Genomic DNA, 270,903 nt, shown 5'->3' with positions numbered 1-270,903 from the left:
TTTAATTGGGGTGATGACTTACATTTTCAGGGGTTCAGCCCATTATGGTGGTTAGCATGTTGGCGTGTAAGCAGACATAGTGCTGGAGGAGTAGCTGAGAGTCCTACAACTTGCAGACAACAGGAAGTCGCCTGAATACTGCATGGTATCCTGAGCATAGGAAACCTCAAAGTCCACCCCCACAGTGACGCACTTCCTCCAACAAAGCCACTCCAACAAAGCCACATCTGGGGTCAGTTACATTCAAACTACCACACCTGGTGTCCTCATGTCTTAAGTCCCAGCACTCTGGATAAAGAGACTGGCAGATCCCTGAGTTTGAAGTCAATCTGATGTTATACATAGCAAGTTCCAGGACAGCCAACCATACATAATGAGACCCTTTCTGGGAGGAGGTGGGGATCGAGAAAAAAAAAGGAAAAATTATTGAGAGCTCAGGAGTCTTGTGAACCTCCTCCCTGTTTCTTTCATAAGAGTCTATTAACAGGCCAGGTCTCATGGAGTCATGAGTGATAACAGGCCACTGTGATTCTAGATGGTGATGCTCATGGCCTGCTTCAAGGAAACAGCTACGCAATGGGAGAAAATGAAGCCAGGTGTTTTCCATCACTGATGAATTCAGGTCGCTAGGATGCTCTGTGGAGGAGTGGTGAGGCCTGTGGAGTCCAGAAAGAACCTGCTTACAAAATGTGCAGCATGTAATGGTCCCAAAGCAGGAATGGCTGCAACAGAAGAGAGTGTCTCGGGTCAGCATGGAGCTGTACAGAGAAGAGCGAGAAGATGCCATGTGAGGGAGCAGCCATGGAGCAGACCTGTAGAGTGCTTGTCTGTGCTTAGAAAAATGCTACAAAACATGGAGAAATTCACTTCCTGGAGTGTGGAGAAGAGATGGGATCCAGTGGCCTTCTGGGAAGTTTGGCAGGAACAGGAAAGAATGCAAGGGATGTGGAGAGGGTTTGTGCCTGTAGACACTAGATTGAGCCTTTAAGACAAATGTCACAAGGTTTATTTACATATCCTAGATACCTACTGGACTGTTCATCCAAAGAATACTTTGTATTCAGAAATCAAATATTTGTGTCTTTTTACGTATTAAAATGTGTGTCTTGGTCAGAGAACAACTAGCGGAAATGGGTTCTCTTTTTACCATATGGTTCTTGCTTGGATTGTCAGGTTCAAGGCATGCACCCTTATCTGTTGAGCCATCATGCTGGCCCAAATATCTGTATGTTACTTGTTTGTTTGAGACGAGGTCTCACTATGTACCCAGGCTGTCCTGGAATTAATATCAATCTGACTGCTTCCTGAGTGTTGGGATTATAAAAGAACTTGGCCAAACATTTATAATCTTGCGCTGTTACAATCATTCTCAAAGATCATTGGCAGAAAGAGATGTGATAGAAAAGAATGTGAAATAGTGTTTCCCCCTTTTATTTATTTATTTATTTAAATATTTTTTATGTTTTATTTAACTTTATCTTATGTGCATTGGTGTGAAGGTGTCAGATCCCCTGCAACTGGATCTTTAGACAGTTGTGAGCTGCCATGTGGGTGCTGGGAATTGAACCCACATCCTCTGGAAGAGCAGTCAGTGCTCTTAACCACTGAGCCATTTCTCCAGCCCCATGTTTCCCCTTTTTAGAGACATGGTCTAAGCAGGCCGCTAACTTCTAAACCTTCCTCCTCCACCTCGAGACTGCTGAGATTACAGGTTTGTGCCACCGCTCCTGGTTTTATGTAGTACTAGAGATTAAACCCAGGGTCTCTTTTATGCTAGCTAAATGTTCTGCCCACTGAGCTACAGCCCAGCTGTGAAATACTCATTTGTAATGTTTGTAATCTTAGTACTTGGGAGGTAGGTGTAAAAGGATCAGGAGCTCCGACATCCTGGGCTACATAGCAAATTAAAGGCAAGTCTGGACTACATGAGACCCTGTGTCAAAGAAAAACTGCCCCCCTCCCCCACGGAGGATAAATGAAAGGGATTGTGATCAGGTAGCCTGGAAAGTTGTATGGCTCCTTATGTGAACCTGTAGGTGTGAGATGTTCAATAAAGGTACAAAGGTAGCACCTGGAAAACAAAGAGACATGGATTTCTATGAGGTCCAAATGAGCCTGGGCTACAAAGTGAGACCGTGTCTTAAAAAGTACCTTCTCCTAAAAATAGTACAAAGGGGAGGTTAATGATTTGGATCTGAAATATGAGCCCTGCAAGGATCATATGTAAGGCTTGGTTGCCAGCATAGCAACACTCAATGCTGGGGCTTCAGGAAAGTGACTATATCATGATGCTTTGATATGCTATCAAATGTGATGAACACTTAGGAGAGCCGGGACCTAAGACAGTGAAGGGAATTGGTCACTGGACATATATCCTTGGGCATTAGCCTTGGTTCCTTCCTTCTCTTTCTCTTTGCTTCCTGACCACCGTGAATTGAACAGCTTTGTCTGTACTTGCTTCTGAAACTATGATGATCGACCCACCACAGTCATAAAGCCTCAAGCCAGCCAGTCAGTCATGGATTGTAACCTTTAGAATAGTATGTTAAATAAATCTTCCTTATTTATTTAATGATTTTTCTTTTACTCTCCTGTAGCCCAGGTTGGCCTCAAACATGCTATGTTCATAGCCAAGGTTGACTGAACTTCTGATCCCCCAGCCTCCACTTACTGAGTGCCAGGTTTTCAGGCTTCCATCACCACACATTGGGGCTCAAACCCAGTTCAGGATTTCCTGTATGCTAGATGTCCTAATTTGGTTTTCAGTGACTTTGAAATATTTCTAACCAATATAACTTGTGGTAGGAAAGGGTTTATTGGTTTATACATCCCAGGTCCTAGAGTATCAGTGAAAGAAGTCAGGGCAGGAATTAGGAGACTAGGAGGCAGGAACTGGAGCAGAGGCCATGGGACAATACTGCTTACTTGCTTACTTGTTTTTCATTCAGCCCGCTCTCTCAGTCTTTCTCTACACACACACGTGTGTGTGTGTGTGTGTGTGTGTGTGTGTATAAACTCCTGTCCAAGAGTGGCACTGCTCAGAGTACACTGAGCCCTTCCACATCAATCAGTCATGAAAAGGTAACCCCAGACTTGCCTACAGTCAATCTGATAGAGGCATTTTTTCCCAACTGTGGTTCCCTCTTAGATGACTAACTTGCAAGGTTGACAAAAAACAAAACAAAAACAACTAAATAGCACAAATTACCCCTTGTCAACTCAACACATGAACTAATGACCCAAGCTGGAGAGGTGGCTCAATACTAGCTGCTTCTTCCGGGGGATCTGTGAATGCTTATGTTCCCAACACTCACATGGTGGTGACAACCATTTACAGCTCCAGTTTCAAGGATCAGACACCCCTTCTGACTCTATGGGTACTGCATACATCTGGCACACAGACATGTAGGCAAAACACCCACACGTAAAACAAAAATCTTTAAAGTTTTAATCCCAGAGCTTAAGATCTAGAGACAGGAGATTTCTGTGAGTTTAAGGGCAGAGTCTTCTACATAGTGAGTTCCCAGGACAGCCAGAAATCCATAGACTCTGTCTCAAAAAAAAAAAAAAAAAAACAAAGAAAACTAATAAACACTCAAAAGCTCGAATAACCCTTCCTTGTTTATCCCAACTCTCATGTTAATATTAAGGTCACAATATAAATACAGCTCATTACTGGACATGGTGATACATGCTTTTAATCCCATCACTTGGGAGACAGAGGCCGGCAGATCTCTGAGTTCAAGGTCAGCCTGATTTACAAAGGGAACTCCAGAGCAGTTAGGGCTACAATTTGACCGTGACTCAAATACGTGTCCCCCACCCCCAAACCCCAAAGAAACCAAAACAAATAAGCAAGCAAATGAAGCCCTTCATTTGGGACTGTAGAGAGGACTCAGCCAATAGCACGGTTTTTGCAGAGGATGTGTGTGAGGGGAGTGGGGGTTGAAAAGATGGCACAGTGGTTGGGAGCATTGCCTGCTCTTCCAGGGGTCCTGAGTTCAGTTCCCAGCAACCACATGGTGGCTCACAACCATCTGTAATGAGGTCTGGTGCCCTCTTCTGGTCTGCAGACAGAATATTGTATATATAATAAGTAAATAAATAAATATTTAAAAAAAATAAAATAAAGGGCTGGAGAGATGGCTCAGTAGCTAAGAGTACATACTGCTCTTGTGGAGGACTCCTGTTCAGTTCCCAGGACCCATGATGAGTGGTTTATAACTTTGAGTAACTCCAGCTTCAGGGGATCTGATACTTCTGGCTTCTCAGGACACCTGCACATATATGTATATACACTTATGCTTTTAATTCAAAACAATCTTTAAGAACTTAAAAAAATAGGGCTGGAGAGATGGCTCAGAGGTTAAGAGCACTGCCTGCTCTTCTAAAGGTCCTGAGTTCAATTCCCAGCAGCCATATGGTAGCTCACAACCATCTGTAATGAGATCTGGTGTCTTCTGGTCTGAAGGCATGCTTGCAGGCAGAATACTGTACACACAATAAATAAATCTTTAGAGAAAAAAGAAAAAACAAAACAACAACAAAAAGAAAGATCCACAGGGCCGGGTGGAGGCAGAGGCAGGAAGATCACATGAGTTTGAGGGCAACCTGGTTTACAGAGTGATTTCCAGGTTGGCCAAGGCTACATAATAAGACCCTGTCTCAAAATAAACAAAACAAAACAGATGAGTCTTGGGGTCCATCAGTTGACTGTTCCTCAGGTCATAATTCAAATGTAACTAAAATGCACACAAAGGAAAGGGGGGTGTTTTTAATAACGTGAAAGGCCGTTCTTGCTACTAACTAGGCCCTGATTACTCTAATATTAAAAAAAAAAGAATTTAAAAATAAGCCGAGCAGTGGTGGTGCACGCCTTTAATCCCAACACTCGGGAGGCAGAGGCAGGCGGATCTCTGTGAGTTCGAGGCCAGCCTGGTCTACAAAAGCTAGTTTCAGGATAGGTGCCAAGGCTACCTAGAAACCCTGTCTCGAAAATCCAAAACCAAACCAAATCAGAACAAAAAAGATTTAAAAATATACTTCTTAGGTGTATTGTCATAAGGACAGGAAGGTGACTACAGTATTGAATTCACTGAGAAAAAAAAAGAACTTCCACACCTTGGAGCATGTGGGGTTGTAGAAATTCAATCAGTTAAGTGAAAATTATTTCAACTAGTGCAAGCTTTCTGTAGCTAGTGTGTTAGGCTTTGGGGTTCTTACTCTTTCTGTCCTGTCTTCTGTGTTCCTGTTCGTGTGTGTGTGCTTGCATGCCCTTGTGTGTATAGAAGCTAAAAGTGGCTGGGTATGGTAGAGTGTGTCTTTGATCCTAACACTTGGGAGGCAGAGGCAGGTGGCTCTCTGAGTTTGAGGTCCACGTGGCCTACATCTTGAGTTCCAAGCCAGTTAGGGCTCCAAAGGGAGACTCAAGTCCTTTACAAGAATATTATGCACTCTAACCTCTGAGCCATCTCTCCAGCCCTTACATGCTTTCACTAAATTTACAAAATAGTTTAAGATTTAGTGCTTTGTTCACAGTTTGGTTCTTGCTTTAGGGACAATAAACCCAGGCCATCTAGACCGTGTGAATTGCTGCTAGCAAGGGTTAGGAGTGTGGTACACTTTTGTTTTACAAGAAGAAATTACTTTTTGTTGTTGTTGTTGTTGTTGTTGTCGTTGTTTTTGTTTTGCGAGACAGGGTTTCTTCTGTAGCTTTTGGAGAATGTCCTGGAACTAGCTCTTGTGTCCCAGGCTAGCCTCAAACTCACAGAGATTCGCCTGCCTCTGCCTCCCGAGTGCTGGGATTAAAGGCGTGCGCCACCATCGCCCGGCTAGGAAGAAATTACTTTGTAGTGTTATTTTCTCTTTGTTTCTGTTTCTTTCTGTGGATACAAAGATAGTCTTTTCTAACACCTTGAATTCATTTATTCAAGGATGTCTTTGAACTTCCAACCTTCCTGCCTCCATTTCAGTTGTTCATCACCCTGAGTTTATGTAGTGCAATGGAGCAAAATCCGTATCCTTTTTATTAATTATAATATCTCTTTTTTTGTTTTTTGTTTTGCTTTGTTTTTTGAGACAGGGTTTCTCTGTAGCTTTGGAGTCTGTCCTGGAACTAGCTCTTGTAGACCAGGCTGGCCTCGAACTCACAGAGATCCACCTGCCTCTGCCTCCCAAGTGCTGGGATTAAAGGCGTGCGCCCTGACTGCCCGGCTTAATTATATTATCTTTCTTTGTGTGTGCACACCAAGGAATAGTACAGTTGTTGGGAGATAATCTAAGGTAATCAGGCTAGGCTGCAAGATAGGCCTTGAATTCACCGTAATCCTCCTGTCTCAGCTTTTTTTTTTTTTTTCCTTCGAGACAGGGTTGCTCTGTGTAACAGTCCTGGATGTGTTAGCCTATAGTAAGTGTTCGGATTACTAGCATGAGCCACCACTCCCGGCTTGAAAAAGTGTCTTATTTAGTTTTGTAAAATGGGAAGTTTTTGAGAGTATCCATGATAGCTCACAAGGTAAAGAAAGTCAGTAAGGCGAAAGGCCCTGGATTTAGGATTCTGTCCCAAAACCGACACAAATCTTTGGGCGCCGGATATTTAGGCTCCACCCTTCACCTGCGCGCATGCTCTTCCATGAGCCCTACGGGAGACCTGCGGCACAGGCGCGCGTGACGTAGCACCGTGCGGCCGTGATGACGCAAGGCGTACGCTCGGTGGCTCCTCGGGGAAGATGGCGGCTGCATCTTTGAAGGAGAGGAATTGAGAGTGGGGAGAAGGGAAGAGTACCAGGCGGGAGAGACATTCCCTGCGGCGCCGAAGGACACCGCGCTCGCGGTTAGGCGCCCATTCCGGCCCCCCACGGTGAGTGCGCGCCGGGGCCTGTGAGGGCCGCGGGCGGTCGCGCTCCGCCATTTTCGGGCCCGGCCGTTGCGTGCTTGGGGGCACCGGAGGGGACAGGTCGCCAGGGAGAGTAGGACGGGCATTTGCGGGGCCGGCCGCGGCCGGCGGGGCTCCCAGCGGAGGGACTTTGGGGAGGAGGAGGCCGTGAGGCAACCTAGGCCTAGCCGGCACGGCGAGACCGCTCGCAGAGACGCGAAGTTCGGAGGAAGGAAGCGCGTTGGGATGGGAGTGCGGCTTTGAGGGCTGCCCAGAAGGGGGCTGGAGAAGTTCCTGGGGATCCGGAGAAACAGCTGGAGAGTCCGCCTGGATACTTTCTAAAATTGAGATCTGTGTTGGGGCCCCGAGAAAGGCCGAGCCTGGCGCTTTGCACGAGTTTCATTCCTATGTGGCTCGTTACAAATGTCCCACTAAGCAGTCCATTCCCTACTGGAAATTGAATTCTGGCCTCAATATGTGAGAGAAACAAAGGCCTCCTGGCAACCGGATATTTATGGTCTTAGAAAGCGTCTCTCGTTTTACTCTCTCCTATTCCCTATTTCTTTGAGACTGGTCTAGTGGTATTGCCTAGGTTCACCGAGAATTTCCATTCTCCCACCTGCCGGGGACAGCGAGAGATTATAAGCGCTCAGTCTACCTGGCTTGGCTAGCGGTCTTTTTTATTGTTTTGTTTTGGTTTGATTTTTTATTTTATTTTCTTTTTGGTACAGAGGTTCACTGTGTAGCCAGGCTGGCCTAGAAAATCAACTCAGTATGTAGTCTAAGTTTCGAACTCAGAGGTAATGATCCTGTCTCGTTCACCCAACCGATGCGATGAATAGCCTGAGCCCCATTAGACTTGGCTGTAACCCAGACTGGCACCAACTTGCTGTATACCTGACCTGGCCTTAGTCTTTGATCCTCCTGCTTCCACTTCCTGAGTGGGATTAAAGGCGTGGGCCACACCTGACCTAGAATTCCTGTGCTTTTTTAAATCGAAGAATATTGCATATTAGTGTGTGTGTGCCCGCGCGCGCTTTCTCTCTCGTTCTCTCTCTTGCTCTCTAGCTCTCTCGCTCTCTCTCTCACTCTCTCAGGTCAGAGGATCTCTGACCTCCTGAGTTTGCTGGAGAACTCTTTTCCACTGAATGAGTCTTGATTGAACTACTTAGGTTGCAGTAGGTACTTTAACGCTGAGCCATTTATTGGGTTACAATCTTGTGTTTATTTTTTTTTAAAGAAAGTGTTAATATTTGGTTGTAACTCTTGTGGTTGGTGGCCTTTCTGTAGTAAGGGAGAGGTTAATTGTAAGAATTATGTCCTTGGATTGGGAATCGAAGGCAGAAAAGTATGTGTTAACACATGTAAAGACTGTCAGGAATGCTTTAAAGTAGTTTCTAGACAGGAGGCATTAGCTATTCGGGAGCTTTGAATGACAGGAACCAAGGCACAGTGGTGACATACACCAACCACTTGGGAGCAAAACTTTCCTGTATACTTTGATTATAATGCAAGCAACCCTTTTGCCTGTGAATGTTTAACCCAAACAAAGAACAAAGCTCTTAGTGACTGTTAAAAGAAAACACTTTAATTGTTTCCCTGGTGGCATTTTTTTTTCCTAATCTTAATTGCATTTGAGACCCACCTTTCGTTGCTATTAGGTTCTTTTGCATTTTGATTGATTTCCTTGCCCAGTAGAGGTAAAATACTGTGTGGATTTGGGTTGGGGCCAAACTTGAAGTGCTGTATTTAGCTTCTTTACTATAGGAAGTCATTTACTGACTTCTTAAGTCCTATATTCAGTCAGAGCTTGCTTTGCTAACAAAAAGACTATTAACAGAAAAAGTCCACTAGGTAACAGAAAGTCTGTTTTTTTTTGTTGTTTAGTTTTATTTTTGGTATATATTATTTGATTATTGCCTGTTATGCCCTTATCTTTGTTGCTAACTGTGATTTAGGTTTAAGATTTCTACTTGGACATGTTTTCTCTGGTGATATACCTCTCCCACTGCAAACCATTTCTCTTAGACCCTGAAGCTTGTCAGCATGTTGGAGAGTATGACGTACATTACTGTTCCTCTTTCTGGACTGTAAACACTTTAGCAATTTTCAGGTAGAGTAACAACTTCATAAAATTTGTGTAATGCTTTATTTTCATAATTTAGTTGTTTATAAATTCCAGACCTGAGGAGATGTATTGAAAAGAAAATCATAGGATTCTGTAGCAGGTGACCTAGGTTTGCAAGCTGAGTCCGTCACTAAGCTAGCTTTAGATCAAGAGGAAGAGTGTGATGAGTACTGAATTCAGGGGCTTATCTATTTTAAATGCATGTTACATCATTGAACTATACCTCCAGTTCTAAAGCAGTTTTTTTTTTAAACTGGGTCAGTTAATTAAACTCTCTGAGTCTCAGTTTCCTTATATATAAAAATGATAATTGTCATGGGTGGGGTTAGTACAAGCCTTAAATCCCAGCACACTGGGAGGCAGAGGCAGGCAGTTTGAGGTCAGTCTGGTCTGCATAGTGAGTTCCAGGCTAGACTGTAGTGAATATAGACTATCTCAAAAGTGATTTCACTGTTTCCGGTCCCAGTAAGAAATATAATTTATTGAATGTGTATATTCCATATACTCACCGCTCAGATAGATCAGGCTGGCCTTATAGAGAACCCCTGCCTCTGCCTCCTAACCGAAGGAATTCCAGATGTGTTCCATCACTTTGCCTTCCTTCTTTGGTTGATGGGCATCTAGGTTGGTTCCATTTCCTGGCCATTGTAAATAGCAAAGGGTGTTATCCTTGGTATGTAAATTTAAGGTTATACTGGCCTAGGACTGGGTTAGCTGACTCTTAATGCTTTCAGCTTTTTGAGGAAATCCTAATGGCTACAGAAGTTTACATTCTTTAATTTTTTAAAATTTATTTATTTATTTTTTGGTTTTTCGAGACAGGATTTCTCTGTAGCTTTGGAGCCTGTCCTGGAACTAGCTCTTGTAGACCATGCTGGTCTCGAACTCACAAAGATCCGCCTGCCTCTGCCTCCCGAGTGCTGGGATTAAAGGTGTGCGCCACCACTACCAGGCAAAAGTATTTATTATGTATACAATATTCCCCCGGTATGTACACCTCTATGCCAGAAGAGGGCGCCAGATCTCATTACAGATGGTTATGAGCCATCGTGTGGTTGCTGGGAATTGAACTCAAGATCTCTGGAAGAGCAGCCAGTGTTCTTAACCTCTGAGCCATCTCTCTAGCCCCCCTTTTTATTTTTTGAGACAAGGTCTTGCAGGTGGCCTGGAACTCACTATGTAGACCAGGCTGGCCTCAAACTTGTATCAGTCAGTCCTCCAGTCCTCTTGCTACCACTGCTTCTTGAGTACTAGGACTATAGATACGTGATATCACAGTCATCTTAAAGAGTTATTTTTTGATTGGGGCAGGTAGATGTAGCCCAGGATAGTTTCCATGAGATATATCTAGGTTAATATGTACCTTGCCGTCTTAGTTTTTGGTTTTTTCAAGATGGTTTCTCTGTAGCTTTAGAGCCTGTCCTAGCACTTGCTCTGTAGATCAGGCTGGCCTTGGACTCACAGAGATCCACCTGCCTCTGCCTCCCGAGTGCTGGGATTAAAGGTCTGCAGCACTACCACCAAGCTAAATTGAGTTTTAATGTATGAAATCATTAACTATTATCTACAAATCTCATTAATTTTTGGAAGTTGATTTATTTGATACAGAATTCAAACGCTACAGACTAAGTTCCTTAACTCTATACCCTAATTCATCTAATTTTTTTATATGTGTTATTTTATGTGTGAGTATTTTACCTCCATTTATGTCAATACCACGTCTGCCTTGTTCCCACAGAATCCAGAAGAAGGTGTCAGATTCCCTAGAACTGGAGTTGTAGATACCTGGGCCTCTGGAACTGAGCACTCTTAACCAATGAGCTCTCCATCCCCACCCAGTTAAAGGGTGGTTTAAATGTGTAGTTTATTACAAAATGAATAGATGTTTGTTGTGGATAGAAGATTTAGAAAGTAAATAGCAATAAATCTAATTGTCTTTTTCTTTTTCTTTTTGTTTTTTTGAGACAAGATTTCTCTGTGTGTAGGCCTGGCTGCCTGGAACTAGCTCTGTAGACCAGGCTGCCCTCAAACTCAGAGTTCCTCTTCCCTCTGCCTCCTGAGTGCTGGGATTAAAGGCATACACTACTGCCAGGTCTAAGTCCTGTAAGTCTTTAAAAAAAAAAGTTTATTATCCTCTTTGTATATGTGTGTACGCCTGTTTGAGTTTATGTGCATCATGTATGTGCAGGAGCCCTTGGAGACCAGAAGAGGGTATATGTAATGGAAAAATTAAAAATTGTTATGGGATCCCCAGCACAGGCAGTGGGCAGAGGATCCCGAGAGCAGCCATTCCTGGGCAGGGCTGGGACACTAGAGCATGTGGCAGGTCTCTGAAGGTGACTGGTCCCCAGTGGCGAGCCATGTGGCTGCAGTGGGCAAGAGACAGATGGATAGGCACGCCATGCAGGGTGAGGTGATTTATTAAGTGGGTTATGGAAGTATGGAAGGGAAGGGGGAGAAGGAAGGAGAGCAGGGAGAGGGAGAGAGAGGGAGAGAGAGAGAGAGAGAGAGAGAGAGAGAGAGAGAGAGAAAGAAGCTGCTTCTCCAAGAGGGAGAAAGGAGAGACTAAGGCTGCCAGCAGGAAGACCTGCCTGCCTCAGTGGATGGGGGAGGGAGTAGGCGTGGCTTGTCTCTTAAAAGAGACAGAACAACCATTACAGTATAGATATCCTGGAATTAGTGTTATAGGCAGTTAGCCCCCATGTGGACCTGGACATTGATCCTCTTCAAGAGCATAAGTCCTCTTAAACCAATGAGCTATCTCTCCCATCCCTAATATGATATGTCTTCTTATGACTGATTTAAGTATACAACCAAGGTAGCTTTATTTAATTTTTATCTTATTTGCTTTCATTTACCTTTTGAAAATTATGTTTGTGACTATTTTGCCTACATGTATATCTGAGTACCCACCACATGCATGCCTGGTTCCTGCAGAGGTCAGAAGAGAGTATTGGATCCCCTGGAACTGGAGTTAGGAAAGGTTGTGGGCCCCCATGTGGGTGCTGGAACCAAACCCAGGTACTGTGCAAGATCAACAAGTGTTCTTTGTGTTTTTTCGAGATAAGGTTCCTCTGTAGCTTTGTAGCCTGTCCTGGAACTAGCTCTTGTAGACCAGGCTGGCCTCAAACTCACAGAGATCCTCCAGCGTCTGCCTCCTGAGTGCTGGGATTAAAGGCGTGCACCACCATCGCCCGGCTCCCATCAAGTGTTCTTAACTGCTGAGACTTCTTGCTACCTCCCTTCATTTACCTTTGACGATATTCTCTGTCAGTGTATTCATGGTTTTCCTGCCTCAGCCTCCTGAGTGCTGTGATTACAAGTGTATACCATTATGCTGGCTCACCATTTGTTCTTTTGTACTTACTGTATAAAACCAATAATGGGTAAAACAATACCACCAAACTGCTACCAGTCATTTTGTGTTGATTCCTGTTACAGTAGCACAGCGTCTCACAGCACCACCACCGCCTGGCTTAAATTTTTTTATTCTTTTTTTTGTTTTGTTTGTTTTGTTTTTCGAGACAGGATTTCTCTGTAGCTTTGGAGTCTGTCCTGGAACTAGCTCTTATAGACCAGGCTGGTCTCGAACTCACAAAGATCCGCCTGCCTCTGCCCTCTGCCTCTCAAGTGCTGGGATTAAAGGCATGCGCCACCACCGCCCGGCTAAATTTTTTTATTCTTATGCGTGTTCATGTGCCATTGCCCGTGGCTGCACATGGAAGCCAGAGGTCAATGTCAACAGTCTTCCTCTACCTTTTTTTTAATTTATTTTTGAGATTTTTCTTTCGATTTTTCAAATCAGGGTTTCTCTTTGGCTTTGGAGCCTGTTTTGGCTCCAAATTTGCTTTGTAGACCAGACTGGCTTCTCGGGGGCTGAGATTAAAGGCATGTGTAACTGCTGCCCTGCTCTCTTCTCTCTCTCTCTCTCTCTCTCTCTCTCTCTCTCTCTCTCTCTCTCTCTCTCTCTCTCTCTTGATAGAGTTTATGTGTAGGCCTTGTTGCCTGCTGTCTTTAGCTTTGTAGACCAGGCTGGTCTCAACGATCTTCCTGCCTCTTCTCCTGAGTCTGAGTCTGGGATTACAGGGGTGTGCCACCACTTCCTTTGTCTATCTCATTTTCTGTCTCTTTTGTTTTTTAAGACAGTTTCTGTGTAGACTAGGCTGGCCTTAAACTCACAGAGATTCCCCTGCCTCTGCTGCCCTAGTACTGGGATCACAGGTATATGACACCAAGCCTGATCGAGACAGTCTCTTTGTGAGCCTGGGTCTTGTCCTTTTTGCTAGACTGCCTGGTCATTGAGTTCCAGGGATCCTCCTGTCTCCCTATTGCCCACCCCACTTAACGTTGGGGTTGTAGATATGTACTACTGTATCTGGCTTTGTTTGTTTGTTTGTATTTAATTGCTTGGTCCTGACGGTGCAAGTGAAGGTCAGAACAACATGGAGAAGGAAGTTAGTTCTTCTTCCACTGTGTGGGTGCTGGGGATCAAACTCAGATTTTAGGCTTGGTGTTAAGAGCCTTTACCAGCTAAGCTTTTTCACTGACCCCGTCCTAGCTTTTTTTATGTTAGCATCTGAACTCTGATGCTAAGGCTTGTGTAGCAAACACTTTACCTCCCCAGCCCCAGTATCCACTCACTTTTTTTACTTTTATTTTTTTCTTTTATTTTTTGAGACAACTTACTGTTGTCAGTACTAACTTACTGTGTAGTCTTGATTGGGCTGGAATTCCCTAGTAGGTCAGGCTGGCCTTGAATTTAGAGATCCTTCTTTGTCTCCCCCAGTGCTGGGATTAAAATGAGTTAACTGCTGAGACTCAGCAGTTAGGAAAACTTGTTGCTCTTGCTGAGGACCTGGGTTGGGTTCATTTGCCATCACCTGTATGGTAGTTTGCAACCATCTGTAACTCCAGTTCTGGCATTCCATGTCAGTTCTGACCTCTGTTGGCCCTGAGCATAGACATGGTATTTATACATGCAGCCAAGAACACTCAGGTACATAAAATAAATTTATCTTAAAAAAAAAAGACTTTTATGTACTTCATGTAATTTTATATCTGTTTTTTGTTTATTTTTATTTAAATGATTAATTTTTAGTTTCTTTTTTAATTTTTTTTGAGACAGGGTTTCTTTGTGTAGCCCTGACTGTCATAAAACTGTTAACCAGGCTGGCCTCTGCCTGCCTCTGCTTGCTGAGTGCTGGAATTAAAGGCATGCACCGCCACCCATTTTAGATTTTAGTTTTTTATTATGTGTACATGTCTTGTGCACAGTATCCACGGAGTCTACAAGAGGATGTTGAATCCCCAGGGAGCAAAAGTTACAGGCAATTAATTGTAAGCCACCTTATTTGGGAACTGGGAACTGAACTCAGGTCCACTGAATAAACAGGAAGCACTCCTTAACCACTGAGCCAGCTCGCTAGCCTGCTTTTTTTTTTTGGTTTTTGTTTGTAAATAGAGTTTTCCTACGTGACATGGATTGACTTTGAGTTTGCTGTTTTTCTTCCTGCCTTCTTTGCTTGCTTGTTTTCTTTTGTTTTTCCAAGACATGGTTACTTTGACTGTCCTGGAATAGCTCTGTAGACCTGGCTAACCTCGAATTCAACAGAGATCCACCTGCCTTTGCCTCCTGAGTGCTGGGAGTAAAGGTGTGTGTCAACCACCACCATGCCTGACTTAGGTGATTTTTGTCATTGAATGAATACCACAAAATGTGCTTGCACACCCACTGTGATGGTGTAGGTCAGTCTACAAGATTTGTGTGTGTGTGTGTGTGTGTGTGTGTGTGTGTGAGAGAGAGAGAGAGAGAGAGAGAGAGAGAGAAGGGTGTATTTCATTTTTATTTAATCGTCCATCCATCCATCCATCCATCCATCCATCCATCCATCCATCCATCCATTCATTGCTTTTTCTCTTTAGTTTTGGAGCCTATCCTGGAACTCTTTCTGTAGACTATACTGGCCTTGAACTCAACAGAGATCCGCCTGCCTCTGCTTCCTGAGTGCTGGGATTAAAGGCATGTGCTACCACAGCTTTTATTGTGTTTTTGAGACAGGGTCTCACTATTGTAGTCCTGGCTGTCCTGGAACTCACTATGGAGACTGGGATGGCCTTGAACTCTAGATCTGCCTTCCTCTGCCTTTTTAATGCTGGATTTAAAGGTGTGAGCCACCACTGCCTGGCTTCTGCATGACTAGTTTTTTTAAAAAAAATTTTATTATTTATATAGTGTTCTGCCTGTATATTTACCTGCAGGCCAGAAGAGGGCACCAGATCTCATAGATGGTTGTAAGCCACCATCTGGTTGCTGGGAATTGAACTCAGGACCTTGGGAAGAGCAGCTAGTGCCCTTAATCTCTGAGCCATCTCTCCAGCACCTTTGCATGACTTCTCCATGCAGTCAAGAGACAAATATGAAACTTCTGCTGACATAATAAAGTATACTCTGTACGTTTATTTACTTTTGTCTAGGTAGCTGAAGCTGCCCTTGGAATTTAGTGTCATTCTGCCTCAACTTCCCAAATACTAGGCATGGTGCCTTATACCACATACATAAACATATATATGTATTTACACACATACACACAAATATATGCATATATATGTTGTAAATATTTGTTTATACATACACTAAATAGGACTATACTTTAAAAGGAGTACACTCTAAAATAGTTTTATATAGTATACATAAGCCTATAATGTCATAATTGTTTATTGCCATTGTCACTTGTATATAATTGTTGTTTATTGTCATTGTGTTACATAATTCAGAATTTAATGTGCTATGTTTTTATGTGTCTGATATATACATTTGCATATACCAGCATCTTTACAAATCTAAGTAATGTGTTATGCTACAATGTGAGGTGTGACTTCATGCTATGGTGTGACTTTTCTAGGCAATAGGAATTTTTATTTTCATTGTAATGGTAAGATACCAGGTTTGTTTATGTGGTCCTTTGTTGACTGTAATATTTTAATAGGACACAATATCAGGGATGAAGAAGCATTTTAGAGAAGATTTTACAGATGATAAAATAGTAATGAGATATCATGAACTTTTGCCCTAAAAATTGGTGATGTGGGAGAAATTAATTTTGTTACAGTACAAATCACCAAAACTAATTAAAGAACCAAAAACCAGTCTACCTTCACAAGAGCATCAGAAAGGCTAAAGAATTCCTAAAATCTTCCAAAACCATATTGAATGGCTGAGGGAGCTGTGACTGTCCTGATTTGTAGCTCTGAGAAAATGATGCTATGGCCACTAGTTCCAGGAAAAGTCACTCCTGCCTAACTTGGTGATTGCTCAATTAGGTGGATTTCTCTGTCAGGGCATTTTATATGATGGTAGTCTGTTCTAATACACGGTTGTACAGTCTACTGGGCTGTCTCGAAACACCCAGGATATTTATTGTTTCTCAACACATGACACCCCCACTACTACCCCATTTCCACCTCTCTCCTTGCCTTCCTCATCCTTCCTCTCTTCCTATCTATGTCCCTCCACATACTTATGGGACAGAGTCTTACTATGTAGTCCCTGTCTGGCCTGGAATCCTATGTTGATCAGGCTGATTTGGAAATTCAAATATCTGTCTGCTTCTGCCTTGGGATTGCTGGGATTAAAGGTCTGTGCCACCATTCCTGACAGAATTCTAGTTCTTAAATCTTTAAAAATAATGGAAATCTGTTTTTATTCAGCCTCATACTTTATGATACTTTTTTTTTTATTGGTTCTGGGGATGGAACACAGGGTAGTGTAAAGTGGTACTGCCAGTTTCAGAAATAGCATGTCAGTTTTTCAGTTCTAGTTATTTACTCTAGGAAAAGGATAATACATTCACAGAAAAATTTGTACTAGTGTTTATAGTGGTTTCATTCAACTTGCTGAACACAGTATACATCCAAATGTCTTCAGTGAATGGATCAACTTTGGTTATTGCTACAGAATTTAGCAGTAAAAGAAAGAAATAATTAAAACAGCATGGTGAATTCTTCAAAACATCATGGCAAATGGAAAATGCTACTAGACTCAAAACACTTCATGAGATAGAATTTTGTTTGTACTATGTTTGTGAAAATAAGGACATTAGAGCAGGGCAGTAGTGGCGCATGCCTTTAATCCCAATACTTGGGAGGCAGAGACAGGTGGATCTCTGAGTTTGAGGTCAGCCTGGTCTCAAACGAGTTCCAGGACAGACTCCAAAGCTACAGAGAAACCCTGACTTGAAAAACAAAAAACAAACAAACAAAAACCCCAAAAACAAAATGCATACTTTAGTGATGAAAAACATCTCAGTAGTTTCTGATACAAGGAACCATATAGGATATATCTTGGAATGAGTTCTCTCTCGTGTATGTTTGTGTGTATGTAGAGAAAGAGAATATAAGTGTAATGATAGGTGCATTTTGTCACAGGTTCGCCTCAAACTCACTGTCTAGCTGAGCATGATCTTGAACTTCTGATCTTCCTGCCACTACCTCTTGAGATACTTGCCATCAAATTTGGTTTGTGTAGTGTAGTTCAAACCTAGAGCTTCAGGCCTGCTGGCAAGCATCCTCCCAATTGAGCTTTATCTTTAGCCCCATTGTCTATCTCTTGATAATGATCAGTGTGTGTGAAACTGGGTTCATTAAAATACAGAAACATATTGCATAAAATGAATATTAAAAATTAATTTAAAATGTGTGTTTGATTGTGGGTTTGCACATCTTTGAATGCAGGTACCAGAAGTAGATGTTGGATCCTTTGGAGTTGGAATTCTGAACCTGCTGACTTAGTTATGGGGAATTGTTTGTGATATTTAAAATAAATTTAGAGTTTAGGGTTAGGGATGCTTGACTAGTTAGTTGTGTGTGAGGGCCTGGATTTGATCTCTAGTAATTCAAAAATGCATACAAATAAACGAGTAAATAAAATTTAGTTAAAAGAATAAGCAGAGCTGGGCAGTGGTGATGCTTACCTTTAATCTCAGCACTCAGGGAAGCAGAGGCAGGTGGATCTCTGAGTTTGAGGCCAGCCTGGACTACAGAGGGAGTTCCAGGACAGCCAGAGAACCTTGTCTTGAAAACAAACAAACAAAAACCGAGAATAAGCAGAAAAGCCATAGATCATGAGAAATTACTTGAAAAATATATCTCACCAGACACGGCAGTGCTCAACCTTTAATCCCAGCACTCAGGAGGCAGAGACAGATGGATCTCTGAGTTCAAGGCCAGGCTGATCTACATAGAGTTCCAGACCAGCCAGGACAGAATCTGTCTCCAAAAAACAAAAACTCACATAAATAAACAAAATAGATTCATTAAGGAAGAGATATCCAAAACATAAAAAGAGCTCATAAAACATAATTTATGGAACTAACTTAAATTAAAATGGGCAGAAAGGTCTGAATAGAAGCATTACTGAATAGATGTCAAATAAGCATGTAGGAAGATGCTGAGCTGGGCGTTAGGTTTGTGTACAATGTTAAAATCTCAAAATCTGGAGGCTAAGCACAAAGTTTGCTGTCAATTTGAGGGCTGCATGGGCCTTTAAAAGAAGGAATAGAGGGATAGTAACTCAAATTGCTAGTTGGGAGATGGGTTGGTAAGATGGGTTAGTGGGAAAAAGTGCAAGCAAATCTTGATGACTTGAATTGTGCCTTAAACTCTTGTAAAGGTGGAAGGAAATAACCAGTTCAACAAAGTTGTTTTATCTTTACATGTTCCATAATGTACATAGTAGATTTGAGTTGTTCTTTCCTTTATTTTTTATTTAAAGTTTTTGAATTTCTGTGCATTGATGTTTGCCTGCATATATGTCTGTATGAGGGTGTTGGGTGCCATGGTCTGGGGTTACAGTTGTGTGCTGCCATGTAGGTGCTGCACACTGGACCCGGCCGGTCCTCTGGAAGAGCAGCTAGTGCTCTTAACTACTGAGCCATCTCCAGCTCTTTCCTTCTCTCTCTTTATAATAAGTATATATAAAGTCTATATGGAGATGAAGTTGAAAAAAATGTGAGAGCATGCCACTTAATTCTTTTTCTTGCAGATATGTGAGGATGGTCTATTGCTTTAAGGAAAAAGAGTGTTTTTGTTGATAGAAAGTTGAGTTTTTAATATTAAAATTATGGTGTGTTTGTAGTTGTTACTGTGAAGTTGGTGTTTCAGATAATTACTACATTTTATGATGAGATCAATGACGATTTTCCTTTATTTTGGTTTAGTTTTTTGAGACGGTATTTCACTTTGAGCTACTGCAGTCAGTCTTTTGAGGACAGTAGTGGCTTTTTGAGACAGAATCTTTCTATACCTAGCTGTCCTAGGCTTGACTGGCTTCAAACTTCCAGAGCCTGCTTCTGACTGGAACATAACATAAAGCATATGCCACCATATTCGGGGCCAGGTGGTGGTGACACATGCCTTTAATTCCAGCACTTCGGAGGCAGAGGCAGGTGGATCTCTGTGAGTTTGAGGCCAGACTGGGCTACAGAACAAGTTCTGGGTCAACCAGGGATACATAGAAAAACCCTGTCTTGAAAAACCAAAAAACAGTTTTAAAAAAGGGAGGGGGATGTCCAAATAGGGCTGGCTATGCTTTTTTGGATTATTGTGTTGTTGTTGTTGTTGTTGTTGTTGTTTGTGAGGGATGTTTTTGAGACAGGGTTTCTATGTGTAGCCCTAACTGGCCTGGCATTTGTTTTGTAAATCAGGCTGGCCTGGAACTCAAAGAGATTTATCTGCCTGTATCTGAAGGGATTAAGGACATGGGCTACCCTGCCTGCCCTGTGTTAACTTTTTAAATGGAATTGTGAGTTTGAGGCCAGCCTGGTCTACAAGAACTAGCTAGTTCCAGGACAGGCACCAAAGCCACAGAGAAACCCTGTCTTGAAAAACAAAAATTAAACAACAACAACAACAAAAAGCAACAAAAGAAGAAATAATATTTTATGTGTTTTGCTTGCATGTGTGTGCGTGTTTGTGTGTGTGTACATTCACCATGTGCAAGCCTAGTGCCTGTGGAGGCTGGAAGAAGGTGTATGTTGCTTGGAATAGGTGTTGTTTGTAAACTGCCAGGTGGGTGCTGGAAACTGAACTCAGTCCTTCTTAGAGAGCAACAAGTGCTGATAGCTGCTGAGCCATCTCTTTCGCCCTTAATTGAAATTTTTATTGAGATGATTTTAGCTTCACACACACACACACACACACACACACACACACACACACACACACACACAGAGAGACACAGAGGGAGGGAAGGAGGGAGGGAGAGACAGAGACACAGAGAGATAGTCTTATTTTATAGACCAGGATGGCCTTGAACTCATGCCTCTGCTTCCCCAGTGTTGCACCACCATGCCCAGCCCAGCTTGACATATTTGTAAGAAGTATAAACAGAGGTCTCATTAGATGACTCAGTAAAGACTCCTGGCACCAAATGTGATGACCTAAGTTCCAACCCCAGGACCCAATCTGGTAAAAGGAGAGAACCAAGCCCTACAACTTGTCCTCTCACTTTTGCAAGTGCACATTTGGGAATGAGCTCTTTCTCTCTCTCATACACACATGCACAAATAAATAAACAAAACAGAGGTCCTGTGTACTCTCTAATTTCTTCTAGTAATGACAAGTTACAAAACCATTACAAGAGTATTTGTTGTGAAATTTTCTAAAAAATCAATTATTTGTCAGTATTATGTGTACATGTATGAGTTTGTTTCTCTGCATTATTATAATATTATTATTATGTATTATTACATGCTTGTATATCCACTATGATAGTTAAATATTCTATCAACATAAAACATCCCCTTTTATAAAGCATACCTACCTATACTCAATGGTCCCTAATTTTATTATTTGTCATTTCAGAAAGTCATGTAGACCCTTAAGCTTTGTTTTATTTAGTTTATCTGTCACATTTGATTATTGCCTTTTTTATTGTAGTGTTGAAGAAACAAGGAATATTTGTACCCTATCTATTTAAACAAACAAAACCAAAATAGAAACTTACACACAATAAGAAAAAACAGAAAAGCTAGGTTGACTCAGGCTGACCTCTGAAGTAGACTCCTGGATAGCAGCCAAAGCTTCATAGTGAGTGCCTGTCTCAAAAAAGGAAGAAAAAAAAAGATTCAAATACCTGCTATCACAAGTTTATCATGTCACTGCTGAGCCTGCAGCTTGATTGCAAGCCACCTATAAGGATATCTGTTCTGTAGCATGGCATTAGTTAAAGTTGTCAACAATAAGGTCTACTTCAAGAGATGCCAAATAAAATTTAGAAGAGTATAGAGTCGGACTGACCACTATACTTGGAAATATAGAGTGATAGTTTGTGTAACTAGCAGTATTGTGTATGTCATGAACCAAAATATGGTATGGGAGTTGGCCTAGCAAATTGTGCACTTTGTACTGACTTGCTGTTGGCCCATGGCTTCTCAATGGATTTAGCTTGGTAAGGTCTATGAAAACCAAGTGGAGGTGACTGGAGGTAAATACAATATGGACACCATTGAAGGTCAGCCCAGTTCCTTTGTCTAATGTTTGGATGCAGGCATTATTGTAACTACAACTGGCACTAAGGTTTTAGGGTCCTGTAGAGGAGCTGTGAATGGGAGACTTTCTGTCCCTTTTAGTACCTGATGATCTCTTGTTTAAGATAATTGTGAAAATAAGGAGTACCATGGAGAAGTACATCATGGCCGGAATATTGCAAACCACGTGAATTACCTGCTGGGAGAACTGAAGGGTCTTACAGAAACAACCAATAACTCCAAATGTGAAGATTGTTAGAAGAGAGAGGCAGGGCTGGTGAAGAAAGCTCACGATGCTCTATGTAAAATCTGGTCTGTGAGAAAAACACAAAAAACCTCCTACGAGCTTGAACTATAGGTGTTCTACAATCTCCAGGCACATTTGTTGTTCTTGGTGTGTTAGTGCTGTGTAAAGTCTGTCAGAATTTGGAAGGTATAAGAATTTGGGAGCACATCTTGAATCAAGACCAGTCCAGTCTAAATAATGAGACCCTGTATTAAAAACAAAAAAATAAAATAAGCAGGAATCCTGAACAAATCAATTTGTTTTTCAGTTTTCGAGACAGACTCTCGTGTAGCTCTGGCTGCCCTAGAATTCACTATGAAGATCAGACTGGCCTGGAACTGACAAAGTGAGACCCACTTGCCTCTGCCTCCTGAGTGCTGGCACTAAAGGAATGTCACCACACCATGCCAAGCCAGGGAAATTTATACAGAAACCATTCTGTTTTGTAAAGAACAAACACAGAGTGGAAGCAAGAAAAAGGAGAAGTCCTCCGTTGATCAAAGAACCTCAGGAGCTGGCAGATAGTGACTGTAACTCAACTTAGACCTTTTGGAATATTTGTTTCCCGAGTGGTTTTTGTTTTGTTTTGGTTTGTTTTTTTGTTTGCTTGTTTATTTAAATGTATACAATATTCTGTCTGTGTGTATGCCTGCAGGCCAGAAGAGGACACCAGACCTCATTATAGATGGTTGCCAGCCACCATATGGTTGCTGGGAATTGAACTCAGGACCTTTGGAAGAGCAAGCAATGCTCTTACCTTCTGAGTCATCTCTCCAGCCCTTGGTTTTTGTTTTTAAAAATACTTATTTTATATGTATGTTTCTAGGTGTGTATATATATATACGTACATACATACACATATACATATATACATATGTATATATGTGCATATATTTATGTATCATGTGTGTGCAGTAGTAGCCCATGGAGGTCAGATGGTACAAAAAATCCTGAAACTGGAGTTAGGGATGGCTTTAAGAATGGAACCAGAGGGCTGGAGAGATGGCTCAGAGGTTAAGAGCATTGCCTGCTCTTCCCAAGGTCCTGAGTTCAATTCCCAGCAACCACATGGTGGCTCACAACCACCTGTAAGGGGATCTGGTGCCCTCTTCTGGCCTGCGGGCATATACACAGAAAGAACATTGTTTACTTAATAAATAAATAAATAAATTTTTTTTTTTAAAAAAAAGAATGGAACCAGAAAGAGCAATGAACGTTTTTACTGCTAAGCCCCTCCTGAGCTGGGAGGCAGGTGCTGACTACACAAACTCACACACACGCACACACGTTCTTTCCTATCTCTAAATATAAACATTTTAAGTCTGTTTTTAAATTTTTTATAGTTACATTCTTTTCCCAGCCCTCTTGTTTTTTTTTATATTTTTATTTTTATTTATTTATTTATTTTTAAATATTTATTTATTTATTATGTATACAATATTCTGTCTGTACGTATGCCTGCAGGCCAGAAGACAACACCAGACCCCATTACAAATGGTTGTGAGCCACCATGTGGTTGCTGGGAATTGAACTCAGGACCTTTGGAAGAGCAGGCAATGCTCTTAACTTCTGAGCCATCTCTCCAGCTCCCTTTTTTTTTATTTTTTGAGACAGGGTTTCTCTGTAGCTTTGGAGCTTGTCCTGGAACTAGCTCTTAAAGACCAGGCTAGCCTCGAACTCACAGAGATCCACCTGCCTCTCAGAAAACAAAACAAAGCAATAATAATAATAATAATAATAAATAAATAAAAAACAAAGGCTGATTTATGCTGTATCCCTGTTGCCTTCTTACTAGGAATGGTGGTTGTAATAGTAGCAATAGAGCCTCGCATTACTTATGCATGCTGAAAGGGGGCAAGTTCATGTGGGTGTGTATATGTTTATGAAGGCCAGGGTTTGACTTTAGCTGTCTTTCATGATTGCTCTCCACTCTCAATGTTGCCCTGGTTGTCCTGGGTGTAGACTGGACTGGTCTCAAACTCAGTGCTGCTTGCATATACCTCTGAGTACTGGAATTAAAGGTGTATGCCATCATTCTCGGTTTCTCCACTTAATTTTTTGAGACAAAGTTTTTCACTGAACCTGGAGCTCACTGATTTTCCTAAACTGTCCAGTGAACTCTAGGACTTCACCTGTCTGTGTTACTGCCAGTGCTGGGGAACTGTGTCACTCTGCCCAGCTTTTAAATGGTTTCTGGGAGTTCAAACTTGGGCTCTTATGCTTGCATTGCAAGCACTTTCCCCACTGAACTGTCTTCTTCAATATTACTCTTTGAGCTCCTTTGTACTTTTCTTTTTCTACCTAGTTGTGGTTTTTGTTGTTGTTGTTGTTTGTTTTGTTTTTTTTCAAGACAGGGTTTGTCTGTGGCTTTGGAGCCTGTCCTGAAACTCGCTCTTGTAGACCAGGCTGGCTTTGAATGAACCCCGTCTGCCTCTGCCTCCCAAGTGCTGGGATTAAAGGCATGCACTACCATCTCCCTGCTTTCTTTTGTTGTTTGTTTGTTTTTTTTTAATTTATTACATATAATGTTCTGCCTGTATGTATTCTTGCAGGTCAGAAGAGGGCAGCAGATCTCATTACAGATGGTTATGAGCCACCATGTGGTTTCTGGGAATTGAATTTAGGACCTTTGGAAGAGTAGACAGTGCTCTTAACCACTAAGAACTATCTCTCCAGTGCTCTTTTGTACTTTAAGATAAAGATTATATTACTTTTTATTTGTGTGTAATTTGTATCTCTGTGTGTATTATACGTGTATGATGTGCCTGTGGAGGATATACGTATTGGATCTCAAGGACTGGAGTCACACGCAGTTGTGAACCACCCAGTGCGGAGACTGGGAACTGGATCTTCTGGAAGAGCAGCCAAGCACTATCAACTACTGAATGCCTCTCCAGGAATCTTTTGTACTTTTACTTTTTTTCCCCTTTGTTTTTTTTTTTAAATATTTATTTATTTATTTGTTGTGTATACAATATTCTTTTTGCGTGTATGCCTGAAAGCCAGAGGAGGGCACATGACCTCATTACAGATGGTTGTGAGCCACCATGTGGTTGCTGGAAATTGAACTCGGGACCTTTGGAAGAGCAGGCAATGCTCTAAACCCCTGAGCCATCTCTCCAGCCCTTCCCTTTGGTTTTTGAAGACATGGTTTCTCCATGTAACAACCCTAGCTGTATTGGAACTAGCTCTGTAGACCAGGTTGACATCAAACTCTGACCTCTGCCTCCTGAGTGCTGGGATTAAAGATGTGTGCCACCACTGCGTGGCCTGCTTATGGAATTTTTTATAGTCAGGATATGTTTGCTATATGAAATAGAGTAGACCAGGTACCATGGAGACTTGAGTCAGACTGATGTGAGTTTACCTGATGTATGTAATATGAAACAAATGTTTGACAAAATTGTGCTCCTTGCTTGAGACATTACAAGTTTGTTTAGGAGGAAGATGAAATGAATTTGGTTGTTTAGGTGACCTTTTATCCTTAACGATTTGGATGTTTACTTAATTACATTATATATGAATAACCTTAGACAAATTATTTCTCTCCTCCTGACTTCTGGTCCTCTTCCAGCCCACCTGCCTACCTCTCTCATCCCCCAGCTCAGTTCCAAGATGAGTATATTTGGGAAAGCCTAACTTTTAGCTGAATTTTGGCATTCTAGTACTGAGTCTGAAGCGAATACTACAGTAAGTATAAAACCTGTATTAATATTTCAGTAGGCTAAAGCTACTATTTCTCTGCATTTGGTTAATATAGTTCCATTGTGAATCTTGAAGGATAACTTTAAGGACTTAAGATTCTCTTTGTGTGAGTCCCTGACTTTTCATATTTATGTGTTAGGTTTCTTGCTTTCAGAGAAAGCTGAAATTTTTTGGCACCTCCTATTGAAGGAGAGTCAGACACTTTGCTCTGACTTGACCACTCTATAAATTGCCTAGAGGAGCCATAACAAGTACCACAGCTTTGGTGGTTTAAATAAATTTCTTCTCGGGCTGGAGAGATGGCTTAGTGGTTAAGAGCGCTGCCTGCTTTTCTAAAGGTCCTGAGTTCAATTCCTAGCAGCCACATAGTGGCTCACAATCATCTGTAATGAGATCTGGTGCTCCCTTCTGGCCTGCAGGCATGCATGCAGGTAGAATATTATATACACAATAAGTAAATCTTCAAAAAAATATCTTCTCTGTTTTGAATGCTGCAACTCAAAAATCTAAGGTGTGAGCAGGTTGGTTCTTGGTGACACTTTCCTATTTGGCTTTTTTTGTTGTCGTTGTTTGGCTGTGTTTGCCTATGGCTGTTGCTCTTGTATTGCTCAGTCTTGCCTGAGATCTAATCTTTCTCCTAAAGACAAGGTCTCTCTATATAGCCTTGGCTTCCTGGAACTTGATCTGTAGACCAGGCTGCACTCAAACTCATAGAGACCCATTTGTCTCTGCCTCCTGAGTGCTGGAGTTAAAGGCATAGCCACCATTGTAAGACTCCCTCCCCCTTTTTTTGAGTTCTAATTTTTTACCATTCAGGATAGATTAGAACCCTAAAGCTAAATATCACATTCTGAGGTGCTGGGTTTTAGGGTTTTGAAGGAAAGTTCAATCCAAAACATCAACAAAGAACCCCTTGTTATGAAAAGTCTTAAGACAAAATCCAATCAGAACAGGTTAAAACACATCAAATGCCCATGTTTAATAGATGTCACACTCGGGTGGTCGGGAGAGCATGGCAAGGAAAAGACAGAAAATGCCCCAAAACCAACCCTGTTCTTCTTTCTGACCCAAGCCTAATAAATAGCCTGGGGGAGTGGTCCTGACACTTCCCTCCCCAGGGAGGGGTCAGTGCTTGTCAGGCTGGGAGTTGAAGTCCAAGCCAGGGCAACTGCCAGTTTGGCCAAAAGAAATTAAAAACTTTTGTTGATTTTTTTTTCCCCCCTTCCTCCCTACCTTCTTTCTTCCTTCCCCCCCTCATCCTCTCCCTTATTTGGAGAAAGTCTCATGTAGCCTAGGCTAGCCTCAGAGTCATTATGTAGCATAAGGATGCCCTTCATAACACTCTCTTCCAAGTGCAGAGGTTACACAAATATATCACTGTACCCAGCTATTTTGATTTTTGTGATGCTAGGGACTGAACCCAGGGCTTTTTATCAGTCAGATAACCTCAGTCTTTCTCTCCCCCTCTCACTACCAAGTAATTTAATGGTTTGCCTGACTTGAATCTGAAGCTTGTAAGGCATATGTGAGACTTCTCATGGTTATTGTGTGGTAAGGTGGTTTGTTTTAATTTCATGTTAGACTTTTGTTTAACAGTTTTTGTTTTTGTTTTTTTCAAGACAGGGTTTCTCTGTAGCTTTGGAGCCTGTCCTGGATCTAGCTCTTGTAGACCAGGCTGGCCTCAAACTCACAGAGATCCGCCTGCCTCTGCCTCTTGAGTCCTGGGATTAAAGGCGTGCACCACCACTGCTCTGCTCATGTTAGACTTTTAAGTTTATTTCATTGGGATGAATTGTGTGTGTGTGTGTGTGTGTGTGTGTGTGTGTGTGTGTGTGTTTACCCATGCTTGCTGTGTTTTGTGGGTGGATATCAGAGGATAACATGATGAAGTTGGTTCTTTTCCTTTATACAATGTGGCTCCTGGGAAATCATCAGGCATGGTGGCAAGAACCTTAAACCCCTGAGCTCTCTTCTGGGCCTTACTCTTAGAAATAAGTTAGGTGTCACAAAGGAAGAAACCACCTCTCCAGGTAAAGTGTCTCAACAAGGAAACGTCTAGCAGGATGTATATTTAGAAAACAGAAGGAGCAAGCACACTGGGGCAGGGTTCTTATTTAAAGCAGGTGGTAGCCTTCCCCATTGCTAGGTTCTAACCTCACAGTTTTTGTTGATCTCCTAGTTTAAAAGAATCAGAGCAAAGGAAATAAAAGACATCAAACAAAGGGAAGTCACTGAGTTCTGAGGCCACAGCAGAACTTTTAAAGTACAAAAAAATCTTTGCAAAAGAATTTTACAAGGTAGGGAGAGAAAAAGGTTTGCATTCCATGAAGTTAGAAAAATTTTACAGCAGTTGACAGAAATGACTAGTATTTAATGTTTCTTAAATGAGGACTGGATTTTGTTTTGAAATATGGTTCCCCCGTTTTTTTTTTTTTGTTTGTTTGTTTGTTTTTTGTTTTGTTTTGGAGACAGGATTTTTCTGGTGTAGACTTTTCTGTCCTGCAACTCACAGAGATCCACCTCCCCAGTGCTAGGATTAAAGGTGTGTGCCATTAATACCAAACTTTTAAACTTTTTTAAAGTGTACCATTTGGCTCATTAGGCCCATTCAGTTTTTGCTGCCTCCTCTTCCTAGTTCTAACCTTTTCATTATCCTGGAAGGAAAGACCGTTCTTAGGAAGTAGTCTCTTTTTTCGACTCTTGCAACCTGTAATTGAGAGACTTTCTCTCTGTTTAGCACATTCTTGATTCTTCTTCTTTTTCCTCCTCTTCCTCATCTCCTCCTTCATCCCCCCCTCCTCCCCTTCGCTTTTATTGAGCTATACAATTTTCCCCGGCTCCCAATTTACTCAGGAGATCTTGTCTTTTTCTCCTTCCTATGTAGATCTGTGCATGTCTCTTTTCGGGTCTTCTTTGTTGTCTGGGTTCTCTGGGATTGTGAACTGTAGGCTGGTTTTTGTTTGCATTATGTCTAAATGTCATTTATGAGTGAGTACATATTATATTTGTCTTTTTGGGTTTGGGTTACCTCAGTGTATTTATTTTTCTAGATCCATCCATTTGCCTGCAAATTTCAAGATGTCATTATTTTTTTGTCGACATTTTGGGTTTTTCATATAAAAAGAGTCATAACTTACAGCTTTTTATCTTTGACTGCTTTCATTTGACACACTTCCAGCATTATACATGTTATAATTAGTACAATTTTTTGTTGAAACTCTCATTTTATTCCATTAAAATTTGAAAATCTATACTTATAAATAGAACTTTCTAAATATGTTCTTTTGGGTTTGGGGAGCTGTACCTTAGTGTTATTACATGTGAGATGCTAGACTCATCCTCAGTAATTAAAATTACTGTATTTGTGAGGTGTGTGTGTGTTTGCGTGTGTGTGTGTGTGTGTGTGTGTGTGTGTATACAAGTATACATGCACATGGGTATAGAAATTAGAAGACCTCCAGGAGTTGGTGTTGTAAGGTAGAGGGCCGCTTTTTTGTCTGGCTATCTTACACCTGAAGTAACCACATAGAAATTGTATTAATTAAAGCACTACCTTGGCTGTTAGCTCTAACTTCTTATTGGCTAACTCTTACATATCAGTTTATCCCATCTCCATTAATCAGTGTATTACCATGTGGCAGTGGCTTACGGGAGATTCTAACCAGCTTCCATCGCCGACTGAGGACCCATGGCTTCTCCATGTCTCTGCTTTCTTCCTCCCAGCATTCAGTTGTCTTCTCCGCCTACCTAAGTTCCGCCCTATCAACTAGGCCAAGGCAGTTTCTTTATTCATTAACCAATGAAAGCAACATATAGACAGAAGGACCTCCTACACAAAGTTGGGGGTGGGAGTTTGGTTCTGCCCTCCTACCATGTGAGGTCTGGGAATCAAACTTGTGTTGTCAAGCTTGGCAGCAAGTACCTTTAACTGTTGGGCTATCTTATCAGCTCAAAATATGCCCCCGCCCCCCAAAACAGGGTTTCTCTGTTTTTTTGTTTGTTTGTTTGTTTGTTTTGTTTTTTGAGACAAAGTTTCTCTTTAGCTTTGGAGCCTCTCGTGGAACTTGTTCTGTAGACCAAGCTGGCCTCAAACTCACAGATCTGCCTGCCTCTGCCTCCCAAGTGCTGGCATAAAAGGCTCTGCCGGCCTCAGGCTTTCTCTGTGTAACTCTGGCTATACTGGGAACTTTCTGTAGACCAGGCTGGCCTAGAACTTGGAGGTCCACCTGCCTCTGCCTCCTTAGTGCTGGGATTAAAAGCATGTGCTGCTACCACCACCTGTCTTAAAATATAAGTTTGAAAGGGATTAGGTGCACGACTCAGCATTTGGGAGGTAGCAAGTGGAAGATTCCGAGTTTAGAACTAGACAGGATTACATAATGAGACTATGTCTTAAAACAGATTTACAAAAAAGTTTAGGCCTTTAGAAAAATTGGCCCAGATGTATCTGGATTGAAGTTTTAAGTCTCCTTGCTGAGATGTAGTTGTATTCATGAGGTGTCTGAGTAGGCAGATTCCTCACCACCCTCTAAGTGCTTTTTATACACAGTAATTCATACACAGCTTTAATAGGTGGGATGTTTCTTATCTCATTACAAACTAACATTCTGGAACTGTAGATCAAGAATTGCTTCCTAGTAGTAGAAGTAACACATTAAATATCTATTTTTGTGGCCCTGTTTATTTTCGTTTGTGTCAGAATTTCTTTTTATCTCCACCATTATTTACCACCACTCTTTTGTTCATTGCTGTTACACTTGCAGGGACTAAAGTGATAAAGATGAACGAAGTAGTACTAAGACCATTTCTTTCCTTTTTAAAAATTCTTCTCTCATATATTACATTCCAATTCTACTCTCCATTCCCCTTCCTTTTCTCTTCCCAGTGCCTCTCCCTGACCCCCCTCCCCCTGAACCCCCCTCTTTCTCCCTTCCTTTCAAGAAAAGAGCAGGCCTCCCAGGAATATCAACCAGTCATGGCATATAAAGTTATAATAAATCTAGGCACATTCCCTCTTATTAGGACTGGATGAGTTAACCCAGTAAGCAAAGGGTCCCTAAGCAGGCTAAAGAGTTAGAGACAGCCCCCCACTCCCACTGTTATGAGTCCCACAGGTACAGCAAGTTTACACGACCATAACACACACAGACACACACACACACACACATAAATGTATAAAGAGGACGTAGATTAGACCTATACAGGCTCTGTAATTGTTGGGTCAATCTCTGTGAGCCCCCACGAGCCCTGGCAGTTGACTCTGGCCCATTTTCTTGTGGTTTCTTGACCCCTCTGGCTCCTACAACCCTCACTTACTTTCTGCAGGATTCCTCAAACTCCATCTAAAGTTTGACTGTGGGTCTATGCATCTGTTCCCATCAGTTGCGGAATGAAACCTCTTTGGTGACACCATTTTTACCTGAAGAATATCATAATTTTTTCCAAACCCTTTTATAAAATATTTAGAGAGTAACATAAACCAAATGTCAGAACAGAAAAATAGTGGAAATTACAATCTTTCTTTGAAATAAGAATAATTGTAGCCTGGCGTTGGTGATGCATGCCTTTAAACCTAGTACTGTACTTGGGGGGTGGGATATCTCAGAGTTCAAGGCCAGCCTGGTCTACAGGGCGAATTCCAGGACAGCCAGGGTTACACGGATCATGTCTCAAAAAACGAAAAAAACAAAAGGAACAAACAATTGTGTTTCCCCCTGCTTATTCTGTGAATTAGCCCTGTCAAATGTTTTGGTCTTTTAGATTTTATATTTATTTACTGGTGCTGGGGTTTGAACCTAGGGTTTCATGCAACCTAGGTAAGTTCTCTGCTACCGAGCTCTATTTTCAGCATCATGTTTCATTTAATAAGTAGAGTGTTTAAATGTTAGCCACCCTACAAAGAAGAAAACTAAAATGTTCACTGAACTGGCAAGGTGGCTTAATTAGCGAGAAGGCAAAGACTCTGCTGCTTAGCCTAATGATTTTCATAACTGGAATCCATATGAAAGGTGAGAACCCGTTCCTGCAAGTTGTTGTCTGACCTCCACACATTTCTTAGCATATGTCCCCTCCCCATGCAAATAAATACATACATAAAAATTTTATAGCCTGGCCATTGGTGGCACACATCTTTATTACTAGCACTCAGGAGGCACAGGCAGGCAGTCACCTGTGAGTTCAAGACAGCCAAGACTACACAAAGAAACCTGTCTCAAAAAGCCCAAAATAAATAACATTTTAAAAACTTAAAAATTGGTTTTAGCTAGGGACTGGAGAGATGGCTCCAGTAAGAGCTCTTCTAGATGGCCCAAGTTCGATTCCAAGATGCACATGACAGCTTACATCCATCCGTAACTCCAGTTCCAGGGTATCTGATTCCCTCTTCTGGCCTTTTCAGACATATTCTTGCAGGCAAAACACCCACACACATTTTTTAAAAGTCTAAAAAAATGTTTTCAGGTTAGAAGAAAAATGCTTTTAGACACTGTTGTATGCTGATACATGTACTGAAAATGCTTCCTCTTCTCTTCTAGTGGCCTAGTAGGAAAACATCGCCATGGCTACAGAAATTGGCTCTCCTCCACGATTTTTCCACATGCCGAGGTTTCAACACCAGGCACCCCGACAGCTATTTTATAAGCGGCCTGATTTTGCACAGCAGCAAGCAATGCAGCAGCTTACCTTTGATGGAAAACGAATGAGAAAAGCTGTAAACCGAAAAACCATAGACTATAACCCATCTGTAATTAAGTATTTGGAGGTAAGTCCAGTGAATGTACTTTTATGGTCAAAGTGTTTTTGTTTCTGCTTTTTTTTTTTTTTCAAAGCTAAAGTGTATTAAGTATTACTGGTATTTCTTGAATTAGTGGGATGGATTAGTGTTTAGATGGAGAGTTCATTAATCATCTGCCAAAAATAGCACAGTGTATGTGAAATATTAAGTGACTACCAACATAGTAACATTTTTGAGACACTGGCTCTGAGAACGTGGCTTGCCCCACTTCTGAGTTCCCAAGGGTAAGGAATTGTAGTCTGGAGGAAGAGCTCTATATTTACTTTGAAGACTGAGTGCCTACCATACTCGTAGAATGCCCTGATCTGCTGAAAGTGCTCTCAGCTCTGTTTCTCTACTTTTGAGCTCTTATGTACTTGTGTTATCCTTTTAAATGTTACTATTTCATCCAGTTGGTTTAGTTTGCTTTTTATACCTTAGTTCAGTGGTTAAACACCTGTTGTTTGCATATTGACCTAATTAATGTATTACAGACACATGACAAAAAGTGTCAAGGATAGATTTAGACTTTTTAGTTTCTCCCCCTTTTTTAGACATTATATTATATAGCACAGGCTGGTTTGGAATTCCTGAACTTTTCCCCTTCGTCCCCTAAGTACTGAGATTAAGGCATGTGACGTCCCACTGGTTGATTCTTGGGAATTTCACTTGGAACTAGAGTATGAATCTAGAATTTGGAAAGAATAAAAAAGAAAACCAAAAGAAAGATAAAGGGAAACTGTTTTGTGCTAATGGATTTGGCAGTCTGTCCTTACGTCCTACCTGCTCATCCAACTTAATTATTTTATGTGTATGATTGTTTTGCTTGCATGTAGGTATGTCTATCATGTGTATGCCTGGTGCCCACATAGGGAAGAAGAGGGTGTTACATCCTGTGGAACTGGAGTTAACAAGCTGTGAGCCATTTGGGTACTGGCATCCAGGTCTTCTAGAAGAGCAGCCAGTGCTCTTAAGTGAGTGAGGATGTGTTGGGGATCAGAGGAACTGGATGAGTAGGGTAAGGGCTACTTGAGTAAAATTCTAAGCAGGGGCAGCAGGAAAAGGGGACCATCTAAGGCACTGCCATCACTGTTATCTGTGTTTGAGAAAACAGCCTGGTGTCCTGGTTTTTTGGTGTACTTGTATCCCAGTGCCCTGGAGGCAAAGGAATTCTGAATTCCAAGCCACACTGGTATATCTAGGGAATTGCAGGCTAGCCAGGGCTACACAGTGAGACCCTGTCTTAAAAATACTAAAACAAGGCCTGGTGGTGGTGACACCTTCCAGCACTAGGGAGGCAGAGACAGGTGAATCTCTGAGTTTGAGGCCAGTCTGGTCTACAGAGTGAGTTTCAGTACAGGCTCCAAAGCTACACAGAGAAACCCTGTCTTGAAAAACCAAAAAAAAAAACCCAAAACTCAAAACACACATGAATCCTGTTACATTTGGGGTTTGGAGAAGTAACTCAATGCTTAAGAGCACAGACTGCTCTTCTAGAGGACTTGGATTGATTCTCAGCATGAACATGGTGACCCATAATCATCTGTAATTCCAGTTTCAGAGTATCTCATGCTCTTCTGACCTCTGTGGGTACTAAACATGAGTGTGTTGCTTGGTACCCACATGCATACACATGCAGGCAAATATCCGTACAATAAATTAAAAATATACATTAGGTTTCATTATTAATTAAATTGTACATGACTGTCATATGGCCATATACTCATTAATTTATTTTTTAACAGAATAGGATATGGCAAAGAGATCAGAGAGATATGCGGGCCATTCAGCCGGATGCAGGTTATTATAATGATGTAAGTATAAGTTCTATAATACTAGCTTAATGAGAACCTCCTTGTAAACCTCAAAGCATGTGAGTTCAGGGTTAAGGTTGTCTTGAGTTCTTTCTTTTTTATAGTTAACATATTTCCAAAAGTGTATGTAGTATTTACCTTGATTTAATATTGTCTCAACTTAAATATTCCTTTAATTTTAATGATGAATAAACTTTGGGGATGGGCAAAAGCAATGTAGAAAGGTTAAACAACTTCAGAGTCTTTTAATAGAAAAATTAATTTTAAATTTGGGGTTCTGCAAACATGCTTTGCTGTATTGACTTGGAGAAGTAATTTAGGAAATCTGATGCTTAAACAGATGTTGAAATTAAGTTCTAGATTATTACTAATAGTTGTTTAACTTCTTATCTTAGTTTTCTTTTAACTAATGTAGACTACTTTTAATCTCCTAAAAGTTTTGGAAAGTTACCTTGAAGTTTTCTTTAGATGTTGAAATAGTTACCTTGCTATGTACCTTGTTTCTTCTCTGTGTGTTATCTGGTGTTTTTAAAAACTCAATATTCTTTTTTTTGATAGCTGGTTCCACCTATAGGAATGTTGAATAATCCTATGAATGCAGTCACAACAAAATTTGTTAGAACATCAACAAACAAAGTAAAATGCCCAGTATTTGTTGTGAGGGTAAGTATTCTGTTAGATATTTTTTTTAAAAAATTAATTCTTAGTTTTACAAATGTATTTGGCAAGGTTGGGAAATTTGGCACATGTCTTTAATCCCAGAAGCAGGAGGATCTCTGTGAGTTCAAGGCCAGCCTGATCTACATAGTTCCAGAATAACCAGGACTACATAGAGAGACTCACAGTTTTACTTTGAAATCCATTTTTTTATCCATTTGTGCACTGAGGATAATGTGCTTTGAGTTGTTTTTCATCATGTTATAGAATCCTGGAATATGTAGCATTTCATACTGCAGCAGGTCTCAGGATAGTCCTTGAGTAGAGAAGATTTTGTTGCTGTTGAAAAAACAGCATCCTAAAGTGAATAAAAAGCTGTCAGGTTTTGATTGGAAATGATGTTTTAGGACAGCTAAAAATTATGATATATCATCATACTTAATAGCTCTGTGAAGGTTCCCAGTAGTTTCTTTCGAATTATAAAATACAGTTTTATAGTCAGGAAGATAGTCACTTGCTTTATATTTTGAAGGGATTTTGCAGTAAAAGGTTTTTTTCCATATCGACCAGACATTCAGTTCATATTCCTACAGATGATAGTGTAATAATTTCTTTTTATTTCATTTCTTTTCTTCTTCCATCTTTTTAATTTTTTTTTTTAGAATTTATTATTATTATTATTGTTTGGATTTTCAAGACACAGTTTCTTTGTATAGCAGTCCTAATTGTTCTGGAATTAGCTTTTGTAGTTCGGGCTGGCCTTAATTTGCCTGCCTCTGCTCCCAAGTGCTGGGATTAAAGGCATGCACCACCACTGCCAAGCAAGAATTTTTTGTTTTGTTTTTTGTTTCCTGAGATAAGTTTCTCTGTATAGCCCTGGTTGTCCTGGAACTTGCTCTGTAGAACAGGCTGGCCTCAAACTCAAGACATCCTCCTGCTTCTGCCTCCCAAGTGCTGGAATTAAAAATGTGCACCACTGCTGACTGGATTAATTTTATATTAAATGATGTCTATACGTGCATGTCTCTAATCATATTAGTGGAGGTGTCTTTGGAGGCTAGAAAAGGGCATCCAATCCTTTGGAGCTGGAAATTACAGGTTGGTAGCTGCTTTATGTGGATGCTGGCAGCCAGACTCAGGCCTCTGTGAAATTAGCATATTCTTTTAATCATTGAGCAAGTTCTTAAACTCCCTTGTATAGTTGTTTGTTTGTTTGTTTTAACTCTTTGCTCTTTGGGGGCCCACCACCCAGATCCCAGATAAATACATGAAGGCTTATTCTTATGCTTATGAATGCCTGGCTTTATAATGGTTTGTTTTTAGCCAGTTTTTCTTAAATTATCCCATTTCCCTTTTGCCTCTGGGCTTTTAATTTCTCTATTCTCTATTCTTTTCTTTCCTTTCTCTGTGACTAGTTGTGTGGTTGGGTGGTTGGCCCCTGGTATCTTCCTCTTTTCCTTTTTTGCTCCTCTCTCTGTTCTTCTAGTTATTCTCTCTGCCTGCCAGCCCTGCCTATCTTTTCTCCTACCTAGCTATTGACCGTTCTGCTCTTTATTAGACCAATTAGGTATAAAACAGGCAAAGCAACACAGTTTTATAGAGGTAAACAGATGCAACACATCTTTGCATCATTAAACAAATATTCTACAGCATAAACGAATGGAACACATATTATCTAATATTCCACAACACCCTTGTTTTTTATTTTATTTTTAAACTTAATTATTGTATGTATATGGGGGGGCGGGCTCTCCCCTATGGTGTATATGTGGCGATCAGGATCACCAATGGAGTTGTGTCTCTTCTTTGACCTTTATGTGGGTTTTAGGAGTTGAGCTCACATTGTCAGAATTCTCTGGAGCTATAGTTAACAGGTGGTTGTGAACTATGTGATGTTGGTGTTGGGAACCAAACTCTGGTCCTCTGAATGAGCTGCAAACACTGAACTGCTGAGTCATTCTCCAGCACTTTATTATCCTTTTGTAATACAGAAAACCTTTCTGAAATGGAGCCTGTACATCTTGTATCTGTATTTTTATTTTCTCCCTTTAATACTAAGGATAGAACCTAGGACCTTACATATGTTCTGAATTACATCCTTAGCCTCCCACCCCTTAAGAACAAACCAAACAACAATAAACCTCATGCTAGTTTTGAACTCATCTTGTATGTAGCCTAGGCTGCCCTAGAACTCTTGGTCCCCTTTCACCTTGTCCATGTGGTAGATAAGTTTTCTTTGGAGATCGAGGTATGAGATCTTAGCAATTTGTGTGTATTAGAGACATAGTCTGTTGAAAGGTTATTAAGAAATACTGTATTTACAGTTTGGTTTGTTATAGAATTGATAGGGTTGGGATCATAGCAAATAACAAAATCTAGAAAGATTAAGAGCACTTTTCAGAATCATCAGAATGATGTTTTATTGATAAAGCAATAAAGATCCAAATGGCCATACATTATTTGCGCCATTTTCCAGATAAACTGTATTTTATCTATTTTATCATGTTTCTTTAAAAACATCTATCTTTTAAGCATTTATTTATTTATTACATATACATATGACAGAAGAAGACACCAGATCTCATTACAGATAGTTGTGAGCCACCATGTAGTTGCTGGGAATTGAATTCTGGAAGAGCAGCCTCTCCAGCTCCCAAGCAGACCTATTTTTGCACTGTCAGTTTTTGCTTAGGATAATAGGATTGTGCTGACCTGCTTTGTATTAATATCCTTTATGAACAATGAGTGAAGTTGAAAAAAAAAGAAAAAATAAATTAGACACATACACAGACAAGTACTTAATTATCGGTTTGTCCATCCGTTCATCTGTCTGTCCATCTATCCATCCATTTTGTGACAGGGTCTTATTATATAGCCCTGACTGGCTTGTAACTCATTGTGTAGACCAGACTGGCCTTAAGTTCACTGACATCTTCCCGCTTCTGCCTCAATAGTACTGGGATTATGATGTCACCATGCTTGGAAAAATATTTTATTTTTTAATGATTTTTTTTCAAGGCAACGTTTCTCTGTGGAGCCCTGGCTGTCCTGGAAATCACCCCACTCTGTAGAACAGGCTAGCATTGAACTCACAGACATCTGCCTTCCTCTACCTCCTGAGTTCTGGAATTAAAGGCATGCACCATTATGCTTGGCCATACGTTCTATTTTTGTGTGATTAGCAAGTGTGTCACAAGCTTAGTGATTATTTTTGCGTGATTAGCAAGTATGTCACAAGCTGTGACATTTAAATAATCCTATAGTGTTTGTTCTAATGTATTAAGGCTTTTCTTTTTTTGAGATAGGTTCTTGGTATTGAGCCCTGACTGGCCTGGTGTCCACTGCGTAGCCCAGTCTAACCTTGAATTCTCAGCATCTTCCTATGTTAGCCTCCTGAGTGCTAGGGTTCTTAATATAGATCATCATTACTGGCAGTGTTGATTCTTGTTTTGTTTTTTTAAAAAATAATGCAGCCTGAGGCTTGGCATTGAATTTAGAAGAGCATAAAATAACTCCCAGAGATCTACCTGCCTCTGCTTCCAGGCTTTTTTTTGCGGGGGGGGGGTGTAAGGTCTCACATAGGCCAGGAATTCTAATTCTAAGCTTTGCTGTGTATCAAAGGATGACCTTGACTAATAATAATAATTATCATTATTTTTATTATTATATGCCTTGGTGTTTTCCTACATGCATGTCAGTGTGAGGGTATCAGATCCTCTGGAACTGGAATTACAGACAGTTGTGAGCTGCCATGTGGGTGCTGGGAATTGAACCTTAGTTCTCTGGAAGAGCAGGCTATGCTCTTAACCAATTAGCCTTCTCTCTAGCCTCAACTTTGAGCTTTTGATTTTATTCCTCTATCTCTTGATTGCTAGAATTACAGGCACTGTACCACTATGCCTAGTTTATTTGGTGTTGGGATCAAACTTGGGGGGCCTAGTGTTTTCTAGGCAAATATTCTAACATCACTAGCTTCTCTCCTTTTAAAGAATATTTAGTTGTAGGGAAAGTTTGATATTTTTAATGTTCTTAATGTAATAATTGTTACTGTTTTGCTTGTGGAGGAAGGGGTATTTTATTTTTGAGACAAGGACAAAGTCTCACTATATTGTCCTAGCTGGCCTAGAACTTGCTATCCAGACCATGTTGGTCCTGAACTCATAAAGATCTTTTGCCTTTGCCACCCAAGTGCTTGGGATTAAAAAGTACGTGCCACATGCCTGGCTATTCTTTATTTAGCTATTTATTTGTTTTTATTTACTTATTTTTGGAAGCAAGGTTTCTCTGTAGCCCTGGCTGTGTAGACCAGGCTGATCTTCAACTCAGAGATCTTCTTGCCTCTGCCTCTGGAGTGCTGGAATAAAAGGTGTGTGCCACCACCACCTGGCTGACTGGCTTTCTCTGTCTTGTCTTGTCGTCTTGTCTTGTCTGTCTGTCTGTCTGTCTGTCTGTCTCTTCCTCTCTCTCCCTCCCTCTGTCCCTCCCTCCATCCGTTCTTCTCTCCCTCCCTCCTTTTCTCTCTCCCTGCCTCCCTTCCTCCCTTTTTTCTTTTCTAATTCAGTTCAGTGTCTCATGCAGACCTGAAGTGTGATCTTGAACTTGGCATCCTGCCTCTGCCTCCCAGTGCTGTGCTTCTGGGCCTTTGCCACAGAGCTGATTTTATTTTTTGAGGTGAAGTCTTTTGAGGTTGGCCTCAAACTCTAGTGATCCTTGTACATCCAGCTCTCAAGTGCTTTATAATGCATATACCACCACACTGATTATTTTATCTCTATCTCTATCTGTCCATCTATCCATCCATCCATCCATCCATCCATCCATCCATCCATCCATCCATCTGACAGTCGGAACAGCAATTGAAAGATTTCTTTATTTTTCGTTCAGTCATTTGAACTTTTCTGGTGACTGCCTACCTTATTTATATTAGTCTATTAAGTAGCTAGATAAAAGTGAAATTTTTACATTTTATGATTTAACTTGCTTTTTAAGTACATAGGGGTATTCATAATACATCTCTTTAAATTTAGCTAATGAACCACTGTTAGTGTTTTCCTTGCACTATGTGATGCAAGCTCTTTTTTCAAAATACACTTGCTTAAAAACGTACATTAACTATAAAACTTAGTGTTGGCTGCTTTATTTTGATTATTTGATATTTTATGAATAAATTCTGTGGACTGGCGAGATACTCAGCAATTAAGAACACTTTCAGCTTTTTTAGAGGACTTGAGTTCAGTTCCCTACACCCACATTCTGAAACTGACGACAACTGCCTGTAACTCTCGCTCAACCTACACACACACACACACACACACATAAAACCAAACCAAGCAAGCAAAACCGCCTTTGAAAATATTTTTGAAATTATTGAAGTTGCATGACGTGCTTGTGTTTACCCTGTCTTCCTTTTCCTTCCCCAGTGGACTCCAGAAGGAAGACGATTGGTCACTGGAGCTTCTAGTGGAGAGTTCACCTTGTGGAATGGGCTGACTTTCAACTTTGAAACCATATTGCAGGTAATAGGAACCACCAGATGGTAGCTCCTCTAAAAACTTGAGGGCATAGTCAACTTCATTGGCAGTATAAAACTTAACAATTGGACAGTTTACTGCTCTGAGTTAATAGAGTTTCCTATCAGCTTCAGCCATATATTCCCTTAAAGAAAAACTTAAAATTGTTTTCTATTTTTACAGGCTCATGATAGCCCTGTGAGGGCCATGACTTGGTCACATAATGACATGTGGATGTTGACAGCAGATCATGGAGGATATGTGAAATATTGGCAATCCAACATGAACAACGTCAAGATGTTCCAGGCACATAAGGAGGCGATTAGAGAGGCCAGGTTTATACACAATATACCATTTTCTGTAGTCCCTATTGTCATGGTTAAATTACTCTCTAAGTGTATTCTGGGTGCAGAGATGCATGGGCTCTCTCAGATTCTGGGAAACTTTCCGCACCTTATGAACACGATATTTCTCTTTGTTTTCACACATTCACCATTTTGCTGGCACCTTTCTGAAGTAGTTTTGTCCTGGTATCAGCCTTTGCAATATGTTAGAGATGTATTGTCTGCCACATTTTGCACTGGTTTTCTCTTTTTATTTATGGTTAATAATGTGTATACGTTATTCCTTTTTATTATCTACTGTGTAAGACAAGAATATTCCAAATAAAGAATTCAGTCTTTAATTATACAACTGAATAAAATCTAAAGCCTACAGAAATCACCTTCAGAATCCACACAAAAGTCAAGGAAAAAAAGAGGCTTAAGTGAAGACCTGGTTGGCTTGGTTCTGCCACGACTTCAAAAAGAAAGAAAGTATAGGACTAAAAACCTCACAGATAACTCTGGACGTGGCAAACATTAACGGATTAATGAATGGGTTCTTCATGCTTTGCAGCTGTAAGCAGACCTTTGTCAAAGAAGACTCTAGGACTTTTCTTCTGATTCACTGTTGATAACATGACTTATGCAAATGTATGAGTGGAGTTAAAACATTTTCAGTGAGTTGTATGTTTTTACATAACAGTGAGAAATGTATAGTAAACCGGGGGAAAGAGTTTCAAAAAGAAGCCTGAAGAATTGCTGCAGCCTCAGAATAAAGCTAAGCAGCATTCTTTTAAGGTCGTGCCATCTACATGCGGGAAGAGGTTGACTTTAGAAACACCATTGGAAGTCACTGTTTCTCCTTTCAGAATCCACAGAACTTGTTGCATATATATGTTTCTGCTTTGTAGACTTGACCTCAGTGTTGTGCTCATCATTTTTTCACCTTTAGCCATTCAGAAGTTCAAGGGAGTTCATACAGTTCATTGAAAATCTTGATGGTTTTTCACAGCCAGGAAGAAAACTGGCTCCCTCTTGTGTAGCAGTCATTGGCTTTAAAAATATCTGGTGTATATTTTAAGTTTTCCTCCAGAGGTACAACATTCATGGGATTACTTTACACCTGGAAGAAGGCATGCGGTTTTCACGAGCCTTTTAAATAAGTGAGAAACATGGTATATAAGGATGCTGTTTTAGCCTATCAGTTTTGAAGTTTAAGTGTCTGAGGCAGAAACTGATGCTCATGTTTTGAGCAGTATTACTCTGTGGCTTAAATGATTATATGTAGAAATACTGTTAAGAGTAGAGTACATGTAGTTTCACAGTTAAGGCAGCTCCCCATGATTTGTTGGTACAGGAAATATACTAAAAGGAGCACAGGTAATGATAGGACTAGTAATGCACTGAGAAGTTCTCTAAATATTGATGGAAAACTGGAAAGAAAAACCCCCTATTCTTTTGAAGTCTTTTGATGAGATGCATATGTTAGCTGACTCCATTCTCTTTAAGGGCTTCTTCACTGGATACATCCTTCTCCTGTTTATAATACAGCAGTGTTTTTATTTTTCCCTGTCTGAGAAGCATGGATGATCTGTTAAATGCTGACCTCTTTCCCCTGCTGTGTGTCTTCATGTAACAGTTTCTCACCCACGGATAATAAATTTGCTACATGCTCTGATGACGGCACTGTTAGAATCTGGGATTTTCTTCGTTGCCATGAGGAAAGAATTCTCCGAGGTATGTGTACTAACAGTACTGATTGAAATACTTAAATAGGGAAGGCATTTGTGGTTAAGTCATCACAATACACTATATCTACTTGTATCTCCATTAAAGTATTTTTTTATACATTCACCATCTCTGTCAAGACACAGCTGTTCTCTAGTTTGCATTCATTTTTTAAATTTTAACTCATAGTAACTTCACTCTCTTTGAATTCTTTCAGTTGCAAATTAAATACAAGCTTTCCCTTTTCTCCATCACTTCCTTATCTTTGTCTTTTAGGGAAGTACTCTTTACTGCCATAGACATTTCAAAAAATAGCTCACATATTCATGACAGCTCTTGTACAGGTAACAAATTATCTGATGAAACAGGGTTATTAGTAGCTGTATGTACTCACCCCCCTTTTGAGAAAGGTTCTTATTGTGAAGATTAAGCTGGCCTGGAACTTGCTGTATAGCCCACATTAGCCTGGAACTTATAGTTCTTAGTCCTTGTCCAGTCTCCCAATTCTGAGAGTGCAGATGTGCTTCATTGCAACTGGCTTACTTGAAATTTGTAGATTATTTCACTTTGTATAGTGGGGCTGTTACCACCCTTTATGTGAATTCTGAGGTACTAGAATTTGCTAATTAGCTGTGTCTTATATATCCTTAGTGCAAACATTATAATAAAACCATTTGTACTTCTAAGTACTTGGTTTATTATTCACTAGGAACGTAATATTTTCAAGTGTTTAATTTCAACCTCTACTAGTTTACAAACTGACCTTTGCCTCCTCCATGCCCTTGATTCCAGAAACCCTCAGAAGTAAAATCATGGGAAATGGAAATTAAGGGTGGAGAATGGGTACCAAAGATAACATTTATCAAGACATTATGATTCAGAGATTTTCCTTCATGTTACAGAGTCAGCAGTAAGTTGTCTTGGAATTGTAAATTTCCTACTACTGGTAAGATACTTTAACATGCCAGATATTGTTGTGCATACCCTTTACTCCTGGGAGAGGCAGGTAATCTCTGTGAGTTCCATGTTAGCCTGGTCTACATAGGTGGTTCCAGACCAGCCAGCAGTGTATAGTGAAACCCTGTCTCAGAATAAAGCAAACAAACAAAACTAAACTAAAAAATTAAAAAAATAAATTCCAGCCAGTATCATTGAATGTATTTTCACATTGTCTTGGATCCGTGTCCAGTTGTGCATTGCCACAGCTAGTGTGAGGGTCCTGTTGGTACCTGTCAAATTGAGGGGCATGGCATATGCACTGTGAAGATCATGACACCATGCAACTTAAGAATGAGGGAGACTCATTTATGGAAGAGTACCATGACCCAGAAGACTTAAATGACTTGTTGAAAAATAATAGGTTCAATGCCATAACTAGAATCTTAACCACTTGACTTTCATCCTCATTGTACACTTATGTTGGCTCTTTCCTCACTGTTCTTAGAAATATTAGGTGTTAAACAGATATAGGTTAATGTTTTCTAGGTTTAGAAATAAAAATCCTTAGGAATAAAGAAAATTTTTTATTTAAAGTAATCCTGGGAGATTGCAATGACTGACTTTATAATCTGAAATAGAGCAGAATTCTCATATTAGACTGCTCAGCAGTTTGTATTGCAACAATCTTTTGTGTTAACTTCTTTTCACTTTACACAACAGTTCTAGAAGGGCTCTGAGAACAGCCCTGCATGTGCCTGACAGTGTCTGAAATGCACTGTGAGAAGCAGCACTTGATAGTTTTAGATTTGAGTTAAGGTGAACCTTTTTATTATTAATTTTAGTCCCGGTGAATTTAAATAAAGTGGAGCAAGTCTCACATAATCCTTAGATTTTAGATTCCAGTTGCTATTTTCTGTCATTCAGTTTTCTAAATTCTGTGAAATTAAGAGTGTTTCTGTTATACTTGATGGTTGGAGGTCAGATTTACAGTCATTACTGGGAGAATATAAAAGTGTTCATCAAAAATTAGAAGAAAGAACCTGAAGGTAGCTTCTCATGAAAAACATTGGATCCCAAAGCCAAATTGGGACAGGATGAATGTTCCACTTCTAAAACACCAGTTGCCCTGTAATAAGTTAAGTCATGGTCTACCCATACTTACCTGGCAGGCAAGCATACATGCTCCTTTTCTTGTATGTGTCAGGCACTCACTTTGAGAGGCTAGGTGTTTAGAAAAATCAAGAAAACACTATTTGAAGGGAGGTGATGAGCATATATTCTGAGGCTTTAACACATACTTATCCTTTTCTCCATCATCCATAATAAAAACCAAACTTTTTCTCAGATTTTTAGTGATAAAGTATTTGTTGCCTCATGTTTTTCCTTACTGATATCAGGTCTGATTTTTATAATATTCTTCCATTATGTTGGTAATCTGCTTTTCTCCAATTTGCTCTTCCACTTGGGACAAAAAAGAAAACAAAAACATTTAATGCATGGCTATAATCTCAACACTTGTGAGGTGGAACACAGCCTGGACTTTGCAAGACACTTAGAAAGAAAATAAACATCTGTGATCTATTCTGACAGCCAATTAAATATTTAAAAATAACAGTCATGTTTTTTTTTCTCTGAGTTCAGCTTTAAGTACACAGTATTTTTTAGAAGTCACAATACTACAAATACAAAAAGACACAATTTTTCAGTACAAAATTTACAATCCCGCCCCCTCTCCCCCCACCCCGGGTTTTTCAAGACAGAGTTTCTCTGTGTTGCTTTGGAACCTGTCCTGGAACTAACTCTTGTAAACCAGGCTGGCCTCGAACTCGAGAGAAACCTGTTTAAAATGGACATAGAGCAATTGTTGGGAGATTTGCTGTAAAAAAGTATTGCTTGGTTGATTGATAAGTTCATGAAATTGAGTTGGGAACATCTCGTAAATGTCCCTCATATACTGGAGTTATATACATTTATCCTTTTTTTCAAGTAAACAGTGCTTAAAATTTTGTAGGCAAGATATTTTTACAAGCTTTTATCTTCAAAGCAGAGACCAGTGAGTAAACTTAATAATATTTGTTAGAAATACTTTATTGACACAGAAGAGGGAAGAAGACCTGCGACTTTGTCTCTAAAAGCAAAATAAACCTCTTGCTGCCAAGTTGAAAACATGTAATCATTAAGAATGCTAAATTAAATTTTAATGAGAAGCATTAAACTTATAAAAAGAATCTATTCCAGAAATTCACTGCACTTGAAGTTTGTTTTATCTTTTTGGTTTTAGCAATAATAGCTGGCACACTCACCAGGCATAGTGTAAGTACTTACTTTAGCATCATCCATAACCCTTTGGGATAAGAATTGGTTAGCCCCTACTTTACAAATGAATGACACAGTCACTAGGAAGTTAAGTGCACGTGCCGTGCCAGAGATCTTTCATACAGTGTAAGAAGTAGGACTAGGAAGGCAGATTGTTTGGCTTGAGTTTTATTACTGTGTAGCCCAGGGCACATGCTAGGCAAGTAACCCAACCACTGAGCTATAACCCTAACCTTTTATATTTTAAAAGAAATGTCATCATAGATTGTATTCCTGAGCTATGGTGATAGAATTATGAAGTAAAGCTTTTGGTAGGGGAGGAGGGAGAGTGTGGACAGAGGGAACTCCAGTTTATTTTAATACTTTCCTTAAAAACTGTCCCTATAGGTTATAGTGGGGTTTTTTGGGGGCGGGAGTTGTTTGTTTAGTTTAGGTTTTTTTTTTTCAAGACTGGGTTTTTTTTTGTGTGTAGCTCTGGTACCTGTCCTGGAATTTGCTCTGTAGACCAGGCTGGCCTCAAACTCACAGAGATCCACCTGCCTCTGCCTCCTGAGTGCTGGGATTGAAGGTGTGTACCACCACTGCCCAGCAGTTATAATTATTTATGTACCACTTACTGAACCACAGAAACATTAAATCACACTGGATTGTTGAAACAGCAAATGAGTTACAAGATAGCTGCTAAGTTATATAAATGTACAGAAAGGGGTACCTTCCAATAGGGTCCAGAGGAAGTGCCTTGGATTGGGAACAAATCTGTTGGTATGTGCTCACTTAGCATACACTGAGTCTCAGGATCATGCCCCAGTATAGCATGAAATTGAGTTTGTTAGTACCTCTGATCTAGGCAGTGGGAAGGTGAAGGTGATGAGATCAGAAATTCAAGGTCATCTTTGCTACATAGCATTTGTAGACCAGTCTGGGGCAAAGTGGGACTCTGTCTTTAAGAGCAAAGCTAAACCAAACCTGTTTTATAAAATTTTATTTTGCTTTGCTTTAAGAAAGGGTCTTACTACACAGTCCAGGCTAGACTTGTGTTCACTAAGTAGCACTTGCTAGCCTACAAAGAACTCATGGTGTCTTTCCCTACTCACCCTCTAAGGTGCTGGCTCTCTTCAGTATTAGTGCTTAGTGCGAAGAAATGAACCTCCATGTTCACTTCACAGCATAAGAAAAAGAACAGCATTCATATGTTTTTTTTCTTTTTGGTTTTTTCGAGACAGGTTTTCTTTGTGTAGCCTTGCCTGTTTGGGAACTAGCTCTGTTGACTAGACAGAGTTCTGCTTGCTTTTGCCTCTCGGCTGCTGGAATTAAAGGCATGTACCACCATTGCCCAGCAGCATTCATGATAAGTCTTTGTGTATTTTTTTCTTCATTGCTTTCAACTGTAATTTTTACTAAATAAGCTAAAGCCTTCACTACAAAGATATTTTAGTTTAGTAGAAGGTTTTTAAACGGTGTAAAGACATGTTTACAGAGTCTTCAGGGTAAAAATGTGATCTTCATTGTGAGTAATTTACTTATTACTTATCTATAACATTTTATATGGCATTCTACAAAATCCTATTTCTTAAGAGAAAACCACAAACCCTGTTATCTTTGTGACATAGTTTGTATTCTCATCTTGGTTACTTTTCTATTACTATGGGAGAACACCTTGAGGAAGGCACTGATAGAAGAAATTTGGGGGAGAATTTACAGTGTAGTGGGTTAAAGTCTATGACCGTCATTGGGGGAAACATGGCAGCAGCATGCAGGCATAGTGCTGGAGTAGTAGCTGAGCGCTTATGTCTTGAGACACAACAGGCAAGAAAGCTAATGGGAATAGTTTGAGTTTTTTGAACCATCAAAGCCTGTCCCTAGTGACTCATCTCCAGCAAGGCCACATCTTTTAATCCTTTCCAAAATTTCCACCAGTTGTGGACTAAGGATTCAAACATGAGCTTATGGGGGTCATTCTCATTCAGACTACCACATTCCACTCTCTGGCTTTCATAGGCTTGCAAAAATGTTTTTTATTTAAAAGCCAGGCATAGTGGTACAAGGCTTTAATCCCAGGACTTGTGAGGCAGAGGCAGGCTGATCTCTGTGAGTTTGAACCTATTATGTCTACATAATGAGTTCCAGGACAGCCAGTGCTACATAGTGAGACCCTGTCTTCAAAACAAAACAAAAAACCACCAGTTGATGATGACACATACCTTTAGTTCAGCACTCAAGTTAAATAGGTATATATGTTACCCTAGCAGGAAGCAGGAGGATCAGGAGTTTAAGGCCAGCCTAGACTTAATGAGACCCTGTCTCAAAAGCAGTCAGGGACTGAGAATGTAGCACAGTCGCAGTGTATTCACTTTACATTATGGGTGTGGTTCTTTCAGTACCAGACACAAAAGCCTGGAGCCATTCCTACAAATAGTTTTGCTTATGAGCCTCCGCCCCCAGATAGTCTTTAATATGTAGTCCTGATTGGTCTTGAACTAACAGAGATCTGCCTGCCAGCACCCCAATCTTAGAGACAGGGTCCTTATGTAGCTCTGACTATCCTGGAGCTTGTTGTGTAGACAAGGCTGACCTTGAACTCAGATTTACCTGCCTGTGAGTCCTGAGGACTGGAATTAAAGGCACGTGTCACTAAGGCAGCCTGTGGTCTCAGTTTTTTACAGCAGTAAGTTAACATGAGTAATTTAAGCAGTCAGCCTTGCTGAAGGTTTGGAGAAGGTGTTGAATCCTCTCAGTCTATAACTGGAGTTACAGATGGTTGTTAGCTATCATGAGAGTGGAATTCTGTGTCCTGAGCAGTGCAACAAAGGATGTGTCTCTCCCCCGCCCCAAATCCAAGTCTCATATAGCCTGGCTATTTTGAAATTAATGATCTTGAAATTACAGAGCTGCCAGCCGCTGCCTCCCAAGTAATGGAGCACCCATCCAGCCATCTCACTGTGCCTAGAGCTGATTTTCTAGACTGGCTGACTAGCAAGGCTCGGGGATCCTACTTTCGTATTCCCAGCATTGAAATTACAAGTGCACTTCTGCCCTCACAATGTGGGCTTCTTCCTCACTATGTGGGCGGTAGGGATAAACGCTGGTCCTTAATACTTCTTCAGTAGGCGCCTAACCAACTGAACCATTTCCCCAGTCATCATTTTAAGATATTTAGATGTTTCTGTATGGAAGTAGGATTGGGATTACCTAGTACGGATTTCTAGAATATTGAGAATGAAGAATATAGAACATCATATCTGGATTTAGTTGTAGGAAGATTTTGTGTGTAAGAGTACAGAGTGGGCTGTTGTATAAACTATTTGTGTCTATTGAAATTGTGCTACCTTTTCTTACAGCTGTCAGGGAAATAATTTTAGATGGGTGCTTGAATTTCACAATATTTAAGCTGACTGCGTTTCTATGTAGTTTAAGACTAGGGTTGAGGATGTAGTTTTGTCTGTTCAAGGCTTCAGTCCTAAGGATGGGTGTGTATATGTACATACGTATGCAAGTGCTTAAGCCCTTACATTTGCATCAAGACTAGAGGGTATTCTGTTTCAGTTCTGTCTTATTACCTTGAGACAAGGTCTCCTAGTGAACCTAGAGTTTGGGGATTTATGGCTATGCTGGCTGGCCAGTCAGCCTGAACCATCCTCCTCTCTCCATCCTTGAAGTGCTGCTGAGATCAGAAGTGACATGACCACACGTGACCTTTTACCTCTGGGTCTTCTGTCTCAGATGCTAGGGTTACAGACATGAGCTACTGTATCTGGTTTGTGCTACTTCTAAATTTGTTTCCCTGCATGTGCATGTACACACGTATGTACACACACACACACACACACACACACAAATTGTACCTGTTATTTTTATGTATTTGCACTAAACCCATCTAACCATTTCTATGATAAGATGAAATTTTTCATATCTCTAGACATTCTGTTGTGCTTCTTTTCCTGTTTTAGCATGCTAAGTTCCTAGCTTAGGAAATTACTTCAATTATTATTTTCTTCTTCTAGTTTATTTATAGTTTCTTTTATCTTATTTTTTGTTGGTTAGAGTTGGCACTGCTCTACTATAGTGGCCCTCCCACATCAATTATCAATCAAGAAAATGCCCCCAGGGTCATGCCCACAGGCTGGTCTGGTTTTTTTGCTTGACGTTTCCTCTTCTCGGGTGACTCATTTTATGTCAAAACTAGAATTGTGGCAAGAACTAAACCAAGGTTATAGCAAATGTTCATCTTAAAATAACACCACCTCCCCAACAAAAGCAAACCAACAATACTAAAAATGAGGATATGGGGGCTGGAGAGATGGCTCAGAGGTTAAGAGCATTGCCTGCTCTTCCAAAGGTCCTGAGTTCAATTCCCAGCAACCACATGGTGGCTCACAACCATCTGTAATGGGGTCTCCTCTTCTGGCGTGCAGGCATGCACACAGACAGAATATTGTATACATAATAAATAAATAAATAAAATATTTTATAAAAAAATAAAAATGAGGATATGAAGAAAGAGTCCTATATAGAATTCTAACCACACAGTCCTAACTCCAGATGTTAGTCACAGTGTTAGACCTTAGTGACATGGGACTCTGGGACAAGTTCTAATGATCGAAAATTATAATATTAAATTATTAATAATAGTCTTGAGTTAGTTTGTGAGGTAAATGAGTTTGAGAGCTGTCAAACTAGTTATTACAATACAATATTCAATATTAGTTATTATTAGGTGATTCACAGCTAATTTCACAGCCTCGATACTATGATAAAAGTGATTATTTCCGAAGTGTATGGCTATGCTTTTATAATAGGTTTCAGATTTTCTGAAGATCCTAAAGTTCCCAACGCTGAAATTGTTTTTGTAAAATGGTAGTTGATAAGCCCACACATATTCTCTCATGCCTTTTATTTGTGTTGGAACTAGGGGTTAAAGTCAGGGCTTTGTTGGCCTTAAGCATGCTGTCTGTTGTTGTGTATTCACTTAAACCATCTCTAAATTACCTGTACTATATAATACAATGTTGGTGGTAGATAAATAGTTGTTTAGGCAGTAAGGGCAAGAAAAAGGTCTACATATTAGTACAGACCTAGTGGTTTACTCCTGATATAACAGGTCTGAGGTTGGTTTAGTTTGCAGGTGTGGGATGCATGGATGCAATGGCTGCCTTTGTTTTGTAGTATTAGAATTTCATGCGTGTTAGCCTGTATCCTTATCTTTCTTATTTATTTATTTTGTTATTTATTTTGTTATTGGTCATTTTTGTAGTACAGGCTTTAACGTCTTCATGGCCAGGAAATCATGAAATTATTGGCAACTTGAATTTATTTATTCCATATCCCAGCACAACTCTCTAGACAGCTTTTCTTCCCTCCCTCTCTCCTTCCCTCCCTCCCTTCCTCTCCCCCGCTCCTCCATTTATTTATTTATTTGAGGGGGTTGTTTTTTTAATAGCCTGGGTCTTACTCTGTTAACCAAGCTGGCTTCAAACTCATAGGGATCATCTGCCTCTATGTCCTGAGTTGTAGGTTAAAGGTCTGCACTACTACCACGTATGGTTCTTTCAGTGTTTTGGAAGTTAAAACATTATTCTTTTTTGTATGCTTTTTAAACAAAAGGTTTTGCTTTTGTTTTTAAAGCTAAGTTCATAATTGACTGTATTGTCTTTTCTTTGGGGGCAGAGATGGCTACTATTTTAATTATTCCCTTCAACTTCTGTAGGACTTCCTGTTTTTGCTTCTATCATTTTTATCCCCAGTGCTGGGAATTCAAACTCAGTGCTTTTCATGGTACATAGTAAACGTTCTTCTACTTAAGCGTACCCAAGACATCTTTTTTGTTGTTGTTGTTGTTTTAATTCAATGTATTGAACGTGCAAATATGAATAGTTTCAAAATGTCTGTCTTTTTTACGTATGTTTGTCTATGCATCATGTGTGTTCTTGGTGCTCATGGAGGCCAGAAGAGGATGTCAGGTCCCCTGGAACTGAAGTTACAGATAATAGTGAACTGCCATGTGGGTGCCTGGAATCAAACACAGGCCCTCTGAAAGTAACAAGTACTCTTAACTGCTGAACCGTCTTTCCAGCCTAAAATGTATATCTGACAGACAGGGTCCATGCTTAAACAGTAGGCTTCTTTTATGTTTCAGAAGCTGGCTATTTTTCAATTTTTTGTTTGTTTGTTTGTTTATGGTTAAGTTTACATTTTCAGTTTTTTTTAATTTCTTGTCTGGATGTGACTAATAGCAAAAATAACATCGATTTGCAGAGTAGATTTTGTACCTTAAAAATGACTTTTAGAAACTGGGTGGTGGTGGCGCATACCTTTAATCCCAGCACTCAGGTAGCAGAGGCAGGCAGATCTCTGTGAGTTTGAGGCCAGCTTGGTCTATAGAATAAGTTCTAGGACAGGCCCCAAAGCTACAGAGAAACCTTGTCTTGAAAACCCAAAAGAAAAAAAATGTCTTTCAGGTTTTTACTTTATGGCAAGCACTTAGTTTGCTTTTTCTACTGCTGGAGTCAATTCCCAGCAGCAGTAGCAACAGCAGCATCTTCTGTGAAAGAGCAAAGATGACGGTGAGATGGAGATGCAGCTCAGCTAACAGAATGCTGCACTGCATGCAGTAAGCTCTGGGCGTAGGAGCTTTTGCCCTGTCAGCTTTGGCTGTATAGGGCATTGGAGCCATCCTTGGCTTTATAAGATCCTGACTGGGAAGAGGGTTGTGGGTCTTGTCTTGGCATTATTTTCTTCTGAGAGCAAACTTACTGACTAGGTATATGAGCAGTTAAGACAGCAGTTTTGTACTTTGACAGTTTTCAGTATGATTGTCAGTGATGTTTTGTATTTCATCTGAGCCACTTAGTACTTGACATGAAGATATAGTATATCAGAGTCTTCCGGAGTTCCGCTTTCTGTGAACCAGAAAATATAAATTAGTTGCATGTCATGGCACACTGTGAAAGACTGAGATCAACCCATGGGAGTTGATTCTCTCCTACCTAGTCTATGTGTCTTGGAAATGAATTTAGTTTGATAGCCTTGGGGGCAAGTGCCATTTTTTCCCCTGGAGCAAGGGTGTTAAGGCAAGATTTCTTTGTGTAGCCATTGCTGTCCTAGAGCTCACTGTGTAGACCAGTCTGGCCTCAAACTCAGATTCACCTCTGCTTTCCAAATGCTAGGATAAAAGGATGAGCCTCTACCTACCACCAGACTCACTGACCCCCCCCCCTTTTATGTATTTACTTTTTATTAGTTTAAATCTGGGAGGAGTACAGCATCACACAGATTTTGTGTCAAGTGACCTTTGTAGGAAGTTTGCTTCGGAATTCGGAATGAAGCCAGTTGCTGTTTGCATGGGCCCTGGCTACACCTTTTCCCAGATGTCACTCTGGTTTTGTTTGGTTTGCCTCCATAAGAGTTGCTATGTTTTTTTTTTGTTTTGTTTTGTTTGCTTGCTTGCTTTATACATATAAACATATCTCTTGCCCAAGTAGAAATCAGTTTTATCATAGGCATAAACACCTTCGATTTTAAGAAGAGCTCTGTGCTCTTCTTTGGTTCCAGAGACCTTGCTTATAGTCAGCAAAAATGACCTAGTGCTATAGTCTTCCAGGCATACTTGCCTTTTAGAAGTCCTGTTCTCAGCAGGCCTCCACAGGCACTAGGGTCTTGGAATATAGCCCAGGAGCCTGAGTGCTTGGCCTAGCATTTACTAAGCATTGGGTTCAATCCTGAGTACTGTGTAAACCAGACACCCTAGTGTATGCATTGAATCCCAGTGCTCAGGAGGTGGAAGCAGGAGAATCAAAGTTCAAAGTCTTATAAGCTACAAAGTAAATTTGTCTATATGGGATGTTGACTCAGAATGCAAATAAACCAGAGAAATAAATAACTAAGTTTTCCAACATTAGTCTCTCTTAAAGTGTTACTTCTTTATTTTTGTGTGAGCCTGAGTATATGTATACCCCATGTGTGATGGAGGATGGAAGAGGGTGTCATATCTTCTCGAACTGGAATTACAAGCTCTCTTAGTTACTTTTCTATTACTGTGATGAGATGTCATAACCAAGACAACTTAGAAAAGAAAGCTTGCTTACAGTTTAAGAGGGATGAGTCCGTGGACTACCATGGTGGAAGCATGACAGCAGGCAGGCAGGGAGGCATGACACTCTAGTAGTAGCTGAGAGCTACATCTTACTGGCTGGTTGGAGTAGAGTGTGTGTATGTGGGGGGCATGGTGGAACCGGGCCTGGCCTGAGCTTTTAAAACCTCAAAGCCCATCTCCTCCAACAAACCCAGCCTTCCCACTCCCAACAATTTCTTTGGTTAGCCTTGCTATCCTGGAACTCATTCTATCACTCTGTAGACAAGACTGGCCTCAAACTTAAGAGAGCCACCTACCTCTGCCTCCCAAGTGTTGGGATTGAAGGCCACACCTCTAATCCTTTCCAACTCCCTTCCACCAACTGCGGACCAAGCATTCAGACCAGAACTTATGGGGGCCATGTCTCATCCCAATTTACTACCCAGGCGATTGTGAGCTACCATGTGAGTGCTGGGAATAAAACCTGGCTCTTCTGGAAGAGCAGCATGTACTTCTAACTGTTGAGCCATCTCTAGTTCCCTGGATTAGTTTCTTGATAGTAGGAAAGCGGAAGAGTACAGTGTACTGAGTTTATTATCTAAACATGAGATCAGATCCTTGTACTTCATGAGTTGTGTCTTTACAGTTGGCAAGAGTCGGTTGTTTATCTACAATCCAACTTAATAGGAAGTACTAAATAACAAAAATTTTTAAAGATGATTGTGAACTGTTACATTACAGTAACAAAGTATATTAATTGTGACATTCTATGTTAGCTACCAAATTGACTTTAGGCAAAGAAAGATTTTTTTTTTTTAAATATTTATTTATTTATTATGTATACAATATTCTGTCTGTGTGTATGTCTGCAGGCCAGAAGAGGGCACCATACCTCATTACAGATGGTTGTGAGTCACCATGTGGTTGCTGGGAATTGAACTCAGGACCTTTGGAAGAGCAGGCAATGCTCTTAACCACTGAGTCATCTCTCCAGCCCACAAAGAAAGATTTTTGCCTATGATTTTGTTTTGTTCTGTTGGGGATGGAGCCAGAGTTTACAAATGCTAGTACTAAACATCCTCATAAGCAGTAGAAATGATGACCTAAAATGCTTGGTTTGAAAGTATCATTTTTAATGCTATCTTAATTTTGCACAATATTTATTTTAAGAAATGTACTGAATAACTGTATGATAGGAGACTTTCTATATGATTATAATTTTAAGCCAGGAGAGGGTGATGTACACCTTTAATCCCAGCAGAGATTGGTGGATCTCTATATGTTGTAGGCCATCCTGGTCTACTGAGTGAGTTCCAGGACAGCCGTGGTTACACAGAGAAACTCTGTCTCAAAACAAAATAACAAAAAAAGAAAAGTGGTAATTCCCTCCCCCCTTTAAACTTCCTTATTTTTATTTGTGTGCATTGGTGTTTTTCCTGCAATGTTTGTCTGTGTAAGGGTGTTACAGACAGTGAGTGAGTTATGGACTCCCATGCGAGTGCTGGAAGAGTAGTCAGTGCTCTAAACCGCTGAACTACCTCTCCATTCCACAAAAATGGTAATTTATAAGCACGATTTTTATTGATCATTCATGTAAATCTGGTGATACCTTTAAAACATGGAAGGTTTTGAAAGAACATTTGTCATTTAGTAACTTCCAAGATAGGTTTCTTCCATATTTTTTTGATAAACCAAGGATATTCATGTGTGTGTTTCTCCTTGTTTTTGGACTTTTGAGACAGGGTCATGATGTAGCCCTGACTTTCTTTGAGCTTACTGTATGGACCAGGCTAGCTTCAAACTCATAGAGATCCTGCTTGCCTCTCCCTCCAAAGTGCAAGGATTAAAGGTGTGTGCCACCTTACCCAGCTGAAGATATTCTCTTCAATATTGAATTCTTTATGTAAACATTTGTGGGTGTACGTACATGTTCTCGTGTATGTTTGGAGGCTGGAAGTCATCCTTGGGTATTGTTCCTTAGTAGCCATCTGCATTTTGTTGTTGTTGTTGAGACAGGGTCTCTCATCGAGGCTTTAGGGATTGTAATTAGGCTAGACTGTTCTACCAGCAAACCTTTCCAGAACTGGGCTTACAAGAATATTTCAAAAATAAATAAAAAATTTTAAGAATGTGTATAAATTTTATTTGCCTGCATGTAGTTCTGTGCACCATGCGCATACCTATGCACATACCTGATTCATGAGCAGGTCATGTGACTGGGAATTCCAGGCAGTTCTGAGTTGCCATATGGTTACTGGGACCACCTCAGAAAGAACAGCCAGTGCCTTTAACAGCTAAGCCATCTTTCTAGCCTTACAAGCATACTCTACTCCACCTCTCATCCCACCCCTGTGGATTCTGAGGTGAATTTAGGTCCTCATACTTGTATAGTTGACCTACAGTGACTGAGCCATCTCTCCAGCCCTACAAGCACACCACCCCACCCCCCAACCCCCTGCCATGGGTTCTGAGGTGAACTTGGGTCTTCTTGCTGTTTAGCTAGCAAGTGCTTCACTGAGTCATCTTCCCAGTGCCTTACATCTCAACTCTCTTATAATTAAGTAAAATATGAGTAAATTTTAAAGCCCGAAAAGTTGTTTGTTGATAAGGCTTGATCAATATTTATTAAAAATTGAGAGCACGTCTGGTTAGTGTCATCTGTAGAACAACGGAAAAAGCAAGACACATTTCTTTGAGAAACAACAGAAAATGGGGCATGATAGCACACACTTTTAATCCCAGCACTCAGGAGGCAGAAGCATGTGGATCTGTGTTCCAGGCCAACCAAGGTATCTCCCCAACCTCAGCCCCTCAAGAAGTAATACTCCTTGTACAATTGATGAAGATGTTTCCATAGAAGATGTAATATTATATAAGGTACTGACATCTTTGTTCTTTGTTCTCCAAATCTTAGAAACAAAAGAATTTAGTTGTACTGTGCAGAGAGATAGTAAAATTAAATTTTATTTATGTGGAACAAACTTAAGAATGTAAAACTTTAGGCCAGCCTGAAATTTGTAAAGTAACTTAGGCTAGCCTTGAACTCATGAACTTTCTGCTTCTGCCTTTTTTGTTGTTGTTGTTGTTGTTTCTGTAACTTTGGAGCTTGTCCTGGAACTTGCAGACCAGGCTGGCCTCGAATTCTTAGAGATCCAGCCTCTCCTGCGTTTGCCTCCCGAGTGCTGAAATGCTGAAATTAAAGGTGTGCACCACCACTGCCCGGCATCTTGTATGTGGCTACAGTTAATGAGTCATCATGCCTGATGGTATTAAAGCTTTCAGAACATTTTTTTCACGCGAAAAGATTAGTTCAAGTTAGGTTTTTGTTTTATAGTGCTGGAGGGACAATCCATAACCTTGCACATGATAGATAAATGTACCACTGAATTATGCCTGCAGTCCATTTTAGGTGTAGGGGTGTGTGTATGTGTGAGTGTATTTGTATCTGTTGTCTGTGTGGCAGTGCGTTCTTTTAATCTCTGTACTTGTGAGGCTGAGGATAGATCCTATTTTTAAAAAAATCAAACAAAAACACTAGTTTACATCCTTTCAAGAACAGATGAAAGCAAGTTTGCTCCTATTCTGTCTGTTGTTTCTTTGGAACAGGAGGATAAGGTACAAACCTTTTCTGTAAGGTATGGGAAAAAATAAATAAAGAGGAATGTACTATTATTTGTATTGTTACCTTTAAAATACAGCAACAAAGCTGACAACATGGCTCAACAGCTAAATGTTTTTGCCAAACTTGATGTCAATCTTAGTTTGATTTTCAAGACCCAGGTGATGAAGAAGCAAACTCCCGAAATTGTCCTCTGACTTTCTTGTACATTTAATTGTATGTGTGTGCCCTTTTCCCAAATAATCTTTCTTGATTGCTCTCTGCTTCATTCATTGAGGTAGGGTCTCGGTTGAATACAGAACTTGTCTGTCTTGCTGTTCTGGCCAGTCAGTCTAGCCTGCCCTGGTGAGCCCCATCTCTGCCTTCTAAGCACTGGGATTCCAGGTGGGCCACTACACTCACTTGGCATCTATGTGGGTTCTGCAGATGATTGACACTTTGATGGTTATGTAGCAGTTATTTTAACCACCAAATCATCTCCTGAGCTCTTAGCTCTTTCTTTGTCCAGCTATGGCCAACAACCCTGACTTTGCTAGTATGGTAGTCTTTTCAGTGTGTGTCTCTTGGTCTAAGTTATGGTAATGGTACTTTGATCACCAGGTTGTTGTGAGCGTCACAGGCATTCACAGAAAACACTGCACACAGTGTAGGGAAAACACATGTGTGTTGCTTTTGTCAAATATACCAAGGGAAGATACTAAAAGACATAGCATGTGTAGAAAAGAGCATACATTTTAGCTGCTTTAATAGGTGGTTGGAAGTGATTAGGAGGCAGTAAAAGATTTGTTTAGGGAAAAAGATTGAGTTGAGAGTTAGGATAGCATGTGATTATACTACTATTTTTAGTAGTGATTCTCACATTTAGATGTATCATTGATAATGCTAACTGTATGTAAGCCACATACATATAACTATAACATGACGTTTTTATGTTTTTGTTTTATTTTTTGAGAAATGTCTGATGATATAGTATTGGCTAGAGATCTGTCTGCCTCTGTCTCAAGTGTTGTGACTAAAGATATGTGCTATCATTCAAGGCTTTTAAAAACCCTTTCTTGTTTGGTTTTGTTTTTCAAGACAAGAGTTTCTTTGTGTAAACAAACCTGTCTGTCCTGAAACTAGCTCAGTGGACTAGGCTGGCCTAGAACTCACAGAGACCTCCCTGTCTCTGCTTGCTGAGTGCTGGGTTAAAAGATGTGCACTACCACCTCCTAGCTCTTTCACAACCTTTCTTTTATGTTAATCTTCATCATACCTTTGCCCTCTTGTCAGAATTATGGGCTTACTTAAGGGAATTTCACTCCCTATGTTTTCCATCTCTAAGTTTCTTTTTACTGTGTTTATCTACTTGAATTTGTCTGGTTTGTCTGGGAGACAGTGTAACAATGTAGTTCAGGCTATCTTTGTATTGGTGGTTCCCCTGCCTCGTTATGGGTGTGTATTCCCACACCTTTTCTTGAATACATATTTTTTAAAGTCTTTCCTGACCCATTAGTTACGTTTTAAATTTCTAGGCAGATAAATTCTTGTTACTGAGATATTATTCTGGGCTTTACTACATAGATTTATAGCAGAATGTTCTTTACATTGCTGTGTTTCAGTAGGTTTGTAATATCTTGAAATATGAATTGTTTATTTTGAACTCTTTTTTTAAAGGCAGGGTTTCATATATCCCAGGCTACCCCACACTCATTATGCATCAGGATGATCTTGAACTTCCAGTTTATTCAGTGCCGCAAATTAAATCCAGCTTTCATTCTACCAACGAAATTTTATTGCCATCCCTTATTTTGAATGCTTAAAGAAGTGATCGTCTCTCTCCCCCCCCCTCTGTGTGTGTGTGTGTGTGTGTGTGTGTGTGTGTGTGTGTGTGTGTGTACAGCTGTTTGTGGAGGTTAGTGGGCAGTTTTGGGAGTCAGGTCTCCTAATTCAGTTGGTCAGGCCTGTGCGGTAAGTCCTTTGCTCACATGATTGGGCCTTATTCTGAACATTTTTAATAGTCATTTTAATTAGAGTCAAAATCAAATACTTGAGTTGGTGTGGTGGCTGAGATGAGTGCCTGTAGTCCCAGCACATGGGAGGGTGATGTAGGAGGACTGCTGTGAGTTTGCCAGTTCTAGGCCACACTGGGCTGCAGAGTGAGGTCCTCTTTCAAATCCTCTATTATGAATATTTGTGAATTAGAATTGTTGCCTTCTAACCCTTTTTCCATCAACCTTTGCTTTTTTTCTTGTTGGTGTTCCTAAGATTGTCCAGTGAAAGGAAACAGTTTTTCTAAAGTTTTATTTATTTTTTTGTGTATGTGCTTGTGTGTGTGCCTACATGAGTTTATAGGTATCACATGTATGTAGGTGCCAGCAGGGGCTGTCACAGAGGCCATCGAATCTCCTGGGTCTGGAGTTCCAGGCTGTTGTGAGCTGCCTGCTGTGAGTGCTGAGAACTAAACTTGGGTCCTCTGCAGGAGCAGTTAGTGCTCTTAACCTCTGAATCATCATTTCTCCAAGCCCAAGAAAACATTCCTTAAAGACAGAAGAGGGTGTGAGGCCTTCCTGCTGCCCACTGTTTTGACTTTGGTTTCATGTTCCCTTTGATGACTGAGGCTAAGTTCAGTCCAGAAACCGGGAGCCATACTGTTACACGTTCTGACACCACACAGGTCCCCAGAGAGACAGAGGCAGACCTGTTAAATATACCTGGTTAACCCGCATTCTTCCACTGGGACACATTGATCATGTGATTTCTGCACGATTACCTTATAAAAGATGCATAATCTCTGGTAATATAGATAAACTCTTGAGGAAACATCAAGCATATCATTCGTGCCTGCTTTTGGTATATGTTGTTGGAAGTTTTATTTGATGTGGTTAAATAGATCTGTTCTGGTGTTGACATGTCTTGTCTCCAGTAAGGTTGGGAAAATCACAGGTGATGACAGTAACAGCAGACATAACATTGCTGACCTCTGTATTCACACTTGTAATTTGATTTTATGAGCTGCACCATTTCCTAACCAACCTTGCTGAAGACAAAGTGCAGTACTAAGGCGCATTTTTCCTCTATAGACTTGCATGGTAACAAATGTACTCTTGTTTATTCATCCAATGGAAGTTAGAATTGGAGAGTTTGTAAAATCCATTCAAATACACCCGTTTTTTTTGGAGAGTAAAGGGTGGAGAGCTAGAAAAGAATTGGCTGGAATTAATGTAGAAATGATTTCTCCTGAAAATTTCCATATTTATAAAAATTTATAAAAATAGTTAAGTAGTCATTGAAAATTTAAAACAGATTCTGATGGTGGTGGCACACACGTTTAGTCCCAGCACTGGGAAGCAGGGGTAGGCAGAAGAGTTCGAGGCCAGCCTGGTCTACAGTTCAAGCAAGCTTCAGAACAGCCAAGAGCTACACAGGGAAACCCTATCAAAAAACCAAAAAAGAAGAGTAAAATTTAAAATGGAAGTTAAATAGTAATATGTCAGTCCTGCGGTGCCCTTTCAGTCTCATATCCAAGGTAAGCATGATTTTGTTAATAGTTTGCGGCCCCCCATTTTTTCTTGTTTCTTAAACAAGAATATTGCACAGTTCAGGCTGGCCTCAAACTTGAAGGTGGTGGAGGATGACGTTGAACTTCTGTTTATCCTGCCTCTGCCAACAAGTGCCGAGATTGTGGTCAACATGTCTGACTTTCTTCTATATCTTACTAGAATTTCTATACAAACATAAAAAAAAGTTTTAGTCATCAGGCGCATACCTTTAATCCTAGCACTCAGCAGGCAGAGGCAGGTGGATCTCTGTGAATTCAAGGTTAGCCTGGTCTACAAGAGCTAGTTCCAGGACAGGCCCCAAAGCTACAGAGAAACCCTGTCTTGAAAAACAAAAAACAAAAACATTTTTTTTTTTTTGCCACCTTTAATGGTGCAAGGCTTTAACCCCAGCATTCGGGAGGCAGAGGCAGGCAGGTCTCTGTGAATTTGAGGCCAGCCTAGTCTACATAGCAAGTTCCATACAGCCAAGGCTGTTTGTTATACAGAGAAACCCTATCTTGAAAAACAAAGAAACAAAAGAAGCACACCCAATGTTTTAAAATTACCTCAGAATGTAGTTTGCATAACACAGTGATGTGCTCTTTGTTTTTCCTTCTGTAGGCTATCTAATGCTCATCTAGCTCAGCTGTCTTGGTCATTTTTCTTTGTTGTTTCTTTTCATTAAAGACTGCTTAATAACATTGTAGCATATAGCTTCTACCACATAGACTTCTAACACACACACCTAACTCATGATTCTTCTGCCCCAGTTTCATGTTCCGGAGTTAGAGCCAAAGCCATGTATTTTCTGAGACAAAGTTTTTTTTTGTTTTTTTTTTCCTTTTTTTTCCTTTTTTTTCTTTTTTTGCGGGAGAAGCCACAGGGGATGGGAGAAGGTGAGATTTCACTTTTTACAGTTGGTTGGTGAGGAACATAGACCATTGGTGACTTGGAGCTTGCAATGATCCTCCTGCTCTCCCTCCCTAGTGCTGAGATTACAGGTAATACTCTAACCTGCATAACTTTGCTAGAACAGTTTTAGTCTAAGTTTTTTTGTACTTTTGTGTCTACTCTTGAAAATTTAACCTTAGGCTAGAATTGTAATATTAGAATGTGTAATCATTTACACTCTGGGAAGATAAGTTGTCTTCAAAGGTCATTTAATAGTACTTAAGAAGATTGTTTTAGGAAATCTTCATATTTAATTAAAACATCTTTATTTTATATATATGATTATTTGCCAACATACATGTATATGCATTTGTGGAACACCATCACCCACATGCCCTGGAACTAAAGGTGGTTGTAATCTACCATATGGGTGCTGGGAACCAAGCCCAGCTCTTGACGAGAGCATCAAGTGCTTGTAAGCAATCGATCCATCTCTTCAGCTCTTCCATATACAATATACCAGTTCATGTGCGTGTCTGTCTGTCTGCCTGTCTGTCTGTCTGTCCTAGTGCATCAGCCATTTGTGCATGGAATCCCTTGGAGGTTTGGAGCTGCTGTGTGGGAACCAAAATCAGATCCTCTGCAGAAATAGTAAGCTTTCTTAACTGTGAATCATCTCCTGCCCCACTATTCAGATTTTTTTTTTTAATTATAAAATTATAACAAGGTAAAAACTTTCTGATACCATTTAAGAATATTTTAGAATGTGGGAACCTGAACAATCTTCCCTAGTGATCGCCAAAGATAGATTTTATTAAAAACTGTGGTTATTAGAATGATACTCCCACATTCTTTTTTATATGCCTGGCATAATGTCTTTTTCCTGTTCTGAGAAGTGATCTCACCCGCTAAACCTGCTTCCACCTCCTCATTTTGTTTTAATCTATTTGAGTTGTTTAAGGTAGCCCCAGCTGGAACTCACACTGTAGACCAAGCTGGCCTCAAATTCAGATCTTCCCTCCTGTTTTACGTATAAATTTTTTGGTCCCAATTTTAGGCAGTATATCTCATTTGTGATTAGTTTTTTTCAAAGGAAATCTGTTCCTCCTAAATGTCTTTTTTCCTTTCACTTTTCTACCTTTAATTTCCCATAGCATAAGAGATGTTACATAATTTACCTTTGCATTATAAAATGTGGCGTGATTTCTGTTTTGTTCTTCAACAAAAGCTGTCCTCTGTTCTATGTATCAGAACTTTAAGAAGTAGGAACTGGAGAGATAACTCAGTTGCTCAGGTATTTGTCACACATGAATAAGGACCTGAGTGCAGTCCCAGAACTCACACAGGGGAGGAGGTGGAGGGATTGTGGCTCACTCTAGAGGTGGAGAATAGTGGATACCTTGGACTAGCTGAGCAGCACTCTTACCCAGTGAGTTCAGGCCACTGAGAGACCTTGTCTTTGAAAAAACAAGTCCGTAGATAAAGCGGAATGTGGGAGCAGCAGCAGCTGGGAACACCAGCCGAGATTGTCATCTGCCTTCCACATCGCAGGAGCACTGTGCACACTCAGGATTCCATCCCCACCTCACCACACAGATTCTAAGGAATGGAAGCCAAGAAACAGCATTTCTACTGAGAATGATACTATTAGTCACAGGACACAGTAATGTAATTAGACCTCAGAAATGATAATGATGACCCTATTGAAAGCCATTTTGCCTGTTGAATATCAAACTAAGATAATCTTTACATTACTTAAAAAAAAACATTTTACTGTTTTGTGTGTATGTGAATGTATGTGTGCATGTATTGGGATTAGAAAGATGCCTTTTGGAAGTTGGTTCTTTCTTTCCATTGGGTTCCAGAGATCAAGCTCAGGGTTGTTAAATTTCCACAGCAAATGCCTTTATCCATCGAGCCTTCTTGCTGACCTGTGATAATTTTTTTAACTCTTACATTTTATGAGCTATTGAGAATGTCACAATTAACTAATCCTTAGTTTTTTTCACACATTCTAATTGTTTATCTAAATGTCATTAAAACTTTCATCTCTGTAAATTTTTTTTAATTTAAGATTTACTTTAATTTTGTATGTTTACGTGTTTTGTCTGCATATGTGTTAAGTACACTGTGTGTTGTGTGTGTCCCTGATGTGTGTGGAGGCCAGAAGAGGGTCAACTGGATTCCCTGAACTGGAGTTGTGAACCTTGGTAAGCCACCAATGGATGCCCAGGAACAACCTTGAATCCTCTGCAAGAGCAGCCAGTGCTCTTAATTGCTGACCTATATCGCTCCAGCCTCAAACTTTAGATTTTTAGTTTTGCATTTTGAGCAAATAAATTTTATCTTACTTAAAATTATTTTAGTTATTTCTTATTTTAATGTAAAAATGTATGCCTGTGTACCACATGGGTTCTTGGTGCTCAAGGAGGTCAGAAGGTGTTTTATCCACTGGAGCTGGACTTAGACAATTGTGAGTCACCATTGCCAGTGCTGGGAATCAAACCCAGATCCTGTGAAGAACAGCCAGTGTCCTTAACTGCTCAGCCGTCTCTCCAGTAGGGTGTAAAAAAAGCTTTTCCCTAAAAAAATTTTAAATTTTTTAAAAATGTTTTTGTTCTTTGAAAATTTAATAGTGCTTCTATTTGTTTGTTTGTTGAGACAGCAGCTACATTATGTAGCCCAGGCTAGCCTCATCTCTCCAGTAGGTTATAACTTCCTGAAGAGCTTTTCCCTCAGAAATTAATTCTTTTTTAATTTTTTCCCCCCTGAGACAAAGTTTCTCTTTGTAGCCCTGACTGTCCTGGAACTAGCTCTGTAGACTAGGCTCTGGTCCTGAGCTCATAGAGATCCACCTACCTCTGCCTCCCAAGTGCTGGCATTAAAGACACATGTCATCACTGCCTGTCTAGGAATTTAAAATTTTTTAAAAAGTGTTTTATTTGAGAATCTAATATGTTTCTTTGTTAAGACATCATGTCTTAATGGCCTTACTGGCCTCAACTGGCTGGCTGTTCAGACAATGCTGGCCTGGGATTCAGAGATCCAGTTCTGCCTGCCTCTGCCTTCCAAATGCTAATTTTACAGGCTTAGTCACCATGCCAGGTTCCCTCAGAAAATTAGCAGTTTTCCTGACAAGAAGTTAGATGCTACTTTGAGCCTCCTGGTTTTTGTCTCTTAGTTTGTCCCCCTACCCCCTTTATTTTTGAGTCAGAGTCTCACTGTAATCCTAGCTGGCCTAGTACTTAGTATGTAAAATAGGTCTTCCTTGGACACATGGACATGCTTTGAAAAAAAATACGTGTGTGTGCGCGCGTGCGCACCCTTGGAGGCCAGAGAGGGTATTAGATCCCTTGGAGCTGCAGTTACAGGTGGTGTGAGCTGGACAGCTAATGGATGCTAGGAGGTGCGTTCTAATCCTGGAAGAGCAGCAGGTCCTCTTAAGTACCACACATCTCTTCAGCCAGCCATTCTTTGCCCTTTTAGTCACTGTTTTTCTGTGTTTAGATGAAAATATTCTAAACTTCAGCTTTTTGGACTTCTTTAAAATTGGTGATCTTTGTTTCATTAGAGTGTTTTTTTCTTCTTTGTTTCCTTTTCTCTGTATATTATGGAATTCTTAGCAGATGTTGAGTCTGTTACTCAACACATCTGGCGGTCTTTATTTTTCTAAGTTTCATTTTTCTTAGTGGTGTGTTTTATTCTCTGCCAGGTCTTTTATTACCTCTTCCTGTTTTCTATCTTTGTGAAGGTACCCAGAACCTTGAGCATGCTAGACAGCTAGTCTACCACTGAGCCACCCCTCAATCCACTAAGTTTGCTTTTAGTGATTAAAATCTCTTGAAACTCTTGAAGCATATGTTGTTTGACTACTTCCGATATTTCCGTTTATTCTTCTTCGAGCCACTTAGCGCTTTGCTCTTTCTGCTCAACCTTTCTCAAACTTGTAAAATCCTCAGTTGATCTTATATTTGGATAGTTGCTTCTTTTGACTGATAAAATTGATTAGTTATCTTGTCTTTCTTTTGGTGTTTGGTCCACTGTTTCCTGGAGGGTAGACCTCATTGTGGTATATGTGTAGTGAGGAAAGTGTGTTATAGTCTGATGTGGAATTTAGGCTGAATTCCAACTGCATTTTTTTCCTTCTTTTCTTCATTTCCCTTTCTGTTCATCATGGTTCATATTATAGCATTTTTTATAAGCTTTATGCTACCTTATTTTGTTGTGTTTTCCCAGTTTACTCTAACCTTGCTAAGAAAACAGTTGTCTGGCAATGGCCAAAGATAGTTGTTCTATTAAATTTTAGATGAAATCAGGAATGCTTCCTGGACAGGGTACCCTATGGAAAATTCTGTGCTATGCCTTAGCCCTTGTCATTGGACTGCCACTAAACATAGAGCCTTTGATACATATTTACTTGTATTTACATTTATTGTGTGTATGTTTCTGTGTGTGCCTGTGTGCCTGGTGCACATGCGGAGGTCGGAGGATATTTTGGAGGAGTTTGTTTTGTTCTTTGCCATGTGTGTCTGAGCTAAATTGTCAGGCTTAGAGGCATGCACTTTATCCACTGAGTCATCTTGCTGACCTTTGACTGTAACTGAGAATATTGCTTGTGTCCGCTGTTAGTTCACTTTGCACTGAGATCTTGATTCCATTTCTTTCAATCAGTTTCTAGCATCTTGAATAATATTCTCCCTGCGTTTTTTTTTAAATGTTTTTGTTTTTGTGGGTGTTTTTTTTTTTTTTAATTGTTTTTGAAGGCAGGGTCTTACTAAGTAGCTCTGGCTGTCCTGGAACTATATGTAGACCAGACTAGCTTCAAACTCAGGGAGATACATCAGCTTTCCAGATACTGGGATTAAAGGCATATATCAATATGTCTGGGTCTTACTCTGTTAACCATAGGCATATGCCACTACACCAAGCTCAGTTCTCCATTTTCCTCCCTGCCTCCCTGCCTCCCTCCCTCCCTCTCTTTCTTAAATGATTTATTTTCAGACAGGGTTTCTTTGTTGTAGCCTTGACTGTCTTGGATTGGAACTCACTCTGTAGACCAGGTTGACCTCGAACTCAACAGAGATCTGCCTGCCTCTTTGTCCTGAATGCTGGAATTCAGGTGTGCACCATCAATGCCTGGCGTGTGTGTAGATTTTAATCTGGGTTTCTCATACTCACTAGATAGCAGACACTTCACCACTGAGTTATACCCCAGCCCTAACTTAAATAGTTAGGTTTAAGGTTCTCCATGGCATGGGAAGATTTAGAGGTAAGTGATCAATTAAAGACTCAGGAGTTAAACCTATTATTACTTTTCATACACCCTCTGAAATGTTTTACTATTCCTTAAAATAGAGAAAATGATGTAAAGAAAATCTACAACACATTTATACCATAAACGTAAAGGGATTGGTTGACGTCTTTTTAGTATTGGAGATGACATTTTAATCTAGTAGAATCTATAGTACTAAAAGTATTGTTTGCAATTTTGAACACATGTGTGCTGTCTGTGTGTCTGTTGTGTATGCATAAGTGTGTTGGAAACCAAACCGAGGCTTGCTTGTGCAGGCTGGGATGCTGAGAATTACTAATGTTCTTCTTTTCAGGGAACATTTGAAAACAAAATTTAAGGGGTTTCTTTGGGGAAAGAACCCTCAGGTCATTTTCTGCCTCCTGTACTTTACCCAGTGACAACAGTTCTTGGATATCTAGGTCTGTTGAAATAGTCCCACAGTGAGCTTCTTCAGGACAGGTTCAGTCAAAACAAAAACTCTTACTTATTGAACATTTAGTATCTAGCATGATGTTAAATGTATTTCATTTAGTTTCTGAAATAATCTACTATTTGTATAGTAATCTCCATTTTACATGTGCCAGTATTAAGGCTTGCAAAAGGTTCAGTAAATTGCATAAGGACATAACTAGTACCATGTCATCTGAGATATATAAGCATGATTGGTCTTTTTTGTTTTTTTTTAAGTTTTTGGCTGTTACATATTGTATAGGATTTGAGTACTGAACACAAGTACCTATTGAAATTAAACTCTATTAAAATATACTTTTATTGACTTCAAATTATTTAATTGTTCTAATTCTATCTTTTAAAAGTTTTATTTTTATATTTATCTTATTGGTATGAGTGTTTTGCTTATATGTATGTGTGTACTGTCTTGTGTCTGAGGGAGTGAGGAGGCATCAGATCCCCAGACAGGGGTTACAGATGGGTGTGACCTACCATGTGGGTTCTGGAAACCAGACCCAGGTCCTCTGGAAACGTAATAATTGCTCTTAACTGCTGAGCACCTCTAGCTCATTATTTCACCTTTTAAAGTTACTCTGTTTACTTGACAAGCACTTACTTTTTGAAATTTTATGTGTATAAATGTTTTGTGTGTGTGTGTGTGTGTGTGCCCTAGGTACATGCCTGATTCTGGAGGAGGTTGGAAGAGGGTGATGGACCTCCCAGAACTGGAGTTAGGGATGATTATGAACCATGCTGTGGGTTCTAGGAATTCAACCTGGGCCCTTTCCAGTATAAAGTGCTCCTAACTGCTGAGTCATTGTCTGGCCCCTTTCCCTTTTACTTAGAATCTGTGTAGCACAGATGAACTCAAACTGGAGCTCCTCTTATTTATGAATACTGGTACTACAAGTGTGTGCCCAAGAATTATTCCTATACTGAACAAGGGAACTACTGATAGTTGTACTTAGAAATTCCCGTGATTCATCCTGGATACTATTCAGATGGTCTGTTTGATAAAGAATAGTTTTTTGTTTTATGCTATTGGGAATTGAACCTGTGACCGCATCTGGTTGGCAAGCAATCTGCCACTGAGCTACAACATTCTTAGCCTACGTAGTTTATTTTGTTTTGTTTTTAGACAAATCTCACTGAGTAGCCCTGGCTGGCCTGAAACTCAAAAGGATCTTCCTGCCTCTCAAGTGCTGGCATTAAAGGTGTGTACTACTATACCTGGCCCACACTATTGTCATTGAATAAAAAATTTTATATACTATCCACCCCTCCCCCTTCCTCCCTCTCTCTCTCTCTCTCTCTCTCTCTCTCTCTCTCTCTCTCTCTCTCTCTCTCTCTCTCTCTCTCTCTCTCTCTCTCTTTGAGACCAGGTTTCTCTGTGTAGCCCTGGCTATTCTGGAACCCCCTCTGTAGACCTGACTGGCCTTGAACTCAGTCTCTAGAGTGCTGGGATTAAAGGCATGCACCGGGGCTGGAGAGACGGCTCAGATGTTAAGAGCATTGACTGCTCTTCCAGAGTTCCTGAGTTCAATTCCCAGCAACCATATGGTGGCTCACAACCATCTGTAATTCGATCAGGTTTCTCTTCTGGCATGCAGACCGAATACTATATATGCATAATAAATAAATTAAAAAAAAATTAAAGGCATGCACTATCTCCTGGTCTTAATAAACATTTTCGATCCTTGGGTTTGTCAGTATTTATTTGATAAAGAACAAGAAGTTCAAGCCTGCAATAACAGCACGTGCAAGGCTGAGGCAGGCTTGTTCCAGTGTCAGACCTAGCCTGGGCTACAGTGGAGAAAAAGGGAGGGAGAAAAGAAAAAGCAAAACATTAAAAAGTTTCTAAGGTTTTTGTTTCATGCCATGCTTGGGAATTCTAGATGCAAAGCCTTTTCATTTGTTTTCTGAGTCAGATGTCGCTGTGTAGCATTGGATGGCCTGAAACTCACTGTGTAGAGCAGGCTTGCTATGCTCCTCTGTGTACCTCAGGAATGCTGGGGTTAGAGGCCTAGACCATCATAGCTCAGAGCTTTTTTTTTCTCCATCTCAGAACTTGCAGGGTTTTTCCCCATTGTCTTGAATTGTGTATTTCTGAATGATTTCATTGTATTTTGTAACCCATTCAGTTACTGAAATTTATCAGGTACTTCCCTGTGATTAGACTTGAGAGTTCTTGTTTGGGGAAGAGCATAGGTGCTGTTTTGATTCTCATTGTCAAGAATGCATACTGTTGCTATGACTTGATATTACCATTGGTTCTGTCCCTCTCTACACCTCACCTTTAGAATGAAGTCATGCTACACAGCTTCCACTCAATAATCAGTTATGTATTCTTAGCCTCCTTGAGAGTAGAGTAAGTACCTGAAGTACTCCTAGGAGATTCCACTCTGCTCCAGTATATATGTTCAGTTATTTAACCAGTATGGACTAAATGTGTATTTATTAAGATACTTTTAATATGATGGAAACTAAGTAGTATATAATCATCTCCCATTTGAAGTTTTCTCATTCATTTCTGCTTTTAATGAGTGAGGATAATTGTCAAGATCCAGTTGGATTATGTGTCAACTCTGAATCCTTATTTGTGCTTAAGAAAAAGAGCCTTGGGGCTGGAGAGGTGGCTCAATGGTTAAGAGCACTGCCTGCTCTTCAGAAGGTCCTGAGTTCAATTCCCAGCAACCACATGGTGGCTCACAACCATCTGTAATGAGAGCTAGTGCTCTCTTCTGACCTGCAGGCATATATGCAGGCAGAACGCTGTTTAAATAGTAAATAGATAAGACATTTCATTTTAAAAAAACAGAAAAAGAAAAAGCCTTAGGGTAGAAGTTAGGAGATTGTACAGCAGGTGTCTGCTCCCATTAGGGTAGAAGGTAGGAGATTGTGCAGCAGGTGTCTGCTCCCTTAGGGTAGAAGGTAGGAGATTGTACAGCAGGTGTCTGCTCCCATTAGGGTAGAAGGTAGGAGATTGTGCAGCAGGTGTCTGCTCCCTTAGGGTAGAAGGTAGGAGATTGTGCAGCAGGTGTCTGCTCCCTTAGGGTAGAAGGTAGGAGACTGTGCAGTAGGTGTCTGCTCCCTTAGGGTAGAAGGTAGGAGACTGTGCAGCAGGTGTCTGCTCCCTTAGGGTAGAAGGTAGGAGACTGTGCAGCAGGTGTCTGCTCCCTTAGGGTAGAAGGTAGGAGATTGTGCAGCAGGTGTCTGCTCCCTTAGGGTAGAAGGTAGGAGACTGTGCAGCAGGTGTCTGCTCCCATTAGGGTAGAAGGTAGGAGACTGTGCAGTAGGTGTCTGCTCCCTTAGGGTAGAAGGTAGGAGATTGTGCAGCAGGTGTCTGCTCCCATAGGGTAGAAGGTAGGAGATTGTGCAGCAGGTGTCTGCTCCCATTAGGGTAGAAGGTAGGAGACTGTGCAGTAGGTGTCTGCTCTCTTAGGGTAGAAGGTAGGAGATTGTACAGCAGGTGTCTGCTCCCATTAGGGTAAAAGGTAGGAGATTGTGCAGCAGGTGTCTGCTCCCATTAGTATTTGAGGATTCATGTGACCTTGACTTTTTTGTCACACCTCTTCTTACTTTTCTTTGAGATGCAGATATCATTACAAAGAATGTTAGTTGCAGTTGATAATGGGAGTAGTGATGATGACCGTGAGGTTAATGAAATATCCAGCTAGGATTATGTTTTTATGTACCTAAACTTAGGACAGTTTAAAAAAAAATGTAGTCTTTATTCTGACCAACTGAAAATGAGCCAATTCACCTCTCTATTTTACTTTTGGGAGGAAGACTTAACTTGAAAGTATCACTTAATTACTTTTGTTTTTATTCTTTTATGAGAGGTTTCAGTCGTGCCTCCAGTTCTTGACCCTGGTTACCTGTGCCAGTAAATATTGTTACTTCAGCATACACACAACTTTGCTTGGCTACTCCATATTTTTAAGAGAAATATCTCAAAATATTACCCAGGCCGACTTTAAGCTCTCAATTCAAATGTTGTTCCTACCTCACCTTCCTGAGAACAATAAGATGTACACATGTACTTGGTGCTAATCTTGTTACTGCCAGACTTCTGTCCATCTTTTTCTTTTCTTTTTTGGACATATGTGTTGCCATGACTGGCTTAGAACTCTCTATGAAGACCACCTTGTCCTCAAATTCATAGAAATCTGCCTGTTTCTGCTTCCTGGATGCTGGAATGAAAAGTGTAGTGTGTGTGTGTGTGTGTGTGTGTGTGTGTCCGATTTTGAACTCAGGCTGGCAGACATGGTATGTAGCTGATTACCCTGCCTTTGATTCATTAGTTTCTGGGCATACATGCTCATGCCCCCACCATCAATCCTGTAAATGTTCTATTAGTAATTACATTTTTGTATCTTTTTAAATAAGGACTTTTTGTATCCTGCTGTAGTTATGTCTGTGGAAATGTTTGTTAGAGGTATTATTAACCTGTGCACATTTACACATAGACATACCTCAGTAGGACCATTTTTCTAAAGAACTTCACATTGCTTTCTACATATATGGGAGTCAGTATCTCTTAAATGACTGATGAAAATGAGGACATGACTGCTCCTAGGTCTGACCCTGGTGATAATCTAAGCGTCAGGAGAGCAGAGCATTGAAGAATACTAAGTTGTTACATTCTTTCTCTAATCTTTGATGAAGATTCTCTACTGTAACATGAAGGGAGCCTGCTTGTTTGGTGGTTTCTTTCTCGCCCGGCCCCCCAGCTGTTTAGTCCCAGAGAAAAATCACACAAAGATCTCTATTTGTTATAAAACTGATTGGCCCATTAGGTCAGGCTACTTATTAGCTAACTCTTACATCTCGATTAACCCATTTATCTGATCTATTTTAGCCATGTGGCTCAGTACCTTTTTCAGTGGGGCAGCTCACATCCTGCTGCTTTGGTGGCCTGGGCAGGAGTGGGAGGAATCAACTTCTTCCTCCCCAGAAGTCGCCTGCTCTCCTTGCATCATTTCCACTTCCTGTCTGGTTTTCCCACCTACACTTCCTGCCTGGCCAATCAGCGTTTATTTAAAACATGATTGACAAAATACAGACAACTCTCCCGCACCACTCTACAATCACATTTAGACCTGTTTTTTAACTTTTAGAAAAGGGTCGGTACAAAACAAACATATTTCTTACCAGGCACTTGTGGCTGCCTTTAATCCCAGCACTCAGGAGGCAGAGGCAGGTGGATCTCTGTGATTTCAAGGCCAGCCTGGTCTACAGAGCGATTTCCTGGACAGCTAGGACTGTTACACAGAGAAATTCTGTCTTGAAAAAAAAAAAATAAAATTGTTTCTCAGTTGTAATTGAAGAATCTAGAAGACTGACAGACATTCTAAGCATTGTTAGGTGGTAGTTGTGAAGACTTAATGTTTCCTGTTGTGTCAGCCTCTTTGGAAAATCCTCAAGGCTTTTCTCTGCTTGAGTGGAAATTGTACCCTTTGTTCACTTTTTCTGCACACTACATATACAACTAGCAGCTGTCTGACATTTAAATTTGAGCAGTTTATGCCTGTATGATTTTGTTGGACTCACATATATTTTACCATATGTGCAATAATTAACTCTGATATTAGAAGTACTCAGGATATTACATGGTATTAGCTTATAAATTATATGCTTAATTCACTTTCTAAGCTACTTAGCAGTTTCCTTTAGGTCTGCCATTGGGAATTTTCCATGTAAACCTACAGTTAATAGAAAACTGTAGAAACCAATTCACTGTTTATATAAGTGTGACTTAAGTAGGATTTACAAGGACTGTGCCATATCTCCCTTCTTATTCCATTGGATCTGAGTTTTTGTATTGGTTGCACATCATACATTTGAAAACTGTTAGAGGTTTGTTCAATATTTCTGCATTAGTATTTAGGTTTAATTAAATCGTTACATTTTGCCATATTCTGATTTCATTTTGAATAAATACACATTCCAAATAATGGTTAAGGCCCTTCTTTCTTCCTTGTCTGAATGTGTCCACTTTCTTATCAGACAACATAGTAAGCTAGCAGTTCAAATTTCTCAAATTGGTCTTGTGGTAAATGTGGCAATGCAATGAGGAAAACTGCACCAAATCTCCCCACATATTTATAATATGTGTTGCAAGCACTGAAGTTCTGAGGTGTGGAGGGGAGAAAAACCAAACAAACTTTCCTTTTAAAACGTTCATCATTGCCTGTGAGTCTGTGTGATGTTGCTTGGAACATACCCTTTGAAAACCCTGCCTAGAAGTGTACCCATTTTGAAATTCACTTTGACTTCCATAGTTTGTCTCTGATGTAATCTTTTTGATTTTGATGACAAGCTTACAGTTTGCAGTCATTCTCAAGTGATCTTGTTATTGGATACCTTAAGAATGATTTTGCAAAATGGGGATATAAACTTAGAACAAACCACGTACTCATTGACCAGTTCACAATTACTCTTGATCCTTAAATTTCCCAGTTCTTGAGTCTTCTGGTCTTTGGAAGTGTCTAGTCTATGGGTCATGGCTTTGCTTACACTTAAATTGATGTTACATCTTATGCTTCTACAGCTGGCAGTAAGCCTGAGTTTGCTGTTAATGTTTAACACATTTATAAGTGACAGTTCCTTAACTATTATTGTTGTACAAAATGGTACTTGAATTCATTGTTTGCCTTTTTTCTCTCTGTATTAGAAAAAGTGGTGTTTTTGTAAGTCATGTATATTCTTCTTAATAATTGTTCCTATAATGACCTGATGCAGGAAAAATAAAATGGGAAAATGGACATTACTTCTGACCTTCAAATAAAACACATGAATTGGTTTTCGAACTGTTTACCAAGCCTTGGGTCCTATGTACCATGTTAAGTCAAGGCTGTTAACCTCTGTGGAATGGCAGGTCCCATGATCTGAATGGGGTTGTGGACAGGGGAGGAGGTCCAGGGAAAATGCAGTCACAAAGGTTATAGTAAATGTCATGGAAACAAGGGAAGCATCAAGGACATTCTGTATCAAGCCATTTTGGCTTCAAGTCTTCACACCACACTTCTGTATTAGGAATCTATGAGAAGTTTCTACTGGTGTAAAAGTCTAGCCTTATCTGTTAAAGCTTAAACATTTGGTTAGACTTAGAACTTTTTCTTCTAAAATATTGTTTAAAGCAACTTTCCTTTTAGAGAGGGCAAGATATCCTGAAACACAGGTTAACCGTGCAATCCTTATCATCCCGAGTGCTAGGATCACAGGTGTGTAGGACCACACCAGGTTTTATGCCATGCCGAGGATCGAAGCCAATGCTTTATGCATGCTAGGCAAACACTTGGACCTAACAAGCAGGCAACATCCTCAGCCCAAGAACCATGTGCGTGTGCATGCCTGCCTGTGTGTGCACATTTATATTTACTAGACCATATAGGATAAGTCTTTAAGTATTTATGTTTAGAAGGAGTTCCATACAGACTTATAGACAATATATATTTTGCAGTTTTGCAATTGCACCTCTTGTCTCCCACCATATTTTCCATGTCCAGTTGTAATCTAAATAAAATGGGTAAATACTGTGACTGTCCTAGTCATCGTAGACTCAGAACCCTCACTCCTGGCTTCTTCCTCTGAAGGACTGGATGTGTCTGTCACATTCCACTTGGGGACTCTTGTTGGTCCCCTAGAGGATCACAGTTCACCTCTGACAGATCTGTGTGGAGGAGGCCAGAGGACAGTTTGTGGGAGTTGGTTCTCTTCTCCTAGCATATGACATCTGAGGTTGAAATTTGGGTTCTGAGACTCGTACAGCAAGTAATTCACCTGCTGTGCCGTCTCACGTCCACCTGACCATCTCTTGCTCACCTGTGGCAGGCCGTTAGTGTCTTAAAGACAAGCTTATTATTGTCCAGTGTTTTAACCTTTTTTTTTTTTTTTTAAAAAAAGTTGCGTTTTTGTTTGTTTTGGTTTTCAAGACAAAATTTCTCTGTGTAGCCCTGGTACTCACTCTGTAGACGATTGGACTCAAACTCAGAGATCTGCCTCCTCTTTCTCCTGAGTGCTGGATTAAAGGTGTGTGCCACCATACTACTTTTAGAAGTTCTTTCCAACAGCAAGAAGTTGTTAGTCCTAAAAATGTTATTCATTGCCAGATGTTCTTTAGATTATGTGGGAGCTGCCTGAGTGAGTAAACTTTACTCAAGTTAGTATTAACTCCTTTAACAGTGCAAATGCTATATTTTTTTTTATAATTTCTATGTCTGGAGATACAAAGAATGTTGAATAATTTCTGAAATTTTGTTCTTTCAAAAATGAAATGATCATACTGGATGTGATGGTACATGCCTTTAGTCCCAGTACTCAGGAGGCGAATCGGGAGGATCTCTGTGAGTTCAAGGCCAACCTGGTCTACACAGAGAGACCTTTGTCTCAAAACAAACAAATGAAAAAAACCATGAACAAAACAAAACAAAAACCCCAGAACCATCCAACCAAACAAAAGAAAAAATAATTAGCAATCGAGTTTAATACGGTGTTTAAAAAAAAATTAAGTATAAGGTACATATGTTGGAGACAGGTCAGTGCCTGGTGTGCTCCTTTATAGCTCTTCACCTAGGTGGTTTTAGGCAGGGTTTTTTGCTGAACTCGAAGATCACCACCAGCTGCCCAGTGAGCTGTCTTTGTCCCCGCCCAGCACAAGGTTACAGTCAGGCTACCACGCTTAACTTTTACATTAGTGCTAAGCATTCATACTCAGGTGCCTGTGCTTGAGTTGGTAGATATTTTACTGGCTGAGCCATTTCCCTAGCCATAATGTGAGGGATTTTTAGAGTTGAAGTTTGAGGTCAGTAAACAATTTGTTTATTAATTTATATTTTTTCTGGTGATTTTGTATAAGTTAATGAGCTTTAGGTATATCTTGCCAGTTCACATGTGTTCTTGAAATTAAATTGTGAGCTTCTTACTGAGGACTGAGGCTCATTTGCCTGGGCTCACAGGCCTGCTTATCTCGGTGTTGGCAAATGAAAGCATTAACTGGATTGATTATAAGCCATCCCTTGAGTTTTGAGTAGAGGTGAGGTCAAAGTAATAGGAGAGAACCTGTGGCCGGAAATTTCAAGTGCCATGGAAGCGTAATGTGTGACTTTAAATTCCCACCCAGCAAATTTTTCCTAAACGATTATTATTAGTTAAGCTTTCCTTTGGTTACCTGGAACCATACTGCATCTGGCGTTTCAGCCTATATATTTAGTTAGGGTGGGAAGTGTGCCGGGATGCATTATTAGGAGTAACAAGCATGACAGCTTGTTAGGAGTAGATATCTTCCCCCATGTGAGTCCCTGGATCAAACTACAGTCCCTGGGGTTTGGGGCAAGAACATTTACCCACTGGTTCATCTCCCTGGCTCTGCCTGTATTTATTTAAAGCCTGGCTTACTGCAGTACACTTGCATAAGGTATTATTTATTTTATACAGTTCTATGAATTTTGTCAAATATTTGCACTGTGCCCAATATACAGAAAATTTCAGCTCTAAAACCCATATTTCCGCTTTAGTTTCAAAGGTTGTATTGTATTATTTGAGTTTACCCTGATTTCCCTTAGGCAACCTTCATTGGTTCATAGGCATGTGATTTCAGCCTTGTCAGTTCAGACAAGCTGCAAGCAGTAAACATCTGAACACAGTGCTTCGTACGCTTCTGCAGGCACACAGTTGCTACCGGAGGTTTTGTCATGCCGAGGCTAGGTGCCAATTGTATTTTAATAGCATGTATGGTCACATGTGTTCTCTGAGTTTGTACTAGTTTGTTGTCCCACTGTTACAGAGGAGCCTCTGACCAACGCATATCAGTGCTGCATAGGTTTTGCTAATGTGGGACCTGGTGTTACCTGAGTAACATTCAGTGATGAGTCGGTGAGTCCTTTCCTCTCTTGCTTTCCTTGTTTTACACCCCTGACCCCCAGACAGAATCTCTCTCTCTCTTTTTTTTTTTTTTGAGACAGACTTTCTTTGTGTAGCCTTGGAGCTTGTCCTGGCACTCGCTCTGTAGACCAGGATGGTCTCGAGCTCACAGAGATCTGTGTGCCTCTGCCTCCCAAGTGCTGGGATTAAAGGTGTGTGCCACCACCACCCAGCCAGAATCTCTTAAGTAGCCCAAACTGTTTTCTGACGATCCTGCTACCTCAGCCTCCCAAGTGCTGGGATAACAGCTATGAGCCTCCACATTTTTCTGCTTATGTTAAAGCCATACCAAGAAAGCTGTGCACAAAATTTATTCCATATTATTTATTTACAGAACCCCAATATCACACTATAGAAAACATTACTAGAATACCTGTAACTTGTTTTACTACAAAAATTTTAGACAAAATCTCTCTCTGTAGCCCTGGTTCTCCTAGAATTTTCTGTGTAGACTAAGCTGGCCTAGAACTCAAGATTTCTGCCTGTCTTTGCTTCCCAAGTGTGTGTCTACATTTATATAACCAGGTTCACTCTTAGAATCACCCTATAACATTTGACGTTCATGAATGTTGTTTTATTTATCTTTATTAAATTAGGCAAGCATTACTTCTGCAGTGTGTGGTGTTCATATATAAGACTGTAGTGAAGGTGCCACAGTATATGTGGAGATCGTAGGGCAACTTTTGGTAGTTGATTCTCTTTTTTCTCATTGGGAATTTAATTCAGGGCATCAGGCTTACGCTGTTGACAAGCACTCTTTTGAGCCATCTCTCTGGCCCGTTGCTTGTTTTCATGAGACTTTTTCTTTGTTTCTAAAATCTTTCATCTTGGTAATATGATTTAAATTTGGGAACTATGACAAATCTTATTCTATTTCTAAAATGTATTTCCTATTGTGTCATCTAAAAGTGTTCTTTCTGTTTTGCTGTGGGGTTTGTCTCCTTTTTTGAGACAGAATTATACTGACTTTGAAGTTCTGGACTTAAATGGTCCTTCTGCTTCAGCTTCCAAATAACTAGGACTTCAAGTGTGTGCTATTATATCTGACTGTATTTAAATTTTTTTAAAAAAAATCTTAATTTATGTTTTTAGGATAAATTTGTGGTAGTCTTGCTGCTATTTTTCACATTCACTTACTGTGTGTGTGTGAGTGTGCGCGCGCATGTGGAGGGCAAAGGACAATTTTCATGAGTAAGTCATTTTATTTCACCGTGTGGGTTCTAGGTCATCAGACTTGGGCAAGTACTGCTAAGTCATCTCATGTTATCATTTCAATTTCTTCCATTCTTTCTCCCTCCCTCCCTCCCTCCCTCCCTCCCTCCCTCCCTCCCTCCCTCCCTCCCTCCCTCCCTCCCTCCCTCCCTCCCTAGGTTTTGCTAATGTGGGACCAATTCCTATAGATCCTGAGTTATTGTATAAAATTCCTTCCGATTTTTTGAGATTGGGTTTCTTTCTATGTAGCTGTCCTGGAACTCACTCTGTATACCAGGCTGGCCTCCAACTCTCAGAGATTCTACTGCCTTTGATTCCCAAGTACTGGGTTTAAAGGTGTGTGCCACCATCACCCTGCTTGAAATGTTTTTTGTCAGGAAATGGAAAGTTTTCTCTCTCCTGAAGAAGGAAGTGGGAGTTGTTCACTCAGCAACCCTCCGGAGGCTGAGGGCAGAGGACTTAGCATGGGCAACATACTGAAACACTAATTAAAAGAATAAATTTCATATCAACTTGCTTTTGTGCCAACCTGGTTCATTTTTCTTACTCCCGCCTTCTACCTCTCTCTGTCATTTAAAAATAAAAATGATAGGGGCAAGAGAAATGGCTGAGTGGGAAGAACACATGTTGCTCTTCAGGAGTTTCTGTGTTGCCAGCACTACACTGGTTAGTTCCCAACCACCATTAACTCAGCTCCAGGGCATCTGACACCCCCTTCTGACTTTCTCAGGCACCCAGATACAGGCAGCATGCACACACATGGACATATGTATAAACATAGGTCAAAAAAAAAAAAACCACACACACACACAACATAATAGTGATTTCATACCTACTTTCCAGAGGTGATCCATTGTTACTTAGTAAATTTAATACAACTTTTTTTTTGTTGTTTTGTTTTCATTTAGTTTGGTTTGGTTTTTCGAGACAGGATTTCTCTGTGTAACAACGCTGGCTATCCTTCAGCTGCCTCATAAGTGCTGGAGTTAAAGGCATGTGCCACCACTGCCTGGCTTAGTAGACTTTTTAAAATGATTTTTGTCCCTCAATGTTGGATATTCACAAAGCACTATATATCCTGAGTTATTGTGTAAAATGAGTGATCGATCATAGGGCTAGTAACCCAAATCTAAACAAAGTCTTTCTGCACATAATATGGTAGTAATTGTATACAATATTTTTAGTAATTTTGTAAACAAAACCAGGCTTCATAGTATAGAATTTGATGCTTGGGTATGCTGGTACATAATCAGTTTTAGATATTGGATATTTAGGCTAGAGATAATTCCATTACATAGTGAAGTCTTGTCTCCAAACTTACTGACTTGTCCTTGGAGGACATAGTCTTGGGCATTTGTTTATGAGTCTATGGGGTTCGTGTGTTATTCCTGTTAGTACTGGATCACTGAGCTACATCTCCAGCTCTATGTCTGCTCTTTTTATACATGTGTTATGTATTTTTGAGCAGATGTATATTTTTTATTTAGTTTTGTTTTCTGAAACTCAGTATGTAACCCAGACTCGTTTTGAACTCAAGACCCTTCTACTTCAACCTTCACGTGCTGGGATTGCGGGTGGGATTATAGGCATACTTGCCACCGTGTGTGTGTGTGTGTGTGTGTGTGTGTGTGTGTGTGTGTGTGTCCGTCCGTGTGTCTGTCCCATCTGTGTCTTTTTAGGCCACAAATGTTAGTAGGCCGCACATGTTACTTAAGTTACTTTTATTTTTACAATTATGTGTGTGCCTCTTTTGCCGACATGTTTATGTATTATGTTCATGTTTGTGCCTGGTGCTCATGAAGAACAGAAGAATGCATTGGATCCCCTGGAACTGCGGCTACAGATGGTTGTGAACAACCACATGGTTACTGGGAATTAAACCCAGGTCATCTGGAAGAGCAGCCAATGCCCTTAGATACCCAGTCGCCTCTCTAGCTCCAATTTATGTGTATTCTGATTATAGTGGGACTGGGAAGAGGACTCGGAGAGTAAAGTACTTGCTGTGCAAACATGAAGACCTGAGTGTGGATCTCCTAGCCCTGGAGACTGGGTGTGTGCCATGCACCTGCAACTCCAGCACTCTAGGGGTTGGGGACAGACAGTTCTACTCGTGTGGCTGAAAGGAAGACCCTGGCTCAAAAACAAACTGAGGTGGACAGTGATAGAGGCAGACATCTCATGCCAGCCTCTGTCTTCCACACAGCCAAGTGTACCTGCACACAAACACACTCTAAAAATGCTTTTAATTAAAAAAAAAATAAAGCTAACAAAATAGGTGCCTCAAATATAGTATCAAGACTGAAGGATGAATTGTCTCCCCATTCTAGTTCCTGTCTGCTAGGCTCCACCCTTCAGGTGTCTTCATGCATGTCGAACTGAACAGGAAGGTAAATATTTGTGTTCATTTCTCCAACTAGATTTTATTTTTCTTCATTCTTTTAATTAATTTCATTGTTTATTTGGGGCAGAGTCTCCTCTCTAAATATCCATGACTGACTTGGAACTCACTATATAGACCAAATTGACCTGGAACTCCCAAAAACCCACTGGCCCCTGCCTCCTGATTGCTGCACCACTTGGGTTAAAGCCATGTGCTCCTACTGCCCAGCAAATTACTGTTTTTTTAAAACATTAACAACAGCAACTGGAGAGCTTATGACTCAGTGGTTAAGAGCCAATATTGCTTTTGCATAAACTCCTGTTTGATTTTTGAAATTGATACATATACATAGCTGTGTGTTATAGTTTTAGATGGAAATGACCCCTAAATTTTATATTCCCTGTGCATGTTAGACTCATCAGGCAGGTTAGGAGGACCACATGGTTTCATATATCCTGATTATTTTTTTCTGTCTCTGTATATGTGATGGTGCTCTCATTTCTGGGGACACACATGCCAGTATGGGCACATATGGAAGTTAGAGGTTGACCTTGGGTTATCTCTTTTCAATCACTTTTCACCATATATTTTGGGACAGAGTCTGTAATTGAACTTGGACCTCACCTTTCTGGACTGATTCGCTGGCCAGCCATTCTTCCGGGATCTGTCACTAGCTGTTCAAGTTACAGTTGCATAGTGCTGCCCTAGCTTTGATTCTCTATGTAGAGCAGGCTAGCCTGCATGGGATTAAAGGCTTGTGCTACTGCTCTCGGCCCCTGACCTTAATGTTTTTGAGGCAGGGTCTCGTGTAGCACAGGCTCAGGTTGGCTCTGAGCTCCTCTCTGCCTCCACCTCCCAAATGATGAGATTGTAGTCGTGCACCACCATGCTCAGATGTACCAGTCCTTTTTTCGTTCTTAAAAATTATATTTTAAATTATGTTGTGTGTCTATCCCTGTTTATATGTTGAGAAGGGGTGCATGTGTGGAGGTCAGAAGACAACTTTGGGAGATTGATTCCTTCTACCATGTGGGCTCCAGGGACAGAACACTTGGTGTTCCAGGCTCCAGGCTTGGTGACAAGTGTCTTTACCCAATGATCCATCTTACTGGTCCCCACTTCTTTTTCTTAATAATAATCAAAGTATAACTGCAGAACTTCCCTTTCCTATCATATGTCAGTAATAAAACATGTTCAATGTTAGGAGATAATTAAAAACAAACACAATGAGAAGGAAGGATCAACCTTTTAGGTTGGAATCTGCACTTTTTCTCTTACACCTGGGTATGTGCACAGTCACGTAATTATCCACGTATTTGCCTTCTACAGTGATAACGCATATTGATTTCAACAACAAATAAACTTAGTATTATGCACATTTGAGTCACGTCGATGAAATAATTATACTCTTTGAGTACTACTATGTTATATGGCAGGTGTTTTGGAATATACTTGAACCTTACTCAAGAACGTTTAGAAACAAACTGCATCAACATAGGATGAGATCACAGGACGTGTGCTTTCTTGGTGCATCCCTCTGCATGTATCTTGGGGGAGGGGGACAGGGAGAACTGTTCTGAGCTCAAACCCATGTGGTATGCATGGTAAATACACTTTGCCTTCTGGACGATTGTAAAGAGTTCTCACTGCACCTACTTTTTAATGCATTTACTACATAAATACTCCTTGACTCTGTACAGTATGGCCTTTCCAAAACCATAAACATTTCTTTGCCTTGTTCAGTCTGGTTTTTCACATCTGTGATTTTTAGTAGCATTTCTTTGTTTTCACATATTTAACTTGTGTGAACTGGTCAGACATTGTTTCTCCTCAAGTACTTCAGGAAATAATAGCAAGAAACCTGGAATATGGTTACTGTCTTCCTGGTTAGAAAGGGGTAGTGGGGAAACCTGACTTAGGACTCCCCAGACTGTCCTGAAGAAGGAACATTGAACTGAACAGTGCAGGTTGACTTTTAGAACTGAAATAACCAGCATTAAATGCTTAAAAAGCCTACACAGTGCATCTTCCAAAAAGCCATGACTGACCTGCCAGCAGGTAGGTGAGCAAGATGCATGTAGTTTCCAGAGAAGAGACCTGACTGAGCACAGTAGTATGGGAGGCATGCTGACCCTGGGTCCAGCAGAACCCTAGACAACCAACACTAAGCACCTTTCCTGCTTTTGTCATTTAGAATGGAGCCCCACTTGCAATGCATCCGACCAATGAGATTTTGTTCTGACGTGTTTCCCAACAGGTCACGGTGCTGATGTGAAGTGTGTAGACTGGCATCCAACCAAAGGGTTAGTCGTTTCAGGAAGTAAAGATAGCCAACAGCCTATCAAGTTCTGGGATCCCAAGACTGGGCAGAGTCTTGCAACACTGTAAGTGATAGGAACCCTGCCTTGTCCCTTGAAGAAGAGGGACCAATGGCAGCCTGCATTACTTAACTTAGCTTTCTCCTGTGGTTTGGCCACAAAGGACTTCAGTCTTTGGGTGTTTTGTTAATTATGACTTTTCTCTATATCTCTAGTGAAGGAAGATGATATTTGCTCTGCTACAGACCTAAATTTTACTGGGTTAGCCTACAGGACTGAGAGGAAGATGAGGTTCCTACTGTTGTCTCTGTTTCCTCAGAGTACTCGATCACCTATAGTTTTAGTGCCTTTGCCTCTTCCTAGCCATGGCCCAACTTTCCCTGGCTTACTCCATCTAAATACAAAGATGTCTGTCCATTTTTGTGCCAGTTCTCTCCTCCCCTCTCCCTCTCATACCCTTCTTCTGCCCTCTCTCCCTCCCCGCTTTCCTGTCATCTTTTCTTTCTCTCCCCGTTTTCTTTCTCTCCTTCCCCTGTCCCTTTCTCTTTCTCCCTCTCCTTTGTTCTCTTTTATGTCTTCTCTCCCTCTCTACCCCCTCTCCCTCACTCTCCCTTTGCTCTTTTTCCCTCTCTGTCCCCACCCATCTTGCATCTCTTCCCCATCTGTGTCCTCCCCTGAAGGAGACTTGCTTACTTATGTAGCTATGTTTCTCCTTGGCATGATTTGTAATTGTTACCATTACATGAATGTATTGTTTTGGTGCACATGGATGCCTTATCCTGGCCCTAATTGAAAATGAAACATCATAGTTCAAATTAGTTAAGACAAGGCTACTGTTAGACACGACATGCGCAGTACATTATGAACCCTTGGATATAAACGTTATGCAGGCCCTGGGGCAAAGCATTGCCTTTCATTAAAATTTACCCTCAAACCATCTGTAAACTAATGCCTACTTCCATACTTTGTCTTCTCCATCTTCTTCCTTCTTCCTCTCCTCCTCTTTTTCTTTTTGAGACAAGACCTCTCTGTGTAGCCACGGCTGTTCTGGAACCTGTGTAGACCAACCTGACAATGAATTTACAGAGGTATGCCTTGCCCCTGCGTCCCAATTGCTAGGATTAAAGTTGTATGTCACTTGGCATTGACAAGAGTTTTCGAGTGTATTTTAAGTGTGATCTTATCGCTGGGCCAGGTGGTGGCGCATACCTTTAATTCCAGCACTCGGGAGGCAGAAGCAGGCAGATCTCCGTGAGTTCGAGGCCAGCCTGGTCTACAAGAACTAGTTCCAGGACAGGCTCTAAAGCCACAGAGAAACCCTGTCTCGAGAAACAAAACAAACAAACAATAAATGTAATCTTATCTAGTTATAGTCACATACTCTGTTACTACCAGGCCACAGCTTTCACCATCTTTATCCACGTGCTTTCAACAAAAGGACCATCTTGATGAAGTGATGCTGCTGTGCATCCTGACATGGTGTACTGTCCGTGCTTTGTTTCTAGTCACGCCCATAAGAACACCGTGATGGAAGTGAAGTTAAACCTCAATGGCAATTGGCTCCTGACAGCATCACGTGACCATCTCTGTAAACTTTTTGATATCCGAAACCTGAAAGAAGAGCTTCAAGTGTTCCGAGGTCATAAGAAGGAAGCCACAGGTCTGTGGCTGGGATATGTTTCTCATTTTTGGGAATTCCTCTTCTTGCAGCCATTGCACGTTGTAATCATTTAAACTTTATTGGTATTTTTGATTTGCAGCTGTAGCCTGGCATCCTGTTCACGAAGGGCTTTTTGCCAGTGGAGGGTCTGATGGTTCTTTGTTATTCTGGCATGTTGGGTATGTACCATCTGCTGTGTGGAGAAGTGCTGATGTTTGCCTGTACACACATTCCCGCATTGTATGGCAGCAGAGTGGGGCCTCAGCTAGGAAAATTCCGGTGGCTGGGGACTAGCGTGTTTTGAAGCCCAACTCCATTGGAGCTCTCTAGAAACACCTGCCCATGGCCATTGCATGTGACTTGGACTTCTCCAAGTACGAAGTCAGGGTCCTTCATGGCAGACTTGGGACAAATAGTGTACTAAGCGATGCAGGTGAATATGATCTAGGGCTAGTGAGATGCTCAACAGATGTGAAGCATTTGCTGTGCAGGCCGGCCACTCTGATTTCTGTTCTTGGAACCCATGGTGGAAGGAGAAAACTGATGCCTAAAAGTTCACTATGCCTTCTCTTGGGTGTCATCATATGCACACATCATACACACATCACACATATATAAACACACCACACATACATTAAGACATTCAGTTTAGATTAAAAAGTCTGTTTTGAACTGACCTCCAAATCATGCACTGTGATGTTTGCAATGCTATGTTGACTATAAGTGACTTCAAGGAGGAATGTGTTTGTGAAGAGTTCTCAAATGTATATAAATATGATCAAATTTTGCATTTTTTATGTCCTAATGTGAGAGACTAGCTTGAAATAAAAGAAGACAACACTTGTGTTTTGGATGTAGAAATCATCATAGAAGAATAAAATAGATTTTTTTTAGTTGAAATAATTTATGAAGCATGATTTTCTATGGCTCTTTTATATTTGACTGAAAGAATCTTCTGCTGAAAAACTAGTGTAACACATGGCACTGGCAAGATTCAAAATAAGAGATGATAGGGTTTTTTTTTCGGTTATGCATGCATGACATACATAAGTGTCACACACACAGACGGGTCTCGAACTCGAGACCTCAGGCAGAGTGGTTGGAGCTCTTACCTCTCAGCCATCTGTATGGCTGTTGAGATGATAGGTTTTTTAAAATACTAAAAAATATATTTTTGTTTTTGATGTTTTAAATATTCTTCTGTTTGTATGTTTTTTTTGTTTTAGGTGATTTCTTGGTAATTTTGGTTCAGCAGTGTTTTTCATTTGTGTTGCAGGGTAGAGAAGGAAGTAGGTGGGATGGAGATGGCCCATGAAGGAATGATCTGGAGTTTGGCTTGGCACCCTCTGGGACATATTCTCTGCTCAGGCTCAAATGACCATACCAGGTAAGTACCATACTGAGGATAAGAAGAGATGTCTATACACAGGGAGTAGTTGGAAATAAATATATATTGTGTGTGTTTGTGTATGTTTATAGTTCCATTTTTTTTTTTTTCCTGAGACAGGGTTTCACTGTGTATCCCTGGCTATCCTGGAATTCTATAGACCAGGCTGGCTTCAAACTCAGAGATCTGCCTGTCTCTGCCTCCTGAGTGCTGGGATTAAAGGTGTGTGCCACCACCCCCAGACAGTTCAGATTATCTTTAAAATTAGTTTAGAGGAGACAGTATTGGGGGGGGCGGTTAGCATGCAAATAAATGGGTTTCGTATTCATTCTTATATATGACTAATCTTTGCTCTTAGTTGTTCCTCTTCTTCCCTATTTCTTCTGAACATAAGAGATTTAGTTTCTCAGCACTCATTTTTTTTTTTTCCTTTTTGTTTGTTTTTGTTTTTTGAGCCACGATTTCTCTGTGTAACAGCCCTGGCTGTCCTGGAACTAGCTCTATAGACCAGGTTGGCCTTGAACTCACAGAGAGCCATCTGCTTCTGTCTCCAGAGTGCTGGGATTAAAGGCATGTGCCACCACTACCCTGTCTTAGCACATTTTCTTGAATTGTCATTTTTCTGGTGTATGTTTTTGGCACCTTTGTTAAAATATTAAGTGAATATAGGGGCTGTAGCTTTGGCACAGCCGTTAAGAGTACCGGCTGCTCTTCCCGAGGTCCTGAATTCAATTCTCAGCAACCACATGGTGGCTCACAATCATCTCTAGTGAAATCTGATGCCCTCTTCTTACATAATGTCATACATGAAGGTAGAGCAGCACTCATCTACATAAAATAAATAAGTAAATCTTTTTTAAAAATTAAGTGGATATAACCTGTTGGTTTATTTCTGAGTTCTCTATTCTAGTCTACATGTCTATTTTTGAACCAGTACAATGCAGTATTGTTAACATTGGGTCTGTAGTATAATTTGAGATCAAATACTGTAATACTTCCAGTATTATTCTTTCTGTTAAGAATAATTGGCACTTTTTTCGAATTGTTGTTTTGTTGTTTGTTTTCATTTCTGTTTCCATATACGTTTTAGAACTCCCCCCTTTTGTTTACTGTGTAGAAAACCACTGTAATTTTGAGGGACTTGGTGAATCTGCGAATCATTTTTGATATCCCAGTATGCTATTAGCCCATGAGCATAGGAATTTCCATCTGCTAAGTTCTTCAGTTTCTTTTGTCAGTGTTTTAAAGTTTTCATTGTAGAGGTCCTTCATCTCATTGGTTAGTTTTCATCTTCTTTTTTTAAAAGACAAGGTCTCGTATCCCAGGCTGGTCTTGAACTCACTGTGTAGCCAAGAAAGCCTTAGTCTTTGATCTTGATGCCTCATCTCCCAGGTGCTTGGATTATAGATATGGGCTGCCATGTTTGTTTGTTTTGTTTTGAATCCGCTGTAACTATTTTTACAGAGTTCTTTCTCAGAAAGTTCTATTTTTGAAGATTGCTTTCATATCCTTTTACTTTGTTTAAAGTATTTATCTAGGGTAAGAATTTTCAGGTAGGGTCTTTTGTGATCTATTAACTATATGCGTGTCATCAGCCAATAGGAATACTTGGACTTCTTTTCCTATTTCTGTCACTTTTATTTTGTTCTCTTTTTTAATGTTCTAGTTTGAGCATTATTTGAATGAAAGGGGAGGAAATGAGTATCCTTGTCTCATTTTAGATTTTAGGAAAAATACTTATAGCTTTTTCCCATTTACTATAATGTTGGCTATAGATTTGTCATATAAATTTTTTTTATTATATTGAGGAATATATCCTTCCTTCTATTCCTACTTTCTTCCGGGCTTTTATCATGAAATAATGTTGAATTGTTAGGGGTCTTTTCTACAGCTGTTGATGATCATGTGACTTCTGTCTTTAATTTTATTTATGTATTGTGTTGCATTTATTAATTTGCATATGTTGATTCAGTCATATTCCTGGGATGAAGTCACTTTGGACATTGTCCTGGTGTTTGCATTTCTGTCACTATGATAAACATCATGGCCAAGAGCAGCTTGGAGAGGAGAGGGTTTGTGTCACCTGACAGCTCCTGAGTTACACTGCGTTACTCAGAAAGTTGGGAAGGAACTGGGAGCAGAGACCATGGAGCACACTGCTCACTTCCTTGCTCTCAGGTTCATGTTCAGCTTCTTTTGGGAAGGAGGCCTTAGAGAGTATGGTATTGCCGACAATGGGCGAGGCCTCCCTCCTACCATCATCAATTAATAATCAAGAAGATGCCCCACAGACATGTTTACAGGCCAGTCTAATAGTTCTTCATTTGAAGTTATTTCTTCCCAGGTGTACTTCGGTTGTGTCATTGACAATTAAAGTTATGTGTGATGGATATATATTCACTCAGTGTGTTCTTCAGTTTGGCGGGAGTTTATTTTCAGGGCTTGAAATATTTCATTCCATGTTTTCCTGGATATCAGGGTTGCTACTGAGATACTGAGATAGTGTGTTAATTGATTACTTTTCTCTTGCTGTGACAAAACACCATGACCAAAGGCAACTTAAGGAAGACAGAATTTATTCTGAATTATAATTCCTGAGAGTTAGGAGTACATCATAGCAAGGCAGAGGTATGGCAGCATGTGGCAGGCATGAAGGCCAGAGCCGGTAGCCGAAAGGTCACATCCTCTATTACAAGCATGAGGCAGAGAAGGGGAACTGGAAATATATATAATTTCCAATGACATGCTTCTTCAGGCAAGGCTACACCACGTTCACTTCCCAAATAGGGCTGTCAACTCTGAACTAAGTGTTCAAATACCAGAGCTTGAGTTGAACCTGATTCAAACTACTGCAGGTTGTATAGAAATTAGGATTGGGCAAGTATTTAAATAGCCTCCTTTAAATGTATTATATTAGTATTTGCATATTAATTAGAATCAAGTGATTTTCTTCCACCACGATGAATAAGTCAAAGGAAATGGGAAATAATGCAGAAGTCAATATTTCTTCCTAACTGGGTTGACTGGTTTTCCCTGTCCTGCCCTTTGGTTTTTTGTTTTTGTTTTTGTAGCTGGCTCTTCAGGTGGAGAGAGAGCTACTGGTCTCAGTAATTAATTCAAAAGGTTAGATCTCTGCTGATGAGAGTTTCTGTGGTGGGGGTATGCCTATAATCTCAGTACTCCAGGAGGTAAGACAGGTGTATTTCTGTGAGATTGGGGCCAAGCCAGTCAGAGCTATATAGGGAGACCTTGATAAATCAACAGCAAAACCAAAACCACAAAAGCGTTTCTGTGTTTGACTCAGCATTCTGTAGGAGGTTCCCAGACTGAGGCATCCCTCATTCTGCACACCTCCACCTGCCAGTCATCCTCTTCTCTCTGGTACATGGAGATTAATTTTCCACACACTCTCTTGCGTTTACATTTGTTATGGGTGTTTTCTTCCCAAACAGATTTGAGCTGCTTTCGACAAAGTTCCAGTCTGGAAATATTTGTTACTTTTGGCTACATTGTGCCAGATTTCGGAGAGGTCCCATGTTTCCGTTTTGTTGCTAAAGTAGGCAGTGGCTGAGGTGATGCCTTCCATGTATTCTTGAGTGTAGGTTCCCACACTACGCTTTCCTTGAAGTCTCCACAGCCAATGTTGTCCCTTTGGAGTGTCTGCCCCTAATGTAACCGTCCCCTGGGCACACACTCTGCAGTCCTCTCAGTGTCTGTCTAGCTCACTGTTCCTCTGATGGCGTGCCAGAAAGGGCTAGTATATTCCTGGTCATTACTGCTGACACAGGCAGGCTGGGCGGCAGTATGGCCCAGTGCTAGTTGGTAGCTATTGCTGGTATTTGCTTTTGTGAAGGATTTTGTAGATCTCACTTGAACTTCTTTATTCTCTCTTTACTTCCTACTCTTTCTTTTCCCATAATTTTCTGCCTTTTTACCATTCTCTTTGTGTTTCTGATGTTTTTGTTTTCTTTCTCTGATTCTAGTCTCCACTACTAGAGTCATGTAACCCAGGTTAGACTCCAACTTGCTGTGTAGCTGAAAATTACTTGGAGCTTTTACTCTTCCTGTATCTGCCTCCAGAGTGCTGGGATTACAGGGTGTCCTGTTCTACACAGCCTGAGTATATTATTTCTTGTCCTGACTCTTCCTTCTCTGAGTTACAGCTTTTAATCTGCTGTTTTTGTAGTGATTGGCATAGGGTATTATGCTAAAGAGATGGAGTTAGACGTTAACTTTTCTAGTTTAAGTTTTGCTTTGCATTCTGATGTAAAATGCTCTTTCCACAATTAAAATATTTCAAAGAACAGTATTTTTAAAACTTGATTTGAACTATTTTGCCCAGAGAGAACACTGAAACCATGCTTCTCTTTCTCCCGTTATTTTTATTTCATCAGCAAATTCTGGACTCGAAACCGACCAGGTGATAAAATGCGAGATCGATATAATCTGAACCTTTTACCTGGCATGTCTGAAGATGGAGTAGAGTATGGTAAGATCTGCATTTTTGTCCTTTGAAGTCTCATGATATTCCATTATAAACATTAAGTGTTAGAAGGCTCATACAAAACTAGTTTAGGGCAAGGGATGTAACTAAGTGATCCAGTGCTTGATGCGCTCCTTTCAATCCTCATACCAAATAATCCAACCACCAAATAATTTAATTTTTTTGCTTGGACTTAGAGATTGCCTGTTTCTGTCTCCCAGGTGCTGGGATTAAAAGACCCAGCTTTAGTTTTAATTTTATAGTTTTTTGATTTATAAGTCACCAGCAATATCTCCTGGGTCTTTTAGTTTGTTTGCATTTTTGTTTTGTTTTGAGACATGTTCTCAGTGTGTATTCCTGGCTAACTTAACTGACTTAACTATTGCTATATAGTCTATGCTGGTATTGAACTCATGGAGATCTGCTGCCTCTGTTTGCTGAATGCTGTAATTAAAGATGTGCTACTGCCCCCAGTGATATTACTTATTTTTATAAAGCATCGTTTGTAGGGGACACTATGAAGCTCTCTGATGATGGGTCTATTATTTGTAGATGACCTGGAACCTAATAGTCTGGCAGTGATCCCGGGGATGGGAATACCAGAACAACTGAAATTAGCTATGGAGCAAGAACAGATGGGTAAGGACAGCTATGTTTATTCATTTCATTTTTATAAGGTTTTGTAAAACTCTCTTATTTTCTTTGTAAATTAATTTGTTAATAAGTGGTGTTGAAATGTTCACGTGGCTTATATTGCGAAATGTGAATAGAAATGGTTCAAACTATGTAATGTTTAAAAATTATGTTTCCAACAGTTTGTTCATTTATTAAGAGGCTACATTGTTTTGTTTAAAGGACTACCTAGTTCTTTCTATGGTTTCAGGAAAAGATGAATCGAATGAAATTGAAATGACAATTCCAGGCTTGGATTGGGGAATGGAGGAAGTGATGCAAAAGGATCAGAAAAAAGTTCCTCAGAAGAAAGTTCCTTATGCAAAGCCCATTCCTGCTCAGTTTCAGCAGGTGAGGGACTAAAGTGACCTTGTGCCAAGAGATTTGTGACCTGTTCCTCTAACTTGCTCAGGATGATTTCCTCCAGCTCTTTTGCTGCCCCCTTCTCATATTCTTTTTTTTTTTTTTAAATAGTTTATTTAAGTTCATTTTATGTGCATTGTGAAGGTGTCAGGTGCCCTGGAACTGGAGCTACAGACAGTTGTTAGCTGTCATGTGGGTGCTGGGAACTGAACTCGGGTCCTCTGGAAAAACAGCCAGTGCTCTTAACCGCTGAGCCATTTCTCCAGCCCCCCCCTTCTCATATTCTTGTTTTTAGGCATATTTGCCATTTGTGCTCTGAAGTACTAAGTTTGACATCCACCTTCTTTAGGCCTCTTTTTACTATTGTCTCATTTCTATCATTTACATTGTCAGAGGGAAGAGAAGGACTAAGCAGGCAGAGTGTGTTGGCCATCTTCTGTATTATCTGTCTTCTGCTCCATTAATACAAATAGCTTATTCAAGTAGCTAGCAAACTTTGCATACTTTCTTTAAAATTTATTTTTATTCTGTGTTCATTGGTGTTTTGCCTGCATGTATATCAGTGTGAGGATGTCTGATCCTCTGGAACTGGAGTTACAGACAGTTGTGAGCTGCCATGTGGTTGCTGGGAATTGAACCCAGGTCCTCTGGAAGAGCAGCCAGTGCTTTTAACTACTGAACCATCTCTCCAGCCTTAAAGCTTTGCATTCTCGATAGCTGTAATATCTTGCAGTACTTAGGTCAGCTTTCCGTCAGTGTGACACATATCCATGCTAACGCTGAAACTGAGGCAGAAGTCTGTTCTGGTTCACGGTCTCAGAGGGTCCAGGTTGTGTGGCTTTGTCTCTGGTCTGCGGCCTGAGAGAATATTATGATGGGGAGCATGTGATAGAATAAAGCTTCTCACTTCTTACTTCCCAGGGAGCAGAGAGAGTGAGAGGAGCCTACATCTCAGTATCCCCTCAAGGGTGTACCCCAATGACCGCCTCACTCCTTCAAGCCCCTCCCTCCTAGAATTCCACTTTCTCCCCAAAGTGTCATCACCCGAGGACCAAAGCTTCACCATATGAGCTTTGAGAATACCAAACTACAGCTTGTAGCTTTCATAATTTTAGTAATTTCAATTACTAATATACCAGACCACTCTATTCTTATGTCACAAAGAATTGGCTTTAGAGGTGAAGACAGTTCAGCTATGTATATTGATGATATTAGAGAAATTTTTTCAACCTATCATAATTTTCATGCTTCTATGTAATTTAATTTTCTCTTTTGTTCTAAGGCCTGGATGCAAAATAAAGTTCCAATTCCTGCTCCAAATGAAGTACTGAATGACAGGAAAGAGGATATCAAATTGGAAGAAAAGAAAAAAACACAAGCAGAAATTGAGCAAGAAATGGCCACATTGCAATATACCAACCCACAGCTTTTAGAGGTGTGTGAGCTAAGAAAGTAGAGATAATGCCTTTTGTTGATATTCTATCTACCTGTTTAGTGTTGTTTTTAAATGATACTTTCTTATTGTGTGTGTGCCATGGTGTCTATGTGGATGTCAGAAGGCAATGCAGCAGTCTTATTTGAAGGCTTTAGCTTATTTTATTTATTTAGTACACTCATTATTTTTTGTTTTTTTTTTTCCCTCCCCTTTCCAGCAACTTAAAATTGAAAGGCTTGCACAGAAGCAGGCTGATCAGATCCAGCCTCCGCCCTCGTCTGGTACCCCTCTCCTCGGACCTCAGGCCTTTTCTGGACAAGGTCCAATATCTCAGATTCCTCAAGGTTTTCAGCAGCCTCATCCATCTCAGCAGATGCCATTGGTGGCTCAAATGGGGCCCCCGGGTCCACAGGGCCAGTTCAGAGCCCCTGGACCCCAGGGACAAATGGGACCACAAGGTCCCCCATTGCATCAAGGAGGTGGGGGACCACAAGGATTCATGGGACCACAAGGACCCCAGGGCCCTCCCCAGGGACTGCCACGGCCTCAAGACATGCATGGTCCCCAAGGAATGCAGAGGCACCCTGGACCTCATGGCCCTTTGGGTCCTCAAGGGCCACCTGGACCTCAAGGTAGTTCTGGTCCTCAAGGTCATATGGGTCCTCAGGGTCCACCTGGACCACAGGGTCACATTGGTCCCCAAGGTCCACCTGCTCCTCAGGGCCACATGGGTCCACAGGGGCCTCCTGGTACTCAAGGAATGCAGGGACCACCTGGTCCCAGAGGAATGCAAGGACCTCCTCATCCTCATGGGATACAGGGTGGGCCAGGGTCTCAAGGAATCCAAGGTCCAGTGTCTCAGGGACCTCTGATGGGACTGAATCCAAGAGGAATGCAGGGACCTCCAGGACCTCGGGAGAATCAGGGTCCTGCTCCTCAAGGGATGATGATCGGCCACCCACCTCAAGAGATGAGAGGACCTCATCCTCCAAGTGGATTGCTGGGACATGGCCCTCAGGAAATGAGAGGTCCCCAGGAGATGCGGGGCCTACAGGGACCTCCACCACAGGGATCCATGTTGGGCCCTCCCCAGGAACTTCGAGGGCCCTCAGGTTCACAAGGGCAACAGGGGCCACCCCAGGGCTCTTTGGGACCTCCACCCCAGGGTGGCATGCAAGGACCCCCTGGACCTCAGGGACAGCAGAACCCGGCAAGAGGGCCACATCCATCTCAAGGACCAATACCATTCCAGCAGCAGAAAACACCTTTGCTAGGTGATGGGCCCCGGGCCCCCTTCAATCAGGTATTACTCATTTCCAGCTTGTACACATTATCACATGGGAATGGACTCTGCATTGTACAGAGCTGACACTGTACAGCTGGGCCCTCCTGCTCCTTAAGTGTCAGCAGTGGCTTATAGCAGTGGCGGTCTGACTGGAAGAACGTGGCGAGATGGAGATGAAGAGCTAGTTTGCCATCATTAAATAGATCTCTTGCACCTTATTCTTTTTCACATAGATTAATCCAGAACAGATCAGCTGTTCGTGGAATACAGTTACTTGTGTCAGGGCTCCAGAGAGCTGTGGCTCTAGGGAGGGAGTGTGCTTGGTTGTGGACAGTTCCACAGTTGTCGGAGTCTCTTGTGGAGTTTTCAGCCTGATTATTCCTTGGGCCAGCAAATAAGCAGCCCACCTTCTACATTTCTATCCACTTCACTTTAAGATGTTTTTAAAATAAATGTGCGTGCAAATGCTCACATACCATAGCAAGCATGTGGAGGTCAGAGGACAATTATTAGAAATTGATTCTCTCCTTCAGCCATTTGGTCCTCAGGAATCTAATTAAGGGTATAAGGCCTGGTAGCAGGTACCTCTCAGCCATTCCATCAGTTGTTACTGTTGTTTTAATGGCATTTATTTGTATCTGTTTACTGTATATGGCATATGCACCACATCTAAAGATGGCATGGGGGTGTTGAAGGATACTGTAAACTCTCTGCCTCGCTATTTTCATTTCAATGGATGCATTTATAGAAAAATTGATTGCAGACCAGAGTATTCAGAAATAATGCCCTTGTGCGTGAAAGTCTGTTCAAGCTGTTTTCTCCTGTTATATAAATTATTTGCAGGAACCTGGAGATGTAGCTCATTTGACAAAATTCTTTGCCAGCAATTGTGACATCTTGGGTTCAGTCTCTGATCCTACATAAAACTGGGCATGGTGGTACATGCTGGCTAGAGACAGAAGGATCTGGAGTTCAAGGTCATCCTTGACTACGTGTCAGAAAACCATCTCCATACATACATATATACATCCATATATTTATACATATATACACCTATATATACATACATACACATATATGGGTGTATACACACACATATATATCTATATGTATGTATATTATGAGATAGGGTCTCACTGTAGAGTTTTGATTGGCCTGGAGCTTGTTATGTAGACTTCAAACTCACAGAGATCTCTCTACCTCTGCCCTCCAAATACTGGGATTAAAGGTGTGTACCACCCTGTCCAGTCTCCAAAATAGTATTTGTAGGAAGGATATTTATGTAAATATTTGGTCGTTTTCAAGGACTCTGTCTTCAAGAAGTTTTGCTACTCAGTCATTGATTTGGTACTTGAGAGATGATGCAAGAAGAGTTTGAAGTTGTTTTGGGTAAATTACACAAGACAGCATGGACATGAATGGATTTAATAGTGTTTGGTTATGAGTGATGACTCTGAACATTTATTTATTTATTTATTTATTTATTTATTTATTTATTTATTTATTTATTTATTTATTTATTTGAGGCAGGGTTTCTGTGTAGCTTTGAATCTTATCCTGACACTCACTCTGTAGACCAGGCTGGCCTCAAACTCAGGGAGATCTGCTTGCCTCTGTCTCCTGAGTACTGGGATTAAAGGCATGTGCTACCATGCCTTTAATTTTACTATTGATTCAAAGATCAATAGTAAAATTACTTACATGTCACAAGCCAGTCACACGAGCAGACACTGGCAGTCAAAAACTGCCAGAGTGGTGTCTTGGCTTGTAAAAGTCTGACCACCTCAACTGGATCTCAGGACTCCACAAATGTACAATTGAGAATATGCCCCACCCACAAAAATCAATCAATTAAAATAGTCATTAGCTATGGTCTATAAACCCAGAACTCAGGAGGCTGAGGCAGGAGGGTTGAGTTTTCAAGGCTAGCCTGTGTTCCATAATGAGTCTATTTCCAAAAACAGAGAGAAAATGCTATCAGTACTGTATTGCCAGAAACATGTGGGGCTTTGACTTATTTAGTGTATGTGCATACATGTAGTCAGCTGTTCTGTTCTAGCACTCTTCACGTTATTCCCATGAAGAAGCTCTCACTGAACCTAGGGATGGGCCAGCAGCCAAAAGCCCTCATCTCTTCCTTACAGTGCTGGGGTCCTAAATGCATGTGTGGGTGCTGGAGATCCAGGCTCAGTACTTGTGCAGCACACACTCCTGTCCACTGAGCCATTTTCCCCAGCCCTACTGCTTTGCTTCCTGCTGTTAGCTCCAGACATTTCTTAGCAGTATCTTTCATGCCGCTATGTTAGCACCCAGATTCCACTGAATTAAACATGAAGATAAAGAAAAAGCTCAACCAAAGTAGAGAAAGTCAGATTTTAGGATATAAGAAATAGGAGCAAATTTTCATCAAGAAATTTTGGAGCCGTGATGGTTTTCATGTATAAATTTGACTATCTTCTTCTCTAACATGTCTATAATTTCACTCATCATATAACAGTAAAAGTTTCTTATTCTTTTTATAATCCTCCAAAATGAAACTATTCTTTCATAAAACCAAAAAATGGTTAATAACTAGAGTAAGTAGTACACATGCAAGTACACACTGAATTAATAAGCTATAAAACCAGGCAGTGGTGATGCACACCTTTAATTCCACCACTAAGGAGGCAGAGATAGAGGCAGGTGAATCTCTGTGAGTTCGAGGCCAGCCTGGTCTACAAAAGTCCAGGACAACTAGGGCTACACAGAGAAACCTTGTCTCAAAACAAAGAAAACGATTGATAATCTATCTATCTATCTGTCTGTCTATCTATCTATCTATCTATCTGTACACACGCACACACTCACACATATGTGGAGTTTTAGGACAATTTAGGGTGACAACTCTGAATTTAATCCAACTCATTCTAAATTCCACAAAGTGGAAATAATATAATTCATGACATCTTCAAATTTTGGAAAATCTACAGAAACACTACATCACATATTCAGTAAATCCAATGGTTACATTTCACATTGTATGCACATTTACTATTGATCTTTGAATCTGTGCTAACCTCGTACAAAGGCCAGTCGTTAAGTGTTAAGAATGCCCAAATACTTTTTGTTTGCTTTTTTCTTTTGTTGTCATTGTTTTTATTTTTGTTTGAGACAAGGTTTTATTGTGTAGACCAGGCTAGCCTTGAACTCACAGAGTTCTATCTCTCAAGTACTGGGATTGAAGGCACGTGTCACCACTTCTTGCTTCTCTGGCTTTGCTTTGTTAAGAGCCCTGATCTAAGGACAATGTGGAAAATCAGAACAAATACTGGGTGGACATGGTGACTCAACCTTATGAGGTGAAGACAGAATCTTTAAGACAAACTGACTAGTGAGACTAGCTATAATGAATTCTGGGTTTTATTGATACCCTGACTTAGAGAATAAGATGGAAGAGCAATTGAGGAAGATTCCTTGCATCAACCTCAGGCCTCCACATACTTGCACACACAAAAACATGCACCTTCCTGCTCACATGCACACATATCACACACACATGCACACACACGCATGTGCACACACACACACACACCCGAGCTCTATAGAGAGGTGGCTCAATGATTAAGAACATGTATTGTTATTGCAGAAGACTCAGGTTTGTTTACAAGTATTCACATGATGGCTCACAAATATCTGAAACTCCAGTTCCAGGGGCTCTGATATCCTCTTCTGACTTATGGATACTGGGTACACATGTAGTATACATACATACATGCAGACAAAACATCAGACACATAAAATTAAACAAAACTTAAAAAAAAAAAGCCAGATGTAGAGGCACAAATCTGTAATTACATCCCAGCACTGCTGCTCACAGGCCACCAGCTTATACTGTGTAGTATCAGCAATAAGAGAGATGTTGCTTTAACGCAGTGGAAAAGGAGAACCAACTTCTGAAAGTAGTCCCCTTACTGCCATCCCACAAAATAAACAAGCAGCAATAAAAAGCTCCAACCTGATGTAGCCTTAGGGCTGGTTGCTGTGTCACAGCATGACAGTTACTGCTGCCTACCTGGTAGAGGCTAGGCCTTTCCCGTTGTGAGGAACTTGCCCTCTGCAAGAGCTGTGGCACTCCGCCGTGACTCTTGGCTCCCTCTGAAGCTCCTGTGTAATATTACAAGAAAAGATCTGGCTTTAACTAAATCCTTTTGGAGGTTTAGAATACAGGTGCTTTTCCCTTTGATTGTGAATAGCCCCTCCCCCAGTCTAGAATTGTTTGTGTGTATGTCGCTGTGAGCTTTGTGTGAGTACAGGGGTGTGCATGCCACCTTGTTGGAGTACATCAGTGTGTCAGATGCATTGCTGCTGCATCTGCCAAGCTAGCTGGCCTTTGGGCATCTAGGGATTTTCCCATCTCCACCTGCATCACACCATAATTATGTACACTGGGATCCCAGACTTGGGCTGCTTCATCTGACATTACTTGGGGAATTCAGACTCCATCTGGTTCTCATGCTTGCAGGGCACCTTACCTACCAAGCCATCTCCCCAGCCCACTTCAGAGGAATTTGGTTTTAATGTCACTAGCTAAATATTTAATTCTAGCAGTTTGGGGCAACTTTTTGCGTGTTATGGTTGTTATTCATGAAGCTCCTGTCCCTGGTCTCACACCTGTCTTTAAATGTTTCACCTCAGGAAGGACAAAGTGCAGGTCCCCCACCCTTGATACCAGGCCTAGGGCAGCAGGGAGCACAAGGCCGCATCCCTCCTCTGAACCCTGGACAAGGACCTGGCCCTAACAAAGGTAAATATGTGCTTGGCTGAGGAAGAGTTTGTATTCTACCACTGTTGTGTGCATTTTACAGTAACCAGCTTTGTTGGAGATTGATACAGTGGCACTGGAACAGCTGGGAAAACAGGGTCACAGTCATTTCAGGTGATAGCTTACTTTGTCTTTTGTTGTCATAGGTAATGCTTCCTTAGACAGTGATGCTAGCCAGAGAAGATGAGTTCCACACCACCAGAGGCCGGTAGTGAACACTGAGAAACCCTGGTGTTTGTGTCTGTGCCTCAGGTCTTGTGCCTGTGGGATGCAGGGCCATGTGTCCGGCCTTCCAAAGAGCTGAGTTGCCTCTGCTTTAGACTCCTTGATAGGGTAGAGGATGCAGGCTATTGATGATGTTCTTATCATTAGCCCTCCCTTTGCCCCATTGTCCCATATTGGACTCTTTAACTGCATACATTGTTAGGCACCGTTTGAAAAGAAGAAAGAATGGCTCTAATGTACATGGGAAGTAGAAAAAGACAAGTTCTCCTGAGTAAATTGGGAGCATGGGGACCTTGGGAGAAGGTTGAAGGGGAGGGGAGAGGAAAGGAGGGAAGCAGAGAAAAATGTGGAGCTCAAGAAAATCAATTAAAAAGAAAGAAACAAAAAAGAAAAGAAAGCAATGTACCGATAATATGGAAAGCAAAGATGAGGACTGTCAGCATGTATGGGCATATGGCCATTTGGAAGTTACCAGAGGCTCTGGTTGATCTGGCCTTGAGCCCTTGATCCAAGGTGAGCAGCATTGGAGTAAAGGGTAAGGTCTAGCAGGAGAATTAGCATGGAGGAACGTGGGGGGGGGGTTGGGGGGTAGTCGTTATGAACAGAAGTGAGGTAGGAGTGAAATGGTTCCATTCGGCACCCCTAGGAAAGACAATACACTAGCACAGGGGCACTGTGGGAACTATACCTCACAGTGCTAAAGACTTTTATTACTAACTGGCCAAACCTGCATGCCATATGGTATGTGCTAGGTGTTTTTGCCCATCCTATTGGATTGAGAGAAGTCCTTGTCAGCATTTATAGCCCTGGGAGTTTAGACTTTAAAGCTCAGCTTTGGGCCGGGCAGTGGTGGCACACGCCTTTAATCTCAGCATTTGAGAGGCAGAGGGCAGACGGAACTCTGTGAGTTCGAGGCCAGCCTGACCTACAAAGCGAGTTCCAGGGCAGCCGGGATAGCCAGAGAAACCCTGTCTCGAAAAAAAAAACAAACAACTTTAAATTTCTCTGGGCTGTTAAAGGTAGGAAAGGGCAGGGATTTGGAGAGCGTTTACTTTCATTTCTTTTGCATAGAGGTGGTGGCAGTAGATACAGAAGGATTTGTCCGGGAGAAAAAAGATGAAGTTTCCACGGAGGTTTGGGGGCCTTGGGAAGGGCATTTGTTCTCCACTCGGTACTTCCATTAGTGAATGAAAGTGGCCTCTCTGCCACACCTGCATCTGTCTCCACTTGTTCCTGCTCGTCTTGCTCGCCCCTCTCTCTCCCCTTCTCCCTTTCTCCTTCCTTCTCCCCACCTGCCCTGCTGCCTTCCCTCCCCCTCTTTCTCCTAGGGACCCGAGGGAGCAGGGAGAGACACGCACGTTGCCTACCATCCCCTCCTGGAGTAGTTGCCACCACCACATCACCGTGTGTAGTGGTAGGTTTCTTTCCTTGGAAGAAAGTTGACAGGCTACTTTTAAACAGAGATGAGTATTTTGTAGGTTAATGAAGTCCAAGTGGAACCTTGGGTCAGTTGTCACCCATGTGTGAAGTTCAGAGAACCTGAAGTTGGAGAAGCAGTTGTCTTAGTTTGTGTTTCTGTTGCTGTGATAAACATCATGATGAAAAGCAGTTTGGGGAAGGAAGGGTTTATTTTACTTTAAAGCTTACAAGTCCATACCAGGGTCGTTAGGAACTCAAGGCATGAAGCTAGGGGCAAGAGCTGGTGGAGAGGCCATTGAGGAGCACTGCTCAATGGTTTGCTCTCCGTGGTTTGCTCAGCCTGCTTTCTCACACAGCCTCACACTTTCTCACACCAGGTCAGGGCTGACACCACCCACAGTGAACTGGGCTCTCCCATATCAGTCATCTCTCAAGCACCACAGGCTTACCCACGGGCCAATCTAGTGGGAACTCTTTCTCAATTGAGATTCCCTCTATCAAAATGACTCTAGCTTGTATCAAATTGGCAGAAAACTCAGCCAGCACAGCTTCAGGAACAGTGAGTATTGAGTGCTTGTCTGATAGGGGAGTGGATCCGGGATATTTGCAAACCACCTGAAGAAGGGACGGATGAGCTCAAGTTCAGAGACTTTCCTAACATCACATTTTCATGCTGAGTTTTCCAAGTTCCAATCCACGCTTTGTGGAGAGAGGTTGAGACAGCTGGAGGAATGAAGAATGAAAGGGTGGGGGTTGGAGGCAGGGATCAGAGATGTTGACTGTCTGACTGATACAGGAAAAGTTGTTCTTATCGACAAGAAACTGCAGCCGAAGGGCGTGGGCTGGGAAGTCTCGAATGAAATTCCTGTCAGAAAAAATTGCTAATGATAGCACATTTGAGGCACATCATTCCCAGAAAGATCAAAATAAGGTATACATCCAAACCCCAAAGTTGAAGGCCAGCAGGGCTCTTTTGTCCCCAAGCAGTTGTTAGAGGGGCCCATGGTTCCAGGAGCCTTATAGAAGAATGTGTTACGATTTCTACAGTGTGATGTGGCATAAAGCTGACCAGGCCAGGGCTAAAGCAGTGGGTGACAGCAGTGTAAACCTGGTGCCTGTGATGGCTTTGTGGTGTTTCCATGAGCAGAAGTGAGTGTAAGTGTGTGTGTGTGTGTGTGTATAAAATTTATTCTTTAGTTGGAGACAGGATCTCACTGTATATCCCTGGCTAGCCTGAAACTTACTCTGCAGACTAGCCTGGTTTCAAACTCAAAAGAAATCTGTTGACCTTTGCCTCCCAAGTGCTAGGTTTAAAGGTGTGTGTCACTACCGCTGGCTGAGGAGAATTCTTGATACCACAGCCTCCTAGCTTTTAGCTTGCAGCCTGACTTTTTTCTGTTGTGTCTCTTGAGTATCAAACCAGGGACCCTGCTGAAGTCACAGGAAGGACAGGGGCAGGGGTAGGAAAGACCATTCTCGTGCCAAGAGTTCACTTATGTTTTCAACATGTGGCCGAGAAGTGGACACTTCGTAGAGATTAGTAAGTATCCCTAGGTCAAGTTACAAAACTGAAGGTTGTACCCCAAGCCCCACGGTTTCCCCATTATATGATGCTTTGGGATGTTTATCTTCTAAGTATATTCAGAACCCTGGAGGGAAAGCACTAGAGGGCAAAGCACATCCTAAAATTAGCAGGTCTTCTAGAGCTGGCTGTGGAAGCCATAGTAACCCTCAGCTTTGTTTCTTGTAGGTGACTCTCGAGGCCCTCCCAACCATCACCTGGGCCCTATGTCAGAGAGGCGGCATGAGCAGAGCAGTGGCCCTGAGCACGGGCCCGACAGGGGGCCTTTCCGGGGTGGCCAGGACTGCAGGGGTCCTCCTGACAGGCGTGGCTCTCACCCTGATTTCCCTGACGACTTCAGCAGACCAGATGACTTCCACCCTGACAAGCGTTTTGGCCACCGGTTAAGGGAATTTGAGGGGCGAGGAGGACCCTTACCACAAGAAGAGAAGTGGAGGCGAGGGGGACCTGGACCTCCCTTTCCACCTGACCACAGGGAATTTAGTGAGGGGGATGGCCGGGGTGCAGCCCGAGGCCCTCCAGGGGCATGGGAAGGCCGCAGACCTGGAGATGAACGCTTCTCCCGGGATCCCGACGACCCACGTTTTCGGGGGCGCAGAGAAGAAAGGTAAGGAAGTATATTCCGTGGGCTCTGCATTTCCCTAGCCTCACTACTGAGATATATTCCGTGGGCTCTGCATGTCCCTATCCTCACTACTGAGATATATTCCGTGGGCTCTGCATTTTCCCTAGCCTCACTACTGAGATGTATTCCGTGGGCTCTGCATTTTCCCTATCCTCACTACTGAGATGTTTTTCCTTTCCCAGGGGAGAGCACTACGATGATTTAGCCCTGTGTTCTATTTGGTTAGCATTTAGACTTTCTTTTCTTATTTTGTTTATTTATTTAGGTTTTGAGACAGGTTTTTCTCTGTGTAGCTTTGGAGCCTGTCCTGGAACTCAATATGTAGACAAGGCTGACCTCGAACTCACAGAGATCCGTCTGCCTTCTGAGTGCTTAGATTAAAGGCATGTGACTCCACTCTCTGTCAGCATTTAGACTTTAAAGTTATGTTATATGTAGTTTTCTATTATCTTTGCGTTTGAGACTTTTGTCTCTCAGGTTGTTTTGATACAGCCTTATGCTGTAGTGCAGGCTGTCCCTGTAGTCCCAGTTCTTGTCTTTGCCTCCTGAGAGGAGTGAGCCACTACTCCTGGCTAACTTCTGAGTTATGTTAAAGAGATGGGAGACTCGTTATGCTCAGAGAGTGTCTTGGATCCATCTGACTTATGGTGTCCAGATTAATTAGATAATGAGACCTGAGCCAGATACTATAGTTGAAAATAAAGGGCTGTGGGGCTGTAGAGATGGTTCAGTCGTTAGGAGCACACTGGCTGTTGTAGGGGGCCAGCACCCACATGGCAGCTCACTGCTGTCTGTAACTCCAGTTCCAGGGTACCTAATGCCCTCATTCAGGCAAAACACCAATTCATACAAATTAAGAAAAGAAGGAAGAAAGGAAGGAAAGAGAAGAAAAGAAAAGAGAAAGAAAATAAAGGGCTTATAAAATAGGCTAAGGTTTTGTGAAATTGCTCAAAGGTCTTAACAAAGTCAGCTTGAAATAAACATCATCTTCCTATTAAACTTAGGTCAGGCTTGAATTCTCAGCCCTATGGATATAAAGAATAGAAGCAATGCAGAGGAAAAAAAAGCCAAATTGGTATGATTTCAAGTGATATTGAGCATAACCAGTGGCAGTTGTGATTAGTGTTTAAGAACTGACATCTGCATAATGTTCATGATTTCTTGAATCTCTGCGTTTTGTGCAAACTTCACATTTTGTTTTGTCTTCATTTATCTTTTTGTTTACCCAGGACATATTTTCAGCTTAGACTCTTACTGCCATTGCTCCTTTCTGCACTTGCTGTTTCCTCCACCTGAAACAACACGCGGCAGATAGCTGTGACTCACTCTGGTTAGAGCTTCCCCTAAACAGCTCTGTGCCTCTTGTAGGACTTCTAGGGCAGTCTTTCCCTTTGAATCACATAGGCACCCCTTGGTGTATGACGGCAGTTTCAGAGACCCTTCCACACCAAAGTCCTTGAGCAGTTAGGTAGTTCCTTGTATAAAGTGCTGTAGGGTTTACACAGAACATACACAGTACCTCATACAATATGCATGTATGTATTTACTGTGTGTGTTATATATGTACATGTTATTGTGGTGTGTATGTGAGGTGTTGAATCAGATGTCTTTGTCAATCACTTTTGAGACGGTCTCTTACTAAACCTACAGCTTAGGAGTTCAGCTAGGCTGGCTGACTGGTAAGCTCCTTGGATCTTCTTGTCAGGCTCCCCAAGCTGAGGTTGTAGCCATATCCTGCTGTGCCCTGCTTTTTACACATGTGTTGGGGATCTGAACTCAGCTCCTCATGTTTGTATGGCAGTCGCTTTACTGACTGAGCCAGCTCCAAAAAGTTATTATATTGTCTCACAATATAGTCCAGGATGGCCTGAAACTCACAGAGATCCACCAGCCTTGCCCTTCCAAGTGCTGGGATTAAAAGTGTGCATTACCATGTCTGGCTTTTACTGTATTGTTTAGGAAATAGTGACAATGAGCAAAAGTCTGTATAAAGTGTTGAGTACAGAACTGGAGAGGTGGCTCAGTAGGTAAAAGTACTTTACACACAAACTTTACGTCCTGAGTTTAGATCCCCGGAACTCATGTAAGTAAAAAACCAGATGTGGTAAGTGTACATCTGTAATCCCAGTACTCCTATGACAAGATAGAAGGCAGAGACAGGAGACATTCCTGGAAGCTCGAGGACCAGCTAACCTGAAATAGTAGAAGGGCAGAAATAACAAGAAAGACATTGCTTGAACAAGATAGAAAATTATTCTTTAACCTACACACACACACACACACACACACACACACACACACACTGATGTGCCTGCTTTCATATACTTAAAAATTTTCTTTAAATTTTTAAATTTGAAAATTTTAAAATGTGAAAAATTTTCTTTCACATACTTAAAGAAAAATTTTTTAAAAAAGGTAAGTTCTTGCTTTGTAGCCTAGACTGGCCCTAAATTAATAATTCTGGGATTACAGGCATGTGGTGCTGCACCTAACTTCAAAACTTTAAAAAAAAAAAGTATATTACATTTCTTTATTCTCTGTGGGTGTGTGCATGTGAGCACAGTCCTGGGACTAGTTCTCAGGTCCTCAGGCTTGGCAGCAAGTGCCTTCACCTGCTGAGCTGTTTCACTAGCCAGACCACAAAAGAGAAAAACCTTAAAAAAAGATTTGCGTTGCCTGAATGTATGTGTATTGTGTGCACGCCTAGTGCCTGTGGGGCACAGAAGAGGGTATTGGATACCCCAGAACTGAGGTTCTAATGGTTGTGAGCTGCCATATATGTGCTGGGAAACAAGCCTAGGTCTTCTACAAGACAGCAAGTCGCCTTACTCACTACACCATCTTTCCAGCCTTGGCTTTGAAGCTGTGTCTCATGTAGCCTAGGCTGGTCTCAGTCTTTCTAGTTAGCTAAAGTTTAACCTTGAACTCATGTTCCTTTTTTTTCCACCTCCCAAGTACAGAAATTACTGATGTGTTCCATCATGCATTGCTATATTTATTTCTTGCTTATATTGCTTACAGGCACAACAATTTTCTGTTGTTTCCTTAGGACCTAGTGTGGTTGTGGTTAAACTGGGGAGGGATTTTGAGAGGAATCAGTTGATTAAAAGATGATTTTGTTTTCATCATTTATTTATTTATTTTAAGAAAGGCTTCTTTCTTTCTTTCTTTCTTTCTTTCTTTCTTTCTTTTCTTTCTTTCTTTCGACAGGGTTTCTCTGTTGTAGTTCTGGCTGTCCTGGAACTTGCTCTGTTGACCAGGCTGGCCTTGTACTCACAGAGCTCCTCCTGCCTCTGCCTCCTGAGTAATGGGATTAAAGGCATGCTCCACCAGCTCCCAGTGAGACTTTGTTCCGTCTCTCCTTCCTAATCTCATCACCCTGCACTACCTTCATCTCATCATAAAACCCCACTTACTTACCTTCAAGAGTATGGCACAGCTGTGTACCATACATGGTGTATGCCCTATATGCCACAGCACTTAGGAATCAGAACTTCTTTATAGGGATTTAGGGATACAAGCAGTCCATACTAGTAGGTGTTTTCTAATAAAGGCAAAGAAGACTCCATTTGTCTCTAGGCCATTGGCTCAGTGGATGCTTGGGCACAGGTAAGAAATGCTGTGTTTCAGGAACAGCATTCTTGTCAAGGCTGTTTTGGCCGCTCATGCCTCTTGTGCAGTTCTACTCTGACCCCGGTTTACAGTGCTTACAGCAAGGATGCTTTGATCATGTCGCCTGGGGACAAAGAAGGTACTTGAAAGGGAACCAGAGGGCGAAATAAACCACACAGACTGGCCCCTGCTTGATATCTTGCTATGAAGAGACACCGTGACCAAGTCAACTCTTATGAAAGAAAGCAGTTAAGTGGGGACTTGTTCAGTATCTGAGGACCAGTTCATGACCATCATGGAGGGCAGCAGACAGGCATGGCTCGGGAGCAGTGGCTGAGAGCTTCATATCCTGGTCCACAGGCAGCAGGCAGAGGCAGAGATAGATTGGGCCTGGCATTGGCATTTGAACCCCGAAAGCCCACTCCCAGTGAAAAGCGTCCTCTAACCACGCCATACCTCTTTATCTTTTCCAAACAGTTGCATTAACTGGAAACCAAGCATTCCAGTGTGAGCCTATGGGGACCATTCTCATTCAGATCACCAGAGTGGAGATTATGTGTTGGGGCAAATACAGAGTACTTGTCCCCAAACAAGTCAGCACCCCTTTGTCCATCTGTGTATGTAAAAAAGATGTTCATCATAAAAAAATATAGCTGAGTCAGGTGTAGTAAAAATAAAAATAAAAAAACCCCAACTGAACAATAGCAAAAAGTACCAGTTCTAGTGTAATGGTTGATGAGGAAGAAATGGACATAGTAATACACAGAAAGTACTTGATATATTCCTATAAGCACGGGTAACCTATGTTCTGCTAATTGTTGCCTTCTGTCTGCTTTGGACTGTAATGTTAGTACTGTAAGGTGAAGCTTTAAAAAATATATCATGTTTTTCTCTCCATTTACATTGTATATTAAAGTCTCCTGTTCTCTCCATACTTAAATGTATTCCAGCCAGGCAGTGGTGGTGCACACCTTTAATCCCAGCGCTCAGGGAGGCAGAGGCAGGTGAATCTCTATGAGTTCGAGGCCAGTCTGGTTTACAGAGTGAGTTCCAGGACAGCCAGAGATACACAGAGAAACCCTGTCTCAAAAAAAAAAAAAGTAATGTATTCCAGAAGGTAAGACATTCTGTTTTTGTTTTCAGCTTTAGAAGAGGAGCCCCACCAAGACATGAAGGCCGTGCTCCCCCAAGAGGAAGGGACAACTTTCCTGGTCCTGATGACTTTGGTCCAGAAGAGGTTTTTGATGCTGCTGATGAAGCAGCCCGAGGCCGAGATATCCGAGGGCGAGGCCGGGCCACCCCACGAGGTGAGCATTGAGAACTGCTGAGTCTGAGGGCCAGCAGCCTGAGCACAGGGCGGCCTGTGAGCACAGTCTGTTTGCTCCTCTGTGTAGGGGGATCCAGGAAGTGCCTACTCCCTACTCCTGACGAGTTCCCTCGCTTTGAAGGAGGACGGAAGCCAGACTCCTGGGATGGCAACCGAGAGCCTGGTAAGGAAGGAGATATGCTTGTGGTTTGCTAGTTCACAGAGTAGGGCCATCTCCAGGTTCTGTCTGTCTGTTTAGTTTGACTCCATGGAGGCCGGTTGTCTTCTTGTCTGTCTGCTCCAGTGTTTTATCTCAACAGGTTTAATACAGAAACAGGTGGGAAAATCCAGCTTTGTTTATTTATTTATTTTTTAAGTAAGATAGTAAAGGTGATTCTGTGTTAAGTATAGAACAATACATCGGGTTAGGGAGGTGTCTCAGTAATGTATGTGCTGTGTAAGCACGAGGACAGTTGGGAGCCTTAGCCTTCTTTGGCAGCAGCACCTGTAACCCCACTGCTGCTTTAGGTCGGATGTAGTGGGGCAGTGGTGCACACTTGGGAGACAGAGGCAAGTGAATCTCTCTGAGTTTGAAGCCAGCCTAGAACTACTACATAGCAACTTACAGACCAGTTAGGGCTACATAGTACCCTGGCTTTGGGAATTTAAAAAAAAATCAAAAAATAGAGACCGGAGGAAGATACTTTATATTTCCATCTGACTTCCAGACAGCACTTACATAAATAATACCATTCTTTCCAATAAATCATCATCTATTTGGAAAATAATGATAAAAGAATTAAGATTTTCTTTATCTTAATGTATCATATCATTAAATTAAATATTTTTGTTGTTTTGTTTTTTAAGACAGAGATTCTCTATGTAGTCCTGGCTGTTATGGAACTCACTCTGTAGACCAGGCTGGCTCCGCCTGCCTCTGCCTCTGCCTCTGCCTCCCAAGTGCTGAGACTAAAGGCGTGCACCACCATGTCTGGCTGAGTAGATGTATTTTTGTTAGTGGACTTTTTGGAGTCCTCAGTAAATTTTTTTTGTATGTGTATATATGTGAGCTATGCATGTGTATATATGTGTGAGTGTATGTGTGTCTGTGTATGTTTACCTGTGTAGGTGTGTGTACATGTGCACAGGTGGGCATGCTTGTGTTTGCTTGTGTATAGAAGCCAGATGCCAACTTTTCTTGGTGGCTGTTCATCTTAGCTATTGAGGCAGGTGTAGTGATATTTTGTTTATGCTTTAACAAATAAAGTTTGCCTGAAGATCAGAGGGCAGAGCTAAGCCACTAGAGGTCAGGGAGTGGTGGCATACATATTTAGTTCCAGGCCTTGGGAGACAGAGGCAGAGGGATCTCTGTTAGTTCAAGACCACCTTAGGCTACACAAGATTGAATCTGTCCAAAAGAGAAACAGAGCTCACACAAATGTGATCCTGGCACTTGGGATCCCACCCCTTTTATCCTAGCACTAGGGAGGTGGAGACAGGAGTGATATGGCTGGGCAGAGAGAGGAATACAAGGCGGAGGACACGGGCTCAGTGCAGTCTGAGGTTTGGTGGACATAGATGGAGTCTGGAGATGCAGTCTAAGGACAGGGTCGCCCCTTTGGTCTGAGCATTGGTAGAGGTAAAAGAACTCTCTAGTGGCTGGCGCTCTGCTTCTCTGATCTTCAGCTTTAACCCCTATATCTGACTCTGGGATTTTATTATTAATACCAGTTAGAATTCGTGCTACAGACAGGGCTTCTCATTTAAGTCTTGGCTAGTCAGCTCCTTGCCCTGGGATCTTATGCACATGTAGATTTTATGTGGTGCTGGTATCTGAGCTCTAGTCCCCATACTTGGTCAGCAAGCACTTTTTCCTCTGTGCCAGCTCTCTAGCCCCTTTCTCAATAATTTTAAAGATCACAATGATAACCTGAGTCCTGCTTCCTCTTATTCCAGGAGGAGTTCCTTTTTCACATCTCTGGTGTGACTCAGCCTGGTCTGTTTAGACGTTCCTGGTCTCAGGTTGCTCTAAGTGGTATTACTCCCCATTGCTTTGGGCTGCACTGATTTACTGAGGTGAGACTGTCAGATCCTTAAAAGCACGGATCTTTGGTTCTCATTTCAGGACCAGGTCATGAACATTTTCGTGATGCTTCCCGCCCTGACCACCCACCTCATGATGGCCATTCACCAGCTAGCAGAGAACGCTCCTCTTCTCTCCAAGGCATGGACATGGCCTCCCTACCACCCCGGAAGCGCCCCTGGCATGATGGGTCGGGCTCTTCTGAACACAGAGAGCTGGAGGCCCAAGGAGGCCCCTCGGAGGACCGAGGAAGCAAAGGTAAGGGGACTGCAGTCCTATCCCAGACTGAGGGCTCTGTTGCAGATACCCGAGTCCCCAATCTACCTCAGAGCCTAGTGTGGGCAGAGGACAGGCTCTTACACTTAGTGTGAGTGTAGTTTGTCTGCCACAGCTGGATGGAACTGCACACTTGACTCAGCAGAATTTCCAGCTGCTTCCAGAACTTTCTTGTTGGGGGTTTCTGCTTAGCTGGTCCCCCTGGTTGTTGTATCCTCCACCCGTGGCTATTTGGAACCCTCAAGGTAATCCTCTCAGGGAAGGGAGAGTTATCCTCTTCCAGGTTCTATACCTTGCTTTTAGGCCTGGGCCCTAAAATGTTCCTAGGTGGCACTTTAACCAGGAGTAGCAGCCAGTGACTTCAACTACAAGTCTGGCTTTAGGTTGGGCTGGACCCTGGCCTGTGTGTCATGGAAGAAAGCTGCTGGATGCCCCACCTTGTTCACTTGCCTTTTATGTAGCCTTTCCAGAATGACTTGTGACTATCCGGTACATCTCTTGTTCTAGTTAAATGCAGCACTGTTCAGTATACTATGGTCCTAGATTATTCATGGGTAGTCAGGATGCCTGGCCAAAGACATGTGGCTAGCATGACAGCTACATAACTAGATGACAACTCTGCTCAGGCAACCATAGGTTGAGCTACCATGCTTTGCATAATAAGAAGCCAAGCTTGGCTAGGCGGTGGTATTGCACGCCTTAATCCCAGCACTTGGGAGGCAGAGTCAGGTGGATCTCTGTGAGTTTGAGGCCAGCATAGTCTACAGAGCGAGTTCTAGGGCAGGCTCCAAAGCTACACAGAGAACAGAGAGAAACCATGTCTCAAAAAACCAACAAAGAAAAAAAAGAGGGGGAAAAAAGACAAGCTTACTGCTTCCTCTACCATCTTCACCTCTATTTGATTAACTTCCACTTAAACATTTCAGACAAAATAGTTGGGAGTTGGAAGAACATGCTCCAGGAGATGATGAACCAATCACACCATCTCAGGAGAAAAAGTTCTATTTATGTTTTCATTTATTTTTGCAATCTGGAAATTAAACACAGGATCTTGGCACACAGTAGGCAAAGCACTGTACCACTGAGCTCAAGAAAAAAATTAAAAATTGTATTTATTCTTTGATAAACACAATATATTTGATAAAAACAATATATTTAGGTCTACCCATCCCAGACCCAACTCCCTCATGGCCCCTTCCCAATTTAGCGCTTCTTGTCTGTGTAACTGAGTTCAGTTAGCACTGTGTGTATGTGCATGGGTGGGGCATCACTGGAGCATGAGCAGCCTGTCACGGGCACACCACTGAAGAGCTTTCTCTCCCCAAGTAGCTTCACTCACACTTTTAATTGTGTTTGCTTTGTATGTTTGATGTGGGTGCCATGTGCACATGTGGACAGTTTGCCAGACTTGATCCTCTCCTATGTAGTCCTGGGCACGGAACTTGGATAGTTTAGCACCAGGTGTCTGTACCTGCCGAGCCACCTCACTGGCCGAAGAAAGGTTTTTTTTTAAGTTGGTTTTACTTACAGCTAATAGTTTGCAAGTCCTAAATCCGAAAACAAGTCAGTAGATCTCAGAATGCTGTTTTATTTTTGTCCTTTGAGAACAGGTGAAAAGGAGCCAAAGGGCCACACGCCATGGACGTGTACGCAGACCCTGACTGGAGCCCTTGTTGCTACCATCTGCAGCAGCGTATATATCTTAGTTGCTTCTAACATTATTTTGTGCTTTTGGAACCTTCCTTTGGTAGTCCAGGAGAGCAGAACATGATCCACCTTGGGGCAGGTTTCCTGGAAATCCTTAGTGTTCGGCTGGCTTCTGGCCTTTTGCCCAATGGATGTCCTCCATAGATCATACTGAGACCAGGGTGGAAATGAGGTCAGGAAGGGACAGAGAAATCCAGTCTTCTGAAAGCCACTGTCATCAGGGAGTGAAAGCTGTACCAGGAATTATCGAGAAGCAACCACTAAGATGTGGAATGTCATGTCTTGAATCATGTTTTGTTTTAGGCCGAGCAGGCCCAGGACCTTCCCAGAGAGTTCCAAAATCCGGGCGTTCCAGCTCTTTGGATGGAGACCATCATGATGGATACCACAGAGATGAGCCTTTTGGTGGCCCTCCAGGCAGCAGTTCATCCTCTCGAGCGGGCCGGAGTGGCAGTAACTGGGGTAGAGGGAGTAACATGAACTCTGGCCCTCCAAGGCGAGGCACTTCAAGGGGTGGTGGGAGGGGACGGTAGAAGTAGGGGCCAAGTAGCCCTGGGCCTCTCTGGATAGTATTTAAGAAGTTCTTGTGGACTTACCAAGTGAAGAGAAAAGAAGCCTTTACCACTGTAGCCCTGAGCTCTTCTTCTGGGGCAGCTGAGTTCTAGGATCCCAATGAGGTTTCCACGATGAAGAGACTGCTGCCACTACCTAGGGTAGTTGGCCCTGTTTTGTCTTGTCCACCCTTGTTGCCCTAACTCTGCCATGTTGTTTGTGAAGATAAAAGCTGGAATCTCCCCTTTTTTTTATGTCGTAAGAAATGGAGCACCTCCACAAAGTTGAGTTCATGTCCAATTGGAAATTTATTTCTATATGTACAGTTTGTCAGAGAAAAAAAAACTTGTTTTGTATGAATACAGAATGTGATTTACTCAAGAAACAGAAACAACCGGCTGTGTAGTGCTTGCCTTAAAGAACTCTCGTTTCTCCTGCATCTGACCTGCCGGGTGCAGTTCCTGCTGTTACTGACAGCAGGCGAAGTCCATGTCAACTCTGCTTTTCCAATAAGTCTTACCTTCCTTCCTGGTTCACACTGTCTCCGTTATGCGGAAAGGAATGTTTAAAGTTGCTCTAACATAGTTCAAGCAGACTAAAAACTTCACAAGATTACACTGGAAGAAAAAGCTGAACCTAGAGGCTCTTGGACACATCTCCTAGCAGTTTAGGTTTGCGTGGACTTGTCTTCGTTGGGAAAGAAAGCTGGTGTAAACTGGTGCTAACTACAGGTGTCTTAGAGTTAACCCACACACTTCAAAGGAAGTGGAACAAAGTATATTTTGGAAATAGTCTCCTTTTCCACATTTGCTTTATGGTGGCTTCAGGGTTTGGGGTAGAAGACCGAGTGTGCCAGAAAGTTCTTTACCATGACAGATATCTTGTTTCAAAAAAACAACACACCTTTAATCCCAGCACTTGGGAGGCAGATCTCTGTAAATTCAAAACCTGCCTGGTCTGTGGAGAGAGTTCCAGGACAGTCAGGGCCACACAGTCTCAAAACAACCCCTCCCATAAATAAACAAACAAAATTGAGTGTGGAGGCAAAGGCAGGGCAGTCTCTGAGCTCCAGGTCAGCTTGGTCTACAGAGAAAATTCTATGATTCAGGGCTACATAGAAAACCTATCTGGAAAAACCACCCTCCCCCAAAGAAAAACAAAACAACAACCAAGTTAGGACCTGGAGAGATGGCTTAGCATTTAAGTGTACATACAGGGACTGGAATTCAGTTCCCAGAACCTACCATCAGGCATCTCACAACTACCTTCTAACTCCAGCCACACATATACACACACACCTACCTACCTACCTTCCAGAAAAGGAGAGGAATCTGGCTGAATTTCAAAATTTCAGTTTGAGATAACCTTTTCTATGCTGGCTTTTTTCTTTCTTTACTTTTTTTTTTTTTAAAAAGCCTGTTTCTTGTAACTTTTTTTTTTTTAACCTGCATTTATATCTGTGCATCAGTTGTGTGGCTGGTGTCTTTGGAGATCGGAAGAGAGTATTAGATCCCTGGAACTGGAGTTAGCACCGAGTGGGTACTGGGAATTGAACCCATGTTCTCCTCCGGAGCAGCCGGTACTCAACCACTGAGCTGTCTCTTCACTGGTTTTTCTAAGAAAGCTTTTATTAAAAAGGTCAGGCCTGGAGCTGCTAACATTTCATTACATTAGCAGCTTTTGGGCACACGAAGACAGTTTACTTGGCAAGTTGAAAAGAGATGCCATAGTTGGACAAGTATACAGAAATCTTCCCTGGCTCTCTCTGGGTATGAAGTGAAGAAACGATTATTTGGGTGTCAGAACCTGAAGATTTCAAGCAAACAATTTTCTTTTTACTTCAAAAATAAAAGTGTCAGCACCCACACTATTAGAAGCTGTGTCCCTCCTCACCTGTATTCCCCAGCATAACATCAAACAACTCACAGTCAAGTTCCACGATGCTACACAGGGATTCATAAACACCCAGGTCACATTGTGAGGATGAATTCATTTATAAACACAGCCCTCTATATTATACATAAACATTTACAAACAGCATTTTAAATACTGTCAAAATATAAGATGTTGTGCTTTGAGCTTTATAAAACTTATTTCAAGTAATGAATTTTTGAGAAAATTTTAATACTTTGAATATAGTAACAAAAACTGTGTACATTACCACTGAAAAGAGCATTTCCTTTCTTAAGAGTGCTCCTTGTCTGCCTGGGGAGCACTAGAGAGAATGGGCTATGAGCCAGGATGGAATCACTTTGCTACTGCTTTTCCTGTTAGGGCAACATTGGGGCAGCCTGGAAAACAATTACTTTCACATTGTAACCAGCCAGTGCGCAGATGTGGTTCTCAACTTAGCCAAACATGAAAGCATCTGGGCATATATATTAATTAATGTCTGGACCCATCCCCAGTAATAGTAATGAACTGACAAAATGTGGCTTCTTTTGATGTGAGAACCATTGGTAAAATTATAAGCTTCTAAATACACTTTACTTTTTAGTGTATCAAGACTCCATACTGAATCCAGTTTTTGGTAATAAATGATGACAGATTTAAATGCTGTTTGGCTGCAGCACAACAAAAACAATTATGAATGAACAGCACTTTACAGTGCATCAGTATCAAATTGTATAGTACTTGAAAAAGCAGCAATACTGTTAGGAATAGTGAACAATTAGGAACAGCAAAACCTCTCGCTTACATCAAACCCAACAACTGCAGATGTAAGCTTTTCCTTGTCTCCCAGAACCCTTAAGCCCAGTTCTGCGGAAACCTGCAAACTTAACCACGCATCATCCTGGATATCTGGCTTCTTGATTCAGAAAATTGTTCTTTGGTGTATTGCTTTTACGATTAATTTTCCTTAAATATTATAAAGCACCATATTTACTCTTCACTGAAGAAAAAACTGAGGTACAATGTATTAACTAATCACTATTTTAAATCCAGTGGCTAAATTTAGTGTTTAATTTGATAATCTGGGTTGATTTACAGTGAATAGGAATACGGAGGCTTCAAAAAGTGGCGACAAAAACCGAACCTGTATGCTCAATTGCATATACCACTGCATTCCTTTTTTTAAAAAAGAGAGGGGCAGTTCTTCCAAAGCCATGAAAGCAGCCAAGTCAGCCGTCCCCATAACTGACGTCCATGTAAAGCCAGTTCGAAAGCAGTTCATGGATAGTGAACTGTGTCTTTCGGGGCCCGTGCTGCCCACCCATAACCTCAGAACGCTGAAGCCGAAGGATCTTCTGAGACTGCCACCCCGTCTGTCGGTGGCAGCTGCTCCTGGCTCACGGACTCCGGAGCAGTCCAGTGGGTGCCTTGTCCTCGCACGCTAGGGTGCCGTGGATTGTGGCGATGCCAGGCTGGTCCCGCTTCCTAAGACGGACGGTCACACCGGGAGAACGTTGGTGAGGCTCGCCCCACGTTTCAGGCGACCAAGCGCTAGGCGTAGCGCCGTCACTCCGCCCCAGGGCAGGAGCCCCAGCAGCGCATAGAGCAGCGCAGCTACCTGCGCGCACGCGCCGAGCGCCGTCAGCACCGTACTGCGCAGGACCAGCGCGGCGTAGAGCGTGGCGCCCAAGGCGGCGGCGTAGGCCAGCGCGGTTCGCGACGGCGTCTCCTCGCCCCGCAGAAGGCGCCCGCAGGCCGGGCCGCCCCGCAGCAGCGCCGCGCTTGCCAGCGCCAGCACCGAGCCCAGCGACCAGAGCAGCGCGAACTTGCGTGCGCGCAGTAGCAGTACCGGCGCATAGAGCGCCGCCAGGCCGAAGCAGAGCGCGGCCAGCAGCAGGCCCAGGCCGCCCGCCACCAGGCGCTGCCCGCGCGTCACGTTCGGCATGCACTGAGAGCCCGCGGGCGGCGGCTCGGCGGAGCTCCGCGGCCACGGCCATCTCAGAGCCGTGCGGCCTAGCCACGCCGCGGCGGCTCCGTCCCCGGCTTCAGGGTCTTCGGCCGCCCTCGCGGCGAGCAGCGGCTCGGCAGCTGCCGGTCTGTTCACTTTACCCTGCATCAGGTAGTCCTGTAGTTGGCGGTGGAGGTCCGCCATTTCGGACCGGGTGCCGATGGAAACGGGGCGACACTTCCGGGCTCGGGCGCCCGCAAGCGGAAGTAGCTAGATCCTCAGGCTGCCGTTGGTTGGCCACGGCGGAAGTGTGGTATCCAAGGCTTTCCGGAAGTCCCGGAGTAGGCACAGCTGTGCTCCTGATCTTACGTTGTAGTCACGGAATAAATCCCGTTAGGGTTAAAAAAAATAGTCGAGAGTGGCTGTGGTAATGAAAGGACGCACTTAGGGAGACTCTGCTGGCATAATGAATATTGACTGTCAGGTGCCTAACATTGTTAACATTTTGCTAAATGGAGGAATCTGGGGAAAGGGTACACAGAATTTCTCTCTCCTTCCCTTCTCCCTCTTTCTTTCTTTCTCTCTCTCTCTCTCTCTCTCTCTCTCTCTCTCTCTCTCTCTCTCTCTCTCTCTCTCTTTTAACAGTTGTCTACATTTCTACGGTTACCTCAATTCTAATGAAGGAGCTGAAGAGATGGCCAGCGGTTCTTGCCGCTCTTCCAGAGAACCCAGATTCGGATAACAACCACCGGTAATTTCAGTTCCAGGGAATCTGACGCCCTCTTCTAGCCTCTGCTGAGGCTGCAGGTATGTGGTACACGTAGAAACATGCAGGCAGATCTCCCGTGTGTGTGTGTGTGTGTGTGTAAAATAAAACTTTACACCTACAGAGCTTAGATTAACCCCTTTGAAAGTAGAGTTGGCAAAGGACTGGCTCCCAGCCCACTCCTGGTTTCTGTTTTTAGTTTTTGAATTACTTCTTTTATATTTTTGAGAATATAATTACATTGCTTCTCCCATCCGTTTCCTCTCTTCAAACCCTCCCAAACATCCTTACCCGCTTTCAAATTTGTGGACTCTTTCATTAATTGTTATTACATGCATATATGTATGTACGTGCATATATACACATTTCCAGATATAACCTGCTCAGTCTGTATAACGTTACTTGTATGTTTTCAGAACTGGGTATCTGGTGTTGGATAACCAGTTAGTATGCTTTACCCCCAGGGAGTTCTATTTCTCCCACTCAACATTCCTTAGCTGTTGGTAGTTCTTTGTGCCCGTTGACGTCTCCCATCCACTTTGGCCTATTTATTGTACTAGCCTTTCACTTCCTTGGTTAAATCTTTCTCTCTCAAATCTTTCTCTCTCTCATACACACAGAGGTTAAGTGGAATTATTTTCCTGATTTTATTTGATTTATTTTTTTTAAAGATTAATTAATTAATTATTTAATTACATATATAGTGTTCTGCTTGCATGTATACTTGCAGGCCAGAAGAAGGCACCTGATCTCATTACAGATGGTTGTGAGACACCATGTGGTTGCTGGGAATTGAACTCAGGACCTCTGGAAGAGCAGGCAATGCTCTTAACCTCTGAGCCATCTCTCCAGCCCCTAGTTTCCTGATTTTATACTTGGTAGTTTGTCATTAGTATGTAGGAATGCTACTAATTTTTGCGTATTATGTATTCTGCTACTTTACTGATGTGTTTGTCAACCATAAGAGATTTCTTGTGGTGTCTTTAGAGCCTTTTATATCTAGAGTCGTATATGCAAATAAAGATACTTTGACTTCTTTCTTCTCTGTTGTCTCCTTCACTTGTCCTATTGCTCCAACTAAGATTTTATATACATTCTTGTTTTGTTCCTGATTTTAGTGGAAATGCTCTGAGTTTTTCTGTGTTTAGCCAGATGTTGGCTGAGGAAATCTGTGTGTTGCCTTTATTATGTAGAGATACGTCACAGATACTCTAGAACTTTCATTATGAAGATATGTTAGATTTTTGTTAAAGGCCTTTTTTGCATCTAATAAGATGATCATATGCTTTCTATCTTTTAGTGTGACTATGTGGTGGATTACTTTTCTATCTTTTAGTTTGTTTATGTGGTGGATTTACTGACTTACATATGTTAACCCATCCTAGCATCTCTGGAATGAAACTAATTTGATCATGGTGATCATTTTGATTTTTCTTAAATTCAGTCTGCAAGTATTTTTATTGAGGATTTTTGCATCCATGTTCAACAGAAATATTGGCCTGTAATTTTCTTTCCTTTGTTGCTGTTGTTGGCTCTTTTTCTGGTTTTGGTATCAGACTAATAACTTTGTAAAAGAAATTTGGAAGTGTTTCTTCCGTTTGTACTTTACATATAATTTGAGAAGTATTGGTACTAATTCCAATGTGGTAGAATTCTGCATTCAATTCATCTGGGATTTTGTTTTGTTTCATTTTTAACTTTTTATTGATTCTTTGTGAATTTCATATCATGCACTCCAACCCCATTCATCTCTCTGTCCCTCCTTATCTGCTCTGCAACCTCTCCTCCTAAAAGAAAGCAAACACAAATCTCACTGTAGAATCTGCAGTGTGTAATGGTGTGTAACATAGTACACCCTTTTGCTTAAATAGCTTTACCTAACGTATGTTCATTGCGATGAGTCATTGGTCTGGTTGGCGGTCTCTGGCTTCTGCCACACTATCAATATTGGGTCCTCACCAGAACTCCTCTAGGATATCCTGTTGTTGCCCCGGGTTGCGGAGATGCTGCAGCTTTGGTTCTGCAGGACCGCTCTCTTCACCTGCTTCAGCAGGTCATAGATGGGGTAGTTGTTGGGGTGGGCCAACTCAAAGCCCTGGATCTGGGCCTGGGTGGTAGCTGAGCTGGTCAGTCCACCCCCTCTCCCGCAGCTACACAACCAAGGGCAGCTCTCCTGCTTTGCCCAGGGGAGCAGTGTGGTTAGTTCTCCTGAGCTTATGCCATTGGGTTTAGCTCTCCCTCACCTACGCCACCAGGACCAGCTCTGCTGTGCTGCCCAGGAGAGGTGAGAGGCTGCTGTCATGCCCTTGAGACCAGCTCTCCTAGGGAGATTTTTATAAAGGGATTTTTATTTTATGTGTATGGGTGTTTTGCCTGCATGTCTATCTGTGTACCACATGCATGTAGTGCCCATGGAGGCCAGAAGATGGCATTGGATCCCTGGAACTGGAGTTACAAATGGTTGTGACTCATCATGTGGGTGCTGGGAATCAGACTGAGACCTCTGCCTGTGTCCTTACTGTTGAGCTATCTCTCCAGTCCCTTGGGAGATTTTCAATTACGGGTTCTAGCCCATTGAATGCCATGGGTCTATGTAAATTATCTCATCTTGACTTAGCTTTGGCGGATAAGATATGTCTAGAAATTAATCCTTTCCTTTTAGACTTTGACTTTGGTGGAATGTAGGTTTTTTTAAAAAATGAAATCTTTATGATTTCTTGCATTTTCTTAGTGTTTGTTGCGATGTCTCTAATTTTATTAGTTTGGATCCTGTCTTTCTTTTAGTTTATTTGGCTAAAGGTTGTGAATTGTGTTAATCCTTCAGAGAATCATCTGTGATGGTAATCTTGATTGTCAGCCTGACACATCTGGAACCAGCTAAATTTAAGCGGCTGGGAATATCTGTGAGGGATTGTGTTGACTGGACAAATTGGGATGGGAAGAGCCACCCTAACTCTGGACCACACCTTCTGGTGGCATGCCACTTGAAAGGACATGGAACAAGGAAGCTTTTGCTTTTTGCCTTCTTGCCCTCACTCTGGCTGGTTAGTTCATCTATCCTGTTGCTGACATTCCCTTGCTGGTGTTAGGATGTACTTTTTCAGGATTTCATTGTACCCTGAAGACCAGCTGAGACATCCAGCCTTGTGGATTAAACAACTACTGCATTCTTGATCTTTCAGTCAGGAGACAGCATTGTTGAATTAGCTGGACCACAGCCTGTAAACCACTGGGGGGGTGGGGGAGAATTGAGATTTAGAGAACCCTGGCTAATACAATCCCCAATTAAATCCTGTTCTGTTCAGTGACATAAGGTGAAAAATTCATTCCTAAAAGTATTAGTGAGAATGAAAGATTTTTTTTCAGTTTTTTTCTTTCTTTTTGGTAAGAGATTAAAGGTAGCCGAGGAGATGATTCAGTTGATAAAATGTTTGCTTTGCAAGCATGAGGACTCGAGTTCGCTCCCCCACACCCATGTACAGTGAGCCATGTGTGGTGGCATGTTTTCACACCAGTGCTGAGGAGGCAGGCAGGTCCCTGCGGTTTGCTAGCCAGCTATCTTAGATGGCTAGGCAAGTGCCAGGGCAGTGAAAACATGCCTCGAAACAAACAGGAAAACAAGAAAGGAAAAAAATTGAGGAGCAGTGTCTGAGGGGCAATTATCTGAGCCTGTTCCCTGACCCTTCCCTCACACACGCACGTACCCACATGAATGTGTGAGCACATACACAAAGAGAGAACTTGATGGCTCCATGACAGCAACAAGAAAAATGACAAAGCACTCAGAAATGGAACAGGTCTAGGAGAGTCTAGGAAGAACCCTCCTGGGAGACAAATCTGTGCCTAAGAACGCGGGAGCAGTCACAGGCTGGAAACAGTTCTCAGTGCATCAGGGACCTCAGGGGGAGCAGAGCGGACAGAATGGATGTGTAGTAAGAAGGGATTTATTGGATTGGATTTTACGATATAGTCTAGGTACTCAACAATACTTGTTTCATATTAGAGGGTCAGGCCGAGAACTGGGTAGTCGCCGAGTCCAGAGGCTGGATGTGTCAATCTGGGGCTGCTGGTTCTGGTATTAGTGAAGGAGTCAACAGAGCAGCAGAGACCACCTCGTCCAGAGGGTGCAGGTGAGCAGGTGAAACCAGTTTACTTCTTCTGGGTTCTTCTATCAGAACTACCACCAGGAGGCGCCACCCACATGTATGGTGGGCCTTTCTGCCTCTAATCTGATCAAGAAAACCCCTCACAAGAGTGGCCTGCAGCTGCCTGCCTTTTAGTTGATTTCGGGTTCAGTTGGCAAGTCTACCTCTTGTCAGCTTGACGCCTGATCTCTTATGTTATGCTTTATTTCCAAAGGCAATATATAATATGGTCATAATTCTGCCTGACATGACGCAGTGATCTCATATACAGCCTCAAACATTATTTCTTCCAAACAGGTAGTAAAGTCCCATGAAGAATGCTTGGTCTTTTAATGTCCCATAACTTATGATTGATAATGCTGATTCGCAGCACTTAACCACTGATATTATTTCAATCGTGTTAATATTACAAAGCAAGTAGAGGAAAGGAAACACAAATAATCTGCTTAATGTATATGTGTATGTCTTCACAAACATATATTCTAAATAGAATAGGACTGTGCCGGCTAGTGTTTTGTAAACTTGACAGACAAGCTAAAATCATAGAGAGGAGAGAACCTCAACTGCTAAAATGTCCCCACATAATTGGCAGTGGGCAAACCTGTGGGGGCATTTCTTAAACAATAATTGATGTATGTGGACCCAGCTCACCTAGGGCAGCACCTCCCCTGTGCAGGGGTTACGGGTGGTGTAGGAAAACAAGCTGAGGAAGAAGCCAGTGAGCAGCACTCCTCATGGTCTCTGCGTCAGCTCCTGTCTCCGGGTTCCTGCCTTGCGTCCCTTCTCTGACTTCCCTGGATAATGGATTACAAACTACAAGGTTAAATAAACCCTTTCCTCCACAAGCTGCTTTTGGTCGTGGTATTTTTTTTTTTATCACAGCAATGGAGACATGCACAGTCATGCTTATGACAGTTACAGCCCTCCTCCTTACTGTAACCGATCCAGTGTGTGACCTTACCTACCTTGTTCCACTAGCCATTCTGTGGCTCGCCTACCTCAGCAGGCATCTCAGCAGATTCTGGTTCATGCATGGAGGGATGACCAGCGCCTTCATTCCTGAGGGGTCTCTGCCATTTAACATCCAGTCTGAATTGGGTTACTGTAATGATATTTCCTTTTATCTTAATAAATAAAGCTTACCCGAAGATCAGAGAGTAAAAGAGCCACCCTGGTCAACCTTACAGACCAGGTAGTGGTGACTCACACCTTTATTTAATCCCAGTAGCACTAGTTTGCTGTAGAAAATGGCAAGTGTTGCACGTCTTCAGTCCTAGCACTAGAGAGGAATATAAGGCAGGAGGAGACAGCTCTCAGTCTTATTCTGAGGATTCCTGGAGGCAGGATCGCCATTTTGAACTGAGGTAGAGGTAAGAGCCAGTGACTCTGGCTTTTCTGACCTTCAGGTTGAACCCAATATCTGTCTCTGAGTTTTTATTAGTCATGGTACAGGTTACTGGGTTATTCCTGTTGGCATGGTAACACCAAGAGGCATCCTAAAGGATTTCCTGTATTCCAGACATACTCTTTATTACTCCGTTGTGGAAAGGCATCCTAATTCTTCCTAGAAGTCTGGATCAATCATTTTTCCTGTTGCTCCTTAGCCCATTGATCCAAGGGCATCAGAAGTCCAAGTGGCCAGGAAGAGAAGGAGTCTTAGCCTCCAGTTTAATGGAAGATTTGCTGTGCCTCCTGACATAAGTACTTGCCCCTTCTGGAACCAAAACTTCTGGCATGCAGAGCACAACGTCATGGGGACAGAAGGGACAGATTCTGCTAGTGGATCACTAGAAGTGCTGAGAGCGGAGACGTTCTCATTTCCTTTGGTTCCTGGGCCCATGCTTGTCTATATGAACCTCAGTACCATCTGTTGGATGCTGATTCTAAACATATGCAGCCTTTCGGAGAACCCTGCTCCAGCCATCTAGGCTAATGCCACATAATTGCTGCCGTATGTGTTTTTAAAAGGTCATTCCACTGCTATTAAGCCAGATTTGTTCAGGATAGCAGGGAACATGGTAAAACCAGTGAATTCATGAGCGTGGGCCTGCTGTTGGATTTCTTTGGTCTTAGTGCACCTTGATCAGAAGCAGCCCTGTGTGCAATAAGCTTGGTGGTCAGCTTACCATTAGGTCCTGGCTGGTCGCCCTGGGAAATGGTCCTCCACCTAAGTGCTGGTGCCCATCTAGGGGACCACTGGCTTTGGTATATGGGACAAAGAATTGAATGTCTAGGAAAGACAATACTGAGAGAAAGTGAACGCTTTGGTTTTACTGAAGCTTCCTCTGGGATGGGAGGGGTTCCAGAGCTGGGAGCTTGCTAATAGGACTTTGTATTGGGTGTTTTATTGGGCACCCGTGTCCTCCCCTTTTGTATTTTGAACCTGTCAAGACCCCTGCTGCGGAGAGCAGGGTCTGTGGGCTATGAGGCACTCAGCAGTTGGATGTCCACAGGAGAGCTGTCTTTTGAATATGCTCAACTTATCCATGCAAACATTCCTTATAATGTCGTATGTAAAATATGATACTTGAAATATATGTAAGATATATATAATACCTTGTATACCTAATATAAAAGTTAAACAGACATCACACCAAACAGGGACACTTGTTTGGGCAGAAAGTGCTGCTGCAAGGTTCCACTGGACAATTTCTGGTGAGGACACTGGAAGTTTGCAGACCCAACCCACGTCCGCTGAGAAGTCCTTCAGCTGTGGCAGGCTGGAGGGACAGCACTTGTAGAGGTCCAGGAAGGCCTTGAGAGTGTTGGCCAGCCAATAATGCTGAAAAATGGGCGTGTGTGGGGCCAGCGATGGTGCAATTCAACGGTCGCTGAAGTCAGGGACACCACATACAGAGGCCAATTTCAAGTCCTTTTGCTTATGGGTATCAACACAGAGTCTGGAGAAGCTTGGCATTGGGAGCATGGCATTGGGATCCTCAAGACTATTGCCAACGTTCCAATTTTTGTATCACAAAATTTTGAATCAGGGTTCACAGCTCAGGGCGGGCTCACCATCACATCAATGCCACCGAGAGATTAGTTCATTAGTATATCAAGGCCTGTCTTAGGCTTGGCTGTATCTGAGCTGCCTGTGACCAGCCCATTAACACATCAGAGCTTGGCTCTAAGGCATAGGGTTTACCTGAGCTGGCTGGTGGCAAGTTCCTATCTTACAGGCATTATGTTATTCCAAGTCACACAGAATGGTTTTTAAGTTTTATAAAATGTTTCACTTCTGTTTCTACTATCTGCCCTGAGCCTTCCTACTGTCTCTCTTCTTGAAATGGTTTCTGGAGAAAGAAGTTGCCACCCTATGGAGCCCATTCTTGCTTTCCCTGTCTACCTCCACCCCCCTAACTGTCCCAAGTGCCATGTAGAGGGCACTGCCATTCATCAGCAGCTAGATCCAGGTCAGCCTTGTGAGTGGAAGTCCATGATGTTGGGCGCATGGATAGCCTCCACCTCTGCCACCATGGGCAATGACAAGAAGAAAGAATGACTGAAAGAGAAACAGTGGCAGTCTGTCTGAGAATGGCCCTACTCCTACATTTGAATGCTTGGTCTCCAGTTGATGGAATGGTTTGATAAGGATTAGGAGATGTGTCCTTGTTGGAGGAGGACACCCCACCATTCAAGTTAGCTCTCTTTGCATCCTGCTTGTGGATCAGATATAAGATTTGAGCTACTGCTCCAGCACCAGCTGCTTTGTTCCTACCATGGTGGTCATGCACTCACCCTCTGGAACGGTAAGTGAGCCCCAATTAAATTCTTTTTCTTTCTTCCTTCCTTTCTCTCTTTCTTTCTCCCTTCCTTCCTTCCTTCCTTCCCCCCTCCCTCCCTCCCTCCCTCCCTTCCTTCCTTCCTTTTCATGGTTTTTCGAGACACGGTTTCTCTGTGTAACTCTGTGTCATAGCCTTAGCTATCCTGGAACTAGCTCTTATAGATTAGGTTGGCTTTGAACTCACAGAGATCCACCTGCGGTGTGCACCACCACCACCACCCAGCTAAAATCTTTGTTTTATAAGTTGCTGTGGTCGTTGAGTTTTGTCATGGCAATAGAAAAGTAACTAGGGAGCTGACTGTTTACAAAATGGGTACTTTTATCTACTAAACTCTTCCTCTGTAGAAGAACACAAGTATCTTCACATCCTTTGTCAATTCAATGAGATCTATCTAAAAACTTCCCAAATGCCTTTCTCACCAATTTTCCAGCCATGCTCATTTCAAGTCACTTTGGCTACCGCCTTTGAATGAGAGCATTTCTAAAAAGCTGTTTCTGTGAGGAAACGAACAACTGAAAACAACAACAGCAACAAAACCTCCTGAATGGCGTGTGTCTGCAGAGGCTGATGGACCAGCTGGATTTCTGTGCTGTGGAGAGATTGGGATTTGCTAGGTTCAGAGGCTAGTTGCCTTATCTTTGGCTAGTGCTAACCTTCTGGGATAGCCATTCCTTGCTCCACTCTCTATCTGAATTAACACCTTGTGATAATAAAAGAAAACCTCTTAGAAGCTATTAACTTAGCAGGACACTGGCTTGCATCAACCCAAGATCTAAGAATTCATCAGGTTGCATCTTTGCCCTATTAAATAATTCCCCATTTTCTTGTACCATCTCTCTGGTGTATTCACCAATATATTTTAAAATTGATTTTCTTTGTTCTGTAAAACTATGAAACAAAGCAAAACCAAAAAGCCCTGTGAAACCGCTTCCATGTTGGAACACGGTATTTGTTGTGCCACAAATCTGTATTCTCAGGCCATGGTCACTCAAAATGGCTCCAGAATAAACTCACTCTTGTTCCCTGAGAATGTCAGCTGTGGTTTTACATCAACAAGCCCATTAATCAGCAAGCAATCACATTTCTTCTACATCAAGACTATTTCCTCAACCAAAGCAAACCTACCAGAACCCGAGAGTTGGAGAGCTACGACCTCTTCAGCGCTCTCCCACACAAGTCAGAGGACCCCACTCCTTTTTAACCAGTGCCCCCAGTTTCACTGCTGACGCCCTCCATGGCTGGACTTTAGCTTTGCTCCAGGTTGGCCAGTTGCATGGTGAGGGTTTCAGTTTGATTTTCTGCAGCCTGAGTGCCATGGCTGCTGGAGTTAGGATGACCCTTTTCTGGGGTACACTTAGAAACCCTTAGACAGGGCCAGTTAATTTCTACCCCTGAACTTAGTCCTTTCCCTTTTCACTGTATCCAGAGATGCTAGAAGTAGCTAGTCAGTGTCATTGCTTTCTTTACTTCCGAAAGTCTTATGTATGTAGTCACCACGTTTTTCACCTCTCACAGGAGGTGAGCGAGGGCGTCAACTGCGTTTGTCTTGCATAGTTCTTTCCATAGTTTACACGGTGCGCTTTCAGTGCCTTGTGCCATCAGGAGAGTCGTTAGGAACTTCAGGTTTTATTGAGTTGGAGAGTTAGCTCCAGATATCACCAAATCAACTAGAGTGTTTCATCCTTACATTTCTGTTTCTTTAAAACCAACTTCTAGTGCCACAATCTGTATTAGTTAGAGATGGTTCAGTGGTTAAAGGGCACTGGCTTCTCTTCCAGAGGATCCAGGTTCAATTCCCAGCACCCACATGGCAGCTCACAACTATCTGTAGCTCCAGTTCCAGGGGATCTGACACCCTCACACAGATGTACACGCAGGCAAAGCACCAATATGCATGACATAAAAATAAATAAAACGATTTTAAAAAGAATAGAACTGGTAGAAGAATGGCTACACTTTAAATGGGGAATTGTTAAATTCGTAGTCATGGTGGAGCTGGGCAGCCCAACAATTGCTGAATAGAAGAGACTAAGAATCCAGCATGTTGGTCGGTGTTCAAGGCAGGAATCCTCAGCAGTCCCAAACTTGTGCTGAAGTCCTGGAGGTTTCCTGAGAGCTGCTGCTCTTTGGTCAATATCAGAAGCCCAGAGAAGTTCGTTCTAGTGCCAGTGAAGAAACTTATTGACAACAGGGTAGGTGAGTTTATCAGGAGAGTGGGGACAAGCAAGCAAAACCAGAATTTCCTTCTTCCATGTCCTATTATCTGGGCTGCCACCAGAAGGTGCCACCTACATTCACAGCAGGCTTCCCTGCGTCAATCTGATGGAGAAAAGGCCTTCACAGAAGCGCCCAGCAGAATGACTTTTAGTTGATTTCAGATTTAGTCACGTTGATGGCCAAGATTAACTGTGATACACAGAGATCCACAGTCTCTGACCAAACATTCCCTGAACAAAAGCTACTCCAATGCCAAAGATCTTTAAGGAAACCAGACTTTAAAACAAATCACATGTATCCCTGGGGAGCTGGAAGACCACATGCATGGCCAGGGCAACATTCTGAGAAGTGATCAAAATGCGGAAGTCTGGTATTTGGCTACAATTGAGTATAAAGGAAACAACAAAATAGGACAAAACAATAGTAGCAGCATTTGAGCTATATGTGGATCAGTAGTACAGGGTAAAAACCAAAACAAAACCAATTTTTAAAAAGTTCTTATACACCACACACACAAAACAAAAACGTCAACAACAAAACCCCCTTACTTTGGGGGCTTGGGAGATGTCTTGGTCAGTAGAATGCATGCCTTTTGATCATGAAGACATGAGTTTGATCCCCAAAACCAATGAGAGAAAAGAAAAGAAAAAAAGTTGGGCATAGTGCTCTGCACCTGCAACCCCAGTACCAACAAGATAGAGGTAGGCAGGTCTCTGGGGTACTGTGCACTGCAACCCCAGTACCAATGAGACAGAGATAGGCAGGTCCCCAGTTCTGTGCACCTGCAACCCCAGTACCAATGAGATAGAGGTAGGCAAGTCCCCGGGGTGCTGTGCAGCCACAACCCCAGTACCAATGAGACAGAGGCAGGCGGGGCCCTGGGGTTTGCTGGCCAGCCAGCCTACAGTGCTTAGTGATCTACAGGGCAGCGAGAGACTCTTCTTCAAAACAAAACAAAATAAAGGTAGGTGACTCCTGAGGAACAAGAGCAGAGGTTGTCCTCTGGTCTCCACATGCACACATATGCTCACACGTGTACACACACACAACTGCCCAAATGTACAAGAGGTTTATGTACAACTTTTAGCCAATAAATAGCTTACACTGACTTTGAGTAAACCGTGTAGCTGGGCTAACATGAACACAACATGGGTTTCAGAGGCTGTCCCCTTTAGAAGAAACAACCTTCAAATCACTAACCACATACACAAATGACATAGCGTGATGAAAATGAGGACACGGCCGCTCGTAGGTATGGTGGAGGAGAAGGGTTTTATTGTATGAGGGAGAACATGGCAGGAGGCATCTGCCGGCAGCTAGCAGAATAGACTGGGCCATGAGAGGAGAGACGGGGAGAGTGAGAGAAGAAGAGAAAGGGAGCAGGGAGAAGAACCAAGAGACCAAGAGCAGAGCCAAGGGCCAAGAGAGCTCATGGGACCCAAGAGAGCTCAAGAGCCAAATGGCTGCTTTATATAGGAATCAGAAGCTGGGGGAAGGGAAGCAAAGCTCGGGATGCAGACGTTTAGGGTAAGGCCGAGGGGGAGAAGGGCCGAGGAGCCAGGACTCTGTAACAGGTGCTTACTGCCGTCCTGGTGGCCAGGTGATTTGAGATGTTAATAGGCACCTCGGTTAGACGTTTGTCCCTAACATAAGTGCCTGTGACTCCAGGACTCTCTTCCAGTAGATCCTGGGGATTGTATCTGACAGCATCATGTGAAAGGGGCTGTAGGATCGGGAAGACTCAGATGAGAACCAAGAGGGTAGCAAACTTCTATAATTGCCATGAAGAGCAATTACAAACACTAAGCTATCACTTGGGCTAGGGATGTGGCATAGTTGGTAGAGTACTTACCCACCGTGAATAGTGCCTGGGTTCCCTCCCCAGCGAAGGATAACAGATTTGGTGGTGACAGCTGTAATCCCAACACTAGGGACATGGAGGCAGGAGAAAGTCAGGGTTGCCTTTGGCTGCATAGTGAGTAGCCAAGTGCTTTGAACTTGGCTAAAGTAGCCTGGGCTAAAGGAGTCTGTTCCAAAAAACAAAGCCAAAGGGGCTGCAGAGGTGACTCAGTGATTAAGAGCAATTGCAGCTGTTGCAGAGAACCTGAATTCAGTTCCCAGCACCCACATGGTGTTTTACAGCCATCTGTAACTCCAATTCTACAGAACCTGGTGCCCTGTTCTGGCATCAGAAGACACCAGGCACACCCATAGCGCACATATATGCTTGCAGGCAAAAACCTCATATACATAAATATAACATTTAAAGCAAAAACAGGAGACAACACAAGACCGTGAACACTGAGTACACACGTAAGCAGGTGGCCAGCAGCCTGGGTGGTGACACTGGAGGTGACTGTTATTCTTCCTAGCCATGCACATTTTCCAGCGGAGTAAGGGTTTCATAGCAGAAAGCTAGCAAAGAAAACAAGTACGATAAAAATAAGTGGTCCAGAGACTTTCCGCCTTTCAGGGGAAGCAATATTTATCAGGATATATCTTGGTTATAATAATAATAATAATAAAAGCATTTACCAACCTTGGTAAATGAGGTTGAGGGCACATGTTCATTTCCCTAGGCACCATGGGCTCCATTTTCTTGGCCATCTGCCCTGTGGACATTGACCTTACTAAAGGCTCGTGACCTCTTTGCCGCAAGAAGAATTCACGTTGACAGCTGTCCCTCCCAGCCCCTCTGAAATCAGAGGGCGGCTCTCACTACTTTTGTCCTGTCATTCTGGATCTCTCAGGAGGCAGGCTTTTCCTTCCTAAACTTTTTCTGTCCTAGCTTGTCCTTGGCTGACCCCAAAGTGCTTCCGGCCACACCTTCTAGGCTTGGACCTCAGGCCAAGTCTCCTGCTTAGCAGAGGTGAGAGTGGAGCGCCTGGGAGCTGCGGTAGTGGGACGCTTGGTCACCGCCCAGTCTTTCAAACAGGCTGGGTAGCCCCCAGAGGAGTTTCTGGAAGCCCTCAGGGAAGGAGGGCCCCAGGGAGGCAGAACATCATCTCAGTTACCAAGGTAAAGAAACGAAGCTGTGATGTGTGAGTTCTAGACTTGGGAGGGTTGTTCTACTAAGCAACTGTGGTCTTCTGCCCCAACCCTGAATCTCCCTGCCACCTTTAATGCTCTAAGTGTTTGTGCTCATGCGACTAGGTAGGGGAGGGGACGGACCTGCGTCTCCTGCTCTCCTAGGGCTGGCCAGCGTGGCCGTTCACCTTGGTTGCACAATGAGCCTTCTCTGGAGGCACATCGGGTTCGGGGGATGGTGGGATGGGCTGCTGACAGTTTTGGGAACGAGGCTGGGGAAGCTCTGATGGAAGGGTTGCCCATCAGGGTTGGTTGTCACAATGGGAAAGAAGAAGCGAAGTGTGTCTTGGTTTGTAGGTGGTATGGTCTCCGAGACGGTGAGTGAATGTGGCCCTGCAGGGGGAACTGGCATTGGTTTTATCCCTTTGTGCTGGAGATGGAGCCAGGGCCTTGTGCATGCTGGGCAAATGCTTTGCCACTCAGCCACATCCTCAGCCCCAAGGTGACTTCCAATTGGGCGGCTGAGACTGAAATGGCCTGAGATGCGGAGATGTGGCACTCCTGAATATTAAGGGTCATTTGCAAGTGCCTTTGCTGACTGGCATCCCTCCCAGGCCAGAGGTACAGACGGGATGGCGCTTTCCTCCACAGAGTTTTTGGAACTTGTGAGGCTCCTTCGTCCAGCTCTAGTCTGAGACTGGAGACAATGAGACTTTAAAGACACAAGGAGGATTGCAGACACGGTCAGTAAAGTTCATGCTTTGCAGGCAGGAGGGCTTGAGTTTCATCCCCAGGACTTATGAAAAACTGAGGAACTGTGTGATTCCAGGGCTAGGGAAGCAGAGACAGCGAGATCCTTGAGTCTAAAAAAAGTCGGATGGCTCCAGGGCTTGTCCTCTGGCCTCCACATGTATGTGTGTATACACGCACACACACACACACACACACACACACACACACACGCACATGGAGAGGGAAGCAAGAAAGAGTGATAGGGAACAAATCTGAACAAAGTACAATGATATGTATAAACTTATTTCGTGTGCTAACTCAGACAGTAAGAAAAAATATCAGTTCTGCTTGGCGTGAACATCTATCTACCAGTTACATTAAACTTCATCCAACATGAATCTCAGAGATAGAAACTGAACTGACAAAAATTCTCCATGAAACCACATCTATTCCCCTTTAGGAATATGCCACCTTACGGTGGTTTCCCCTGAGTCTACTTTATAAGCACGCCAACCTCATTAACCTTCTTAGGCTGCGGAGACAGCTCAGTTAAATGCTTGACCTGCAAGTTTGAGGTTCTGAGTTTGATCCTAAAACTCTTGTTTTGTTCTGTTTTAAAAAACAAACAACAACAACCCCCCTCTCCAAACTGTAGCGGCACATAGCTTGTAATCTCAGAACTAAGGAGGCAGAGGCAGGTGGATGCCTGGGATTCACTGGCCTGCCAGTCTAGCCTACTTGGAGAGTTTCGGGTCAGTGAGAGACCTGTCTCAATCAGTAAGATGGAGAGTGATTGAGACCAGGTCTACTACATATTAAGCTATGACTACTGACCTCAGTATGCAATGCGTACAGGTGCACGTACTTCATTAGGAAATGCATTAACATGCACATGTGGTGTTGTGTCTTAGATTTTCCTTGGAAAGATGTAACACCTAATGACTGGGCACCCAAAGAAGGGAGCTTGTCGCAAACCAAAGCAACAGCTAGACCAATGTCTGCCTTGCTGAACCAATGGCTTTTATTGGGTTAGAAGTGGCTGAAGTTACTTACATGGAGAAGGGACGGCTCAAAGGCAGATGCATCACCCCAAAGCCCACCCCAGCTGCGGCCTGAGAGCTCTCTGGGAAACCTGCAGGCAGCTGACGGTCCAGAAATTCTCTTCTCTGGGAGGAACTGGGAGAATCTTCCAAAGTTGTTCTCCCAGACATGTGACATTCTTGTTTACCTCCTGAGGCTCATGAGTCTACTCCCTCCTGGAGCAAGTGCGTCAGTTTGGAGACTACCAGACAACATGAGGTCATGCACAAACCTACCCTTTGGCTTTCAACAGTTAATATTTGACTACAAAACTATTCTTAGGATTGAGACCTGAACAGGGCCTCCTTTTTTTTTTTTTTTCTTTTGGCTTTTTGAGACCTGGTTTCTCTGCAGCTTTGGAGCCTGTCCTGGAACTAGCTCTTGTAGACCAGGCTGGCCTCGAACTCACAGAGATCCGCCTGCCTCTGCCTCCCGAGTGCTGGGATTAAAGGGCTGCGCCACCCCCCCCCCCCGCAACAGGGCCTTCTATAAACAATGTAACTAAAAATGGATTTATTTAAGTGAGATAAAGAGTTTAGGAACATTTTCTGCTGTAAACAAATAAGTCCTTTAGCCCAGAAGTGTCTTATGTCCTTCTAGAGAAGATGAAATGGGGCCTCAGCAAAGCACCCCACTTTGTCCCCCAAACCAGGAGAAACTAAAGCAAAGCAAGTTGAATAATTAAATCCCTAGAGGGCCATACTCATATTGAAAATCCGCCGATTTTATTTCCCAAGTCAGTTATCAGTTTAAACAGCTGGAACAGGACTGAACGACAACTAGGCCACTTGGAAGGGTGTGACTGGTACTTTTTAAAAGTACGCCACCACTTTTTTTTTGCTGGGGTGGGGCACAGGGTCTAACTATGTAGCCTTAGTTCACCTAGAACTCACTGTGTAGACCATTGTTGTAGAAAGAAACGAATAAATAATTGCAATATATCTCAAAGGATAAAAGACAAGGTTTATTCAGGATATAGATGACTGACTAGGCCCCAGCAATACGGATTTAGATTACTCCACCGTGGCTTGGCTTTACTCACTGGTGTCCTGAGAGGGAAATGTGAGGGGACTGTCGGTACCATGTGCCACCTGCCCCAGTGTCCGGGTTCTTCCCGGAGGGAACAAAGAACCGAATGCCCATGGACAAAGAAAATAAAGACTCAGAAGGAGTAAAAAATGGATATTTATTGAAGCAGAAAACACACTGTCAGGAAGGGCGGGGTTTCCAGAGCCAAGTGGTCTCTGAGCTGGTCCTTATAGGCTCCCTAGACCTTTTCTCCCTTTGAGCCTTTCCCCACATTTCATTTCCTCAGCCCCAACAGAAAATACCCTCAAACGATGGCATTGTTGACTGAAATAATCAGAAAAACACATGGTGTTACCCAGTGAATCGCTTTGGTTTGATAGATGGCCCAGGTTAATGGATGTTGGTTAATTACTTTCCAGATGTTATGAGATTGTCTCCTTCCCAAGTAGGGATGTTATATCCTTCCTCCTACCTCTATCCTCACTGCCTACCCCCGTTCTGACTCCTCACAGAAACCAGTCATAGCCTGGAGTCAGGGGAGAGAGCTTAGATAGGCCAGCTGTCAGGGAGCCGGCACATCCCATATGGCTGTCTATAACAGGTGTGCACACACCCTCCTGTCTGCTGGGAAAGGCATGTGGCCTCCTCTGCAGGGCCTGCAGAGTGAGTTTATGGATTAGTTACTTATTTCATGGTAGAGACAAAATATCTGGCAAACAAATTTATTGAGCTCACAGTCCCAATAAATACAGCCCATCTTGGCAGGACAGACATGGCAGCAGTAGCAGCAAGTGGCTGCTGGTCGCATTTGGTCCGCATTCAGGAAGCAGATGAAAGCTTATACTTTGCCACTTTACTATCATCATTATTAATTATAAAAAGTTACTACATTTATTTATTTGCACATATGTTTATTAGTCAGAGTTCCTGGAACAACAGAATATAATAAATCAGTATTAAAGGGGTTTTTATTGGAGTGACTTATAGACTGTTGTTCGGCTGGTTCTGCTATGGCTGTCTCCTGACAGAAAGGCCAAGAATTCAGTAGTTATTTAGCCCACGAGTCTGAATGCCTCAGCTGGCCTTCAGGCTGTGTTGGAGTCCTGAAGAAGCAGGTCCTAATGCCCTAAAGGAACAACTTGGCAGCAGGACTGATGAACTTGCAAAAAGGCTAGGTTTCTTCTTGCTTTTCTTTTTATGTATTCTGACACTGGAAGGTGTGGCCCAGATTTAGGGTGGCTCTTCAGACCTTTAAAAATAAACCCAGATTAGGAGTGAACCTTCCTACCAAATGATCTAGTCAAGAAAATTCTTCACAGTAGAGTCCAGAGAGTTAGGTTTTAGTTGATTGTAGGGCCAAGTTGACAGCCAGGGTTAGCCATTCCAATATGTGCACGTGTCTGGGTGTATACATGCCATGGCTCCCAGTATGTGCACGTGTCTGGGTGTGCACATGCCATGGCTCCCAGTATGTGCATGTGTCTGGGTGTGCACATGCCATGGCTCCCAGTATGTGCACGTGTCTGGGTGTATACATGCCATGGCTCCCAGTATGTGCACGTGTCTGGGTGTGCACATGCCATGGCTCCCAGTATGTGCACGTGTCTGGGTGTGCACATGCCATGGCTCCCAGTATGTGCACGTGTCTGGGTGTGCACATGCCATGGCTCCCAGTATGTGCACGTGTCTGGGTGTGCACATGCCATGGCTCCCTTGTGGAGGTTGAGACAGCTTGTGGGAATTCGTTCTTCTGCCCCGTGAACCCTAGGGACAGAACTCAGTTTGCCAGGTACCTTTTGCCTACTTGCGCCATCTTGCTGGCCACTTGTTTTCTCCTTTCAGTTCAGTCTGGAAACTCAGCCATGGAAAGGCTACATTTAGAGCTTTCTCCCTCAGTCCACTTTAGATAACTCCAGATACGCCCAGAGATTTGTTTCCATGGTGATTCTAAAATCAACCACATTGACAAGATTAAGCATCATATTTTGGAAGGACTGCAAGGCCCTGCTCATTCTCCTCTTCTTGTGGGACTTGGTTTTGGCTCTAGATAGGGGCTGGAGGAAGCCAGCTGAGGCACTTGGAGACCTTGAGTTCTCTTTCTCGTCATCTTATTGGTCTGGCACGGTGACTAGAAGAAGCCCCACACCCTGTGTCATCCATGAGTTCTTGACCATCCCTGAACAGCACTGGGTTAAGACCCGGAAAGAAGACACAGTAAGGGATAATCAGGGCATCTGCTGTCTTCTCTGGGAGCTCATCTGCTCTGAGCTCGTGCTCTTCCCGTAGCAAGCTGCTGTGCCTCCGCTTCCTTCTGGGATAAACCTGTGTACTCTGTGTCCTGTCCTTAACCTCAGACTTCTCAGGGCCTATCTGTTGCTCCTTCCCCAAGGCACAACACTCAGTATGTGATTCAGGCTTCTCTCTGAGTGACCATTGTCTCCATCTTACCAACCTCAGCTCAGACACAAGGCGACCCCACTCCTGCCCCTTGATACCACAGATCTGTGTGTTTCTCCTCTTCCTTTCAGGACAGTTATAATGCCCCTGCTGCTTCCTGGGCTCAGCCTTTCTCTAGGGTGCCTGCTCCCCCTCCTCTCTGGGTGTGGAGCCCCACTTCCTTAGGCCTGCTTATATCAATCCCAGATCTGTCCCTGTCCTTGGACTGGGGCCACTGTTCCCTGACTCCTTAGAATTCTTTTCTGACTGCCACGACATCCCTGAATCTCTTCCTTTGTACGTGTGTGTGGATACAGGTGCATGTGTGTGCGTATATGTGTGGAGGCCAGAGTGTCAACTTTAGCTGTGGTTCCTAAGGTGCTGTCTACCTTGGTTTTTCAAAGACAGGGCTCTCACTGGCTAAGAGCCCATCAAACAGGCTATGTTAGCTGGCCACCAAGCTTCTGCTGTATTAGGGTTACAAACTCACGTACCACCACACCTGGCTTCTGCTTTTTTTTTTTTTAAAGTCGCTTCTGTCCTCACGCTTAGAGGGTATGAACTTTACTGACCGAGCTGTCTCCTCAGCCACTCCTTCTTGCCAGGCCTGCCCTATTCAGCCCGGACAACTTCTGCTCCTTCCGTTCTCATGGAGGGTTCTCTACTCGCAAAGATGTCCTCAGGGACCCATTTAACCCTAAGGTTGAACATTTACCTGAATCAAACTTCCCACATGTATGGTAGAGTTCTTAGTTCATCCCCTGCTTCAGTTTCCCAACACAAACCACAGTCTCACAGCCTAGATATTCCCTCACCCACCTGCCCCACTGTTAAACCCCACCACTGTCCAGGAAAGCCACCTCCAGTCCCACACCTACCCCTACCAAGTACGCATGCATGTGCCACAATAGCACCTGCCATTCCTAACAAGGGCCATGCCCATATCCATATTGCCAGCAAATTCTAACAGTTGCAAGAGATGCATTGCCTGACCCCTTTGCTTACTGGCTCAAGGCAACACACATTCTTTGCAGGATGTGCCCAGTAGCCAATAGTCAGAATGCTGCACATCCACGGTAGGGGCTGGTCTTGTTTGGATGCTCTGCATCTCTAGTGTTACTAAGCAACGTCCTTTGAGTAGCAGGTAAACAAATGATCTTAGATCCATAAGCAGATCCCTGCATGCCTATAATCGTATGGCAGTCATGCAATGTCCCTGTGTGAGTGTGTGTGGTGTATGCTAAGTGGGAGGTAGGAGGGCAGGGAAATGCACACCGAGGCCAGAGGAAGACATTGAGTGGCCTACAGAATCATTCTCTACCATCTTCCTTTGATACAGGGTCTTTCATGGAGCCCAGACTGCTAGACTGGCAGCCAGTGAGCCCCACCGGTCCTTCTGCCTCTGCCTTCAACAGCACTGGGGGGGTCAGGCATGTAGGACCAACCAATTCCAATTTTTTACGTGGTGGAGATTTGAACCCCAGCCCCCTGCCTTTGACTCTTTGGTCCCCCCTCCCCCCAGATCTCTGTGCTTGATCAAACCGCTCAGCAGGCGATTTCTGCTCAGCCGTGCATGCCTGTTCTACGTTGACAATTGTGGAAATATTTCTCCTGACCGCAGAATCTTTCACACTTTGTGTTTAACCAGCCCTCAGATTACAACTTGACAGGAAGGGCCGAGACACGTGCAAAAAATAAAAACAACAACTGTAGATTCAGCTCTTTGATGACGTCAGCTACATGAGAACAGGTTTTTCTCAACAAGTGAGGAGAAAATGACTTCCTAAATGCTTTTATATCATCGGATGCCAGGGCTGGTAGTCTTTCTGGATTTATCAGCAGTGTCTCACTATAGGCAGGAGTCTAGACCATATACCATTTGGCTGGCTCAGTGGGTGGAGCGCTTAGCTAGCATGCCCAAAAACCTGGGCTCCATCCTCCAGCGTTATATAAACCCAGTCTGTTTCTGTAATCCCAGTGGTGGGAGGCAGTGGCAAGAGGAGCCCCGGGGTCATTCTTAACAACATAAATGGGAGCTTGAGGACCACACGGATTACATGAAACCATGTTAAATATTAAATAAATAAATAAATAAATTGTGCGTTTCTCAGGAAAGCACTGGTGTTAGGTTTTAAGGGCAGATTAAGCTCACTATACAAGAAAGATACCCTGAACCTTGCCCTCTCTGATAGGGTAAGAGAATAATAGAGTCCCTTAGTGCCCCAGGAGGCAGCTGGTGCCCAGAAATGCCTCGGAGGCATAAATCCCATTGTTTTTTTTTCCTGCTTGGGGCGGCAGTGGGAACTCCAAGGAAGTGCGCACTTGCGCGCGCACCCGCTCTCTCAGTTTTGTTTTCCTACCCCGTCCCTTAAAAGTGTCTCGGGATGAGGGTGGGGGAGGGTGGATGAGGTGGGAGGGAGGGTGGATGGGGGTGGGGTAGGGTGCGAACTTGTGCTTGTTTATTATAACTTCATTCCCTTTAAAAGGAAAAGTATGCCCGGAATCCGGGAGGTGGCAACGGAGTCCGGGTTGGAGAGGACGTGACCGACCCACTCAAGTTGGGTGACTCTAGTGTCAGTTTCTAGAATTTCCAGGGTTGACGCTAGCACCGGCATCCCCCGTGCCCCTTGAGACTGTCCCCTGCACCCCTCATCCCGGCGGCCGGCTGGGCGGAGCTGCACTCGCGGTTTGGGTGTGTTCCTCCCTCAGCGGGACCGTAACTCCTCTGTCCGGGACACAGCCAGTGGATTGCCAACCGGTGCTAGGCTGCCAGGCGCGTGACCACCATGACGGGAAGGTAACTGATGTCTTAGGTTACAGGTGGAGGGTGACATGGGCTGGGACAGATGCGGGAGTGTGGACCGTGGTAGCGGGAAGTCCGTGGTCCCGCTGCTCCTAGGCTGTAACCTCCTGGGACTGAGAGCAGCGGGCAGGGCAGGGGAGTCCCACTCTCTTTCTCTAGGGTGTGTGTGGGCAATGGTAGGTGTAGTTCTAATGACAGGGATTCTCTCAGGGTGACCCAGGCCAGGGACTTGTCCAAGGTCACAGCCAACTAAAGATGAAAGCATTAAAATGTGGCTGAGAACCGTAAACTTCCCTGGCACCTCTCTGTGTGTGATCCTGAGTGATAGTCATTCTAGATCCTTCCGTTACTTCCTCTGTAAAAGTGTGTGTGTGTGTGTGTGTGTGTATAAAAGGGTGTTTAGGGGCCTGTGGGGAACTGTCTCTAAACCCTAAGTGCAGGGCTCTGTGAGAAGCAGGGAATATCCCTCTAGTCTACCCGGGGCAAGGCACTTAGGTCCCTTGGTACCATTTCACAGATAAGATAATCCAGGTTCCAGAGGGTCCCGAGGCGGGTCACGTGTCTACAAGAGTCCAGCCAGTGTTGGCTTTGCAGTTACTTCTGGAATATGGCTGGATAAAAGTGTGTGGGTCATAGCTTGGCTGGAAAGTCTGGTTCCAGAGGACCAGGGCCCTCTTCTAGCCAAGAGCTGACAAGTGTGCCTTTTTGCACTATGCCTTGCTACACTGGGGTTCCTGGGGGAGCCTTGCCCCTTTTGCGATCTTTGGTGAAGGATCCTGGGAGTCAGGGCAACGCCCAGTAGTGTGGGCTAGTGTCCTGAAGATCCCTTGAGGTCCAAGACAGTCTTCTGCCTCAGGGACACTCTGCTGCTGACCACCAACGCTGTGACTGGGAGTCCTGAGGTAGCCCTGCATTCAGAAACACTACTTAGTCTGTCATGGAGTGAGACCCGCCCTGCCCTCCTGCTTCCTAACTCTGGGCGAAAATTGCAAGAACCTGTCCCACCCCAGGTGGTAAAGCTTTTCCCACAGACTCTGTGCCCCTTCTGTGTCCTCTTCAGCCCCCTCCCAGTTCCTGGCAGAAATCCTTACCAATTTCTTGGCTTTCTGTCCTCAGCCCTCAGCTTTGAGAGAAAAGCAGTCACAGAGTCAGACGCCCAACTTTATCTTAAAGTGGAAATGTGATCCAGAGCAGAGGGATGAGGCACCTGCTAAGACTGGGTCCCTCAACCCTCTCTGGATCGGCCAGTCATGGGCGGCCAACAAGAAGAAAATTCAGGAAGCTATTTTTGGTGGTGGGAGCACAGATTGGGAGATCTGCTAGCCATGGGGTCACAGGGGACAAGGATCTCTTTTTTGCCCTGGTACTATTGTTCATCCTAGAGAACAGAGAAACCCCTAGGCATGGGGACTTCAGTAGCACAGGGAATGTTCACAGTGCCCCTCTGCGGTGATGCCCTCTTTGGGCATTCTGGTGGCTCTCTTCAGCTCTTGCCTTCAAGCATCCTGTTTGTGGGTTTTAAGTAGCTGCGAGATGACACTGTGTCCACCGCAGGTTCCAGGCTTGGCTTCCGTCCCTTGTACACACAGAGATCCTAGCCAGGCTTGTCTGGGAGGAACACCCATCTGACTCAGACTTCAGAGTGGGCGAGTCTCTTCTTGTCCTGGGAGTTGTGGGGGTTTCTTAGCCCCATGTCATGCATTCTGTGTCCATTGCCTCAGTGAGGTGGGCCAGGTCTTCATACTTGGATCCTGGAACCCCTACCAGTCCTTCATGTTGCTTGGAGCCAGGCTGCAAGGATACAGCTTCTTTGCTCACACCCCTCAGGACCCTCCTGGTCACCTCTCCCGGGGGCAGTGGTAGGCAAGAATAGAGAGAGGGCTGCGAGGAGCCACCAAAGAAGACCTGGCGTAGCACCCTTTGTAAATGTGCCCATTGGTGCTGTGCAGGGAGATGGCTGTAAGGAGACAGCCAGGAGGCCGGCAGCCAGGGAGGCCTAGACGATGGAGCTGGGAGTCAGGGTCAGGGCCTCCTGGAGATAGAGTGGACAGGATGTCATCAGAACTGTTAGAGTCAGGGCCTAGGCACTGTCTGCCATCTTCTCAATGAGCCAGTTAAACAGACAAGTAATAATGAGAGACAGAGAAAGAAAATATATTCAGTGTGGTCACATTGGGAAGAGAAGCAGGGGTCCTGTGACTGCCTCAGTTGTTTCCCATCCCAATTCATCTTTAGGGTCCTGACGTGAAGTTCAGCTTTAATAGAAGGCAGAGGAAAAGCATGGACAAGAGGTCCTGGTCAGGGTGTGGTGCTGCCCATCCCTGGCCCATCACAGTCTCAGCTCCAGCCTCTTCTGCAATCCTGGGGACAAGCCCCTCTTCCGGCTGGCCCTAGGCTTCATCATCTTTCTCCCCCACGATGAGAGTCCTGGGGCAATTCTGATTTCTTGGGGGTCATGGCTTCAATAGTCAGACAGCCAAGTCAGGTGCGGCTCTCTCTGCTTTGTTTCCTACCACATCCCTTAAAAGTGTCTCGGAATGGGGGCAGGAGAAGGCATGGGTGGGGGAGGGTGGGGGAGGTGGGAGGGAGAGTGAGTGGAGTGGGGTGCAAACTTGTGCATGTTTATTGTAACTTCATTCCCTTTAAAAGGACTCCTCCCTTATATGGGTTATTTTTTTTTTCTGGGAAGATCACATGACTCAGTCACATGCTTAGCAGTCACACACACACACAAAAAGCCGTGTAGCAACTACCACAGTCTGTTCTGATTCTGTTTGATTCCCATTGCCAGGAATCAAAGTCCATTTTCTGATTCATCTGATCTTGTGAGGGGCATTCCCATACTTGCATGGTACAGTCCGTTTATCAAGGAGGCGTACCACCTCATATCATGCAGAGGAAATGACTTCTTCCTTGGGATTTCCCCCCAAGGATGTTCCGCTTTCAGATGGTATGGCTTTGGTGGCATGCAATAGCCATTACATGAAAGAGGAAGACTATCGTAAGGTAGGCATAGAAGGGTTGCTTCTGCAGATCCTCCATTGGTCATCTTCGGTTGTACTCACCCTTTCTTATCTTACCATGACCACACATACATGTGTGCACGCATGCACACACACACACACACACACACACACACACACACGCAATAAATAAATAAATAAATATAGATAGCAAAGACAGGCTGGCCTCCTATTCAATATGTAGTTGACAATAACAACCTTGAACCTCTGATTTTCCTGCTTCTCCCTCTGGAGGGCTGGGATTACAGGTATGCACCACCACATTCGTGTGTCTTTAAAATGACACATTGTCGAGAGTTCTGGATTCTAACATTTAAGACTTCTGTATGGGAGAGGCTGAGATACTTTGGAGGCATGCGATTAATGCTGCCTATCAAAACTCTCTGCCTAAGCCTCTGTATGTCTGCAGCTATCCACATCAGAAAGTGGGCATGTGAGCATGTGGAACCTTTTGTCTTCTTTGGACTCAGCTTCTACATGGCCTTTAAAAATATTTGTTGAATCAATCATTGTTGGGCAACTTTGGAGCTGGCTGCCCTTACAGATGGTATTCTGGGCAGGGCTTGTTAATGAGTACCACTCTGGATTTGCTGATGTGTGCTCTTGGCACCGAGTGCAGAAGGCTGGCCCTGGTCTCAGTGGTCTGAGGACCCTTGGTTGTCAGGGGCAATGGTGAATGTGTCTGTAGGACGGACGGCTTGGGAAGATGCTACACATGCTCTCTGATCTCACCGGGCTCCCTGCTCTGCCTCTGTCTTAGTGACTACAGTGATAGCTCAGGCAGCAGTGGCCGTGGTTCCCATACTCTCCTAGGGCAGATGTCTTTGGGTGTCAAGTAAAAATCATGAGGACTTCTCTAAATGTTGGCAATGTGGGCTTCTTTTTAGAATGCTTGGCTCTTTTGTGTGTGTGTGTGTGTGTGTGTGCACTCATGGGCAGCTGAATATATGGGGTGACTGTGCATGGAACATGTATGGCAGTCAGAGGACAACCTTGGATGTTATTCCTCAATTTCAATTTCTCATATACCTTTTTTCCTCTTTCTTTCTCTCTTTCTTTCTTTCTTTCTTTCTTTCTTTCTTTCTTTCTTTCCTTCCCTCTCTCTTTCTTTCTTTTATTTCTTTTCTTTTCTTTTTTAGCTGGGTCTCTTATTTGCCTGGAAGTTCCCCACATTATCCAGGACAGCTGTCAAGGGAGTTTCCAGAAACCTACTTTGCTTTGCTTTGGGCACCCCCACCCCGTGTCACCACTATGAGATTCCAAGTGACTAACCACTGCACTCGACTTTTTAAACTGGTTTTGGGGGTCTGAACTCAGGTCCTCACACTCACAAAGCAAATGTTTTCCCAGCCGTTCCATTCTCAAGCATGGACACTTAGCTCTTGGTTGGCCAAGATCCTAGAGGACAAGAACCCAGGGTTTGAGCTCTGAAGCTGGCGGTCATGCGGCAAGCTCTCAGAGAAGGAAGCAGGGTGGCGCACGGACCTGTGTGGGCCCTGCAGCTGCTTTTTTTTTTTTATTGTTGTTGTTTCTTCTCATTCTTATTCTTCAACTTTTAGACAGGGTTTCATTTTGTGGCCCTGGCTGGCCTGGAACTTACAATATAGATCAGGCTGACCTTGAACTTTCTGTCTCAGTCTCCCAGGGGCTAGAATCAAAGGCAAATGCTTGCTTGGCTGTTAATTTCTTTCTCCTTTTTTGTTTTTGTTTTTTATTTTTTGGAGCCAGGGTTTCTCAGTGTAGCTTTGATGCCTATCCTGGAACTAGCTTTTTGTTGTTGTTTTTTGGTTTGGTTTGGGTTTTTGAGACAGGGTTTCTCTGTAGTTTTGGAGCCTGTCCTGGAAACTAGCTCTTGTAGACCAGGCTGGCCTTGAACTCATGAGATTTGCCTGCCTCTGCCTCCAAGTGCTGGGATTAAAGGTGTGTGTCACCACCACCTGGCAGCCATTAATTTCTTAACCATTCTAAGGATTGGCTTGGCTCACACTCTTCACTCCCCACACTCCCCACCGCAGTGTGCCCAGGAGCTCAGGCTCCCCACTATATAGGAAAGGATAGAACTCAGCCCTGTTTTGGGACCTGCCCAGGCTCGGGGCCCTCCTTAGGCCCTGGTTTCTGGGAGCTGACTGCCTAGCAGGAACAATATCCTTTCTGTTCAGATCTAACTCTGCTGCCCTTTGGCGATCCAGCCAGTAACTTGAGTTCCTGTCCTGCGGAGGAGGTTCTCTTTGCTGTGTCTTACCAAGGGGGAGGCGGCTAATGACGGGGTGGGGGTGGTGTGGTGTGTGTGTGTGTGTGTGTGTGTGTGTGGCTAGCTACGTGGGGGCTGTACCTGCTGCGTCCCACTCTGGCCACGCAAGGCTTGCAAAGAGCTCAGGTAAATGGTGAGAGACTGGGTGGGGTTGCAAACAACAATGGCCGGAAAAGCCAGTACTTGCCTGGAGTACTTGCTTCGGAAACCCCTCCTGGTCCTTCTGACAGGCTGGCTACGCAAGGCACAGGAACAGGGCTGGGTTAGAGCCAGAGTGGGGGAGCAGGCGCCACTTGTTGGAGCTGGTTTTGATAAAGTCTGAGGTTTGAATGCTTAGGTAGGTTAAGGCACCCAAAGATAGGCACCAGAGACCAATTGCTCCATATCATCCCTTTGGTGACTTTCAGACTGGGGCTATTTTATTTTGTGAGATGGAGTCTCGTGTGTCCCAGGCTAACTCTGTCTCACAATGCAGCCAAGGATGATCCAGCCTCCATCTCCCAAGTAGTGGAATTACAGACTTGGTTTCACGTGTTTCATGCTGAGGACTGAAGCCAGGGCTTTGGGAATGTCAGGCAAGCACCTCACCAGCTACAGAATAGCTGATTTAGTGTCACCTTATAGAGGCACAAACCTGGGCTAGTGGTCAAGGACATCACTACCAAAATATGGCTGTGATTCCAGCACAGGTTAGACAGACTCTAAAGCAGCAACTGCCTGATTCTCTAGAGAGTAGACAAGGGAGAGAAGGTAGATGGAGACAGCGGGGTTTGGGGTGGTCCCCACAGTAGCTCAGGGGGTTAACCTGGGCTTAGGAGGATTCTGGGAGTCCCAGAGGAGAGAGACCAGGTGGCATGGCTCCTATACATGTTGCCTCAGGGTCATCAGGCTGGAAGATAACCTGAGGAAATCTAGGGAGAGAGAGCAATGGGGCAGTGGACATAGGGTCATTGGCATTAAGGAGCACATGTCCCCAGAGGAGTAGGTGGAGAATGAAATGTGGGGGAGGAGGGTCAGGGAGCTACAGTCACAGACGGGCAGAATGAGGACCTGGTAGCACAGGAAGGGAAGCCATTCCGGGGCTGACATCACTCAGGTTTTTCTGAATTTCCTGCCAATGACAGGGAAGTTTGAAGGGGAGCAAAAGGACTGAGCCCCAAAAATGTCTCTGTGGGGCTAAAGCAACAGCTCAGAAAAAAAAAAGAAACAGCTCAGTTATATGGTGCTTCATGTGCAAGCAGAAGGGCCAGAGTTCAGATCCCAGCACCCATCTTTAAAAAGAAAGCTGACCTCTTGTCTGTCATCCCAGCACCAGGGAGACAGAGACAAGCAGATCTCTGGGTGCTCAGTGCCCTGCCTGGCTGAACTGGAAGTGAGCCTGTCTAAAAAACAAGGTCGAGAAGAGAACATTTGACCTCAACCTCTGACCTCCACACCCATAGGAACACTAACACGCATGCCTGTGTGTGCACATGCCATCTTTGGCAGAGAACAGAGACAGAGGGAAGGTATTGGGGAGGCCACGCTGACTCAGATGCTATCTGCCATCTGTGGCTATCTGCAAAGCGCCTGTCATATGCAGCTTCTTCTTTAGGGGGGCCAGCACAGGCCAGCACGGGTAAGGACCTGTGGTTCACCTGCATGCAGTCAGTTGGAATGGGGCCCTCCCTGGTCAGCTTTGGTTGTGTCTGCTATGAACTGTGGTGACAGGGTACAGGTAACGAGGGACTGGAAGTGACCCCAGGGTGGATATAGCAAACAACACGGCCAAGGCCCAAGGAGGGATGTGGGCCCTATAAAGAAGCTTAGGTTCTGACAAGACCCCAGGAATGTGCAAACACATGTTAATGCAACCTTCTGACTTTCTTTGAACTTCTGGTTCCTACCTCCTGCCATCTCTATGTTGTGACAGGTGTGACGTATTTGAAGTGTTCTTGATAAAAGGAGAAAAGGAGACTGAGCTGCTGAACCAGAGGCATATAACTAAGGTTTCTAGAAGGCAGGTTTTGGATGGATTTGGAGATTTGGATAGGAATCTGTTCCCTTGCCCTGTCCCACTTCTCTGCCCTCTTCTTCTTGCTTTTCTTCTTCCTTTTCAGACAAGGTTTTATGTAGCTCAGGTAGGGCCCCAACTCAGGTGGGTCCCCAACTTGCAATGCAGTTGGTGGTGACCTTGATCCTCCTGCCTCCACTTCCTGAGTGCTGGGATCACAGGTCTGAGCCACCATGCCCAGTACTATGCAGGGCTAAAAAATCCAGCCCACGGTTCCCTTGCATGCGAGGCAAGCTCTCTGCCAACTGAACCACATCCTCAGCTCCTGGAATATGTTTCTGATGGTGAAAATGCATCCTGTGTATGGCTGTCTAAGGCAGCGTGTTAATATCTCAGTATTTACACGATGAGAAATAGGGCTGTCTTTGTGTCAAACCCTGTTAATCGTGTGCAGCCTGGTGACCTCTGATGCGACTAGGGAGACAGGCCAGATCGTTCCAGGGTGGCTAAAGGAAGCTTCCGTTGGAACTTTAGACACTGTGCTTGCTGCTCAGGAAGCCTCTCTTTTCCCCAGACCTGGCTAGTGCTTGAAATAGTGCAGACACTCCGCAAAGACCCAGTGAAGGGCAGGAAGTAGCTTGTGTATAACAGACTCTCCTGCAGGCATTGCCTTTTATAGACAGCCGGCGCTGGACTTGTTTTACAGATGAGGGTACTAAAGTTCACAGGACTTGAATGCATGGGCTAGGGATGTAGTTGGTAGAGTGCTTCCCTAGCATACATGAAGTCCTGGGTTGATTCCCAACACTCAGGAGGTAGAGACAGGAAGATCAGGTTCAAGATCAGGCTAAGATCTAAGCCTGATAGCCTGAGTTCAATCCCTGGATCCCACATGGTGGAAGGAGAGAACCAACTTCTGCCGGTTGTCCTCTGACCCCCATACATGTTAACAAGGTACACGCGTGGGCATGTACACACACACACACACACACACACACACACACACACACACACACACACCATAAATAAATAAATGGAACAAAGAGAAAAAACCCTATGTTTCCTTTAGACAAGGTCTCACTCCATAACCCTGACTGGCCTGGAACTTGTTTTATAGGCCAGTTTGACCTCAGACTCAGAGGTCCACCTGCCTCTGTACCCCTCAAGGGCTGGGTTAAAGGGATGTGCCACCATGCCAGCATCAAGAAGAACTTTTAAAAGAAGTCTGTCATCTTCCTTCCCAGGCCCCCTCACGCATAAGCAAGGGCTAGAGTAGAGGAAGAACTGTCTAGGATGGCCAGGCCTGTGAGACGCCCCGGGAGATGAGGGGACAGGAAGAGGCTTGAGTTATTCCCAGGTGATCCTCAGCAGGCCTCCTTTAGTGTTTGGAGCAGAAAGACGTCCCCAGCTCATCCCAGACTGCCCTGTTTTTGTCAGGCCTAGGGATGTCTTGTGTCGTCTGTCAAGACTATGGTTGTCTGGAGTGCTGGGGGTGACGGCTGAGGAAAGGGTGGTACGCATGCTCAGTTCTGGGTTTGGCTCTCAGAAACGTGCAGTGCTGTGCTCTGAGGGCGGGGGCCTGGTTTTCTCTTCAGAGGATAGCCCGACAGGCTGCTCTTGGCTCTAGGGCTGACTGTGTGAAGGAGGGTATGGAATGTCCGTCCATCTCTGACCCTCTGCCCTCTGGCAGGGAGTGTAGGAGGCCACAGGCCTTCCCTGGACTGGTCACGGCTGGGGAATTCTGAGATGTATCCCGAGTTATGGGAAAACAACAGTCCTCTGGATGGAGTTTGAAATCTGCTTAGCTCTGGACTGTGTAGGTGTGCTGCACCCTTACCTTGGGTATGGTCCTCATCTTCCACTTTGGGCAAGTCAGCCCAGCTTGCCTGTGAGCTTCTGGGGATTCTCCAGTCCCTGTCTCCCATCTCCCCAGAGATGTGATTGTCTCTGTTTCCCGGGCACTTGGACTATAAGTGTGTGTGTGTGTGTGTGTGTGTGTGTGTGTGTGTGTGTGTGTGTGACAGAGAGAGAGACAGAGAGAGAGAGAGAGAGAGAGAGAGAGAGAGAGAGAGAGAGAGTTTGGTTACACACTGCACCATGGTCTGTCTTGAGAGAAGTCAGGCAGGAACTTAACAGGAGCCGAGGCAGAGACCATGGAGGAAAGCGCTCACTGTCTGGCTCCCCACGTTTGACTCAGCTGCTTTCTAAAAACCCAGATCCACCCACCATGAGCTGAGCCCTCCCACGGGAACCACTAGTGAAGAAAATGTCTCCTACATATGCCCAAGGCAAGTTTGATGGGGGCAGCTCCTCAGTTGAGGCTCTCTCTTCCCAGATATTCCTAGTTTGTGTCAGATTGACAAAACTCACCAGCACTTTAGATGGGCCAGGCATCGTGGTGGAGAGTTTACGGTGGAGCAGTCATGAATGAGGGCATGTACTTACACCCCAGCACGGTGGGGAGGGGCACAGAGAGAGGCAGGTACGTCCCTGGTGCCTGCCCGTCAGCCAGCTTAGACTACTTAGTGAGTTCTATCCAGGTCAGTGAGAGATGCTGACACACACACACACACACACACACACACACATACACACACACACACACACACACACACACACACACACACACACACGTGGGTGGTGCCTAAGAAACAACAGCTGAGACTGCAGCCCTTCAGCCCTGCAGCCCCCACCCCCATGCATGTGCCCCTGCACAAACAACATGTCACGTTTTAAGGAAATTTACAACGTTGCGCCGTGTTTGTTGTCATTAAAGGTTGGATCCACCTGAACCTTTTAAGCAGGGGCATGTATGTCCCCGGGCCAGTCCTGCAAGTCTGCTGGCCAGTGTTGACCTCCTTCTCCTTCTGTCCCCTCTAGCAACATGTCTGAGTGCTTGGCTGACGCCATGTGCCAGCGCTGCCAGGCCCGGTTTGCCCCCACCGAGCGCATCGTCAACAGCAACGGGGAGCTCTACCACGAGCACTGCTTCGTGTGCGCCCAGTGCTTCCGGCCTTTCCCCGAGGGGCTCTTCTATGAGGTGAGGAGGTGCTGGGCAGTAGCCTGTTCTGGAAGAGTGACCTGGCCAGGCTCTGAGGCAGCAACGCTGAGTTTCACACACTGTGTTGGCCCGTCCCTCAGCTGGGAATTCTGCAGTCACTCTTCTTCCGCTGCCCCTGGATGGGCTGTGGGCAGCCCTGGGGAAGGAAGAACCCCACCGTGCCACTCGCTCTCCATTGGGTCAGACAGTGAAGGCAATGGCTGAGGGATTCCATTATCTGGGGAAGATGCTTTAGGAACAAGAATTCTCATGGCTGGAGTTGGGTAAGCAGGTGATGTTTGATGAGGTCGGAAGAGAAGAGATAAACACACACATACATACACCCACACATGCACCCCCCCACACACACACGCACACATACACGTGCACATACACACGCACACACATGCACACACACGCACACATGCACACACATGCACATGCACACATGCATACACACACGTACATATGCATATGCTTACACACGCACATGCACACATGCATGCATGCACACACATGCATATGCACACACATACACACGCACATGCACACATATACAGACACTCCTCTGCAGGAAGAGATCTTGGCAGAAGGAGCAGCACATGAAGCGGTACTGAAGCAGAAGCATGTGGGATATTTGGGGAGAGGCTGGTGTAGCACAGGTAGAAGCAGGAAACGAGAGGGAGAGTGGCAGGAGCTAGACAGAGACTCTCCATCGTCCTATCTTAGTGGCTCTCCTTTGGGGTCTTCTGTTCTGTAAGAAATCGGAGATACTTAGGTTTGGAACAGAGGAGTCACACCCTTGTCCCACATGTAAAGAAGACCCCTCTACTCAAGGCATGTGACATGTGCCTGTAACACTAGATCGTGGGAGGGTACGCAATGAAACCGTCTCAGAAACAAAGTGGAAGAGAGAGAAAGACTCTGGGCATCGTCCCACACAGAGGCTGTGGGGCAGTTGGGAAAGAAGCTGGGATACCAGTTGGGACCAGGAGTGGGATCATTGAGTCTTGAAATAGTTCAGAGAAGCGTAAAGGGCCCTGAATTGCCCACACCAGCTCACAAGAGCAAGTAGTTAAATCCTTTCTAAACACAGCTGTTCTTAAAAAGTAGCTCATGCCTGGGCCGAGGAAATGCCTCAGTCATCAGAGTGCTTGCCTCGCAATCATGAACTCTTGAGGTTAATCCCAGAACCAATGTAAAAGACCAGCAGGGCATACCAGCCTGTGCTGTGTCCCGGAACTGGGGAAGGAGAAAGACAGGTGGATTCCTGAGGCTCACAGGCTAGTCAGTCTGTCTGGTCTATTTGGTGAGCCACAGGCTAGTGAGAGACCCTGTTCCAGGGGGATGGGGGTGCCGACATACACATAAACACACACATACAGTAAATCATATCAATGTACAGGGGTATAGTACTTTATTAAAAAGATAACAAACACTTAAAATGTCCTACTTCTCATTATTTCATTACACTTTCATGTCATGTAGGCGTCTGAAATTATTTCTGCCTACGTGGCGCCATTTGTGATGTCGGCACGGTACTAGCCTGGCAGTAAGATCTACACCACAGCATCTGGCAGACCCAGAGTCAGGGCCTCTGTTGCCTTTTGCCAGAGTTGGTTAAACACTGACTGCACTGCTCCACTGGGCTGCAGTGGAGGAGGGCAGGACCAGAGCTCAGAGAGGGCTGTGTTTCTTGCGGGGGAGGGGGAGGGGACGCTGGGCATCATCGGTTGACTGATGTGGGTATGTGGCCCGCATGCCAGATTAAAATCTCCTGTGGCTCTCCAGGCTCCTGAGAGACACTGGCTGGCTGGAGAGGCAGCAGAGGGCTGGAGAGCTCTCTGTGAAGGGTTTTAGACCAGAGCCAAGCAAAGCACATAGTGGGTGTTTGGGAGATATTGCCGCGGAGGAAATTCAAGCCTCTGTAGCCTCTCTGGTTCACTGGGGAGAGCTGCGTGTTGCTTTAGAAGAAGAAACTTACAGAGGATGACTTTGAACTTCTGCTGCCTCCATCTCCCAAGGGCACTGCTACTCCCCATTTATGCAGCTCTGTGACCCGAAACAAGGCTTCCTACAAACCGAGCTACAGCACCAGGTTTTTTTTTTTCTTTTCTTTTCTTTTTTTTTTTTTTTTAAAGAAAGCAAATTGTTAAGGGAGTGGAAAGCAGAGACAAGCTTTGGTCATGCTTGTTACAATACATGACAGTGGCTGACCGCAGCACTCGGGGGCTTGGCTTTGTCAGGCCAGTTCCCCAGGCCCTTCCTGTGCTCTCTTTCCTCCCTCTTCCTTCCATGGGTCTTCTGTAGTCTCCCGGGACACTGATCTGGTCAGACATGCAGGACAGATTTGACTCATTCTTCCCCAGCCCCAGCTCCAGCTCTCACCTCAGCTTGGCCTATTGTCAGGCTCCTCGGGTCCTCAGCAGATAGCAGAATCGCCAAGAGCTGACCTTGGACCCTCAGCATCTCTGTGAGCCTCACTTTGCACTCTGCTAAGCTGCACGGCTAGTCCCCTGCTCCAGCTAGCTTTAGAAGGCTCTCTTCTTCAGACCCCAGGCCACTGTTACTTATTAGGGACAAAGGATTGCGGGGATGATGAATGACCTGCTTGTCTTTTGTCTGTGGTCCCGTTTGCAGTTTGAGGGCCGGAAGTACTGCGAACATGACTTCCAAATGCTGTTTGCTCCATGCTGCGGATTCTGTGGTAAGAGCTGGTGACAGCACCTAGGGAGGGGGAGGGGACAAGTAGGGAACGGGCAAGAATGGCACACTACTTAGCCTGGGGACTTTTCCCTATCGCCCCATTCTGTCTTTCTGAGCATTGCTCTTGAAAGAAGGGTGCTTGGACAAGGCTGAACTGGGGGAGGAGCCCCAGGCACATAAGACTTGGGAGGTACCAAAGGGGGAATGGGCCCTGACTGACAGCTGAGATCTCTCCTCTTCCAGGCGAGTTTGTCATTGGACGCGTGATCAAGGCCATGAACACCAACTGGCATCCAGGCTGCTTCCGCTGTGAGCTGTGTGACGTGGAGCTGGCTGACTTGGGCTTTGTGAAGAACGCAGGCAGGTGAGGCTGCTGCAGTTGTGGGCAGAGAGGAGAGTCTCTTCCCCCACTCTAGGAGACATGGTCTGGCGAAGGCACCTTCCAGGCTCTGCAGAGCCCTGTACTGATCTGGCTGTGGACCTTGTTCTACCCCTACTAGACGGAGAACACAGTCCCAAGGGCATGGATCAGGATGGGGGTGGCAGAGTGAGGACAGACAGGGCTGCCTCTGGGTAAGGGGCATTCCTTTGGGGTGAAGGGTCTTGAGTAGCTATGAATGGATGAGGAGTTTTCAGTTGACAAATCCCTGTTACCCTTGACACCCCACCTGCTGCTACCACACCATGCCTTCCCTCCTGTACGCACATGTCTGGAGGATGTTGGACAGACAGCCCTTAACCAAGTTGCCCAAGTTACCCAAATTCAGAACTGTAAGCCTCATTGGTACTCTGGCTGTTTTCCTTCCAAGAAGCCCTGCTCTTTCTTCCCACCCCTGCCTCCCTCACTGTGGGTTCTATACCTCTCCTGTAGGCATGACCTCATCTCCCACCTGCGTGGGAAAGCTTTGGGGGAGCTCCCAGCAACACCTCTGTGCCCTGAAGTCCTGAGCATAGCTGTTGACCTTTTCTTTATCTCAGGTCAAGACCGGGGTGGGGAGCATCAGGTCCTCTCCTTGGCCTCCAGTGACCTCACAGCAGGGCCCTCTTGCCTAAACCATCTCCTTTCCCAGTGAGACCTCTGTTCTGTGCTAGCTTCCTCCAGACTCTCTCTGCACAGAGGTGTTCTTTGGGCCCATGTCCATACCTGCCCTTGAAGATGAAGTTTTGGGTCTCTCAGCGGCACATCTGGACAATGTCTCTCCCTTGCTCAATGTCCCTGCCTGTGTGGCATCTCCATTTGATATCTCAACACAACAGGACCCAAGTAGAGCTGCAAGATCCTCCTCCTCTGACCCAAGTCTGCTTTTGCATGCCCTGTGCCAGAAAAGGCATTCCAGAGACTCTCTAGCTTCCCGCAAGAATGCCCTTCCTGTCTGGGTACTTGGTTCTCTGTCAAAGCCCCTCTGTCACTTTTGTCTCAGCCTACAGTGATCTTGTCCCTTTGCTATGCCACCGGAGAGGCACATGACCTCTCTCTGGTCCTGGCATCTGAAAAGCTGGTATGGTATTGTATTCAGCAGGCTGTCTTGGTAGGGACCACAATGGTGGACAGACCAGTACTGGTGAAAAGCAATGCTGAGCATCAGGGGCATCAGTCTGGGCTTTGCTCTTTCTGAGATGAGCCATTGAGCCGTGGCTCAGCGGCTAGGAGCACCTAACGCTCCGCTCTAGTGCCAAGGGACGTGGGTTTGAATCCCGTCTGGTTATAATGATAACGATAATCAATAATCGACCAACCGATAGGTCATTATAATCGGAAAAAAAAAAGTTTGAGCCGTGACTCTGAGATGAGCCATGCACGGGCAACCACCCCATGCTTTGGAAGACAAAATGTAATAGAAGAATATAGGGTTTTCTATTGATGGCAGTTGTAGGGTTAAGTCTGAGAGCCCTTCTAACCTAGAATGGCATGTGGCGCTCCATGATGCATAGCTTCAGGTTTGCCTGGGCCACCTGAACCACAATAAGGGAGGCATTGCTTGCTTGGTCATTCTTGGAAGGGAAGATAATCCCAGGGGAGGACATATGTGTCATGTTGAACTAGCACAATAATTTCCTTCACCTTAAGGCTCGACTATGTTTAAGAGTAATACAAACAAGTACACAAAAAAAGGATACATTAGAGTGTCCAACACATGCTGACAAGTTCAACAGTTCAAAGCCAGGCAACCGAGGCTAGTAGAAGCCTTCTGGGGTTGAGTGAGGTGGAGACAGGTTCACACACCAGACTCCCTGCCTCTAGTGGGCTCTAATGGCTGTCCATCTATGCCATATGCCTGACCAGGCCACCTTCTACTGAGAAACTCTAGACACTGTCAGGCTAGAGGCAGGCGTGGAAGCATGGTTATAGCAGGAGAGTCCAGAGCTGTGTTTGCTGGGATCACATGCCACCAGTCTGAAATGTACTCATGTGTGGCTCACATAGAGTCTGTGCCCCCTAAAGTCAGAGAGAGGTCATCTCCCAAGGCTGGCAAGGGGTACACGATATACCATGCACTTCAAAGGAAGTATCAGACATTCCTCGTGTTCCATTGAGATTTGTGCTGCCTCTTTTTCTGGGTCCTGGGCAGCTTGCTTTCTGGGTTATTCTGTAGGGCTTTGTTGCTGCGGGCTTCTGTATATGAAAGAAGCTGAAAGTTTAGTGGGGGAAGAAAGATCCCCATTGTTCCAGAAATGTCCCTGTGGTTCTTCTCTATTTAGTACCAGTGAAGTCACTGGGTGTCTGGGAGCTGTAAATAAGACAGACCAACCGAGTCCCTGTGGAAGGGTGGGCAGGGCATCCTGTAGTTAGCTAGTTAGCCCTCCCTCTTGATGCCTTTGCTCAGACTGGATGGCCTTGCAGTGAAGACCTTGGAGCAGGGCACGAACTGCTGACATTTCAGTTGGTTTGCTCAGGAAGTGGTGAGGGAAGACAGAGGTCTTTAGGTGGCCCTGGCAGCATGTGCCCCAGTGGAGAGCTGGTTCTCTGACAGCTGGCCTAGGGACAAGACGTCCTGGAGGCTCACAGCTCAGGGCTCACAGCTCGGATCGGGCACTTAGGGAGCTCTCATTGGTCTTTCCTTCAAAGCTGGGAGGGGGGCCTGTGAGCCGTTTGCTGCAGAGCAAGTTGCACAAGGCATGTCGGAACTTCTCAGCCACGAAGAAGTACATGACAGGGTCCAGGGCCCCATTGAGGCTGGTGAGACAGGAGGTGATCCGGTTGCCTAGGGCCAGGGCACGCTGAGCAGAGCATGAAGTCCCCCCGCCGCGGTAGTGAAGCACGTAGACAGAACGGTGGACGTGGTAGGGCACAAAACAGATGAGGAAGATGGCCAGAACCATAGCGATCATGCGGACGGCTTTGTTCTTGAGATGCTTCTCTATACGGGGACCCTGGCGTAGGCTGCGAATGATCAGCAGGTAGCAGGTGACTGTCGTGATAAAGGGGAAGGTGAAAGCCACAGCCAGGGATGCCAGGGCATGGTGGGAGGCCTTCTCCCGGTACAGTTGCAGGCAGACAACCGTGTGGTTGGTCTGCACAGTCTGTGGGCTGACTAGCAGTGGGGCCATAGCCACAGCCACCACCACCCACAGGAAGGCACAGGCCAGGTGGGCATAGAGAGGTCGCCGAAGCTTGAGGGACTTGACAGGGTGCACGATGGCCAGGAACCGATCAGCGCTGATGCAGGTGAGGAAGTAGATGCTGGCGTACATATTGAGGTAGAAGAGGAAGCCAGTGAGTCGGCACGGGATTTCCCCGAATGGCCAGTGATTCCCAGAGAAGTGATAAACCAGCCGAGTGGGCAGGACCAGTACACAGGACAAGTCGGCCACCGCCAGGTGCATCAGGAACACGTTGGCCGGGGTCCCTGACTTCTGGTCCCATATGAAGAGCCACAGGGCCAGAGAATTGCCCACAAAAGCTAGGATGAAATCCAGAAGGTAGAAGCAAGCGAAAAGCATGTTCTCTAGGGGCGTCTCCTGTCCACATTGCTCAGAGTAAGCCAGGGAGGAGTTGTCCATCAGACTCGGTAGGGCTGCCTCCAGGGCATTCATGTTGTGGCTAAAGGCAGAACAGGGGAACAGAGCTGGAGGGAATACAGAACCAGTTATGGGGTCCCAGAATGTGTCCCCCAAGGTCAGAGGCAGGACCTCTGATGCCTTCAGAGTCTCCTGTCACTAACTTGTGAGGAGTGGAGCTACTCTAAGCTTGACACAGCTGCAGAACTGCCAAGGGACAGACACTCCTGGGTCTGGGGGGTTGGGTGGAGTTTCTGTGTCCTTTGGAGCTGACTGAGTCTTAGACATTTTGAACGTCAATCACAGGCCAAATCCAGCTGAGGCATGGTTTTCCCGGAAAGTAAGGAGGTCCTGGGGTAATGGCTGGAAGACTCAGAATCTGGACGTTACTTTCTGCCCTGTGCCTATCCACTCCCTCAGGCCTAGAGAGTGGAGTTAGTACCAGAGGGAAAGGGAAGCAAGCTTGATTGCCTGGATTTATGAGGCCAGCGAGAGCCCTTACTTTCTTTTCTAACCCCACCCTAAGGCAGGCATAGCGTTGTGTGTCGGGGTCCATTAAACTCGCTCCCCATGGGAGAGTAAGTAGGATCTATTGCTGAAAGCCTAATGCTGGATACCCACCAGTCCTTCAGTGTTGGCTTGCCTGGTGAGCCTGCTTACTCTGAGTCCCAGGACCTCTCTGACCTCTGACCTGGTCCACAAGGAACAATAAATCACTTCTTTTTGTCCCACCTTCTGGCTCCTCCCATGCTTGTTAGCATGGCTCCGTCAGAGCTGCACTGGGCACGCTTTCTGTCATGGCACCCAAGAACCCCAATATCTCTGGAGTTTCCCACACTTAGCTGCTCAACTCCATTTTGTCAAGCTTTTCTGGGTGAGGGCTGGGTTTAGGAAACCTTCGCCAGGGCCTCAGACCAGCAGGGAGTCCCTTCCAAGTCAAGGTATTCCATAGCCCAAGTTGGGGTATGAGGGCATCCTGCGCCTTCCACGATACAGTTTCACCTCTGGGGGTCAAGGGGACCCTGTGGCCAGAACTGGGAGTGTGGCTCATCACATAGCATGCCCTGGAGTTGCCCATCGTCCCTTGTGGGGCATTTCCAGGACTGGCTACCTAACTTTGGGGGCTCAGTGTAAGATGAAAATGCATAACCCCTTGCTCAAAAAGTAAGAATTTGGGTTGGGGATGTAGCTTAGGTGGTAGAGGGCTTGCCTGGTATGCGTGAGGCCCTGGGTTTGATTCCCAGCACGTAAACTGGGTGTGGTAGCGAGTGCCCGGAATCTAAACACTTGGAAGGTGAGCAAGAGGTCAGGGTCATCCTCCATTATATAGAGTTCAAGACCAGCCTAGACAACAACAATAATTCTAGAAAGTAAGAATTTCAGGGTAGTGGAAATTGTCAAACAGCTCAGGGCCTGATAGGACTGGATGCTGACTCTACTCTGTCACCTCTGCTGAGTCCCCAGAGGCTCCCCACCCTTCCCCGCCCACCCCTGCCCCTTACCTCTCACAGAGGACCCAGGAGGGAAAGGACAGGAAGCAGGCAGACTGTGAGCCAGCTGTGGATGGTGCTCCAGGTAGACTCCTCGTAGCTGCAGGAGGGAGGCTTGACTATTTAAGGAGAGCAAGAGAGCCCACAGCGTCTGTGAACCTGAAAAGCTGCTTCGTTCCTGAGGGGTCCTTTGTGGGATAGGCTGCTTGTCCAGCTGGGTCTGCTTCCACGGAGTATGCACTGAATATTCCAGTGTGTCCTCAGATTGTGCGTACCCCCATCCCCCAGCCAGGCCACAGAGCACCACAGAGGCCAAGTGTATGACTGTCCTGGGAGCCTGGGAGTGTGCAAGAGCTGGGCCGGGTGGGGGTCTTGGGCTGGAATTGACAGACACAACAGGATATTTCAGAAGAGGATGATTTTCTACTAGTGGGGGGATAGGGAGGGGTCAGCTACCATGGCAACGGGCCAGGATCCCAAGCTTACTGGGCTGGCGGCAGGATGGGGGGTTGGGGGTTGGGGGGTGTTGTTATGCATGCCAGGGTTAGAGCTGAGGAGTCTTGGGCCAGATGAGAGGGGATTCTTTCAGACACTTGCTGTAGGGTCCTTGTGTCCTGTCCTGTATAATTAGGCCCCGTTCGGGTGTGTGGAATAAATCATGGCCTTTATGTGGAACTCTGCACAGCTGCAGGCGCCTTATAAAGGGGGAGCTGTCTGTGCTGTGGGGCTGGTGCAGCCCGGCAGGCCTGCCTTTGGCCTGGGAGGGCTTCGCGGCTGAGCATGGCTAACAGGAGGGCCGCAGTGGCTCCCTGACCATGGCTTGCTCCTTCTGGGGTGGCTCAAAGCTGGGATGGGTTGGGTGTTGCCCGTGAGTCATCAAAGTTCAGCAAGGCTGATATCACTAAAGGGGCAGCCGTACAGCACACTCAAGCCAGTGTTCTTAGTCTCAAAGGACTTCACATTTTCAGTTGAAATGTTTGAAATTACAGCCCAGCATAGAGCTCAGCCAGTGCAGGGTTTGCCCAGTGTGATTGCAAAAGCCTGGGTTCTATAAACTGTGTGGTGGCTCACTCCTCTGCTCCCTGCGCTTGAGAAGCAAAGGCAGGAAGATGAGAAGTTCAAGGTCATCTTTAGCTACGCCTTGAGTTTGAAGCCAGCCCGAGTTACTTTAGATCCTGCCTCAGAAACAAACAAGCAATACATTTACAATTATGCGTGCTTAACATCTGGGGAGGCGCTACTGCCCAGCGTATCTGTTGTCAGCTTGTCTTTTCACACAGCGCTGTGCAGCTGGGAATTTTGCCCCATTTGACAATTGAGAAAGCCAAAACTCAGAGAAGTGAAGTCATTCACCCTGTGGCAAACTCCCCCAAGTGGCAGAACCCGCCTCTGTACCCCAGCACATGTCACTGCAGAAGTAACGCTTCATGTGCATTTGTTCCTTTCTGTTTGCCTGGTGCATTTTGACATGAGAATTCCTTTTTGAGGGAGAGGATTTAAGAAAGGGTTTCTCTGTGTAGCCCTGGCTGTCCTGGAACTCTCTCTGTAGACCAGGCTGGCCTTGAACTCACAGAGATTCACCTGCCTCTGCCTCCCGAGTGCTGGGATTAAAGGACATGTGAATTCTTACACTCTACCTTACTTTTTCCTTTTTGTGTGTGTGTAAGGGGAGTGTGTGCACATGTGTGTACATAAAGCAGGAAACCCAGTTGAGTGTGTAGGTGGTGGTTTCACGAAGCTCTAAAGGCATGTTAGAGAGAATTAAATGATACCCGAGGAGTTGGAGGGATAGCTCATCGAGTATATTTCTTGGAAGCAAGAAAAACCTGAATTTGATCCCCAAACCCATGTGAGAAACCTTGGTGAGGGAGGCAGCATTTGCCTAGAACTCAGCACAGGGAGGTGGAGGCAGGGAGGTTGTTGGGGCTCTTTAGTCAGCTATGGTAGCCAGATGGGCAAGTTCCAAGCCAGGGAGAAACCCCGTCATTGAAAACAAGGGGAGGGGCCGCAGAGACGGCTCAGTAATTAAGAGTGCTTGCTGCTCTTGCAGAGGTCCTGGGTTCTCGCTCACAATGGCTGGACGTGAGAATGACTGCCCTAAGCAGAGCATTCCTGGATTCGCCTACTTTTTTCACTTATCTGAGGCGAAGGGTTGACTCAAAGGCCTTGTGTATGCTGGGACTTGAGTTACACCTTCAGCTCATCACAGGCTTTCTGAGGTAGCTTCAAGGACATTGACAATTTTCACTTTTGCAATAGAATTTTAGGGATCTGAGCTGTGTGTGTGGAGGCCAGAAATAAACCTTAGACGTTGATCCTTAGATGCCATCCACCTTGTTTTTTTTTTTTTTGTTTTTTTTTTTCCTTGACAGTGTTTCTCTGTGTAGCACTGGCTCTCCTGGAACTCACTTTGTAGATCACAGAGATCCACCTTCCTCTGCCTCCCGAGTGGTGGGATTAAAGGCGTGTGCCACCATCGCCTGGCTGCCACCCATCTTTTGTTATTGTTGTTTTGGGACAGGGTCCATCGCTGGCCTGTAGCTTGGCAATCAGGCTACGGTGACTGAGAGTAGACCCCAGGCTTCCACCTGTCTCCTCCCCCAGCACCGAGGTAATAAATGTATACCACCATGTCCAGCTTTAAAAAACAATTTATTGTGACTGTGTGCCATGGCATGTGGTAGAAGTCAGAGGACAACTTTTAAGAGTTGGTTCTCTCCTCCCACCATGTAGGTTCTAGGGATGGAACTCAGGTCATTAGGCTGGGTGGGAAGTACCTTTACCTGCTGAGCCATCTCAGTGGCCCACGTCCAGCTCTTTAAAGAGTGAATTCTGGGGATTGTACTCGGGACCTTATGCTTGCAAAAACAAGTCCTTCATCAACTGAACTATCACTGGGGAGATGGGGGCAGGCAGATCCCTACAGCTCACTGGCTAATTTAGCCAAATTGGTGAGCTCCAGGTTCTGTGAGAAGCCCTGTGTGGAACAAATAAGATGGGGAACAATTGAACACTGACCTGAGATTGACGCGCACATATCTGCATGCACAGGTGCACAACACACACACACACACACACACACACACACACACACACACACACTAAAAGGGTCAATGGTCAGGTGGCTGTGGAGGTTGGTGGCAGATAGAGAATTGCCCCTGTGGATTTTGGAGCCTGGGAAGGAGGCCCAGGTCCCAGCAGGATTACAGCACTGGAGTGACAAGTGGCGAATGGGGACCAAGGAGCATTGGATGGAGTTTCTGTGCACCTTTGCCTGGGGAGCTGAATCTAAATTCTTTGCACCCTCAGTGACGAGGAAACAGAACCTGTGTTGATTTCCTTCTCTGTTAAGACCACAGCTGTTGCTCAGAGCAAGGAGCAGAATCAGAAATGACTGAAGTCCTCACAAAAAAGGACTCTGTGATGACAGAGGCTGGGTTCAGGAGCCTCCCTGACACACAGCTTTACTTGTCTCTGGGGACAGAAAGCGCTTGTGAGCACTAGGGCCCCTCTTCATCCGGCAGACTCCAAAGGATGGGGTGAATGAGCCCTGCAAGGATTTGGTCACCCTGCCACACATTGTGGCATTCTAAGACTTACATTCACTGTCGCTTGCGCTAAAAGACATGTGAAAAGTAAAACGTCTCAGCAAATGACAACTAAATGTCCCTTCTGTATTATACAATGGCCTAGGCCTAAACTCAGGCAGCCTTGGAGAAGAAGCAAACACAGGCATTCTAGTATATGTGTACAGTTTCCTGGATTTGGGTGTTGGGGTTCAAACTTGGGTCGTTGGGTTTGGAGGCAAGTACCTTTACCTGCTGTGGTAGCTTACCTGCCGCTGTCTTTTGCAGGGTGGGGGAAGGTATCCCTTTCAGAATCCTTACCTTGGCTTTCTGTGCCTTGCAATAGGAAACCTTTCTCAAACTTGTGCTCATTTACTTAGAATTACCCAGCTGTCACTGAGGCCACAAGCCGGGCTCTAGACTTCCTTTCCGGTTGATGGCCAGACAGTTCTGGCAAGAGGTAGAGGAAGGATTCTTCTCCCTCACACTGCTCTCACCTCCTACAGGCACCTTTGCCGGCCTTGCCACAGCCGCGAGAAGGCCAAGAGCCTGGGCAAATTCATCTGCCAACGGTGTCACCTAGCCATCGACGAACAGGCCCTCATGTTCAAGAATGATCCCTACCACCCGGACCACTTCAACTGTTCCCACTGTGGGTAGGTACCCAGTCCTGGTCCTGTGGATGGCAAAGGTGATCCTGGCTGCCACAGGATGGGGCTGCTGGGATTCTCACCTGGTGCAGAGGTAAACAAGGCAGCCTACCGCACAGGCTGTAGGGTACAGGTGGGTGAGGCGGAAAACCCCTCTCTGGAGCTCTCTGTCCAGGAGCAGGAGCACATGTATTTGAGGGGGGCAGAATAAGGGGCAGGCCCTGGCCCTCAGGACTCTGGTTGAGCTGTAACAGAGAGGAAAGAATGGAGTGTGTAAGGTTGGTACTGGTGTTGAAGAGGGGAGAAAGAGGAGAGAAAAGCTGATGACCTCCTACGGTCCCTTGATTTTCCTTCCGTGCTTGCCCCAGACACTCAGTCTGGTTTAGAGGGGAACAAGAAGAAAAAGACTTTTCTCTAAGAAGCTAGCTGGACAGGACACAGGCCCTTTCTGCAGGCCTGGGCGGGGGCTCTGTGCCCTGGGGCCTGTCTGGGGTGCACACAGGAAGGCTCCAGAAATCAGAACAAGCTGGCTCAGCCAGAGCAAGGGCCTCAGGCATAGTACCCTAGACCGACAGTTGTGGTGGCCCTACAGAAGGTAAGGGCTGCCCCTAAGGATGCTCTGTGCTGTCCTCTAGGAAGGAGCTGACCGCCGATGCCCGTGAGCTGAAGGGGGAGCTCTACTGCTTGCCTTGCCATGACAAGATGGGCGTCCCCATCTGTGGGGCCTGTCGCCGGCCAATCGAGGGCCGTGTGGTCAACGCACTGGGCAAGCAGTGGCATGTGGAGGTAAGCCTGTCAGAAATCTGTAAGTGGGACACGGATCCGTATTAAGAAACAGCTTGGTTAACAGTCTGTTGGAACCTCAGCCCAGGCCATGCACGGGCTGATTCCCTGTGAGAAATGTTCTTGAGGGCAACCTCTCCTTGTTCTGGCCAGGAGCTCCACAGGAGCCAGGCGACCAGAGCTCATGGACCGTGCTCAGACAGGCACACTCACCTTACCTCTTACCTAGAGTCAGGAGAAAGTGTCATGCACAGTCTGCCCTGAGCAACTTGTGGACCACAGGACCGTTAGGTGCACAGCCCCACACAGATGTGGGACTGGTGGGCTCCTCAGTCAGCTCTTGCCCTTTCCCTGAGCCCTGCCACATTCTTATGGATATGCTTGGAAGGAATGCTTGCCCCTCCAGTGGCCTGGCCATCTCTACAGCCAAAAGCAGTGCCTGGGTGGCCTACTGGGTGGCCTACTCGTACTTGGGTGCCTATGGAATGTGCTGCCCTGTCTCTGGGGTTTTGTGTGTCCTCACAGGATCAAAGGATACTAGGTGGCTCTTAGACTATCTGAGTGTGTGTGTGTGTGTGTGTGTGTGTGTGTGTGTGTGTGTGTCAGGGTGTGTGAGAGAGGCAGGAGGCACCTACTAATATCAGAGCAGCTCCACCTATGTGGGCTCATGATCTATTTGCTAAGCAGGATCACAGTGACAAAGGATATCATTGTGGTATGTTCAAGGACGAGGAGGAGGGCTGGCAGTGTAGCTCAGGTGGTAGGATGTTTGCATTACATATACAAAGACCCTAGTTCAGTCCTCAGGACTGCATCAAGGCAGGCCTGGTGGAGCGTGCCCGCAATCCTACCACTTGGGAGGATCAGAAGTTCAATACCACCCTTGACTACACGGTGAGTTTGAAAACATCCTTGGGCTACGTGAGATGCCTTGAGCAAAGAAAAAACAGAAGGGCCAGCTGGTTCTACAGCATTCATACTGGTGTCCGTTCTGCCCACTGTGAGCCTCACCCCCTTTCCCTGTCTTCTGGGGCTCCTGGGGGCAGCCCCGATGCTGCCCAGCCTCTCCCTCTTTCCTTTAGCATTTTGTCTGTGCCAAGTGTGAGAAGCCATTCCTGGGGCACCGGCACTATGAGAAGAAGGGCCTAGCCTACTGTGAGACCCACTATAACCAGGTATGGCCTGGAATGGATCCTGACAAGACACAGGGCTGGAGGGTGGTCAGGGGGCCTCAGGACCCAGGGTTGGAGGGTGGTCAGGGGGGCCTCAGGACCCAGGGCTGGAGGGTGGTCAGGGGGCCTCAGGACCCAGGGCTGGAGGGCGGTAGGGGGCCTCAGGACCCAGGGTTGGAGAATGGTCAGGGGGCCTCAGGACCCAGGGCTGGATGGAGGATGGTCAGGAGGCCTCAGGACACAGGGCTGAAGGACAGTGAGGAGCCTCAGGACATTGAGAAAGCAGGGCTGGGACTGTGTTCAGGTGTTTCCGTGTCCAGAAGTGGCACTTGGGTGACCCGTTGGAGAAGGTCCTGGGAAAGACTACCGGCTCTGCCGTGCCCTGTCTCAGGGGGAACCGTGTGTCCTCACATGCTGAAAAGCACATCAAGATGCTTCCTAGGGTCTCTGGGCTTGTGGGTGGGGGTGTTATAGGCACCTGAGAGTCCATTGTATACACTAGAAGCCAGGCCTGTGTGCTCAGGCCCTGGGCTCTGACTTAGTCTTGAAGCCCATGTGTAAGAGATGTTCACATCGTGTCTTCTTTTGATGAAATACCATTGTGGCCCCAGAGGCTGATGGGATGAGGTCTCGCCCTAGCCCTCATCCTTGCTGAAGGACTTCAGTAGGATGTACCAGTGGGGAGCAATGTCTCAACCTGTGGCCCTTCCTGGGAATGTTTTTCATGGCCTGGGTGTGCTCGAAAAGGACTCGTGTTGTTACGCTTGTGGGAAGCACTGATGGCTTGCTTTGTTCACAGCTCTTTGGGGATGTCTGCTACAACTGCAGTCATGTGATCGAGGGTGATGGTAAGGCCTCTGTCCCCAAATTCCTCCCTCCCTTACTTTCTCCCAACCAGCCTGTTTTCCTGGTGGGGTGGTGGGAGGTGGGTGGGGTTGTGGGCTGGGGGATGGTGGTGGTGGTGGTGGGTGGAGGAGAGGTTGTCCTACAGCTGCAGGTCCATCTGGCTCTGGTTTGCATAGCTGGGTCTGCAGCTGGTTTGGGTGGGGCTTGCTAACCCCACATCTGGCCTCACAGTGGTGTCAGCCCTCAGCAAAGCCTGGTGTGTGAACTGCTTCTCCTGCTCCACCTGCAACATGAAGCTCACTCTGAAGTGAGTATGGGTGGGTGGGGAGGGGGCTTTGCAGCCCCGACTTTCCCGGAACTCCAGCCTCAGGCAAGCCCTGGGCATGTGTGAGGCAGGAGCAGACCAGGCAGATGAGGTAGCCCAGGGATCCCAGAGAATGATCAAGAACCCTGAGCTTCGGAGTTGGACATTCAGGCTCAGGGAAGAGTATATGCAAGGCAAGCTGTCAGGTGGCTGTTCTCTCGTGACTCTTACAAGGGTAGGGGTGACTGGAACTGTGAGATGAGGTGGGACTCAAGATTCCAAGAGCAGCAGAGAGCCATAGAGGGTTCTGGAGAGAAGCCTCCATGAGGGGAGAGAGACCGGAGGACCTTCTCTTCTTCCCCAGTGCCCTTTGGCCAGTATCTTACCGGTCTGCTGGCTGTGACAGGTTGGGGTGGGAGGGCAGAGGGAGCAGCTGAGGGAGACTTGCTCCTCTGCCTCTGGGCTATTGTCTGGAGTCAGGGTTGGGAGGTATACACTGCTGGGCTTCTGTCTGCAGGAACAAGTTTGTGGAGTTCGACATGAAGCCCGTGTGTAAGAGGTGCTACGAAAGGTTCCCCCTGGAGCTGAAGAAGAGGCTGAAGAAGCTGTCTGACATGACCTCACGCAAGGCCCAGCCCAAGTCTGTGGACATCAACTCAGTCTAAAGATCCTCGGCCTCCCTTTGCCTGCCTGCAGACCCTTTGCCCTCTCCTCCCTGCCCCAATTCCTGCTGGCCATCTCCCACTTCTGCTCCATTGTAGGCCCTTCCTCCTACATGTCACCTTTTCTGTTCCCAGTCTACCTTGGGCTACATGGTACACTCTTCTGCATTGTGACCTGGCCCAGCCTCACAGGCATTTCCTCCTGTGCCCACACCCTCTGGGGATAGGGGCAAACTGGGGCCAGGATCATCTGCCATTTGCTTGGCTCACAGATCCCAGCCTGACAGCTGCCCTTTCCACTCTCCTGGGAGAGTTTCAATCTTAGAGAGGTTCTTGGGCTTGGTTGGGAAGCTGTCCCAGCCCCAGGGCCAGCACCCTGCAGATGGAGGTTTCTTGGCTCAAGGGGCATCAGTATTTCAGCCACATCGAGCCCCACCGCATCACAAACCCAGCCACTTCTGGGATGAACCAGCTGGAGGCTGAGATTCCCATCGCGTTCACTGCTCAGGAGATTGCGGAAAGCCTCTTAGCTGGCCACCAAGGCTGAGGTCCCACTTCCCAGCAGGACACATGGCCCCAGCCAGCTCCGACCTGCAAGTGGTCACGTACTTGCACAATGAAGGCTGATTCTCACTGTGGAAAGCACCTGTGTGGTTTGTGGAAGGGACAGAGGAGGGTGGTGCTGTAGAGCTACTCCCTGCTGGGGATGGTCAACACTCAGTGACACCCCCATGTGGGCAGACCAGAGAGTTTCAGGTTTCCCAGGCTGGCTGCCACCAGAATTTATAAACAAAACCAGTCAGGGCCCCTCAGGCCTAGGTGGCAGTGGCCATGTTGGCTCATCGGTAAGTGAATGATGAAGGTGGGTTATCTCTCAGAGCCTATCAATTGGACAGGTCTCTAAACCCCTGCTTTCTGCTGTTGACATGCACTTTCCACCAGGCCAGCCAGGAGGACAGCAGCCATCCTGGTGCAGACAGCCCAGGAAGCAGGGTCCCCAGGGACACCCTCTCCCCAGACTGAGCACAAGAGAGAAGAGAGGTGGCAGAGAGAGGGGAAGAAGAAGGAGAAAGGGAATGAAGTCATTCCTGGAGAATATGGTTGTTATCTGGCTTTGGGAAAAATCACTGTGCCCTTTGCTTTTTCTGGATGAGACCCTCAGGTGGGTAGAGGGCTCCCAGACTGGAGGCTGCCCACCCGGCACCTGCCCTTCCCCTTCAGAGACTCACACTCCCTCCTGGTAGGTGAATTTTTATTGTGAACTCAGGGGAGTTACCCGTCACCTGCCAGGAGGCTTGAGACCTTCCTTGGCCTCTGCAGTGAACACCAGGAGGGATGGTCTGGTGTGTGGCGAAGGGGATGGAAGCCTGGCATGGAAACTGTGTGCAGATGGGACCCGTCAGGAGTTGGCCGGGGCTGGGACCCTGGAGCCCCACTGCTTGTTCACTGTGCTCATAAGCTGCTGGACGTACGAGGTCAGCAGGTCATCCATCTTGTAGCCCTAGACAGGACAGGGTGGGGTCAGAGGCTGTGGGTGCAGGTGTGGGGTGACGCGGTAGAACGGAAGGAAAGGAGGAAAGCTCCCCCACATTGCACTTCACTACTGCTTGCTCTAGTGGACCTGAGTCCCACCGTCTCCCCAGAATGGGCTGGCATGGCCCAGAGTCAGCTTAGAGTTCTTGGACATGACTGCTGGCTTCTAGTCTTCGAGATGCATCTAACCTCCCAGCAGGCCTTGGCTGGCTTAGTCTGGTCCGAGGCAAACAGTTTCTCATCGCAAGCAACTTCCATGTGGAAGGGAGTAATCAGAACACACCAGCATCTCTGGGTGCCACACAGGGGTGGGAGGTGGGGCCTGTGCTCACCAGAGAGGTCTCACACAGCAAACGGCTGCTCTGGCCCAGGCTCCCCAGTGCCATGTGGAAGTAGGTACTGCCACTACTCCAGCTGGAGATCTTGGTGAAGGAGTAGGTGTTCAGTAGTTCCTGGGGACAGAGAGGCAATTGGCAGGAGGCTAGGCCTCTGGGGAGGGGCAGGCAGGAAGGCAGACATCCCACCTCAGACTGGAAGATGGCTGTGCTGCCTACACAGCCCCTGCAGCCCTACCTTGGTCTTGGGATGGATGAGTAGCAACCCATGTCTGTTGATGGCAATGAGGAGAATGTCTGGGTAGGAAGGATCAGAGGTTTGCTGCAGAGGGAGAGACACCATGATCATAGTCAAACCTAGCGGGTCAGAGGACCAGTTTCTATTTGTATGTGTGTTTGTGTCTATAGGGTGGGCATGCGTGCATATGTGTGTGGTCTGTGCACACATGTGCCTGTATGTGGGGGTCAGAGGTCAGTTTTGGGGGTCATTCTTCAGGTGACCACCACCCTTATTTTTTTAAACATATATTTAATTTGTGTATGTTTGCATATGGCACATGTGTGATGAACATATTTATCTGTGTATGTCTGCACATGGCATGTGTGTGGGCGGAGGTCAGTGGACAGCTGCTGGAATCAATGCCTTCTTTCTACCATGAGGGTCCTAGGGATTGAACTCAGGTCATTAGACCTGGGTGACAAGGGCCTTAACCCACCGAACCATCTCACTGGCTGTATGCATGTAAGTATATGTGTATGTACCTACTGTATATATCTATGTTTGTATGTGTGTATTTTGAGACAAGGTCTCTCACAGTCCTGGAGCTCACCAAACAGGCTAGGTCAGCTGGCCAGTGAATCTCCATCTCCCCAGCACTAGGATTGCTAGCAGGCAACAACATGGCCAGCTTTGTTATTGTGTTTCAACACGAGTTCTGAGGATCAAACTGAGACTTCTCAGCCCCCAGGTGGCCACGTTTTAAATGCTTGCTCGGGCTACAGTCAGAACACACACTCCTGTCATGTGCACTGAGGGGTCAGCAGAATGGTGCCTGTCTGGCGGCAGGGTCTGGGCGTGGCTTAACACCTACCTTCACCTCAAAGAAGGCAGACCCAAAGGTAGGCCAGCGGCAGATCCTCTTCAGGAACTCCACCTTGGCCTCTGCCACTGTCTTGTTTTTGTGTTTGTCACATTCCAGAAGGAGGCTCTGATGGAAAAGAGGGCCAGTGAGGACCTCGGCAGGCTGCCCTGCCCTCCATACAGGGCATGGACACCCAGGGGCTCTGAGACTCAAGTCAGAGCCACGCCCACCTATCTGGAAGTCAGTGTCGGGTAGGACCTCAGAAGTACTGAGGATAGGACAGGGAAAGGCCAGGTGCAGGCAGCCCATGTCCCAAGCCAACCAGCCTGCCCATCCACTCGGATCCCGTCAAAGACCTTTTTCCATTCCTCTGAGGACATCAGGCGTGTGAGGTTCTGAGGCACCAGTTCTTTCAGGATCTTTGAGACACTAGCCAGCTGAGACTGGTCACTGCCAAACTGGACTCTATAGATGAGGCCCGCTAGGTGGACGGCGTCCTCCCTGGAGCACTTGTGAAACCCTCGCAGGTACTTGGGTAGCTCCTGAGTGACAGACATGCTAGGCCTTAGATTACGGGAGCCTGGAGTGGGGATCTTAACCTCCACATTCACTGAGCAGGCAGAGGTTGAAGGTCTCGGGGAAGAGTTTCTGGCCAGTGGAGAGACCTAAGTGAGGGCTCCCTGGCATTGTGCTGGGATGGACATTGGCTTTGTCCACCTCATATCATCCTTCCAAGCTGCAAGCGGGCACAACAAGTTCAGCCTTCTGTGTTCTCTTCTTCCCTGGCTCCTGTAGACCTTCTCCCCAGTACTCTGTGTTCTGTTGTCCTCAGAACCCTCAGGGTCTTGGCCTGCTCACTTCATTGCAAGTGCCTGGGGCAAGGGAGTCCCACTCTGACCCCCTCCTCTCCCACATCTCAGGACACGTTTGGGATAGGATGGCAATGGCTCTTGTGACTCCAAGAGGACCGCCCGATGGGTACCTGATGGTAGTGGAGGATGGTGTCTGCATTCACGTCCTTCCCCGGGGTCACATTTAGCCACAGTTTCCGCATGAAAAACACCTGGTAGGGAAGTGTGGCGGCCCCTAGAAGAGGGGCGTCAGTCGGCACCAAGCCTATTCCAGTAGGCGCCCAAAGACTCAATCCTGAAGGAAACCCTCCCAGCTGTCACGTGACTCCTGCCGTTTTGGAAAGTCTGTGTCTTTCCTCCTCCCTGGCTCCTGATTCATCTTTATCAAGTAGTGTAGGAGCTGCCTCCAGAAATGTCCCTGGACACCCTGCCACCCCTACCACCCTGCAGGAAGTTCACCGTTTGCATGTCTAGGGACATGAGGGTGAGCGAAACTAGATGGAGGGGTCTGAACTATACCAGTGATTCAGCAAGCAACCACCCCTCCACAGAGATGCCTCTCACCTTCTTTCTGGGGCCTGTTCTTCTTCACCCAGTCAGAAACCTGCCTCAGGCCATCAAAAAAGAAGTCTCCTTCCTTCAGACTGATGACCTTAGGGAAGAGGGAGAGGCAGGTATGGTAGCTACTGGATCCAGAAACTCTATGTTTTGGCTGGGTGGGCGGGAGCTCCCTGGGGTTGACTAGCAGGGGGTGCGACTGCAAGGCTCTATCGCCCTTCATCCCAATAACCGACCCACTGTGTACAGCAGGGGCTGCCTAGCACAGTGTTCTGGGCAGGCCGAGGTCTGCTGCTCACGGGAGGCCTCCTCAGGCAAGAGGATTTTGCTCTGCTCCTTGGCCTAGCAAGTGGCTCACCTTGTCTGTGATCTTGATGAAGAGACTGCAGCCATCCCAGGAGGCCAGCTGCAGCCTAGTAGCGATGCTGTCACACAGGTCTCGCACCCGGCTAGTGCTTCCCACCTCCATTGTCTGCACAGAGAGAGAGCAGGTGAGGCCCAGGTCTCGGCTTCAGCAAGAAGACCGCTTAAGCCTCTGTTCTGGGATATGTACTCCTCTATGTATGCACATGCACATGTGTGTGTGTGTGTGTGTGTGTGTGTGCTAAATCCACGTTCATATGGGTATGTGCACATGTGGGTGCATGTGCATTTGTGTGCACATGTCTGTGAAGGCCAGGGGTGAACTTCAAGTGCCTGACCCTCCGTCCATCTGTCCGTCCTTCCTTCCTTCCTTCCTTCCTTCCTTCCTTCCTTCCTTCCTTCCTTCCTTCCTTTTGAGACAGAGTTTCTCTGTGTAGCTCGGCTATTCTGTAGAGCAGGCTAGCCTTGAACTTGGATTTTCCTGCTTCTGTCTCATACATGTACCACCACATGTTTAAAGACTCTCAAGTCACTCAAGTGTCTTTCTTAATTGTTTCCACACCTTTTTTTTTAAGGCAGGGTCTCTCACTGGATGTGGAATCCATCCATTTGGCTATGGTGACTAGCCAATAATCTCCAGGAGTCTCTAACCCCCTAGAGCGATAAAGTCCAGCTTTTACTTAAGTTCTGGGGATCTGAACTAGAGTCCTCCTGTTTGTGTGACAAGAATTTTAATGACTGAACAAGCCACCACCCGGGATGTGCTCTTGTCTTTATAAGCCTTGGACTGGTCATGTTCTGTCTGGAGAAGGACAGGCCTCAGAGTCATCCACATATCACACTGCTTGGTCACAACTCCTACTGTCCTGGGTCCAGGCTAGACTCAGGATGTCTGGCCCTTTGAATATGCATTACAACCCTGTAGCCATACTGTGGGAGCTTTCATTACAGGGACTTAACTGTACCCAAGCTAAAGATGCTCATGTGGCACAGGGGAGTGTGTAAGGGTGGCCTTGGTCACATTCTACTTAGATGTTTCTTTACTACAGCTGGGGCCCAGTGGTCACCTATCTCCTACCTGTCCCTTCTGCCTCCTCAAGCCTCCGGGGCAAGTTCTGGACCAAAAGCCCATGGCTCTTGCTCACCACAGATCCCTCCAGGGGCCCACAAGCTCCAGGAGTTCACCTTGCTGCCAGTCCTCTGGCTCCCTTTCTTTCCCCCTTGGCCTGGAATCTTAACTCATACCTTCGGAATAGTTCCCCCGTCTAATCTCACTGGTAGCTGTGGCCCCTTAGCTCGGTGCACTGCTCCCCATGCTGGCTTGGAGTGTGGAAGCAGGCCTGATATGACCCAGATGGGGGTAGGAGCAGTGGGGGTGAGAGAGTCCGTTTGGAACCCAGAATATGGATCTATTTACCTGAGCAAAGAGCATCTGGGATGTCGAGTTGTGTCCTGCAACCTTCTGCAGCCCGAGACTCGCTGTAGACACCAGGCTGGGTAGGTACTTACCTTATTTGTGTCATTGGGGAGGTAGACTTCCTGGCGTAGTTTGGAGACATTCTGCTCAGCAGCCTTCACCTCTACGTGATGTGGGGGCTGCTTCCGAGGTCCCATCCTGAGGAGGACAGAGGGTGCCTTTTATTCCTGTACCCATCCCAATTGCCAACCTCAATTGAGCTGGCCTCAATTAGCCTGGTGCTGGAAACAAGAACTCTCAATGACCAGTGCAGGGGGACAGATGGGTTCCTGCTTCTCACCCTTCCTAGGGTTTGTCTCTGCCTGGTGAACTCTGCATGTGACCCTGGGATACAGACGAGCCCAGTCCCGCCTACCTTCAAGAAGGCTGGGGAACACATGGGCATCCTAGCAACACTAGAGACCGCTGGCTGTGGCATTATGGACAGGAGCGCTCCTGTGTTCACAGATCAAGCGTGGGGACTCCAGGACAGCCCTTCAAAGGGTGCCATTTCCTCTATGACTACAGTTATGTGTGACCACTCACGCTCTCAACCCACAGTCGTCATGGTCAAGGCCAAGATAGAGAAGGCAGGAGACTTCAAGGGGTAGGGAAGACATGGACATGCTGGGCTCATGTTTAAAATGAAGCATGGGCCAAGACAGGTTGAGTCTGTCTCCAAGACATATCCATGGCGAGAGGAAGAGAGTAACCTTTATCAAGCACCTACTAAGAACCTGCATAATATACCAAATTCACTGCTCCTCTAGGGTTAATGGGGATTGACAGAGCTCCAAAGGAAGACCCTCTTGGCGATAATAGGGAGGAAGGAGATGGTACCGGGTTAAGAGAGATAGGCCTCGGACCTCAGCCACCCTGGGCTGATGGGCCACCAGTTGACTCTTCTAAATTCTGAGTGGGCAGATGTGGGAAAGGGGAGCCATGGGTAAGATGGCTATTGATCTTGATAGATGCATCTCTGACCACCTAGGCCTCCCCTGGGACCCTCCTGGGCCTTCTGCCCCTTCCTCCACCTGGTCCCACGAGGTCACACAGAGCCATGTCCCTCTATATCCGCCTGAGGCCCAGGGTTGGTGCTCTAGGGTGTGAGGCAGCAGGCTTACCTCAGAATTCTGTGGAGCCTGCGACTGCAGTCAGGAGCCAGAGGTTTCTTTTTCCGGGAGTCTATGAACTTCTGAGCATGAGGTAGCAGTGTTTTACTTGGCGGGAAGAGGCCCGTGCAGAGCCATAGCAGCTGCCAGGCTCGCTCTTCACTGTACCTGTGGGGAAGCTCCCATCAGAGGCAGGGCTCTATACTGTGCCCAGCCAACCATACACTTCTAAAGCAGAGATGGATCACTTGGGTCCGTGGGTTTGGGAGCTTGAATGGAAAGCAGGGAGAGGGACACAGCACACACCAAGGCCACATTAGCCAGCCTACAATCCAGCTGCCCAGTGCAACAGGGCATTTTCATGCCCTGATGACATGCTACTGCCCATGGAAATGGGTTCAGGGAGGTCACAGCCTGCCCAGATCACATTGAAGCAGGATGGCAGTGGGCAGGGTGTAGGGCACGGGACGGGACTCTCTGTCCTCTGTCAATCATCCTGGGACACTAGCATACCACACAGGGCCCTAGTCCCGTGCTGCTTTGGCTGCTGGGTGTGGATCCAGACATATGTGTGGCTGTTTGCTCCTAGCAGAGGCCTAGTCCGGGGCCTAGGACAGGAGGCTACACCTTGGCAGACCTGACTGAGTTGTGGGTCAGTTGCTTCAGGATCTGGCAGTAGAGCTCATCCTGCAGGGGCGGCTCCTGCAGGGCTAAGGAGAACATCAGGTCTGTGAGTTCCAGGCTGTTCCACGACTGCCGGGAAGGGTAGTCGCCTGTGTACCTGAGAATGGGTGTGACCGTGAAGGAGAACAGTACCCAGGCAGCCCCAGGCTGGACCTCCACCAGAGCCTTAACTGTGGCCCAGTGCTGCCCCGGGGTCCACGCTGAACCCTGAACCAAGCCCCTCACTGACCCTATGAATCATGCTCACACGGACCCCCTGAACTAAATCCCAAATTGACCTCTGGACCAAGGTCCACTCTAAATCCTGATCTGGGCTCACACTGACCCCCTGAATCAAGCCCCTCACTGGCCCTTGATCCAGGCTCATGCTGGCCTCAAAACTGGGCTCCACCCCATGTGGACATTTTCTCCAGGCCTTTTACTAAGCCTCAAATAATCTTTGCTGAGTATTGACTCTGCAAGGTGCCTGGCGCGGCTCCAGGTGGGTAAGCCCGTAGGCTTGTCTGCAGCTAGGGTAGGCTGGTGGGAAGGATATCAAGGAAGATCTGACAGGCGGCATCCCGAAGTCTGGCTTTGTCGTGGACACTTTTGAGCAGTGGCTGGCGCAGCGGCTCTGGGGAGTAGGCCCACAGGTGGCCTCGGTTGCGGGCCATAGGCATGGTGGACCGGCTGATGGTCTCCTTGTCTGGGGCCCTGCCAGCGACAGAATTATCGTGAGGGCTTGTGCCAAGGCTTTCTCTGCCCTTCTCGCCTTTCGCAGCGGCCGCGGCCTTCCCCTCCTGGTACCCACGGCGGACCCGCCACCCATTCTGGCAGCCTTTGGCGGGGGAAGGGGGCACCTGAAGAACTGGTAGGAGAACTCCTCCAGGGTGTAGGGTTTCTCCGTGGACTGCTCCTCCAGCAGTGGCTCTGCAGCCCGCACCTCCTGGACGGCCAGCTTCCGCTTCTCTGGGGACATGGTCAGCAAACTCTGCAGGGTGGGGGGCAGGCCCGTGGTTACCCAGAAGTCACTGCCTGCAAGGTCCTTCCCTCAGGCGTCTCCTGAGTTAGCTCCTCAGTGAGTTGCCAGAGGCCAGAACACGGGCGACAGGCTTTCGTGCCGACTCTGTTCCTTTCCTTTAGCTAGATTAGCATCTATAGCTGTGGAGACTGTTCTCGGGGTGACCACTATGAGTCTCACAACCTTAGGACATCTCTGCTCCGGGGTTTAGAAGCTGCTGTGGATGGCAACCTTGAGTTACAGGCCTGTCTCTGACTTTTCAAAGGACCATGGCTGGCACACACAGGTACTCTTGGGGCAGGTGATAATGTGGACACCCTGGGACAAGCGAGGTTGAGTTTGTTCCCAAGACATTTCCATGGTGAGTGAGAGGAAGAGAATGGCCTTCACTGACTCCTACTTAGTGCCTGCATAAGCATGTCAGCTTCACCCTCACGCTGGGGTTAATGGGGATTGGCAGAGCTGCCCTAACGCCCATGTGGCCCTTCTGGACCTCTAAAGGAACGTGGTGAGTGAGGTCCCAGGCTAAGCATCCCAGGACCCCACTCACAGTGCCCCATCTAATCAGAGACTGCGTGTGACATACCAGCAGCTGGGCTGAGGGCTTGGTGAGCGAGGGGATGATGTAGAGGCAGGCCACGGGCACCAGCCCTGTCTTGCCTGTTCTGTCATTCTGCCCTGGGATCCAGTTCTCTGAGGCCGACGGTCCCTGTTTCTTGGTCAGGATCAATAAGTCCCCTTTCTTGAATGGCAGAAGAGTAACGTCATCTGTGGATCCCCGCCATATAGGAGACAAGAATGTCACATTTGCTGAGGGCTCTTCCAAGTCCCCAGAACACATTGGCATTTCATAGACGGCATCCTTTGGCATATGGAGAAACTGAGGCACAGAACCATGGGTCCACGGACACTCTGAGGACGTTGCAGAAATGTCACCCGAGTGCCCTGGGTGGGCGAGGCATGGGAATTCCCACTGCAACCCCAGCCTTACAGACTGCTGGGGCCTGGTTAGGAGACAGGTGGGGGTTGGGCAGGAGGTGGCATGCACAGCTGGGGTTCACACGTCTGGCCAGAGTGCTTTATGACCTGATCTCTGAGCCCATGTGCAGATCTGTAAGCCTCTGATGATATTTCCTAGGTGGCCATGAGTGAGGTTTAACGGGGTTTCAGGACAGCCCTCTCTGGCCTGATGTTCCTCACAGAGTTTAAGGTTCCTATAGAGCCTTTTCATCTGGTTTTCGATCAGTTTGCCTGCAAATGTAATCAGTGTCTATGGCTGAGGTCTAGAGCCTGACGCTGGTCTATAGGTTCCAGCCCAGCTCTTGTTGGAGTAAGGGCTTTCCGGGTAGCTGCGTGGTGCTGGGTGAATTACCCCCTCTCTGAGCCTTTGGTCTGGTGTCTGTAGAATGGGATAATGGGGCGGTTGTGGGGATGGTGTATACGTCCCTCCAGGGATGAGTTAACCTTGCTAATGACTGGAAGCCTTGGTGGCCTTGGGATATTTGTGTAAGATGTCTTCCTTTACCCTCTTCAGATGGAGACCTTGCTGACCCCAGAACATGGATGCTTGCATCTCTAAGCCCTGCTTTGGGTCTTATGGATATGAGAAAGCCACCCTTATCCACTAGACCCATGAGTTGCCACCCCGTCCCTTTCCCAGTGGGCACCTGTGGCCTTTCTGTCCTGCAGGGCCATGGCGAACACAGATCTCTCCTTCAAGCCTCCCAGGAACAAGGCCACTAACTCTGCAATGGTCACGCTGCTGGGGGAGACGAACTCATACTCTTCATGCAGTGTGGACAGCACCAGCCTCTGCCCGCCTGGGGCCTCCCTGAGGGCACAAAGCATGCAGTGTGACCTGAAGTCTGCCCTACTCTCTCTTGTTTTAGCCCCCAAGCAGCCTTTGAGAAGGTCACAATTCTGCTGCTACAGTTGGGGAAACAAGGGAGTCCTCCAGGGTCCTCGAAAGAGCTTGGTCTGAATCCAGGTTGGTCCAAGTCCCAGGCAGCACCTTAGGTGATAAACAAGTGGCCAGCAGATGTTTGGGTCTGAGGCAGTGGGGTGCACCATTCCCCTGCATGTGTGGTAAATAGTGAGGAACAGCACACAGAATGTTATAGGCTTACCCTGGACCCTGGACAGTTACCCAGCTGGTGTGACTCAGTTTACTTCTCTACAGAATGGGTATAATAGTTAATACTGATTGTCACCTTGTTAGCATCTAGACCACCTATGTGGCAAACTTCTGGGTATACCGGACAGGGTTTCTAGACCAGATTAACGGATGTGGGGAGACCCACCCTAAGTGTGGGTGCAGCATTCCATAGGCGCAGATCCCAGACTGAATAGAAAATGATCTGAGTAGCAGCCTTCCCCTCTCTCTGCTTCCTGACTGTGGACACCATGGGGCCAGCTGCCTGCCTTGCCTGCTGTGATGGACTGGACCCTCAAACTGTAGTCAGAGCAAACCTTACTTCCTTAAGATGCTTGTGCTAGGTAGCTTTGCATGGCAACAAGACAGTTCACTAACACAGGAAGGGATGCTGTGGGGACGTCGATTGTCCAGGAAAGTGCTGGGCAGTTGACCCCAGGGAGCAGTGGTCCTGTGTACCTGGTGCAGGCTACCTGTCGAGACTGTGATCAAGGGGCTGTAGTGGAGCCGGGGGAGGAGTTCCCAGATTTCTTGGAAGAATCCCTAGGAGTTAGAACCCTAGGAGTGGGGGTGTCCCTAAGTTCTGTGGTTGCTATCCTTGTCTGGCTACTGCATCCTGGCTCCTGAGGACAGCAAGCTCCCCTTCTCCATACCTGTCTTTGAGTTCCACATCCATCTAAACCAAGGACTCAGGTTGTGAAGTAACAGACTTGAGGTTTACCTGTTGGCGACGAGACCCATGACCTCTGCGAAGGACAACTCCAACAGTGTCCTCTCCTTCTGGTCCAGAAAGCACACCCCCTTCCAGTTAATGGCCAAAATCAGCTGTGTCTTGGGAAGGCTGGGGCCTGGCCAGAAGGTGACCCAGAGTGAAGGCCATGCTGGCCACCAGGGGCAGCCCCCTATCCTCTCCAATACCACCACACCGGATGCTCTTACCGGAGAGCGTGGTGACTTCAAATAGCCGGGAGAAGAGCAGGGGCCACAGCACACGGGCAGCTTCCACTGTCTGCTCCTTCACCGCCAGTGGTGTGGCTTTGGCCTGGGTATACGGGGCCTATACGAAGCAGAAAACCCCAGACACCATCTCCATTACTCCGCCACATGGAAGGGCAAAGGACCGCCAATGTTGGTCCTCGCCTTCCATCAGGTGGACACAGGTCTCTTGTTGCTCGCTGTGGCGTGTGCTTGTCTAGCTGCCTCCCAGGGTTCTGTTGGGTGACTCTCCTGCCCTTGCCTCCCATCTCCCTGTAGGTGTGCACCGGGATTGCCCACGCTTGTGCTATTTCCCCCAGCTTTCCATGGGTTTGGAGGTCTGAGCTCAGGCTGTCAGCCTTGCACAGCAAGCTCTTTATCCACCGAGCCATCCCCACACTACTTCCTCCTTTTACACTCTGTTTTGTCACAGCAATAGGAGACGGACAAGCACAGGCTCACTGTCGCCAACGCATGCTTATGAGGGACCTCTGGATCCCGGGTCCCTCGCTCTGGCTTTCTTTATATTTGGGAACCTCTTGCAGAGGTGTCTGCTTCTATCTTCCTTCTAGTTCCCTTCTTTGTCTGGCTTGTCTTTTCCTTTCCTAACATGTTCCACCTTGCTGTTTCTACGATGGACCAAACATCATGTCTTGCTTCTACTTTGAAACATTCATGCCCTGACTTTAAACATGTTAAGGGCCACACCATATATGAAGGGTGCATTGACCATTTGCCATATGTACCAAATACTTAAGATGTCTGTCTACACGCTGACCTAACATTTCCCATGTGCCCAGTGAGGGGACATTGAGAGACTTGGGGGTGACATGAAGGGAAGTAATGATGAGCCTAGGCCAGGGTCGCAGAATTGTCAGCATCCAGCAGCTGTGGAATCTCTGTCCCTGAAGACAGGGCCAGCTAGGTGGTGCTGGGCAGACAAACCTGAGACTGAGAGGGAGGAGGGCAGCAGGTGACAGGAACCTGTGGGTGAGGTGTTGAGCTAAAGCAGACGTTTGTCCCTTGAGTCAGGGTTGTGTCTGTTAAAGCTTCCCAACCCCTGGCACGTGAGGAGATTTATGGGGGAAAGGACCAGCCCCTCTCAAACTGCCTCAAAGAAAGGCTCGGGGCCAGCCTGCCCAGCCTGCCACAGGCTGACCTTGGCATGGGCAGCCGTGACAATGCTAGCCCACTTCTCTGGAGACTTGGTCCGGTACAGCTTGGAGGGAATGCAGCTGGGCAGCAGTTCCTGAACAGTGCCAGTCTTCACCGTGGCCCCAAGCCGCACGTAGCAGTGCCGAGCCAGCAGCTCCACCAGTTCCTCCTCCTGTGTGCCAGCAACAGTGGGGACGTGAGAGGCGTAAGGGCCTGCAGGTCTCCACGTGAGGCTGCTCCTGCCTCAGCGCCGTGGGTCTTACCAGGCCCCCAGATGAGGTAGGAAGCAGGAGCGGCCGCCTATCCTAACCCCTCCCCAGCACTGCAGCTCAGAGTGATTATAGCCCTCCATGCCAAGGCAGCACAGTGGCCGTCCTATCAGGCAGATCTCTGGGATGGCTGTAGCTACTGGGTCCCAGCAGCCTCCTGGTATGCCACAATGTTTGCACCTGCTGCCACAGCACCACAGTGCACCCCATTGATAGAGCTCTTGGCATTTTGTGCATTCCAGATGTGAAACCAAGGCTTCCCTTCTTCCCTTCCCTTCCCTTCCCTTCCCTTCCCTTCCCTTCCCTTCCCTTCCCTTCCCTTCCCTTCCCTTCCCTTCCCTTCCCCTCTCCTCCCCTCCTTTTTCTCCTCTACATTTTCTTCCTCCTTGTCCCCTCTTCTCCAGGCCCCCCTCCCCGAGCTTAGGAGAGATCTCGTGTATCTCAGGCTGCCCTCAAACTCCCTATGTAGCCCAGGATAACCTTGAACGCCTGTTCTTCTTGCCTTCACTTTCCAGTTGCAGGGATTACAGGTGTTCACTACCAGGCTCAGTTTATGTAGTGCTAGGGACCAGTCTACCAACTGAGTTACAGCCTCAGGTCTGAGGGCCACGTTCCTGATCCCTGCTAGGACCTGGTGGAGCGGCTGCTAGGAGAGGCAGGTAGGGAGGCCTTCCCTGCCCAATGCTGTGGGTGTCCAGGATCCCAGGTGCCCAAACAAACCTGCAGCCTACAGGAAAAAGACACAGGCCAGGCCTGGGGAGAGATGGCTGTGCCCAGTTTAGGTCCCACACCTGATCCTTGTAACTACCTTCTCATCATTTTGCCTCCTATCTGCCGCATACTTTATTACTTCCATTGTCTCAGGGTCCCTCTGCTATGGAGCATCCCGATGGCCACAGGCTAGGAATGGGGCTACATTTTAGGGTTCCTCACCTTCTCAAAATTATACTCGCCAGACCACACTCCATGGAGGACTTGGGAGTAAATGAGTTCAGTGCTCACAGGGTCCTCCCGGGAGTCATGCCAGGGGGTGAAGAACTCCTTCCGGAAGTAGATGCGCCAGGGGGTCTGGCGCTGGCTCTCTCCCCTCTCCCGGGCCAGTTGTTCACACTGGGCCACAGCATCCATCACATGGTCACTGCCATTGCCCAAGGACCAGAACTGAGGCCAGAATCGGGGGCAAGAGAGGTTAACAGCTAGTATGTGCCAAGACCCACGGAGACACCTACCCTTCACACTGTGTGGAAGACAGACTGTGATGCCCTGTGTGCGCCAAGAAGCCACTTCTGAGTCCACCTGGACACCGAAGCTTCTTTCATTTTTTTTCTTTTTATAAGTACATGCATATATGTGTGCATCTGTGTGCTTGAGGAGGTCATGGGTGGGTGGCAAGTCTTCCTTAATCGATCTCCATCTTAGTTTTTGAGGTAAGATCTCTCACAGAACCTAGGGCAAGTATTGCAGCAAATGCCACCCTGTTCAGATTATTTACGTGGTTCTGGGGGGTTGAACTCAGGTCCTCATGTTTACTGCCCGTGCTCTACCTACTGAGCTGTCTCCTCAGCCCTCAGAAGGTGTCTTTATAAGGATCATAGTCTGTCCATCACTCCCACCATGCCTCCCAAAGAAGGTAGAATTAGATTCTCCTGGGCAAGTGTTAGTGTTCCTGAGTTTGGGGGTGGGGTGGGGAAGGCTCCTGCCTGGCCCTGTCTGGATAAAGATGCAACTGTTAGCCTATGAATATGCAGGCAGAAGGATTGAACATCTTGTATGAGGCGTTTCTGATGTGTGTATATATGTGCACATGTACATATGAATGTTTGTGCACACACGTGTATGGATGTGCATGCCCATGAGAGTGTGTGTGATGGCTGAGGATGCGGCTAGGGCAGGTTAATGAGGTACAGACTTGATCTTCAGGGTTCTCTGGCTCTGGTGTATATGGAAGGCCATGTGTAGGCTAAGACCCCCAGTTGATACCTTGTCATACACAGCGACCTGGAGGGAGAAGCCCAGCTGGTCCTTGAGGCCCTTTTTCTGAGCGATGTGCTGGCAGACTTCTTGGGACGTGGAGGCAGAATCCACAGAGACAGTCAGGCTCCCTCCAGCTGCAAGGATGACCTGGATCGGGATGTGCTTCTTGGACTTGACAGCCTGGGGACAGACAGATGGCGCCTGTAGTCCTACGTCTCAGACCTGCCAGTCTCTAGAGGCTCCCCATTCCTAAGTTTGCTTGTCCCTCTGAAGTCCTGAGGGTGAGGCCCTCAGAATACCAGGGTCTGGCTGAGACTTGGCACCCTGTCCAATGGTCTGTGTTGCCCACTCGTAGCTGGTGAGTCGTGGACTTTTGGGAGGCGGTCTCTGTATCACACACACACACACACACACACACACACACACACGTGAATAATTTTTTTTAAAAAAAAAAAGATGCCATGGAGAGGGTGGAAGGAGCCAAGGATAAGGGTGTCCTACCCTATACTGCCCATCTCCCATCCCTGTCAGCACCTACCTGCAACTCCAGCCAGGTGGGGGGTTCTGAGCGCACCCCATTGGAGAAGGTACGTTGTAGGCGCTCGGCACAGAAGGGCCCATAGCTGGCTGGCCCTTGACTAATGAAATTCAGCAGATACTAGTGGTGAAAAAATGACGGGAAGAAGAAGACGTTTAGAATGGAGGTGCCTTCTATTTTCTGCCCAAGTCAACTTAAAACTCTTTATTGCTGGAGGTGGAGCTCAGTTGATAGTGCTTGCCCAGCATAGAGGAAGCCCTGGGTTCTAGTCACACTAGGATAGACCCTAACTGTCCATCAGTAAGTTCAACCCTTTGTGGAAAAGTTAGGTCTGCTTCTGAATCTACCTCTGCAGGGCCGGTACAGACATACATCATTTGCATGTTTATGTGGTGCTGGGGATTGGATCCAGGGCTTCATGCATGCTCGGCAAGCATGCTACCAATTGAGTTATACCCCCAGTCCATCTCCAACTTAGTCTTGAAGACTGTTTCAGTGCCTGGGACCAGAGGCAGTGGCCCTGCAGCCCGGATAGGAGCTTGAAGAAGCCAAGGAAAGCATCCTCTCAGATGTGAAAATGGAGGCCTAGAATAGTCTAGCGTTGCTGCTCATTAGCTGTGACTTCTGGTCTTGGTTGAGGACTCAGGGTCTGTCCCTGCTGTAGACTGCCCTCCTCCCAAGTCCAGTCCCACCTCAGCTCAGCTCTCATTACCTTCATGAACTTCTCTGAGGGAGGGAAGCAGCCCAGACAGAGGCTGAGCAGAATCCAGCCCCGGGCCACGCTGCTTGTCTTATGGTTCCCAGAGAGCTGCTTGCAGATCTGGCAGTAGACTTCATCTCTGAAAGACACAGACCACAGGGTCTGAGAGAGGAGCACAACGGGCGCTCAGGCACACGGCAACGGAGGATCCCACCTTACCCAGTCTTAGCACAGTCTAGGGAAGTGCCCATCACCGGATGTCTTCCAGGTGCCCTCTTCCCGCTCCCCCTTCCTACTTAATCAAGGAGTGGCCTTCAGTCCTCTTCCAAGATACCTCCTCCTCTGGTCTTTGCTCCTCTTACCCCCTCTGCCCATGGTGGCCTTCTTGCCCTTGCTGTTTTTCTTGGTCCTCTCCATGGTTCATGTATAGGCCAACCTGCTTCCCTCAACCTCACAGTTACTTCAAATGACTTTTCTTCTCCTCTGCAATAAGTGGCTACGCCATACTCTGGAGATGGTCACCTCCTCCAGCAGTGAGAAAAGGAGGATGTGGTGTCTACTTTTGAGTGTCAATTTACTAGAAATTCCATGATGGATCTGGAGAGATGGCTCAGAGGTTGAGTACTGGCTTCTCTTCCAGAGGTCCAGAGTTCAATTCCCAGCAACCACATGGTGGCTCACAACCATCTGTAATGAGATCTGGTGCCCTCTTCTAGGCAGAACACTGTGTACATAATAAATAAATATTTTAAAAGAAATACCTAGGATGAAATTTCTCCAATTTTTAAAAATAGAGGCACTTAGTCCTATGAGCTTGCCTCTTCAATTTGCCCCATAAATATGGATATGTTATGTATTCATTTTAATTTGATTCTAGAAAAATTTTAATTCCCTTCTTCCATTTTTGTCTTGACTCAATTTTCATTTAGTGGTGAATTGTTTAGCTTTCATGAATTTGTGTGCTCTTTTTCTTGTCTACTGTTGATTTTTAGCATCTCCACATCTGATGGTTGACTAGTATCTAAAATGTATAAAGAACTAAAAAAACTCAGACCTCAAGAAAACAAACAACCAATTAAAATGGGGTACAGATCTAAACAGAGAATTCTCAAAAGAGGAAATATAAATGAACTAGAATAAATTAAAGAAATGTTCAATATCCTTACTTATCAGGGAAATGCACATCAAAATACTCTGAGATTCCATCTCACATCAGTCAGCATGGCTAAGATCAATAAAACAAATGACAACGTGTGCTGGGGAGGATGTGGGGTAAGGGGACACTCATCCATTGCTGGTGAGAGTACAAACTTGTACAGCCACTATGGACATCAGTGTGGCAGTTCCTCAGGAAGCTGAGAATAGATCTAATTCAAGATGCACATGTACCACTCTTGGACATATATCCAAAGGATGCTTCATCCCACTACAGAGACACTTGCTCAACCTTGTTTATTGCTGCTCTTTTTCATAAAAGCCAGAAATTGAAAACAACCTAGATGTCCATCAACAGAAGAATAGATAAAGAACATGTGGCACATTTAAACTGAGTATCACTCAGCTATTAAAAAGAATTATGAAATTTGAAGGTAAATGGATGGAAGTAGAAAAAAATTATCCGGAGTGAGGTAACCTAGACTCCTACTTCTTATAAAACAAATTGCACATGCAGTATATATAATATAAGCACATGTATCTTAACATATATAATATAATGAAGAACTTTCTCCTTTACAGGGTCCTGTACTAAAGCCTGTGCTAGAATGAAGACCCCGAACCAGAATAATCTCAGCACCTGGGAGGCTGAGGCAGGAAAATCAGGAGTTCCAGGCCAGCCTGGGCTACACAGTGAGCCTCAAAAAATAAAACAAAACAACAAAATGAAGCAGGTGATTCTCGAGTCCATGATGGACCTAACTTAAAACTGTCTGACCATAATAAAGAAAAATAATCATGTTGGGAAAAATAACTTAAGAAACAGTTACTACATTCTACAGGCATATTTATTATGGAGACTAAGGTTTATAGGAGGAATCATATTAAAATTCAATCTTGTTAAAAAAATCTTTCAAAAAAATTAATAGGCTCTATACAAAACCTCTCTCCAGAAAAAAAACAAGAACTGGGTTTGCCCAGTGGTCCTCCCACTCCCCTCTCTTGCACAGGAATGTGTGTGTCTATGTGTGTGATCTTGTAGAAGTTTTCCTTGGTTGCTCTCCACACTACTCACTTATGTTTTGAGACAGGGTCTCTTGGCCTGGAACTTACTGATTTGGCTGGACTATTTGGCCAGCAAGTTCCAGAGATCCTCCTGTCTTTACTTCCCCAGCATAAGTTCAAGTTCAAGTTCACACTACTTTTCCTGACTTGCTTCCCACCCCCTCATTTATTTATTTATTTAGTGACATGGGCTCTGGAGATCAAACTCAGTTCATCATGCATGTGTGGCAAACATTTTACCAACCAAAGCATCTCACAACTTTCTTACTAAGTCAGGAAGAGAGCCCTGGGTGGCTCTGTCATCTACTATGCCAAGGGCCTAACCTAGAGGCTCAGACCAGAGAGTAGGAGAAGAGCTGGTACCTCAAGGCAGATAATAAGATGCTGCCACCATGGACTAAGTGCTAGTGAAATGGCCTCGTGTCCTAAACAGAAGCCAGAGTAGACTGACCTGAGTCCGGGACGCATGATGGCATAGCCCACAATGAAGTGCACCTTCTCCAGGTTAGACATGGGTCTTTCTGAGACAGGAACATCAGAATTGAATGCCTCTTCACCAGTATTCTGTTTTCTGGCCACCTAGAAGTTCACAGACAGTTGTTAGCACAGCTGTGACCCTCCTGGAACCCCGCACTAATCCGATACCAAGCCAAGACAGACAAATCTAGCTGGGCTCATTGGGCCAGTGATCCATGAGGACCACTTCGGCTTTATGAAGAGATATCACAGGACTCTTGGTCCCAGCTGCTTATTCTCTGTGGAAGCAGACAGGGAACCAAGGGAGTGTTAGTGCTCACGGGGCTGACCCTATAGCCACCAGGGCTAGAGCATTTGTCTTTGACACTCAGACACTATCTGGCTCAATTTACAAAGTTAGTAGCACAGGTAGGAACAGAGGGTGCACCTTGCCTCCATGACATCACTGTGAGAATTTGCTGTCCAGATCTCTGATTTGAGAGCTTGCTATGAGATTGAGCTTGGGTTGAGGTCAAGTCAGGGCCAGGTACCAGTTCTGTCTGGGTAAAGCTGGTTAGGGATACAGGAGCTAAGTGTGAAATGTTGGTTTGACGAATTGACAGGGCTTTCTTGGCCGATGGAACACACATGGCTTGGAGAATGGGCAGGGTTTGCTTGACCTATGGAACATATGTGTGTGAAAGAAAACTGAGACCTGACCCTGGGAAGTCAGTCCAGTGTCTCTCTGTCCACCCTTTAGAGGACAGACTGTCTTCTGGAGTCCCTGGGAAGGCTATCTGCCTCCAATGTGATCTCCTGACATCCCCATTCTGGTTATGCCCCTGCCTCACAAAGTGTATGACTTCCAAGACTAGACACTACATCTTCCTTCTTGGATCACTCAGTGTGAAGAAAAACCATGTTGTGGGGATTCTTAGCTAGCTCAGGACAGACACCATGTAGCTGGGACCCATGTATCATTCCGTGATCTTGGGAGTGGACTGAGGTCGGTTCTACAGATTATTCCAGTGAAAGTTTACAGTTTGGCAGCATCTTCGAGAGACTCTGATTCAAAACCATCCAAGCCACTCCTGTCTCTCAGAAAGAACCAGTCTGCCCTGAGTCTTAAGCTGCTGTGCTTCAAGGTGACCTATTACACAGCAGCCACCACCTGGCACACTCATGGAGCTCATGCCTCTGGAGATAAGGAAGCCTCACCGACCCTGGGTCATCCACGTGACCAGGGCTGTGGAGGCTTTCAGATTCCTCTGTGGTTAGTAGGAACATGGGGCCTCATGTTTCAGTGACCTGGGGTATGGAGCCCTTCTGGACTTCTACAGTGGCCCCCTGCCTACTATCACTGCTACTTAAGTAATTCCTTTCGATTTTGGTTAATTCATTGCACGAAATTGGAGGAGGCCTTGGTCAAAAGATATTGTGAATTATTTTTAAACTGTCTGTATGTAAACATCTGTATAGGCATTCGGGTGTGGGGGGTGAGGGCACAGGTGTACCTGCACGTGTATATGAGTCTAGATAGAGGCCAGAGATCAGTATGAGGAATCTTCTTCAATAATTTCACAATATAATTTAAAAAATTTTTTATGTGTAGTGCTCAAAGAGGCCAGACGAAGGCATTGGATTTCATGGAGCTGGAATTAGAAGTAGTTATACATACTGGGTGCTAGGAAGCAAACTCTGGAAGAACAGCAAGGGCTCTTAACTGCTGAGCCATCTCTCTAGCCCCTCCACTTTCTTTTTCAGTCCGGGTCTTTTACCCAACTTAGAGCTCACTGGTTTGGCGGGGCTGGCCGGGCTGGCTGATCAGTAAGATCTAGGAATTTTCTTGCCCTGCCAGTACCAAGGTCACTGGCACACAGCTCTTTAAAGAAAAGCTTTTACTTTAATTATTTTTAAATATGTGTGTCTGTGGGTGTGCAGATGAATGAAGATGCCCCCAGAGGACAGAGGCGTTAGGTACCCTCGAACTGGAGTTACAGGTGCTGATGGACTGCTTGGTATGGGTGCTGGGAATCGAACTTGTGTACTGAAAGGGCAGTACATGCTCTTAACAGCTCAGCTGTCTCTCTAGCTGCAGTCACAACCAGCTTCTTATGAGAGCACTAGGGATCTTGAACTCAGCTTGTCACACTTGGGCAACGCCATGTTACCACACTAGCCATCTCCCCTATCCTCCAAGCTCCATCAGAGGTCGTGGTAGGTCATGGATCAAGAGCTTGTTCTTTGGGCTGGGGGTACAGCTCAGCATGCCCAGCACACACCAGGGTTGGGGTTCTATTCCAGGCACAGGAAGGAAGAGGAAAGGAACTTGCTCTCTGAATCAGTATAGTGGGTTGAAAACCAGCTCCCACATGTGTGTTCACTCTGACTGATAAACATAATAATGGATACTTTATAGGCCTGGCATACCTGAGGATTAAATGAAGAAAAATAACTGCTATCTAGTGGGGCTACCGTTCAGTAGTCGCATCTGCTTTTTGTTTTGATGTGAGTGTGTGTGTGTGTGTGTGTGTGTGTGTGTGTATGCAGATGTGTGCACAGCCAGCATATGTGTGAAAGTCAGGGGACAGCCTCAGGCATCAGTCCTCACCGTCTGGTTTTTTTTGATGTGGGGCCTCATCACCACCGTACATACCAGGTTGACTTCAGGCTTTGGGGTTCTTCTGACTGCTTCCCATTTCCTCAGGGGAGTGCTGGCTACTGTGCCTGGCTTGGTTTTGGGGGGGGATTTGACCTTGATTTTCATGGCAAATGCCCTCATCCACTGAGTCAGCTCCCCAGCCCTATTTATATTCCTTCTCTGTATCTTTTTCTCTGGCGTCCAACTCGCTAGATAGCCAAGGATGACCCTGAAATCCTGACCCTCCTGTGTCTAGGACTTGAGCGCTGGAATAACAAGTAGGCCCCAACCTCATCTAGGGACCAAGTTCAGGGTTTTGTTCATGCTAGGCAGGCACTCTACCAACTGAGTCATAGCCCCAGCCTCAAACATCTGTTGTTGTTTTTAAATGTTAATTAGTCAAAGCTAATGTTGGGAGTTTAGAAGCCCCTCTCCATTCACCACTGCAAAATCCCAACCGTCCTGGTGCCGCTCTTGACTGGTGCCTTCCCAGATACAGTCACGTCTGAGGCCTAGGCTCAGCGGGCGGTGCTGCTGCCCAGCCTCCCAAGTTCTTCTCCGGTGGACACCTGTCTGCTGCCCTCACCACATACCTGTGCATGTCCGTTGTGCTGTGAGCCCCGAGTGCCACTGTCCTTGCTCAGTCTGTTATGGGTCTGCCGGGTCACTGAGTCACTCAGGCTATTTCTGGTGTAGAGCACTGGTTCCGGAAGGTCCCCCATGAACCTCAGGATGATGGGCCATACAGCTAGAGCTGTCTGGAGAACGAGACAGAAGGCCTGGTTGATTCCAGCCTTGGAGTCCATGGCAACCTGGGCTCGTTGCTTATTTCCTCTGAACCCCAGCTCAGACTTTGGGCTTTGGGGTCGGGGAGCAGGGCTGGGCTACATAGAAACCAGTGAACAGCTGGTACCAGGTGGTCAGTTTCATTTTCATGGTAGAGCAGTGGGTATTTGAGCAGCTTCTGGATGTGGGTGTGGTTGGCGGATTTCTGGAAGTACGTCACAGCAAACTTGGGGAAGGAATACTCAGCCAGGCCGTCCCTATCTTCCTCCGGCATCTCCGCCATGGGTACTGCATCCAGATCAACTTCGGGCAGTTTCTGAGTCTTGACTTCCAGATCCTGGGAGGGCCAAACAGGGAGGACATGAGCCAAGCTTTCAGCCAATGGAGTGCACACGACAAGTCCCAGTTAGCCCGAGAAGGGTCTTCCCGTCCCTGCTTGGACTGTCTTACCTCAAAGCCTGCTGGAGCTGGGCCCTCCTGGCCTCCAATCATGGCTGGGAGGAAGCCGAACACTTTCTCCACCATCTCTGTGTCGGTGACAGTGTCATAGATGGACCTACGCTTCCTGTCAGGGACAGCACCTTGACCCTTTGGTTCGTTAGCCAGAATGACCGGAGGTTCCTGTATATATCCCATAGAGAGAAGGTCACTTACAGGTAGGGCTGACCTCCAGGGTGCAACATTGCCTACCGCCACAGGGCAGAGCACCCCAGAACCCTAGGAACCCTTATCTTGCCATCATTTGTCCGAATAAAGATGTTTCCCCTAAAATAATAAAAATTTTGTGTATATGGACGTGTATGAATAAGTGTCTTCCTCAGTTGCTCTCCATTTAATTTTTTTGAGACAGATATTTTTTTTAAAAAAAAATTCATTTTACATATCAACCACAGTTCCCCCTCCCTCCTCTTTTCCTGTGGGACAGAATTTCTTATCAAGCCTGGAGGTCACCAATTTGGTGAAACTGGCTGGCTATCCAGCCCAGGGAGGCCCCTGCCTCTGCCTCCTCAGAGCTGGGGTTGCAGGTGAATGTCACCGTCGCTGGATTTTTTTTTTTCATGCATGTCGGGGATTCAAACTCAGGTCCTTACATCAGACACCTTATCAACTGAGCCATTCACTTTGCCCAATCATAAAATTTAACATCTAGAATGAGTGGAGATCATTCATCAGGCCTCTTCCTTTCTAGCAATTATCAGGAAGGAGAGTTTGACCACTGAGGCACTCCACAAACTTCAGGAACCCAGATGCCAGTTACTAAGCCACCACTCAGGACCCCTCAGTCCCTTCATTCTGTCAAGGGACCACAGGGGAGACTTTGGGATCTACACTAAAGCACCTGGAGGCCCAAGTGCTTTGCAGCCAGTGATGGCCTGAGGATCTCTCCTCTCACATGGCCTGCTTGCTTTCCCAGTATGTTGTGCAGAAGAACCCATGTGTGTCTACGGAGACGAAGCCCATGTTATCCCATCCCTTTGCCGCATCACATTTCCCAATGACCCAGGAAATAAAGAATGAGGTTGACGAGATTGGCTCTTAGATACATAATGGAAGTGGTAAGATTCTGCATAGTGGGATTTTAAGATGCAGCCCTCTCTCTCTCTCTCTGTGTGTGTGTGTGTGTGTGTGCACGCTCGCATGCCCACGCAAGCTCATGTGTGTGTGTAGACCAGAGAACAACCTTGCGTTGTTCTGTAGGGAGCTGTCTACATTGTAAGTTTTTTGTTTTTGGAGACAGGATTTTTCAATGACAGCTCACCCAGTAGGCTAGGCTGGCTGACCTGTGACCTCGAGGGATCTGCCTGTCTCCACGTCTCCAGTGTTAGGATTACAGATGCATACCACCATGTCTATGTTTCTCATGTAGGTTCTGGGATCCAGCTCAGGTCCTCAGGTTAGTGAGACAAGGACTGTAACAACTGAGCTCTCTCCCTAGCCCCACTCCCTCGAATATGGGAGGGAGGGTTATTTTGATGCTGATGCTCCCCATCCCCTCAATCTCCTACAGGCTGGATGATGAGTCTTGTGCTTTCCTGCCTCCTGAACAGTTTGTTCTTCTTAGAGAGATAGCGCCTCTCATAGCAGATCTGACCCAGATTCCCTACACCTTTAAGGGGACTGATCATCGCTGATTAGAAGTCATCCCCAAGCCCAAAGGGCTAAGATGCTCCCCTTTCAGGTTTCAGATACAAGGCTGTCTTGCCAGTCTGATTCCTATTTCATGTTATACCTACAAGTCCCCTGGGCATGACTGAGTCTTCCTTCCCAGATGCCATTATGAGCTACAAGAGAAGGGAATCTATTCTGCTTCCTATTTTGTGTATGTGTGTGCGCGCGCGTGCGCGTGTGCACGTGCACGCATGTTCATTTGAGTGGGTAAGGGTGCAATTATATGAAGGTCAGAGGTCAATCTCAGATCATTCATAAGGCATCATTCACCTTGTTTTCTGACCCAGGATCGTTTTCTGGCCTGGCGTTTGATGACTATGCTAGTCTGGCATCTGACTATCAAGCCCCAGGAATCCACTGTCTCTACACTGGTATTACAAACACATACCACCACACCTGCCCTTTTCACGTAGGGTCTGAGGATCGATATGAGGGCCTCAGGCTTGTGAGGTGTGGTAGTTAGTTTTGATTGTTAATGTGACACAATCTAGAATCACTTTGGAAGAGCGTCTCAGTGAGGGTTGGTCTGGAGGCATGTCTATGGGGGACTGTCTTGGGTACATGAATTGAGGCGGAAAAACCATCCATCACGAGTGGCACCATGCTGTGGGCCAATTGACCCTGGATTATCTGAGTGGAGCAAGGGGCTGAGCATTAACACATACGCATTAACTTTCACTGGTTTCTGCTTTTCACTGGTTGTAAGATGGCTAGCTGCTTCAACCTCTTGCAACCTTGACTTCGATAAACCCTCTCTCCTTTAAATTGCTTTAGTGAGGGTATTTGTCATAGCAGCAGGAAACATAGCAAGTCGTTTACTGTGGTAGTTTGAATGAAAATAACCCCAGAAGCCCATAGGGAGGGGTATTTTTAGGATGAGTGGCCTTGTGGAGCAGATGTGAGTTGTTGGAGGAAGTGCGTCACTGGGGACAGCAGCCTTTGAGGTTTCAGAAGCTCAAGCCAGACCTAGAGACTCACTCTGTCTCCCTGCTGACTGCTAACCCGGATGTAGAACTCTCAGCTACCTCTCCAAAACCATGTCTGCCTGTGTGCTACCATGCTTCCTACCATGAGGACAATGAACTAAACCTCTGAACTGTAAGCCAGCCCCAATTAAATGTTTCCTTTTAGAAGAGTTGCCATGACCCTGGTGCCTCTTCACAGCAATAGAAACCCTAAATAAGACATTTGTCAGTTGAGCTACCTTCCCAGACATTGCGCACTATCTAAATTATAGTCCCAACAGCATCTCCTAATTTGCGTCATAGATTTTTGCCGTGTTTCGAGTAACTTGTGTAGATTTAAACGTCTTTGTCTGAGAATGTTGGATATTCTAAAGTACTTCTCATAAGTACTCTTAAGGCTCATCAATTTTCCTATTGGCCCCAGACAGTCCTACCTCCCTTGTACACCAAGTAACCACCTACAATGGTTTTCTGTTGCCGGAAGCTCCGCTGGGAAGCCAGGCCTCTGGCATGTACCTGAATGGGGACCGCCGCCTTCCTCTTGGCCTGGACTTGCTGTCGCACTAGGTAGCCCCTGCAATGGGCCTGTAGCTGCACTATCCTCTGTCGCATGGTCTGGAACTGTCTCATCAGTTGGTGGCTCCGGGCAATGGCCTGCAGACGCTTAAACCCCACCAGGATCTGTGGAAACAGAAGGTAGTTAGATTTACTGCAAGACACTTTCCTGAGAGAGCAGAGAGTGGCTCTCCCTGGGAGATCCTCGGTATAATTTAGTCACCTATTTTTTTTTTTTTTGTGCGGTGCTGGTATTACAAGCATCCTTACAGGCCAATGTGCATGAGCCTATTAATTACTTGTAAACTGGAGCAGAGCCTATCAGTCAAATAAGTGCTTGATAAACACCCGGCAAATAGCATATGTGATGGTTTATATTGACTGTGAACTTGGCAGGATCTAGAATTACCTTAGAGACAAAGTTCTGGGCTTGTCTGTGAAGGGTTTTCAAGATAAGGTTAATTGAGGCAAGTAGATCTACCCTAAGCGCAGACAGCACTGTTTCATGGGCAGGTTTCTGCGTTGTATATAAAGGAGACACCTAACTGAGTGTAGGAACTCCTTGCTCGCTGCTTTCTGACTGCAGATGCAATGCAGCAACAGCCTCATGTTTCTGTTGCTGTGATCTCCTTACCATAATGGACTGCTGTATCCTCTTGAACTGTCAGCCCAAATAAGCCCTCCCCTCCTTAAGTTGCTTTAGTCAGGCATTTTGTTGCTGCAGCAAGGGAAATAGCCAATGTGACGTAAATAGTGGACCGGCTTGGGCTTTACAGCAGCCAGCCAGGTTCATCACAGCGCTGGACCATGAGCTCCTGTGGAGTCCATGCAGGCGGGGTTGGTATCTTTAAAATTGGAGAGTAAGAAATGCATGAACACTCAATCTATACCAGGCCACAGAGGTCCCTGGGTCTCCGGGATGAGCCTGTTGACTGATCAAAGACTGATGTAGGCCTGGCCTAAGGGTGTGAAAGTCACAGGGACTCCTAGATGCTGGATATACCCACTCATGAGAAAATCTAGTTAGGTAAGCCCTCTGTGCTTTAATTCCTTTACTTGCAGAGTGATTAATATTAAATAAAGCAGTGCGCTCAGTACAACAGGTCCCCACGTGGCTCCTCCTTCTCAGCTACCACCACGTACTTTTTGAGCACAGAGCTGAAAGTCGGGGCTGGTTGCTGATGTGACCGTTTTAAGCTGCAGTTATAGTCACAGTCATGACAGGAACAAGGGGTCAAGTGAGGCCTAAGAGAGTGCAGTGACGGCCTCTCTGATTCACAGAGAACAACAGTCTCTATTTGGGGCCTGTGGTGGGAAGTAAAATGAGGAAGCAATGCTTGCGACCTGAGGTCCATCCGGCTGGTTAGTATGTTGACTCCATGTTGGGAGAAGAGAAGCCATCAATCCAGTCCAGCTCTGGGGGATGCTCATAATTCTGGAGGGGAACATTTTGACCCCCACCCCCAACACAGGGCTGGAGATCATGCAAAGAAAAGAAAAAAAAATCTGTATTCTATATCAACTTGCAATGGAATGCTTCCTGCCTGGAGCTATAATTCAGAGAAACAATCGTGAATGATGTGTCTTTCATGGGTCCTTTTCTGCTGCCCTTGAAGGCCCATCTTCCCAGGCTTTCTCTCTCACCAGTTCGAAATTCTTTCTTTGGCAGTGGCCTCGCCACGTTGCCTGGAGGGTCACAGCCGCCTGTCTCTGCTTCAGGAACTCCTTCCTGAAGAGAAAATGCAAATTAGAGGTACTAAATAACTCTCCTCCTAGGTCCTGGAAGGGTGTGGAAACAAAGGGGCCCATGTGGAAGCAAAGGTGGGAAATAAAATATCAGGAAGGAAGGGAACTGTATGGCCCATACTTGGATGCCTTGCAAGACCTAAAGATGGGCATGCAGGTTAGAATCATGGGATTTACTATTAACAGCCTGCATCTCTGGGCTAAGGATGTAGCTCAGTGAGAGAACATTTGTCTAGTATAAGGCCTTAGGTTCAGCCCTCAGCATCACAAACAAAAAAACCTCAGGTAAAACAGACAAAAACTAAAGCAAAACAAAAACTCCCCACATGTTTGAATGATGATAAACCAGTTTTTTTTAAATAATCAAGAAATCCCTTCTCATCCCTTCATATTCCACCAAGATACATGAAGGAACAGGGTCAAAGGCCAATTTTTCACTTCTTTTTTTTTCCTGTTTTCATGTGTATGTGTGCATGTGTTCTTGCATGTGTGTAGGCATACATGCTTGTGTGTACCTTTATGTGGAGGCCCGAGGATGATATAAAAATTATCCTCAATCATTCTTCTACCTTTCCATTCTTTGAGTCTCACATGCAAACCCAGAGCTCACTGATCTGACAGCTAAGCACCTAGTTTGCTCTGAAGATCCCAGTGGAGACTTTCTAAAGCTGAAACAATGGGAAGATGGAACACCCATCTGACGTTCACATTGTGTCCTAGAATGCTTTATCTGTCAATTTGACACAATCCTGAGTCATTTGAGAAGGGAGCTTCAAATTCTTGCCAGTCCCTCAGCCCAAGACTGGGACAGAATCTGGACGTAGGATTCCAGAGATCAAAGACCTCTCAAGAGAGCTTGGTCCACATAGACCTTTTATTTCAAACTCAATTGTGTTTTCTTACCACTTTTAATACTTTTGCAGATGAGTTTCTTAGGTTTAGAATAGTATATCCCAGTCATATTAAAACCATACAGAGAACTTCAATATAGATTATTCCTGGGTCCCATATAGAACAATTATATCAGAGTGTTTGTTCTTTGTCTAGTGTGTACACAGAGAGGGAGAGAAAGATAGAGATAGAGACAGACACACAGACACAGAATGAGTCAGTCAACCCTCTCATTGTGTATACCTATGTATACACATGCACAAAAGTCAGCCCTCTAATTGTGTATACCTGTGCATACACACACACACACACACACACACACACACACACACACACCACTGTAATTAAAAACAAACCCTTAGTGGATGGACCAAGTAGCAGAACAGAGAGAGCAGAGATGAATCAATAAGCTTGAAGGTAGAACAGAAGAATTTTTCAGTCTGCACGACAGAGAGGTAATGGGCTGAAGAAAGTGAGCAGGGCCCCAGGGACCAAAGGGGCTATGACAAAGGAGCTAAGACTGGTGTCTTCAAAGACCCAGAAGCTAGGAAGGAAGAAATGGCTTTACTGACAGAGATAACTTCATCAACAAAGTGCTTGCCTTGTAAACATGAGAACCTGCATTTGTGTGTGTGTATGTGTGTGTGCACGCACATGTGTGTGTGTGTGTGTGTGTGTGTGTAAAATGTATATTGACTGAGTGTCCCAATTGAGGAGATCTTGTGCCTCAGTCTCCCAGGCCTGCCTGAGGAACACGGTGTGCTGGATGACTTGCCTGCACTCCAGGTTAAGGGACTGAGGTGCACATAGGCTACTTGGCGGGCCTGGGGTCTCAGAATAGCTGTAGAATACTTAGTGGCAGACCAAGCCAAACTTTGGGATGGTTTATGGGGCAGACACCTGTATTTGTGTCCCCGAAGGACTCTCTGGATGCAGGTCGCTGCTCCGTCCAGGGCCTGGCTCCTCTGGATCTCCAGCATTGTGTCCTGATGATCCTGAGGGTGGGTGAGATCACATCATGTTGCTACCCCTCCCTCGCCCCTCTAACCCTGCTTGGGACCAGGTCTTGGTCTCCAGGGTCAGTTATGTCCCAGACTCTCCTACAAGGACCGCAAAAGAAGGACCCTGATGTGGATCAGAGTGAAGCTGCAGCTACAGCTCACTCTAGCACCGAACTTTCAATCTGTCAGTCTTCATTTCCCAAAGTCAGTCACAATTTACATTGGACTATATGACACACCTGGGCTTATTTCTGTGTAAAAATCATTCCCAAAGCCCATGAGAAGAGATCACGGGAGCTAGCATGAGATGATGGCTTGTCTTCATCCATGGGGGGGGGGGTTCTCCTGCCTCTCACCCCTCCTAATTCCCTGACCCGAGGCTAGAGATGGGAAGCACGGGCCTGCCATGGTAGCCCCAGGAAGGCAGGGATTGTCCTTACAGACCGGAGAGCAATGGCTCTGTGGCTGGTGGAGAGAGGTTGGTGACTCAACCGTTCTCCCTTCCCCCCTCTCTCCCTGTCTCTCATCCCCCTTCCCACCTCATTCTCTCTCCCCCTCTCCTTCTTCTATTTAGCATCAGAGGGATTGTGTCTCTCATGTGCCCTGGTGAGCGTAGAGACATAGACTTGGACCAGACCTTGGGCATGGACGCGAGGAGCCAGGGGTGAACCTTCTATTCTCATTCTTTCCCTATTATCAACTTTACCCTGTGCTGCTTTTTGTGTCTTTTTGTGGCTATTTCACCTTCCTGGATGGTTCCCTTGGGACATTCTCTCTGTTACCCTGTCTCTCTACTACTTCCTTCCTGTCTAGATTCCAGATCCCCATTATGGGACCAACAATGCTTGAGCCAATGGCTAGATGAACACATAGCCCAGCTGGGAACAGGGCAGGCAGGGTGGAATACTCCTTCTCCCCTCCCTATGGTTTCCAGAAGGCCATGGAATCTCACCTTCAGGAAGATTTTGGTCTTTCCCACTTTCCAGTCTTTGTCTGTCCCCAGGCACAGGTCAGCAATGCGCAAGGTCATTTGGCGGTGTTTGTCTTGAAACTGTTGAGAAAACCAGGAGTGACCAGGGACTCTGAAGAGGGGCGAGAGTCTCCTCCCCGGTCATGCAGGCCTCCCAACAAGGGCTGTCTGACTATACTCAGGCATTTGCCTACACTCTAGGTTAAGGGAATGAGGGAAACATAGGATACTTGGTGGGCCTGGGGCCTCCATGTAGCTTGAGAGGATTTAGCCTTAGACCAATCCAAATGTTAGGAAGGCCGCAGGCGGCAGAAGAATGGCAGAACATTCTATCCCACAGATCTTCCTAGACAGCCCTCAGATACTGGACCTGGAGGTCTCAGGAGAGCAGAGTAAACCCACAGACATCTAAAAGGAATACACATAGCCACCAGCATCAACCAGAAGCCTGTGAGCCAGACACTTTGCCTGCAAAGATAGAGTAGGGGATGGCAAGAAAGACAGACAGCTGGGATTGGTGATCCAGGGAGGTCCAGGAGATCAGGAAGGTGGAGAGGACTCAGTGGGAGGCACAAGGTTCTAGCAGCCCGTAGACACACACCTGCTTGCGCTCAGGGCTGGACAGCAGCATGTGGAACCTCTGGGAGAATTCTTCAAACGTGTAGCGGATGGGAAAACCTGACTTGCGGATTTGCACAGTCTCCATCATGCCAGAATAGCGCAGCTGCTGAATGCACAGCTCTCGGTCAAACAGCTGCGGGCAGAGAAGACTGGGTTGAGGAGCCAAGGACCCCACCCTCCAAAACCACTCACTGTTGCTACTGCCAGGGGTGGGGGGGTCAGCTTGCCTAGGGACCTGTCCAGCCATCCTCCAAAGACCCTCTTCTCCTCCGGTTGCTTTTGGTCATGGTGTTTCATCACAGCAGTAGAAACTCTGTCTAAGTGTCTGATGAACAGCACCAGAAGTTGTCCTCTGACCTCCACCTATATCACACACCCTGGGGTGGAGTCGTTTGCATATCCCCTCCCCTTTAGAAATTCACACATTCGGGGTGGAGTCATTTGCATATCCCCCTCCTTAGAAATGCAAAGTCCTTATGTGGGCCTGGTTTACAGCAGTAGGGATGCCACCCTGAGAAAGGCAGCATCGCCTGCCTCTCCTCCTCAGAGGAAGGAAGAAGCGAATCTACTTAGAGGCAGAGGCTCTTTTGGTTCAGTCTTGTCCTCTCTTCCTCTGGATGGACATAAAGAGCTAGATGGAGGGAGAGGGAGCTGAAGTTGGAGGTCAGTGTGACTGACAGGAATCCAGTGTGGTGTTTAGCTTCCCTCATCTCCAGGACTCCAGAGGGTACTCTCAACCTGAAGTTTTAGGGGAGATGACTCCCATGGACAGGTTGGTGAAAGTCACCGTGGTTAGCTCTGGGTGAACAGCCAGCTGTTACTAACTGAGTGTGTCCTGAGAGACTGTAGTTTCTATGTTTCTATATAATCTCCACAACAATGCACATGACAGGCATGATTGGCGCTGGTTTGAAGATGAGATGCCTGGAGGGCCGGGCCATACTCTTCAGTGGCTGAGCCTGTCTGCTCCTCAGTGACCTAGGCCTCTCTCCACAACTCACAGCAGGCAGACGCTGCCACTGAGATGAATTCTGGTCAGAGGCACCACAGAATGTGAGCCTCAGCCTAGGGCAGGTGGTGTGGCTACCTGCAAGACCTCTAAGAGCAAGAATGAGGAAAAAGAGTTGCCTAAGCTGGTGGTGGTGGCGCACATCTTTAATCCCCGCACTTGGGAGGCAGAGGCAGGCGGATCTTTGCGATTTCAAGTTCAGCCTGTTCTACAGAGCGAGTCCCAGGATACCAAGGCTGCACAGAGAAACCTTGTCTCAAAAAAAACAAAACAAAGAGTTGTCTAGCTGCTGTCTATAGCAACTATCTGAAATGAAAAATGAAATGTATGCACTGGCAATGCTGAATCATGCATGGGCATCCTGTATATGGTGGTTCTATTGAACTTGCCCATATTGTGTTTCATGGTCTAAGTTGATGAGAATGACTGACCAGGTCTCTTCCTCAAATAGCAGTTGTCTATACTAGTGTAATTGGCCCCCATAAGCTCATATGAAGTGGCACTATTGGGAGGTGTGGCTTTGTTGGAGGAAGTGTGTCACTTCCTATGTTCAAGGTCTCCTATGTTCAAGATACCACCCAGTGTCTCAGAACACTTCCTGTTGCTGGTGGAAGATGTAGAACTCTCAACTCCCTCTCCAGTACCATGCCTGCCTGCACACTGCCACGGCCCACCGTGATGGCAATGGACTGAATTTTTGACCTGGAAACCACCACAATGACATGTTTTTCCTTTATCAGAGTTGCCGTAGTCCTGGTGTCTCATCACAGCAATAGAAACCCTAAGACAACTAACTTTTATAAAACAGCCTCAATACATACTATTGCATTCTATTTAAAAGGTACTTCATTTTAGTGTAATATTTATTCATTAGACTTATTTTATATTACATTTATCTATTGTGTGTGTACATGAGTGCGTGTGTCAAGGTGCATGTGTGACACGCATGTATGTGGAGGTGAGAGGACAAGTTGTGGAAGCTGGTTCTCTTTGTCTATCATGTGGGTCCTGGGACCAAACTCAGGACATCTGGCTTGGCAACAAGTCCCTGTACCCATTGAGCCATTTGTTAGCCCAAATGTAATTTTCTTTTTGGGCTGGAGATGGTTCAGCTGGTAAGGTACTTTCTAGGGAAGTATGACAACCTGCCTTTTGAGTCACTAGAACCCACATTAAATGCCTCCACCACCACCAAACCTAGGCGTGTACCAACGATACAAGTGATGGGAGGAGGAGGTAAGCAGATCTCAGGGGCCTACTGGCTAGCTGGTCTAGCTAAATCCGCACGCTTTGAGTTCATTGAGGCACCCTGTCTCAACAAATATGGTGGAGGGGCTGGAGAGGTGGCTCAGCAATTAAGACACATATATTCCTGCTAAGACCTAAGTTTAGTTCCAGCGTTCATGTCCAGGAGGTTCACAATGACCTGCAATTCCAACTACAGGGAATCTGGTGCTCTCTTTGGGCCTCCACAAGCTATTACACTCACATGCACATGTGCCCACACAGACACACATGCATACATATACTTTTTAAAAAAGGGGGTGGTTGTTGGAGAGATGGATCACTAGTTAAGAACACTGACTGCTCTTCTAGAAGACTGGGTTTGCATTCCAGCACCCATATTATGGCTCACACTGTCCATAACTCCAGTTCTAGGGAATTCCAGTTCTAGTTCCACTCTGGCCTCGATGGCACCAGGCACATGCATAGCCAAATAACTACACCTATAAAATAAAATAATTTAAAAACTATATAACTTGGAGAGCAATAAAAAGATACCAAATATCAAACTCTATCCTCCATTACACATATGTGCACCCCCAAAGCACGCATGCATACATATGCTAACAAGTACACACAAATATCGTATTATTCCCCTATGACACAGTTTTTAGTTATTTTATATTTGCAAATCGTATTTGCTGGTTTGGGGAGCTTACAGCCTTTTGGGGAGCAAGTTCTATAAGTCAGGGAATCACAGGAGTCCACCTTGTCCCTACCACACAGATGAGTCACCTGTGTAAGAATGTCTAACCAACAAGAACACAGCATGGCACCCTGGAGTCCTAGACTTCTCACTAGATGTGCTTGCTTGTTGGAGCGGGCCACTGCTGATCACCCACCTCAGAGGGCAAGTTTTGCCTCCCAAAGATACTTTGGGCTATGTAGGCATTCTTGTGACCACAGCTTCATTGCTAACTGCCCATAGACAAGAGTAAGTCGGACTTCATGGAAGATAAGAAAAATGAGGCTCAGAGCCTGGCCAAACACACAGAGCAGATGACGGGAGAGCTGAAAAGCTAGGGTGCGAGTGAGCTGAAGCAGCGCAGGTTGTTGAGCTGTGACCTGGGGACAGTGGACAGCTACAACGTTGGCCATGCCCTGGACGTCAATTCTAGGTGTCAAACCCGGCCCCTCAGTGCTGCACCCCATTCGGGCACACCCCCAGTCTCTCCTAGTTACCAGTGGCTTCTTGTACTCATTGGGTTTGATGCAGCGGATGAAGTAGGGCTGGCAGTTGGTCAGGATCCTCATCAGCTGATCCAGGGACTGCTTGAACTGGCCTGCGAGGGTGAGTGGGCGCTTGGTGGGGTCTGACGGCTGCAAAGCGAAAGCAAGGCTCACAAGACAGGGAAGTTATGCCCAGGGAACTGGGGACCATGCCACAGCGAGGGCTGCCACCCAGACAAACGCACACATTTCTTCCTTCATCCCTCCCCATGCCTCCTTTCCTTTCCTTTCCTTTCCTTTCCTTTCCTTTCCTTTCCTTTCCTTTCCTTTCCTTTCCTTTCCTTTCCTTTCCTTTCCTTTCCTTTCCTTTCCTTTCCTTTCCCACTTCCTTCTCTCCCCCTCTCCCTCTGTCCTGTCTTCTTTTCTTCCTTCCCTCCTCTTCTTCATTTCTTCCCTTCTTTTTTCCTCTTTTCTACTTCCCTTTTTATGTAAAAAAATGGTTTTTTTTAAAAAAAATTTCATGTGCATTGGTGTTTTTCCTGCATACATGTCTGTGTGAGGGTATTGGATCCTCTGGAAGTGGAGTTACAGACAGTTGTGAGCTGCCATGTGGGTGCTGGGGATTGAACCCAAGTCCTCTGAAAGAACAGCTAGTGCTTGGAACTGTTGGGCCATCTCTCCAGCCCATTTCCCTCTCTTCCTCCTTCCCTCTGTATTTCTCTCATTCTTCTCTTTCCTTTTTCTTCCTCTCCTTTTTCTCCTTCCTTTTCTCTCTCTTTCCTTTGTTCCCTCCTTCTCTCCTCTTCTCTCCTCTTTTCTTCTTCACTTCATCACAAGCCTTGTTGGGTACCAACTGCATGCTGGGGATGCTGCACACTGAGGATGCTGCACACTGGGGATGTCACATGCTGGGATGCTGCACGCTGGGAATGTTGCACACTGGGGATGCTGCACGCTGGAGATGTCGCATGCAGGGGACTCCTAGTGAAAAAGGCTCTCCCTGGTCCTATCTGTCTGGGACAGTGCCTTGGAGTGAGGGTGGCAGGTAGTAGCTCACCTTGAAGAACTGGTTTCCTGCCTTCAACTGGCGGATGGTGCCATGGCCCAGCTTTGTTTGTGGTGACTCCAGGTTGAATATCTCCTTCAGGAACTTGTTTTTGGAGGACTGAACCAGGTTGAGGATGTCTGTGCTCAGCACATCTCGGTTCTTCTCCAGAAAGCCTGTGGAGAGAGCAGGGCCACCCTTCAGATCAATAGAGCCATCTCCTCCACCCCTTGAGTAAGGTGAGAATGCCTGGGGACTCCAGAACGTGCCCTGAAGTGCTGTCTGTCTTCCACTCGGAACTTCTGTCTCCATCAGCACCGTCCCTTCTGACCTCTGACCTCTCAGACCCTCACATTCCCGTTCACTACCACAGTCTAAATGAACACAGCTATTCTGCTTCTGAGGTCTTGGGCATTCTGCTATGGTTGGAGTTTTCCCAAAGGAACACTTAGCATTCAGAAACAGAGGAGGATAGTGTTCTGGGCTGAACTGTATCTATCCAAATTTATCTGTTGGGGTCATTGCTTCCAGTACTTCTGGATTCAGTATGGACTGCCTGTTTGAAGAGAAGGTTTTGTGTGCATGCAAATGTGCATGCTTGTGCAAGTTTGGTACCCATATGTACTGTGTATGTGAAGGTCAGAGAACATGTATGTGGAGATCAGTTGCTGTCCACAGTTTTAAAGCCAGAGTCCCTCATTAGCCTGACATTCATCAAATAGGCTAAGCTGCTCTCCAGAGAGCCCAGGGATCTGCCTCGCCAGTACTGGGATTACAGGCAGCATACTGTGTCCAGATTTTTTCTTTTTTTCTTGTCATGACTTTTCTTGTCATGGATTGCACCCAGTCATCATGCTTGCAACAGAAAGCACTATTGACTGAGCTTTCGCCCCAACCTGAGAGGCGAAATGATGAAGGTAAAATCGGGTTATGAGGGTAGACCTTGATCCAGTATGGCCAGTGTCATTAAACTCTGAGAGAGAAATGTGTGAGGTCACAGGGAGAGATGGTTACCTATGAGCCATGATCATATGAGGTCATGGGTATAGCAGGGTAGCCCAAAGGAAAACAATACACTTCAGCATTTTTGTTTATTGCTTTATGTTTTTTGAGACTCGGTGGCATATAGCCCAGGCTGGCTTCAGACTTGCTTCGCAGCTGAGGATGATGTTGAATGTCTAGCCCTCCTGCTTTCACGTCCTGACTGCTGGAATCCCAGGCATGTGCCACTATGCCTGTTTACATAGTGCTGGGGAGCAAACGCCAGGGCTTAGTGCATGCTAGGCAAGATTTGGAGCTAAATACCCAGCCCTGCTTTTGCTTTTTAGAACGCATGTGAAGTGTGTGTGTGTGTGTGTGTGTGTGTGTGTGAGAGAGAGAGAGAGAGAGAGAGAGAGAGAGAGAGAGAGAGAGAGAGAGAGAATGGACATGAGCATGCCATTGTGCCTGTGTGGAGATCACAGGACTCCCCTTCTGTCTTATTTGAAGCTAAATATCTTGTTATTCAACACTATATACACAAGGCTGTTGGCCCTTGAGCTTCCAGGGATCCCCCTGTCTCTGTGTCCCATTTCACCACAGCAGTGCTAAGACTACGGATGGGAGATGTGTCTGATCACAAAAGTGCATGGATTTCATGAACTCAGGGCATTCTAAATTAGGTCCTTGCGCTTGGAGAAAAAGTTTCCTGAATCTTAGAATCCTCTTTGAAGGATGTTTTTTGCCTTCCACCCTTCTCTCTCCTTCTCTCTCCTTTGCTAAACTGTTAGGTTACACTTCTAAAGCTAGCCACCAAGGTCCATTCCCTTATTTGGCCACTACCTCCTCCCCAGGCTGACTATCAAGGTTCAGCTATGGAAGTATTGAAGTTCAGCAATCAAAAGTCCCATTTTAGCTCATCTAATTAACTTGTCCAGTCAACATTAAACACCTCATCCTAACACAGGGTTTACCCCTTTCCCCTTAAAAACTGCCATTTGCCTACAGGCCACATCTGTCTCCTCTCTATCCAGAGGCAGTCCTTTGTCCCTCTGGGGAAGACATCCCTTCCCCTTCTCTCTTGCCCCTTTCCTACCCTCTTTCTTGGCTCCTATTCCCTGCCCTTTGTCCCTCTAGAGCAAATAAATCTCCTTTGTGCTGAGAACTTGGTGTTGATGTGTCCTGTGCCGACTCTGGTCACTTCACTCATAAGTTTTATGTCACTTCAAAACAAAGCAAAACAAACAAACAAACAAAAAACCCTCACTCTGGAATACTTAAGGGTGCTGGGGGATGAGCTTCATGTCCTCTTTGGGTTCTGGGACTATGATTGCTAATATTGGTTGTCAATTTGACTACATCTGGAATCAATTAAAACCCAAGCAACTGGACATACCTGTGAGGGATTTTGCTTATTTGGAGCATTTGACATGGGACTGTCCACCCTAAATCTGTATCATTTGAGGTCAGAAGACCCATGTTGGCCACACCTTCTAGCGGCAGCTTATATAAAAGGACACAGAAGAAGGAAGCTTTTGCTATGTGCCTGCTTGCCCTCACTCTCTGTGGCAAATTCAATAGTCCTGGTGCCCAACCCTTTGCTGGTATTGGAACCTACTTCTTCAGGATCACAACATAGACCAAAAACCAACTGAGACAGCCAGTCTCATGGACTGAACAATGACCGGATCCTTGGCCTTCCTGTCAGGAGACAGCCATTGTTGGACCAGAGTCTGTAAACTCCTCTGATAAGTTCCCTTTTAATATATCCATTATTTCTGTTCTTCTAGAGAACACTGACTAATACAGGAACTCTCCCTTTCTCAAGAGCTTAAACTGGGGTGTCAGGGACCGTAAAGGAGCCCCACCTTCCCAGTTTTCCAACAGAACTCCCCCACCTAAAGTACCCTGCTTCCTCTCAGCATGTTACCAGCCTCTCTCTGTCTCCCTACAGGAAAAGCATGCAAAGATTGCTCCTAGATTCACGTCTCTACTTAGAAACTTCTACGGATGATGCTTGCCTATTCTGCTTTCCTGATCACGAGAGCACACTGGCCATCTTCCCATTCTTCTAAGCACAACAGACTGACTTTGCTGACCTTTCTTTCTTTACCCAAAACCTGACTACAGCATGGTCAGGAACCATGGAACCAATGTCTAAAAGTAAAATCTAAATCTCTTGTAAGACTACATATGAGAGGAGCTGGGGATCTGGCTCAGCTAGTAGAGTGCTTGCCTAGCATGCATGATTCCCTGGGTTTGATTCCCAGCACCACAAAAACTAGGCATGGTGGTGTGAATATCAGCACTTGGGAACTTGAGGCAGGAGGATCAGGAGTTCAGGGTGGTTTTCAGCCACATAGTGAGTTTAAGGCAGCCTGAGCTACAGGAGAGTCTGCTTTATAAAACAAAACAGAAATATGCAACAACCAAAGAACACATAGGAGGAAAGACAGGAGAAGCAACTCATGGTGTAATTCTAATACCCAGAAGGCAGGGCTGTTAGAGGCCAGCCTGGCTATACAGTAAGTTCCTGGGCAGGCAGAGCTGCATAGGGAGACCCTGTTCCTAAGCAAAAGCAACAAGAAAGAAAGTCTCATGACACTAGACTTTACAGTGGAGTCTAAGCTATGACACTAGTGACAAAAGGACAAGAGATAAACCAGACTTTTTAAAAATCAAACCTTTGGCACCATTAAGAAAGTAATGTGAAGCCAGGCATGGCAGTTCACACATGTAATATCAGATATGTTGGAGGTGCAGGATGAGCTGTGCATCGTGCTCCTATCTAAAAAGCAAACAACCAAGCAAGCAAGCAAACAAAAACAAGACTCAAGGAATTGGGATATAGGCACTTGCTGCCAAGTCTGATGGCCCGAGTTTGGTCCCTAGAACCTACATTGTGGAAGGAGAGGACAGACTCCTGCAAGTCATACTCTGATAACACAAGTTCAAATGCATGTGGAAAAGTTGGCACTCTCCTACATACCTATGAAAAATGTGAAACAGCACAACTACTTTGGAAAGAGTTTTGTGGGTGCTCAAAATCCACACATGACCTAGCAATCCACTGCTGGATATATGCTGCGAGAGTGGAAATTTGTGTGCTCACAAAACCCTGCACTGGATGTTAGCAGCTGTGCTATATAAAATAGCTGTATAGCGAAAATTACTCAAATGTTCATCAGTTGAAGAAAGAAACCAAATATAGGCCAGTAACACAGACTATTCTTCTGCAATGGCAAGAAACAAAAGAGGCTGGGGAGTGATGTCATTGGAAGTGCTAGTGTGAAAGCGTGAGCACTTGGGGTTGATCCCTCACACCTACATTAACACAGACAAACCTCAAAAACCTTAGAGCAGGTGAAAGAAACCAGTCATAAAGGGCGTAGATGCCACCTGCAATGGTCAGTGTCTTGTCAATTTGACAAAATCTAGAGACAACCTGGTAGACAGGCCTCTGGGCCTGCCTGCGGGGGATCATCTTGATTGCATTAGTTGAGGCAGATAGATCTACCCTCAGTGGGCGGAACCATCCACTGGCTGGGATCCTGGACTGTGTGGGTTATACGCAGAGCTGGGCTCACCTTCTGCCTGGTAGTAAACTTCACCCGCAAAGTGCATGATTCCAAATCGGGTGTCATGGATGTTCTTCGGTCTTAGGAAGGACTTGTTGTTGGCATGAACACTGTTCAGTTTCTGCAGCATCGTGACGTCTGTCCCCTGGAAGAACCCAGACGTTCTAAGGGCTGAGGTCCCAGAGTCATGAGGAGGTCAGGAGGCCAACCCACAAGAGGCAAAGCAAGCTGCGTTTAGGATGACTTCCAGCTCACTATTGGACAACTAGCTGACATTGGTTGGTGACTTATGGTAGTGAAGACTCAGGAACAGAGACTAGGGGCTATTCCTTGCCAACTCTCCTACTCTACCTACCGGACAATCACCCAGGTCCTTAGCAGTCTGGGAAGCCTTCCTGCAGGAGGTGTGCTGTACTGGGACTTGTTAGGCAGTGGCTGTGACAACCCTGGGCATGAGTATACCCTCCACACTCAGCACCATGGAGTTTCTTGACATCAGAAAAGAGACTCGGGATGCAGGCTCTACTCTGAGGGAGATGCAGACACATACCTTTGGGAAGCGGCTCTCCTCATCTAGGAGGGAGATGACACTCATGGGCTTGACAGCCAGCAGGTCTAGGACGGGCTGGTTGTCGGTGTAGCGGATGTAGTCCCAGGTGATGTTCTCAGAAAGGTACTCCTCCTGCTCCATTGTGAACACGTGCTTCACAAAGAATTGCTGAAGATGCTCATTGGCGAAGTTGATGCAGAGTTGTTCAAAGCTGTGGAATCGCCACCACCATCATCTTAGTGTGCAGCAGGGTCAGCTGGGTACCACTGCATCTGGGAAGCCCTGGAGTCATGGGACATCTTTGCCCCATGAGACAGCTGTGATGTGTGCACCCAGAACCTCATGCGTATACACCTCTAAGTACATGCTTCCCTTTTCTCTGACTTCAGGGGACTATTAGGGCCTGGACTCTGAACTTAAAAGCTCGGGAACAGCACCCCTACCTTCACTTCCCTGCTGGCTGCCTGCTGCCTTAGATTCCGCCTTGGGTATCACCTGCCCACATTTGTTTTTCTTGCCCACCTAGTTTCCTTGCCCAGCCCTCACCACAGTGGCATCTGGTGACAATGCCCACACCTGCTTCTCATTTCCAAACTCAAAGGCCAGAAATGATCCACAAAAACTCCTAGATGAGTCAAGGCTATTGATTTCTGCTACCACCCTGACCCCATGTCACCGTAGATCAGAGTGAGCAATGCTTGGGGGAAGCTGACTCTTGGGGATGGCTTTTAGTTACACAGAGTTCTTTGGGCAGTGGGGTGTTAAGATGTATGCAGGCTGTATTTACAGGAAGGCCCAGACTTGCTTGCAGACACCCAGGCATTATAAACTCGGAGTGTGAAGTCCTTGCTCTCAGCCTAGTGGGCAGGGTAAGGTCGGGGAAGGGGGACAGGTACCTTCAAGCTTGGTCAGAATCACTGATCATCGTGTGTGTGTGTGTGTGTGTGTGTGTATGGATGAATTGTGTATATGTGTGTGGTATGCATAGCATATGTGTTTGTGTGTATGGATACACTATGTATGTGTGCATGTGTGTGTGTATTGATGCACTGTGCATGTGTGTGGTGTGCATGTGTGCATATATGCGTGTGTGTGGAATCAACCTCAGATATTGGTTCCTGATGCCATCCAACTTAGCTTTTAGAGACTGGGTCTCTACCTATTCAGATAGCCTGGCTAGGCTGTAGGCCACATGGGTCCTTCTGTCTTCACCTTCCCCGAACTGGCATTACACGCATGTGCAGCCTCTATGCCCAGCTTTCCCCATGAGCTCTGAAGGAGAAGACTCAAGCCTGCATGGCAAGCATTTTGCTGACTGAGCTGTCCTCCTCACCCTTCATGTACTATTTTCAGAAATAATGGAGGCTAAGGTCTTTATACCTATTTTTCTGAAAGTTTTCAAAGCCAAATATGTCCAGGAGACCAATGGCCCTCCGCACACTTCGGGGATCCTGGCCTGGTGGTGTGAAGATCGTAGCATTGATCTTCTTGACAATCCATAGGAAGAGGTGCCCGTAGATGCCCTGGGGAGACATGGGGTGAAGCTTTGCTCTCCAAGGCAAAGGAAGAGCCTCCCAAAGGATGTTACCCCCAAAGCTGGGACCTGCCCATCCATCTCTGTCCTGCCCTGCCCTGTGGCTTTGTACCTTGACAAAGGCGTCTCTTCGGTCGGCGGCCTGTGCAATGTTCAAGGGCCTGGAGACGTATTCTCCACGGATGGGGATCGTGTGTTTGATCAAACATTCTCGGAGAGCCTGGAACTGCACCTGGGAAGGGAGCGGGGCTGCATCATTTCCTGCACAGCAGCGCGGCTTGGGACTCATACCTGTTTCTAGTCCCTCTTGTGACGAAAGACCCCTTGATGGTGGGAAATGTTTTGGACCAAAACCAGGGCCAAGGAGGTCACAGCCTTGGTCTCATTAGTGCCTTTGCAATGTTTGTGGAAGTCTGCCTGTTGGTGAGCCTGAACATGCTGATTTCCTGGGCCTGGGAAAAAGAGCAAAGCAAGGTTGGAGGGGAGTGTGCCCTCCCCACCACGCAGAGAAGACAAAGATGGCATGAGCCAAAGTTTTAGAGCACCTGATATAGTTTGAATGTGCGCCTCTGAGTTTCTATGTTGGACATATGACCCCCAAATTTATGTGTTAGTGATGTTTGGAAGGGGGACTTTGGGAGGCGACTGGTTTGTGAGGCTTTCTTTTGCTTTCTGGGACTTTCTGTGCTGAGCCACAGACTAACTTGGGCCAGAAAAATGCACAACTGAAGTGGAATAATGCACATTCCAAAATGCACATACAAAATGCACATTCTGATGAGCGTGCGGCTTGAAGCCCAAGAGAAAGCCATAGGGAGTGAGTGGGTGAGAAGGAAAGACGTGGAGGAGTAGAGAACCACTGGAAGGTAGGGGAGGGTACAGAACACGGGAGGAAGACATGTCACCCTGCCTCCACCCTGGTGCTTACCCCCAGGAGTCCCCTGTATGCGGATGGGCTGAGAGCCTGGGAGAGTGTGGGAAACACACATGGGGAACTGGACAGGGCCATGAGAATCAGGTTTTGGGCTCTGACAGCCGAAGCCCCCCAAGGTTTCTCACAAGACTCTGAACTAGCGGATGTCATGATCCAATACCTCTAGCAAGTCCATTGCAAAGGAGAAGGCTGGAGTTTCCATCAAATCAGAGGAATCCATGTTCTCGAAGACCGCAGCTGCGGAGAGAAGCAATATTCTTGAGAGAAAACTCTGATGTGATTCATAGAGGGCCCAGGCAGGCTGTCTCTACACCTTCGCAAGCACAGTACTCGGGGGAGTAAACCACCTCTCCCAGAACCTCTCCCGGGAGGCGGAATGTCCCCACTGACCACCAGTCATTAGCAACTTAGCTGAACCCGTGAAACAGGCTATGGTCCCCTTTGTCTGGCTAGGTCAGAACCCTGGGACACTGTGGGGAGACTGAGAAGACACTGGCACTTGGGAGCCTGACTGGGGCCTGTTATGAGAGAAGACAGGCTGCCAGCTTCCATGGCTTCGCTGTGCTGTCCTTAGTAGCCCAGGCATGTATGTATTTGTGAAGTCAGGTGGTGTAGTAACGGGGTACCACCTGAAAGCGGCAGTCTCCTGACTACATCTCTGCTTCCAGTCCCTCCTCTTTGAAGGAATGGCTGCCTAGCAGGGACTTTAAAAGCTATGAGAATTGAGGATGTGGCATCATGGTAGAGTGCCTGCCTACTGTGTACAAGGATCTGGGTTCAATACCAAGCATCATACAGCACACACATACACACACACACACACACACACACACATACCTCCTAAGTGTCTTATAGGAACATAATGTAGGCAATAAAAAGGTAATTAAAAAAGCAAAGAAATGGTTTTATAAAACCATTTCATGAAACTTAGAGAGTGGTGTGTGTGTGTGCACGCGCGCACGTGTGTGTATGTACCTGTCCATGTGTGTGCACGTGTGTGTGACCAGAAGTCAACAAGTGGCTTCCTTGATCATTTTCTACCTTATATTTTGCATTTGTGTGGTGATGTACATGTGTGTAGTGTATATATATATATATATGCGTGTGTGTGTATACACCATTAACACATGTAGTGTACATGCATTAATGTGTAGATATGAGTGCATTTACACATGCATATATGTAAGTATGAAGGCCAGACATCAATGTTGGGTATCTTTAGCTATTGCAGGCTATTTTATATTTTTTGGATGGTGTCTACCACTGAACCCAGGCCTGGTCATTTGATTTGACTGGCTGGCCAGTGAGCTCTAGGGACCTGCCTGTCATGGCCGCCACCACCCTCTCACTATCACTGGAGTTACAAACACACACAAATTCTACCCTATGTTTTTGAGACAGGGTCTCACTGAACCTAGCGCTTACCCAGTTTAGCTAAACTGACTGGTTAGTGAGCCTTGGGGATCCTCCTGTCTCAGCCTCCCCAGCGCTGGGATCCAGGACTTTTCTATGGGTTCCAGAGATGCAAACTCAATCCCTCAAGATTGTGAGACAAACATCTGTCCAGCCCCCAGGCCCGAGTTTTACTGTGCCTAAATTTCATGTTGGCATGAGCTCTCTACCTGGTCTGAGTCAGGCAATCTTCCCACCACTGTGCCCACCTCCATAAGCCATGCCTGCCTTTATTTTTCATCATTCCTATTTGTCTCCAGCTCCATGCTGGATTTGTGTCTGAAAAACTATAAAAAGAATTATTATTGACCTAGGTTATCAGCATTTTCCTCTGGAAAGAACTGTCAATCATGGTCAGTGTCTCAGGATGCCACAGGCCAGTACCGTTTAACCCTCCTAGCGTTTTAAGTTCTTACAGATTGGTTATGTGGGCTCACAAGTGGGTTCATGTACTTTGGTTCACCCTGGCCATGAGTGGGTCCCCGCTAACCGTGGAGTGACTGACCTGATTCTTTTAAATGATCTTTTGTGTGGGTATGTGTGCACCTGTGGAGGCTGGAGGTTGATGCTGGAGGGCTTCCTTAACCATTTTTCGTTTTATTTTTTGAGACAGAATCTCTCCCTGTGCTAGAGCTCACTGTCTCAGCTAGACTGGCCTGTCAGTGAGGTCCAGGACCTTCCTGCCGCTGCCTCCCTATCACTGGGATTGCAGGCACATGCCACCATGCCTGGCTTTTTACATGGGTCTTGATCAAAACTCGGGTCCTATGCTTGCATGTTAGCAGCCTCATTGAGAGATGTCTGCTTGGCCCAGGGCCTGATTCTTTCCCTGTAGGGGCCCATGCTTTCACGTCTGCTCCTCAGACCTGTGAGGACTGCAAAATCACAGCCACATTTTTAGGATGTAATTTTCCAAGACTGGGTTGAATCGCATGGTCCTTCTGGCACAAGGGACCCAGAGACCTCTCCCTCCTGCTGTCCTATCCCTCTTCTTTTCTCCCCAGGGGCAAGACAAGAACAACATTACCCATAAAGCCCACATTCCCCAGGTGGAGGATGGCTGCCAACAGCTTGCTGATGTCCCAGTTCTCAGAGTCTGAGAAGTGAAGGATCTTCATGGCCGAGCGAACGTGCGCGTAGTCCTTGGCGTCGCTGAGTCCCTCGTAGGATGTGCAGTTCCCCTACCGGAACAGGACACGTCAGCTGACAGAGCCACCCCAGATCTCTCTCTCTCTCACACACACACACACACACACCCCGCTAGGAGCCGGGAAGGACAAGACGGCTTAGGAACTTAGAGTTTCCCCGAAAAGTCAACTTATAAGCCCTGGGTGACTCTGAAGGGCAACATCCATGTAACCAAACTTAGCAAAATCAATCAATCAACCAATCAATCAATGGATTCCCAGAGGCAAGACCACACAGAGGTTCTCTAAGGAGATGTGTGAGCCCCTTCATTTGGCTTTTGGACTGTTGAAACAATAGACTCTAAGAAACAGGAATTTCATCCAGGAGGCAAAAAGGGCCAGTGCCAGCCAGAAGGAGAGATTTCACACGGTTCTGACAGTTTGTCAGGCCACCTCTTATGAGGACTGGAGCTGAGACAAGGATGCTTAGTTATTCATAGCTCCTGCCTTCCATTTAAAGCTAAATTTCACGTCAAGACCCCACATACAGACCAGCCTGGAGGACACTTGACTGTGTGCCTCTTCCGGGTGTAGCCACATTGAAGAGATCTATCTCTGCCCTGTGTCTGATCACTTGTCTGCTTCGTTAGTCTATTGAGGAGAGGTGGCTGAGCCCAGCTTGTTAGAGCTGCCAGGGCCCAGGCTCTGACCCTGACAGCTCTGCGGGCCCCACAGCTAAGGCACACCTGGGCTTTGCTGGCAGCACTGGGTGACGATGAATGAGTCCCTTCTCTGGGCTTCTATTCCTCGTCCAGCCATCTTGAGCCTGGCTTGTCTCTAGGGCATACAGTGGGCTCGTTCCCTGAGGAAGCACTTCTCAACTGTGACTACATAGCAGGGCCTGTGCTCCTTGCTAGGAGTTACAAACTAATGACCCGTAGTTCTTCACAGCTACTGAATAGCTAAGAGAGTAGACAAGAGACCAATGATCTGCCATGGGCTCTTACCAGTGCTAAGACCAAAGAGGCCAAGCCTAGCCCTACTGGGAGGAAGAGAAAGTTTCCTTGCAGAAGGTGTCTGAACTGGGCTTCTCACAGGGCAGAAGTTGATGGGACAGAGTTGGGAGTTGGGGTCCAAAGGTTGTTGCAAGGAGGGTCAGATCTTGGAGAAGTGTGAGGTTGTACCAAATGTCTTGAACTTATAGTAACTACTGGTTATCAGAGATGTTTTCACGGTGAGATCTCCTTAGTGGCACATAGATGATAGAGTAGAGGTCAAATCTTGTCACTGGGACACCCCAAAACACAACTCCTGCCATGTTCTAGGCAAGGACTGACTAAGACTTTGAAGTATTGACCACTACCTCAAAGTCAAAAGGGTAAGAGAAGAAAGGGATCCAAGGGGTAGAATGTGTCACCCATAGCTGCTTGAATCTCATTGTCCTGGAAAGCAGGGGTCAGGGAGAGCTTAGCTCATGCTCTGAGAGCTTGTAGACTAGGTGAACCTAAGGGAAGGGATGAATATTCTATGGATAACCATCTATCACCTACTGTTCTGGGAACCTCTTGTAGGCCTGGAGGGCTTCAGAAGAAGAAGGGGTGTATGGGAAAGGACCAGAACCTTAGCTTGGGGTTCCAGGAGTACACAGAGTGGAAGAGAAATAGGAGATGTGGTCACAAAATTGCTTTCAAACAGAAGGGAAGGGGATCAGGCACTCACCTCAGGGCCCAACTAAAAGAGAAGCACCTCCGCAGTCAAGATTGAGGTTTGAACATGTGCTGACCCTTCCCTTTGGGAAGAGGAGCTGGGGACTCACCATGGTCAGGTAGTGGTAGTCAGCGGCCATGCCCAGACCCAGCAGTTTCTTCTCCTCCGGGCTCATCCCCATAAGCATGCAGTAGAAAATGTGGTAGTTACGTTCCTCCGCAGCCTAGGAGGAGGGACATCAGAAGGGACGCGTGAGCAAGTCCCACAGAATGTCTCCAGTTTCAGCTTGAAGAACTCCCAGCCACATGTGGCTCTGCCATTTATGCAGGACCAGTCTAAACCCCTTGGTCACCTGTGTTCTAAGCAGCAGAAGATTCTGGATACCATCTGAGGAGCCAAGAGGTTAGCCTGGCCTTAGAGTCACCTTGACATTCCTAGCCCAGAAGGCTGTCCAGGGCTCTGCAATTCAGCATTTCCTGGGGTTTATAGTTACTCAGTGACCTCTGGAGAGCCCATGGCCTTGAGCTTGTGTAGATGTGGGTTTATTTGGTTGGTTTTCCGTTTGTTTAGTTTTTTTGAGACAGGGTTCCTCTGTATAACAGCTCTGCTCTGGCTGTCTTGGAACTTGCTCTGTAGATCAGGCTGGCCTAGAACTCACAGAGATTTTTCTGTCTCTGCCTCACAAGTGCTGGGATTAAAGGAACGAGGCACCACCACCTGAGTAGATGTGGGGTTTGTACATGCTATTTATAACCATAACCACACTGAAAATCCAGACTCTCATCTGTGTGTGGTGTCATGAAATAAGCTTTCTTTCTACCTTGCTTCCCCCTTCCTCAAATCTCCACTTCCCCTTCCACAGAAGCACTTCAGGGTTAGTGTTTCTTCTAGACCTTAAATTCATTTATAAAATTTGCTTATGTAATGTATCTATATATAGTTCTGTTTGTGTAAGAGTGTGTGTTCTTGGGTGTGCAGGTATGCATGTATGAGTGTGAATATGGAAGCCACGGGACAATCTTGGATGTAGTTACTTGGGAGTCTGTCTTGTTTTTTTGAGACAGTGTCTCTTAATGGCCTAGAACCAGGAAGGTAGGCCAGGCTGGTTCCAGAAAACCCTAGGGATCCTCCTGTCTCTGACTCCAGTCCTGGTCACATGGTCTATTTTGTTATCCAGCTCCCTCTGCCACAGTTTCCAAAGCACCTTGCCATAGATTTGTTCAAGCCAGGCCTCAGTTAATTCAAGTGAGAGTGAAGCTTGGTAGGCACCAAAGAATGAAGAAAAGACGATTAGAAGGTCAAAGTTGCCCCTGCACCTACACAGCAAGTTAAAAGAAAGGAGGAAGGAAGGAAGGAAGGAAGGAAGGAAGGAAGGAAGGAAGGAAGGAAAGAAGGGAAAAAGAACAGCAGAAAGATAGATATGTTGAAGCTAGAGAGGTGGCTAAGTTGGTAAAACATTTGTCACGCAAGCGCAAGAACATGAGCTCAAATCCCCACTACTCATGCAAAGCTGAGTATGGTGGGGTACACCTGTAATGCTAGTGCTGGGGAGACAGAAACAGGATCCCTGGGGCATGCTGACCAGCTAGTTTTATTGAATCAGTGAGCTCGAATTCACTGAGTGATCTGTATCCAAAAACAAGGTGGCCAGTGATAGAGGACGACATCCAAGTTCGGCCGTCTGGCTGCCACACAAATGTGCACAAATGTATATCTGCACACACACAAACATGTGTCCATGCATACACTACATGTGCATATGTGCAAGCTATATGGGCAAGAAATTCAAAGCTGGGAAAATGCAATTGTTCCCTTTGCAGCAACATTGAGAAGCACATGGAATCCGGGAGGTGACAGAGGCAGGCGGAGCATGACAGTGAAGAAGCCCCGCCCCCGGGGGGTGGAGTCTCACCTGCCGACAGACTCTGGACTTCTCTAGAAGAAAGTGCTCAATGCTGGCACCCTCGATCACCCCGCTGGCATTGAAGTGAATGTCAATGTACTTTCCGAAGCGGCTGGAGTTGTCGTTGCGGATGGTCTTGGCATTGCCAAAGGCTGCGGGTGGGAGGGGCAGAAAGGAGACCATTTCCATTTAGGGGTCACCTGGGTCTCAGGGGAGGTCGGGGGAAGGTCTGGTGTCTAGGGTTCAAGAATCAACAGTAAGGCGGTTGTCCTTTGGGAGAAGAAGTTTATTATTAGACAGAGAGACGGACAACGTGACCCCGACACTGCCGATCGATCGGCAATGTGTCTGAAGCCTTGAGGAGCGCTCAGGCCCGCTTGGCAGAGGAAGGGGAGGTTCCCTGTTGCATAGTTGAGGAGTGGGCTGCATTTGAGGAAGGAGTGGGGGTGTGGGGGCCGGACTTCTGGTAGGGGCCTTGGTACTTGTTTTCAGCAGCGTGAGAAAGAGGCTGCTTCAGGTGAGCATGGCTTGCAAAGCCCGGAGTCTAAAATCTGACAGTGGAAAGCTTGCAGGTGAAGGTTGAGGATGGCTGTCCAGGTAGGCAAAGGGCAGGACAGGAAAGCTAGCTGGTCAGATGTCAGGGGGCTCTTATCCAGTAGGAATCTGGCCTGAGTGTAGACCCAAGGGAAGAGGTAAGAAGGCTGGCCCAGACAGGGCAGGAGGTGGCTCACAGCTGTGGATGCTTGGCTCAGAATTTGAGGTTGCCTCCTGCAAGTGCCTGTAGGGGGCAGGGAGACTTCTGGGGCCAACACATCAAGTGTGTCACCTTCTCTTTTCATTTTCTTTCTTTCTTTCTTTCTTTCTTTCTTTCTTTCTTTCTTTCTTTCTTTCTTTCTTTCTTCCTTCCTTCCTTCCTTCCTTCCTTCCTTTCTTTCTTTTTGTCTTTTTTTGGTTTTTTTTTTTCAAGACAGGGTTTTTCTGTGTAAATCTGACTGTCCTGGAACTCACTCTGTAGATCAGGTTGGCCTTGAACTCACAGAGATCCACCGGCATCTGCCTCCCTGAGTACTGGGATTAAACGCGTGTGCCACCATCGCCTGGCTCAGATGTGTTTCTTAAGTGGGCAGCCAAAAATACATAAACACATACATATGAGCAACACTAAATAGACTTAACATGTTGTATTCACACACACACACACACAGAGAGAGAGAGAGAGAGAGAGAGAGAAGAAGATGAGGCTGGAGAGATGGATCAACAGTTAAGAGCACAGACTGTTCTTCCAGAGGGTTTGATTTCCAGCACCCACATGGTGGCTCACAATCATCTGGACTCCAGCTCCAGGGGATCTGACCCCCTCTTCTGGTCTCTGCAGGCACTGCAGGAATGTGGTACACAGGCATATATGTAGGCAAACCACTCATACACATAAAATAAAAATAAATAAATAAAATACAAGAATAATTATAAAAGAGGCCATGAATTTAAACAGAAAGAGATTAACTATGTCCAGCAACTCCAAACCTAGGGCCAAGGTAACAAATGCCTGGGCCACCTCTACCAGGGACTACACCCAAGGATGGGGCACTGGCACCTGCACATGCATGTTCATTTCTCCAGATGATTTTAAAAAAGTAACAATGGGGGAGAAAATGGGGGAACAGAAAGAGAAAAATTGTGCCCAGCAGTGACCAGACCTGGGGCCAAATGTAACAGGTGTGTGGGCCACCTCTACCAGGGACAACACCCACGGGTGGGGCACTGGGACCTAACGCAACTCTTCTAAGGGGAAGTTCGATCCAGAGCCTGTCATTAGGTTGGTCTTGTGAGCTCCCTACCAAATGCGACTTCAGAGCCTTGCTGTGAGACATGGTGGCTATGGGGCATTAGCCTTGATGCAACCAAGGCATCCAGCTTGACCTCCTCATTGTCCAATCCTGATTCCTCTCTTCCCTTCCAACACTATCCAGTCAGCAGCTGAGCCTGAATCCTCGCTCTGCCTACTCCTACTTCTTCCTCTTTGTCTTCTCTAGGATTCCCTGTTGCAACCTTAATGGTAAGTTACCCAGATGCATCTTCTTGGGGACCCAGAAACACACACAGACATTTCTCAAACTGGCTTGATCTTGGGACCCCATTTAAAAAGGAATATTATACCGCCTCAATGTAAGGGGACGAGCTTGGTCCCACCTCAACTCAATGTGCCATGCTTTGTACAAGCCCATGGGAGGCCTGCCCCTTTCTGAATGGAGATGGAGAAAGTGTGGGTGGGTAGGGGGATAAATGGGAAAGGGGAGAAAATGGGAGGAGAGGAAGGAGAGGAAACTGGTTGGTATGTAAAATAAATAAAAAATGTTAAATTTAAAAAATTTAAAAATAAATATGCATTATACTGCACACACACACACACACGCACACACACATATCTATAAAGGAATACTATATTTTTCCCTTTGGGGTATGTGTGTGCGTGTGTGTGTGTGTGTGTGCAGTATGGCCAGAGATCAACCTCAGGTGTCATTCTTCATCCACCTTGTGTTTTTGAGAAAGAGTCTCTCCCTGGGATCTGGGATCTGAGGTTTGCCCCATTAGGCTGGGCTGGCTGGCATTTGAGCCCTAGGGATCTGCCTGTCTCTGCTTCTTCTATGCTGGGATTACAAGTGCCACTGTGTAAGATTTTGATGTGGTACTGAGGATTGAATTTAGGATCTCATGCTTATATGGCAAGCATTTTCCCAGCTAAGCCATTTTTCTACAGCCTCTCCTTTTAGTTTTTTACTGAGATAGGGTTTCGTTATGCAGCCCAAGCCTTAAATTCAAGGTCCTCCTGTCTTGGCCTCCCCAGAGCAGGGGTTATAGATACATGCTACTACATCTGACACAAATTCTCTGTACATCTGATGGCAAATGCTCATCAGGGAAGTTTAGAGTAACCAGCTGACCCCTTTGTGCTGCCTGGGGACCGCACACCACTGTCATCCACCCTGGCTTGAAGGCCACGACTGTGTAGTGGCTATTACATGTGGGGAGGGCTGTTCCTGTCCAAGTCCTCAGGATCAAAGCTCACCTTCCAGGATGGGGTTGGCCTCCAGGACCTGCTGCTCAATCCACGAATGCTGGCCGCTGACTGTAGCCAGGAACTGAAGGATGAGCTTGGTCGTCTCAGTCTTCCCGGCCCCAGACTCGCCACTGCCAGAGAATGCAGGGAAATTTAGCCTCACACAGAGACTTACCACCACCTAGAGCCTCTTAACTCTCTAGAAATTATTACCCCATCCCTCAGGCCTGTATCTAGCCCATGCTGACAGGGACACATTTGCCCATGAAGAAATCCAACATTGCATTTGCCCTGAAGTCCCCTGGGCATCTCAAACTATCTATGATGCAGGCATGCCCAACCTGTGGCTTGTGGGCCACCTGTGCTCCAGGATGACTGTGGTGTCGCTCAATACGGTTGTAGAAGACAATGTCCCCCAATGGAACACCCCTGGTAGAAACCAATGCATTGTCTTTTCTTTCCTGCTAGGCTGGAAGACACTTGGCACACTGTGACCTGGGTTATTCCAGGGCTGCCTTGCAGAACAAGTAAGGTGACTCAGTGTCTTTCAGATGACAGTGCGGCTTCTGAGTAGTGGCATCTGTCACCCGGACAGATGTCCAGAATCCCGGGTTCCATCAGGAAGGAGCTCTGTGTGATGGTTGGCGTTGGCTGCCAACTTGACAGGCTCTGGAATCGCCATGGAGACAAGCCTCTGGGAATGTCGGGGAGCGCTTATCTAGAATGGTTGCTTGAAGTGGGAAAACCTACACTACACATGGTTGGCATCTTCCCATGGACTGGTGTCCTGGGCTGAATAAAAAGGAACAATCAAGCTGAGCACCAGCATTCATCTCGCTCTGCTCCCTGACTGAGGATGCCATGTGACCAGCTGCCTCACTCCCTTGCCTTGGTGCCTTCTCCACCATGGCAAAACTGTGAGTGCTTTCGTCCTTCATTGCTTTGTTAGGTGTCTTGTTGCAGCTGGCACTGACTCTTATGGTAGGACTCGTGGGATGTGCTCACTGTCCTGGAGAGCCAGCTTTGATGTCAATATCCATTGTGTTATGTGCCTACAATTTCAGCACTTAAGGAGCCAGGGGTAAGAGGATCAGAAATTCAAAGCCATCCTCAGACACACAGAAAATTTGAGGTTAGCCTGAGCTACTTAAGACCCTGTCTCTGAGAAACAAATAACAACAACAACAAAAAGGTGATTAGGTAAAAGATGGACCGATGCCACTTAGGGTCCCCACCCTCCTGAGCCACCCACGCTCCAAGCCTGGTTTTCTATGACAGCAGCCAAGGGAAGGCTAAGAAGACAAGGGCCACCCAGGCTTACTCAAGATGCCACAGAAGATCACCATGAGGAGCCAGGCTCCAGGGAGCTTGCCCTTCTGCCTGACTCTGTTGCAAGACAGTTAGCTTCCAGAATGCCTCCCTATCTTCTCTGGAGTCCCGAATTTGAATTTTCTTTCTATGGACCTATAGCAGAAAACAGGGTCTGGAGGAAGCTCACCAAGCTTAACATATGAGAGAAGCCAGTTGACAGAGAAGGCCTGGAGGCCCTTCCCACAAGGGAAGCACAACAGAGCACATGTGAGAGGGGCGGGGCTATGTAAATGAACTACAAAGGGTTCTGTGGCTGGTGGCAGGACTCTTTTAGAGAGGATGCTTTTCTCCAGCTCAGTAGGCCACTCCCACTCTCGAGAGCGTATTTCCTTTCTTTAAAATGATACCTATTTCTAACCACGTAGCCTGGGACTCAAGAGCCGAGAAACTTCAGCAGGTGTTCCTGGGGCTTAGATCCTTGCCTGTAACATCACTGGGGAAAAACATCGACCTCTCCAGTTAGAGGTTGGGTGACTTGGAAGCATGAAATGCATCTATGCTAGGGTGCCGTCCTGGTGTCCCTACTCAGAGAGGCAGCATCCCCGTCATGCTCCCCTTCAATGCTCTTACCACCTGCATCCGAACGTGCGACTGCCACCTGCCAGGCCACTGTTCTGTGACAATGAGGCCTTGGGCACAAGTTGGAGTCTTTTACCTGCTGTTGTTTCCTGTGTTAGGACAGGGAGGGCCAATATGATCTTTTTGTTTAGTATTTACTTTTCTTTTCGAGACAGGGTTACACGAAAATGTAACCCAAGCTGGCCTAAATTTTGCTGTATGTCCAAGGATGAACTTGAATTTCTGATCCTCCTGCCCTCACCTTCTGAATGCTGAGATTACAGGGGTGTACAGCTACACCTGGTTCGTGTGGTGGTGTGGACAGAACTTGGTGCGGGAGAATTCCATCAATTCTGTATTCTATCAATCATGTTTTAAATAAAGCTGATTGGCCAGGCAGGAGGTGTAGATGGGAAAACCAGACAGGAAGTGGAAATGATGCAAGGAGAGCAGGAGAATTCTGGGGAGAAGGAAGTTGATTTCTCTCACTCCTTCCCAGATCACCGAAGCATCAGGATGTGAGCTGCCCTTCTGAAAAAGGTACTGAGTCACATGGCTAACATAGATCAGAAAAATGGGTTAATCAAGATGTGAGAGTTAGCCAGTAAGAAGCCTGACCTAATGGGCCAATCAGCTTTATAACTTACAGAGATCTCAATGTGATTTTTCTCTGGGACTAAACAATTGTGGGGACCTGGTGGGAGGACAGAAAACCCAAATAACAAACAGCCCCCCCCCCCACCATGTTACAAGAACTCTTTGCTTTAGCATGCTGTGCAAACATGCTATCAGCTTAGCTATGTCTCTAGCTCGGGGTGCAAAAAGATTTTAAATGAATGAATAAAAAAAAGCACACAAATAAGTGAGTGATGATTACAATACCAAGTTAAGGACTCTGGGATCAAATTCTTACTCTGGGATCAAATTCTTACTCCGACTCTGTTCCCGTCCACAGTCTCTTCCCTCAGCGGGAGGGTCTGTGCAGAGGAGGTCAGGCTGGGACAGGCAGGGAAGCAGAGCTAGGCTTGGGGCTAGAGGGGCACCTGTCCCTGCTAGCTCCCAGAGACCTCAGAGTATGGAAGACCTGTCTTCAAGAAACATGTCCTCAGGGTGTAGAAAACATGTCCTTAGGATGGGAAGGAACATGTCCTTAGGTGTGGGGGACATGCCATTGGGAGCAGGGCAGCAGGAGCAGTTCCGGGCAAACGTCTCTGCTAAGAACTGTGGTTAAGAGAGGCCCTGGGAGATCCTCCGGGAGAGGAGTGTGCCTTTCTTCCCAGGATCCACCGGGCCCTGGAGGAAGCAGGAATGGGGCCCGAGCCTCACCTGATGACGCAGCACTGGTCCCTCTTGTTCTTCTTCATGTTGAAGTAGCAGCTGTTGGCAATGGCAAAGACGTGGGGCGGCAGCTCGCCCATGTGGCGGCTGTAGTAGAGTTGCACCTGCTCCAGGGTGTACAGGGGCAGCATCTGGAATGGGTTCACAGCTACCAGGATGGAGCCTGTGTAGGTCTGGGAAAGGGAGTAGGCAGGTGGTTAGCCCCTGCCGATCCTGGGAGGGAGTTTCTGGCTTCTTCCTCTGGGATCATGGGGTAGCCATGGGGTAGCTAGGATGGTGAGCTTCTGATGGCTTGCTGCCACTAACTATAGATGTGTAGCACGCTATCTAGTTCTAGAAAAGGCTCAATCAAAATGGGTTGAGTATATAGATGAGCTTTTAGCTGTTTCTTTTAGAGATCTCTGTGACGGCTAGGTGACATCTGCTACCCCCACTGACCCCAATCACATGTTCTACGTATTTTCAGCTCAGGATACAACCTGCTCTTGAATACCCTGCCCCCACTCAGCACAGCTGCCCCTGTGGAGGGGAGACCAAAGAGTTCCACAATAGGCCACTGGATTATTCTTCTGAGGACCTGTGAAGGCCTCCTGAAGGAATACGGAGGAGGCAGTGCTCCAAACGTATAGTCCTACCAGCTTTGACATGCTGGGGGCCAGAGAAGAAGCACACTGCCCCAGCAACCCTCCCTGAAGTTTGGCCGCTCCTCTAAGCCCTCCCTTTGCTTGTGTTCCTCAGTTTACTCCTAGGCTAGACAGACTGCCTGCTCAGACCACACAGGAGTGAGTTCCAGGCAGTGACTCTCCGGGTCACATCCACTTGAACAGAGCCCTGAGCACCCCAAGAGACACTGGTGCCTAAACTCCATCTCAGACTTCTGGAGAAGTGAGACGAGAGTTGGGTCCAGCCTCCATCCACTGCCTCGTATGAAAAGAGGACCCTCATCTGTCCATACGTTCCGTTCACCCTGTGGAAGGGATCCTGGATTTGGACTGTCACAAGATTCTATTCCAAGTGGGTAAGGGTCTTTTGTTGATGGCACTTTCTTTGCAACATGTCTGACAGGGACTAAAGGCTATGCCCACCCAGCCACCCTCCAGTGTTCACCCGGCCTGTCTGGTCAGGGCTGCTCGGCACAGAGAGAGAAGAACAGATTCAGTGGGCACCTACAGTAGGGGCAGCACTCATTGGACATCTACTGTGTGCCTGGCACTGTGCTATCTCCCTGCACTAGGCTCCCAGCCCCCAGGATATCGTGTTCCCAGTTTTAATGTGTGTGTGTGTGTGTGTGTGTGTGTGTGTGTGTGTGTGTGTATGTATATAACAGTCTCATGTAGCCCAGTCTACGTGTGTCACAAACTCATGTAGCTGAAGATGACCTTGAATTTCTAATCCTCCTGCCAACACCTCCTAGCGCAGAGATTACAGGTGTACACAACTATACCCAGTTTGCGTGTTGGGAATCGAACCCAGGGCTTCATGCATTCTAGGCAAGCACCACTGAGGTAGCTCTCTAGCCTTGCTCCTGTTTCTTTGGGTTGGTGGCAGAGACTGAAGAAGGCCAAGTACCCAAACATCTCACTGAGTAAGGAAGGGGAGCCGTGCCAAGCTCCGACCTCCCCCCACAACTTCCCCGAGGACACCGCATCAGTGAACTCACGTAGATCTTGTGCTGCTGGTAGCGGACCAGGAGGTTGTGTACCACCCCTGCCTCGTTCAGGTCACCTAGGCGGATCATGTCATCCACTCCTTGGGCTGAGTTGGGGTGCATGGGGCTGAGGGTGTTGAGGTCTGAGGCAGAGATCCAGTGTTCCTGTAATGACAGGCACAAACTCTCTGCAAAGGTGAGCTCTCTAAACCCCGCCCCCTTCTCCATAGTCTCAGGTTTCTAGCCAGGCTTGATCTTGGTTTGAGTCAAGGGATACCTATGACAAAGTCAGATCCATCTGTGGCTTTGGTCAGCATCTGTCTAGGGACTGGGGTCCATGTGGAGCTGGGCCTGGAGATGAGCTCTCTATCGGTTTGGAGGAACTAGCACTTGGGAGTTTGCTTTAACATCAGGCTGCTGTTGGAAGCCTTGAGAGTTCTTGGAGTAAAATAGTGCAAGTAGTAGTAGCTTTAGCATTCAACAGCATTACTGAAGCAAACTGGGTTTTTGTTGTTGTTGTTGTTTGTTTTTACTTCCTTCCAGTCTTTGGAACGCCTAGGTCGTCAGAACCTTCCTTTGTAGGCCATTGTCTGTATGTGTCTCTCCCGATAGCCCCTGGGCGACAGGGAGGTCAGCCCGAGGAGGAGTTAAGTGACTGGTGTTTGTCCTTCACTGTCCTTGGCTGTCCCTGTCTTGCTCAGATGGATGAGCTTGATCACTCTGCACTGTCCACCTCTAACTTGGACATCTGTGTCCCTTCCTCCCCCACACACCTTTCTCACCAAGATGCTGCTCCTGCCTCGTTCGCTCCACACGTCAGTCTCTGGACCTCCCTCCTCCCTGCTTCAGCCCATCTCCTCACTCCTTCCTGCTCCCCTGACGGTTCTCAACTGTCACTCTCAAAACATTTTCAAGACAAATATGTCCTTCCACCTGTACAAGACTCCATGTGGTCTATGCTGTCTCAGGGATAAATGGATTGTCAAGCAAGTGCCTGAGCCCTGTGGGGAGGGATGTGGAGATGCACCCCAATACCAACCTTGCCCTCATCATCCTCAATCAAGACTTTTCCCGGTTTTGTTTCTTTGACAATGCCTCCGATGGCCACACCGGTCTTGCTGGTGGAGGGAGGGTCCAGCCACACATGATCACCCTAGAGAGCAAAGAAGGGACATTGGTCTGAGTCATAGCTCCCTTCCCTTTCCCACTAGAGACTTACATGTCTTGAGGCTGTCGCCTGCAACCCCAAGCTCCCTGGTGGCAAGGGTTCTCTCCATCTCTTTCCCCTCTCCCTCATCCGTTCTCAGAAGGCTCTTCACTGCTAATCAAGCTTGCCTGTGTCTATGCTGTCTAGACCAACGAACTCAGCAGGACCGGGGCTCACCCTTGCCCAGAGCACCTCTTACTAAGAGGGAAAAAAAATCAAAGGAAACAAATAGCGTCCAAATAATCACGGAAGACAGTGAGGTAGTGGGGTTAAGGAGAGACTGTCTCAGACTTGAAAGTGGGGTGCTGGGGAGATGAGTTCAATCCCTGGCACCCACCTGTTTAAAAAAGCTGGGCATGCTGATGTGTGATTGTAAGCCCAGTGCCAGGGAAGTGGAGACAGGAGGATCTCTAGTGTTCACTGGTCAGCCAGCTGAATGACTGAGTCCTAGGCCAGTGAAAGAGCCCATCGCAAAAGCCAAGGTAAAGGGGCTTTCTGCCAAGCCTGATGACCTGAGTTTCATCCCCAGGACTTACAGGTCAAAGAAGGAAACCAAAGTTGTCCTTTGGCCTCTACATGCGCCATGTGCGTGCAAGCATATGTAGGCTCACACACACACACACACACACACACACACACACACACACTCCAAATACACAAATAAACAAAATAAGTGCAATAAAAAGCAAATCAAAACAAAGACGGATGGCACTCGAGCAATGATGCCCAAGAGAGAGTGCTCCGGCCTCCATGTCCACGCTTATGCATCTCCTCAAACCCACACATGTATCTCCTCAGCACACAAACATACACATGCGCACAAATTGTGAAAGGAACAGTAAACATGAATAATCTTGAAAATGGCACAAGAGTGGTGTCAGCTTTTCCACTTGGATCCTCTCAAGAGTCGCCATAAGCAACTAGGAGAATGACAACAGAGACAAAAATCATCCCTCATGACACTGGGAGAGGGCTGAGCTGTCGGCAGACAGGAGACCCTGAGAGATGGCTGAGCTGTCAACAGACAGGAAGGAAATTGCAGGAGGAGACAGACACCTCCCCCCATTCTTTGCCATCCATAAAGTCCAGAAGGATCTAGAGTGTCCACTGGGCCAGTTCCTGACAGGCAACAGCTACATATCTTGTTGCGTCAGCAGAGGCCAGGACTAGAGACAGCAGCTGGGGCTTTCCTGGCCTGCCTTCATTAGAGTGGATCCATATTCGCATGAATCAATGTCTGCGGGGCAGGAAAGTAGGAGCGCCCCCTGGTGGAGCACTGCAGTCATTGGCTGCGAAAACGTGTGCTGAAAAGTGTTCACCGTTTTTTGTTTGTTTGTTTGTTTTGTTTTGTTTTTGGGTTTTTTTTTTTTTTGCTAGTCTCATTTCACGTTGATCCACCACGACCATCACCACAGAAACCTCCTTCTGATTTAAGAAAACTCAATGCAACGAAGTGATACCAAAGGGGCCAACCTAGGAAGGTGTTTGAGACAGGACCTATGACTGAATCTGGCGCTCACTCTAGAGAGTGAGCAAACTCTCGGGAATCATCTTACTTTTTGCCTTCCAAGGGCTGGGGTGGCAGAGTCACACCACTATACCTGGCTTTTTGACATGGGTGCCAGGGTTTGGAACGCAGGTCCCCATGTTTTCCTAGCCAGTCCGTTCCCATTTCCCAGCTCTGCATAAGAAGATAGTGTAGTAAAAAGGAGGGAAGGAGCTGCAAAGAAGGAAAACACCACTGAGTGCTGGGTGCTGCGGGCCAGTGTTTGAATGTGGTTTATAAAGCTGTGCTGAAGTGCGGGGCAGAGACAGAAGATTTCAGGAGTCAGGAAACGACGGAGAAGAATGCGACACGAGCTGCCAGAGCTCATACGGAATGGAGGGGACAAAGCAACAGGGCCAGAGATGGCTCAGCGGTTAGAGCACTGGCTGCTCTTGCAGAGGTCCAGGGTTTGGCTCCCAAAACCGACATGGCAGCTCACAACTCTCTGTGACTCCAGTTACAGGGGCTCTAATGCCTTAAGCAACAAGCATATATGTGGTGCGTGTATATATACATATAGGGACTCACACACAAAATAAGTAAATCTTTTTTAAAAGCCAATCATAAAAAGACAAATACCAAATGACTCTGTTCAAGAAATATGTAAATGAGTCAAATAATCGAAACAGAAAATAGAAAGATGGTTCTCAAGGGCTAGAAGAGAAGCAATTAATGTTCAATGGGTTTAGAGCCGGATTTTCTAGAGATCTGATACAGGACATGAAGATACTTAACACTACTGTGTATGATAAATGGCTACAACAATAAGTTTAACACATGTTAGTTTATACATGTTAGTACAGCTTTTTTAAAGCAAAGAACAAGTACATGTGTGCCTATAAAATTTGTTTGATCAGTGCAAACATTTTTGAAGAGTCGCCGTTACTCCCATAAGCTTTCTAGCAAACAGCTGAGCTCATGAAGAACTGCAGGGAGCACTCGAAGAGTGGAAGCAGACCCAGTCATGAGAGAGCACAGTGATGTTTCAGAGTTCTTGGGGACAATATTATGAAGATCAGACTGCATGGAGAGAGAGAGACAGTGTCACACAAGAGATCAAAAGCTGGGTGACAGGATGATTTCAGACTTCACCACAGCAATGCCAGAAGTCAGAAGACAACAGCAAGAGGCTTCCCAGTTTTCAGGGAAAATTGTGTTCTGATGACTTCATGCACCTAAACTATATTAGAAAGCAGGAGTTGTTCAGAACATGTGTCCTCTCTCAGATAACTACTATGGGACATGCTAGGTCAAACAAGGCAGTAAACCGAGAAAAGGAAAGATTGTAGTCTGGGAAATGAGAAGATGGATACTGATGTTCAACTCACCTTCTCTTTTTTATTTATTCTGGGACTCCATCCCAGGGAATGGTGTCACCTGTATTCAGTTAACCCAGTCCAGAAACTTCCTCAGAAACACAGGCCCATCTAGATTCTAAATTATACCAGTTATTCTGTCCTCTTGACATAAACTAGTTACCTGAAAAGAGAGTCCCTCACTTGAAGAACTGCCTCCATCATATTGGCCTGTAGGCATATCTATGGGGTACTGATTCATGATTGATGTGGGAGGGCTCAGTCCACTGTAGAAGTGGTCCTATGTTGGGCTGTATAAGAAAGCAAGCTAGGCAAACCTAGCAGTTTGCATGGGAAGCAAACCAGTAAGAAGCATTTTCCCATGACCTCTGGTTCAGTTTCTGCTTTATGTTCCTGTCTTGAGCTCTCTGTCATGTTTCTCTTGATAATAAACTATAACATGTAAGCCAAATAAGCCCTTTCTTCTCCAACATGCTTTTGGTCATGATGTTTATCTCAGCAACAGAAAAGCAAACTAGGGCATAGGTCCTGCCAAGTTGACAACCAATATTGACCATCACACAGACAAAAACCAATTAAAAATACAACGAAAGAAATGTCTCATAGAATCTCAGGTAACATAAGAACAATTAGGTCAATAATGGCCACATGTAGAATGGTGTTCCCATTATACCACCTAGTTTCCAGATCAAGGTGAAGAGACTGAGAAAAACACCCATATACATATACATATACATACCCAAACATGTTCATATGCCCACATGAACATGTTTGAACATGCTCTATACAGGCAAAGACGCCACATATGCATATACACACAGAAGAAAAGAGGCTTGAAGTCATCTTTGGTTATATAGAAGGCAAGCCTGGGTGTATGTTGGAAACTAGGATTTAACTCTTTGTGGAAGACAGGTAGGCACTGTAATCATGTAGGTGGTGGGGCTGGCACTTAAGGAAGTCAACAACAGAGAACAATTAAAACCAAAATATCAAGCAGAACCATAGGTTCTTTAGGGAGGTGGAGGGGACATCAAAGGGAGTCACTAAAAGCTTCAGCAGGCTGAAGAAAAACAAACGAGCAATCCTCTAAACTTCTTGTCTATCTAACTTGGTGTTCATGTGTTCGCGCATGTGTGTACGCACATACAGGTACATCCATGCATGAGCATGGGTAAGTAAGAGGACAGCCTCAGGTGTTATTCCTCAGGTGTCATCTGCCTTGTTTCTGTTTGTCTGTTTGCTTGTTTTTTGAGACAGGGTCTCTTACTTGACTGAAGCTCACCAGGTGGGCTCTGTTGACTGACCAGAGAGTCCCAAGATCCATTTCTTGCAAGCCAAGCACTTTATCAACCGAATTATCTATCTCCTAAGTCCTTGCCTATACCACTCTATCAAGTAAAGTGAAGCTATTGCTGCCTGCTGCATAAGACAATGTGAGCAATACACTGTAAGGCTGAGATTCTGTGCCAACGACTGCACTGGGCAGCAGAAACAGCACGCTGGACCAAAGGCAGAAAAGAAACACCTTGCAGAGAAACCTACATTAACCAGAGATGAAAGAGAAGAAGAGTATTCCCAGTCTGTACCAAATGATGAGGTGTCAGCTAATGGGAATGCAAAGAACAAAGAGCCGGAGCCTGTAGACTGCAAGGAGAGAAAGAACTGATTTGCTGCCTGGACCACCCTCACTAAGGAATAGATGAGCAGCCAAGCAGCCGCTAGCAACTTGTTTAGAATTTGTAGGTGAGCAGACGGTAGCAAGTGGACCATAGTTACACCACTTCTGGTGTCAGGTCTGAAGGAAGTTTCAATTCTGCAAACTCCAAAAGGCAGGCCAAATATCCAGAAATGAGCTCCACCTAGACTAAAGGAAGATTTCTGGGCTAGATAAAAGCCAGCATTCCTTAGGAACTTGTGAAACTAGTCCCCATCTACCAAACAGAGTCATTTTCCTTACCTCTGGCAGAAGGGACATATGGATCCATTGACATATACCTGTATTTGCACATCAAAGCACAAAGGCCTCCAGGTCCCCTCAGCATCGCAAGTACCTGTTACACAGCTAAGCCCACCTCACCTCTGCAGGCTTCTCTCCTTCCAGACACCTGCTTGTTTGTTCCCTTTATGAAGGGTTCCCCCTCCTCCCGCCACTAATGAATTCTCACGATTGTCTCTATTCCTTCTCTCTGGCTATTCTCTCTTCTCTGTAAGAATAGCCATATCAGTCTGCTGACCATGTTCAGTCTACTTCTTTCTCTCTCTGCTCTGAACTTCTACAGATGCCTCTGAATGTTCTCTCTTTCACATCTACAATAAAAACTTTGTATCAGCAGTTTCTTTACTGTGTCCCCTCGCATACACTGGGCACACCCAAAGGTCTGCATCCTGCCACAGAGATACTTGCATATCTGTGTTCATTGTTGCTCTGTTCACAATGGGTAAGAAATGGAATCAGTTCATGTGAGAAATGTTTGTGGGTTTTTGTTGTTGTTCTGTTCCCTTCTTCTTCTTCTTCTTCTTCTTCTTCTTCTTCTTCTTCTTCTTCTTCTTCTTCTTCTTCTCCTTCTTCTTTCTTCTTCCTTCCCTCCTCCTCCTCCTCTTCCTCCTCCTCCTCCTCTTTCTTTCTTCTTTCTTCTCTGTGTAGCTCTTGCTGTCTTGGAACTCTCTCTGTAGACCAAGCTGGCTTCTAACTCACACAGATGCCCCTGCCTCTACCTCCCCAGTGCTGGGATTAAAGGTGTGTGCCACCACCTCCCGGCTTGTTTGTTGTTTTTTATCCGTCAGACAAGGGCTCCTATTTCCTGAACTGCTTCTTCCCTTTCCCTCTGCACTGATTAGCCAACTAGTCAGACTGTGAAATTGAGTTCCCTCCAACAGGATGAGCTGCAATCACCACCTAGGTCAGGGATAAACAAAGTATGTTCATTAGCCTGGGTTGGGTTCAGGTACATCCTTTTGCAAAAAAGAGAAATTACCTTGCCAAGGTACTTTCACTTTGTGAAATACAGTCCTTTGGGAAACAGATTACTCTTCCCCAAAAATTTGGGGGCTCTCTGGGATTTCAAATTCATAGCAGAGAGTGTCTGGATTCCCTTACTCAGGGGAGATATACCCCATAACCTTTGTAGTGTCTCCCATCCCCAGGATCTAGGGTAGACAACACTCTTTTGGATCAATAAAGATACCAGGACAGAAAGTTTCTTGGCAATGTGTGGAGGGTTGGAAAATACCATAGCAACCAGGTAACTCTTGTGTACAAGACCACAGTAGGTATGGAAACAGAAAAATGACAAAGTACTTCCTGGTTGGCTGGGACGTCCTGGAGGTTGAATGAGAGCGGATGAAAGTGAACGAGATGTGCTGTTGACACAAATGTGTGTTGTGACCCATAGCTTCGTGGGTGTCCTTGCTGACTTTTGTTTAACCAAAAAATGACTTAACACAGGACAGACAGCTTTGTCAGAGACAGGCAAAGCATTCAACATCAGAATATGAAAGAAAGAACCTCCATTAGTAGAGGGTGCGAGTCTGATTGGTTATCAGAGAAATCTCTATGGCATGAAGTTAACATTCTAATAGTTTAACTCTCTCAAAGCCAGAATGGGAAGCAGTTGGGTAAAAAGGAGTCTAAGGAAACAGATTCCCCCAGACAGTAACCAACTCTCAAGTTCTGGGGCCAATCCAGAGCTCCCCGACCCATCAGTATTCACAGATCCATCTGCTCTCAGCCCACACCATATTCAGGTGGGACAAAATGTCACACACACACACACACACACACACACACACACACACAAAGCAAAAACTCAAAAACCAAACTTTCTCCTTCTAAGGTTTTCCATGTGCTCCTAGAACAATAGTGCCATGTTTGGGACTTGGGGCGCACCTCCTCATGGGGCACACCTCCTCATAGGGTGCACATCCTCATTCCTTCTGCTTCTTCTATGAGCTTCTTTTTTCAACAACAGCTTGTGCTTAGTATCTCAGGGAGGTCAAAATGTGATCTAAATGACACTATTTAGAATTCACAATTATATTTTATATATGCCTATATAGTTATAGTTGTGTGTGCCCAGGCCACATGTGCTGTCTATACCCATGCTAATCTAATTGGCGCCTTTATTTTAAGAGAAGGCATTCAATCTGTGATATATGTGGTGGATACCACAAAGACTTGTGCTCATTTTATCATGGAGCTGAGCTCACCGTAAGCAACAAGCAAAATGTTACTTCATCACCATCTTGGCTGGTGACCTCATCAAGATGGAAACAACCACATGACTTGGCCACTATCTTTGTTAGTGACATCATTAAGATGCTGACCACCATGTGACTTTACTGCCATCTTGGTTAATGAACCACATGGGATGAACTAAATGGTGGCACCCATCAAGCTTCTTGGTACCAATGAGCCCTCTGGGGATCACTGACCTCTAGAATTTCCTGTGCCGTGAGCATAGTCACGTGTCCCAATCCCCTTCCCTAGGTGTTTTCTTTACTTTCTGATTTTCCCTGGGATCAAGGGAAAGAGAGCCCCAACACAGGACATATTGTAGAGCAATAAAGTCGATGTATTTTCACATTAGACTAAAGAGAAAATACCAGACCTACATGATGGGTTTTTTGTTGTTGTTGATGATGATGATGTTTGTTTTAATTACAACGCATTATTTTACATCATATATCTAATGGCTTCTAGAGAGGACTTAAGAATTTTCCCAGCCATGTGCCTTCAACACTAGCCAGCACCAATGGGACCTAACACTTGGAGACATTCAGGTGTGGAAAATTCCGTGAATGTGCAGAATAACTTAGGAACAACTTGGGGAGGCACAGGCCCAGCCAGAATCTAAAGAAGAGATTGCGGGATGCTGGGCAGGCTGCTGCTAGGAGCAGCTGCAATAGCCGGGTACAAAGAGAAGACATCTCAGTGGGGAGACTGGAGAGCCAGAAGATGCATACCCTTCATGTCTGCTCGGTCTGCCTGGTACCTCCAAGCCTGTTTTCTATGACTAGGGTAGAGTAGTCTGCCCCTTCACAAGACCCCTTTGCTCTGCATTTTCGGTCTGCTCATTTCTACCCCTATTGAATCCTGGGTACTCTGGCTTTTATTTGACCTCCAGCACCAGGTCCATGGACAGACTATGGACAAAGAACAGGACAGTGCCATCCCTTTCTAAGTTCTAACTCCAGGTCTTCCTCAGCTGCACTCTTCCAAATGCTATAACCATCAACTATAACATATAACATATATATGACACATGACACGTTTGCTATGTGTCTACTGTTTTTCTATAGCAGCTCCTTACACTCATTCCAAACCAGAAGCACAGTTATGGTTTTACTCTGTACTATATAAAGAGTGTCTTGAGCTTTCTAGAAGGTTAACCCGGAAACTCACAAAGCCATAAAGTTTAACAGTGTGTGCACTGGTCATAGTAATGTATTGCACTGCCCTAAGTCTGGAAGTTTGAACTAAGCTTCCTTTTGTTAAGGTAGTATTGTCCAACACTGTCTTCTGAGCCAAACAACCGCCATTCTTCTATGCCCTGCGAGGGCTCAGCTATCACAGTTTACTTGATCTGCATCTCACAGTACCTGAGAAGAAGAGCACACCCCCACTGCTTTTCCTTTTGAATCACTCTAAGGTTAGAGCGTTTTCTCTGGGTTTCTTGATTCAATTAGCAAGATCTCACTCTGCTTCCTACACATGGAGACATTACCTCGCCACAGAAACACAGGCATTTACTGAGTGAACGGAACAAGGATCACCCAGATCTACCCTGTCATCCCTGAGAAGGCTCTCTGCCAGGGCTGTGGAGGACATGTGGGAACTCACCATTCCTGCCCCAAGAGTGAAAGTGCACGTGCAAAGGTGACGGCATGCGAATGGATGGGCGTGCACATGTGTGTGGAGGCCAGAGGATGAATTCAGCTTTTCCTCAGGCTGTCCACTGTGCTTTGTGAGCTAAGACATTGGTACTTGCTACATCCACAGCTGTCTCGCCAGTGTAGCAGAAATGCTGACTGGATGGGCAAGTGTTGCCGGAGGATAGGGATCCATGCTCCTCAGAGTTGAGTCCCTGGCTGCCCCGTGGCAATCAGTTGTGGTGTAATGCCACCTGAGTCGCCATTAGTACTGACTCAACCTGGCTGTCCTTGGTGCTATATGTCTGTCTTTTCCCTTGTTTATGTGTTCTTTGTGATTCTTGCATATTGCTAACAGATCAGACTATTCCAGGCAGTTGCGGATACAAACAAGACTGCTGAGGACATTTTTGAATTCTACTCCATTATTAATTAAAACCTTAAAAAAGTAGCCAGTTCTGGGAATTGGCAGAATCATCATTAGGACAATTCCTTGATGATGTGGAACAAAAGGAGTTAATTTTACTAAGAAAAACCTTAGAAGCCTTAGGCATTTGCCTGAGAAATATGTACAGTTGTAAACAGAAGGCCTATGAAACCTTTCTTATGGGAAGAAAAAGACCTAGCCTAAGCTGACAATATCTGAGCCTGAGAATTGAGAAGGGAGGAGAGTTGAAGTTAGTGACATAAAGTAAACTTCAGAGAGATTCAAGACTATGTATTAGAATTTTCCTAGCAGAAAGCTTTCCCAGGGAGATAGTAGCCTTTTTCTTTCTCACCCGGGCACACAAGGTCACTTAGCTCAAACCAACCAGCCACCTGCAAGCTGATAAAGATGGTCTAGCTCAAGGGCAGTGGTCTCCATGAAGGCAAGAGGAGAGAGTTTGTTTTGCAAAGTGTGAGAGAGCAGAAGTCCTTGCACCCAAGTCAAAGCATCTTCAAAGATTCTTTTTGTAAACTGTTTTATGCTGTCCTTTTCTGTTCTATGATTTGATGATGTATGCCTTTGCCAAATTCTTTGATTGTAAAAAAATATATAATCCTGCACTGAAGTAAGTAAATCGCAGCAGCATTTTCAAAAATACATTGAGAGTGACTGTCTGTCAATTTCCTCCGCCGTATCCTGATTTCTCCTGTGCCTTCGCCCTGATTCCCTTACGGTCTGAGTGGCTCCCCTGAGCCGGTCCGTAGCAGGTACTGATTGACTCAACTAGGCGGTTGACAACCGAACCTCACTAGGATTATCGGAAATACCTAACATACTTGGCTCCCCCTTTCTTTTATTCTCTTTCTTTCTTTCTTTCTTTCTTTCTTTCTTTCTTTCTTTCTTTCTTTCTTCTTTTTATAATTGGCTCTTGGGTATCAAACTCAGGCACTCATGCTTGCAAGGCAAGCATTTTACTGACTGAGCTGTCTCCCTGTCCCAGAACCCCCCTTTTAAGTCCCTGAATATAAGTGAGAAATTTCTGTGCACAAGTGGCCACTGTGCAGAGATGCAAGTGTTAGCCACACTTGCTTTCTTCCAATAAGAATAAAATTCTTCCTACTCCTTGATCACCACCCCCATCTCTGGAATTTTCCTTCTGGGGTCTCTTTGACTCTCTTCTTTCCTTGAAAGTGATTCGACCGAGCCTTGGGAGACATCCGTGGTTAAGTGCTGTCCTTACCAGGTGGAACACCGACATCCCAGGTCAGCGGCTCCCTGTGTCCTGTAGGAGACAAAGCAGAGAGTCAGCCCCAGAGCCTGCCAGCGTGGAACCCCTGAAGCACGGGCGCGGTGAGGGTTTGACAGCCCAACCTGTCCACAAGTGTCTTGACTGGAGCTTGGCTCCAGGAACAACTCTGAACAGCTGGATGTGTGGGTCACATTCCCAGCCCGTGGGCAAGAAGGTGGTTCTTGTTCTTCTCATTCTACATCCCTTCCAGAGAACACTTGGCCCTTGGTTCTGGGCTCCATTCAGGGAGTAGGGCAGTGCCCTGTCATCCAAAAGCCCAAGTTTTGAGGTGGAGGGAGAGGAGGTATTTCCGTGTGTGTATGCGCATGTTGTGTGTGCATACATGTGGAAGACAGAGATCAACCATGGGAGTAGTTTCTCAGGAGCCATCTGTGGTTGCTTGAATGTAACTGACCCCCATAAGCTCATCGGGAGTGGCACTATTAGGAGGTGTGGCCTCGCTGGAGTAGGTGTGGTCTTGTTGGAGGAAGCGGGTCACTGAGTGTGGCCTTGGAGGTCTTCTATGTTCAAGCTGCCCCCTTCTATGCTAAAGTCAAGTGTCCACAGACTTCTGCTGCCTGTAGATCGGGATATAGAACGCTCAGCTCTTTCTCCAGCACCATGTCTGTCTGCACACCACCATGATGATAATGGACTAAACCTCTAAAATTGTAAACCACCCAAATTAAATGTTTTCCTTTATAAGAATTGCCAAGGCCGTGGTGTCTCTTCACAGCAATAGAAACTTTTAAGATACCATTTATCACATTTCTTTCTGTCTCTCTCCTTTCTTTTGGTTCCTTCCTCCCTTCCTCCCTCCCCCTTCCTTTCTTCCTTCTTTCCTTCCTTCCTTTTGTGTATGTGTGGTGTATGTGTGTGATGAGGGGTGCACACATATGCCCATGTGTGTGTATGTAAAGACCAGATGTTGATGCTGGATGCTTTCCTTGATCATCTCTGCTTTATGTATTGAAGCAGGGTCTCTCCCTGAACCCAGAGTTCACTGACGCAGATAGTGTAGTTAGGCAGTTTTCCCTGGGGATCCCTGTCTCCACAGGTAGGCAGCCCCACACTCATGGTATAGACATAGGTGCTTGTACCCGAATCCCAGTTGTCGTATTTATATAGCAAGCACTTTACCCAATAAGCCATTTCTTCAGTACTCACTTTGGTTTTTGACACAAGGTCTTTCACTGGGACTTGGAACTCAACAAGTGGACTAGGTTGTCTGGGTGGTGAGTCCTTGGGATCTCCCTGTCTCTACCTCCAAGATTTCAATAACAAGCATGTGGTCACCAAGCCCACCTAGTCCAGAATTTTAACAGATCCCCATATCCATGCAAACTAGCCATCACCATATGTTTTGGAAAGGGCTCAGCTATACACAGGTTGTTTACTTGTGGTGATTTGAATAAGAATGGCCCCATAGTCTCATATATTTGAGTGCTTAGTCACCAGGGAGTGGAAATCTTTGATAAGATTAAAGGATTAGGAGGTATGGCCTTGCGGGAGTAACCTTGGTATTGTTGGAGGAAGTCACTGAGTGTGGGCTTTGAGGTTCCAAAAGTCCATACTAGACCAGACTTCCTCTCTGCTTGTGGATCAGGATGTAGCTCTCAACTAGTTCTCCAGCACCATGCCTGCCTGCTGCCATGTTCCCTGCCATAATGATAATGAATTAAGTAAGCCCCTGAAAATGTAAGCAAGCCCGCAATTAAATGCTTTCTCTTATAAGAGTTGCTGTGGTCATGGTGTCTCTTCATAGAAATAGAACAGTAAGATAGTACTTGATCTAAACCGTTGAATCTGTATCTCATTATATAGCTCAAAATGGTCCAAGCTTCTCAATTGCTGGGATTACAGACCTGTCTCTTGATTTTTACCTGGGGCTCAAAAAAGGTTAAGTCACTTAGTTAATGAACAGTATAGTTGGGAGGTAAGCCCAGATCAACCACATTCCAAACCTGTCTCAGTTTCTGGCTGCTCTCAAGTGCCATGGAAGCACTCAGGTGTCAGGAGAAGTCAAGTCCCCAATCTTCCCACTCATGGAGATGCCCTTCCTGTTCTTCTGACTTGAATGTTATTGTCCTCCCTTTTCTGATATGTTAGTAGGGAGAGGCAGTTACTGTATCTATGGTGTTTATTTCTCATTTGCCTGCCTTTAGCATAGACCTGAGCCAGAAGGGACACAGGCATTAGCTATCTACTGGCAGGGCATGGAAAATCCCTGGAAAAGGTGTTGTTACAATAATGGCTTATTTGGTTGGGTAAGGATGACCAGTAATGGGGCATCTCTGAGGGCAGCAACCATTCTACGGGGTGAGGGTGGGGACACAGAAGCTGGAGAATGCTGAGACTTTCCCAAAGCTTGGCATGTGTGTGTTCATGTATGTGTGGATACTGTTTGATTGAAAGTGAGACCCTAGCCCTCTAACACTCCTATATCTAAGGAATCTGGGATGATTGACTGAAAGTGTAACCTCAGCCCCTGGCACCCACCCTTGGAGTAGAGATGGAGCAGAAAGCTTCATCTCAAACCCCCTCCCCCTGGGAGTTCTTGGTCCGGAATCCACCTCTGGGAAAGCCCACCAAGCGCTGATCCCTCCCCAGGAAGGGTCAGGACCACTCCCACAGGCTAGTAACGTAGAAAAAGGAACACGTAGCCTCAGGTTTTGATGATCTCTCCCTTTCTATCAACACCCCCATGCTCCCAGCCATCCGGGAGTGCTGCATTTATTAAATACGGGCATCTTTTATTTGGTTTAATTTGGTCTGATGGAATTATTTGCATCGGCAGAGAGGCTCATCTTAAGAATTATTCCTAACAGGTACACAGGTACGTATATACATGAATGAAATGTGTGGTGAAGGCATTGTTTAATTATTTCTCCAAAATAAAACATTTCATTGTAGAGGGAAGCTCATTAAGAGGCAGGGCATTATAAAGGGAGGTGAAACATTCCATCCTCCATCAAGCAGGGAGTGTTGCTAAAACAGAAAGCAAACAACGCAATAGCCTCATGAGATCCTTGAAACGCATCAGAGTCCCTAGATCCCATAAGTTATATGAGCAGTAAGAACAATTGAGAGAGACTTTCAGCACACTGAGGTGCCTAGAGCAGGTTCACACCAACTGAACCAGTCAGAAAGGCAGAAAGCAGCCAGGCTGTCTGGAAAAGTCCAGGTCATGGGGTGAGACTTTGGCTTTGGAGAGATGGTTCAGTGTTTAAGAGCACAGGCTGCTTTTCAAAAGGTCCTGGGTTCAATCCCCAGCACCACAACTATCTGCGATTCTAGTCCCAGGGGACCTGACACCTTCTGCCTTCTAGGAGCCCTCTGTGTGCAGGGTGCACAGAAAAACTATTGAGGAAATACTAATACACATAAAATAAAAAGAAATAAAATCTAAAATAAGAAAGAAAGAAGGAAAGAGGCTCAGACTAATTGAGCTGCCCAAGAGAGACATTCCCATTTGTCAAGCTGCCTGCACGCTGTGCTGTGTGCTTCAGGTTTCTAGCTTTTGTGAGCTGTCACCCAGGCTGGGATGAGCTTTGGCAAAGCAGCTGTCTTTGAATTATTTCTACTCCTGTAAGTAACCCCAGGTTCACTGGTTCACCAAGTTGGGCTTCAGTGGCATCATTAGTTTGGTCTGTTGTGGGCTCTAGGGTAAGTAAATGTTTGTTCACGTCACACAACAGGAGCCAGAGGACAACCTCAGATGCTGTTCCTCCGGGGCCATCCATCTTGGGTTTGAGAGACATAAACTTATCTCTACCTTCCCAGAACTTACAAGGATGTATCACCATCTTTGTAATGTAGGATTTGGGGTGGGGAGGGGGGAATCTAGCCATGTTACAAGCTCTTTACCAACTGAGATACCTTGTTCATCAAAGCTTTTCAACTGGTAAACAAAGAAAGAGAATCTTCTCCCTAATTCTACAATCTGCCTTGTCCCCATATCCTCTGCTGTGGGGAAGTATAAACATCTGTCAAAATGCCAAGAAGGCCATCAACAATCTTAGGCTTCTGAGGTGATTCATCCTCAATCCTTACTGGCCTCTGGGTCAGCAAAAAGCTGTGAGGCTGGACCTCACGGACTTTAGTATCAAAAGTGTGCCTGAGAAAGAGGCAAAGAGGGTCATAAAAGGTCAGATTATGTGACTGTACAAAGTGCCTGATGCAGGACTAGAGTTGCCATGGCCTCAGAGATTTGTTGAAGAGGATTGGACGGAACCCTACAGTCGGGTTTTCTTCTGAACATCTCTGACTCTCTGCCCAAGTCATCTCAGATTTGCTTAGGACTTGGCAGAGCAATGCTGCTACCATGCAACTATTATGTTCCATTCCACTGTTCAGTTAGCTCACTTTTTCACTAGAACTTCTACCGGACTCAGTGGTGGGAGGGTACAGACACTGGAGGTTGAATACGTGACTGAGGGCCAATGACAAGTTCAGCTACAGGGCTTCTTTGGGGTCAGACCTCATCTCATTGCTTAAGCAGAGCCCACAAAGTCCCCAAGTCTCTTGTCCTGTGCTTGACGTAGGCTAAAGAATTCTAGCTGACCTCACTGTATTCTCTTCCTGTTGCAGATTCCACTGTGAAACCTCTCCTAGGCCTAGGATTACTGCCAGGCTCCTAACAATTCTAGGTCCAAAAGTGACATTTCTGGTGGTCATATCCATCACCAGGTCCAAACGAAGGCCTATCTCTCCGGACTTCTCCAGAAGATCTGCTTTGGGTACAGCAAACTCTGTGTGACTGCAGTACTTCATCTCCTCCAAATTGCTCCATTCTTGCATTCTTTATCTCAATGACTGGCGTTAGCAACTGCTGAAGGAGTCATCCTATTCTTCCCTCACATCCAAAGAGTGGCCACCATTTTTCTTTGAAAAATTAGTGGTTGCCAACTATATGCTGTTTACAAGAAATCTACATCAACTATAACGGCAGAAATATTATTAAAGAGATGAAGAAAGACTTATTTCACTAACATTCATCAAAGGAAAACTGAAATACACATACAATTACATAGAGAACAGATTTTAGGTTAAAAAAAGACAGGAAGTGAAGAGAAATACGACATAATGGTAAAGGATTAAATATTCAAAGAAAATATTGTCTTTAACATCTTTACACCTTACACCAGAATTCTAAAATAACAAGGCAAAATGGGATAACAGTGCAAGAGGAAGTAACAGAATCCACCATTACAGTTGGCTCTACCAGAAATGGAGAGAATCAGCGTGCAGAAAACCAGTATGAAAAGCAGACTAACTCAATACCACCAACCAAATATGACACTAAAAGTGTACAAATTGATTTTTATACACCACTTTGTCTCAAAACAGCAGAATATACATTCTTTTCAATCTCACATGGAACATTTTCTAAGAGAGATCACATTCCATTCTGGGTACTAATGCATATCTGTGCCCCCTCTCGGGCAACGAAGATTCACTTATAAAACCATAAAAAAGGTTCTAAACACACACAAAAAAGGAGCCAACTTGGCTTCCCAGTCTCGTGTCTCTCATGCTGGCCACAGTAAAGAGATGCATCTCCTGGCAGTTGCCAGCACGCCATGAGCTAAGCCACATGGCATGTTCCCATAGTCTCTCACACAGGCCACCAGACAGAAAGGTGTCTCTCAGCCGCTGCCTGCAAGCTTCAGCCACCAATCAAGCTCTGTCAGCACAATGTGTGGCGGGTTAGGGATTTTGCTCATATGGACAGAAAAGATTACAGATACATGGTAAAGATGGATTCAGATGGAAAATGTTTTCAAATGGATTACAGTGTATTTAAAAATATACATAGGAAAATTTATGAAGTATTCCATATTTTTTAAAAAAATTTACATAGGCTTGGGGGAGAAAAGAGAAGATATAAACAGTCATAAAATACAGTTTTAAAATAATAAGATAAAGTCATTAAAAGAGGAGAAAAGTAATATAAAAGAAATAAGCCACATAAAGATGGAAAATACACAGAGTCTGGTTTCTGTATGCTATTGTGTTGTCTTTAAATTTTTTTGATTGCTAAGAGACACAGGATTATGAAAACTAATAAACCAACCTATATATTTTGAAAATATCTTGACGTAAAAATTTAAATCAAAAGATATGTTACTTTGGGGAAGAAGTTATGCTTTTATTTCTACAGGAAATGAGAAGCTATGAATTCACTCCAGGTTAAAGAAAATCAGGTTTGATTGAGAAAGATCCCCTGAAAATCCTGATTACAAACATAAAGAAATAAACCTAGAAAAACTACAAAACATGAAACATATATTTTACCTGCTCAAACAAAAACAAAAAATGGTCTTTGACTGACTTGTGTACAATACACAGTCTATACTTGTATTAATATAGATATGTATGCTACCTTTAAAAGTTTGTTTATTTTCAGAGCAAGGGGACCAGACACCACTAAAAACAGATGGCCCAGGTAATCCAGAATCCAGAACAGCTTCAAGGCTGTTGACTGAGATGATCCAGCCTTATAGAATACTCTAGCCAAATCACAACAATTATCCTGATTTTCTCAAGCTTCTTCCAAAGATTATCAGTACCCCCCAAACAACAGGAAGTGGTCTAGAGAATGACACCCACATTCCCAAATGATGGTTTATGGAATTTTATTATCATTTAAGGGAGGTTGGTTACAAGTTATTATTGGTGATGGTCAGAAAAAAAAAGCTGAACAAAGGAGATTAGGTTCAAGGCTATCTTTCTGAAAAGAAGGAGGATATAGAAATGATAGGATGAAAAGGTAAGTTATTAAATCTATTTTTAAACCAAAAGAGGAGCTACTAGTCTTAAATATTTACATGGGTATAGATTTTTGTATATTTATACAAATTTAAAGTTAATTTTGTATATTTCTACTCTTGTTTGAAATATTATTTTATACAGCTCATTTTAAAATATGATATATAATTAAGAAATACAGGTTAATAGTAATCTATAATAATCAAACTTATAGTCATGTTAGATATGTTTTCAAGGTCATACACAGATATATTTAGATAGATAGATAGATGGTCTTCAAACACTTCAAAGACATACAGAATTTGGTACTTAAAGTGTTTTAATAATAAAAGGCTTTTCATGACAGTGAGACATGTCTGCTCCTGACAGCACCAGTTTACTTCAGAGAAGATGATGGGCACTGAAGAACCTCTGTTGGAGTTTACTTTCTTTATGGCAAAAGATAGCCATTGGGGAAAAAACCCTGTCCTTGCCTCAATTGTTGACAATTTACTGTCCAAACTAGACCAACAGAATACAAAAGAAAGAGATTGTCAAACTTTGCCAAGACAAAGTAGACAGTCCTTCAAAATTCCCTGCTTCTCAGAAAAGTCTGTCATATCTATCAGGCCTGTAGGCCAAAGTTGGCTGTCCCAAAGCCTCAGAAGAACCTAGTGTGACTGTCTAGGAAATCATTAGGTAATATTTCACCCTTCTGGAGTCTTTGACAGAGTTGAAGGCTAGATAGTCATGGTTAAAGTTTTTCTTAGTTATTATAAAAAGTAAATTAAGTAAAAAAAAACCTTTAGAATCACAAAGATAAAATAGATAATAAAATATTTTCTCTAATTTTGCCAAATACAAATGGACTAGATACTGTAACTGTAATTCTTACTTGATAACTGATTTTGTTGATAATAAGCAACTGATAATTTTGCTATGTCAAGTTAAAGCTTTCCTTTTTAATTGTACAATAATTATACAATAGATATACAATAAAATATACAATAATTATACAATAAAAATGGAACAATCCTTTTGTATACTGTGAATATATGACACTATGATTAGTTTAATAGAGAAACTAACTGGTCAATAGCTGAGCAGGATAAGGTTAGCTGGAAAAGTCAAACTAATAACGATGGTAAGAGAGAAGGCAGAGTTAGAGAGTCACCAGCAGAAGCAAGGAGATGCAAGAAGGGCATGCCATACTAAGAAAAGGTACCGAGCTATGTGGTAAAGCATAGATAAGAAATATGGGTTAATTTAAATATAAGAGTTAGCTAGTAACAAGCCTAAGTTATAGGCTGAGCATTTACAATCAATATTAAACCTCTGTGTCGGTTATTAGGGAACTAGTGTGCAGGACAGAAACTTCTGCCTACTGCACACCTTACCAGATTTTTAAAACATAAATCATGTAAAGCATCTCCTAAGACCACAATTCAACTGAATTAGAAATCAATAACAAAAAGAAAGAAAGAAAGAAAAATTGCCAGGCAGTCATGGAGCACACACCTTCAGCCCCAGCTCTCAGGAGGCAGAGACAGGAAAATCTGAGAGTTCAAGGTCAGTCTGGTCTATAGAGGGAGTTTCAGGACAGTCAAACATACACAGAGAAACCCTGTCTCAGAAAAGCAAAACAAACAAACAAATGAAAAGTCCTAAAATATTTGGATATTAATAAATATATCTCTAGACACATGGGCCAAAAAAAGGTAAAAAGTAAATTATTTCAAGTGAAAAGTGAAATAATATCAACTAAATAAATATCAGCTCAATACAACTGACCAAAATTTGTGCAGCCCAAAGAAGGAAGTCCAGATGGGCAATGTCGATCACCAAGAACACACATTACAAAGGAAGGAAGATCTAAGATCTAGAATCTGAGCTTCTGTGTTAGGAAACTGGAAAGAAGAATATAATCCTAAAGTAAGAGAAGAAAAAAATGATTTTTTTAAAATGTAGACCAGAAATTGGTACAACTAGCCCCTCTAGAAATCAAAGAAGAAGAAGAAGAAGAAGAAGAAGAAGAAGAAGAAGAAGAAGAAGAAGAAGAAGAAGAAGAAGAAGAAGAAGAAGAAGAGGAAGAAGAAGAAGAAGAGGAAGAGGAAGAAAATTCAATACAACCAGAAGCCTAACCAAAAAACAAACAACAAAAAAATTTCAATAAAATTAAGAAAAGCACAAAATACAATTTGCTAGTATCAGGGGTGGAAACTGGGTAAACCCCTGTAATCCCAGATGGGGATGCTGAAACAGGCAAATCTCTCAAACAAGTCAATGGAGGTCAGGGAGCGGAAAGTGGAGGTCTGAATAGGAATGGCCCCCATAGACACATAGATTTGAACACCCCAGTTGTCTTTTAAGACTCTTCAGTATCATAACTTGCTTAGTTTTTTAGCTTATAGTCTATTTTACAAGTCACCCCTACACACAGAATACCCTGAACTTCATGCCGGCCTTGAAATACCTCACGCTCTCTCTTATCTTCATGTCTCTGTGTTTGACCTGGGTTTAGAACACACACTCATGTACAAATACACACAGACCTAGTCACATTATATGCAGAAGCTTCCATTTTCTGCTTTAGCACTTGGTCCTGTTTTTATATAGCATTGTGTATGGCTCTTCCATGATTGTGTGAGACCTGAGAACTCACTGTGCATTAGTCTGATGTCTAAATGAACACACGGACCAGTGAATGGATGGACTGACAAACGGACTGAGGTGAGTAAGAGAGCAGATTAATGAATACACTGGTGGATGTGTAGATGGATGGATAGATGGTAGGTGAACGGATGAGCAAATGGATGGATGGACACATACACACATATACATACATACATACATAGATCTTCTCAGGAAGGCAGATGAGGCACTGTCCTGAAGGAACACTATTATATTTGAAAGTCTCTGCCCTTTGAGAATATGAGGCCTTCATCCTAGCCCAGGCCCCCTTATAAACTCTGGAAAAAAAAATGGAATTGAACACAAGGGGTCACCATCCCGGTTAACCCGAAGTTAACGGGTGACTGTCCTCGAGGGGATAGAGTGTGAACTTCTGGCTCCCAAAACTTTCCACAGAATCACCGTACTATGTCACTGCTCTTGAGCAGCAGAAAGACACTTGTGGAATGGACTGGGAGGAGAGCAGAGTGCTGAGGGAAGGGGGTGTTATGTGCTGCGGGCCTTCCCAGAGCATGCGGGGAACTTAGTTCAGATTCTGTCATGGAAGCTACAGAACCTGTGCTCTTCTCGGAGACCTCTTGCCTCCAAAAAGAAAATTCAGCATTGACCCTGGCCTGTGTAATTCCAATCCCAAGGATAACAGAGTTTTGCCTGCCCAAAGGGTATGAGTATTCTCTGGGCAGAAAGGACATCTGTGGCTGGGCAAGACCGAGTAAGTTGCAGAAGCTATCTGGGTCGCCAGAGATTGTCTGTTCCCCACATGGTCCCAGAGCCAGGGTCCAGGATATGGGGAGTCACCACCCAATGAAAGAGAAGACTGTTGCGGAGGAAAGAACCACAGCCAGGACAGGGGTTCAGGGGACATCGGCACACTTCAACAGGCCAGGCAAACAAGTATTCAGGCCTGGCTAGTGGTCCAGAGGAGTTCCAGAGAAGGTCACTGTGAATGGTCAGCCTTAAAGAGCCTGCCAGAGTCTAAGAAATCAAAAGTTTGTATGCTTTTCTCAGACAAGAGCAAGCTTGTTTCTTGTTTCCTGTCTTCCTGCTTTCTTTCCTCTTTCTTTTTCTTTCTTTCCTTACCTATTATATCTATCTATCTATCTATCTATCTATCTATCTATCTATCTATCTATCTATCTATCTACCTACCTACCTATCCATCCACCCACCCACCCACCCACCCACCCACCCACCCATCTATCTATCTATCTATCTATCTATCTATCTATCTATCTATCTATCTATCTATCTATCTATCCATCCATCCATCCATCCATCCATCCACCCACCCACCCACCCACCCCACCCACCCCACCCACCCACCCACCCCACCCTACCCCACCCACCCACCCACCCACCCACCCACCCACCCACCCACCCATCTATCTATCTATCTATCTATCTATCTATCTATCTATCTATCTATCTATATCTATTTTAAGACAGAGTCTCATGGATTCTAGGTTGTCCTCGAACTCACTCTGTATCCAACGGTAACCGAACTTCTGGCCTTCCTTCTTTCTCTGAAGTGCTAGGATTACAGGCATGCATCACCACATCCAGTTTATGCACTGAGAGAGACTGAACCCAGGGTTTAGCTCATGCAAGTCAAACAACCTACCAGCTGGGCCACACCCCAGTTGCTGCTGTTAAGAAATTTACTAGTTCAACAGTTACAGGTACAATATTCCTTTTAGTTGCAGGGTAATCATTTTTGTATGTATGCATGTGTATATGTGTATGTGTATATACATATAACATTTTTTATCATCATTCATACTTGGGAGAACTAAAGCTCGGCAAAGTGGTGAGAAGCCAGAGCCTGTTTGCCTAACAGACAGGGTTCCCAGCAGGGCACAAGAGAGGAGAGAGAAAAGAGGAAAGAGGGAACAATGAAGAAGATGCTAAGAAAGGCCCTGGAATCTCCATATTTCAGGTGAGGCAGGGGCTACATCAATGACCTATGAGAGATGGAGTCTTGTGGCTCAGGGCCTTGGAGCCTGGGACCTTTCTCAGCTCTCTAACTCACTTCCATTCTCTTTGCCCAGTTACACTATATTTTCCTATGATTTTTTCTTCCTCTTACTTTCCTGCTTTGTTTTGTTTTGGTTTTTTGTTTTTTGGTTTTTTTTTCTTTTTTGGTTTTTCGAGACAGAGTTTCGCTGTAGCTTTGGAGCCTGTCCTGGAACTAGGTCTTGTAAACTAGGCTGGCCCCAAACTCACAGAGATCTGCCTGCCTCTGCCTTCCGAGTGCTGGGATTAAAGGCATGCACCACCGCTGCCCAGTTTCCTGTTTATTTTTAATCCTGTTCTGTTATTGCTGTATATGAAAACTACATAAAGCCACTGTTTTGTTTCCTTTCAATAATGTAGGTGTTTGTAAGAGTGTCTTTCTCTTTCTTAATAAACGGTCTCCATTTCTATCATTATCCATATGTCTCTGGTCCAGCTCTTTTTTCTGGGACACAGAGCCTAGAAATTGGGGTACCTTCTGGGCTCAGATTAGGTTAATAGGATGGTACCCGAAAACTTCCATGACAGTTCCTGCTTGAGTCCCTGCTTTGTTCTAGGAGCCAGAGACCAAACAGTGTGTCAGAGAAGAGGCTGGCTGACGCGAGCATCGTCAGAGAAGAGGCTGGCTGACGCGAGCATCGTCAGAGAAGAGGCTGGCTGACGGCGTGCATCGTCAGAGAAGAGGCTGGCTGACGGCGTGCATCGTCAGAGAAGAGGCTGGCTGACGGCGTGCATCGTCAGAGAAGAGGCTGGCTGACGGCGTGCGTCGTCAGAGAAGAGGCTGGCTGACGGCGTGCGTCGTCAGAGAAGAGGCTGGCTGACGGCGTGCATCGTCAGAGAAGAGGCTGGCTGATGCGTGCGTACATCAGGTGTGCTGATACCACTTGTCCCCTTGTACTTTTGCTCAGTGTGAGCTGGAAATCCCAAAGAGCAAGCAGTACCAATGGAGTGAGCTTTATCGGGGCTCAAGCACAAGGGAGGGCTGGGGAGAACGCTCAGTCAGTAAAGCGCTTACTGAGCAAACATGAGAGCTTCATGATCCTCTTGACTTTCTTTTTCTTAAAGCTACAACCCTGAACACAGTCCAGAGGTCTTACAAGTTAGAACAAAGTTGGCACCCATAGGTATAAAGCAAATCCTGAGTGGGGGCCTAGGAATTGGAAACACACACACCCAACTTAGGAGACTCAGGGTGGGGACCCCCACACTGCCAACTACCAAACCTCAGCCGGTCTCTACTGACTTCTGTCTCCAATGTCCTCCTCCATGCTGGGGATGGTACACACCAATCCCAAAACTGGCACATCCATAGCCTTGTATCTATCTCTTTTACCATCTCATTCACCCAACACTCAAACCTTGAGAAAGCTCTGAAGCCAGTGAGTACCTGTCTTGCCACAAACCAGTGCCTTGGCTCCCCAGAGTTGACTAAACACAGTAACCTGCCTCCGTGGATCAAGTGGATGAACCCAGGTGGAAGTCAAGATCAGCTGTGCTCCTTGCTGCGGCACCTCAGCCCCAGATCTCAGTCTCTTGCTTATAAAATGGAGGCACTATCACCAGAGTGTCTCACAAATACAGTGGGCCTCCTCATACGGCATAACAGGGCCTCAGCCTGGTACCTGTGCAGTCCTCAGCCCCTTGGATTTCATGGAAGGCCTTCCAGCAGAGAGGACTAGATAGAAGACAACAGCCCCTGCTTCCCTGAGCAGTGCCCGCCCTTCTGTAGCATAGGACTCGATAGCCCTTCTTCACCCTTCTCAGCCTCCCACAGTAAGCCTTCTGCCCACATCAATTGCCCTATTACCCGCTGAACTGGGGTTTTGGGTTTCCTAGGTCTGGAGGAGCATCCCAGCCCTCTGCTCCGCAGGCCTGCCCCACCCTGCTCCCAGGTCTGTGTCTCCAAACCCACCTCCTAGCTGGAGCCCCTCCTTCCACATATCCCAGAACTCTTACCTTGTCAGGATCAGAGTATGGGGGACCTGTTGATTCTCTGTCCCTCCACCCTGGGCACCCGAAAGATCCAGGTAGGGAGACAGGTTCCGAGCTCCGGGTAGTATAGGAGAGAAAGGACAGAAGACGTAGAAGGGCTCCAAGAGGAAGTGGCTAAGCACTGTGGGTATACGTAATTTATTACAGGACTTTGTCCTCTGTCTCAGGAACATCCACTCCCACAGGCCTCCTGCAGCCGCAGCCAGCAGCCCAGAAACTGTCCGCTCTTCAGCGGACCCGCGGATGATCACTTCTCAGAGGCCTCAGGGTCTGTCCTCTGAAGAGCTCCGCTTATCACCTTCCAAGCCCTGGGTGCCAGTCAGCTGACTGTCCAGGCAGTTCAGTGTCCTTGAACGGTGGTGGAGGCTCCACAGAAGACAGTCAGGGCCTCTGCTCTTGAGCATCCGAGTACTGACTAGGGGCTGAGATGGAGTGTTGATATTGGAGTTTTAAGAATCAGAACCTGGGGGCGGGGGATGGAGAGAACACTCAATGGTTGAGAGCCCCAGCTGCGCTTCCAGAGAACCCGGTTCAATTCCCAGCACATGGTACCTCATAGCTGCCTATAACTCTAGTTTCAGAGGATCTGACACCTTCACAGACATACAGACAGGCAAAATGTGAATGTACGTGAAGTAATAAAATCTTTAAAAAATTAAGAATCAGAACCCAGAGGGGCCCTGGCATCCCTTGCCAACTCAGCTAAGCCAGTCATTATCAACAACAGTCATTATTTTTTTTAAGTAATAATCAAAAACAGAAAAGAGAGGCTTATTTACTGTCATAGTCAATGTTCTATTGCTGTGAAGAGACACCATGACCACGACAACTCTTATAAAGGAAAGCATTTAACAGGAAATGTCTTATAGTTCAGGGGTTTAGTCCATTGTCACGATGGTGGGGAGCATGGTGGCACACAGGCAGACAAGGCGCTGGAGAAGTGGCCAAGAGTTCTACATCTGGATCTACAGGCGGCAGGAGAGACTCTGGGCTTGGATTACGCCTTTGAAACCTCAAAGCCCATCCCCAGTGACACACTTCTTCCAACAAAGCCACACCTCCTAATCCTTTCAAATTGTGCCACTCCCTAGTGACCAAGTGTTCAAATCTATGAGTCTATGAAATCCACTTTTATTCAAACCACCACATTCTTTATAGCCACACTGTGTAGAGGGACAAAGAGGTCAAGTGACCCTCCCAAGTCCACCTTCTAGATCCTGACATGGGGTCTAGGTTTAAACAGAGGACAAGAGGTGGGTATAACTAAGCACTCCTGGTCAAGGATGCGGTACTGCCCCCTACTGGCCCACCGTTGTCTCAGCTCATCTCTCTTGCAGGGTAAGCCTGACGAGTTATCAGAACTTGGCTCTGTGTGAAGACTCTCCTATGGGGACAAGCTCCTCTTCTGACGAGCACCGAGCTTCAGCCTTCTGCCAGCATGAGATTCCCGAGGGAGTTCTAGTTCTGGGCACCTTTATCTCGATGTTCTCACAGCACAAGTGTCTCTTTAGAACATCTTTCCTCCTACTTTGTGTCACAGAACTCATAAAACCCTAGCGTTCCCTAGGTGTGCGGAGTGTGTTTCATTACTCACAACACAGCTCTCTGAGAATACTTGAGATTTACGCTCCGGTTGTGACTTAGGTGGGGGACACCAGAGGGCCTCGGAATGATACCAGTCACCAGGACGGCTATCTAAGTGGAGAGTTTAAACTTTCCATGCCCACGACCTCTGGGAAGGTAAAACTCTTGGACAAAACTTCATTGGCTTTCAGGTACTGAGCACAGGGGATGCTTGGAGAGAAGGCACAAAGGGTCTGTGCCCTGCTGTCCCCACACCTGGCTTCTGTATCTCTCCCCCTGGCCACACATCCTTTGTTACATCCCTGTCTCACAAAGTGGTCACCGTCTCTTAGCATTTACCTAGTTCTGGGAGTCCATCCTTAGCAGAGCTGAGGAAGGGGCCTGAGAGAAGGCTACGAAAGCTTGACATCTTCAGTTTGACTTCCAGAACCTGTGGTACAAGGGAAAAACTTGGGTTTGCAAATTGTCCTCTGACCTTTGACTGACAGCATCTGTGCTGTGCCACACCCACATGGCCAACTCACACAGATATACACAACAACAATAATAAAGTCATCTAGGCGGAGATGGGAGCTCTTAACCTTCAAGATCTAACTCTAAATCCAGGGAAAGAGCGGCAGAATTAGGCTGTATTATAGGGGACCCAGTTGGAGGACTCTGGAGAACAATGTGGGCATCTATTATAGTGTTCACACATGCTAGGCAAGTGTTCTACCAACTGAGCCACGTCCACAGCCTCCAAGTACAGATACCTTGAAGGGAAGTGGATCAAGGAGTGTTTCCTGGTAGGGGCCAGACTAGAGGACTGGCAGCCCGAGAAGGAGCTGTCCACACCAACAAAGTCAGGCAGGCAATATAAAGGTCTTGGATAAAGAGAAGGCTCAGGAGTCATTGGCCAAACTAGAGTCAGTCAGCTCTCCTCTCTCTCTCTCTCCCTCCCTCCCTTCCTTTCTCTCTCTCTCTCTTTCTTTTTTCCCTCTCTCCCTCCCACCTCTCAGGATTTTGGAGATACTTGGCGCTGCAGGCAGCGATTTGGAAAAGAGCTGTCCCAGTTGAGAGAGAGCTGAGGCCAAGGCAGGGAAGCAGCCAGAACCATTAACATGTTAGTTCTCAACCTTCCTAATGCTGCGACCCTTCAATACAGTTCCTCAGGTTGTGGTGACCTTAAAATTATTTTCATTGCTGTTTCGTTTAACTGAAATTTTATTATTTTATCATACTGTAAATATCTAATATGCAGGATATCTGGTATGGAACGCCTATGAAAGTTTCTTTGGACCCCAAAGGAGTCGTGAGACACAGGTTGAGAAGCACTGTACCAGCCTATACTGAGAACATAAACTAAGTCCTAGCAGGAAAGCAAGGAATAAAGGGGTGAACGTCAGGGTGGAGACTTGCCGGAAGTCCACAGTCAGAGACCCTCTTGTGCTCTCTCAGGGAGGACTCCATGAAGCCTCTAGGCTGCTTTTTCTAAACGTTTCTGTCGAAGGGCGCTTGGTTGGTAGAGTTGGCAGAGTGCGCGCCAAGCAAGCATGAAGCTCTGTCAAAGAGGGCATAACGACTCATTTCTGTAGCCTGAGACAACACACAGAGGTGGGAAGATTGGGAGTCGCAAGTCATCCTTGGCTATCAAGTATCTTTGAAACCAGTTTGAGTTACATGAGACCCTGCCTCAAAAAAATATGCTCCTATTTCAGAAGTAGGTCCAGGTCTTCCCACCAGACAGTCCTCTGCCAGAACTGGGAATTGGAGGGTGACCTGGGGTACTTGGAGAAAGCTGTCTGTGGGGGCCAGTCATGATAAACTAAGTATGGACAGGCTACCCAAAGGAAGTTCTTTATTTCCAACCATTATCACCTGCCAGAGTAGAACTCGGCCCTCAATAAATTTAATAAGAGGTCTGAGTCTCAGTAGTTTACCCTGAGGCAATACCTGGTTGCAGGAGGAACCACAAGCTGAGATTACCCCACCAGTGCCCAGGAGCAGACCATTCAAAGGAAATGCCTAACATTCCAACTGCTGTAGATAGGATCACCTGCCAGTGCACCTCACCAGGATACCCCTAGACAAATGTCAGCCGATCAGGGGTCCTGAACTTCAGAGACCCCTCACCCCCACCTTTACTACTGTAAAAACCAAGTTTGCAAACCTGATTAAAATAAAGGCTCTTTGCTTTTACATACAGGACTCGGTTTCCTTGTTGGCTTTTGCGGAGACTTTGCAGATTTGGGCATAACATTGTCCACCTGATCCCCCAGTCAAAGCTTTCATTCAGAGTATGCCACTGCTCTGACTAGCCTGTAGCCTCCTAAACTCCCTTCTGGTTATTGGATCGGTGCTGTGCTTTTGCTGTCTATTGTAAGTCCTGTCCATAACAAGCACTGAGTTCACTGACTTTGCAAAGGCTTATCTACAAATTAGATAAAGATAAGGGAGAAAAGTCTGGCTCGCCCTCCTTGGAGTGTGGGATAGGGGCCCTTAGATGTGAAGAAGCTGGAATCTGAAGCCCTATGCTCCTCACTTTACCAAAATCCTAGAAATTGAGAAATAGTAGAAGGAACAGGATTTAGTCATAGTTTGGGCCAGAACTCTGTTTCTCCCAGCTTTGCCAGCAGTAAGTAGTGTTACAATTTATAGAAAGGATGTAAAAAAAAAACACAGAAAAATACACATATAAAGATTTATTTCCCAAAACATATTCCTTGGCAACAGTCACCCCTCTGCAGATCCACCCCCAGCCATTCCTCACCAGACTCCAGGGATTCCAGCTAATTTTACTTCCACATGAGATTTTCTGAAGAAGAAGGAAAAGTTCAGATAGGGTCTCCTCTTATAGTCCAGACAGGTATTGAATTGTCTGTGTGACCAAGGATGACTTTGAGTAACTGATGCCCTAGCCTTTATCGCCTAAGTTTTGAGACTGGCTACAAAAATACACTATGATACCTAGCTAATTGTTCTTTCTCTTTTGAGACAGGGTCATGTCCAAGCTGGCCTTGAACTTGCTATGAAGTGAGGCAAGCTTTAATCCTGACTCTCTCTATGCTTGTGTGCTTAAATTTCAGGAATGTGCCAATCACATTTAGTGAAATTTTTATTTTGGGGGTCCTAAATACAATGCTGCAGAAGCAGGGTGAGCTGGGTTGAAAGAGGCAGTTGGCAGAAAAGGAACATGAAGGGTCCAGGTATGTGCCCATCTAATGAGCACCTTCATGGTGCCCATGGTCAGAGGAGGTCAGGGATACTATTCTCTGAAAGTGCTGTGTTGAGCCCTCTATGTCAAAGAATCCACCTCGTAAATATTTGCAAAGGTCCAAGAGAAGAGCAGTCATTTTGACAGAGATGGACAGAAGTGACTTCCAAGCCCTGAAAAGCCATCTAGTAACCATTCCCACCAAGAGCCCATGTAGAGGTATTTTTTGTTGCAGTCTACTTGATCACACTGTGTGAAGCTGTGTCACTGTTTTACCTTGACTGCCTAAGGTACCTGATTGGTTTAATAAAAAGCTAAACAACCAGTAGCTAGGCAGGAGAGGTTAGGTGGGACTTGCAGGCGGAGAGAAGAACTCAGGGGGATGAATGTAGGTGCAGGAGAGACACTGGCAAGACACAGAGCAAGTCGGACGTACAGAATGGAGAAGAGGTAAAAAAAATGTGGTAGAATATAGATTAATATAAATGGGTTAATTTAAGACTTAAGAGCTAGTTGGGGACAAACCTAAGCTAAAGGCCAAGATTTTGTAATTAGTACTAAGTTTCTGTGTCATTATTTGGGGGTTGGCAGTCCCTAAAGAAAGTCTAACTACAATTTTCCTGAGCAATGCTAACAGAAATCTAACAGTACCAGGCTTCACTTGACAATCTCTAGACTTAGTAATAAAAGCAACTAAACGAACAAATGAGGGCTGGGAACATGGTTAAGTTGATAGAATGCTTGCCCAGCATGTAGGAAGCCCCAGGTTCCTCCCACAACACCGCATAACCTAGGCATGGGAACCCATCCTGTGATCTCACACTCAGCAGAGTGGAGACAGCAGGGTCAGAAGTTCAAGGTCTGGAGGCCAGCCTGGGCTGGAGGCTGCCTCAGAAATGAAAACAAAATAAAAGTGAGTGAGAAAAGGAAAGAGGACTTAATCAGTTTTCCCTCAGTTTGTTTCGCTGTAGCTGTCTCCCCTTCTGTTACATATGTGGGAACTAATTCCCACAGTTCAGAACTGTTCCCTATGCCTTTGGGGTTCACTGATCACATTCTCCTAGCTAGGTGTGAAAACTGTTCCCCACTGCCAGACTTTGCTCTTCTCTCCTAGGTAAATGCAGAGATCTGCCTTCCTGCAATTATCTTTATCAGCACGTGTTTGACTTGTGTACAGGGGCCAGGCAAGAGCATCCCATTTAAGACATTCACAGATCTCCAAGGACGCAGAATTCCTACTTGCCCAAAGCTGCTGAGTTATCTCTGCTCAGATAGAAGAATAAACTGCCCTGGTTTTACCGCACTTAAAAGATTACTAACTCCCTATGCTCAGTTTCACCTCAGTTTACTGATGATTTTAGTTCAGGAAATTTACTGCTTGTGTCTTAATCTCAAGGACAGCCGAAGAGATAATTAACTGCTACCCAGAGAAAAACTCACGTCCTGCTGGTGCCACAGAAAGCTCAGAAAGCTCATGATCAGAACAGTTGATAATAGCGTACACCAAAACTGATAATTTAGAGGCCCGGGTCTCCTCTTTGTTTCTACCACTTAGAGCAATAAGTGCAAACACCAGACCAAAGCCATAGAAATTGCTGCGTCTGGTGAATGTGCAAATCAGATCAGGAGCCATTAGCTTCCCCTTGACTGTTTACTTAGGTTGCCTGGTTACCCGGTAGCCTCTATGAATGCAGGGAGGGGGGAAAAAAAGCAGCGCGATGATTTAAAAAAACAAGCCACGCCCTATGCGTAATTTTACTGAAAACAAGCCTTTTTAGTTCTTTACTAATCACCTAAAAATGTAGCGTAGTGCACTATCCTTCCCCTCGAGAATTCCCTGATGATTTAATTCCTTTTTCAACTAACTTTCTCCATTAAGGAGTTCACCAGATGTGCACTAGCCACTCCCGCCTTTGAAGTGTGTGTGTATGTGTGTGTGTGTTGTGTGTGTGTGTGTGTGTGTGTGTGTGTGTGAGAGAGAGAGAGAGAGAGAGAGAGAGAGAGAGAGAGAGAGAACTCTTATTTGATTTTTTTGATTTTTATGGGGAGAAAGAATTCCAGCCCTGAAACCTGTTATGCCTGGGGAATTGCTGGTTATAAGGGTATACATGACTAGGAACATTTGTAACGGGGAGAGCAAAGGGAATAGAGAATAAGCAGGAAGAAGACAAAAGAGACATGGATAGACGGATCCTGTTGTGACCAGATTTCCTAGCCCTCAGATTTTAATTCCTTTCGCTTTTTGTGGTGTCGCTAACTGAACTTGGAAGCTGGATTTTTAAGGACCCCTTTAGCTCAGCACTTGTCTTATGCAATATTTAACATATATTCACTTTAAAGGGGTTGGGGAGGCAATTCAGTCAATTAAATGCTTGCCTTGCAAGCACTAGGACCAGAGTTTGATCCCAAAGAAACATGTAAAAATTTCTGAGTGTGATGTGTATTTTTAATCTCTGCAATGGGGAGACTGGGCCAGGCAGATCCCCGGGGCTTCCTAGCTAGTCAGTCTGGCCTGCTTGACAAGTTCCAGGCCAGTGAGAGACAGTGTCTCAAAAAGCAAGGTGGTCAGCACCCAAGGAACAATACCCAAGCTTGTCCTCTGTCTTCCACACATGTGCAAGCATGTGAGTGAGCATGTGTGCATGTGTGCTCACACATACTTCACTTGGCAAATGTGCAAACTTGTCTTCTCTGCAATCTCTCATAGAGTCATGACTCCCTGAACAAAGATTTGGAGGCATTTGGTCACTTGCTATCCTACACAGCACTGCAAAGATCAGATCTGTGCTCAAGGCTGTGCTTCAGGCAGACCTAAAGGGGAACTTACAAGCAAGGGCACTACTGACCAAATGTTTTGTTGCCATCCTTTCTCAAATAGCATGCAAGCCCTCTGCCCCATCCCAAGGAGGGCATGTGACTGCAGGGACCTGGCCTCCCTGCTATGTGAGTCAGAGGGTGAGTGGGGCGGGGTAGATGTCCTGACAGGTAGTTCCCCTGGACCTATGTCTGAAGGACCCCAAGCTTTATAAATCAAAGAGAAGGAAGGGACATATAGGGCAGGTCCTTCTGGGCCAGTCTGGAAACCAAGTTGGTTCTCTCCCAACCTAGTGCTATTTCAAAAATTCTGTCCATAAGGCAAATGCTATGCTAACCTTTAGTTTTTATTATTTTTGTGTTTTGTGCTCATGTGCTCACGCATATATATGTAGGTGTATGTGTTTGCGTGGAGACCAGAGGTCAGGCTGGAGTGTCTTCCTCTATCACTTCTTCACCTTATTTTTCACTTTTAAAAATCTTTGTTTGTATGACGTGTTTGTGGATGTGTAAGTGTGGGTGTTTGCATGTCAAGGACACATGTGAAAGTCAGAGGACAGGCTCGGATGTCTGTTCTTTCCACCCTTTCGAGACACTGTCTCTTTTTCCGTGGATTGTGACAGGCCAGTTGGCTCATGAGCTTCCGGGGTATCTTGCTTTAAGAGCACTAACGGGATTACAAATGAGAGTCACTGTGACCTTCTTCTACATGAGTTCGAGAGAGTCAAACTCGGGTCCTTACCATTGCATGACAAGCCACTTTACTCATGGAGCTGACACCTCAGCCATGTCTCTCCTTTATATTTGGAGACGGACTCTCTCAATGAAAGCCCCAGGCATCGTTTTATCTCTGCCTTCCCAGAGCTGGGAGTATAGGTGCATGCTGCTGCCAACTTTGTACATGGGTCCTGTGGATCCTCATGCTTGTACAATAGACACTTTACTGACTAAACCATCTCCCAACCCCATCCTCTGCTAGCCTTTAAATGGCATTTCTGAGATGAGCAGGAAATGACTATGGGGTACACTATCCGGTGATGATCCACTGTAGCATCATTACAGCGGCTGAAACAGCCCAGTGCAGGGTCCAGCTCAGCTCTACCACCATAGCCTCCTTCCAGTTTCCCGTCTGGCTTGTAACAGCCACACCAGTCATTAACTCTGTACAGTAACATAGCTTCTCTCCACAGTGTTTCACAGAACTGGGGTAACAAGTCTGTTCTTCATGCTAGCCCCTTTGTAATGCAGTCTCTTTCAATCCTTTTCAAAAACTCTACTTATGAAGGCTGTTTATCCCCATGTCATAGGAAGAAAGCTATGGTCAAAGGAACTGAAAACCTTGCTCAAGTCATATGTCCAAAGGTACAGGGATAAACTAAGGCCCAAAGTCTGATGCCATACCCAGGGCTTATAACAATGTGCCAATCCCACTGAATCCTGACTCCATTCTCTCCCACCTGCAATGATGGATAAGACATTCCCCTCCTCCTTCTCCTCCTCCTGCCCCTCCTCTTCCTGCTTCTCCTTTTTCTCCTTCTTGCTGTAAGTGAATCCATATAAACTTACATGTTTGGTTTTGAAACAGGTTCTCACTAAGTTGCCCAGAATCTGCCTTGAACTCACTCTGTAGCCCTGGCTGGCTTTGAACTTGCAACACTCCTGTCTTAGTGTCTCACAGACTGACTGGGGTTACAGGCCTGTACCCCCAGGTCCAGCCTGAGACATCCTATTTCTAAGACTTTGAGAAGAAACTGTGATAGTTAACATTGATTATCAACTTGACTGATCTAGAGTTACTTAGGAGACAAACGTCTGGGCCTGTGAAGGAGTTCTAGAGTAGGTTAGTTGAGGTGGACAACCACACCCTCACTGCACAGAACCATACTGTGGAGTGGGGCCTCTGAGGTGGGCATCACACCCTCACTATGGGCAGAACCATTCTGTGGGGTGAGGCCTCTGAGGTGGGCATCACACCCTCACTGTGGGCAGAACCATTCTGTGGGGCGGGGCCTCTGAGGTGGGCATCACACCCTCACTGTGGGCAGAACCATTCTGTGGGGCAGGGCCTCTGAGGTGGGCATCACACCCTCACTGTGGGCAGAACCATTCTGTGGGGTGGGATCTCTACACCTTCACTGTGGGCAGAACCATACTGTAGGGTGGGACTTCTGAGGTGGGCATCGCACCCTCACTGTGGGCAGAACCATTCTGTGGGGCGGGGCTTCAGACTTCCCACTGTGAGACTCCACACTCCTACTGGGATTTAAAAATAAACTTAACCCTGAGTTCAGGGCCAGTCTGGTCTCCAGAGTGAAAAACAAACAACAAAACCCCTCCTAGACGTGAACCATCTCAAGACTGTCTAAATGATCCGACATGTCCAGTCAAGTTGACAGTAGTAACCAGCACGCTCTTCTCTGAAAGCCTCCAAAACATGCCGAGTGTTCTATCGGGTGTTTCATCTCAGCAACAAGAAAAGTAACAAATACACTGACTAAGGTGCCTTACTCAGTGGTGACAAGTCACAGTGTCTCCAGACATGATTGCCAAGTATCTTTGGAGGGACAGAGGCACACCTAGTTGGGAACCATGAATAGATCCTAGGTGCCATAAAGGCTAGGATAAGAAAGTGGCCAACAGGTCAGGAAAAATGTCTCTTGGAATGTGGACCCTGTCCATGGCTGCCTTAGGAGGTAGGAAAGTTCATCGAGGAGGGAGGACACAGGGAGTGGTCAGTAGAGGACTTTGAAGTCCTTATGCACAGTGCTTATCTTTCTAGACCAGCAGCTCTGATATAGCCCTTCTAGAACAGATGGGCATGAGAGCCAAAGTCCTGATGGATCAGATAGCCTCCTTGTTCTCAGCCCAGGGTGAAAGGACCCCCGGCTAGTGGTGGTTTATTATCACAAAGCCTCTGAGGTGCTCACTTAGAGGGTCATCCAAGGCAACAGGGGGTGAGGGAGAGGTACTCAGTGTACATGAGTCACTTGTCACTTCCTTCTCTATACAGAACCTCAAGACCCCTCTATCTCCATCTCCCCAGCACTGGGACCCAATGTGCATGCATGGCTCTTATATGGTGCTAGGGATCTGAACTCGGTCCCTCATACTTACACAGAGAGCACTTAACAAAGTTATGCCCCCAGCTTCCGATCTTACTGCTCTGAAGAGCCTGAAAGGCGTGGGAGGGAGGAACAAAGTTTGGCTGTGTGAAATCTCAGTGCTTGAGGCACATGCTGTTGCTGTGTTCCTGGCTTGTTGTTAAGAGATATTTGATTACACATATCTAGTTAATTTATTTGTCAATATAGTCATCACTGGTGCTGGGGCTGGAACTCAAGACTTTGTACATGTTAGGTAAGCACTTACAATGAGTTGCCACTAAGCGCTGGGATAGATTTCCTACCCCTCCCAGGAGTACTTGCTGTGTACAAAGACCAGCTTTCCTTTTCTCCTGGTCTACCGCTGTACTTCTCTTCCCAGCCTCATGGATGCCAAGGAGCTGGCATAGAGCACATGTTGCTATCATACTTTTATGTATTCTGTTTTCCGTAGCTGAATTCATAAAGGAAAGAATCTGCTCTTGCCTGCCAGTTCCAGAGCCTGCGAACGTCAAGGGCGTGTCGATGGCATTTGGCAGGAGCGTCATAGCATGGTGAAAATGGAAAGGAAAAGCAAGCATGGGGAAAGATGAGTCACAATTCATGAGGGTCACACTATGTGTGGGCGGGTGTGTGTGCACGTGTGTGTGTGTGCACGCGCGCTTATGTGTGGTGTTGGCACACGCTCGTGGGGAGTCAGGAGTGGAGGCCAGAAGAGAACTTCAGGGGTCCTGCTCTATCACGCTCCACCTTATTCCCCTGAGACCTGGAGCTAGGCTGAGAGCCAGCGAACTCCAACCATCTAGCACCTGGACATGCCTTTTTTTTAAAAAAAAAAAAATCAAGATCACGAACAATTTACATTTATCTGCTGATAATGTTAGTCAAGCACAGCAGAAACTAAGAGTCTGTCAGCAGGGTGGAGCCATAGCTTGCCAATAGCGATAGGCTGTCCACGAGGAGTAACTTGAGACTTATCCTCAGACTGAGTCCCCAGTTCCAGGCCGACAGCTAGTGATGGGACTGTCCCACTGGCCCCTAAGAGGTGAGGAATTGTTTCTTGTTCCAACGCTTCTGCTGTATGTTTCAAAGCCTCCCTTTGCGGATGTGCTCATCAGGCTGTGGTCTGCATTCGGACGGAAGGCGTGCTGGAAGAAAAGGGCACCGTCTTCGATGGTGAGGGCAAAGGTGGAAGTCTTCAGACCCGCAGGGAGGAGCACAGACTGAGGGATGTGTCCTCACTTGGCCTTGCTTTGTTAACAATTCTTTTATAGACCTAATTGTCTCTTAAGGCCCCACCTCCCAACTCTGCCACAGTGGCGATCAAAATTCAACATTACTTTCAGAGGGGACAAACCAGACTGAAGTCACGGAAGCTTCATTTGAAACCTGTGCCAACCTGTGGCTTCCCTTCCTTGCTCTGTTAGCATACAGAAGTAGGGCCAAATTCCTCATCGTGAACAGCAAAGCCATTGGAAAGAAATGGAACCCCTTGACGGATTATAGCAGTGGTTCTCAACATGTGGGTTACAATCCCTTTGGGAGCAGAAAAACACTCTCACAGGGTCCCATAGCGGATGTCCTGCATATCAGATATTTACATTACTATTCATAAAAGTAGCACATTAAAGTTATGAAGTAGCAAGAAAATAACTTTATAACACTGTCCTCACCGTAACATGAAGAACTATATTAAAGGGTCCCAGCATTAGGAGGGTGTAAAACCACTGGATTATAGAAAGCCCAGTGCTACTTCCACCCTGTTAGTGAAGCCAGTGTTACTGACAAGAGCAACAACTAAACTTTTAATGCCAGGTCACTGGAACTCACCGTTTCGGTGTACACAACAATGTAACTAGGACAGGTAGCTCACCTCCCATGCACAGTTGGCAGAGGGCTTGCCTGGCATGCTTGAAGCCCTGGGTTCAGTACCCAGCACTGGATAAACAAGAAGGTACATACTTTTAATTCTAGCACCTGGAAGGTTATCAAAAATTCAAGGTCATCTTTAGCTCCATAACAAATTAGGGCTCTTCTAGGATACAAACAAACAATTTCCTTATTAAAATATCCACTCTCTGGCATTTCAGTATAGCAAAGAAAAACAGACTCATACAGGAATAATGTAATTAGGTTCTTTTGTATCTACATTGAACCTAATTAAATAATGTTGACAATGTATGTTATGGACTAGGAATCACTATTAATATAATCTTAATCATAATAATAACTGTCAGATAAATATTACTATTTCTAAGTTATGGTTGAAGAAGTTAATGCACAGAGAACTAAACTTGATACTTTTATTTTTAATTGAATTTATGTATTTGTTGAGAAAAGGGCGCGACAGAATGTGGAGGTCAGAGGATAACGTGCAGGGGTAACCCCTCCTCTTTGTCTACTGTATGAGTCCCCGGGATTCAATTCAGGTTGCCAGCCTTGGAGGAAAGGACCTTTACCTGCTAAGCCATCTCACTTGCCCTTCCATCTTAGGTTTCTAACCGTCTGTTTTTACTGAACCTACAGCTCAATATTTCAACTACAGTTTCTGGCCAGTGATTTCTGTACTTCCGACTATGATTTCCATGTTCATGTGTTAAGCCTTCTTTGCATGCCTATAATAAAGCCAACTTGGTCATGGTGTGTGGTTCTTTAAAAATGTGATTTTCGATTTGGTTTGCAAACATTTTGTTGAGAATTTTTGCATCAGTATTCATCAAGGAAACTGTTCCACATTTGCTTTCCTTCTTTCCTTGTATGTTCATCCAGTTCTGGAATAAGGATTATACTGTCTTAATAAAATGAATTTGCAATGGACCTTTCCTTTCAGTTGGAGGGAAACTGGTATTGATTCTTATGGTTTTTTCGAGACAGGGTTTCTCTGTGTAGTCCTGGCTGTCCCTGAACTTGCTCTGTAGACCAGGTTGGCCTCAAACTCAGGAATCCACCTGCTGTTGCCTCCCAAGTGCTGGGATTAAAGGTATTAGGTTGTTCATCTTTAAATATTGGTAAAATTAAGCTGTAGATCCATCCTGTCCTGGGCTTTATTGTAGGACTCTTTATTACTGCCTTAATCTCATTGCTTGTTATAGATCTGTTTATGTTATTTATATTCTCCTGAGTTAATTTTGGTAGGTCATATGGATCTAGAAATTTGTTAATTTTGTAGATTTTAAATATATCAGAATATGGACTGTTTAAAGTACTTCTTAGTGACCTTCTGGATTTCAGCCACATCTATTATAATGCCCTTCCCATCTCAAATTTCATTACTTTGAATCTGCTCTTTCTTTTGGTTAGTTTGGCTAAGAGTTCACTAATTTTGCTATAATATAGACTTTGCCAGGAAAATTAGATCATGTGATTACAGAAGCTGAGGAGGGGTCGGAGCAATGGTTCATCAATTAAGGATGCTGGCTGCTCTTGCAGAGGACCCAGGTTCGATTCCCAGCACCCACGTGACAGCTAACAACCACCTGTAACTTCGGTTCTAAGGGATCTGATGCCATCTTCTGACTTCCACAGGCGCCAGGTAAGCAGACAGGCATTCAGGTGAAACACATATATAAAATTAAAAATAAGTCACAATATGTTTTTAGGAAGCTGATGGAAGTTGAGATACATCTCAACCCATCTGCCAACTAGAGACTCTGGGATGCTTCTAAGTTGGTTCAGCCCACAGCCAGAGGCCTCAAACTCCTGGAAAACTTGAGGATTTATGATGCAAATCTCAGAGTCCAAGGCAGGATAACCTGGAGGTCTGATGTTCAAGGCAGCAGAAAATTTCTGTCCCAAATTTCACAAAACAGATCGGTTCACCTGCATTTATTCTTTCTGGATCTCTAACCAGTTGGATGGAGCTGACCTACATCGGTGACAGATACTTCCCCCTTAGACCACTCCAGCTCACATAATAATGTTCTCCAGAAGGCAAACTCAAATAATGCCTTATCAGGGTACTAGGGATTCCTAAATCAAGTTGACATGTAAAATTTTCTGAAATTGAGTGTGCACGGGTTGGGGCAGAGGTCCGTGTTAGGTCTATAGTGTCCTAAACCTGTTTTTACACTGACATCTTCCCATGCAAACGGCTGCAAAAGCTCCTCCTCACTGGCATTGGTAGCTTCAGTGTGTAGTGGCACCTGAAAGAGCACGCAGCCCAACAGTCTTAGGAAGTAAGGGCTTTGTCTGTTTCTGCTCATATAGGGCCACCTAGTGGTTCAGTACAAGAGTTGGAGTCAGAATTAAAGATCGAAATTCCCTGGACTTAGAATAATTCATATAAGAGGACTTTAACTTTCTACTTGAACACATACCCCTTATTTATCATGTGGGGAAACTAAGGCTGACAGAGTGCTGATGGCTTGTTCCAGCTCACCAGCAATACACTCCCAGAGTGAGGCACAAAACTGGGCTCTATGTCCACAGTTGGTAGCTCTGCCCAGCTAATTCTTAAATTTTGGAGACTGTGGCTCTCTGACATACTTAGCAGGTCACAATGTCCCTTGAGACTGTTGAAAAAAATCTTATATTCATTCAAGAGATCCAGCTTCTCCATGTTATCAGCTAAGGGAGGTGGAGTTCTGGACTGCGACAAACTGCCTCTGTTGAACTCCACCCTTACTATTTTTGGTAGTTTTATATAGTGTAGCTCCTTTTCCTGCTTCATCAGCCTAATTATGATATTTGCTTCTTCAGTTCTTGTTTTAGAATGTTTAGGGATTTTAATGATGACTACTTGTTTAGGCAAATGTATAGATAGCATCTAGCTGTTCTAAGATCTGTTAACTATTTTGCATAGGTTGACTGGAGGAGGTTAGACATTCTTGGTGTAGGCGGTCCTTCTATATTTGTGTTGATTTCATTGGCTGAATAAAGAAGCTGCCTTGGCCTTTTGATAGGGCAGCCCTTAGGTGGGCGGAATAGACAGAACAGAATGCTAGGAAGAAGGGAAGTGTGACAGATGCCATGATTCTCCTGCCTAAGATGGGCGTAGGTTAGACTCTAGCTGGTAAGCTACAATCATGTGGTGATGCACAGGTTACTAGATATGGGTTAAATGAAGATGTGAGAGTTAGCCAAAAAGAGGCTAGAACTAATGGACCAGGCAGTGTTTAATTAATACAATTTCCATGTGATTACTTCGGGCATAAGCTAGCCGGGTGGCCATGATGACATGCAGCCCGCCAGTCCGAGTGTAAGCCAGTCTGGAGGCAGGACACAGCCCACTCGTCCTACAACACATTCTCTTTGTTTCTGTGTTGCTCTTATTACATAATGACTATCAGTGTAAATATTAGCTGCTTTGTTTTCTGCAGATAGCATGCCCTGCTAAAAACCGGGAGCTCAGCCACTTGAGCAGATTTAATTCTTGACTATATCAAAGATTGGGTGTGACTGTGTACACTTACTGAACCTGTCCTTCCTCATCTCACAAGAACCATAAACAGCCAGCCTGATGGCTCACACCTTTAATCCCTGCACTTGGGAGATAAAGGCAGGGGGATCTTTAAGAATTTGAGACGAGCCTGGTCTACAGAGTGAATTCCAGGCCAACAATGACTGCATACTGAGACTTCCTTAATACAAACATGCAAAAGAACCATCAATAAACAGTTATTTTTGCATTTTCTTTAATTTTTTAAAAATTAATTTTGTGTATGAATGTATTATATATACATGCTTATGGGGTGTGTGCACATGCATGTACAGGTATGCACATTCAGAAGCCAGACAACTCCACCAGTTTCCATCTCAGCAATTCTCAACCTGTGGGTCGCTGTGCCATCAGGGTCTAACAACCCTTTCACAGGGGTCACCAAAGACCATCGGGAAACACAGGAAACATATCATAATTCATAATAGCAAAATTACAGTTACAAAGTAGCAACGGAATAATTTTATGGTTGGGGTCCACCACAACATGAGGAACTGTTTTAAAGGGTCTCAGCATTAGGAAGGCTGAGAGCCACCACTCCATCTCCTTTCCCTGAGACAGGGTCTCTCATTGAACTTAGACCTAGGTTGACAACCAACAAGGCCCAGTGATCCCTCGATCTTCCTCCCCCCAAATGTTAGGGTTACAGGTGTGCATGCAACCAAATCCAGATGTTTTATATGGGGGGATCAGAACTCAGGTAAGATGCTGGTATAGCAAGTGCTCTTACCTGCTGAGCCACATCATTACCTGACACCCCAAGTTCAGCTGTGAGAAGACAGGTCAGTCATTGTCCCAACCCCACAATGACAGTTAGGTTTTCCTCTTCAGAGCTGAAGGGATGATAAGAACAGGAAGTAGGAATTGACTAGGCAGTTTACGGTAAAAAGACAGGAGAGAAATGTAGCCTGTTTCCTTTTTGACTAAAAGCCAGAAATATCCTTGGAACTTGGTGTGGGAGAATTGTCTGTATCTGTCAATCATATTTTAATTAAACGCTGATTGGCCAGGCAGGCAGTATAGGCAGGAAAGCCAGACAGGAAGCAGGGGTGGAGCAATGAGAACAGGAGAATTCTGGGAAGCAGGGAGGTTCCTCAGCCATTCCTGCGCAGACTACGGAAGAGGCAACATGTAAGCTGTCACACTGAGAAAGGTACTGAGCCCATGTGGCTAACATAGATAAGGATAATGGGGTAATATATGTTATAAGAGTTAACAAGAAACCTGACCTAATGGGCCAATCAGTTTATAACCTTATGGAGTCCTGTGTGTGATTTTTCTTTGGGCTTGCCGGCTGTGGAGTACTGGGCAGGACAGAAACCCCAACAAGCCAGCCGTCATGCTACAGGAACTCTTAGCAGTTTCATTCTTACCAGAGGCCAGTGATGTCAGAGGTGTTCTGGCAGCTCTGATATCTGATTTGGTTCTGAAGTGATTCTAGGACAGAGGCTTTCAATCTGTGGGTCATAACCCCAAAAGATCATTGGAAAACACAAATATTTATTTACATTACAGTTTATAACAGGAGCAAAATTACAAATGTAATAAATAAATAATAAATAAAAATAATTTTATGCTTGGGGGGGCAGGTATAACCACAACATGAGGAACTTTATTAAAGGGTTGCAGCATTAGGAAGGTTGAGAACCACTGTTCTAGGGTCTTTGGGAGGTGGACAGTTAAAGTAGCAATGAAAGCTTGTTTGGACAAAATAAGGAGAGCCATGTAACTATGACAGTCTAAGGAGAGACACTTGTACCCTTCCTCTCAGCTATCAGTCATTTAAACAGAACACTAAAGCAATGAGCCCCAAGTGTTTTGTTCTGGAGAAGGGGGAAACTAGAAAGCTCTGGTGACAGCCCTGGAAGAGAAAAAGGTATGTGTGCATGTGTGTTTTTATTACTCATGTGCAGGTGCCCATGGAGGCCAGAAGAGGGCACTGTATTCCCTGGATCTGGAGTTGCAGGCAGATGTAAGAGGCCCACATGAGTAGTGGGAACCAAACTCTGATCCTCTGAAAGAGCAAACAAGAGCTCTTAATGGCTGAATCATCTATCCAGTCCCTCCCTCCCTTTTTTTAAGAGAGAATCTCACGTAGCCCAAGCTTGCTTCAAATTTGCTGCGTAGCCAAGGAAGACATTGAGCTTCTGATCCTCCTGCTTCTGCTTGCTGAGTAATGGGGCGTATAAGCGTGTTCCACTGCACCCTGTGTGGTTAATATTGTCAACTTGACAGTCTTTAGAACCATCTAAGATTCTAAGATTCCATGGGACTGTCTATAAGGTAGTATCTGGATTAGATTAGTGTCTAGGCATGTCTATAAGGGAGTATCTGGATTGGGTTAGAGTCTGGAAATGTTTATAAGGGAGTGTCTGAATTGGGTTAGCATGTGGGCATGTCTATAAGGGAGTGTCTAGGTTGGGTTGGCCTCTGGGAGTGTTTATAAGGGAGTATCTGGATTGGGTAGCATCTGAGCATGACTATAAGGGAATATCTGGATTTGGTTAGTGTCTGGGCATGTCTATAAGGGAGTGCCTGGGTTGGCTTGGCCTCTGGGCATCTTTATAAGGGAGTATCTGGATTGGGTAGCATCTGGGTATGTCTATAAGGGAGTATCTGAATTTGGTTATTGTCTGGGCATGTCTATTAGGGAGTGTCTGGATTGGGTTGACCTCTAGGCATGTTTATAAGGGAGTATCTGGATTAGGTTAATGTCTGAGCATATTTATAAAGAAGTATCTGGATTGGGTTAGCATCTGGGAGTCTCTATGAAAGATTATTCAGATTAGGTTAACTGTAGTGGGAAGACCCTCCCTAATTGCCTGACCAAACAGAAAAGAGAAAGGGGCAAGTCTAGCATTCATCACTCTGCTTCTCGCTTCAAACCCTTACCACATTAGAGAACCCTAAGATATGAGCTAACATAAGCTCATTTTTCTTAAATCACTTTATTAGGTTTGTTTATTTGAAATTAAAATATAATTACACCATTTTCTCCCTGCCTTTTCTTCCCCCAAACCTCTTCTATCCCCTACTCTCTTCCTCTCAAAATTATGACCTCTTCTTCTTTGTTGTTGTTACACATATAAACACATAAACATATAAATACAAACTGCTCATGCATATGATTGAAAGGCTGATCATTTGCTATAGGATAACCTACTAGGGGGCTCCTCCCTAGAGAAGGCTTATTGAAGATGAATGCTTTAAAGTAATCCCACCCTAGCTCAGAATTGGGTATAATAAAGGGTTCTTTATTTGGGGGTAGACTCGCAGATTACAATCCTTTGTACAAACGGGGAACAGTTCCACTACTGAATTCAGTAGTGGAGAGAGATCACACACATGCACAACCCCTCGTGCACAAGCTTTCCAGCTGCATTTATAGTGTAAGAGACCATGCCCAAATGGTCTGGTAACTTAAAGGCTATTGTCTGAAGGAGTTCCCACAGCACCTCTCTCTTTTGTCTAAGAGAGTTCTAAGCCGAATACAAAACTATATTCAAATCATGAGAGGAAAGTAACTATGACTATCTACTCTTCAATCCCATCAAAGACTTGAGAAGGGAAATAATATTACCTGAGTAAAAGGAAGTGCAATAAAGCAGCTTCCAACATATGCAATAAATGACAGAGACACCTGGCTACCTGGGCAATCACCCAAAGTCTCATTTGCAAAGTTGGAGCACCCAACTTTGAATAAGGCCTAGAGTAACTGACAGACCATTTTTAGGGGCAGGAAAATTTTCACAACTATCTAACCCTGTTTGGCAAGGTTTGACAGGCTTTTTTCTCGTATCCTGCTTGTCCTGTCCAGACACTGTGCATTTTGCCAGTCAAGGCATAAGCAGTTCCTTGCCCAAAGGCCAGTTTTACCAAAAAGAAAAGAAGCTCTAAGTGGAGTGTCTTCATTGCCCAACATTCTCTCGGGAATAGATTGGTGCTTCCAGAAGCAATTGTGTCTCATGTCAACAGGACCCTGAGTTATTTAAATGCCATATTCTATAGTTCTTTGAAGTGGTTGAAGATTACCTATCTATGCAGAATACAATCTTTATGTATATAAAAATCCTGATTAGTCTAACTATAAGTATGACAAACATGGATGACTATTGACCTATAATTCTTAGTATCTATATAGCTTAAAGACTAAGACGTCTTATTAGAATCTTTAAACAACTGTGCAGCAAATGAGGACAATGACCACAAAATGTAAACAATGTATAAGTATCTTGACCAGAGGTAGAAATGTATACTGCAGTATAGTAAATATATCCTAAAATTGTATCAATATACAAAGTGTCTTAAGCAGAAGTAGAAGCATGCATGCCTACAATAGGACAAAATAACTTTGCCTAGGCGTATAAATATTGCAAGCAGAAATAGGAGCAGATTCAATATAATTTGAATTTGTATCACTATATAAGAGTCTAAACCAATGCAAATTGACTATAAATAATAGCTCACAACTATTCACTCTATTACTCACACTAATCTGCCTATTATCCCATCCATTTTCCCTTTTCTTCAAAGAAGTCCTTGAGCCTACATAATTTCCATCCCAAACTCCAACCCTGTACCAGTTATAATCAACCCCTAATTGATTTCCCTAACCCTGAGGACAAACTTTGTTGGCAGAGAGGATGTTGTCTTCTAGAATTACTTCCAGCTGTTATGGGGGCAATGTTCTTCTTATGGGATCCTGTAAAAGTAAAATGATGGTTAAGCTTTAAGATTACTGTTTGGCATAATTGCAAAAAGTCTTTGAGTAAACAACAGGGTTTTTCTGAGGTTCCTATTTGAAGTTCTGGCCAAAACATTGTAAGAAGGTGCACCATTTCAGCTAACCAAGTTGGAACCGTCGTGAGCAGCTGGTACCCAAAACCAGTCTTAAAGTAGTGCTCTCATCATCATGACATCATATCAACCACATGGAATCATAGTTGTAAGGCCCTATCTTCTTCCTGGAAACTTAAAAGATTACTGAAGGAAAATTTATTGTTCATTGTGGAAAACTTAAACATTATTTACGTAGACATATGTTCAATGAAAGGTACAATAGAGACAAAAATAGGTATAGAGAAAAGTAAATTTTTTCCTAAATCCTTTCCTCTTTCTGTCCCATTCCAGATGACTCCTGACATTAGACAGAAATTAAATTTCTTTTAACAGCATGCTTGGATTTAGAGAAGGATAGTCTTCTCTAAAAAATCAGAGATTTTTTACCCTGCAGATGACCTGTACTCATAAATAATAATTCTCTTTGCTTGGTGATCCTTTCTGGATAGTTATCTTTTCCTCTTTAGGCATTCAAATATGCAGGGTCTCTTGACTTTTTGAAGATGTGTATTTTCCTGTAAAGACAAGAACAGAACCCTCCCCAATCCTTATGAGGCCTCCTTACCACTTGTATGGTTATCCCCTCTGTGGATGAACTGTCATTTCTCTTACTCAAGATGTTTCTCTCTCTTTTTAAAGTATTTATTTATTTATTTATTATATATATAATATTCTGTCTGTTTGTGTATGCCTGCAGGCCAGAAGAGGGTACCAGACCCTATTACAGATGGTTGTGAGCCACCGTATGGTTGCTGGGAATTGAACTCAGGACCTTTGGAAGAGCAGGCAATGCTCTTAACCTCTGAGCCATCTCTCCAGCCCCCAAGATATTTCTCTTTATCAAACCAATTCCTTATTAATTTTGTAGGTATCAATAGCTTTTCTTCTCCTGTGGGAACAAGAACCAACCCCCTTCCCCAAACGTAGCACATCTCCTGGTTTCTATTGTGAGGTCAACACATCCTTTAAATACACCGGCTGATTTAATTCAGAAGTTTTTTCTATTGTCCAAAGTCTCTCTGCTACTGTTGTTCCTTTCTCACTAGTGTTAAGAAAATTTAAGGTTGGGGCTGGAGAGATGGCTCAGAGGTTAAAAGCATTACCTGCTCTTCCAAAGGTCCTGAGTTCAATTCCCAGCAACCACATGGTGGCTCAAAACCATCTGTAATGGGGTCTGGTGCCCTCTTCTAGCCTGCAGGCATACACACAGACAGAATATTGTATACATAATAAATAAATAAATGTTTAAAAAAAAAAGAAAATTTAAGGTTAATAAAGCATTATGTACTCTATTTCTGGGGGTGTTTTCCATCCCTTTCTGTTCATTTAATATATCCTTTAGAGTTGATTTGATCTTTCTATAACTGCCTGACCAGTAGGATTGTTTGGTATACCTATAATATACTTTATATTATATTAAGCAAAAAACTGTTTCATTTTCTTAGACACATATGCTGGACCATTCTCTGTCTTTATATTCTCCGTCTTTATTTGTGCACGTATACCCATGATGGCCATAACTTCTAATAAATGTTAGAATGATTACTGAATCAGTCTTTTCTGAGCTCAAAGCAGTTGCCCATTGAAAACCTGAATAAGTGTCAGTGGTGTGGTGTGTACATAGTTTAATTTTCCAAAATCTGCAAAATGGGACACATCCATCTGCCAAATTTCATTCCTTTGAGTACCCTTTGGGTTATTCCCTGCAGGTACTAATGTTTGGTTATAGAAAGAACAAGTAGTACATCTCTTTATAATCTCCTT

At 45.2% G+C, this 270,903-nt stretch overlaps 5 protein-coding genes and 1 long non-coding RNA gene across 11 annotated transcripts; 2 read left to right on the top strand and 4 right to left on the bottom strand.

Annotated features, from left to right (window-relative positions):
* The first annotated feature begins 6,679 nt into the window (after positions 1–6,679).
* Wdr33 (WD repeat domain 33) lies at positions 6,680–122,324 on the top strand. Of its 3 annotated transcripts, none has more exons than XM_048442564.3 (23): positions 6,680–6,859; positions 32,051–32,277; positions 34,035–34,103; positions 34,662–34,766; positions 40,181–40,276; positions 40,454–40,605; positions 42,233–42,330; positions 83,192–83,318; positions 84,758–84,912; positions 85,013–85,091; positions 86,189–86,299; positions 90,694–90,788; positions 91,335–91,421; positions 91,666–91,805; positions 93,100–93,252; positions 93,470–94,555; positions 99,212–99,320; positions 102,733–103,171; positions 107,945–108,108; positions 108,196–108,291; positions 110,233–110,448; positions 112,477–117,050; positions 117,250–122,324. In XM_048442564.3, the coding sequence occupies exons 2-22, from the start codon at positions 32,074–32,076 to the stop codon at positions 112,704–112,706; spliced, it is 4,011 nt and encodes a 1,336-aa protein (XP_048298521.3). In that variant the 5' UTR covers positions 6,680–6,859; positions 32,051–32,073; the 3' UTR covers positions 112,707–117,050; positions 117,250–122,324. The 3 variants fall into 3 exon arrangements, with proteins under 3 accessions (XP_048298521.3, XP_085556146.2, XP_048298523.3); XM_085700020.2 differs by having other exon boundaries at positions 112,477–117,373; positions 118,063–122,324; XM_048442566.3 differs by lacking the exons at positions 108,196–108,291; positions 117,250–122,324 and having other exon boundaries at positions 112,477–113,119.
* Sft2d3 (SFT2 domain containing 3) lies at positions 115,658–116,770 on the bottom strand. The gene has a single exon (XM_085700021.2). It carries the CDS (start codon positions 116,768–116,770, stop codon positions 116,117–116,119), a length of 654 nt encoding a protein of 217 aa, XP_085556147.1. The 3' UTR covers positions 115,658–116,116.
* A 6,418-nt stretch (positions 122,325–128,742) lies between the features above and the next one.
* On the bottom strand, positions 128,743–130,270 carry LOC125405825 (uncharacterized). The gene is made up of 4 exons (XR_007233692.2): positions 130,019–130,270; positions 129,793–129,894; positions 129,332–129,406; positions 128,743–129,202 (listed from the first exon to the last, which is right to left on the bottom strand). It is a non-coding gene; the product is annotated as an uncharacterized LOC125405825 (long non-coding RNA).
* Positions 130,271–130,354: 84 nt separating this feature from the next.
* On the top strand, positions 130,355–165,713 carry Lims2 (LIM zinc finger domain containing 2). 3 transcript variants are annotated; one of them, XM_048442558.3, is made up of 10 exons: positions 130,355–130,497; positions 148,734–148,893; positions 151,534–151,600; positions 151,843–151,963; positions 161,161–161,310; positions 161,940–162,090; positions 163,170–163,262; positions 164,059–164,107; positions 164,337–164,412; positions 164,927–165,713. In XM_048442558.3, the coding sequence occupies exons 2-10, from the start codon at positions 148,738–148,740 to the stop codon at positions 165,072–165,074; spliced, it is 1,011 nt and encodes a 336-aa protein (XP_048298515.1). In that variant the 5' UTR covers positions 130,355–130,497; positions 148,734–148,737; the 3' UTR covers positions 165,075–165,713. The 3 variants fall into 3 exon arrangements, with proteins under 3 accessions (XP_048298515.1, XP_085556144.1, XP_048298516.3); XM_085700018.2 differs by lacking the exon at positions 130,355–130,497 and adding an exon at positions 138,270–138,580; XM_048442559.3 differs by lacking the exon at positions 130,355–130,497 and adding an exon at positions 141,376–141,592.
* Positions 150,294–157,404, bottom strand: Gpr17 (G protein-coupled receptor 17). 2 transcript variants are annotated; one of them, XM_048442563.3, is made up of 2 exons: positions 157,101–157,404; positions 150,294–155,666 (listed from the first exon to the last, which is right to left on the bottom strand). In XM_048442563.3, exon 2 carries the CDS (start codon positions 155,632–155,634, stop codon positions 154,615–154,617), a length of 1,020 nt encoding a protein of 339 aa, XP_048298520.1. In that variant the 5' UTR covers positions 155,635–155,666; positions 157,101–157,404; the 3' UTR covers positions 150,294–154,614. The 2 variants fall into 2 exon arrangements, with proteins under 2 accessions (XP_048298520.1, XP_048298519.1); XM_048442562.3 differs by having other exon boundaries at positions 150,294–155,641; positions 157,101–157,403.
* Positions 165,714–166,306: 593 nt separating the features above from the next.
* Myo7b (myosin VIIB) lies at positions 166,307–248,293 on the bottom strand. The gene is made up of 47 exons (XM_048442556.3): positions 248,136–248,293; positions 234,678–234,719; positions 224,113–224,226; positions 223,086–223,238; positions 221,414–221,598; positions 218,168–218,289; positions 215,110–215,252; positions 213,307–213,420; positions 211,391–211,544; positions 209,072–209,148; positions 208,090–208,209; positions 207,824–207,966; positions 206,444–206,654; positions 205,903–206,038; positions 201,350–201,513; positions 200,305–200,442; positions 196,810–196,962; positions 196,191–196,289; positions 195,138–195,232; positions 193,245–193,329; positions 191,562–191,726; positions 188,362–188,532; positions 188,039–188,248; positions 187,719–187,883; positions 184,480–184,607; positions 181,821–181,947; positions 181,109–181,228; positions 180,577–180,750; positions 179,530–179,757; positions 178,332–178,499; positions 177,137–177,254; positions 176,919–177,045; positions 175,713–175,876; positions 174,632–174,813; positions 173,885–174,015; positions 173,581–173,738; positions 172,999–173,152; positions 172,374–172,529; positions 171,303–171,408; positions 169,789–169,902; positions 169,437–169,524; positions 169,004–169,107; positions 168,378–168,563; positions 168,031–168,147; positions 167,178–167,261; positions 166,937–167,056; positions 166,307–166,572 (listed from the first exon to the last, which is right to left on the bottom strand). The coding sequence occupies exons 2-47, from the start codon at positions 234,693–234,695 to the stop codon at positions 166,471–166,473; spliced, it is 6,291 nt and encodes a 2,096-aa protein (XP_048298513.3). The 5' UTR covers positions 234,696–234,719; positions 248,136–248,293; the 3' UTR covers positions 166,307–166,470.
* Between the last annotated feature and the right edge of the window lie 22,610 nt (positions 248,294–270,903).

This window comes from Myodes glareolus, chromosome 13 (assembly GCF_982192425.1).
Source record: "Myodes glareolus chromosome 13, mMyoGla1.1, whole genome shotgun sequence".
NCBI lineage: Eukaryota > Metazoa > Chordata > Mammalia > Rodentia > Cricetidae > Myodes > Myodes glareolus.
The sequence above is the reverse complement of the archived record's forward strand: the minus strand, read 5'-3'. Positions and strand labels throughout refer to the sequence as shown.

Excerpts from the sequence above, each read along its gene's own strand:
- Wdr33 (XM_048442564.3), top strand. The coding sequence starts at position 32,074 with ATGGCTACAGAAATTGGCTCTCCTCCACGATTTTTCCACATGCCGAGG. Across the intron at positions 34,767-40,180 it reads GCCCAGTATTTGTTGTGAGG|TGGACTCCAGAAGGAAGACG; the intron begins GTAAGTATTCTG and ends TTCCTTCCCCAG. Across the intron at positions 103,172-107,944 it reads CGGGGGCGCAGAGAAGAAAG|CTTTAGAAGAGGAGCCCCAC; the intron begins GTAAGGAAGTAT and ends TTTTGTTTTCAG.
- Sft2d3 (XM_085700021.2), bottom strand. The coding sequence starts at position 116,770 with ATGGCGGACCTCCACCGCCAACTACAGGACTACCTGATGCAGGGTAAA.
- Lims2 (XM_085700018.2), top strand. Across the intron at positions 151,964-161,160 it reads TTTGTGAAGAACGCAGGCAG|GCACCTTTGCCGGCCTTGCC; the intron begins GTGAGGCTGCTG and ends CACCTCCTACAG. Across the intron at positions 164,413-164,926 it reads AACATGAAGCTCACTCTGAA|GAACAAGTTTGTGGAGTTCG; the intron begins GTGAGTATGGGT and ends TTCTGTCTGCAG.
- Gpr17 (XM_048442563.3), bottom strand. The coding sequence starts at position 155,634 with ATGAATGCCCTGGAGGCAGCCCTACCGAGTCTGATGGACAACTCCTCC.
- Myo7b (XM_048442556.3), bottom strand. Across the intron at positions 196,963-200,304 it reads ATGAGTACAAGAAGCCACTG|CTGTTTGACCGAGAGCTGTG; the intron begins GTAACTAGGAGA and ends CTCTGCCCGCAG. Across the intron at positions 173,153-173,580 it reads CGCCTGTCAGATCTTCCTTG|CCATTCTCAGGTACACAGGC; the intron begins ATATCCTTCCCA and ends TCACGGTCACAC.